Source organism: Pinus tabuliformis, chromosome X (genome assembly GCF_031772625.1).
Source record: "Pinus tabuliformis cultivar Carrire ecotype Pingquan chromosome X, CPIR1, whole genome shotgun sequence".
Classification (NCBI taxonomy): Eukaryota; Viridiplantae; Streptophyta; class Pinopsida; order Pinales; family Pinaceae; genus Pinus; species Pinus tabuliformis.
Window position 1 is genome coordinate 1,718,100,983 of NC_142308.1, and position 288,358 is coordinate 1,718,389,340.

Below are 288,358 nucleotides of genomic sequence, written 5' to 3' on the forward strand. Positions count from 1 at the left end.
AGACAGGGGCAATTACACTTTACTCATCAGCCTCCGCACAATCTTCCACAGTGATTACAGTACATAGCCTTTTTTGACAGCGGTTTCACAGTACTTTTTATGTTGCTGTACATATACTGTTCTATATTTCTTTTTATGCGGTTTTTAGTTTTTCTTACATATGACTCCAGCAAACTATATAACTTTATTGCTGTATATTTTTTGACAAAAACAGACTTTTAAACTTTTTCTATTGTTAGGGGTTGTTTTCCTACATCGTAGGAGACCCCAGAACCTACGGATATCATGTATATGTTCATATTTTATCACCTCCTTTGGGGAGGAGATCTGTAAGTGCAGTTAGAAAATTGCTGTAATAGCTCACAATGAGAGCAAAATAGTGCCTTTAGAGCCCTCTTGTTGGCTCAAGAACACAACAGAACTTTAGAGCCCTCTTGTTGGCTCAAGAACACAACAGAATGTAAACTTTTTATGGCTGTAATAAAAAGTTTTGCTTTTTTCTCCGGAAAAAAAATAAGATTAAAAAATCATAAAAATTAATTAAATACGTTTTATTTTAAATTATTATTTTTAGTAATTATAAAAGGAATTAGTATATGAGTTATACATATGTATGTAAAAAATTCATAATTATGAATATTCATCCTCATTTTAGACTTTTTTACAACCATCCCATGGTTTAGGATACACTCTACATGATTATCACAATAATCTATGTAGGTCTAACTCAATAGGGTTTACATAAACACTTTGACAATTTAACTTTCCTATTGATAAGTTACATCCTAGACCAAAAACTTCTTGGGTGTCAAATACAACCAATCATGCACCCCTAGTTTAGTACATCATTTCATCTCAAGTACAACAAGCATTCAAAATGTTTTACAACAATATGAAGGTTAACAACGCTCCTTTATAATAGTGATATGTTGAAAGTGTAAGCCCATTTACGTCTTATCACTATGCATCACATTTGTGTTACCTCTTCATGAGTATTCCTTCTCTCTAGAATTACACACATGCTTTCATCCACATTCAAAAAATTCTATTGTGCCTCTTGTTTCCATCATGAGAGGAATATACTAGGCATCTTGATTTAATCTTCTTGAAGCTTTTATTTTTCACCAAATAATTAAGTAGTCAATTGTAACAACCATGCAATCACATATTGAGTTGACTAGACTCAATATGTTTCCTTTAAAAATTTCAAAAAGATTCAAGAACTCGCTTTCCACTTTACCAAGCATGTACAAACTTGATATCTTCAACTGCAACTTTGGTATCTTTGTTTAGTCTTCATCCGGGATATCCATAGTTTGCCTGTCATTTATTATAGTAGCCAATTCTAACAAAATAACTATCCCTATATTGAGTTACCTATGCTCAATAAGGATAAATGTATTCATCCAATATTCAAAAAAATAACAATAAATTATCACATTACTAAAACATCATTTTTCACCATATTTGAATCAATCTAACAAATGAAATTTTTTTGCCTCTTTATCATTTATCTCAATAATCATTTTCTACAAATCCTAATTGTAATCACTAACTTCAACATTGTGATATATATTCTTCCATGCCATAGCAAAGTATGGTCTAGATTTACAATATGGCCTATTGCAAGGAAAATCTTCACATATCCTCTTGCATCAATCCCATCTAGTTGATTTCATTCTCTTATGGAAAATCCATGATGATGTAGGTCGAGTTGTCCTCCATGTTCAACACTAGTTGGGTATGACATGAGTAACCACACATGTTTTCTCCAATAAGGGAAAACAACAACATGAACTGCAATAGTTATCCCCATTACTTTGTACAATAAACGCTTTAAAAGTAGTTTCAAATTATAGAAGTGATTCATCGGATATTGAGAACTCTATATGAAATATCACTTGCATTATTTACACATCACCCTCACTATGTAGAAATATAATCAAGGCCATTAAAAACAAAAAAAAAGGTATTCACACTAGCTTGAAAATATTTCGAACATTAGCCTCACTTTCTTCAAACCACATTTTCTTTTGGCTTGGAGAAACTTTATAGATTCCCAATTGGGCTTCTTCATGTGTGTCTTTTTTCACCCATTAGCTTGAAAACATTTAATTGCAAACACTTTTTCTCTTTTTCCATCACGATTAATATGTTTCTCAACAAACACTTAGGGTACAAAAGAATGTCAACTTGAGAGATTGTGTGTCCATGGTTCCAACCACTAGAAAATTAATTCCATGCCTTGATAAAAAACATGATTTTTGCCTATATAATTCTTGGCGCAAACACTGCAAGCTTATGGATCATTTTCTTTGCAATCTCGTATAACCTCTACAATGATCTCATAGCTCATCCTCTGCTATTTGGGTTGCATAAATTTTGATATTCGCTTTTTCTCCGAGAAGCCCTTTGTATACATGAATTATTGAAGTTTAATGAATAACCCAAATTTCCTTCTTGAATGTAAATCCAAGAACTATGAGTTTCTTTCCTAATACTATGTTGAACATTGAAGGAACTACATGGTTTACAAACCTTAACTTGTGTCAATAGTCATTGATTTTAATGAATCCTTACTATTAGCGTTATGAACCTTGCTCCATAAAAATGATAAGAAACTAATAATTACAATTATCTTCGAGGGGGAACCCTCACTTTACTTCCCCCTCACTTTACAATGAATACATTGAACAAGACAATATTTTATGCTTCTAAGACTAGGCCTCCTTAGAATATATATATAGGAGACAAAGGGTACAATTATAATAAAATCAGAATGTGAGAGGTTGTAACCTACATAACAATATAACAATAGAAATGTAATCATTCAATATATAGGGTTTAATAAGGAGTTTTAGTGTTAACATAAGGGTTATATATGGCTTAACATGACCTTCCCCTTCAAGGAAGTGATGTCTTCAACAATATAACAATAGAAATGTAATCACTCAATATCTAGGGTTTAATAAGGAGTTTTAGTGTTAGCATAAGGTTTATATATGGCTTAACATGACTTTCCCCTTCATGGAAGTGATGTCTTCAACAGTATAACAATAGAAATGTAATCACTCAATATCTAGGTTTTAATAAGGAATTTTAGTGTTAACATATGGTTTATATATGGCTTAACATGTCCCTCCCCTTCAAGAAGTGATGTTGTCAACACTTACTATCTGTGAGTGTTTTTGCATGAACAAATCATCTTACCATGTTGTTTCTTGCATTGATATGTTCTTCCACTTAATGAGGTACTCAATAATTGTTTCATTTCTCAACTATTTAGTCCTTGTTTCCAATATATTTTTATGGTATTAATATTATTTTCTCTTATTCATTAATCTCTAGTAAAATATTTTGGATTAAAATTTCTCACTAATTACCTTATTTAAACAAAAACAAATGAAAAAATAGATATACACTGAAGGATAGAAAAACTAACTATATTTTATTTTACCTATAAAATGAAATATGTATTATATTTTATTTTTTTATATAACGGTCTTTCAACCATTCCAAACATCAACCCTTTAAACATGTGTAGAATTCACAAATTATAAGAGTTTCTGTGAAAGGACAATTGGTACCGATATATTCACACATTTAATTTCCAAAAACAATTTCGTTTGTAAAATAAATTTTAATGTATTAAAATGCTGTTATATTAAACGTTCATTCTTTGCACATTGTAAGTAAATAGATTTGCATACCAAATCATCATATTATGACATTTGATTGTGAGTATTAACCAAATTATGTTGCCCACTATATTTATTTATGGTGCTAAGACTTCAACTCTATGTAATGAAATATAACTTCTTTTTTAGCGACATAAAACCTAACATAATAAAACCAAAGCAATATCCCATGTCCTATAAACTTTATTCTGCTGCATATTCAATATCTGATCCCGCGGAAGTGGAATATCCGTTAAAATTGTAGCGGGAGATGCCGTTGTTGGTGATTGGGATGTCTCCACTCACAGTCTTTACCACCGCTCCTCCGCGCTTCAACGACGCAGACTGTCGTCCTTCGCTGAAACTCATACTATACCTCTGTATCCCTGCCGAAGCACGACCAAAGCTCAACACGACGATGGCAAGCTGAGTCAGCACAGCAGTTACGTACACTTCATCAAGGGTGGTTGTGGCATCCTTAGAGTGAGTGTGCGTAATAGAGAAAGTAGAGGGAATCCTCAGACACGCTGGGTTGGCTGCCCGTTTTGTACCATCGGATGTAGTGCTCGCCCAGGTCCAGGAACGCACGGTGTGGGGGAAGCTCGCCACGTCACTTGCAGCCACGCTGAGAGGAGGTGCCACATAGGAGCTCTCCACCCAGTCATTCCACGTGACGATCTCGACAAGGGGAGGGCTGAGGCTTATGATCTGCTGCCATCGGGTGAGCCAGAGACGTGGGCCCTTGTAGTTGCCGGCCCTTCACTTGGCACACACAATCGACGTTGTTGAATGATATTGACGGAGCTCATCATGCAGGCCATAGACATTTTAGGAGTAGTCTACGGCGCAAAGGAATTGCTCAATTGGTTAGACTGTCAAAAGTGATCAGAATCCGGGCAAAAAAAATTCAAAAAATTTTGTAGAGGGAGCGTTTGAATCATGTTTTTGATGGTAAAAATAGATCCAGCACCATCAAAAACTTGTAGGGCACCTAAAATTATGAATTTTGACAGTTTTTACTTGGATTTACAAAAATCCTTGCCAGATTTTTTCAAAATATGGCCGGAATTTTCAAAATATGGCTAGAATTTTCATAACTTCAAAAAAAACATAATTGTTAGATTAAGACCATAGACAAGTATGAGGATGAAGAGTGAGAATGGGTGTGGTAAGGAATGTGGATTTAAAGGCGGAAGGTAACAAGGGCCACCAATGCAATAGGTTGTGAAGCAAGAAGCAATAGGGGTGGAATATAACTAGTGATATGTTCCCCATTCTTGCATTGTATTCAGACTGCGGCCAAGGTTGTTACAGTTCTCTGCGTTGTGCAAGATCACCCCATTGCCATCGATCCGTCTAAGGTCAAGGTGTCAATAGAATATGGTTTGTGTGAGGTAATGAATTATGTTGCGATAAGAACCCTGCCTTCTTCACCAGACATTAGCTGGACACTAGACCATTTTGAACTGGAAACTATTTTACCCTCTGGAACGGTGGACCATTTTTTAGAGCCTGTATGGACCTGCCCCATTGGCCAGAGAAAACTTAAAAAGCGCACGAGAGGTGGACCATTTTTTAGAGCCTGTATGGACCTGCCCCATTGGCCAGAGAAAACTTAAAAAGCACACGAGAGATACTCGAAAGTGATTCAAACACTTATCCTCTTCACATTTGTATTGACCAGAAAATATAGACAAAGAAAAGCAGTGCTCCCCATCATGATGTCATGTAAAATAGAATTATTTTTCCATTGTTTAAAATTTTTGGAAAGTATTAAGTCATTAATGTAATTCTCGTTAAAAATTAGATGTTGACAATTAGTCTAGCTAACTATTGTCACGAGATTGAGTCTCTTTGTTGGAATTGGCCATTCCAACAATAAACAAATTTATTTGCAAGAATGTTTGACTACTAGATATAATGAAGAAATGACACTGAAAATGGCAGCATCAAAGATTGGAGGATGATAGACAATCGAGTTTGTGTGAATTAGTGTGAATTTGTGGAATAGGCTCATGGTGTATTATGTGTCACATACATTTATTAATAAGGAAGTCTATGATGTTTTCTAGTGGTTTTTATAATGTATGTACCTGGTAACTTCAAGAATTAGAGTGTAATGTAAGCCTCCTAAGGCATATGTACCCCCATAAAGTTCGTGGTAATGTTAAAACCACTTTGTATTTGCAGTGGTTGTTTGTGGTAATCCAGAAACCACGTGTGAGAGTGAAGTGGCCAGGGATTTTTGTAGGCATGGTTTAGGGTTAGCCGACAAAACCCTTAGCATGGTTGAGGGTAAGTCGAGAAAACCCTGGGCCTGGTTAAGTTGGGTCTGTGGTGAGCCTTGGTGGTTGAATTAAGTGCCTTGGTGGTAGAGTTGAGCCGTGGTGCTTGTGTTGATTCATGGTGGCTGAGTTGAGCCTTAGTGGCTAAAAACCGTTGTTGGCGTGGTTGAGGGTAATCCAATAAAACTAAGAGCATGGTTATGGGTAATCTGATAAAACCCACGATGATGATGAGGATGATGATGGAGGGGGATTTACAGGTATAGGTACATGTATGCAATTATAATGGTTGATAGAACCATGTATGTGAAGGGTATCCTAGTAGAATGGTGGTTGGCACCCATGCAGTCTGGTGGATGGTTGTTCTTTTATATGGATGTCGACATATTTTCTTGTTTTGTTTGACCGCAACTAGACTTTGCATATTGATATTGAGACAAGTAGTCATTAAGGGGGAGTGTTGGAAAATGTAATTCATACTTGTCTCAGTTGTGATGTTCTATGTAAAGTAGTTTGTTCTTGTTCCTTAGGGTTGTTATATCTAGATGTTCATCACTAGGTTGAATGCGAGAGAAAAATCACCCAAGTTTGAAGAATTGAGGGGGATTTTAATGCAAGAGGAGGAAAGGTGATTAACTCGCCAACCCCAGAGTTCAGACCATGCTCTAAATTTAAGTAACGAAAGCTTCAAATCCCACTAGTTTTCTGTAGGCTACAAGCCACAAGAGGCTCCAACCTCAACATGCTACAACATGTTCTTTTTCAAGTTGCAACATAGAAAAAAATATAAATTTCTCAAGTCACAAGCGTTGGTTACCTCATATCCAATTTTGTTGTCAAGTTTTCTGTTGAACTGCTCCTTCTCTTTACTCTTCTTCTCTTCTGCGATTGCTTATTCTTTCTCTGACGCAGACCACTTCCATTCCAAAAAAATTATTTTTATTTCGTTTCATTCCACATTGTATCTTTTATAAGCAAGTGCTCTTGGTTGTTTGCATTCTTTGGAGAAATATGAAATGAAGCATGGTCTTTTGGACTTCCAAAACTACTCACAAGCTTGTCCTTTCATTTTCAGTTCCGAAAATTGTTTGTAATAAAAAAATAACACTGAATCAACAGCTCATTCAGTAATAATTACAAGAGACAAATCAGATTTGGATTATTTACATTTTTTGTTAAAACAAATATATGTATTCCAACTTTTGTCTCAATGTTTAGCTTTCACATTTATTAGCATATTTTTTTCACTTCACATCACTTTCAATGTTTTACATTCAACATTCAACATTTATGTACATTTTCAATTCAACATAAATTATCATCTGTGATCTTAGTGACATCACTAACATTTATCAACATTAATCAATCAGCTTAACTTGACATCAATGCTAATATTGCCAACAATCTCCCCCTTGAGCATTAATGGTAACTACACCCATTCATCCTCCTTTTTTGTCTTCGAATATATTTCTCATTGCTTCCCATAACCTCTGTTTACCTCCCCCTTTGACATCAATGGCAAGGGGCTATATATGCCTTGTAGAGGTCCTTAGTACAGTTGTCATCATTGCTTTAATGTTTTAAACCTGCATTGTATTTTCTGCATCATTGGTTGAATGCTACTCTAGATGGTTTATTAGAGCTTCTACAGATTGAATGAATGTTGCTTCAGAAACATTGGTCCAAATAAGCTTTAGAAATTTTTAATATTGTAAGATATTGTTGTGATAACGCTCTGAAAAATATTTCAAGAGTATTGTTGAGAGAACACTTTGTAAGATATTGCAATTGCATATAGATAAAAAGGGTTCTAAATTATACTCACCAAATAATAAGTGCATGGCACACTATTATGAGAGGATATGAACACATAGATCATTAAGTACATGAAACATTGAATATGTGAGGCAACATGATCAACATGTAACTCTATAACCATGTATGTAATCGGCAATAAATCTACAAAAATGAACATTGAACCATTGCAGCAACCTTGAATATCCATTTCATTTGCATCATGTATTTTGAAGCTTCGATAGGGGTTTATCATCTGAAGCATATACATATTTTTAATTTATTGAACCCAAAGAAAATTTTCCTTCAACGATTACAAGAGTATTAACATTTTTCTCTAATTTAGAAGTAAGCAATATACACCACAGTTCTCTAATTTGGAAGCAATAATCCTTAAAAAAACATCTATTAAAGAAAAATATACATTCCTTCATTGATTCTAAGAAGTGCCCTAATATTGATAGCCATTGAAATTGTAATTGTTGCTCAGTTGAATCTATAGTTCTGCATGAACAACATATCAATCATTATGCCATGTGATTAGCCATATGCTTCCTCCATCATCTTAATGCAATGGATGATTATATTGTCACTCAATGCGCATGTATATCATATTAATCCATCTCAATGCAAGGACTCGTTAGTTTACCAAATTGCATAACCTCCATTAACATACCATAATCAATCCAGCTCACCACTCAATGAGACTCCTTTTCAACAATCTGGTATATTGCACAATTATAACACATCACCATAAATGCTCCATTCATATTTAAAATCCCATGCTCAGTAGTGCACTCTCTATCGAAAATAATAACTTGATATACAACAATCAAATTTTAATTTATTTTCCCATATACCAATTCAATTCATCGTACACCATATTGATTCCTGGGCTTTTCCTTTCCTGGCTGTGGTGTTTTCCCTGAGTGGGTTAAAAGGGTGGTTTGGGATTGTCTTTTTCTCCTTGAAGTTTTGAGCTTCCAATGGCAAGAGGACATCTTTGACAAAGTTATATTAATTTACACCTCATGAAGAAACAACAACATCGAGTGGGTTTTCTTTTGATTACTCTTTGAGCTAAAGTGTTGTTTGAATAGTCATGCTCACGAAAACGAGATGTTAGATGTCTTGTTCAAAATCAGAAAGTAGAACCCAAAACATTGAATCCAGATGAGCTTTGTGCTTAAGAGCATCTCTTTTAGAATGTTTTTTCATATCAACACTACCCATCCACATATGTTTGTGATATAAAGCAGACTCTATAATGAAATGTATTGTAGTCATTATCGAAAACTTTGAATCTGGGGACACAGTTTTTTGATTCACTTTATCTTTCGTACATAGTTTTTTGGAAAAATCAATATCAACACTTATCCATATAGTGATATGTATCTTCTCTTTCTTACACTTTGAAGATTGAATTAGCCATTGGTAGTACGAGAGAGTCCATTGAAGTAGCGACCACGCGGGAAGCCCTGATAATTCGGAGAACCGTTGTCGATATTAATGTGTGAGTTTTCTTGATACCATCAACGATAATACCATTAGATGAGTTAGTATTCAACGAATTAAAAATCCAATAACACCACATATCTGGAGCTATAATTCTTGAGTTATTCAATATACCCTACCGGAGATGACACACCACAATGATGTGAAGGATTCTACACCCATGCAGTGGCTACAGTTGGCCTTTGCACCTATTATTTACGTCAACAACACTAACTCCCCTTTCGCAGAAACTAGATACCATAACTAATGCATGCCTAGTAGATGGGTACCAAATGAAACAACACTTGGAATTGTGTCTTGTATACCGCGAAGATACCAATAGTGTAATCAAACTGTGTCTTGTATTTTCATCATCGTAGTGATTTGAATACTTGCTTGTCCACTAGAACCCATTTTTTTTGTAATAGTTGTTAGAATAATTGGTTTCTAAATTCCCAAGTACCTGTTGTCCCAACCGGGCGATGGTTAGTAGCACTCAACCTATCTCCATTGAAAGGCACAAGCCCAATTCAGCATCGTTTTCAGTCAGCTATCCATGAGAATTTACCACACGAGAAGTCACGCAACAATGTTAATTATCATTGGCAGTCAACCATCCACGAGAATTTACCAACTATCCACGGGAATTTACCAACTATTCACGATGATTTACGTTACACCATTTAATATTCAATGTGCATGATTCCACATTAATTCCAATACGTTATATTCCAATGCATACAAACACCTAAAGCTTGTCACCCACTAATACTGACAATGACATTCTTCACAATGATACTCTGAACCATCCACATAATGAGGCTGCTCCACAAAGAATGATAACACTACTAAAAAATAATGACACGGCTTTGAAAAACGGATGTTGCTCCACAATTAACCAGCCCACTATATGTATAATGCATGACCTGGCCATTGTCACGTATGACACCGCTCTGCAATGTAATAGTGTTACACATGGTCTGCAATACATCAGAGAAACACATGGTATGATACCAACGCTGCTCTACATGGTCATGAGATGGAGGTAACGTCTACACTCTATCCTTTTTCCAACTTCCACTCTAGTTTCCTCCTATACCTATGTCTGCGCCCTTCGTGGAATCAATTGGTGAACAAATTTGTTTCTTTATCCATGCTGCTAAATTCCAATATGTTGTCATTTGTTTCAATCCACATATCAATAGGGAACTAGTTGCAGGCACACCAAGTCTTCACAGATCGAACCACATCCCTCGCCAAGTAGATCCTTGATCGAATACAGGATCCTTAGAAGCCACATCACCCATGATGCCTCCTTTCTGGCAGTAGCCAATAATCATGCGGCCAAGTCCACCTGATATTGGTTTGTAGATCACATTGTGCTTTTGCCCATGCAGTCTTAGCGCCACTTGGGTCATATAGTGCTCATCTTAGCCATCCATTAACCTTGTGCCACTAGATGATCTTCTAGTGTTCAAAGAGTAGCATTTCTCGACAATGATCGATAATATATCTCATTGATCTTGTTGGCCGTGTGAGATTTATTTCTCTCAGTGTCTTTGTTTGGCAGCATTCTCTGAAATTTTTCTCAAGATATTCAATGCGAGATTTCTCGAAAAAAAAATCAATAGCATGCAGCAATAACCTTGACAAGTCGCAGTCCATATGGTCAAATACCAAACACATTGCTTTTGAACCCAATTACTATGCGATTTTTCATATCTATATATATATATAATGTTATGTTTGAATTTGAATGTTGTAGTTTAGAATAATAGAGGTTTCTTTTATTGAGGATACATATACTTTAGCTCTTCTTGCATTCAAATTTTTGTGTTCAGAATAACAGAGTTGAAGGATTTACAAAAATCCTAGTGATGCAGTGAAACTGGTACAAAATTTGATTAGTTTCTGGAATAGAAATCTTCACATGGAGATTGTCAATGATTAGGTTTTGATGTAGATCACATCATGCTTCATGATGAATGCATTAATAAACCAAACATATATATATAGTCTACTCCTCTACTTGATGGAAATATCTTGGATGTCTCTCAGAGTTTAATACACCATATGTTTAATACACCATATGTTTAATCGGGATCATCATAATGTACAATGGTGTATTCATATAATGAAGAGTTTTGAGAAAAATTGATGGTGCAATTATACAATAATTTATGCTTAACTTTCAATATGATCTCAATAGATATGCAATTGTCTTAGCATTACTAGTATTCTGTTTACTTGTAGAAAATTATTTACATGTTTATGCATCAGATATATACATGTAAAAAAATTTCATTGAAGAATGGACTTTTGAATGGTGAACCTGATTGATGTTGATAACTTCTAGAGTACGTGACTTGATTTCCCATTTTGATGTGTTTGAAAATAGTAACAAGAAATGATAAATATCGAACTTCTAAATTTAGTACTGCTATAAATAGCATTTTGGGATACCTTCCTATTTTAGTTAGTCTATGAACTAAAATAGAGAAGTAAAAATTCGAATTTGATCTTAGCAGCTATTTGTAAAATAATTAATTAATTCACCATGAGTTAATTAGTTGTAGAAAATCAAACATGAAGTCTATATGGGGACATGCAACAGTTTCTCCATTACTTGAGGAATCTATCCATCAGTTAAAGAGATAAGGATGAGTTGTAATATTTCGTTGTAATTAATTGGCTCAATTAACTGAGTCAAGTCCAGTTAGATTAATTCAAATAGTTTGTTGAATTAACTGTGAGTTTAGTTAGTTAATGCATGCATGTATGTAGTTGTTGCACTTCAGATAATTGAATATTCTCTCATAAATAACTCATGCATGTCATTTCAGACACAGACCCAGTTGAGATCAGGAGGGGCAGTGTACTATCAGTTGCTATAATATTCCATTGTGAATATCTCTTGCATGCATAATGAATTCTTTCCTTGAGGATTGTGCAGTTACTTCTTCTGTTTTTGTGAGTGTGATGAGGCTAATTCACACATGTGGCATCACTGGACCCCAATAAAAACTACCCAAGGAAATAGGAGGCTTGGAGGGCTTGAGGAGGACATATACTGTGTCTATTCAGTCTGTGAGTTGTATTGTTTGATTGCAAAGAGAGAAGGATGGCTTGAGAGCTGATTCTTTTTGTAACTTGAACATATTTCCACTTGTATGATAATACAGAGATTGGGGTTTTAGGCTGAGGCTTTCCCTGGGTTATTTCTTCTGTGTTAAGTGTGATTGATTTCTCATTCTCAGTTATATGTGTTCTCATTGATCTTGTTCAATTCGATTAAGCTTCCGCAAAGTTTGTTGTAGAAGTAGATCTTGTATTTTGCTTTAGTATATTGCATAATCTGTTGACCTACAGTGGGAGTTTCTACATGGTATCATAGCAAAGGTGATCAAAGTGAAGAACAGTATACAAGAAGGGAGAAGTTCGAAGTTTGAGGTTCCTAAATATAGAAATCGAGTTCTAATCACATCCCAATTTCACCAATGGTGTTCAGCGGTTTAAGACTCGAGTATGACCTTGATGGCAGGTCGAATTATATAGCCTGGAAGGATCACATGGAAGCAGTATTAGAGGATAACGGTCTAAAGGACTTCATTGATCAAGAAGTCCCCAAGCTAACTGATGCTACTCAATTGGCAGAATGGAAGAAATGTGTGGCTAGAGCAAGGAGAATACTTCTAGAGGGAGTTTGAGACCACATAGTCTCGAATCTCCATGGGAAGGAGACACCGTTTTCGATGTGGAAAACATTGAAAGATCTATATCAGAATAGCAGCGATTAGAGGAAGCTGGTGCTGAAAGATAAGCTTCGGAAAATCAAGTGTGAAAAGGGCGACACGATCTCTACATATCTAAACAAGCTCACCACCTGCATGTATGAGCTTGGAAGTGTAGGGATCACGACCACTGATGATGACATGGTGAGTCTTGCACTCCTCGATCTTCCTAAGAGCTGGCATAACTACCAATACTCAGTTAATGGAAGAGAAAAACTACCAGATTGGGAACGAATTTGGTCGGATTTGATGCAGGAGGAAATAAGAAGAAGCACCAAAGATGGATCCTCATCGAAGCAAGATGATGATGAAAATCTAGCCTTAGCGAGTAAGGCGAGGAAAGGGAAAGGGAAGGCGTTCGATTCCAAATCCGATTCTTCCCATGGTGTGAAGAAGTTTGACAAATCGAAAGTGTGATGCTTTCATTGTCATGAAGTGGGCCATTATGCTACAAATTGTCCACAGAAGAAATCCAAGAAGGGTTCCTCGAAGGGATCTGATGGTGAGGCACTGGCCTCACAGTTTGCACTGGATTTCTCGCTTATCACATGCATGGTTTCATCCATGGTGGGATATGTGTGGTACCTGGATAGTGGAGCTTCATTCCACATGTCAGGTGACAAGAATCTTTTCAGTACCTTGGAGGAGAAGGATCTCCAGATGCAAATCGAGATGGGCGATGATGGAAAGTACCATGTTTCAGGTGAAGGTACGGTTATGTTTCAGAGGGAGCATGGACCTCCCCTCACCCTGACTGATGTAAAGTATGTACTAGGTCCAAAGAAGAATCTTGTGTCTCTTGCTATGCTAGAAGATAAAGGCTATGATGTAGTCTTTAGTAAAGGAAAGGTATTCCTGAGGCATATCAGTACTGGACAGACAAAGCGAATTGGGATTCAAGTAATGAATCTCTACAAGCTAGAAGTAGATGACTGTGTTGCATTGAGTTCCAAAGCTGAGATGGTGTAGAGCCAAGATGTTGGCGAGCTATGGCATAGAAGACTAGGCCACTTGCACCATGGAGCCCTCAAGATCATGCAGCAGATTTCTACTGAATTACCCAAGGGAAAACTTGAGCAGACGAATACATGCAAAGGTTGTACCTTGGGTAACTATGCAAAATCTTCCTTTCTGGATCGAGATAGTAGAGCTGGAGCAATCCTGGAGCAAGTTCACTTAGATGTTTTTGGACCTTTCTCTACAGCCTCCACCACTAAACAAAGGTACTATGTTATTTTTATTGATGATTTTTCTCATAGATGCTGGTTCTACTTTATGCAAAATAAGGATCAGACCTTCTTGAGGTTTTGTGAGTTTAAAGCCTTTGCAGAGAAAGAATCTGGAAAGAAAATAAAAGCCTTGCATAGCGAAAATGGTGGAGAGTATGTCTCCCAACAGTTTAAAGACTTCTGCGTTGGAGAAGGAATTAAGCGGGAATTGACGGTACCCCATAACCCACAGCAGAATGGGGTGGCTGAAAGGAAGAACAAATCGATTTTGGGAGAAACTCGAGAGATGTTGCATGACCAGATCCTACCACTGCATTTGTGGGTTGAGGCATGCAATACAACAGTATATTGGTAATGAAGACACCTATGGAGACCATTTCCGAGAAGCGACCAAATGTGAGTCACTTCTGAATCTTTGGATCATCAGTTTATTGTCATGTGACCAAAGATGCCAAGAAGAAGCTAGACCCAATAGCTGAGTTGGGAATGCTTGTGGGGTACACGGATACACCCCACAACTATCAGGTGTACCTTCCTACCAGTCATAGGACAGTGGTACACAGGGATCTGAGGTCTGATGAGCAAAAATCCATGCGACTATCACTTGAGAGGGAGCTCAAGTTGCATGCAGAGGAGAAAATTTCAATTCCTAAGGAGGAGGAGCCTCAGATTGATGCAGAGTAGCCGCATGCAGAGGATCTGAGAGTGGAGACATCCACTCATGCTAAGACTTCCAGAGATGGGTAGAAGCACTCAAGGGAGGCTAACAGGTTGATGCTGGATGCGCAGGAGAATGTGGGATAGCCATATTCTCAGTGTAGATAGAGGAGGCCACCTGAGCGGTACACTAGGTACATGGCCCTAGTTAGGGAGTGTGTAGATACCGAACCTTCTTCATTCGAGGAGGCAGTGCAGCAACCAACCTGGGTTTATGCAATGGTAGAGGAGTATGACTCTATCATTCGGAACAATGTGTGGGATGTTGTCCGAAGACCTCAAGGCAAGTCAGTACTGAGTTCCAGATGTCTTTACAAGGTAAAGCAGGCAGCTAATGGCAGTGTTGAGAAAAATAAGGCAAGGTTTGTTGCTCGAGGTTTCTCACAGGTCGAGGGGATCGACTACGATGAGACCTTTGCTCTTGTAGCAAGGTACTCATCTATTAGGTCGATGTTGGCACTATCATCTCAGATGGGTTGGAAGATCCATCATATGGACGTGAAGACAACATTCCTCAATGGGAAGATTGAGGAGGGGTGTACATTGAGCAGCCAGAGGGTTTCGAGACCTTTGATTGTGAGTCCCATATGTGCTAACTCAAGAGGGCTTTATATGGGCTGAAGAAAGCACCCCGTGCTTGGTAAACCAGGATTGATAGCTATTTCACCAGGTTGGGCTTCACCAAGAGTGAAGCAGATGCTAACCTTTACCACATCATGGTAGAAGGTAAACCATTGATCATTTTTCTTTATGTTTATGATCTAATTTTTTACAGGTGATGATCAGCTGATACAATCTTGCAAGGAGGACCTTACAAGAGAGTTCAAAATGAAATACATGGGTCTTATGCACTACTTTCTAGGCATGGATGTGTGGCAGAAATATGGTGAAGTATTTGTGTCTCAGGGCAAGTATGCCAATGAGATACTCAGGTGCTTTCACATGGAGAAGTGCAAGCCCATGCAGACTCCTCTAGCTGGGAACTGGAGGAAGGAGGATGCTACTTCAGGTGAGGTAGTAGTTGTTATTGTTTATCAGTAGCTGGTGGGTTCACTTATGTATCTGGTGAACACACGACCCGACTTATGCTTTGCGGTGAACTAGCTAAGTCAAGCTATGGTTCAACCTACCAAGCTGTTTTGGAAGGTAGTGAAGCATGTGCTGAGATACCTTAGAGGCACATCTCAGTTCGAATTGTGGTACAGACAGACAGAGGAAGTGAAGCTTCAAGGCTTCATAGATGCGGATTGGGTAGGGATTCCATCAAACCCAAAGAGCACTTCTGGAGGAATCTTCAACCTTGGTTTAGTTGTAGTTTCCTGGTACAGTAGAAAACATAGGTCAGTTTCACTTTGCTCAACAGAGGCTATATACATGGCTGCTAGTCAGGCTGCATGTGAGGCAATTTGGATGTGGAAGATTCTAGTGGGATTGTTTGGTCAGAGGATGGATCCAACTGTGATCTACTGCGATAATCATAGTTGTATCAAACTCTCTGAGAATCCAATTTTTCATGACAGATCCAAGCACATTGATATCCGGTATCACCACCTTCGAGACTGTGTGGTCAAGAGGATCATGTTGTTGCTGTATGTTTTGACCGAGGAACAGGATGCAGATATTTTGACGAAGGCATTGTCAAAATGCAAGTTCGAGTTCCACAGAGACAGGATTGGAGTTACTAATAATCTCTTTCTTGTTGAGAGGGAGTGATGAAAATAGCAACAAGAAATGCTAAATATAGAAGTTCTAAATTTAGTACTGCTAAAAATCGCATTTTGAGATACCTTCCTATTTTAGTTAGTCCCTGAACTAAAATAGAGAAGTAAAAATTCGAATTTGATCTTAGTAGTTGTTTGTAAAATAGTTAATTAATTCACCATGAGTTAATTAGTTGTAGAAAATCAAACATGAAGTCTATGTGGGGACATGCAACAGTTTCTCCATTAATTAAGGAATTTATCCATCAGTTAAAGAGATAGGGATGAGTTGTAATATTGAGTTGTAATAAGTTGGCTCAGTTAACTGAGTCAAGTCCAGTTAGATTAATTCAAACAATTTGTTGAATTAATTGTGAGTTTAGTTAGTTAATGCATGTACGCATGTAACTGTTGCACTTCAGATAACTAAATATTCTCTAATAAATAACTCATGCATGTCAATTCAGATAGATACCCAGTTGAGATCATATGGAGGGGCAATGTAATATCAGTTGCTAGAATATTCCATTGTGAATATCTCTTGCATGTAGAAGGAATTATTTCCTTGAGGATTGCGCAGTTACTTTTTCAGTTTTTGTGAGTGTGATGAGGCCAATTCACAGATGTGGCATCACTGCACCACAAGAAAAAATGTGCAAGGAAATAGGAGGCTTGGAGGGCTTGAGGAGGACATATACTGCATATATTTAGTCTATGAGTTGTATTGTTTGATTGCAGAGAGAACTAGATAGCTTGAGAGCTGATTCTTTTTGTAACTTGAACATATTTCCACTTGTATGATAATACAAAGATTGGGGTTTTAGGCTGAGGCTTTCCCCGGGTTATTTCTTCTGTGTTATGTGTGATTGATTTCTTATTCTCAGTTATATGTGTTCTCATTGATCTTTCTCAATTAGATTAAGCTTCCGCAAAGTTTGTTGTAGAATTAGATCTTGTATTTTGCTTTAGTATATTGCATAATTTGTTGATCTACAGTGGGAATTTCTACATGATGATGCTTTTGTTCTTTCTTCTTCTTTAACTACTTTAAATTCTTGTCATAATCATAAGGTTTTTGTTCCTCTTCATTACTCCTTCTTGATCCTATAATCTCCCCCTTAGATCGTGCGCAATTTCATATAATTTGCAGTCTTGTAGGTTCTTCTTTTGAAGACACATTAGTGAAGAGAGTTTGTAGATACTATCCCTAGCTTGTTTCTCAGATATTCAAAAGATTCTTTAGCAAGGGGTTTTGTAAATATGTCTGCTATTTGTTCCGTTGTGGGTATGCACTCCATCTTCATTGTTTGTTCAGCCACTTGTTCTCTAAGAAAGTGGTACTTTATAGGGATATGCTTAGTCTTTGAATGGAGCACAAGAGTTTTTGAAATGCTTATTGCACTCGTATTGTCACACTTCATAGATATAGATTCATTAAAATCAAAAGATTCTTTAGCAAGGGGTTTTGTAAATATGTCTGTTATTTGTTCCCTTGTGGGTATGCACTCCATCTGCATTGTTTGTTCAGCCACTTGTTCTCTAAGAAAGTGGCACTTTATAGGGATATGCTTAGTCTTTGAATGGAGCACAAGAGTTTTTGAAATGCTTATTGCACTCGTATTGTCACACTTCATAGATATAGATTCATTAAAATTTACCTTCATGTCTTGTAGTGTTTGTTTCATCCACATTACTTGAGTGCAATAGGCTGCAACTACTATGTACTCAACTTCTGTAGTAGATAGAGACATTGACGTTTTTTTTTCTTAGCCATGCCACCAATGATTCTCCTAGGTAGAATGCACCACCGCTTGTACATTTTTTTTTCCATCCACAGAGCTCGCCCTATCTACATTTGTGTATGTTATCAAAGTAAAATCTTTACCTTTCGGATACCATAGACCATAGCTTGTAGTCCCCTTCAAGTACCTGAATATTCTTTTTGTTGCTAACAAATGGCTTTGTTTGGGTGTTGATTGATACCTTGCTGCTAATCTATCTGCCAACACTATATCGGGTCGAGAAGCTGTCAGGTATAACAGACTTCCTATAATATATCTATATTTATTTTGATCCACATCAGGTGATTCATCATCTGCACATAGCTTACATCCTGTAGTCATGGGGGTTGAGACAGGTTTATAATCTTCCATTTGAAATCTTTTCAGCATATCTCTTAGATATTTCTCTTGAGAAATGAATATGCCTCCAGGGTTTTGTAGGATCTGGAGCCCTAGGTAGAAGGTAAGTTCTCCAATCATAGACATTTCGAAATCGGTCTTCATCTCTTCAGCAAGCCATTCTACTAAATAATGCGTATTTCTTCCAAACATAATAGAATCCACATACACAACTATAATCATTAACTCATCTTTATCAGCTTTAATGTATAGATTACTATCAGTGCCTCCTCTCTTCATATTTGTTTTAACGTTTGTGAATCCATTCTTTCTCATCTTAAATTTTCCAAAATCAATTCTTCTTACATAAGCTCTACAATTTAAGACTTTATGTCCAATTTTTTTTACAAAAATAACAATATCCATAAAACAAATATCTATACCTGGTAGTGGATGTTGTTTGCAAATCTAACCAACTTGACATTTTATGACCTTGTCTTCTGAGGAAGTTAGGTTTCTGATAGGGTGTGTGTTGACTATCCATTTCTTTTTCTTTCTTTACTACACTGACAATGTTTCTTTGCAGTTGTTCACTTGATGTTGAAGTGTTGCTCAAATTTTTATTCTTAGATTGATGTGAGTTGTCATCCTCTCTCCTAGCATCTTTTACAAAGGTGATTGTCATTTTATCCTCTGCCTTAGATTTACTAGATTCTCCTTCACAACCTACCCCTGTCTTTATGAGCGGAGACCTCTGAGCATTCATTATCACATCCACTTTTTCAGATCCTTTTGTCTGCTGAATATTTATGTTTAGTTCAGACTGAGATTTCTCTAGTTTTTCTTTAGACATACCACCTCTTCCTCTAGTCTTTAACACTCCTGGTTTTTCTCTTTTATCTGTTGTAGTAAAATGTCTTCCACCTTCTTTTCTTCTTCAAGTTCAACTTTCAACTTAATAATGTCTTATGACTTTGATTATTCCTTTACATATTTTAATAGGATCTCTGTCTGCTTTCTATTCTTTAGTTTAAGCCTTTATTTTTCATCTAGGGCACTGATTAACTCCCCCTCAAGGTCTACCTCACCTTCCACTTCTTCTTCATATTCCTGGAAATCCTTTTCAAGTTCTTCCAAGGCCATTAGTATAAATTCACTTGTTCCATCTTCACTAAAGGATTCATTAGAATTTTCAGATCCACTTTTATCTTCTTGAGCATAGAAATTTGTCTTTTTGAAATGTCTTTCTTTCTACGTTTTGTTAGACTTGTTCTTCTCTTTCCCTTTAAACTGATTTTCCTCTTTCTTAAAAGGGAATTTTGATGCATATTGTCCCACTCTTCCATAATTAAAACACTTAAATGGAAGTTTTCCTTTATACTTTCCCGTGACTTTCTTCAAATTTCTGACGAATTTTGCTTCTTCTTCATCAAAACTTGAGCATGACCTCTCCTTTTCTTCTATGGGTTTGTCTACCTTGAAAACTGCCTCTCTACTAGTTGCCTTCCTTTTTGGAATTCTCATCTCATATGCTGTCAAAGAGCCACATAGTTGATCTTTATTCAAGGTATCAATGTTTGTTGTTTCTTCTATCGCTGAAACCTTGGGACTAAATTTAGAAGGTAACGACCGCAAAATTTTCTAAACTATTATAGTTTCATCAATTGTTTCACCTAGACCTAGCATGATATTTACAACTTCATCAACTCTTAAAAATAATTTATATATATCTTCATCTTCATTCATTTTTAATGTCTCAAACTGAGTTCTATACACTTGTAATTTGGCCATCTTCACCTTTTATCTCCTTCAAGAATATTTTCTAATTTGTCCCAAATCTCTTTAGCTTTCTCATAATGCATTACTTTGATAAATTCAGACTCACATAGACCACTCAGAAGTGCATTCATAGCTTTTGCATTAGCTATAAAGTTTAGTTTGGCATCTTTGTCACTAGTTGTTTCCTTTCGTTCTTCATACCCCATCAACACATCAAACCAACCTTCTATTCCTAGAGACATTAAATATGTCTTCATTCTTACTTTCGAGAAGGCATAGTTTGTACCAGTAAATAGAGGGGCCTTATTTGTTGAGCATCCTTATTGACTAGCCATGTTACTTACTTAGGACCTCCTTCTAGTTGTTAGATTGCTATTGAAGGAACTTGGCTTCGATACCAATTGATATTTAGGACACGAAATTACTGGGGGGGGGGGGGGGAAGGGTTGAATCAGTAATTTAATTATTTATTTCTACTCAACTTAATCTTCTTGTTATGTAGTTAAAAATTTATGTTTATGCTCAATAGTTATTATATGCCTTTTGCATATTTGAAGGAGAAAGGTTTACAGATGTGTTTATCAAGAATTCAAATAATTCACACAGCATGAAAGAATTAAACACATGAAGACACCAGATATAAGTGGAAACATCGAAGGGAGAAAACCACGAACTTTAGGCTGGAAGTGATGAGAAGGAAAGTTGCTATTCCTTTTTACATCAAATTTTTGTCGACTCCAAACTACAAGAGGCTCCTACCTCAACGAAAGCTTCAACTCCCACTAGTTTTCTGTAGGCTACAACCCACATGAGGCTCCTACCTCAACATGCTACAACATGTTCTTTTTCAAGTTTCAACATAGAAAAGAACATAAATTTCACAAGTCACAAGCCTTGGTTACCTCATATGCAATTCTGTTGTCAAGTTTTCTGTTGAACTGCTCCTTCTCTTCACTCTTCTTCTCCTCTGCTATTGTTCATTCATTCTTTGATGCAGACCACTTCCATTCCAAATTTATTTATTTTTTTCTTTTTTCCACATTGTATCTTTTATAAACAAGCCCTCTTGGTTGTTTGTATTCTTGGAGGAATATGAAATGAAGCATGGTCTTTTGGACTTCCAAAACTACTCACAAGCTTGTCCTTTCACTTTTAGTTTAGAAAAGTATTTGAAATAAAAAAAATAGGGTTGAATTAACAAGTCATTCAGTAACAATTACAAGAGACAAATCAGATTTGGATTATGTACATTTTATGTTCAAACAAATATATGTATTCCAGCTTTTTTTCTCAATGTTTAACTTTCGCATTGATTAGCATAGCCTTTGCACTTCACGTCACTTTCAGCCTTTTACATTCAACATTCAGCATTTATGTACATTTTCCATTCAACATAAATTATCATCGATGATCTTCGTGACATCAATAAAATTTACCAACATTAATCAATCAACTTAACTTGACATCAATGCCAATATTGCCAACAACAAAGTCCTGGCATACAGATTGTAGTGCTACAATGGGCCAAAGAACTCGATCTTGGAGATCTCTAATCCATCGCAAGCCTACAACCTATGTGATGTGACATAACAAAATCCTAGAATTGAAAATAATTGTGTTCTAACATCTCCAATTTAACTATCAAAACTTTAAGAAAAAACCAACATAAATTATAACAAGCTGCAAGTGACAAGTCCACCCACCCTGGACTCTAAATTAGATTTTATGGTAAATAATAAATAACATAATGGCTTAAAAAATAATAAATAACATATTACTTTATCTTATTTATGGAATATTACTTTATCTTGTCTATTAAATATTATATTATTTTATCTAATTTATTGAATATTACTTTATCTTACTTTACTTTACTTTACTTTATTCGATATTACTTTATCTTACTTTACTTCACTAAATATTAAATTATCTTACTTTATTTATGAAATATTACTTTATGGTCAGCTATAGACTTTTCATCTTATTTATGGAATATTGCTTTATCTTGTCTATTGATTATTAGATTATTTTATCTTATTAGTGGAATATTACTTTATCTTATCTTACTTTATCGTCACCTAATGGACCACTTTATTCTCACCTAAAAGACTTCATTAAAAAAAATTAGGGGCCAATGATTAACTTAATGTGTTTACATTTAATATCACCTCAGCGAAATTAAATATTAAATGTCATCAAAAGTATCATTAACATTCCCATATCGAAAGAAGGAAAAGAAGAAATTGGTATCACCTTCCATACATTAAATATTAATATCATTAACACTATATCCCATATAGAGACGGATGAACGACTTTCAACGCTATATGAGTGTGCATTGATCTAGCATTCTTTGAAAAAATAAGAAATATAGATATTTGATCAGCTCGCTTTACAATATTCTTTCTCATCCATGGTAGGGTAGCATCTTATCACGAGGGTACTGTACATATTGTATACATATGTGGAAAATGACATATTGTGAAAAATTCTACGGTAGTAATATTTTTTGGAAGAAATATATATATATATATATATATATATATATATATATATATATATATATATAATTTAATTTTATATTAAGTTAAATAATTAAAGTAATTATATAAATTAAATTACTAGTAATCCATTTATAAAGGAAATCAAAATAATTATTGTATGATATATTTATTGTCAATTTTTTTTTTAAAAATTAACTAATTATAATTTTATTTAAAATTATTATTATTAGTAATTATAAAATACATTAATACTAATTATTACATTTGAAAAGTATGTAACAAATTTTTAATTATTAATATTCGTTTTTACTTTAGATTACTTTTCAATCTCATGGCTTAGGATACACTCTACATGATTATCACACTAATCTACGTAGGCATGAGTCAACGAGGTTTACTAAAAAAGTTTAGAGAATTTAATTTGCCTATTGCTAAGTTATATCTTGGACCAAAAACTTGTAGGGTGCCAGATAGAACCAATCATGCACCCCTAGTTAAGTCATCTTAGGTAAATCAAGCATTCAAAATGTTTTGCACCAATACAAAGGTTGAAAAGACTCCTTTGTAGTAGTCATATTCTCAAAGTATGAGCCCATTTACATCTCATCACTATGCATCACATTTTCTTTACCTCTTCATGAGTCCGCCTTCTATAGAATTACTTCATCGACATTCACAAAATTCTATTATGCTTCTTGTTTCCTTGGTGAGAGGAATATACTAGGCATTTTGATTTAATCTTCTTGAAGCTTCTATTTTTCACCAAACAATTGTTGAAGTAGTGAATTCTAACAACCATCCACTAACATATTGAGTTGACTAGGCTTAATATGTTTCCTTTACAAATATAAACAAGATTCAGAACTCACTTAATTTCTCTCTACCAAGCATGTACAAACTTGATATCTTTAATTGCAACTTTGGTTACTTTGTTTAGTCTTCATCCTAGATATCCATGGTTTGCTTGTCATTTGTTAGAGTAGCTAATTCTAACAAAATAACTATGTCTATATTGAGTTATCTATGCTCAAATAAGGATAAATATATTAATCCATTATTCCAAACAATAAAAAATAAAAATCTCACATTACCAAAGCATCAATTTTCACCATATTTGACTCAATCCAACAAATGAAATGTGGTTGACCTCTTTATCATGATCTCAACAATCATTTTCTGCAAATCCTCATTGTAATAACTAACTTCAATATTGTGATATATATTGTTTCATGTCGTAGCAAAACATGATCTAGATTTTCAATATGGTTTGTTGCAAGGAAAACCTCAAACTATCCTCTTGCATCAAACCCATCTAGTTGATTTCATTCTCCTACCCAAAATCCATGGTGGTGTAGGCTAGTTTCACGTCCATGTTCAACACTAGTTGGGTGTCACATGAGTAAACACACATCTTCTCTCCAGTAAGGGAAAACTAAAACATGGATACAATAGCTCTCGCCATCTACTTTGTACACTAAATACTTTAAAAATAGTTGCAAATTCTAGAAGTAATTCTTAATATATTGAGAACTCTATTTGCAACTCCACTTGCATTATTGATACATCACCTTCACTATGTAGAAATATAATGAAGGTCAATAAGAAACAAAAATAAGGCATCAACACTAGATTGAAAATATTTCGAATATTAACCTCACTTTTTTCAAACCACATTTGTTTTTATCTTGGAGAAACTTTACATTTGTTTTTATCTTGGAGAAACTTTATAGATTCCAAATTGGGCTTCTTCATGTGCGTCATCTTTCACCCATCAACTTGAAAACATATAATTGCAAATTCCGACCTATTAGGAATTTGGTGATGAAGCCCAATCAAGATCGTTTGAGAAAGATTTGGGTGAGAATGTGGATGGGCATTGCTAAATCAACGACAGTGACCGGAGCATAAACACATGAATGGTGTGCAAAGTGTTCGAGTTCCCACAATGGCATTCAAGGAGGGTTTAAAAAAATCATATCACTAGAATTTGATTGGTGTGTTATGATGGGAGGAAGAGGATTTGTGGCTTGTTATCTTGTTCAAAAAATTATGGAATCTGGGCGACGGATCATAAGGATTTTCGATTTAGTTAGTACAAATAGTTTGGATGAGAACGACAAGCAGAGTTTGATTCTTGTAGAGGCTTTCAAGTTTTGACGGGTTGTATGTTACGGCACTGATGTTAGAAACAAGGCAGCACTGGCTGAAGGTTAGGTTGAAAAATGTGTTGGTTGAATGTTGGGATGTTTTTCTGGTGAGCTTAAGTTGATTGATTCTTTGAATATTCGAGAATCTGACGGATATGGGCGTAGTCAAAAAATTGACTGTGCCTATATCCGTCGAATTCTCAAATATTCGGGGAATCTGCAATCGACTTAAGGATGGCCATGTTCTTCAAGTTCATCAAGACACTGAAATGGCCATGGCTACTAGGGGATGCCTTCTCTGCACAAATGAGCCTCTGAAACACGCTAAAGATACAACAACAAGCATCCATGTGATAGGTGTCAAATTTTAATTAGATAAAAGATGACGAAAATGAAAACCTTCTATTGACTTGAGTGAAGAGTCTCTCCTCATCCAAGCTTACAAAAAAAAGGACTTATTATATTAACAAAATATACGACTTTGTGAGAAAAGACAATTGATACTGGTATATTCACACATTTAATTTCCAAAAACAAATGCCTTTGTAAAATAAATTTTAATGATGATGATGATAGTGGTTAACGTCCACTAAGACCAAATTGGTCTATTGGACCTATAATGTTCTTAGTTTTTAATTGTTTGGCTCCTCATCTTTCTTAGCGAGATTGATGTTGTAGCTTTCTTTTTTTCTCTACGATCTTCCAACTTCCTTAATCTTGCATCTCCTTCATCTCTTCTGGTTCTTGGGACATTGGTGTCTTAGCTTCGTGATCTATTGTGTTCGTCCTCTTGAAGATAGACGGAGAAGAAGTTTGGCCTAGGAGATTTGCTTTGCTATTAAATGAAGATTTATTTTGTGCGGTATTTGAATCCTCATAACTGTTGATGCTTGAGGGGTTGTCAAATTCACTTTTTTGTTGCTGGCGGGCTTTCTCCCTGCTTGTCTTGAGAGTTGTTTCTTTCTTGCCCGATTTCTTTGTGATTCAGAGTTCCCTCTAGAGTATTATTCTTTGATGACAGTGTAGTGTTCTTTTTGTGCTCCTTCCCACCATGTAGATTTGTGGTGGTTTTTTCTAGCAGAATTTTTCTGGGAGGCTTTTGGGCAATTTTTGGCTACATGGCCCATCTCAAAGCAAGATCAACATCTGAAGATGACACTTTCATAATCGAGTTTCTGGTTCCACATATAGTCTTTACTTGTTAGGTTTATTTCAGCTGGGAATCCGGTGTTGAAGTCCATTTCCACACAGATGCGTGCATAGGTGGTTCTGGTATATTCCTCTGTTTCTATGCACCTGCAGTGAAATTTCCCAATAATATATTAAAATGAGAACATTGTAAATAAATTCGCATACCAAATCATTATAATATTTGATTGTGACTATTAACGAGATTATTTTGCCCACTATATTTATTTATGGTGATAAGACTTCAGTTATATTTACATACCCATTAATTATAATATTTGATTGTGAGTATTAAGCAGATTAGTTTACCTATTATATTTATTTATGGCGTTAAGGCTTCATCTATATGTAATGAAACATCACTTTCATTTTATAAGTCATACTCATGGAAAATTTTAAGGGCTAATATTGGTATGTGTGATAATTTTCCATGATTTTTCGAAAAAGAAGATTAGCCACTTTCCATTATAATTTGGCCCAATTTTATGATATAAAATTATTTTACCTTAAAAATAGTCAACATTATATAAAGAGAGTATATATAAAATTATTATAAATTTGAATAATTTTACAAACACATCAATAAACATTTTATAATTTGTATGTTAAATACTAATAAAATTCACTAATATTTTTAAATTTTAAAATAATTTTTCATCCTCAAACTTCAGGTAAAACTCACACCAAATGACCAAACCGAATATAAACATAAATTTTGGATAATTGTTTTTTCTGGAAAGCATATTTATTGATTGAAAATGAACAGCCGTTTCTGCCGGTCTCACTTTCTATTTCGCAGATTCCCACGCAAAAAATTCGTTTTTTGTTCACTAAACTCTCTTTGCAAATTTGAAACAGACAACCATTACGATTTGAGATGGACAACCATGACGTCCTTGAATTTTCCTGGCTTAAGGACAATTATTATTCATGACTTTCTACGCTATATGTGTGAGCATTGATCTAGCATTCTTTGTAAATATAGATATTTGATCCTATAGCTTTGGAATCTCCTTCTCATCCATGGTGTGGTAGCATTTTAGGTGGGGACCGTACATATTTATATATAATTGGAAAATGTAATATTGTGAAATATTATAGTAATAGTTTTGTAACATGGTCGAAAAATATTATAGTAAGATTTAAATTTTGAATTTTATTTTTTTAATTGAAAATCTAAATAATTAAGACAATTATATAAATTAAATTCAATTATATTAGAGATAAAAAGTATTTATCTTATATTACATTTTATATTGGTTAAAATTTTAAAAAATCATAAAAATTAATTAATAATAATTTTATTTTAAATTATTATTATTAGTAATTATAAAAAGTATCAATATATGAGTTATGCATATATACATTTAAAAAACATGTAACAAATTTTTTATTATGAAGATTTATTCTTATTTTAGACTTTCTTATAATCATCCTATGGATTAGGATACACTCTACATAATTATCACGGTAATCTATGTAGGCCTAACTCAATAGGGTTTACATAAACAGAGAATTTAAATTGCCTATTGCTAAGTCACAACTTCGACCAAAAACTTCTTGGGTATCAAATACAACCAAACATGTACCCCCTAGTTTAGAACATCATTTCATCTCAAGTACAAGAACTATTCAAAATGTTTTACAACAATACTAAGGTTAACAACACTCCTTTATAACAATCATATGCTCAAAGTATAAGCCCATTTACATCTCATCACTATGCATCACATTTTCTTTACCTCTTCATGAGTCGTCCTTCTCTTGAATTACAAACATGGTATCATCCACATTCACAAAATTCTATTGTGCTTCGTGTTTCCTTCATGAGAGGAATATACTAGGCATCTTGATTTAATCTTCTTGAAGCTTCTATTTTCCACCAAATAATTAAGCAGTCAATTCTAACAACTGTGAGCTCACATATTGAGTTGACTAGGCTCAATATGTTTTTTTTACAAATATAAAAAAGATTCAAGAACTCACTTTTCACTTTACTCACCATGTACAAACTTGATATCTTCAAGTGCAACTTTGGTATCTTTGTTTAGTATTCATCTTGGATATCCATAGTTTTCCTATCGTTTGTTAGAGTAGCCAATTCTAACAAAATAACTATACCTATATTGAGTTACCTATGCTAAAAAAGGATAAATATATTCATCCAATATTCCAAAACATAAAAATAAAAATAAATTATCACATTACCAAAACATCAAATTTCACCATATTTGACTCAATCTAACAAATGAAATTTGTTTTCCTCTTTATCATTGTTTTCCTCTTTATCATCGATCTCAAAAATAATTTTCTACAAATCCTCATTGTAATCACTAACTTCAACATTGTGATATATATTCTTCCATGTTGTAGAAAAGTAGGATCTAGATTTTCAATACAGTTTGTTGCAAGGAAAACCTTCACATATCCTCTTGCATCAAAGCCATCTAGTTGATTTCATTCTCCTACCCAAAATCCATGGTGATGTAGGTTGGGTTCTCCTCCATGTACAACACTAATTGGGTATCACATGAGTAACCACACATATTTTCTTCAATAAGGGAAAACAACAACATCAAATGCAATAGATATCCCCATTAATTTGTACAATAAAGACTTTAAAAGTAGTTGCAAATTATAGAAGTAATTCTTCATATATTGAGATCTATATATGAAATGACACCTACATTATTGACGCATCACCCTCACTATGTAGAAATATAATCAAGGCCAATAAAAAACAAAAACAAGGCATTAACACTAGCTTGAAAATATTTCAACAATTAGCCTCACTTTCTTCAAACCACATTTTCTGTTGGCTTGAAGAAACTTTATAGATTCTAAATTGGGCTTCTTCATATGTGTCCTCTTTCACCCATCACCTTGAAAACATTTAATTGCAGACACTTTTTCTCTTTCGCCATCATGATCAATATGCTACTTAGCAACCACATAGGTTACAAAAGAATGTTAGCTTGAGATATTTCACGTCCATAGTTCCAACCATTAGAAAATCAGTTCCATGCCTTGATAGAAAACATGATTTTTGCCTCTATAATTTCTTAGTACAAAGATTGCAATCTCATGGATCATTTTCTTTGCAATCCCTTATAACCTCTACAATGATCTCATAGCTCATCCTCTACTACTTGGGTGGCATAAATTTTGATATTCGTTTTTTCTTAGAGAAGCCCTTTCTATACATCAATGATTGAAGTTTAATGAGTATCATGAATTTCCTTCTTGAATGTAAATCCAAGAACTGCGATTTTCTTTCCTAATAATATGTTGAACATTGAAGGAACTACATGGTTTACAAACCTTGGCTTCGGTTAATAGTCATTGATTTTAATGAATCCTTTCTATTAGTGTTATGAACCTTGCTCCATAAATAATAAGAAACTAATAATTACAATCCTATTCGAGGGGGAAACCTCACTTTACAATGAATATATTATTATTATTATTATCCATTTTTAAGGTCACGACCAAGCCAGACACCAAATTGCTGTGTGAGACCCCCTTGTTCGGGGGAGAAGGGAGACACCTTCGTGTAGCAATTTGGCTATTATGTCTACAAAGACATACATACTCTACCCCCCTCTGGTTTTGAGCCTGTGACCTCTTAGGAGGAAACACATGCTCTTAACCATTAGGCCCACTCAAGTTGTATCGTACAAGACAATATTTGATGCTTCTAAGACTTGGCCTCGCTAGAATATATATATATATATATATATATATATATATATATATATATATATATATGAGAGAAAGGGTACACTTATAATAAAATTGGAACCTGGCAAGTTCTAACCTATATAACAATATAACAATAGAAATATAATCACTCAATATATAGGGCTTAATAAGGAGTTTTAGTGTTAACATAAGGCTTATATATGACTTAACATGCCCCTCCCCTTCAAAGAAGTGATTTCTTCAACACTTGACTAGCTGTGAGTGTTTTTGCATGAACAAATCATCTTCCCATGTTGCTTCTTATATTGATAGGTTCTTCCATTTGATGAGGTACTCAACACGTTCGATTTCTCAACTATTTAGTCCTTGTTTCAATTTTTTTTTAGGGTATTAGTATTATTTTCCCTTCTTTATTGATTTATAATAGAATATTTTAAACTAATATTTTTTCACTAATTACCTTATTTAAAAAACATTAAATACTAGATATACACTTGAAGATAAATAAAACTAAATGTATCTTATTTTACCTATAAATAAAATGTGTTCTTTTGAAAGAAAAAAATACTCATTTCAAAAATATAATATTATCTTTATTTTATAATTCAAATATATTTTTATACTAACTTGAACGTTACCCCTCACATATGATTTAACTTGAAACATATTTATTATAAATAAAATAAAATTCATAACCTTTACAATATTTTTTTAATAATATGTATTTATGTAAATCAGTTTCCGGATTCATGTCGCATTTGGTAGTTGTAGTAATTGACGTTTCAAACCAATAATGATGGTTCATCATCAAGATGAGAAAGATCTATGAAAGACTGGTCTACCACTTAGTTCAATAAATAGATGTCCAAGATAAAGAGCTGACAGTAACCTTAGAGAGCTGTAAAGTTGAATAATAATTTAATTACTAAATTAAAATTTTCTAATTAAATTAAAATCAATTTAATTTACTTATTAAATTAAAAAATTTAATTTAAAGTTCTATTATTAAATTAAAATTCTTTAAAATTTTATTATAAATATAATTACTAAATTAAAATTCATTAAAAATAATTTAATTATTAATTTTTTTTAATAATTAAATTTATATTTTTTAATAATTAAATTATAAATTTAATTATTAGGTTAAATTTTTTTAGAGGGGATTTTAAAGTTTAACATTATATAAATTTAATTATTAAATTGAAATTTTTTATTAAACTAAAGTTTGATTATTGAATTAAAATTCATTAAAATTAATTTAAAATTTTTATTTTTATTTTTATTATTAAATTTAAATTCATTAATATTATAGTTACTTTTAATTATAATTAATTTTTATTATTGAAGTAAAATTCATTAAAATTAATTATAAATATAATTATTAAATTAAAGTTTTATTATTAAATTAAAATTAATTATAAATTTCATTATCAAATTATTAAAAAAAAAGAGGAGTTTGAAGGGGATTTTAAAGCTTTAACATTATATAAAATTAATCATTAAATTAATTTTTTTATTAAATTAAATTTTGATTGTTAAATTTCATTAAAATTAATTATAAATATAATTATTAAAACAAAATTCATTAAAATTAATTATAAATTTAATTATTGAATTAAAAACTTTTATGGTGGTTGGAGAGAGTTTTATGGAGGGGTTAGAGTGGATGATAAAGTGGGAATCTAATTTTCAATTATGGTCCATCCGTCGTCTCTATGTCCTCAACACCTTCGCCACTAGGGTTCTGAGAATCTCTGACAAGGAACACTTAGAAAAAGAAAAATAACATCGTATAAAAGTTTTCCTAAAAAATGGGTACAACAAATGTCAAGCCATTAAATCCATAAAAAAAAACACTAGACATAGGTAAAATAAAAAAATTTGATAATATTGTAGGTAAAGTTAACCTCCCTTACATTCTAGGGGCCACTAATAAAATCTCCCGCATCCTAAAAAAAAAAAGATTTTAACCACTTTCAAACCTTTAAACACCATCCAAAGTTGCCTTAATCCGATAAAAGATCCAATTGATCCTAAGTGTCATAAGGGCGTCTATTTAATTCCTTGTTCATGTGGTAAACCCTATGTAGGTGAAACTGACAAATCCTTTAACATCAGAATGCAAGAACACTCTACTAATATTAAACATAATCGATCCAAAACATCAACTTTAGCAGAACATTATGATAAAACCAAACTTCAAATTTGTATTGAAAACACTCACATCTTAGCTAGAAGTGATCACTACTTCCTGAGGAAATTCAGAGAAGCCATAGAAATCAACAAGTGCCCTAATAACCTCAATAGAGACGACGTACAGACCATAAGTGAGGATTAGATTCCCACTTTATCATCCACTCTAACCCCTCGGTAAAACTCTCTCCAACTAATAATAATAATAATAATTAAATTTATAATTAATTTTAATAAATTTTAATTTAATAATTATATTTATAATTAATTTTAATGAAATTTAACCATCAAACTTTAATTTAATAAAAAATTTAAATTAATGATTAATTCTATATAATTTTAAAACTTTAAAATCCCCCCAATTTGATAATGAAATTCATAATTAATTTTAATGAATTTTAATTTAATAATAAAACTTTAATTTAATAACTATATTTACAATTAATTTTAATGAATTTTAATTCAGAAATAAAAATTAATTATAATTTTAATTAACTATAATTTTAATGAATTTTAATTTAATAAACGGGAGGTACGACCAGGCCTCTGTGGCATGGCCTAAACGGAGATCTGCATGAACGGGGTTGCAGGCCGGTTTCGGTCCTGTAGCCTCCCCCGACCCCGTATTCTTTACTCGGTCCTCGTGCCTGGGGTTACTTTTTTCTTTTCTCTCCGCTCGGTTTTGTTCATCCCACCATTCTCCCTCAGTTTCGTTTTTTACCCTCTCTTTTTTCACCCCGTTCAGGGTTTCACCCATTACCGAATGGTGCTAGGGTTCTGCAGCTGCGCCAGACAGCTAACGGCTGTATTCAGTCGCTATCCTCCCGCCTGCGCGACCAGGCCGGGCTATTGTTGCTCCACATCTCTAGCTTTTGTACAACCCTAACGGTATTTCCTTACTGTCGGTGCCGGTCCCTGGCGGTTACCTGGGTTCGAGGTAGTTTCAAGCAGCTGGCAACATGGATCTTGACGAGGTGGATTACTCGGACTCCCCGCTGGCAGAAGGCTCCATCTGGCGATCCATGATTTTAACTTCTGGAGGTGTGTACAGTGAAATTTTGTTCGCCAGTTTTGAGGACCTTACACAGCCGACTGATTCGGCTCTTCCCACCTCTCTGCTCCCTGGCGATCCCTCCTCCTGGGCCACTTTTTCTGCTCCCTCCCCGACCTCCCTTGGATTTCTAGCGGATTGCTTTCAATCCTCCCCTATCGACGCTGGTCCTTCTCTTCAGCCAGGGCTTCCCCCCCTCCCCCATCAACCTGCTGACCCTCCGGAGATCCCCGCTCCCGCTGACCCTATCCCCCCCCTGCTCCCCCTGCCTCCTCTGGAAGCTACAACGCTATCCCCCCTCTCCCGGAGGCCATTCCCCCCACCCTTACGAACCCTATCCCCCCCGGTAGGATCTAGGGCACCTGAAAACCCTAGCCGCATGTCCTCCCGTCCTTTGAAGAAGCAACGATGCTTTAAATCCAGATCTGAGGACATCATCCTGAGACTTGAAGAAGACATCCAGTGGGGAGACGCTATGGATTTAGCGGACAGAGTACTTGTAGGTCGCATACGGGGCAGGCACTTCTCAGCGGAAAAACTGAAGACCTGGGCCACGGAGATTTGGGGCCAATATCTGGCGGAAATCCCCTCTGTCCAGACATTCGTGCGAGGCTGGTTCGCACTGAGGTTCGCAAGGGCGGACCACACGAGCTGGGTATTGTCATCTTTCTGGCATTTTGAAAAAGCTCTGGTACTCCTCAAAAGATGGACGCCCCTTTTCGACCCGGAGACTGAACAGATTGGGGTCGGGCCAGTCTGGGTCAGACTCCCGGGCCTGCCTTTACAGTATTGGTCTGAGGACATCTTCAGGAGAATAGGGAACTCTTTGGGCACCTTCATGGAATCTGACAAATCTTATCTCTCGACGGGGATGATGGCGTACGCCAGAGTTCTTGTTCATCTAGATACCAGAGGAGGCTTGCCGGAACACATCACTATACAGTGGAAATCTTTCTCAAGGAAGCAGAAGCTTGACTACGAAGGAATCCCTTATCGATGCAGAAGATGCCATCAAGTGGGACACCTCTACAAAGATTGCCCCCTCCTCCAAAAAGCCCAGCAGGCTTCCATAATGCAGGACCAGCCCACAACTGAAGGTCTTCCAGACCCTCCGGCAGCGGCAGCACCTAGAACGGAGCACAACAAAACCTCAGACACGGTGGAAGCGCCACCTGCACCTCGGCAAAAGAAGCAAGGAAAGAACCCAATCCGGCCTCCATCTCCTCCTCTGACGCGCTCAAAGGCTGCAAAAGGAGTCGTCTTCTCATCGGGTACGTCTCTTCCTTTTTCAGACTCTGCTTCGCTTCTTTCTTCTTTGAGTTTATCACTCCCCTCCCTTTTGCCCCCCCCGATCCGGATTCCCCCCCCCCCACATCCCCGTCGGCTCTCGACCTGGTTAAGGTCTCCCGTCCGCCTCTTCCCCCTTCACGCTCACATTATATGACTTGCCCCATCCCACAACCTTCGGATTTATCTGCCTCCTGCTCCCTCCCCTCTGTCCCTCCCCACTCCTTTCATTCGCCCTCCCCCTCGGTAAATTCCACACCGAGGTACTCCACCCGCTCGATCACCAAGCAGAAAGAGCTGGACGCCATTGGGTTGCCTGCGGGGCCTCTCATCCTCTCGCCCAAGCAGTGTAGAGGCATACCTTCCTACATCCACAAGGCTATAGAACAAGATGGGGACGATGTCATCCATGGCAAACAACACACCATTGAAAGGGTACTTAGAGCAAAGGACACCCTCCCCCATCCCCCTCCATGAAGATTTTATCCTTCAACTGTAGAGGGCTGGCTAGCCCAGAGAAAAAACTGGCCCTGAAGCGACTCTTATTCTCTGAATCGGTTGACATCATCTTTTTACAAGAAACTCTATGCAAAGCAGATTCGGCCATCTCCATCCTCGGCTCTTGGATGCCAGGATGGTCTTTCCATGCCATAGATGTCTCAGGACGCTCTGGGGTCATTGCTATTGGCTTCAAGAACTGTTCCATCAATCTGAAGAATATCTGGGGTGGAGGGGGCTTCTTGGGGGCGGAAATATACTCCAAGGACCTGGAGGAGGATCTAAGAATCATAAATGTCTATGGACCTTGCCACAACAAGGATCTCTTCTGGCGAAAGCTTCTCAGCTCCCCTCTCCTCCTAGCCGAGAATACAATTCTAGGAGGAGACTTGAATTTCTCTATGGGCTACTCAGAATCCTGGGGACATATGGCGCAGATCGACCCGCTTTCTGATTTCTTCGAGCAGCTGCTTGAGGATCATCTCTGGATCGATATCCCCTTGGCTAAGATTCAACACACATGGAAGAACAACCGATCTGGGGACCAAAGCCTAGCCAGGAGGCTGGACCGCTTTATTATCAAGGAGGCTTTCCACAATAATCACCCCAGATCCAGGCAATGGGTTGGCAGTGGAGGGATATCGGATCACAGACCTATTTTTCTCGAAGTTGGAGAAAGGCAACAGAAACAAAAGGCCCCTTTCAAGTTCAATTCCACATTGCTCCGGGACCCCTCCTATATCAAACTAATATCCGACTTCTGGAAATTACATCCGATTCCCGAGGAGGATGATCCAACTACTTGCTTTGTAAGAAACCTATCTGAAATCAAGGTGTTATCCAGAGAATGGGCTCACAAGAAAAGGGAACATGATGACCTAATGATCTCCCAAGCAGAGCAAGCAATTGCAGACCTTGAATCTCAATCGGAGGGAACCTACATCTCCCCGGAACAGAAAGCCAAGTATGAAGCCCTTATCAATCAGAGATCTCAAGTTCTCAGAGATTGAGAGGCAAGTTGGAGATTAAGAAGCAGAGCCATCTGGCTCAAGGAAGGGGATGAGAATAAAAAGTTTTTCCACCGGTTTGCAAATGGATGGAAATCGATCAACACTATCTGGGAGCTGCAAAATGAACAAGGCCAACAGGTCCACACCTCCAGAGAACTTGCCTCCCTCGCCTCCTCACACTTCAGGAACATATACTCAGCCCCGAGGGAAGCAAGTTTGCTAGAGATCATGAGAGTGGCCGAGCTCTTCCCCAGGTTCGTGGATGACGAGGATGCAGCTGATCTCACTAAAGAAATTACAATGGGAGAGATGGAAGCCACCATTCGGGGTTTCCAAAGAGACAAAAGCCCGGGACCTGATGGCTGGTCCATAGAATTCTATCTAGCCTTCTTTGATCTTCTGGGCCAGGACCTCCTTAAAGTGATCAATCATTGTAGCCTCTCAGGAAAAATCCCCTCGGCCATCAAAGCCACCTTCATTGCTCTCATCCCCAAAACCGACAAGCCAGCTTCTTTCAATGATTTTAGGCCCATCTCGCTCTGCAACTGCCTATATAAGATCATGGCCAAAATCCTTGCGAACAGGCTCAAACCCATCCTTTCAGCCCACATCTCCCCTGAACAATTTGCTTTCCTCCATCGCCGCCAGATCCATGAAGCTATTGGTACTGCACAAGAACTCCTCCACTCGATGCAGAGCAAGAACTTGAAAGGAATGATCCTAAAGGTAGATCTCTCAAAAGCTTTCGATAGGGCAAACCTGCTCTACATCCGAATGCTTCTCACCCACCTGGGTTTTCCCTATATGTTCATCAAGAGGATAATGAGCTGCATATCTGATGTGCCGTATAGTGTCCTACTTAATGGTTCCCCCACTCCTTTCTTCTCTGCCGAAAGAGGTCTTCGGCAGGGGTGCCCCCTATCCCCTTTACTTTTCCTCCTTATCATGGAAGGGCTTAGCAGATTGATAGCGTCAGAACACAGGAGGGGCAGGATTAATGGCATAAAAATCACGGATAATTGCTCTCTCACTCACCTCCTGTTTGTAGATGATGTGCTCATCTTCTTAAACGGCAGCTTGGCTGACACCTCAGCCTTACAACTTGTATTTGACCTATTTCAGAAGGCTACAGGCATGATTATAAATGTTCACAAATCCACCCTCACAGCAACTGGCTGCTCGCAACATGAGGTCTTCTACATAAAAAACCGGTTCCCTTTCCAATTACACCCGATGGAGGATGGGCTGAAATATCTTGGCTTTCGAGTGAAACACGGGGGATACAAAATTGCTGACTGGATATGGCTTATTGCAAAGGTGGAGAAGAGATTAAATGTGTGGTATAACAGATATCTCACCAGGGCTGGGAGACTCACCCTTATAAAAGCTGTGCTGGAAGCAACCCCTGTATACTGGATGTCGTTGGCTTGGATACCAAGAGGAATCCTAACAAGACTCCAAAAGATATGTTGCAGATTCCTATGGAAGGGGAACAAACAGGGGAACCTCTTTGCCTGGGTAAAATGGGATACCATAGCGAGGCCCAAGAAATGGGGAGGATGGGGCATAAAAAGACTGGATTTTTTCGCAAAAGCTCTAACATCAAAGCTAGGATGGCAACTCATCACCTCCCATAGCCTCTGGACAACAGTAGTAGTGGAAAAATATATTGCCCCGGAAAGCATCTTCGAGTGGATCCGCAGGGAACACAGGGGAAGCGGAAGACACTCAAACATATGGAAAGCTGTTCTCAATTCCCTCCCCCTCATTCGGGAAGGTCTAACTTGGAGAATACATCAGGGGAACGCAGTTCGCATAGGAGTAGACCCCTGGATTGGGTGTGGCAATGCCCATCGTCTTCCAACACAACTAACGGCTCATCTTTTGGACCAAGGTGTCTCTCATATAGCCCATATAGCAGACCTAGAAAACTCCACTTTTCTCCAGCAGGCCTGGAAGACAGCAGTAGATCTCCACATTCCAGAACAGTGGCGGCATGAATGGGAGAATTACACAGAAGCCCTCACTCAATCACACATCAGGAAAACGGAAGAAGAAGATGAGATAGTTTGGGCACACGCAAAAAATGGTTCATACACTCCTAAGGAAGGTTACCTAATTCTCATGCGAAAATTTCAGCCAGAAAATGCTCAGCAGTGGTGGAAAGCTATATGGAAACTCAAAGCAGCTCCCAGAACGCGAATGCTTATGTGGACCATCCTTTTCAACAAAATTCCCACAGGCTCAAACTTGAAAAAACGATCCTTCCATGGGCCTTTCTGGTGCCACTTATGTAGGTGTAATGAGGAAGACATTGAACATCTTTTTCTGTCCTGCCCAGTTATCATTGAACAATGGTCCCTCATTTCCTCTCAATCTCCCTCCCTCAAACAATGGCAAGGACAGTCAATTATAGAAGCCTGGCTGAATTGGCTAGAGAATCACTCGGGCAAAGATAGGAACATCCCCCTCCTCATGTGCTGGGCTATCTGGACGGCGAGGAATCGAGCAATTTTTGACCAAAAAATCCCATCCTGGCCATCCATCAGATCACACATCCTTGCTGATTTCGCACTCCTCCCTGATGACCCCCCACAGCCCCCTCCTCGATCCATTCTCCTGGAACACATCGACAAATCTTACCCCTGGGCCTATTTTGATGGCTCAGCACAAGCAGATGGCTGTGGGGGAGGAGCCCTCCTCTTCCTAAGGGAAGATCACTGCTTCAAATTACAAATATACCTGGGAAGGGGCACAAATAATTACGCCGAGCTTTCCACAGCCAAACACCTTATCCACTTTGCACTTGAAAAACGCTGCACAAAACTTCAACTGTTTGGAGACTCAAAACTTGTCTGCAACTGGCTCAACAGAAAATCTATCTGCTCTGTTTTTTCTTTGAGACATATTCTGGATGAGACACACAGGCTTATAGCAGTTTTTGAAAAATTTGATTGTCATCATATTTACAGGGAGCACAACACAAGGGCGGACCTCCTATCAAAACAGGCAGCGCAAAGGCAAGAAGAAGACTGGTTAATACAGGAGGAAGTGGATGGAACTTTCCATCAACACTATCACAGGCCTTTTGTAGACCTGCACGCTCAAAGGGAGATATAGCTATGATGACGGTCCCATCCTATCCACACACTTTTTTGTTTTTTGACCCACAGGGTTTTTACAAAGCAACGGAGATGCAGCTGCTGTAAACAACTGATAGTTTCATTATCGACACTTTTTCATGATACTTCAGGTCTCGGGTTTTTAGTTAATCTCTAGGTTTATACTCATAAGTCTCCCTGCGTGGAGCACACATATATTTTACATGCTTTCTCTGTTTTTATGATACAACATCCATCTGAGAACCGTAACTCCCTGCGTGGAGGCAAAAACTGGTTTTTGTGCTACTTGTACATGGTTGTAGTCAAACTGTGTTTTTTTGCTACTATCTGGGAGGCGGCCAGCCTCATTATGCATATGCTTAGACATCTACAGAATGTAATTTCTTATGATCTAATAGAAATTACGACTTTTTCTACGGGAAAAAAAAAAAAAAAAATTAAATTAATTTTAATTCAATATTCCAAACTTTAATTTAATAAAAAGTTTCAATTCAATAATTAAATTTATATAATGTTAAATTTTAAAATCCCCCTCTAAAAAAATTAAATCTAATAATTAAATTTATAATTAAATTATTTTAAAAATTTATAGTTTAATAATTTAATTATTTTTAATGAATTTTAATTTAATAATTATATTTATAATAAAATTTTAAAGAATTTTTATTTAATAATTAAATTTTAAATTAATTTTTTTTTAATTTAATAAGTAAATTTATAATTAATTTTAATAAATTTTAATTTAATGAGTAAATTTTAATTTGGTAATTAAATTATTAGTTAACTTTACAACTCTCTAAGGATATTGTTGGCTCTTCATCTCAGACATCTATTTATTAAACTAAGTGGTAGACCAGTGTTTCATAGATCTTTCTCATCCCGATGATGAACCACTGTTGCTAGTTCGAAACGTCAATTACTACAACTATCAAATGCGACATAAATCCATAAACTAATTTACACAAAAATGATATTCGCAAAAAACTTAAAATCCAAAATATATATTTATTAAACATCAACCCTTTAAACATGTGTAGAATTAACCAATTATAAGACTTTGTGTGCAAGGGCCCTTCCTACCTATATATTCACACATTTAATTTCCAAAAACAATTTACTTTGAAAACAAATTTTAATGTATTAAAATGACTTTATATTATTATATGTTCATAACGCTTATTCTTTGAACATCGTAAATTGAATTGCATACCAAATCATTATATTATGACATTTGATTGTGAGCATTAACCAGATTATTTTGCCCACTATATTTATTAGTGATAAAGCTTCAACTCTATGTAAAACCAGACTTTTTTAATTTGATTAGCGACATCAAACCTAAAACCTAATATAATGATTTGGTGTAAACCAATGCAATATCCAATGCCCTATAAACTTTATTCTATTGCATATTCAATATTTGTGTAAATAAACATTCAAATTGCAGCGGGATGTCGTTGTTGTTGATTGGGATGTCTCACTCAAAGTCTTTACCACCGCAACTCCTCGCTTCAACGACGCAAACTCATACTAAATGTCTGTATACCTGTTGAATGTCTCGAAGCATTGAGAGAGTTCAACACCATGATGGCATGCTGAGTCAGCAAAAAAATTACGTCTTCAGAATTTGCCACCTTGTAATTGTCAAGGTGGTTGTGACGTCTTTAGAGTGTGTTTAACCATTATAGATCTATTTTAAATATGGATTTATCATGAGTCGAGAGGGATTTAATTTTTTCAGGTGTAAATAAATTTTTTTATGAGCCAACATTATTTAAATGTTTTGTATAGTTTTTTATTTTATTTTTTATTTGACTCACATGAGCAAAATTTCAACTTTGATAACGGAAGGACAACATCACACATCATACTGGGTTGTAGAATGAGCATCTAGGCTCAATAAAACAAGGGAATCCTCATACACACTGGGCTACCTGCCCATTTTATACCATCAAAAAGAAAGAATGAATGAAAATCATTTTAATGTCCACGAAGCTAAAGATAGTATATGGGACAAATTGCTTCTTCATCTGCTTGATGTATTTGACCTTTTTTCTGTGAAGCCTCACAATAAATGCTCTCAACTTCTCGACAAACCCTTCGCTAAATAGAATATCTCAAGAGCTAGCTGCCAATGTATCTGCATAACTTTCCCTATTGTCTTTGAAGGCATCACATTCTAAAATGAAATGTTTTTATGTTTCCACTTTTTCGGAAGAACAAAAAATGCATACTCTTTCCTCCCACACTTCTTTTGGCCTTTTCCAGCACCTTGTTTCACAATAGAGTTGATGAAAATTAGTGTGTAATAATAATTTTGGCTCTCCAACAGATATTGGCCACTATGCATGCTTTTGTTTAATGACTATGAGTGGAATTGAACACTTCAATATAGTATTTTTTCTTTCTTCGTAGCTCCTTATCCCAAGGACGCTTGTGAAACTTATCCATAACAAAATCTTTTATCTCTTTGTTGTTTATGGGACACGTGCTTAAGCAAATACTTCATTTACTAAACCATTTGTTATTTTGTTGCATCAAAGTATTTTTTCTGATGCAGAATATGTCATTAAAAACAACCTTAGGCCATCTACCCTCTTCCATTTGCTTAATTTTTTTTAAATACCTTATGACTTGCACCATAGTAATTGTTTCAATAGGAGCAACCCCTATTTCACATAACAAGATAACATAAGGAATTGCACTTTTAATCTCGAATTTATTTGTAATCAAAAGCTTAATTTTCTCATTTTTTTTCCACTACATGTCGGATATATTGCTGGCCCATAGTTCACAACCATAGAGAATCACCGGAATCACTATAAGCCCAAAAAGAGTTTGAGTGGTTTTTTCAGTTCCATAACTCTGCCTCCCTACACCTATTTTGAAAAGCATAAAATGATTTCGAAGCCCCAAAGTTCTTTTCTTTCTACAACCATCCTAGCTTAGATTTTTGTTGAAGTCAATTCTGAGGTATTTGTAATCTGCAACTTCTTCGAGCATGTTGCCTTCAAAGTAGAGCTTATGTTGGTTATGTTTTTTCTTTTAGAGAAAACCACTACTTTCGTTTTGCTGATGTTGAGCCCCAATTTTGTTCATTTTTTATAACGTTTCTAAGGCCCTGCTTCCCCCCTTTAGAACTCTTTTTGACCCTTAATAACTCTCTTTTATCCATATTATATGTGTTTTGATCAAAAGGGTGATGTGATTTTTAAGCTATGCAAACATTTTAAAAAGCATCATTTCACTTTATTCTGGAGTATTTTTGAAGTTAAATATTACCTAATCGAATTATCTACAATTCTAAGGGTGTTGACCGAATCTTATGCAGAACAACTATCTTCTGAAGTGGTTCCGTGATTTCCTACAGACATCTCGCAATTCTTGTAGGATCGTTGATTCCCTGTAGACATCCCGTGATTCTTGTAGGATTCCTTTTTAACGGATGCATTATTCTTTCCTTTAAAACCCTTTTCTTTTTCTTTACCCTTAAATGGATTTTTACTACCCTCTTTTGGAGTATCTTTTCCTCTTGCCTCAAGATGAGTGGCTTGCACACACATCTTATCTAGATTATTGGGATTAAACATAAGGATAGTATGCCTAAGGTAACTATGTAATCTCCCTATGTACTTCAACAACATGTCTTGTGATTGCAAATCTACATCTAACATTAGAGACCTTTTTCTAAATTCTTGGGTGTAATATTGCACATTTTGACCTTTAAGTTGTCTAAAGGTCTCGCAATTCATGATGCCTTTCTACATATATGTTAGAGGGTAGAATTATCTTTTAATTGCAGCAATGAAATCAGACCAAAAAATTGAGATCTTACCATGTTTTTTATCCCTTTTTGTGTCTTTGATTCCCACCATACTAGTGTTGCACCCTCCAGCCTCAAGGAAGCTAATTGAATCTTTATGTCATCCTCTTGAAGGTTTTTAATCCTGTAATATACCTCCAAATAGTGAACCCAATTGTCAAGCTTCTCTACATTCACTTTACCATTATACATGAGCTGTTCAAATTTAACATCAAGTTTTAACAAAGGTGATTTACTAGTTCCTTTTGAGGTATGTTGATGAATATGAGTAAAGGTTGTATTAGTGGAAGAGGTTGAATATGCCTATGAAGATGAAGATGAAGAAGTTGGTGGAGAGGTTGGAGGTTTACCTCCATTTCCATCACCTCTTCCTCCTAAAGAACCTTCTCCTTTGGGAGCTTTGGAGCTTTCACCTTACAGTCTGGTATTCCTCTTTTCATAGAGGACTTTCACCATATATGTCATATCAAAGAAAGCCTTCCTAAAGGCCTTCTCATCCTCTATCATGTTTGTAGGCTCTCTTTCATGAGACATGCTCACTGAAGTCTCAAATGCAACTTGAGGAAGAACTGGTGATGGAGATTGTGGCAATCTTTCACTCCGTCTCCTTGACCCAACTCCAAGGCTTTCAACTAGCTTCCCTTCTCCTCTCTTGAGCTTCAACCTTGAAAGCATGATATTCACTTGCAAATAGTTGAATCCTTCTTGCACAAAGAAAACAAAGAGCTCTAATACCAAACTTGATCTGATTGGGAAAGTTAGTTTTGTTGTGCTAAATTCCTTTTTAGAATATGTTAAATGTGCTTAAGGATTCATGAGATTATTTGCAAGTTTTAAAACATTAGTTTTGAGTGTTTTCATGTAAATGTTATGTGCAAATTAACATAAACAAATGAATGACAACAACATATAACAGATATAAACATCACCATCAACAATATCACAATAGCACATGATTAAAGAGTTCACCCCTCCTGGGCTATGTCTCATTGGTTCAACTTCCAATGGCTTGGCCCTCTCTATTATACTAAAAAATGTGAATAAATTAGTTTACAATGCTTAGAAAGCTCTGAAACATGTTCCAAGGACTCCAAAATTTCCAAAAATACCTATGTAGCCTCTTTTTGCTCCTGATTTGATTAAAAATTGAAGAAGTTATGGCCTTTCCAAGTTGTCTGCTAATCACATCGCAAATTCCCCAAAATTCGGCACCATCCTACAAATTTTCCCCAAAATGCACTAATAGAGCGATAATTTCGCCATTTTTGGGTGAAATTGTCGGATGCTTTAAATATCCTCCAACGCCTTAATTCCAAAAAAATTGGGCCATATGGAAGCCACGTGCCCAGGGCTAAGGCCAATGGGCCGCCCTCGCTCCTCTCCTCTAGTGGTAGCATCAGTGGTAGCATATCCAACGGCCAACCCCTATGGGCTGGCCCCTCCCCCGAAATGGTGTGCATGTTATAATAAATAGAACTTGCAAACTCAATATGTTAAGTTCTATTGCAATGGAATGTTGGTGTACGGATATGTTTATTCGTTGATGGTCGCAGGTTCGACTCCTGCTAATGTGGAGATGTGGTTTTTTAATGTTTTCTCATACTTAAAATTCATAAGTTACTTTGTATTCATACATTACTTTGCCACATTACATTCATCACTTAAAACATATCATATACATCCATAAGACATCACTATATTGAAACAATATGCAATTGTAATAAATTGCTATGCTACAATAGATAATAAGCAAATAAACACATGAAGACATAGATTTTACCATGGTTCATCCCAATGTGGGACTATGTCCACAAGAATTGTTGCTTATAATATAGAATTTGTACAACAAACAATTCTTGGCATGTGCAGTCAATTGCAGGCAGTCCTCGCACTTAACTGTGGACCTAGGCCTCTGTGCACTCAACTGCAGAGCCTTGCCTTCTTGCCCAAACCACACTCACGGAGATGCAACCATTCAATACATGATGTGATTCTTCAGGATTACCTCCTCATTTATTATTCATCCCTATATATACTATTACATCGAGCGATATATCATCGCAATACCATTGTCCATATAATATGGACTCCCCTAATACAAGCTACTATGGTCAAAAAACCATTCATCATTTACAACATTACATTCTTTTAACAAAAGGGAGGGGCTTTGACTCGCCTCAAAGACCATATAGCGTGCGGTATATCTACTACGTGGTCCACTTTAGCGCTTTGTGCAGTCCACTTCGAGCTCCACTGCATCCTTTACTTCACACTTCTCTCCCCAAAATGCAAAGTCTTCACCAAAATCTAGGCCAAGTTGGGTTGCGCCCAACATGTAATAGGATAGGAGATCTATGAGAAGTTTCCAATGAACCTACCATAGTAACTTGCTAACCCCATTAATGATCTAACCTCATCCACATTTATAGCATTTGCTTATTCCATGATAGCTCTGATCTTTTCTGAACCCACTGCTATGCTTTCTTTGGAAACAAAATGTCCCAAGTAACATACCTTTGTCTGAAAGAAGATGCACTTACTAAGCTTGGCATACAATTTATGCTCTCTTGGAAATTCCAATATTGTTGCTAAGTGTTTAACATTCTCTTCCTCATTCTTAAAATATATCAATATATCATCAATAAATAAAATCACAAACATCATGTCTAGATAAAGACGCAACACACTATTCGTTAAACATGTAAAACTAGTTGGAGAATTAGTCAAATAAAAAAGAACCACAACAAACTCATAAAGCCCATATCTGGTCTGGAAAGAAGTCTTGTACATGTCCTTTTCTTTGATGTGTACTTGATGATATCTTGATCTCAAATCAATCTTCCAGAATATTGTTGCTCCCTTCAACTGGTCAGAAAAATCATCAATCCTCGGCAACAAATAGTTGTTCTTGATCGTCACCTTATTCAGTTGCCTGTAATCAATACACAACCTAACAACAACATCCTTCTTCACAAACAACACTGGTGCACCCCAAGGTGATACACTTAGCCTAATGTATCCCTTGTCAAGAATTTCCTTCAACTGGAACTTCAGTTTCACTAGATTTGGAGTGCTCATCATGTAAGGTGCCTTTAATGCTGGTGCTACTCCTGGTACAAACTCAATAGAAAAGTCCACTTCCCTGTGAGGCGGCAACCCTAAAATCTCTGCTTGGAATACATCTTGAAACTTTTGTAAAACTAGATACCTCTTCAAGACTTCTTCATCTTCAACTTCATTACCTTTATAACTGGAAATATGCATTGCCAACAATACACAACCCTTCATGGAACTATGCATTGCTTGCATAACTATAAACATCCTCACTGATATAGGGTTATTCTTACCCTGTAAAATTATCTTCTCTCCATCATCATCCAAACACTTGATATCTTCTGATAACAGTACACCTTATTCATGTGAAAGCACAACCAATCCATACCTAGAAGCATATGTTATGATCCCAATAGAAGCACACTCAAATGTGTTGATGTAGGCATATCATTCAACTCAAATGCAAAATATCTTACCCAATGATGAACTTTTTTCTTAGTACCTATAGCCAATTGCACCAACCAAGTCTCTACATGCACTTCTTTTCTCAAAACACACTTATCCACCAGGTCAAGGTTAACATAACTATAGTTAGATCCAAGGTCAATAAAAATAGAAATAACTTGATCACAGAGCTTACCTTCCATCTCAATTAAATATTCTTGTTGATACTCCTTCTTGTTATCAAATGTTGGATAGATCTAAGGAATTCTTTATCCAACATCCCCAACTATCTCTGCCTCCTTAGCACTGTAGATCTGAGGCTGACCACCCTGATACAATGGACAATCCTTCTTGTGATGATCCTTGCAACATATCCAACACTTCAACTGTCCACTACATTTGTTCTACTACTCTATAGGATCCGACCCATGTCCCTTCTCAACTGCATTAAACTTCTTGTAAGGAGCAACATTTTCCTTTTCACCTTCATCCTAAGGTCTTCCGCACTTAGATGACCACTTTCCTTTTGTCTTATCATCCCCTTTCCAGCCATTCTTGGACTCAGTCTTACGCTTCGATTACTCATAACAGTGCTTCAACTTTGCAATGACTTCTTCCAATGACTGAGGCTCATCATACTCAATATGATCCTTAAATTCTAATGGAAATTCATTGATAAATATCTGATTTTTTTTTTCTCATCCTTAAGATAAGGCACATATCTCAACAACTTTCGGACATAGTCATGTACTCTTCATCTATCATGGATCCCCTCTTTAGCTCATAAAACTCCTTTGCCTTTCCATCATAGTACCTCTCTAACAAGTATTTCTTGCTAAAGAATCTCTTGAATTCATGCCAACTCAACTCCTCTGTCATGATGTCTCTTGCACGCTTCACATCTTCCCACCAGATGTCTACTTTCCCTTTGAAGCTGAAAATAGCTATTTTTCCCTTCATTTTCTCTATGCAATCATGTAGCTTAAATAACTTCTTCATCCCAAGCAACCATGACTATGTATATTTTGGTTTCTTCATCTCTCCGTCGAATATAAGTGGCTTGGATTTCTTGAACTCATCTAGAAAATATCCCCTCCCACTCCTCCTATAAGGATGATCATGATGATGACCATGATACTTGTCTGAACTAGAACTAGAATAGAACCCATAACCACTGCCTCTCCTATCAGGTGTATCAAATAACTTTCCATCTATGATAGCGTCATCCTTATCCGACCTGTGCCCACCATGAGACCTGCTACCATATTCCCCATTAGTCATGTCCTCTTGTCCATAACTGATTTGTGGTTGTCCCTGTTGCTACAAGTATGACACACTCTGAAGGATAATTGAATTGACATTTGCTTGTTTCTCCTATGCCCTAGAAAGTATTTCATATGACTGAATGATCATGTCATTATCTACTTATGATTTCTTCCTTTAGACTTCTCAAGGTGTATGCTACGTCAGGAGAGTACTTATCTCTTAGCTTCTCATTGATCGATAAGGAGAGTCTCGTGAACTATAATCCATTATTTTGCTATTCATCTTTGATCTTATTCTTCCTGCAAGCATACCATGTTAGATAAAACAAATGTAAACATAATCAAAAAATAGCTTAGTGAAGTTCGGGGAGGTTATCTTGTTTAGCACAATACGTGCATATACATAATCACATCAATATATTGACATCATGTCTGATCAAACAAACTGCAGACAATGACCTCATGCACGACAACCATAACCATGACAATGCATGCATAAAAACCACATAGATGTTGACATGCATGTATGACAAACACATTCTGCCCATTTAGTTCAAATATTGAACCATGCTTTGATACCAATCTAGTATTAGATATCATCCAAAGATAATGAAACCCGCTTTGATACCAAATTGTAACCACCCCTCCCACATTTACACACTTTAACTGGTCTATTGGGGTAAACATGATAAGAGTTCTATTATGACATGACTCAACCTCCTAAGTATGGTTAAGGAAGTGGAATTGTCAAACTGTAACTTTACTGACCTTCCTCAGGATCTACAGGACACCCAGGAGCTAGACAACCTCTCCTAGTGCCTAAACCCTGAGCTGAAAGTTCTTTTAGTGACTTGGGCTTCAAAATGCATGCATGACAAGGTCTCCATGTGGTTTTGGGCCTCCAACCACATGCATAAGTCTACCAGGTAGGGTTGTGACCTTAAATCTTAAGTTCAGAGGATTCGGTCCTAGATTCTGAGCCTAAATTCTAGGTCAGCCAACAAACCACTGCCCAAAACTCAATGAGATCTTCTAGAATGATAATTAACATAAAAAAAAAAAAACCATCTTACAAGACTTGATGAAAGACTTGACCTATCCAGGCCTAACCATGATAGTTATTTCATCAAACATATCATGAACATGTAATCTACAGGTTATGAATGCATATCTAAACATAGGGGTTTGAAACTTATCTAAGAATCATCAAGAAGGTCTAATACCCTATCATAATAGCAACAATAACATTTGTTATCTCATGCATTCAATAACCATTCATCAACTAATCAAAACATATCAAGAGCCATAGCTAGAACCTGTTATGGAACCATTCTAATAACCAACACATTACCAGAATAATAACCATCATAGAACGACCATGAAAGCCACATAATAACAAGCACAAGAACTCGTGAAATACCATAGAAAAAGAGCTCTTATTAACATATGCAACAGCCAACCAAGTTAGGGACTTCCACATACCACCCAGCCATAGATTGAGCTTAACTAAATCTTTCTTTCATTCAATCACCCCTCTACCATATTCCAAGCATGAATGTTGGACTCAAAAACAACCAAGGCTTTTTGGAGATTAAACCACCTCCACCCTCATGCTCTTGCAATCTCGCTAAAACTGGTCAAGAGATCACACAATCAAACCAATGCATAAATAACTAGGGCTTCCCAGAGATTAAATCACCTCCACCCTCATGCTTTACCCTTATCTTGCCAAAACAGGTCAAGGGATTACTAGGCCCAAAACAAGCTTGTAGGCCTCATAATTTCTTCACAAATACCTTAAGGAATTTGCATGTCTCCACCCTCAAGATTTACTACAATCCCTCCAAAACCGATCAAGGGATTCCTAGGCCCTATGAGAATTTTCCTAAGACCACGTCACCCAGTTTCAAAACCATCCAACAATCCAAAACTCAACCAAATAAAAGAGCGCCATCACACCATGACTATCCAAAAATGAAAAGGCAAGGTTAAAACCATTGTCACACTTGGAAAAACCCATGCCGATGACAACAAGAGAACCAAATACATACATGAATGTACCATGCATTCACTAACCAACTAGGAAATCACATATGCAACTTGTTATCTGCAAGTCTTCTTGCTAAAAATGTTTGATTCAAATTTTTCTTACTTGTCCCTTGCTTTCCTTACTTGTCATCTTCCTTCCTTTGATTTCCTTTCTCCAATGCTAAAGTGCTCTAAGAATGCTATATGTGTGCAAGAGTATGAGAGAAGAGAGAGAGAGAGAGCTCCAAAATTGAACTAACAAAAGGTTGTGAACTAACCTTTCATCTCTCTTTTCTCCTATTTTCATTTATTTTCATAAATAAATGTCAATTAATGTCTCTTTCCTTTTCCAATGCCTTTGCCAATTTACTTAGTCATAATAAACTGAAAGAAACACCCATTATGATGTTTTGCCCAACATTCAGTTTGGAATATGTGTCTCATGACCTCAGTCTTATTTTTTCTTTATTACATGAACTTTTAACCTTGGGTTGTTAAATATTTCTATTTTTTATTATGAATAATATTTTTAAATATCATATCTTAATTTTTATATTAAAAGTTAAATGAATTATTTTTATTAGAAAGTAATTAAATTTTAATATGGTTAATACACACATTAATTATAATTTTCCCTAATACATGGATATTTAATAATTTATCTATATCCTGTGCTAAAACATGTATCATTTTGACACTGAAAAATAATAATATAAGGTTGGTTTTTTTTTTTGTTTTGTTAAGTTGATATCAACAACAAATTAACCATAGTAAGAGTGGGATTATTGATGTTTTATAATACCTTTAAATAAAACTAGCCAAATATAACTAGGCTACCCCACCTAGGCTTAGCCTACTTACCAAAAAAGAGTCAAATATAATATAAATTTTCTATTAATAAAAGTCCCAAGGATTAGCTCCAGTGGTGTAGAGAGAAACATGAAATTTTTTTAGATTGTTGATCACAGGTTGGACTCTTTTCTATTTCTTTAAAGCGATGTCTCATAGTCAAAACAAAGTAACAATTTACTAAATTTACCATCAATAAAATATGAGAAAGTACTCTCAAGAAAAAATAAAATAATACATTTATTAATAATAAGATTAAAAAATTAAATTAAATTACCACACAATTTTTTAAAATTATCAAACCTTTAAAAAATTATTGAAAAAAACCAACACAAACTATAACTCAAAACATATTTCTCCTTTTATTTAAAAACATCTAAAAATATCAAAAGAGCAGGTTGCTTTTCATTGAAAAATAATTTATAAGACAAAACACATTGCTTCTTTTGCAAAGAGAATTTTAGATCTTGAAGTGGCATGATGCTTCTTTTGCAACAAGAATGTTAAATTTTAAAGAATTAACTCATAAAATTTTTGCACAAGGAGAATCTTAAATTTTGAAAAATTAATTGTTTACACAAAACAAATATAACGATTTTGCAAAATAAATCTAAAGTTTTGAAGAAAGCAATAAAAAATTGCATTTACAAGAGGATCTCAAATATTAAGGTGGTCAACATTGCTTGTTTTGCGACAAGCACATGTTGATAGTGCTAAAGACAGTGACAACCAATGGAAATGTTGGAAAATAAAGGAAGAAGACACAAGGGATGTTTCTGTAGTGTGTGTGATTCCAGAAACTCAATGATCCCCACTGTGGCGCTTCCCCGTTCCAGAAACTCGATGAAACATTGCCATTAAGTAATGGTTGTCTTGGTCATTGCCAAGATGAGAGCTGCCAAGCTGGAGAGCACTTGCATCCGCTATGAGGAAATGTGACCCAATCGGTCGTATGATCCAGAATGTAATCATCCAAAACAATTTCATAGATATTTAGCCTGTATGCCGTGGACCTACATGGGATAATGGGCGGTCAAATGAATCATACTTGGCTAAAAGGCTCGATAGATATATCATTCACGGGAAATTGATCAACAGATTTGGCCCACCTCTCATGAAAATTATCCCTGAGCATATATCAGATCACTGGCCAATTTATATTCAATGGAATAATGTTGGTTGCAAATTTGGTTACCCTTTCGAATTCAACCGGAGGTGGCTCTCCGATGTACAGTTTAATCAGTTTATAAAGGAGTCGTGGCAGCATTACTCAGGTCCACTTCAACATCATTCACAGGGTTTTATCAGCCGTATGGCACTCCTCCGAAGCAATGTTAAAAAATGGCAGCGGGCGAAAGCGGAAGAAAATAGGAAGGAGCTAAAAGATATAGACAAAGAATTGCAAATAATATCCACACGCTTTAAAAGTGATTCCTTATCTTCAAGTATTCGGAAACAAATATGGGATCTTGGGAAAAAGAAGCAAAAAATTTTCGCTGAGGAGGAATCCACTTGGCGGCTCAAGAGTCGTGCCATATGGCTCAAAGATGGAGACAAAAATACCAATTTTTTTCACAGATTTGCTAACAGAAGAAGGCAGGTTAACACGATTTGGGAAATAAAGGATGAAGCTGGTAAATCCTTATTTTCCTAGGAGGAGATAACTAGTGTAGTTGTTAAATACTTCAAGAAGGCATACAACAGAGATATTGGTAGTCGCATTGAAGATATCCTTTGGGGCATTGATCTATACCCCTCTATGTTTGACAAAAACCAAAATGATGCCCTCTTCTCAGAAGTCACTGAGGATGAAATTTTGGCAACGATGAAATCATTCCAGAAGGATAAATGCCCAAGACCGGACGGCTGGTCCACAAACTTTTTTATCCACCTTTTTGAATTATTTAAGGATGATATTCTGCATTTAGTTGAGGAATCAAGAGTTAATGGCTATATCAATCACCGTATAACCTCCACATACATTGCTCTGATTCCTAAAAAGTCACTATCTTCATCATTTTCTGATTATCGACCAATTTCCTTATGCAACGTTCTATATAAGACAATCTCTAAAATCATTGCTAATCATATTAGAAATGTGTTATCAATGCATCTATCCCCAGAACAACACGACTTCCTCAAGGACAGAAATATTATGGACGCGGTGGCCCTCACACAAGAATCAATTCATTCTATTCATTCTCGGAGATTGGATGCTGCTTTGTTAAAGATAGACTTAAAAAAGGCGTATGACAGTGTGGATTGGGGATTCATTCGATGTCTTCTAGCCAGGATTGGTCTTAATTACAGGTGCTCCAGGTGGATCATGGCATGCGTGGAGGAGGTAAATTATGCAGTTTTGATCAACGGATATCCCTCTCCATTTTTTAAAGCTGCCAGGGGGCTCAGGCAAGGATGCTCCTTGTCCCCACTCTTATTCATATTAGTGATGGACTCTCTCAGCCTCCATATCAAGAAGGCGATCCAGCAAAATACATGTCGTCCACTTCCTATTTGTAGAGGTATATATACATCCCACTGTTTTTTTGTCGATGACATTCTTATAACTGCAATTTTGTGCAGAACAACATGGATTTGTCTATATGAAATTTTGAGAAGATTCCAAAGCGCTACAGGCATGATTGTTAATGAAGGGAAGTCTTCCTTTCATGTTGAAGACACAAATGGGAATCTGATCCAATTCCTTACTCAGCTCTTTAACATTCAAGCTATTCCACTCCGGAATGGGCTCAAGTATTTGGGATTTAAATTGAAAACAACAGGTTATCGGGTGGCGGATTGGTCTTGGATTATAGATAGATTTTACAAGAAGATTGCAGCATGGGAGTATTTGTGCTTATCCAAAGGTGGTCGAATGATCCTGACACAAGCTGTTCTTGTTCAAACGATGGTCTATTGGGCGCACCTGTTCTTTATTCCATCTGCTATTATTAAAAATTTGAACAGGATGATTGCCAATTTTATTTGGGGAAACGATAAAGATCATTATAAATTTCATCTAGCAAAACTATATGCACTAGCTTACCTGAAACAGATGGGAGGATGGGGCATATTAGATCTGGCTCATTTCAGAAAAGCTCTCTTATGCAAATCGATGTGGAAGGCTATTATGGGTGACTCTCTGTGGAGCTCGGTTATCCGCGCAAAATATATGTATAACAGGGACATGATTTATTGGATCAGGGAAAATCATATTGGGTCCCCTTTTGGATCGGCTATCTGGAGAGGATTCAAGAAGTTAGAACCCTATTTCAGACAGAATCTCATTTGGAAATTTTAGACAGGCACCCAGATTTTGATTGGAAGGGACGAATTTGTTGGTGGGGCTGGGAAAATACAAGTACCACCTCGGCTGTTGAGAGCGCTCCATAGCAGGGGGATTTTCTTTTGGGAAAGTGCCATCCGAAAATGGGAAGGGGCCATTCCCATATGGAAAAATTCAAATGAATTGCAGCTCTGCGAAGATATGAAGGCTCAATGGGAAACAATCTTATCCTCGTTGCATGGCCATGGGATTTATCGAAATTCAGAAAAAGACCTTCTCATTTGGAAGGGTATGGATGGCTCCTCGACTGTCAAGGTTAAACACATTTATATACAGCTTCTAAGTTCTGAGGTCGATATATCCGGGGAAATTTTTCCTCCCTCATTTTGGAAAACAGGATGCCCCACCAAGATCATCATCTTTGCTTGGTTGGTTTTTTATAATAGGAACCTCATGTGGGAGAACTTACAAAAACTCAATTGGCACGGGCCTGCCAGATGCCCGCTTTGCAGAGAATGCTCTGAATATAATTTACATCTATTCCTCAACTGCAAACAAGTGCTACCAATCTGGCATAATATTGCCGCTCTCTATGGTTTCACCCTCTGTTCCTTCCCATCCATTTCTGAAGCATTTAAAAAATGGAGCACCATGAAGAAAGAATGGAGAGCCATACCCTTAATGGTCATTTGGGGCATTTGGAAATGGAGAAATGGCAGTATCTTCAGCTCAAAAGTGGAAACTAGCTCTTCTGTAACTGCATCTATTATATCCCTATACAGTGCCCTCGATACATCCGGGAAGAACAACATCAGTTATGGAAGGATCCATGTGACAACAATCAACAGGAATGGGAATGGAAGAAGAACCACGACTATGACTTCCACGGCAAATACATGTGCATATTTTGATGGAGCTGAACAACATGGAATATGTGCATGTGGCGTATATATCAGAACAGCAAACACACAAGCCATAGAAATCTATTGGAATGCTGATCCGGGGTCAAACAATAGAGCTAAAGCGGTGGCTTTAGTGGGTCTTCTTTCCATTGAAATTTTTCTTGATATTCCGAATCTACAAATCTATGGAGATTCCAAGGTAATAACTGATCATGTTTTGTCAAAGCATTACATAAAAAACATTCATCTTGCTGGATGGTTGGACAGGATTGCAGCGTTATGGAACAACAGGAGGGACTATTCTATTTCTCATATTGATAGAAACAAAAACAAAAATGCTGATGCATTATCTAAAATGGGTATAACTTCGCCCCAAGGTATATGGAGAATGCAGATCAAGGTGGACAACAACATCTACCAGATCCAGGATTTTTGTTTTTAGGGCATATTGCAGTAAAGAATGGTAGAATTTAGGTATATTTGTACTTTTCTAATCCAACATGGTAGATCTCGCAGTGAAGGTAACTCTTTTTTTGCAGTCACTTATTGCAGATTTGTATATCTCCTTGATCTCTTTATCTACTCATATCCACCCAGTCTCGACATTGTATCTTGGTCATCCTTCTTTTTTTGTCAACTTCAAGATGTGGCGCGTTCCACTCTACAGTATATGCAATAAGCAATATTCTCAGACATTATGTACATAAGGATCATATCACGAATATAATATAAATATATAGTGTTTTTCGTGCTGAAAAACCAATGGAGATGTTGACCAATATTTGTGATCGTACACGCCTACTTTCTAGAATTTCTTGAGAACGGGAATTTAAGTAAAAGGTTAATAGTGTGATATGTGTAGAATTTTAGTTGGTATTGGCCCAAGTTAAAGTTTTTATTAATTTTATAAATAAAAGTTTATAGTATGAGATATAATTCGTAAGCAGATATAGGTGGGGTTTAGTTTTCTTGAAGTTTTTAGGTAATTTTTATGAGAGCTACTTAGTTAAAAAAAGAGTTGGTTTTAGTGTGATAAACTTCTAAAAACTTCTAAAGGGGTGAAAGATTATGGAAAAATGAATGTATTCTTGACTTTGCAAGAGACTTTTTGAAAGACAAGTTGCTATGGCCACAGACTAGTTGACCTTGCAAGAGACTTATTGAAAGACAAGTTGCTATGGATTCAACACCTCAAACCCTAGGGAATTCTTATTTTGTAGGGGTTACTCATAAATCTTATGATTTCAATCAATTCGTATCAAATTTAAAGAAATTAGGTAACAAAAAAGAAAAAACTTCTAAAGCGGTGAAAGATTATGGGAAAAATGAATGTACTCTTGACCTTGCAAGAGACTTGTTGAAAGACAAGGTGCTACGGCAAGGACAAATATGGCAAGCATGGAGGGTGGGTAAGTTTAACAGGGAGAGAGCCAAGCCCATAAAAGTCATTATGCTTAGCTTGCGTGATAAATATATTATTCTAAGCAAGAAACATCTGTTGAGGGGTTCTTGTTTTTTCCTAGAAGACGATTTAACTGTAAAACAACAGGAGGAAAGAAGGGAGGAAATTTTAAAGGTTAGGGAAGAAAGAGATGAAGGAAAGAGAGCATGGATTTATAAAGGCAAAGTTCTGATAGCACAATTTGGACCTCCTTCCAGAACAGAGCAGCAAGATGGTAATAAAGAAGAGGCAACAAAATCTTCAATAGGAAATCAGAAAGCAAGGTCGGTATGGGAAAAAAGGGACAAAGACTCAAATGTGAGTCTTGCATGTCAAAATAAATAACAATCAAGTCATACCTAGGTTTCCTTAAGATTATTTTGTTGGAACTGCAAAGGTCACCCATGGAGATGAGGACCTGGGTTAGGGCCTATTGCGGAAAATAGAGACATAATTTGCCTCATAGAAACACATGAGCATGAAGGGTGCAAGACACCTTTGTTTGAAGGATACTGGAAGATGGCAGTGTGGAAAAAGGCAGCACGGAATGGAAAAGGGCACAAAGGTATCATGGTTTTAGTAAGGGAGAAAGAAGGTCGTATTATTTAGTTAGAAAAATTAGACTCAAATAAGCAATTCAATTGGTTTAAAATATCAGAAAATGGAAACCACATCAGAATTGCAGCATGTTATTTTGCACCACAGGTTTCAAAAATCTACAAAGGTAGAGGGCTTGACCATAAAGATCCATTTGTAGCTTTAAAAGCGGATATTACAACATATTCGCAGCTAGGTGAAGTCCTTATAGTGGGTGATTTCAATGCTAGGACTACAAGTAAGCAAGCTAGCATTCTTTGTTGTAAAGATGACTGTGACCCTATTTCGCCTACAGAAGAAAGTAATCATCAGTGGGAAAGAATTTCAGAGGACAAGGGTTGCAATCTCTTTGGTGAACAATTACTTACTCTATGTGGGGCCTTTGATTTAGTCATTTGTGATGGCTTGACTAGATGGGCAAAGTCTGGTAATTTCACTTGCAATACTTACAATGGAGCAAGTGTAGTAGAGTATGTAATTTGCTCACATGGTTTGTGTGAGAAAATGGAAGAAGTTTCGGTTGGAGATCATCTGTGGGATTTGAAATCAGATCACAAGCCAATTTATTTATGTTTCCCGTGGATTGGAGAAAAAACAATTAGAGTAAAAAATTCAGCATGTCCAACAAAATCTCCCAGAGGGAAGAATTCTTTTGACACCAGAAAATTGTAATACCTTCAACATGACGCTAGAGAGGCTCTTTGAGAATGAGAAAATTACAAGTCACAACCTTCATAGTCATGAATTAACACATTTAATTCAATGCTCAATAGGGTGGTACTTGGATTCCCCAAGCCATGAGAGTACACAGACTCCCCCTTACCGAGTCTCGACCTCAACTAGTCTTAATGGGATGAGTCCAATTTGGTACTCAGTTCCCGACCGATATCCTCACAGGGATTGCTTGAACCTATCAAGCCTTCTCAGTTCTGTCTGCTCGATGTTGCCTTAGCTCTACAAGTTAGCTCGACTTCTTTGTTCTCTGCTTCTTGCTTCACTCTCTATTTTGTCTCCCCTCTGCTCTTTGTCTATTTGTGGCTTAAAGCCAATCTGTCCCGTGACTATTTGCTTCCTCTTCTGACTCTTCGGATCACCTGCCTCTATCCGCTGGAATTCCCTGCTTCTGTGTCATTGCCACTGTGTAATGTTTCATAGAGAGGTGGCCACTTGTCCCCTCACGAACTGAGCACCAGCTCTTCCTCGAACAGTCGTTATTTCAATTATTCTGTGAAATGATTCATCCGCCAGCTCAGTGGTCATGTCGGACCCCAAATTTCATATGCCTCAGCCTATTCTTCTGTCGAATCCAGTCCTCCATCGAGTGGATTCTCCGCCATTGATCTAGGTCCTCTAGATCCTACAGTCATCACTTTTATCGCACGGGTGAGCTGCTCAACCGTTACCTTGCGATGAGAGTAGTTTTCTCTCTCATCTACCAGACACACGTCATTCAGTGTATGGCATCGCGTGGTCCCCTGCCAAACCCACTTACCACTTAAAGTGCTTGCGATATCTCGCCAGTTTTGGGCACAAGACCGGCCTTCTGACGGTTTGGGTATTTCCGCACGGTTTTCCCTGTTTTTCACATGACCAAGTGCCGGGGCTTTTCCTTCTCTGAGGTTTTTATCCTGCGATACGCGATTCACTAATCGCGTATCAAAAATGGCCTCTGTTTTCTGATCTGGACTCCCCAATTGCTAATTTGTGCCACTACGCAGTCTCCATGGGCCAACGGTCAACGCACTTTGACCGAGAGTCCTTGTTGTTCCATGCTGGCTACAACTGCCACTGTCTAGAGGTCCTTCCTGATAGCTCATTTTTCACAAGATTTTGAAGTCTGACATAATTTGAAACAATCATAGAACTCTGATAATTTTCAAGGATCCAATTCGGATCATGGCCTTCCCACTGAAAAAGTTTTTGGACCACCAAAAGTTGGTTTTTCAAGCATCGACTGAGTGAGGATACAACTTTCTCACCTATCCAATCTCCATCCATTTTACACTGCTTGGATTTAAACCCCGTAGCCCAATTCTGAGGTACTCAACATCTCCCCTGCGCGTCGTTCTCACCTTCTTGTCTAGAACTGTGTCTTCCTATAATTCATTAAGATATTCAGGTAGCAATTCATCAATAGAAGGAAACTAACTCTGTTCTTCAAGATCTTCAATTAACAAAGGTTCAAATAGTCTCAATCTGTCTTCATTGACGACTGAGTAGATGTGCATATAAGCTGGAAAATCAAGGCAAAAAGCATTCTCACCAATTTTCTCAAGGATCCTGAAAGGTCCATACCTTATTGGTTTCAGCTTTTTACCTTCACCTTGCATCCTGTCCTTGCTGATATACAACCAGACTTGATCACCAACTTGGAAACTATGCTCCATCTGATGCTTGTCATGCCTTGCCTTGTATTTGGCCTAGCTCTTTTCCAGCTATTCCTGTACCACCTGAAGGATCTCTTGGATTTGTTCAATGAACCTAGTTGCCTTGTCCACATCGCTGTGTCCCTTAACTGTTGTGTCTTTACCAAAGACAAAATCCAAGGGATACCTTGGTGTGAAACCAAAACAGGTCTCAAAATGAGATCTCTATGTGGAAGAATGTTTGGCTCGGTTGTAAGCATGTTGCACATAACAAAAATGTTCATCCAAAATCTTAGGGTGCTTGCTGCAATATCCCCTGAGTAACTGGATCACTGTCCTATTTACTACTTTTGTCTGGCCATCGGTTTTTGGATGGAAAGCTATGCTTTTCTTCAGTTTGGTGTCCATCAGTTCCCACAGACTTGACCAAAACTTTCCCACAAGTCGAGTGTCTCGATCAGATATAATGGAAGTGGGTAATCCAAAATGAACCCATACATGTTGAAAGAACAGTTTTGCAGTTTGTTCAGCTGTAATCTATTTATTACAAAGTATCAAAATACAAATTTTGTTGAACCTATCCACAACAACATACAAATAATCATAACCTTTCCTAGATTTGGGCGGTCCTCCAACAAAGTCCATGGAAACACTTTTCCAAGGATGAGAAGGAACTGGTAATGGAGTGTACAAGCCTAGTTTTCTATTGTTGGGCTTTCTTTTAGCACACATATACACCCCCTTACATATCTAGAAATTGTATCATTCATTTTTGGCCAACAACAAAATCTCTGCAGCTGTGCAACTGTTTTACTTACCCCAAAGTGACCTAATATTAGAGAAGTGTGTGCTTTTCGAATTATCTTTACTCTTTCAGTTTGTGGAATGCATAGCTTCCCACAATGATATAAGAGTCGGTCCTTAATATGATAATCCAATTCTTCTACTTGTTTTCCTTGACTTAAAGTTGCATATACATCTTTAAAGTCTATATCTTGAGCATATTGTTCAATGTAGCTCTCATGTAACAAAGAAATATGCCTAAGTATACTAGATGTATTTATAATGGGTCTAGATAACATATCTACAACTTTATTGTTTATGCCCTTTTTATATCTAATGACTAAATGAAACTATTGTAGAAAACCCATCCATCTAGAGTGTCTTGATTGCTTCAACTTAGTTTGGGAGTGTAGATATTGAAGTGGTTGATCATCAGTATATATAATTGTTTCTTTGCCCATTAAGTAATTTTTCCACTTTTCACACTCTGTACTAATGCATACAATTCTTTATCATATGTGGGATAGTTAACTACTGTAGAATTAAATGTCTCAGAATGATAACATATGGGTTTATCGTGCTGTATCAACATTGCTCCCATGGCATAGTCACTGGCATTCGTTTGGATCTCAAACGGTCTTTGAAGATCTGGCAGTGCTAGTACTGGTGTTGTACTAATCTTTTCTTTCAAGGTGTCGAAGGCTTTCTGCTATTTGCCTCCCCACTGAAACACCTTGTCCAATCCTGTTAAAGCATATAATAGAGCTACAATTAAGGAAAAGTTAGAAATGACCTTTCTCCAATATTGTGTTGCTCCTAAGAAGCCCCTAACTTTTGTAGTAGATTTGGGTTTAGGCCAGTTTACAATGACTGCCACCTTAGAGGTATCTATCTTCAATTCAACACCCCCTACTATATGTCCCAAATAATTCAAAGATGTTTTGCCAAATTCACATTTTGAGAGTTTAACATAAAGTTTTTCTCTTTTCAAAACATCTGGTGTCTACTTAACATGCTTTAAATGTTCTTCCCATGTTTTGCTAAATATCAAAATGTCATCTAGATATACAATAACAAAATCATCAAGAAAAGGTCTGAGTACATCATTCATTATTCTCATGAAAGTAGCAGGAGCATTAGTTAAGCCAAAAGGCATAACCAGCCACTGATACAATCCCTTCTTTGTCTTGAAAGAAGTCTTCCATGCATCTTGTTCTGCAACTCTGACCTGATGATATCCACTATGCAAGTCTAACTTGGAAAAATAAACAGCTTCTTTCAATTGATCTAATAGATCATCTATGCGAGGAAGGCGATAACGATTTTTTATTGTTATCTTATTCAGTGCTCAGTAATCAATGCACATTCTCCACGAGCCATATTTCTTTCTCACCAAAACAATTGGAGATCCACATGGTGATGTGGTAGGTCTGATGAACCCCTTCTCGAGCAACTCCTGCACCTGTTTCTTGATTTTTGCATTCTCTAAAGCGGACAACCTGTACATTCCAATGTTAGGTAATGGAGCATCTTGCTGCAAATTAATATCATGCACTATTTCCTTTTTGTGTGGCAGACCTTTAGGTTCTTGAAACAACATATCATACTCTAAAACAACTTTTTCCAAATCAGCTTGTTGTTTAGCATCACAACCCTCAAATACATTGGTTTTATCAGGTTTCTTTTCCTTTACAACCATCAGTAAAAATTGTTTGCATGAATTTATAATTCGTTTCATCTGCCCTGAGTTTATGTGAGTGTAATTATTCTTAAGCTTATGAGATCTTACAAAGTATTTGATTCCATCTTTAACGAGTAGATACTTGTTCTCATCTCTATAGAAGATAGCTTTTCTGTCATACAAGTAAGGACTTCCTAAAACAATTCCACATATATCCAAAGGAATTATGTCTAACTCAACCTCATCTACAAATTCTGACCCAAAAGAAAACTTGAGTTTGCACTGTCTAGTCACTTGTAGTTGTGATTTATCACTTAGCCATCCTAATGGGTATGGTTTCTTGTGAGGTGTAGTCAGTAATCCCAACTTTTTTACAATTGCTTCAGAAATTAAATTTACTTGTGAGCCAATATCAAACAAAGTATCAATATTTTGATGTTTGGAAATAACTCGAATATGGAAAAGCTCATGTCTTTTTCCCTCATTTTCTTCATCAATAATAGATTGTGTAGAATTACTAGTAGATGCTTCAGAATTCTTACCTTTTATACCTGTGGCTGCAATGGATTTTTCATCTCCTGAGTCCGACCCCAAATCTTTCTGAATAGTTGCAGCAGTCTTCTTCTTCTTGCCCTCGAACTTCTTAGGTCTTAGCTCCGGATGCAGAATTGAACAGTGGTCATCATCATGCCCATCCTTCTTACAGTGAGTGCATGAAGACTTGTTTTTCTGTGCAGTGTTGGCCTTCCTTGATTTCCATTTCTGTTTTCTTTTCTCCTTATTCTTGCTTGCAGTGGGTTGGGATGACCCCCCAACTTCTGGGTTTCCATTCTTTCCTCTAGCTTCTAGATGTGTAGCTTGAACAGATACCTCATCTATACTAGTGGGATTAAACATGAGGATAGTGTGCCTCATGTAGTTGTGTAGACCACCGATGTAATTCAACAGACTCTCAAGTGAGTCTAATGAGATTCCTAGAATCAAAGCTCTCTTCCTAAATTCTTGGGTGTAATCTTGTACACTTTTCCCTTTCAATTGTCAAAGAGTTTGCCAGCTCATCATGGCTTGCTGCATGTAGGCCAATGGATAGAACTATTTTTTGATTATAGAAACAAATTCACTCCAGACAAAAAGAGTCTTACCATGTCTCTTCATGTCAGCTTGGGTCCTACCTTCCCACCAAACCAAGGCAGTTCCTCCAAGGCGTGGCTGGCCAGCTGAATCTTGCTCTTGTCTGAATCAATACTTTGCACTCTGTAGTAAACATCAATTTTTCTAATCCAATTGTCCAGCTTTTCTGCATTCAACTCTCCATCATATATTGGTAAATCAAATTTAACATCTAGTTTAATCAAAGATGTCTTATTTTTATGTTCAGGGCTATTAGGAGGTGTGAGAAAGTTTTCTTCTTTCCCTTTGCCTTTTGAGTGGTCATGGAGGAGAGACTCTTATTCTCCTTTATATTGTTTGGAGCCTGATGAATCTTCATCTTTATGTTTTCTAAAGTCCTTATACATTTCCTCTACCATGGACCTTATGGCCAGGAAACTATCTATAAATTGAGGTTTTGGCCCCACAAAACCTTCCTCCGACATTGTCTTCTGAGGATAGACTCTTCCAATTTCAAGATTAATTTCGACCAAATCTCCTTCTCTTAAGTTGAGCTTTGATCTAGTTAGCATTCAACAACTAAATCCAGCACAAGCTTGTATAACCTTAACAACCTATAGCTCTGATACCACTTGATCTGAAAATCACTTATTAATGATCTCAGTTAATTAATGTAGGTATTACAGACTCATGCGCTGGGATATGTCTATGTTATTTTAAGCAACAGATCGATAAGATTGCGAAATACATAGGCATTAGAAAGCAGTAAGAGAAACACAGCAAGCAAATGCAAAAACACAACAATTTAATAAGGAGTTCACCCAATCTTCCTGGGCTACATCTTCGAGTCCAGCTTTCAATGGTGGCCTTTTCTATTGTGTATTTAAGCAGAGTTTTTACAATGAGGAGCTCAATTTGAGTCTCTCGTAACAGACGATGCTCAGTAGGGTGGTACTTGGATTCCTCAAGCCACTAGAGTACACGGACTCCCCCGTACCGAGTCTCGACCTCAACTAGTCTTAATGGGATGAGTCCAATTTGGTACTCAGTTCCCGACCAATATCCTCACAGGGATTGCTTGAACCTCTCATGCCTTCTCGGTTTTGTCTGCTTGATGTTGCCTTAGCTCTGCAGGTTAGCTTGACTTCTCTATTCTCTGCTTCTTACTTCACTCTCTATTCTGTCTCCCCTCTACTCTTTGTCTGTTCATGGCTTAAAGCCAATCTGTCCCATGATTGTTCGCTTCCTCTTCCGAGTCCTCGGATCACCTGCCTCTGTCCGCTGGAATTCCTTGCTTCTGTGTCATCGCCACTGTGTAACGTTTCACAGAGAGGTGGCCACCTGTCCCCTCATGAACTGAGCGCCACCTCTTCCTCGAACGGTCGTTATTTCGATTATTTTGTGAAATGATTCATCTGCTAGCTCAGTGGTCATGTCAGACCCCAAATTTCATATGCCTCAGCCTATTCTTCCGCTGAATCTGGTCCTCCATCAGGCGGATTCTCCACCATTGATCTAGGGCCTCCAGATCCTACAGTCATCGGTTTTATCGCACTGGTGAGTTGTTCAACCATTACCCTGCAATGAGAGTGGTTTTCTCTCTCATCTGCCGGACATGCGTCATTCAGTGTATGGCATCGCGCGGTCCCCTGCCAAACCCGCTTACCGCCTAAAGTGCTTACGATGTCCCACCCGTTTTGGGCACGGGACCTGCCTTCTGATGGTTTGGGTATTTCCACACGGTTTTCCCTGTTTTTCACATGACCAAGTGTCGGGGCTTTTCCTTCTCTGGGGTTTCTATCTTGCGAAACGCGATTAGCATGAAGCACTAATCGCGTATCAGAAATGGCCTCTATTTTCTGATCTGGACTCCCCAATTGCTAATTTGTGCCACTGCGTGGTCTCCATGGGCCAACGGTAAGCGCGCTTTGATCGAGGATCCTCGTTGTTCCATGCTGGCTACAACTACCACTGTCTAGAGGTCCTTCCTCATAGCTCGTTGTTCACAAGATTTTGGAGTCTGACATAATTTGTAACAGTCCTAGAACTCTGATAATTTTCAAGGATCCAATTCGGATCACCTGGTAAACATCATCAAAAATTTGCTTGAGGACAATAAGAAAACATGGAAAAAGAAGTAGTCAATGCCCTATAGGCAGATAGAATAACCACTAAGAAATCAATTGGCACTTCTCCCTATCAACTAGTTTATGCGATGGAAGTTGTCCTTCCATCTTCCTTGGGAACACCAGTGATGAAGTTGCTTCAAGAAATGCAGGTTGAACCAAATAGTATCCAGAGAAGAATCAACCAAACAATTCATTTTCAACAAACCAGGGAAGAAGTCTATCAAGTCTCAAGTTGTGCAGGAAAGAGTTAAAAATATTTTTGATAAAAGAACCATTAAGGCTGAATATTTCTACCTCAGTGACAAGGTGCTCAAGTGGGATTCAAGGAGGGAAGACAAAGGTAAACATGGGAAATTTTATTTCCTGTGGAAAGGCCCATATGTCATTTATGCTTTTAGAGATAATAATGCTTTCTTTCTTAAAGAACTTGATGGTACAGAAGCAGAAGGTGGGCCAGTGAATGGTCGAACACTAAAACATTATTTTGAGCCTAATTACTGATTTTCATTTCCCATTTTTACATATTCTATTTTCAAAAGTCTATATTGGATTGGAAGGTGATTTTTGAAGTTGAAGCCCGAAGAGAAGGACCTAAGCTTTAAAATCTTCACTGTCATAAGTATTAATAATGCAGAGGCATAGAGGAAAATTTTGCAAGGTAACATCGACAATAATTCAAAGGCTACTGATCTACAAAGTTCTTGACATTTCACTAGAAAATGCCATCCCCAAGTGGAGCCATTGTTAGGTTCCTATACCAATAGGGGTCATAATTTTAAATGACTAAGGTTAAGCCTTGTAATATTGTACATACCTTTGCTTTCTGCAAAATGTTTTCCATATTAAAAATGATTAAAAAATGTAAATACGGTATGTCCTAAAAAATAAAATAATCAAAGGACAAAAAGAATAAAAAAGGTCAAAAAATGAAAATATATGAACCCCAAAAGACAAAAAGAGACCATGAAAGTGTGCAAGTCAAAATGCTACTACTATTTACTTTTATGCATAATAATGATTGTGTGCAGCTTGTTACTCATGCCACAGTCCGTGATAGTCAAAAAGTTTAAACTTGGCTATTTCATGCTTTGGATTTTATGTTTATAGGTAGTGAATAAAATCTGACCAAACAATGAAATCTTGGCAGGTCATTAGGTAGGTAGAGTGAATAAAAGGAGCTCATTAGTTTAATCTGAGCCCTTAGATGATATAAGGCTAGAATTACATAGTTTATTTTGTAAAGAAAAGAAAATATTGATAAGGGTTTTCTAGCCTAAATGCACCCAAATAAAGTGAAGAAAAAATGGTAGAATGAGTAAGAGGGTAAGTAGTAGAAAGGTTGCAGAAATATCATGTGATTATGCAAAATCACTTATGTTATTATCCTAGATGCAATTTTCAAAAATGCATAAGTATAGGACAAAGCAAAAACAATGGTTCACAATATGGTTTATTTAACACCCCTTCATTTATTTCACTCCTCTATTTCACTAATTTCCCTTTCATAACAAAAATATTAATACCTATAGTTCTTAAAGTCAAAGACGCTCAGAGCATTTCTCTGACTTCTGGTGGGATTGGACCCTTGGCTTGATGACTTAAGAAGGAAAGGTGTTAAATTCCCTTGCAATTCACTCATCCCCCTCACAAAACCCCTTTTCCTAAGGTTAAATTCTTTTTTCTTAGGAAAACCCCATGATAAACATGTTTCATGCAGAAACCCACCAAATGCATTTATCCTAAGTACTAAGTGTATTTAAAGTGCATAATATCTTGTATACCTAAGTATCAACCCCTTCCGCTCATTTCACCTCATATTAACTTTTTGATTAAATCTATAAAAATCGCGAAAAACCCATTGGCCCATATATATTTAACTCCTTTATGTAAAATAATCCCACCCTTTAGTTTATTTATAAACTATGTGACTTCCCCATATCCCACAAAAAATATTAAAACCCTGCCCTCAGTCCTTCGTCCTATACTAAAGCACCCCTGATGAGATTAAGCTTTAATCTAATCCTAACCACAGATGATTAGGACCATGGGCCCCCGAAAGCTTTTTGTGTAAATTGCCGTGCAACTCCATCGCCCGACCACCGTTGATCATCCCTCCCCCACATCCAACGGCTCACGTCCATATTGGTCTGGCCCGATGCCTATCCTTTACCCGCCCAATAAGGCAGTTTTCCTCCTGAACTCCAATGCTACGTGTCAAATAATGAATGGAATCGGGCGACCCCTCCCGAATACCACCCGTACCATAAAAGAAGTGCGATGGCCCTCTTAAACCGCTTCCCCCATTTAACCCAAAAACCAAAATTGTTCATCAATCAATGAACCTGCCAAAATTAACATTTTTCTATATAGCCCAATTACCCCTCTTTTCTCTCTTTTCACGCATTCGCTATTGAGAACTCAAAAAGCTGTTGCGACCCCTGCAAACAGTGAATTTGCTCATAGACCTCCGCCATTGCTCCATAGACACCGCAGACAGCACAACTTGTTCATCAGTTTGTACCAAAACTGTATGAACCTCTACAGCTGTCATCAACCACCTTTAACCATCAATTTCACCTAATTCCAGGTATTTAACCATGGAATACCAACTCCATTGTCAAATTCCAAGTAAATTCACCCTCCTAGCACTGTTAATTAAGTAAAAAATATCAAATTTACTTTGTTTTTAACACTCTGAGCCATAACCATCTGCAAAACCTTTGTTTCCCTAAAAACTCTGAATTACCCCCCACACTCAAATCCACAAGAACTGAGTATGGCTGCCCCAATTGCAATGGATGTAAGGCCCATTACAACACCTCACTTGGACCTGGACCACCTTCCTTTAGCTGATAACGATTTCCAAAATAAAGATACCTCTTCCCAAGAGTACCTACTCAAAGTACATTACCAAAGTAGGGTAAAAATACCTCAACCATGTCGATGAAATTGGTCTCTGGGAGTCAATCTTGCCCGAATACCAGTTCCCCCAAGTCCACATTTTCCCAGAGATTGTCCACTACTGTCAAGCCAATTACATCCCCAGTCAGAGAGCAGTCATGTCCCCAAACCAAACCATACTTTTCACTATCACAACAGAGTCCATTAATGAAATGCTGCAACTCTAACCAAGGCCAACCCTAACTCCCCTCTCAATTTGAGACTTGTTGGACCAATATCCCAAGCTTAGTTCTACAAAATTGGCCCAATTGTTCCAAACCTTCATCAGAGAAGGAAAAAACATCCCTAAGGATCCTCCTCCATATGTAGCTACTATTTTTTCCCCATGGGGTCCAGAACATTGTAACTATAATATCCTATATTTTGGGTTACACCATAAGTGAGTTCATTGATGAAATTATCCTTGCCTTCATGTCCATCTACACTCCAGGACAACCTCCTACTATCATTTATGACTATGCCACATTCATAGCTAATAGAATGCATGAGTAGATCACAAGAATGGGAAATGAGAGGGTGTTCAAGTAATCTTTTATATTATACCATTTATTTTTGTATTATCAATCATAGAAGTTTCCCTTCACTCTCCAAAAGCTTGACACCAAGGAATCGCCCAGATCAGTAATCTTTTGGACCCCACTTTTCCATGAGTTTAGGTCAACTTATACTTACTCAGACTTCATAGATTCTTTTGTGCATCCCATCATGACTATGCTCACTAGGAATCCTCCACCTAGGATAAGCCCTGAAATAAAGAGAGTCCTCTAGCTTTCCAAGTAGACCAAAGTGGGTGACTGGTACCTTTATCAAAACCATACATAAATTAGAATATATGGTTGCATGCTTGCACCATACAAGTTGCCAAGATACCTCCATATGAGGTTGCTTGCCTTAGAGTATTGCAAACAAATCATCAACACAGATGAAGTCAACTTCGTCAATTCCAAGAAGAAGGCCTATTTTAAAGTCAAAGATCAGTTAGGTCCCTTCATATGCAATTCGAGAGAAGCAGGGAATGAGGCAGATCTAATCCTGCAAAGAATGAAGTTCTAAAGGAGTTTTTTATGGATATATGACCCTTTGGAATTCATTACCAGGAAAAGGCACAAGGTCAAGCTAGGACCCTTCATCCACCACCCCATACAAGAAATTGAGGCATATGCCAATCAAACAGAATGGGTGGAAGGTACCCTAGTAGACCAAGATAGTACCAGAGTAGATGTAGAAAATGCTTTGATTGATTTAGAAAAGCAACTTGATGACAACTCTTTTCTACAGGTACCAAAAGAGCAAGAGACAACCATGAGTACCCCTCCAATTATGCAGACTCCTCTAAATGAGGAGAAAAACCTAAAGAGAAGTAGGGAGGAGGCCACCACATCAGCAAGAGGAACCTCACATACTCAGCCAGAAACAAGCCAAGCAAAAAGGCAGAAAATGAATCCTGTCTTTGAACAGGAATACACAGAGGAATCAGCTGAGGTCACAAACACAGAAGGAAACAGAAGCAGGCCTATCACTCCATCTGAAGGCATGCAAGAGCCTTCCACATCACAGACTCAGATGTTGGAAAGGTAGCTTAGTATGGAAGTGTCTTCATTCAGCAGGCCTACTGACAGAGACTAGGACATCAAGGAAAGATACAAGGAAATTAAGATGAGAAACGAGAGGCTTAAAGCCCAAACATATGCACAATTCCTCAAATTAACTCGAACAAATCAAACAAGACTAATGTCAGCCTTTGACATTAAGGAGGGGAAACTGTAGTTGTCTTTCATCAAACCTACAGCACAACAACCCAAGACTGCATCTGATTTCAAAAAGGTTGATTTTGATGTGTTGGCCAGGGATATTCATCCCATAGACCAAATTGAACTGCATAAACAGGCTAGAGAGATGATATACTCCACCCTGACAGGTAAAGCCACAGCTTCCCGTCAGCTACAGAACTCTTTGAACAACATTTCTGCACAATTTCAGTTACAGAAGGCCTCCTCACAGGCCAAGGATACCAGGATCAAGTCCTTAGAGGACTTAGTGATTGAATTGGGACATGATCCCAAAGATATCAAAGCAGCAGGGCAACTCACTAAAAATAAGAATGATGATATATCTACATTGAATAAGCAGCTAAAAATACCCCAGTTGCATCATCCTCAAACGTTGGAAGTCCTAGAAACCCAGCAGAAGCATGAAGAACTCATGGACTTGGTTTTGAAACTCAATGACCAATTGAAAGAAACAGAAAAGGAGTTAGATGCTTTAATCCAATTAAAACAAGCAGATGTGGCCACGTCTTGAACAAATGTTATCCCTACAGTCTCCATGGCAATTCCATCCACACTAGTAGCTTCATTGGCACCTACAGCTCCACCTGTCACAACATTGCCAGTCACAGCAAAATCTACAACAGCAGCAGGTGCATCAGGAGAGAAAGCAGCAAAATTGGTAAAATCCATGGAAGAGATGTCTATCTAGGCTACAAAAATGAACATATCGAGAGAAAAGGTGGTAAGCTTGGAAACTAGCTAGAGACTTTCCCAACTTAAGAAAAAATAAGAAGCACAAAAAGCCCAAAGGATGAGTGAAAGAATCAAAGTCTTAGAGAAAGACTTAACACTGGAGAATCCCCTTGGGAAAACCAAGGAAATGTTGTGGGCCAATATCATTGACTCCATCAAGGATATTTGGCTCTCAATTCAGGCTATTTTTTAGCAGACGGAGTTAGTAAAGATACCTACAGAGGCTATCCAAAAGGTCAAAGAAGAGTTAGGAGACATGCCTGAGGATGCCAATAGACTCATCCAGTTCCTCATAAACAAAAATAGGTATGAGATCCAAGAAATAAATATAGAAGATAGAATAGAGAACATTTTGGAAATAAGGAAGGTCCTTTCCAAAAGGAACCTTATGCTTAACTTAGAAGAAAAGTGCCACAACATGCAGATAGCCATTGATAGGTTCATGGCTAAATTCCAAATTTTGAGGGAGAAAGGTCTGCCCAGTCCACTAGTTATCAATGAAAAACTCATGACACAGTTGGACTATGATAACAGACTCGGGAAATTAGCTAAGGAACAAGCAAGCACTTCATCCATAAAAGCCCTGCCAATAGGAAAGGTTTTGTACAACACACTGGAGAACTTGTTTTTTCTTGAGCATGAGGTAAAACATTTATTCCTCACTAAGCCCAACTTTGCCAAGTATACTGAAGCTGATGACATCTATAGAAGGATGATGAATGTAAAGTTACTTGAGGCAGAATGGTGGGAAAAAATGACTAATTTACTGTGAGAAATTTACAAGTTGAAAAGTTAGTGTACAATAAAAACAGAACAGCCAGGTAAACAGGTAAAAACACATCAAGGTCAAAGAGAATCAGTTGAAAGATAAAAATTAAAGAAAATTCCAGCGTAAAAATACCACAACTACAAGCAAGCATAAAGGGCTACACTTCAACAACAAAGGGCAGCACAACCATAATAACAGGGATAGCATGAAATAGTTCAATAGTTGTCTCTATCTTCTTGCAAGAAGATATTGGTATTTCCTAAAATAAGTCTCAAGTTTGTTTTGAGATATTTTATAATAGTTTTTGCATAAATACTTCACAATTCAAAGTATGTGGTGGATTCTTAGATATTTCTATAGACTTTATTGATCAAAGGCTGTAAGCTATTGTATCACTATTTGGACCAACAAGCCGGATTAATGAATAAAGCCTATAAATTTCACTGGATTCATGTGTAGTGAAAAGTACAGACAAGTATTTTCCCTTGTGATTGTTGTCTTTCTTTTAAAGTTTTTTTTTCATAATCTTTAATGTATCTGACATTTGAATGCTATAATATGGAATGATATTTCAGAATTTGCTTCATTGCACTTTGTTTTAACTATTATGCATTTTAATGTTTTCTGCTAATTATTTGAGTTAAGGAATTCTTCATTTCTCCTTAGTTTAGGTAGTTTTCCTCTTATCTATAGTAAAGGATTCTTAAGTGCCCTTTGCTCTTGATTATCCTTTCTTCCTCATTTTGATCCTGGTTTGAGGATTCTTAAGTGCCTTCTCACCTTGGTTAAGATCATTTCATCCATTCGACCTAAGGAACTGTACTTCACTCTACTAGCTTGCCCTTTGAATACTCCCTTTAATGAGTTAATCCTAGTACTACTGCCCTTCTTTGACTCTATAGCCCAATGGTCCAGAGACTTCATTCTATCCATCTGTTTTAAGGATTCCACCATCCAGCCTCCAATACAAATCAAAACCCCTTGAACTTCATGAACTAGCCTAAAATCCAAGCAAACAAAGCTAAATCATATAGAGAGAGCCCTCTCTGAGTCATAGGTTGGCTAGAGCCTATACTTAAAATATTGGTTTGTGGTTACCTCGGTCTTTTCCTTCCTCTGATAACTTCTAGGGAAAATTCTGAGTGATAACACCACTCATGGTTTTGCAACTTATACTTGACCTCTGATGCCTGGGAAAATGACAAAATTTGGTTCTTATATAAGATTTTCAACGAATATTTCAAATGGCTTCCAATGGGTTGTTGGAGGGTACCTAGATTAGCCTGGGGCGAGCCCAGGTTCCAACCCCGTGGCCTCCCCAAAATATTCGACAGTTACAAACTTTTTGGTGCGTTATTTAGCTTTACCGTTGGTGGTTTGTTGGTTTCAATGGTCTTTGTTATATGGTTATGGCATTTAAAATTCGTTGGCATCTGACATTTGGAGCGATGGAAATGTCGTCGCATCGTTTTATATAAATGGTGGTTAAATATAGAGTGGGGTTGCCCGTGGAGCGAGTCGGTTGGACCGGCCGAGAGGGTTCAATCCCCGCTGGCCCCATTGTTAATATGGTGTCGTTTGAATATGGTTGTTGGCCAATGTATAACATATACAGTGGTTGTTTTTTTTTATTGGGCCGTTACATAGTGACGAGACTACTTGGTGGTGGACCGGCCCATTGGGTCGAGCGGGTTCAATCGTCACCGAACTCATTTTAATTGAATGTCATTATGTAACGGCCTATATATATGGTGGAAGGGGTTGGTAGGGTGGTGTCCCACCACCCCAGTTTTATATATTTTTTTATTTTTGTTAAAACGACTATTAAAAATTTTTCGTCAATTTTTAAGGTTCACTAGAAAAATTAGCGAGGCGACAAATTCACCCGTTCCGATCGTCAGATTCTATGCATTGGCCCTTTTCCAAATTGTTGCCTTGTTAGTGACTACCAATTGGCCTAGTTTGACTAGAACTTTCACCATGAATATCTTGAGCATACGAACTTGAATTTATGGCATTCATGTCATTGGAATGAGGATGACGAGCACTACGATCTAGTCCTACTTTCACTTCAACCTGATGTCTTTTATTTTTGAGCTTCTTCAAGGCCACTTGTATTTTTGGCCATTTCTAGAGCCACCTGGATCATTTAATCAAAAAAATTTCCAAACTCTTCTTCATTACCATCCCTGTCTCGCTTAGTTCTTTGAGTATGACTTCTTTCTAGCATGTTGTCATTTCTTTGTCGAGGTTCTTCATCCCTGGCTCCATTGTTAGGGTTGGGCATAGAAGTTTTATGATTCTAGCTATCAAAAAGACTCTTTAGGATTCGTTCTTGGTCCCACATTAGACTTTCATTATCAATTCTCAACTGATCCATTTCAAACTTTAGTTGTTGAATGGTTTCTAGCATCGTCGTTGTTGGGTTTTGCCGCTCTTCACCCAACTTCACCCACATTTTAGGATTTTCCTTTGTAATTGTTATGGGATCAGATCACATTGTTGGCCTTAATGAGGGTAAACTTCCATATCCCCTCCTCATCTTCTCTCTCTCTCTCTCTCTCTCTCTCTCTCTCTCTCTCTCTCTCTCTCTATCTATCTCTCTCTCTCCGTGCATCAACACACTTATTATCACTACAGTTGCGTAATCATACCACAGTGTTGAAACCAGGCTCTAATACCAACTGTACCATGCTTCGACGTAACTAAAAAAATCAAAGTAAAATGTAAATATACCTTGCAAAGTTAAAAGAAAAATTAGATATATAAATTTAAATACACCCATACCTACTTAGCTATTTCAATGTATATAATAAAGTCTTTGGGTGGATGTTCCTTGGTTAAGGTTACCATTTCTTTATAGTCTGAATTTCCAAAACACCAACATAATGTTGTATTTTATCATACCACTACACTTGCACTGCCATCCAATTCTCGATTAACAACTTCCAGGTTTATTAATGTAGTTATTTGTTGTCCCACAACGTCGATATGAGCATACAAGGGGCAGGCATGAAGTTTAATTTGCTTCTACAATAGAATTCTCTCAAACCCGGGATTATATGACATAAGATTAGTCATTGATCGACTAGGTCTTCAATCCAATGGCTCATCATTTGATAGATTTCTTAAGGGGTAATTGCGTGGTTTTCCCCTTTGCAACCCGACTCATTTGCACTGGCACAACTAGCAGGAGGCTTCTGCAACTTTTTGGCCTACAAATCATTCCTCTTCTAGGTAATACTTGGGTCATTGTGGTATTTCGTTGCAATTCAGTCTTACAAGCTTTGCTAGGTTTGACTCAGCGCTGAGGATAGCTGGTTTTCTTTTCTTTTTTTGTTTATAGGGTTACCCAAAATCGAAGGTCAAGCTTTCCCGGATTACCAGGAGGATTTCTCCCTCTCAATTTCTAGGTAAGATTGTTCATTTCCTCATGGCCTTTCAATTTTACTGCTATAATGGTCATTGAGAATCTAACTCCTGTTTTTCTAGGTTACCCATGTTTTGATTCTCCTTAGCAGACATGAATCACACTAGGTAAACCCGGTTTGTGAATTGACAAGGATTTATCTATAGCATAAACTTTACTTGTGGTTTGGTTGAACTGTGAGGATACTTACTCGCTATAGTTTTTGCAGGTAAGCCGCTACTTCTTTCGTTGCGAAGGGAATACTGCTATTCCATTATTATTTTATTATGGCCTTACTGCAATGTAATTTCTATAGGTGCACATTGGTTCCTTTTTTCCTGTCTAAATAGTTCTTATCTGAGAAGGTTGTAACTCCTTATCCTTCATCCGAAGGGTTCCTTAATGGTTTCTATTTTAAATACTTCTTCCCAAATTAGATATTATTATAATTTTTTGAGCATAGCTAGAAGTTTCTAGGCTAGCTCAAGTGAGGTTCTCTGCTATAAATCATTATGACTCATGAACCGCCTATTTCAGGGTCGATATTTCATGTAATACTAGTATTATTAATAGTGGTCGCTCGGCCCTAGTGCTTTTGTGATATTTTGTTTAAGATATGATATACATTAAATTCTGATATTGATATATGTTTCATTTAGTATGAGTAATTTCTTATGTGATGAATAATATATGAGGGTTTGTTCACTAGATGGTTTCATTTCATTGTCAGTTTTCTTTTAGCATTTATACGCTTTTTATTATCTTTCACTTTACTCATAGTTAAACTTGAAGTTTGAATGCATGTCCAGAAAGAATTCCTTGTTCGACACTAGTTATTGCAGAAGGTTTTAATGGTTATTTTATAATATGTCGATTTTTTAATTATTATTACATAAGGATATTATTGTGTATATTTTTTATTCTAGTCCTCTTTGTGATTGCTTTTTGTTCTAAGTCTATTGTCTTCATTGGGTCTATTGTCTTCTTTGGGTCTGGTCAGGAGGCGCCTAGGTGGTTGGTACCATCCGGGTCCCCCAGGGTGCTAACCCGACCATGACCCATTTTTTGTTAGTTATCCATGACCAACACTCATATATTATCAAACCCTTATCATTGTTATGCTAGACCTGGTATGGTTACTAAACAATTCAATAGCGATATCTTCAATTTCCATAGTAGAGATTAAAGTTTTAGGTTATTTATTTTCAAAAATATTAACCAGAATCTTTTAAAAGAAAAGAGTTTATGTAATGACTTTCCCACTTTTCCTTGGCTGATAATAGAACAAGAATTAAACTTACAATTTTGAATTAAGCAATGAGAACAAGTCCTTCCAATGTCAACCAATACTCAGTTCAGATATTTCTTTAGTTTTTATAAAAGAGAAAATACACTTTCTCATTTTATCAAAAGAAACATTCATCAATATAGTTGTACAATGCCAAAACTAATTAATACTTATTTGTAGTACTAGGTTATATGGTAATCCACTGGAAATACATAAGCCACCAAACCTTGAGAACATAAATTATGTATGCTTCTCTCCCCCGTGCTTCTTTAGTACTAGAACAATTATTTTTATCAGTCAACCTTAAGGGAAGTTCAAGGAAAAAAGGCCCCTCTAAGGTCCAACCTAGAACTTATCCAGTCACAGCAAAACTGATGGTTCCATTGGCCCTCTGTCTAGATCTAGAACACCTCATGAGCAGCATTCTGCCTCACCCCACAATGAATTGTGTAAGTGCTCAGTTCTCTTCTTTCCTATCTCCAAATGACTCCATGTTCCCTTGATTTCCTTGCTTTGTCCTTTCTCAGATAACCTTTTATCTCTTAGGAAAAGAAAGTAATTTACTTCTTAACTGTCTGGTAAAAATAATTTTTACTCTGGTTCTTTCCAGTGAATTTCAAGATTTACCCTTTTCCCAAGATTAACCAAAAATTAACATTAACCATCAAAATTTTGGTTAGGCTTCATTTCCCTATAGCCAATATATTCTTAAGCCTTTAAACAACAAGGCAACTACAAATAACTTAACAAATATCTAAAATGTCTGAGGGTGTTACATCTTCCCCCCTGGAGAGTAACACCATCCTTGGTGTTACTTGGTCCCTTAAATAGGCCAGGATAAGATTCCTGCATAAAACTTTCATCTTCTCAAGTGGCCTCTTCTGGGATAAAGTGCCTCCACTGCACTTTAACCTGGGTGATTGCTTGCCTTCATAACATTATTTCCCTTTGGTCAAGAAAGTGTAGAGGATCTATTAGGAATTATCCATCTAGTTTGACCAATCACATGACCACACTTGTAATTAGTTTATCCCACCCATCAAGCAATATCATATAAAAATAATATTTATTTTATTTTATTTTTTTACCTGTATGTCCTTCCACTGAATAACATGTCTAAGATCATATACATGTTTCTTCAACAATGAAACATTGAGTACATTATGAACTCTTATATGGCTGGGTAACGTCAATCGATATTCAACTAGTCCAATTCTTTCTAATATTTGAAAAGGGACACAAAACCCAGGGGCAAGCTTTGTGCATCCACTTCATCTTAAGGTGCTCCTCTTTGGTTTGACTCACATATATGTGATCCCCAACTTTAAATTCCTAACAAGGTATCTTTTTGTTAGCATAAGTTTTGTCGGAATTTCTTCACAGTTTGCTACATTTCTGTGAACATGTTGTCCTAACATTGTTCTATCCTCTGGGATATTCCAATTAGAAGGTGTCCTACACATTCTCCCATATAACACCTCAAACGGGCTCATTTTTAAGGATTCATGATAACTATTGTTATATGAAAATTCAACCAAATGTAAATACTCTTCCCACTTGGTGGGTTGTTGCATGACATATATTCTGAGCATGTCCTCCAGTACTTTATTCACTGAGCATGTGGATGGTATCCAGAAAAAAATTGTACCTCAGTCCCCAATCCAGTAAAGAGAGCCTTGCAGAATGCATAAGTAAAATTTACATCTTTGTTTGAGATTACTACCTTGGGTATGCCATGCAAGTGGAATAATGCCTTCATGAAAATATCAACAATATGGAAAGCCCTGTAGGTATATTGTACAAGAATAAAATGAATTGTTTTATTAAGTTTTTCTACTACTACCATGATTGAATCATTGTGTCTCTTAGATCTAGGTGGTCTCATTATAAATTCAAGTGTAATGACTTCCCATTTCCATTCGGGAATGGGTAGTGGATGGAGAAAACCAACGGAATGTTAGTGTTTAGCTTTAACTTGCTAGCACTCTAAAATTTTTGCTAAGTATTCTGCAATATCCCTCCTGATTCTGGGCCAAAAGTGATATTTTTTAATTGCTAAAAACAATTTTTGATAGTCAGGGTGGGAAGCATAAGGACTTCTATGAAATTCGTCTAGAATTAGTTGTCTAACTAAAATCTAGTTGGAGACATATATTCCCCCTTTGAAAGTTAATATATGATTCCCATTAATTTTATATTGATATTTCTTTCCAGAGTTGTTAGTTTGATGGGATTGTTGTCATAAGAACTTATATATTAGGTTCTTTTGGGCAGCCTCTTTAATATGTTCCAAAAAATTAAATTCTATTTGGTTGTAGTGAAGTTCATACACACAATGCACCCTCCTACTTAATGCATCTGCTACATGGTTTTCCTTTCCCTTTAGATGCTTAATATCAAGTTTGAACTTGTTGATCCCAAAAAAAAAATTGTGATGCATTAAAGAATTACATATTAAGCTTGCATTTAACCATGAAATTACAAGTGCATAAAAGAAGACGAAGAGAAGAATAGCAAGTCCAGCATATAAGACACAGGATTGATATCAGAGTTCATCCAGGAGGGACTACGTCTTCGGGCCCTGCTCGAATTAGTGGGGAGGCCCTGTTTTCATTAGATGGAAAAATAATGAAAGTACATCAAAAGTCAAAATGATGACCTTATACCTCCAAAATTGAAGAGGCCCAAAAATTGCATATCCTTGATGGAGAAACAGACAACATCGTTGAGCTTGTGGTGTTGAGAAATGCTGAAACCATATATAATTTGTTAAATAGGGAATCCATACAGGTGAGGATGGTTTTAGATAGAGGAGGAATGACCTGTTGTAGAGTTTTGTGAACCCAACGTTTCGGACTACCAAGTGAGTCCATCATCAGGGGACGCGACAATAGATAATCTTCAATCTTGAAAACTGACAAAGTGAAAATCTGGCCCCCTGGAGAAATTTCTTAGATCATGGTTTCGGCCCCCTCTCTACACTGCTCATGGTTCCACCTGCATAGAAATGTGTGCCCGCTCCTGGCCTCCTTCGTTCTGTTCAAATCTGCCTTCGTTCTCTCTATGCATCTGCGGAATGTGAGTTTAAGTATTGTTTAGTGGGCGGCGCCACCAAGGTCAAGCCTTGTGGCTCAATGGTGGCGGAGATCCCTAGCCCGACAGAGATCAGGGTTCAAATCCCCTGCCTTGCAAAATTAGCATATTGTTTTTGAATTAAGGTGCAACTGTTATCAAAAGGGGTGTGGTTAGTTTTGTTTTGGTAACCGGTGTTTGGTTGCATTATTTTTTTGGGGTGGAGGTTGGAACATGGGGCCGTTTGGTGGGGTCTACCCCACGTGGGCTGGGCGGGTTCGATCCCCGTCGGCCTCACATCAGTTGTGTTGACTATTTTTGGTGGGGTTGTGGGCCGGTTCTACCGAAGGTGGCCCACCCAGCCCAAATATAAACATGCATTTTTATCACGATTGGGTGGTTGGAGGGTCAGCAGGGGTCATGGCCCATAGACCCAAATTTATTTATAATATTTATTGTGGGTCCCAGTCGGGGTGGCAGGGGTCATGTCCCACTACCCATTTTTTTTTTTTTTAATATTATACAATAATTAGGCCTTTTTTTTGAAAATTCGAAAAATTGATCCAAGGGGTAAATTTAAGCAGGCCACAAATTCACCTGGAATCTGGCCTAGGTTGGGCAAAATTCGGTGGACGGATTTTGTCCAAATTGTTGCCTCCTTAAGTTTGCATAGTCACCGAAGTCAACCCTGAACTTTGACTGCTCCTAACTTTTGCATAAGGGCTCTGTTTGACGAACCATTTCCACCACCACGATCATGACGATGAGATCTTCAACATGAACCTAGTTTGAGCATAATCCACACACTTTTATTTTTTACCCTTCTTGATTTCTCTTTGACTTCTGTATGTGTCTAGAGCCACCTGGATCACTCACTAAGGAACAAATTCCATCTTGCTTGATGGGAATTCAAGTTAGGTTGTTTGAAATAACTTGTTAAACTATTATGATCTGTCATAAGTAAAAAAAATAATCCCAATAGATAATGTCTCCATACTTTCAATGCATGTACTACAATAGTTAATTCCATGTCATAAGAAGAATATCTGCTGAAAACCAAACTCTAACAGGATGTGATGAAGCCACAAGGCTTCCTTACTAGCTTCAATGGCGCCACGATACTCTGCTTCTACTGAAGAAAGAGAAATGACACTTTGTTTCTTGCAAGCCCATGTAATAGGTCCAGAACAAAGAGTGAAGACATAACCTGCAGTAGACTTCCGATCATCAGGGTCACCAACCCAATCAAAATCAGTGAAGCCAACCAATAGAGGAGATGCTTATGCACTGTAATTAATCCCAAATTGAATTGTACCTCGAACATAACTAAGTATTATTTTAGCTACTTTAGAATGACTTTCATGTGGTTTGTGCATAAACTGAGCAATAAGGCCAACAACAAAGGAAAGGTCTGGACGGTTATGGGTCAGATACAAAATTGTTCCAACAAGCTAATGGTATAAGGTAGAATCAACTTCAAGAGAAGTACAAGTGACTAAAAGTTTGACTCCGGATTGGTAGGGAGAAGGTGTTGGTTTACAGTCTTCCATGTGAAAGTGGTGTAGAATATCACAGGCATACTTGGACTAGGAAAGGGAAATACCTTCTGTGGATTGCAAGACTTGAGGACCAAGAAAATAATGCAAGTGTCCTAAGTCTGTCATTTCAAACTATTTTTTAAGGCAAGACTTCACATGGTTTATAAGGTTGGGATCACTACCAGTAAGGGAAAGATCATCAACATAAAGAAAAAGAATGATTAGGGACTTACCCACTTTCTTGGTGTGGACAGTATTGTCAGAATGACACCTAGAAAAGCCAGTATCTAAAAGAAAACTATCCATTTTGGCATACCAAGCCCGATAAGCTTGTTTGATACCATAAAGGGATTTCTTAAGCCGACATCAAAGGCTAGAGTTTTTTTGTATAAAGTAAGGAGGTTGTTCCATATCGATTTTTTCATGCAAGTCCCTATGCAATAAGGCAAATTTAACATCCATTTGATGGACTTCCCGTTTGAAAGAGGCAGCAAGGGAAAGAACAAGGTAGATAAAGTTCATTTTGGAAACAGAGGAGAAGGTTTCAGTATATTCAATGCATTCAACTTGTGAAAAACCCTTAGCAACAAGACGAGCTTTATGTTTATCAACTTTTCCATCTGATCCAAACTTGGTTTTGTAAACCCATTTGCATCTAACAAGTTTTTGTCCCTTTGGAATAGGAGCAAGGTCCCATGTATCATTTTCTAACAATGAATGATATTCTTCATTCATAGTTGTGTCCCAATCTACATGGTCTAAAGCTTCTGCAAAGATGTCGGGATCATAATTGATTGAAACTTGAGCCAGTAAAGAAGAGGCTCTATTGAAATAAGAATGTGTATGACGTTGATCTGTAGGATCACCTACAAGAGCACCTGTTGCATCCCAAGTAGCGCAGACCCATTTTGGAAGCTGAGGAGCTGAAGGAAGATCTTGATTAAGTGTGGGAGGGTTGTCATCCTCGCTATTATCATCTGAAGAAGGAATATTTTTAGAAGTAGAAGAGATAGAGAGAGGTGCCACATCTGCTGAACTAGGTTCGTAGGCTAATATATTTTCAACAAACTTTACATCTCTTCCAATGATTACATTTTTGGATTTAGGTTGAATAATTCTATATCCTTTGACATCTTCAGAATATCCAACAAAAATACATTTTTCATTCTTAGTTTCTAAGGCTTTATGTTTCTCATCTGGAATATGGGCCCATGCTTCACTTCCAAAAACATGAAAGTGACTTACAACTAGTTTAATTGAGCTTCATGCTTCTTTTGGAGTGATATTATTTAAAACCTTAGTAGGAGTGTGATTTACTATGTAATTTGTACAGTTAATTGCTTCTGCCCAAAAATTAAGACTAAGTCCTTTAGATTGAAGCATACAATTATCCATTTCCTTTACGGTGTGATTCTTCGTTTCAGCTACACCATTTTATTGTGGAGTATATGGAACAGTATGTTCCAATTGAATTCCATGCTTAGTGCAAAAGTTAATGAATTTTTTGTTAACATATTCTCTGCCATTTTCAGATCTTAGATTAAGAATTTGATGTCCATATTGCTTCTCAACAAAGGCCTTAAAGGCCAAGAACATGTTAAAGACTTCACTCTTGAGTTTTAAGAAGTATACCCAAGCACGTCTGGAGAAATCATCAATGAAAGTTAAGAAATACTTGTAACCAGAGAATGAAACCATTGGAAGTGGACTACATAAATAACTATGCACAAATTGTAAGGGGGATGAGGTGTGCCAAGAGGCACGTTTTCAAAACTATCCTGATGAAGTTTTCCGAGTACACATCTAGAACAAACAGCATCTCTGCAAGATACCATAGGAAGACCTATCACCATATTTTATTTACATAAATTTTAAAGGGAGCGATAGTTTAAGTGACCAAATCGCTTATGCCAAAGTTTTCTCACTTCATCTTTATGAGCAACAAATATCGAGGGAAGACTTGATGACCCAAAGTTGTTAAACTTATACAACCTTATAGAGTCATCAATAATTCCAGTAGCTAAAATCTGTCTAGGATCTCTGAGGTCCTTAATGACAACACCATGAGGTGAAAATTCAACACTTTTACCTTCACTTGAATGATTTATCTGATATACAGATAGAAGATTGCAGGATAAGGTAGGAACACATAATACATTATTAAATTGACAATTTTCTAGATGAATAGTTCCATTCCCTACAAAATTAAGCGATCTATCATCACCAACATATATATTTTTGGTGTTAAATCATTTAAAGAAGAAAACATGGCTTTGTTTTTGGCCATGTGACAAGAAACTCCAGAATCAATGAGCCACTCATGAGAATAAGTAGAAGAAGATACATTTAGTGCATAACCAGACCGAGATGTTTGACAACCACATGCAGAAAGTGTTATTCCTAAATATGAAGTTGAAGTTGAAAAGTGCTCCAAATGGATGTTATGATTCTTCATTGTTGCTTCCAAGACTTTCATATTTTTAAAGCATTTGGATTCTAAGTAGCCATCACGATTACAAAATTTGCAATGTCTATCAGTGTTCTTCCCTTTGTTTTTATTTGCCTTATCATTTTGTTGAGTTGATTTTTCATTTTGAGACTGAAATTGCTTATGACCATTTTTTGGTTTAGGACCATTATTTTTGGGATTTTGCTTCTTATGGTTCTTTGAACTTGGTTGTTGATGGGTTGTTAGGGCTTTCTTAGAATATTTTCTAGTAATAAGAAGACCAATATGTAAGAATTATTTTTGTTCTCTTATTAAAGAATCACAAAATGCATCAAAAGAGGGGGACTTGTAGTCTTATCCTTTAGAAATAAAGGCTTCTCTAGTAGAATGGAAAGTGGAAGCAAACACAGAGTAGGTTGGTCCTAACTTAGTAAGAATGGAATAGATAGGGCTAGCATATTTCTTCTTAACCTTAACACCTTCCAAGAGAAGTCTAAGGGTCTTGAACTTAGACAAAAAATCTTCAATGAAAAAAAAATTATTGGGGTCCAAAGTAAGCAACTCATTTTCGAGTTAATGGGCTCTAATTTCATTTTTAATTCCATAAACAATACTGATTTTTTTCATTGCTTCATCGGGGGTTTCAATTTCCGTGATATGGAATTTAAGGTCTGAATAAATAGACATCCATATCAACCCACGTGCTTGATCTTGCTTATTTTCCCATTTGGTTAGCTTATCTACATCTTGAGGTTTAGACTCTTGACTTGAGGCTATTCTATAAAGACCTTTACTTCTAAGTAAATCCACCATGTAAGATAGTCATTGGAAGTAGTTGGTGTTGTCAAGAATAACTGGGCATGGACTTTCCATTTTAAAAGAAACTAAGGTCGTGTTTGTTGAAGCTAAGTGTTCCAATGAAAAGGTCTTGAAAAATTAGGTCGATTCAAAAAAACAGCTTCTGGATGAAAAAGTTATGGTTTTTTGAAGAAAATTTCTTGAAGATGTCAAGGAACCACATGACCATTTGGAAATTGATGATAATGTTATATTTAAAAAAAATATCTCTCTCTCCAAACTTAATCTACTTAGTTCACTTTTTTAAAAAATGTTACTTTATGTGACCCACTTTTATAAATAAGTGAAAGTCACTTTTACAATGATACTTTATGAACTATCCACTAAATTGTAACATAAATAAAAAATAAAGTGACTTTAGAATTATAAGTAACTCACTTTTTATAATGGGTGAGAACATTTTTACATAAAGTAACTTTAAAACATAAGTTACATGTGCTTTCTGAGAAAGTAACTCAAAAAAAATGTAACTTAAATACAAGATAAAGTGACTTTAGAATTATAAGTGGCTCACTTTTTATAATGGATGAGAACATTCTTACATAAAGTAACTTTAAAACATAAGATACATGTGCTTTTTGAAAAAATAACTCAACAAAAAGAAAGACTTAAACCCACGACCTCTATTCTCATAAAATAACTTTAGATCAAGTGAGCTAGTTAAAAGATTTGGTAATTGTTGGAAAGAAGAAAACAAATTTTATTTTTTTTGCTGAACGAAGCTTTGGGGTGCGTGCTTGCTTGAAAAACCCCTCTTTGCTACAAATTTTAAAAAAACCATGCAAACCAAAAAAGCAAGCAAAAGTATGCAAGCCTTACATCTTAGAGTTAGATTAGGAGTTAGTTACACATAAACTAAATATTCTCTTCTATGCTTCTGATTTTCCGAGATCACACTAAGGCACAGCGGAGAACAGTGTATGCATGAGAAAAATCATTTTTTTATGTTTTTGGTTTATCCAGATCGCACAGATTCATGGGGTAAATAGAATACGCAGAAATGAAAGGTATAGATCTGGTAATAAAAAAATTATAGATGACTATAAACCGAAATAAACATAGAGATAAATAACTATAACTACAAATAAAGACTGTATACCTCCATATCTTAAAAAGGATGTAGATAGGGTTACCGGAAACCTTTTCGCATGAAATGAAAGAGGTTCCTCACTTGAACAGATGCTCCTAACACAATACAACAATCTTCTTGGCCCAAAAGTGGTCAAAAACAATAGATCTAGGAAACAACAGCCGAATGTAGTTGTACCAACTTCAGATTTGTATCACCAACATATGCGACCCTCGAATGGCTCTGATACTCTGTAGGAATTTACAGAGTAAGTTCCTTATATTGAACATTAAAGGACACCACTCATAAATAGATCACAGATAAGTACACCAGTATTCTTGACGTGGTTAAAACCCTCAAAAAGGGAAACAGTCCAAGGCTTGAGCCAACGTGGCCACTTCAGGTAATTTAGTAATGTAAAAGAAAGAAAATTTACATAAGCTTCTCTCATGAACAATCACAAGACAAATGACCCTCCATGCTCTTTAAATACATATCATGGACCAATCTAGTGTTAAGCCACGGATCAAGTATTGGTACTACTAATGAGCCTCACCATTGGGTAGCTATATGAACCTTAATACACCTCCTAGCTTATTCAAAATCAACTCTTCTCATAATTTCTTACATATTTTGATTGTATTTTGCTTAATGGGATGAGTCAAAGTAAGATATTATTCCTAGTGGACTAATGTGTATTGATTGTAGGTTTTTGAGAGAAAATCATGGAAATTTTGGCTAATTAAGGGCTGAAACGCTAATGATACAAGGAGGAGAGACTGTAGGAGGTAGATACTTCTCATTTACTCCTCACTCATTTGAATATTCCTCCATCAATCACACTAGCTCGGAGTTACAAGTAGCCAAGTCAAGGAGATCAAAAGGCAGTCGAGCAAGTGACAGGTAAAGAGCTAATTTATCTCCATTTTGGGAGCAGAGCCTCCCTAGATTTAAGAAAGTCGTTGGAGACTTCAGTTGTATAATTAAGGAGGCCTAGAGCCTCATTAGGATTCAAATTTTTGTTGTAAAAACACTAGTCATTTTTTAGTTCAAGACTTGTGGAAGACATTGTTATGTAATTTTCTGTTTTGATAATGAGAATGAGCATTTCCTCGATCTAGCATTGAGTTAACTCAGAGGACTGAAGCTCTTGGGTTAGGGCCCAACCCTAGTAGCAGAGGTTCCTCTTCTTATATTTGTATTCTTAGTTTCTTTCATAGATTAATGTTTGAATTGTCTTTAGCGTTATTTCATTGCAAGTAGTTGTGGATTTGATTAGTTTGCTTCCATTTGTGCTTTACTTCAGCAGTAGCTTAGAAGAGATAAAGGAACATCAAAAAGCTATCAGTAGGTGGATTTGGCATCACTCCTTCCTTCAAGGGTCATGGTTTGACGAAATAAACCCTATGCAGCCACAAAAAGACAAAATTCTAATTTCGCATGGAATTTAGGGTTTTATGTTACTTAGGCCAACATTTGATTAGTTTGCAAGAATAGGATTTAGTTATCGTTTCTTCTATCTTCAGACTTACATCAGATCTCATCAAGGGTTCATATCATTCTGCAACTTTTCCCATGCATGAAATAGGCAGCGAGCTCATGAAATTATGTTTTCCTTAGTTCATTGAAATCCTTCTTGTTTACATGATTTATGGATAAATGTCAATGTTTGATGCAATGCAGGAGTTCCAATAGTACATAGAGATGTCATGATCAAAAACCTCATCCCAACGTCATCCATCCTGATCATTCCTTTATTTCACTAAAACCCTCACCAATTTCATCATTTCACAAGAATACTTCTCCAAGCTTTTTGAGCAAATCCAACCATCTCCTAACTCTAGTTTTGAGTTCTGAAGTGGTCCTAGGCACTCTCTTGCCTAATTCCATCCACCAACCACCTTCCCTAAGCCTTCCATCACCTTCAACATCCCTAATTTTTCTCTCGGTTGTATCTTGTAGGAATATAGGGGATCCTGTAGGAATTAAGGACATCCTGTAGAACGCATTAGAACATCCTGTAGGTTGACCTGTAGTGGCCTGTTTTGAGGCTGAATGGTGGAAAAATCCCCTAGGAAGCTAGAAAATGACCCCTACTTTTCTCCCAAGCATTATAACCATTCACCATCATCCTTAAGACACCTACAACATCACCAAAAGAGATTAGCTTCCACACCTTCACACATAAAAAGAAAAAAAGAAAAATAGAGTTATTTTATTCATTTGCATGCATAGCAGTAGAATGTTTGATGTTTCAACTCGCATGCCTAGGACAGTAGGATTGCATACATGTTAACTTAGCATTATTTTGAAGCAAAGCCTCTTAGCAGTTAGTCAGAAAAATGGTGTGTTTAAGCATTTGATTTCATTCTTTTTCCTTACTGTAGTAGACAAGATTTATTTTAGTGTAGATTTTTATTTTCCTCATTGGTAATCAAGCTTCTTCTTAGTCAATAGAATTCTGGATTGAAAAACCTTAGTGGTCTATCTCCAACTTAGCAGTGACAAAGAGCGGACCCATCACATTTACTTATGTATACATCACTGTCACCTACAAGTTTGTACAAACCCCGAGTTGATAAAGTAAAGTTGGTAGCCCCAGGAATTGCAACATTCTTGCTAAAATACTGGTGCTCAACACTTTTTGGCACCGTTTCTGAGGATGTGTTTTAGTAATATGTGATTTCTACTTTCTTTCTTCCATTTCTTATCTCTCACATTTTGCTATTAGCTTCATTTCTACAAAAGTAATTTAGTTTGTTTTGTTTTCCTTTCTGCAGTCTTTGCTTTCTTTTCCATTCTACAGGTGAGATTCATTCAAGAAATTAGTTTTCATTCAGTCAGTTAGTTTCTATTCAGTTTGTAATTTCAATTCTGCAATTATTCTCAAAGCTTGAAAAACACAAAAAAAACAAAAACACTTGTTTCATGCCTCGTAGGAATAGGGATAACTTAGGTAAATTTTTTCCAAATACCCCCATTGCTTCAAACAACCAACCTTCCCTCTTCTTCGGTGGATTTGAATTGGAGGAACCCTTAGGTGAACAACCAGAGATATTTGAAGAACCTACAGGGGGAGAAGAAGAAGAAGAACCCATTCCAACTGACCCAATGGCTGAAAATTGAAATGATAGGTGAAATAGAGAAAGAGTTGAGGGTGCCTTTCCCATCAGAGAAACTAATGGGGATACCAAGATGAAGAATATAAGCCCCTCTACTCTTCCTCATTTCCATGGCCTGGCCTCAGAAGATCCAGACACTTTCTTGTTTGGGTTTGATGTCATATGAAGAACCCATGATTACACCAATGATGAGAAGAAGTTGAAACTATTCCCATCCACTCTTAAGGATGCAGCTTTGTGCTGGTTCATGGGTTTACCTGGGGATAGCTTCACAACCTGGGCTCAAATGTAGCAAGACTTCAACAACAAATATTGAGACTATTGTAGGTCCAAAGACACTAAAGAAGAAATTTTCAGGATGACCTTAGGGCATGATGAATTCCTAGAGGATTATGAAGAAAGATTCCAACTTAGCTACAAAAGGGCCAGGTGCACACTTGATACTAAGTCACTGAAGCTAGTCCTACTTAGAGGGGTAAGGGAAGGTCTTCTGGATACCCTAAACTTGCTAGAAAGAGGGGACATCTACCAACTACCCTATGAAGATATCAAGATTTTCTTTAGGAACCATTCTTGTGCAGCTAGGGAAAAGGGTAGGGGTAGTCAACCTATGGTAATTCCATCCTCTTCCACTACATCCATCAAGGGTGAAATTGGAAATATGTTGGAAGATTTCAACAGTGAGATGTTGCAAACCTTTGCTCTACAGTTGGACACTATGCACATCAAGAGAAAGCAGGAGGAGGCAAAGAGATCCTTAGCCATTTTCTGCCCTAGATGCACAAGGAGGCACCCTAGGAATGAATGTCCATTGAATTTGATTAAAGTCTACTCAGTCTATGAATAAAACCACTCCACAGAAAAGTGCCCTTCTCTACCTGGACTAAAAGCTGTGTATCAGGGAATTGAAGGGGTGGCTGAACAACTCTGCTACATAAATCAAATGAGACCTCATTGGCCTCATTCCTACTAGCAGGGCATGCAAGGGTTGTCCCATGCCTATTACAACCCTAACTAGACCACATCCATTCCCTCTTGGGGGCCCCTTGCTCATGCTTCCTGGTCTACACCTCCTCCTTGGTCCTTTTCACCTCAGTACAATTCCCAACCGATCAGCCAGTCATTTCATCCATATTCTCCAACACAGCCTTAGTGGGATCCACTGCCCCAAGGTTGGAGGCCCTCATACAACAATGCTCCAGCTTTATTTCCTTCACCACCTACTCAACCACAACTTTTACACCCTCCTCCACCTAAACAACCCCAGATGTCTTCCCAGCCAAATCTGAACCCGAACAACAGATAGGCACAACAAGTATACAGTGGAGAGACATCCTATCCTGCTTATGTTGTGGATATTCAGGAAATCAACCTGAGATTTGAGAGAGTACTCCTGGACAACCAACCTCTACCTCCACCTAGGGAGAGTGAGGAGGAGAGAGAGGAAAGCATGACTAAAGTAAATCCACCACCCTTTCCTAAGAGATTAACCCATCCAGTCCAGCCTACCCCAGAAGAGAATGAACTTCTAGGAGAATTGAAAAATGTGTGTCAAAATTCCACTTCTCCTAGCCATAAAGGATGTACCTATTTACAACAATTTGATTAAGAAGAAGTGCTTTAAACATCTAGGGAGGCAAAAAAGAGACGCCTCTACCATTAATGTCATTAGACAACTATCCAACTTAACGCTAGGGCACATAATTTGCTCGAAGTATTTGGACCTTGGAAGCCCTGTAGAAGATGTGCACATCAATGGCACCATTTTCCCACGCACTTTAATTGACCTTCGGGTTGTCATTAATGTAATGACTAAGGACACCATACTCAAGGTCAATCTCAAAGTTCATTGAGAAAGACCACAACAGCCTTGCAACTTGCAGACTGTTCCACAGTGACCCTTAAGGGGATTGTGGAGGATGTGATGGTCTCCATTGACTCTTGGGAGTACCCTGCAGACTTCCTAGTTCTCCAGCCTAAGGCCAAGCTTACTAGTTACTCTCTCATCCTTGGGAGGCCTTGGTTAGTCACTTGTGGAGCTATAAAAAGGGTCTTTTTCACCTCTAATTACCTCACATTAATATGTCAATCTGAGAACGTTTTTTTATTTCAAGGAGTGTCTCAGTCGGAGGCTATCATTTGCCAGAGTAATGCTAGTAGCACAGTGTTTGAAAATTCAAGAGTAAACGGATGCTTGTCTACAGCTTAACTACTTCAAAAGATTAAATCACACATTCAGAAGACTAAGAAACTTATCAGTCAAGGGTTCGGTAGCAATAACCCATCCCTTTGGAAACTGATGGAAAAGGAAATCAAAGAACAGATCGTGGATCTGGGAGCCAGACAATAGATGTCAATGCTCACTACAGCCTAAGATCGTTCTTCACACCAATACCAAGAAATGGAACGCCAGATAAGAAATGGAACAGCAATTAAGAAATCAAACAGCAAATCTGAAATGGAACATCAAATCCGAAATGGAACAACAATTAAGAAATAGAACAACAACTAAGTCTCACAAGCAGTAACATCTTAGTCTATCAGATCAAATGCAGTAATCTACAAGAATCAAACAACGATCCTTCACTCTTAAGGGTGGATTGAATAACACACACCAATGGAATAGCACTGATTACTGATAAATTATGGAACAGTGCTTGAAAACCATATACGCACTCAGCACACTTAAATAGTAATATGATCCAGGTATCGATCTCAGTTAGAAAGAATACGACTGCATTTCAAAATAGAACAGCATTGTTCATAAATCCAGCAGTTGTAATGAACATGAATTCCGTAATGTCAAATGAACAAGTGCACAACATAGAGGCTCTGTAATTAAACAGTAATAGTATTATGTAAAGACTAGTAGTATTATATCAACTCCTAAAAGAACAGTAATATGATGCAGAGTCAACACAATAGTTATGTTTGTAGAAACCTTAATAAATTAAACATAAACAATGTAAACTTTGAAACGGGAACTATAAACTCAAAACGGGAACTCTGGCCCAAAAACCCCAAAAAAGCCACAAAAATAGTGCTCAAAACGAAAAGCGTGTATACTGGAACGATGGTTTTTTTTTTTAGGTGTTAATTTTGCGGCTGTTTTAAAAATGGCAGTGACTACGAAATTTTCTACGAAATTTTCCTACAAAATATAGCTTCAGAACGAAAGTGTTGATACTGGAATAATGATTTATTTTTTTAGGTGTCAATTTTGCGGCTGTTTTAAAAATGGCAGTGACTACGAAATTTTCTACGAAATTTTCCTGCAAAATATAGCTTCAGAACGAAAGTGTTGATACTGGAATCGACCCGCCGCCGGTCCGGCGGGGCGGCTAGGGGGTGCCGCTGCGTGGAATTGGTAATGTGGATCGTCATTTGATGCGTGGAATTGGTAAAACCCAAGCTGCCCGTCAATGGAGAATGTCTGCGTCTTTTCACTTTGCCGAGTCTCTCTGTCGCGTACTGTCTCTCTGTCCGTTGTATCGCACATACAAGCTGACGTCCACCCTCGAAACCTGTAGTCGGGGATGCGAAGGCAACCTAACGTCACCTTAAAATTTTCATCAAAACTATAATGCTAACTATATATAATTGGAGTACAGACAAAATAATAGAGCTCGACCAAATATAGATATCGTTGCTCAAACATTCACATAATAAATAACAAATTTAATATATACAATTAATTTTTCAAAAACATGCTACTTGGACCATTGCTGACCTAAGAGGCATCCTTCAAAGTATCATATAATAAAATACAATATATTACAATAGTCTTTAAGAGTCCATGAAGTGTAATATGGTCTTGAAATACACTATACATGTGAGGACTTCCAACCAAAGGGCATATGCATCACTAAAGAACTTATCCAATCCTAATATTTGTATTGTTCCAAAGCATAAGGGTTCAATGAATATGCACGGTTGTTTTTTAACTAAGCGCAATCATATCTATGAGAATCCTCCTATTTTAATTCTCTCATGCATCCCCCTAGCAACTTCCCCTGAATCCTTCTTCTTATTCCAAGAATGGAGGTGAGACACCTCTTTAATCTTCCTAGTGAGAATTTGCCTCCAAAATTTCTTAGGAGCTAGCTTAGAGAGGTGTAAGAGATTCCCTTGTCTTTGACGAATGTATTGCCTCTTTTTCCTTTTAGTTAGGGCTTTATATATTTGTATCTTGTCCATTTTAAGAGATTCATCAACAGCTTCCTTAATTTCTCTCCTCGCACTTTTACACTCTTTGTCATACCATGGATTGGTTTTGCTATTTCTTTTATTATTTGATATAGGAAAAATAATTTGCAAAATTTGATAACTAATTCTCTAAATCCCTTTCCAAGACTAACACTTGAAAAATCAATTAGGTAACAAACATGCTATTAGATAGAACTATTTGTTTCTTTATTTCACCAAACCAAATTGAAAAAATAATTTTATAAATTAAAAATCAATAATACAATCAGATCTCAGATCGAATCAATCAGATCTCTCATAGATGCATAACATTGGAGTAGCCATTGTCAATCATATAGACACATCTCGTTAATGTGTTTAACAAATCTCATAATCATATTTACATGTATTTCTAGATCCACATTTAATATAATAACGCCAAACTTTTACTTAAACTTAATGTGTTTAACAAATCTCATAATCATATTTACATGTATTTCTAGATCCACATTTAATATAACAAGAAGCTAATAAACTTCCTCATAATAATAGGCTTTCGAAGATAACCTTAAGAATCGCTTCCAATAACCTTTGTGTTGCAAAGTTCATCATTGCCAATAATCTAATAACCTAGGTTGCCAATGAGCTAATTACCTTCTTTCGAATATGTTGCCAATGAGCTAAGGACCTTCCTCATAATAATAGGCTCTGGAATATTATAAACTTCGTGTTGGAAGACTCAAATTTCATCATTGCCAATAATCTTAATAACCTAGGTTGCCAATGAGCTAATAACCTTCCCATAATAATCTGCTCTCGAATGTTATAAATAGGCTTTGGAATATTATAAACTTCGTGTTGGAAGACTCAAATTTCATAGGCTTTGGAATATTATAAACTTCGTTTGGAAGACTCGAATTTCATCATTGTCAATAATCTTAATAACCTAGGTTGCGGGAGCTAATAACCTTCCCATAATAATAGGCTCTCGAATGTTATAAAGAAGATCGAAGGTAATTTCCCTACTTCCACATTTTTAAATTTTTTCTATTCTAAGAATTAATAAACCTTCTCCATAACATTATGAGGTCGCGGAATGCGATAAAGAAAATCTAATGTATTATTCCATGCTGTGGTTAATCATTGATGTAATTTGAAATTTCTTGAGGTTATGGCTAATTATGGAGTTATTTGAATTTCAAATTTGGTGAAATTTTTGTTAATATGTAAAGTTAATTAATCAATAACGCCAAACTTTTACTTAAAGCATTTCTAATTTCTTTTACATTATAATTTTATTTGTATTAGTAATTTTTTATTTTGTGAAAAATGGTGTCGTTTCTTATTAAAAAAATTATGCCAAAGAGATAATACACAACCTTGAAAATTTTGATTCAATAATATAAACGGATAATACACAACCTTGAATAGTAATCATGAAAGTTGTTTACGGGTCGGGTCGATTCCCGGAATCGACCCGCCGCCGGTCGGGCGGGGCGGAGTGGCGCGAGGGTGGCGCTGCGCCACCTCAGCGCCACTCCGCCCCGCCCGACCGGCGGCGGGTCGATTCCGGGAATCGACCCATACCCGCCACACCTATTGCAGAATATGAACAAAACACCTATATCCCTTATCGTTGTAAACTACATCTGAAAGAAAATACCGGATACAGGATGACTTTCACCGGGCGGTGGCGCAGGCCGCAATGGGATGAAGGAAGCATTGAAAAACTGAAAGACTTCGTAATGCAAAATGCAGTTCATACTTAAGTAGCATGCTCCAATGACTCCAGATTCGCATCCCGCACTGGATATGGTCGACCGATGGGTACCGGATATAATCGATCGACCCTTATCTAAGCAGGATCGACAGTTCGTTTGGGTCAAATCCCAACAGTGGGCTACGCTGTAGATTTCTGGCAGATCCAGATAACCAGTTTCGAATTTGTCTGTACCCGGTCCGAGGGAAGATCCTGCGCCCAGAGTGCAACGGATTATAATATGAAGTTGGAAGCATAGAAGATCTCCGTTAAAAAGGCGAGATCTAAATGATTTTACAACCCCGAGGATTGATTTTAAAAAAGAAAAACTCATCAGATTTCAAACAGGATCCTTCTAAGCTTTAAGTTCAAGATCTTTTCCTTTGACGTGGGTTTTAAAGAGCTATAGGTTTGCACACCATATATATAGGGGGTCAAAACAATTCAGAATTATGAAAAGGGAAATATGAATTGGAGATGGTTTCATATAATAAAATGGGAAAATCTGCTAAAAGATATTGTTGCAACTTACTTGAATCAATTTGATAACGTTACACGCGCCAAACACTCGATATAAGATTGAGAACTTGTGGAGATCATTTGAGGCAAAATTGTAAAGGATCGTGCAATTATCCAAACATTCTTTTTTCTCCATGTTGCAATGATCGTGGAAAGCATCCGATGGAGGTGGGACGCCTGGCTTCTCTTCAGCATTGCTCATCGTCTGCATAATTCCAACGAAGATTTCCACAAACTATAATCAGAGATACGCCAAAAAAAACACACAACATTCCTCCAGTCATGTAAAACAACGGGCATTAATTTTAATTTGTTAACCACAAAGAGAAGCGTACAGATTCGGAAGTGAAGGAGCAACAAAAGAAATTGGAAAGTGTATGTAATTACATGATCAAATGTACGCTGCCGGTAGATAGATCGTCTACTGATGATCACAAAATTGGTAACTCCACAGCTAGATCTGCGAGAAATCTCTGGTTTTGGAGTTCTCGGCGGATAACGTAATTGTAGTTATAGGCGAATAGAAAGGATGGTGTCATTTAAGGTGCGTCACCAAGTGATGGCGGGAGCATCATCAATTTGTGATTGAGTTGCGTCATCAAGTAATCGTCAGAGCATCAGCCGTGTCGCTGTTGTAGGGACAACTCAAACTTCAGGGACATGCCTTCTTGCCCGTCCGTGCGGAGTAGGAAAGGTCGAAGAAGAGTCACGGTTTGTTGCCCGAGAGATAAGGCGGAAAAAGGGTAGCCGTAACTATTTCATCAAACTCAACTTTCACAATGCCGATCGTTACGGCTTTCAAATCATTTCAGAGCTCTATAATATTTATAAATGATAATTTATAGTTATTGTAGTTTGGATTTCATTTTAAATGAAAATGGATATGTAAAGTGGATCTATACACGACAGTGGCGTGAAAGGTACGTGACGTGGAAAGTTGTTTACGGGTCGGGTCGATTCCCGAAATCGACCCGCCGCCGGTCCGGCGGGGCGGAGCGGCGCGAGGGTGGCGTTGCGCCACCTCAGCGCCGCTCCGCCCCGCCCGACCGGCGGCGGGTCGATTCCGGGAATCGACCCGTACCCGCCACACCTATTGGAGAATATGAACAAAACACCTATATCCCTTATCGTTGTAAACTACATCTGAAAGAAAATACCGGATACAGGATGACATGAAGGAAGCATTGAAAAACTGAAAGACTTCGTAATGCAAAATGCAGTTCATACTTAAGTAGCATGCTCCAATGACTCCAGATTCGCATCCCGCACTGGATATGGTCGACCGACGGGTACCGGATATAATCGATCGACCCTTATCTAAGCAGGATCGGCAGTTCGTTTGGGTCAAATCCCAACAGTGGGCTATGCTGTAGATTTCTGGCAGACCCGGATAACCAGTTTCGAATTTGTCTGTAACCCAAAGTGTGTGACGCTGCACAGTTTTGTCGATAAGTTTTGACAGTACCTCCTCGGTAGTATTTCCGAATTGCTCTGGCATAGCGCTTACGATAGGGCTACAGGTTTTAACAAACTTGCTACTCTCATTATAATCGTTCTGAAAATTATGATTGTCGTAACGTAAGATGCAACCGTCTATAAAAATGAATCCAGAAGTGCTTTGGCATTTCTGAAGAATGCCTTTTTTAGCTGCAAATGCCCGCAATTTGCAATCGGAGGAATTGAAATCTGGTCTGCACTGGAAAAACCCGTAAACAGTACTATACTTGTTTTGTCCCTTAACATGAGTACTGAATCCACTGGTCGAAGTGTTCGCCATCAAAGATTCCAAAACCTTTTAACTATTCAAGGTTGTGTATTATCCGTTTATATTATTGAATCAAAATTTTCAAGGTTGTGTATTATCTCTTTGGCATAATTTTTTTAATAAGAAACGACACCATTTTTCACAAAATAAAAAATTACTAATACAAATAAAATTATAATGTAAAAGAAATTAGAAATGCTTTAAGTAAAAGTTTGGCGTTATTGATTAATTAACTTTACATATTAACAAAAATTTCACCAAATTTGAAATTCAAATAACTCCATAATTAGCCATAACCTCAAGAAATTTCAAATTACATCAATGATTAACCACCACATGGAATAATACATTAGATTTTCTTTATCGCATTCCGCGACCTCATAATGTTATGGAGAAGGTTTATTAATTCTTAGAATAGAAAAAATTTAAAAATGTGGAAGTAGGGAAATTACCTTCGATCTTCTTTATAACATTCGAGAGCCTATTATTATGGGAAGGTTATTAGCTCCCGCAACCTAGGTTATTAAGATTATTGACAATGATGAAATTCGAGTCTTCCAAACGAAGTTTATAATATTCCAAAGCCTATGAAATTTGAGTCTTCCAACACGAAGTTTATAATATTCCAAAGCCTATTTATAACATTCGAGAGCAAATTATTATGGGAAGGTTATTAGCTCATTGGCAACCTAGGTTATTAAGATTATTGGCAATGATGAAATTTGAGTCTTCCAACACGAAGTTTATAATATTCCAGAGCCTATTATTATGAGGAAGGTCCTTAGCTCATTGGCAACATATTCGAAAGAAGGTAATTAGCTCATTGGCAACCTAGGTTATTAGATTATTGGCAATGATGAACTTTGCAACACAAAGGTTATTGGAAGCGATTCTTAAGGTTATCTTCAAAAGCCTATTATTATGAGGAAGTTTATTAGCTTCTTGTTATATTAAATGTGTATCTAGAAATACATGTAAATATGATTATGAGATTTGTTAAACACATTAAGTTTAAGTAAAAGTTTGGCGTTATTATATTAAATGTGGATCTAGAAATACATGTAAATATGATTATGAGATTTGTTAAACACATTAACGAGATGTGTCTATATGATTGACAATGGCTACTCCAATGTTATGCATCTATGAGAGATCTGATCTGAGATCTGATTGTATTATTGATTTTTAATTTATAAAATTATTTTTTCAATTTGGTTTGGTGAAATAAAGAAACAAATAGTTCTATCTAATAGCATGTTTGTTACCTAATTGATTTTTCAAGTGTTAGTCTTGGAAAGGGATTTAGAGAATTAGTTATCAAATTTTGCAAATTATTTTTCCTATATCAAATAATAAAAGAAATAGCAAAACCAATCCATGGTATGACTAAGAGTGTAAAATTGCGAGGAGAGCAATTAAGGAAGCTGTTGATGAATCTCTTAAAATGGACAAGATAAAAATATATAAAGCCCTAACTAAAAGGAAAAAGAGGCAATACATTCGTCAAAGACAAGGGAATCTCTTACACCTCTCTAAGCTAGCTCCTAAGAAATTTTGGAGGCAAATTCTCACTAGGAAGACTAAAGAGGTGTCTCACCTCCATTCTTGGAATAAGAAGAAGGATTCAGGGGAAGTTGCTAGGGGGATGCATGAGAGAATTCAAATAGGAGGAAACAAACTAGAAAAAAAGGAATGAAAAGAGAAGTTTAAGAGAAGAGAATGGGATAAAATGAAGTGCGACGAGTATATAGACTAGATCAACTCTTAAAAAAGGTGGATCCATTTTCAACATTGTCCCTCCTAACGTGCGTCTAGAAATAAAACAATTGCATGTGAAGGTGGGAGAATAAAGTATTCATTGTTTGATTCGAAATTACTTGAAGATTTGGGTAGATGTGTTCTAGATCCGCGTAGCGCCACCCCCGGGCCGCCCCGCCCCGCCCGACCGGTGGCGGGTCTATTCCCGGAATAGACCCGCCGCCGGTCGGGCGGGGCGAGGTGGCCTGGGGGTGCCGCTGCCGCGGAGGGGGCGGGGGATGGGGAGGGGGAGGGGTGGCCGGTGGCGGTGAGGGGGGGTGGAGGGGTGGGCAGGGGGGCCGGGAGGGGGCGGTGGTCGGGGATGGGTGGGCGGGGTAGGCGGGGAGGGGTGGGCGGGGGGGCCGGGGAGGGGGCGGTGGCGGGGATGGGTGGGTGGGGAGGGGGCGGTGGCGGTGGGCGGGGAGGGGGCGGTGTGGGTGGAGGGGTGGGTGGGGGGACCGGGGAGGGGGCGGTGGCGGGGGAGGGGTGGGCGGTGGCGGTGGAGGGGGGGCGGGGAGGGTGTGGGCAGGGTGGGTGGGGGGGCAGTGGCGGTGGCGGTGGAGGGGATGGGTGGGCGGGGAGGGGGCGGTGGCAGTGGAGGGTGTGGGCGGGGGCGGTGGCGGTGGAGGGGTGGGCGGGGGAGAGCACAACTGTGATTTTCGCATTGATTTTTAAGTTAATTATTATTTTTTGAAAAAAAAAGTTGTTATTATTATTTTTTTGACATGAAATTCATAAAAAAAACTATTATTTGACCATTTTTAGTTAATATTTTTGTATAAAAATTGTGATTTTGACATGTTAATTCTAGCAAAAAATTATCAAAACATTTAGTTTTTTTGTTATATTTATGTTAAAAATGGTTATTTTTATGTCCATTGTTAAAAAATGTTGTTTTTTAGAAACAATTATTTCATGTGGATTGAAAAATTAATTAAGGATGTATAAATATGTAGATTATCTAAAATTCAAACTATCGACTTTCTAATTTAAAAACGCAAAACAATAAAAACCCCACTAAAAAAAAAAAAAAATTAAGATAGAGAACAGGAAAATATGAATAAAATTACCACCTCAAAAACTATCAAATTTAGAAAATAATTTTTTACATTTCACACACTAGAAAATTTAAAGTCAAAAAATAGGTCTTTTAAAAAAAGGGTATGATGCAGAATACTCACTTTTTAAAATCAGGATGAAAATCACTACCATTCACTACCATTCTAAAACTTAATGCACATGAAAAAATTAAAGTTCCAAAAACCATGTTCTAAAAAAAACATGTGTATTCTGCATCACCACTTTTGAAAATCAGGTCATTTTTTTGCCACCTCTACAAAACGGGTAACAGTATCAGTTCCCGTTTCAAAGTTTACATTGTTCATAACAGAGCATGTAATGTAAAATTATAAAACACATCAGATTACCAAATAACATCGATAAGCAAACCACGCATACACCAAACGTAATGGTACAAGAGCAAGTGTCGTTCAGGGCTGGGCCCTTAGCCTCCAGGGGTACACCGCTTGAAGTTATTCCAGACTCAGAGATGAAATAGTAACCAAGTTTGTATTAATGCATAGAGCATAATTATAATAAATCAGTTCTTAACGAGACTCGATGATCAAAGTTTTGATCTTAAAAGAAATTACATAAAAGCATAACAATATCTAACTCCCTCTCGAGCTAACGGTGCTGCCCCTTTTATAAGGGTGACAGCGGAGATATCTAAGTGCAGAAATAGATAAAACAACGATCCCTCAGGATCAAGGATCCTGAGGGATTCGCCGAACCGTTAGTCCTCAATCATTTCTTTTCTTTCCTATGCCAAGCTGATATCTCCACTTCCTTTCCCGGGCTAATTCGCTTTGATTTGCTTTGGCTTGTTTGCATACCGTCTCCCGTCAAAGGGACAACGGTTAACCCGTCTTTGTCCTTTCCTTTGGAACGACAAATTCTCGTTTTTCCTCCTTCCTGCATAAGGAAATGACAATTGTCAGCGTTTTCGTCTTGCATATTAATCTCACATGTTTTATTACAATTCTTTATCGTTTTCCGAGTTCATGATGCAAAAAGGTTTGTAAGTTCTAATGAAAATACGCTGAAATAATCATCAAAAACATACCTTCTTTAGTACTCCACACACCCCCCTGCTTACCCTGTTTCATGCCCTCATGAAAACATTGTAGTTGACATGTAAGGCAGTGAGAGAATAGGCTAGAGATGGAATCTCATGTGGAGGCCTACAACTATGATGCGCAACTAGGTATTCAAAAAAAAAGGCCTGTCTGACCCTCAGGCATCTCATACAGGGCTTGGTATCCAGGTGCAGGGTGCCAAATAATTGGACTCCGGAACCTATATCCTAACCAGGATGGCCCTGCCCTCAAAACGATTTCGCCATAGAGGTGCAAGCGGTTGGCAGCTAATTTAAAATTCTCATACTTAAATGGTTCCCTGAGCTGGATATTCGGATTAGAGATTTGATGCTGGAATTTAGCTGCATCAATGGCAGGGTCTTTGAAATCAAGTGCCTCTTGTATAGTTAATGGAGATCTAATGTTATCAGTAAGGTATGATACATGGTGCTTATAGTTTTGATTATTGTGACACTTGACTGCGCTGGAAGATATAGAACTAAGTTCTTGATATTTGGTCCTCTGGTTATGGTCATATTTCCTTGCCGGCAGCCAATATAAGCATCGGCAGTGGCAAGCCAAGGTCTACCTAAAATCAATGGATGTCCATCAAGTCGGGTTTTGGGATTTATTATCAGAAAATCGGTTGGGTATTCGCAGGAATCAACAAAGACCATGACATCATGTAGTGTGCCCTCCGGCCTAACCACATATTGGTCAGCCAATTCTAGCAAGGTAGAGCTGGGTTCTACAGATGTAATGCCTAGCTTTTGGCAAGTAGTGGTTGTTAAGATATTGATTGCAGCTCTTAGATCAACTAAGGCATTGGGAAGGGTCTGACCATAAATTTGCACAGTGACTATTGGATTTCATGGGTCTTCGTATTTAATGGGTGTTTCTTTTCCTGATAATAAGTCAAATAGAGTACCAACTACTTGGACTCTTGGATTATTTGTTACATTCCTCCTTGGTTTCTTTACACACAATTCTTTGATAGTTTTTGCATATATCGGGATGTCTTGAATGGCTTGGAGGAATGGAATTTTTATGTACAAATTTTGTAATTCTCCTAGAATGTCAAAATCAGGATATTGTATAGGTCGAGGTATGACTAATCATTCTGGGAACGGGGGAGAGGGTGTGGTTGCTTGATTATGAGTTTGTTGTTTGCTCACATCCCCTTCTTGTGACAGATGTTCTCTGGGTAATTGATTTTCAACCTGAACTGTCTTATCTCCCTCGGTTTCAATAATACACCCAGATCTTAACCGAAGATCATTACACTCCCTCAGATCGGCTCTTATCTCTGGTGTTTCTATGATTTGGATAGATTGGACCGGTCTGTTATTTGGATTGGGGTTGGGTTGGGCTGGGAGTTGCGGTCTCAGATTAAACTGGGGATTTTGTTGTAAGGCTGGCAGTGTAGGTTGAGGGAGCGGAATGGTTCCTACTGGCTGATGCATCGGTCTCTGCCAGTTTGTCTGCCAGGCTGAAATTTGCGAAGTAAGGGAGTCCATTGTGGGGGATATGCATTACTTTGCCAATATGGTGGGGTATAAGGAAGATTCGGCCAACCAGATTGGCTTGCCTGATTCAGCCACGAGTTTGAGGAAGGAAGCAACTGTGGTGACCAGTTTGGAAATGGGGGTTGGAATTAACTTTGCCACATATTATACTGTTGAGCATTATACTGCGGAGGCTGAAAAGAAGAAGTTGGGTCTGAAAACATACCAGATTGTCTCGGCTGCCACTGATGGCGCTAGTTGAGCAAATACATCGATTCTGGCTCTTCTTCTACTTCTTTATATACTGCTTTCAATCCAAGAAGTGAGGGACAGCTCTCTGTAAGGTGATCTTTTGTACAGATGGCGCATGTTTGCACTGCATCCAGTGGACACTCCTTATGGCTATGATTTTTCCAGCATCGGGGACAGAAGATTTCCAAATTATGTTCTGCCTCCATTTGCTTTTGTTTGGCCTGCATAATATCAAGTTGTGTAGTTAGTGTCTCTAGTATATCAATTTTAAAATTTTCCAATAAATTTCCAATTTCTACACGCGTTACTCCTTCTGGCGAAATTTTATTATCTCTTACAAACCGATCATGTTTTGCCAGTTTTACTCTTGTGCCACCTCTCGAGCTCCTGATACATAAGTCAATAATCTCAGCAAAACTTTCTTGATAAATATCTCCTTTTCCCATAATGTTTAATGTTTCAATCCATTGTTCCTTCATGCCCCTTATTAATGATGTTTTTAACACATTATCAGGTAAAGGTAGTGATGCATAAGGAGATCTTTGAAGATTATACTGAAAACGTTCCACATACTCCTCTAATGTTTTGTTTGGTCTAGCTACCATCTGGAAGATTTCGTCCTTCAGTTCTCTAGACCTGCAATAGTCCTGATATTTTTTTAGAAAAGATTCTTTCATTTGATCCCAGTTATTTATAACCCCACCACCTAATCCCATAAACCATCTTAAAGCAGCCCCTTTTAGTGTAGAGGGAAATAGTTTCAGTTTCTGGGGGTCGGTGGTGTAATCCTATCCCCTGCACAGTACATCAAATTCAAATAAAAATGCATCCAGGTCTTCTGATGTAAGACCGTGGAATGTAGGGATATGTTGAAGAGGGATTGCTTTCATAGGCGCATTTGCTGCAGAATCCACTATGGGGTATTGTAATGTAGAGGTTTGAGTGTTTGGCTGGTTTTGAGCCATTGGGTCGAATATATGCCAATAACCTTCTGGGATATCTAGGAGGGTATTCCTAGGTTGAGAGGGAATGGATTTAACAGGAATAGTTTTAATAGCACTTCCTCTATCTGGGATAATGAGAGTGCCTAATGTCTGAGGAGATTGAGTTTCTTCAAAGATGATTTTTGCAGCACTTCCCTTGTCTGGGCTGTTCAATGGCTGAGTTGTCTCGAGAGGAGATCTCGATTCCTCGGTTTCCCCTGTCTCTCCTCCTCCTTCACAAAGATTACTGAAATTCCCTTCCTGCAATAGTTCTGGAGTAGAATTTTCAATTTCTTGAAAGTCCTGCTCTTCAATTTGGCTATGCACCTCAACAAAGGCTACAGATGGTGATCCTGTGGCCTGAAGGGAACTAGTAGGTTGTCTAGAAATAACTTTTCTGGGTCCTACTGAGGGCTGAGTTTCTACTTTCTTAAAGATTTCGTCTATAAAGGTTGATCGGCCAAAGGTCACCGCCCCCTTAGCTTTTTTTGGCTTGGGTAGAGGTTTGGAATTCTTTTCTAGCTTTTTCTACTTAGTCATGCACTCAAATTAACTACTAAATTCTACTCAAACAAAACAGCAGCAAATCTGTAGGAAAGCGGGCAGAGGAGCAGGGCTTTTACATGCTCCACACGTAGGTTCTTACCTTCCATTTTCGAAAACCCAATTCTTCCCTAGCAGGTTCATACATTACTCTGAAAAAAAGAACAAATGGCTACACTCTTTCCCTGGCAACGGTGCCAAAATGTGGAGCTATAAAAAGGGTCTCTTTCACCTCTAATTACCTCACATTAATATGTCAATCCGGGAACATTTTTTTATTTCAAAGAGTGTCTCAGTCTGAGGCTATCATTTGCCAGAGTAATGCTAGTAGCACAGTGTTTGAAAATTCAAGAGTAAATGGATGCTTGTCTACAGCTTAACTACTTCAAAAGATTAAATCACACATTCAGAAGACTAAGCAACTTATCAGTCAAGGGTTCAGTAGAAATAACCCATCCCTTTGGAAATTGATGGAAAAGGAAATCAGAGAACAGATCGTGGATCTGGGAGCCAGACAGTAGATGTCAATGCTCACTACAGCCTGAGATCGTTCTTCACGCCAATACCAAGAAATGGAACGACAGATAAGAAATGGAACAGCAATTAAGAAATCGAACAGCAAATCTGAAATGGAACAGCAAATCCGAAATGGAACAGCAGTTAAGAAATAGAACAACAACTAAGTCTCACAAGCAGTAACATCTTAGTCTATCAGATCAAATGCAGTAATCTACAGGAATCAAACGGCAATCCTTCACTCTTAAGGGTGGATTGAATAACACACACCAATGGAACGGCACTGATTACTGATAAATTATGGAACAACACTTTAAAACCATATATTCACACAACACACTTAAATAGTAATCTGATCCAAGTATCAATCTCAGTTAGAAAGAATACGACTGCATTTCAAAATAGAACAGCATTGTTCATAAATCCAACAATCGTAAAGAACATGAATTCTGTAATGTCAAATGAACAAGTGCACAACATAAAGGCTCTGTAATTAAACAGTAACAGTATTCTGTAAAGACTAGTAGTATTATATAAACTCCTAAAAGAACAGTAATATGATGCAGAGTCAACACAATAGTTCTGTCTGTAGAAACCTTAATAAATTAAACATAACAGAGCATGTGATGTAAACTTATAAAACACATCAGATTACCAAATAACGTCGATAAGCAAACAACGCATACACCAAACGTAATGGTACAAGAGAAAGTGTCCTCCAGGGCCGGGCCCTTAGCCTCCAGGGGTACATCGCTTGAAGTTATTCCAGACTCAGAGATGAAATAGTAACCAAGTTTGTATTAATGCATAGAGCAGAATTACAATAAATCAGTTCTTAACTAGACTTGATGATCAAAGTTTTGATCTTAAAAGAAATTACATAAAAGCATAACAATATCTAACTCCCTCCCGAGCTAACAGTGCTGCCCCTTTTATAAGGGTGATGACGAAGATATCTAAGTGCAGAAATAGATAAAACAGCGATCCCTCAGGATCAAGGATCCTGAGGGATTCGCTGAACCGTTAGTCCTCAATCATTTCTTTTCTTTCCTATGCCGAGATGATATCTCCACTTCCTCTCTCGGGCTGATTCACTTTGATTTTCTTTGCCTTGTTTGCATATGGTATCCTTTCAAAGGGACAGCGGTTAAACCGTCTTTGTCCTTTCCTTTGGAACGACAACTTCTCGTTTTTTCTCCTTCCTGCATAAGGAAATGACAATTGTCAGCATTTTCATCTTGCATATTAATCTCACATGTTTTATTACAATTATTTATCGTTTTCTGAGTTCATGATGCAAAAAGGTTTGTAAGTTCTAATGAAAATACGCTGAAATAATCATCAAAAAGATGCCTTCTTTAGTACTCCACACCACTGTCGATGCCTACATTAGCTGTAGGGATGGAAATATGACTATAAAAAATGGGCATATGTCCAAGCAGTTAGTCTTGTACCCTCCTACTCAGTCATCTCTAGAACATGACTTACCTTTATGGCTAGAAGAGGAGGAAGAAGATGAAGTCTACTCATCCCAACTCTATACCTTAGAAACAGCCATGGAAGGAGGGCAACTGGATGAGGATGATTTGATTGAACAAATACTCGAAAGTCCAACTCCCAACACATTGTCTTTAAAAGAAGTAAAGGAAACCCAGAACAACCATTGGATTTTTCTATGCTTAGCTGATTCGAACCCTACCCGTGTCAAAACCATAGAATTTGGTCCTGAGAGAACTTTGAAAATCAACCCATCTCTTTATGTGCACCAAGAAGAAAAGTTGTGCAACATGCTAAAGGAACATCTAGATGCCTTCGCTTGGATTTAAAAGGAAATGAAGGGAGTGCACCACTTGGTGTGTACTCGCCACATTTATATCAAAGAAGGTTACAAACCAGTCTGACAACCCTAAAGGAGAATGAATCCAGCTCTCAAGGATATAATCAAAGAAGAACTACAAAATTTGTTAGATGTAGAATTCATTTACCCTATCTCGGATAGTGAGTGGGTCTCTCCTTTGGTGTTGGTTCCAAATAAAAATTGGAAGTGGATGATTTGTATTGATTACAGAGAGTTAAACAAAGCAACAAAGAAGGACGATTTCCCTCCACCTTTCATTGACCAAGTGCTAGATGGCCTGGCAAGGGAAATTTTTTCTCTTTCCTAGATGGGTTCAGCGAGTATAATCAAATCTAGATCAGCTTGGAAGACCAGGATAAAACCACCTTCACTTTTCCTTGGGGTACTTTCACCTATAGGGTCCTTCCTTTTGGCCTATGCAATGCCCCTATCACTTTCCAGAGAACAGTTATGAGTATCTTCGCCAAGCTAGTCCATGATGCAATAGAAATTTATATGGATGATTTTACACCCTATGGGTGTGATATTCAGGAGGCTCTGTCCAACTTAAGTAAGGTTTTGAACAAATGTATTGAAATTAACTTGTCCCTTAGTCCCTAAAAAATGTGAGTTCTTGATGACTGCAGGGTCTGTTCTAGGTCATTCAATATCCCAACAAGGACTACAGGTGGACCCAAACAAAATAGCCATCATCCAAACGGTTCCACCTCCGCAAAAACAGAGAGATGTCAAAAGTTTTCTAGGTTTATATGGATACTATCAGAGGTTTATAAAAGATTTCAACAAGTTATTTTCTCCCTTATTTTGGTTATTGGCCAAAGACTCTGAATTTGTATGGTCAAAAAGTTGTCAAGAGACCTTGGACACCCTAAAGGACAAGTTGACCACTGCACCTTTTCTTCAAGGCCCAAATTGGGCCCTTCCTTTTCATATACATGCTAATGCCTCACACAAATCCATAGGAGCAGCTCTAGGCCAGATAGATGACAAGTTACCTTATGCCATTTACTTCATCAGTAAGAATATGTCAAAGGCCGAACTGAACTACACAGTGATCGAAAAGGATCTCCTCGTTGTTGTACATTCATTGAGCAAATTTAGGCATTACATTATAGGTTACAAAACATTTGTATATACTAACCATGCCGCAATTAAATATTTGATGAATAAACTTGATGTGAATGCCCGATTATTAGATGGTTACTTTTATTACAACAGTTTGATCTAATGATTATTCATAAGCCTAGTAAGGAGAATGATGTTGCATATTTTTTGTCCAAATTAACTTTGCCTGCAGGGGAGGAAGGAATGGTTGATGATCAGTTACCAAATGAACACTTATTCGCCATTTCAATTCTCTCTCCATGGTTTGCTGACATAGCAAACTACTTGGTGTCTACACAGTTCCCACCAAATTTGTCCTCCAAAGAGAAAAGCAAGATTGTGAGGAAGATTGCCCCATTCACTTGGATTGGGGGCAACCTTTTCAAACTAGGCCCGGATCAAATTCTGAGAAGATGTGTCAGGGAGGAGGAAGTCTTTGACATCCTTCTGACCTGTCATGATGGGCCTTTTGGAGGTCACTTTGCAGCCAAGAGGACAACATTCAAGGTGTTACAAGCTGGTTATTATTGGCCCACTCTTCATCAGGATGTGAGAAGGTATACTAGTCAGTGTGATTGGTGCCAAAGGATAAGAAAGCCTACTCCAAGGGATGAAATGCCTATGCAACCTCAAGTGACTTTCGAGCCATTTGACAAGTGGGGCATGGATTTCATTAGACATATTGAACGTCCATCCAGGAAAAAACAGTACATCATTGTGTGCACTGACTATTTGACCAAGTGGGATGAAACCAAGGCAATCAAGGCAGCAACAGAGGAGAAAGTGGCTGATTTCTTAAGGGGAAATGTGTTTTATAAGTTTGGGTACCCTAGAGAACTAGTCACTGATCAAGGCAGCTAGTTTACATCTCACATGATTAAAGACTTGTTAAGCCAGCACAAGATCAAGCATAGAACCTCCACTCCCTATCACCCACAAGCTAATGGGAAAGTGGAGGTGACCAACAGAGCGTTGGAGGGAATTCTAACCAAATTGGTTAGCAGCAGCAGAAAATATTGGGCAGATAGATTAGTTGAGGCCACTTGGGCCTACAATACCACCTCGAAGACCACCACTGGATTCACTCCCTATGAGTTGGTCTATGGGAAGAAGGCCCTATTTTTCGTTGAATTTGAGTACAATACATTGAGGATGACAACCCAGCTAGATCTAGATCTCACCAAAGCACAAAAAGAGAGATTTCTCCAGTTGAATGGGTTAGATGAGTTTATAATGCAAGCCCTCCTACACACAGAGGTTACTGAAGTTCAGAGGAAGATCTAGCATGACCAGAAAATCAAGGACAAACAATTTCAAGAAGGTGATTGGGCTTTGTGATATGATTCCAGATACAAAGATTTTAAAGTCAAGGTAAGGACTATATGGTTAGGGCCTTATGTCGTAGAGAAATGTCATGATAATGGTTCAGTTCATATTAGAACCATTGATGCAGAGGCTATTCCTTTACTTTTTAATGAGCACAAATTGAAGGTTTATAAGAAGTCATTGTCAAAGCAAGAATTCATTTATGGCATCCGTAAGACAGTGATGGTGGTGGAGTAAGTCTCAGATTCTAACTCATCAAGTCACTGGAAAAAGAAAAAGGAGACTCAGGTGAAAACCTCCATGAGGCACCTGAGTCCCACTGTTGGGTTGAAAACCTCTTTAGGCAGCCCAATGGTGTAAAAAAAAAGAAGAGAAATAAAAAAATCTTTGGGTGAAAACCTCTTTTGAGGCGCCCAGGGCAAGCACCTAGGATGAAAACCTCATGGAGGCAAACTAGTTTCTTTCAAAAAGAAAGAAAGAAAGAAAATAAAATAAAATAAAATAAAAATTATATATATATATATATATATATATATATATATATATATATATATATATAATAAAAAAGAGAAAAGGAAACTCTGAAAATATTGTTTGCAGGAGGAGGATCATAGCAATAAGAGAGGATCAAAAGGGACCTGTCCAGTTCATGTTTTCATTTCTCCATTCATTATCCTTCATCATTCCATCATTCCCTCCATTTTTCTACTCATTTAACTCAGTTTGTAAGGGTTCTGTTTTTTCTATAGGATTCCCTGAAAACCTACATAATAATCTTATAGGAATTACAATTTACAGTGGCTTGGGAATCCCAAAGGAAGTAACCCTAGAGCAAGGGGATGACTTTCTCATGTCAAAAAAAAATATCTACTTAACCATCTCATCACCATGCCTCTCTCCACCATGATCACCCTTGCATTCATCCAATAAAGTCAATTTCAAAAACAAAAAAATTGTAGTTTTCAGAAGAAGAAAAAACACAGAGAAAAGAGGATGAAGACAGATAACAAGGGGACAATACTTGAAAGCTCTACCTCTCATTCACCAATCCCTAGATCCATTCTCTACTGATGCCAACCATCCTCATGCTCCAGAAGTGAAAAATGATTAAATTTTTTTGAGAGAGAGGTAGCTACAGGACATCTTGTAGGAAATCATGTAGCAACCTGTCCCACAAAACAAAAAATCACAGGTTGCAATCATCTCCAACATGGAGATCCAGAGGTCAAAGAAGCTCCTCCAGAGCTTAGCAGCAGCATCAGGATCATCAGCATAACCATCCGATTACCTGCACATCAAATAAAAACATTAGAGGATAATAAAAAAAAGAGAAACACATGCAGCAAATACACATGAAGGACTTCACTCTTCAACAAACAACGACATCATTACCACAAGTATGTATCTTGCTTCCACTCTCTCGTTAGCATAATATGATCAAACATGTAAAGTTGTGAAAGAGTTGGTTTTATAAGCAAAAGGTGGCCAAGTTATGCTCAGTCAACAAGGAGAAGATAGTTAGTCCTTACACACGTGGCATCAGTCAAGTCAACGAAAAGGAGAGATGAGGTCAAAAGTGGTTAAGCTATGGATGCCCGAAGTGGGAGTTGATTATGAGGTAAGGAGAATGATGATGTGGTAGTGGGACCAATGGTCCAAAAATGGATACTCATACTTCAGTTGCCAGCAAAACATCCCACTCAAATCACGCATATGATGAAATAAAACGTTGATTCTCATACGTAGAGGCATTCACATTCTCAAGGCTACACACTAGAAAAGTCGCTCTAGGTCCTGAAGCAATCTACAGGAAAGGCAGAATTCATTTTTTCCAACGCGGGAGCACATACAGAAAATCCTACAAGAGATCCTACATGATACATAACAACACCAACAGGATCGGCAGTGAGCATTTTTAAAAGGGAAAAACAGAGGTTGGCTTCATCAAAAAGTGATAAGGAGGTAGGAGCTGAACTTTCCCACACTTTTCCAAGTGAAAATAATATAGAAAAGCCTTCTATTGTGTTGAAAAAGATTGCAGTCTAGGGGAATTGTATACACATAATTTTCATTTAAAATTCCTCATCCATTAAATTTGGTATCAGACATATACAACCCTCCATCCATCAGAGAAAAATTATAGGGGGATTTAATAAGAGGGAACCCATCAACATAGTGAGGATTCATCAGCACCCTTCTATACTAGAGATATTCACAAGGCACAATTGGATGGGTTTATTTGAAAAATTGAGGGGATATGATGATGAAGTAGCCAGAGATTTTGCTCTCTCCCTCATTCCACTGACTAGGACCCATGCCACTGTTGTGGTGAAAGGCATCTCTATAGAACTCACCCCTAAAATCATAGGCAGAATCACCACCCTTCCTTTAGGGATGCCTTGGAGAAAGGAGGATAAGGGTAATAGCCAAATTGCAAAGAAGAAATTCTTTTTAGAAGGAGAGGAGGAAATGGAAGACAAAAATGGAGTTAGAAGAGCAAGCCTACCATATCCTTGGAATGAAATTAGCTACCACCTTATTAAGTATATATCATGTGAAGGTAGGTACAGTGTGGTATATGGATACCATTTTAGGCTTCTCCAAGAGTTGAGGTTTGGAGCAGACACACCTCCTCAAAACAGACTCAACATACCCTACTTCCTTCTTCAAGCAGTGATAGATATGAGCATTAAGGTGCAGGAAGGAAACCATCAACAACTAGACATCATGGGTTAATTAGACTTATCATAGAAGATGTCCTCCAAAACCTAAGAATCCCTATCACATGGGAAAGTTTTAGAGACATGCAGATAGAGGAAGATATAAAAGCCCTATAATATGAAAAGAGCCCCACTGCCAGTGAAAGGGATGAAGAAGATACAGAGAAGGATGAAGAAGAAAATGAAAAGGAGGAAGAAGAAATAGAGAGGGATGAAGAGGAAATAGAGGAGGAAGAAGAGGAAGAAAAGGAGAAGGAAAGTGGTGAAGAGACAGAAGAGGATGCAAAGGAGGAAACTGATGAACAAAGTGAGGAACTAGAGGGAGAAGAATAGGAGAAAGACAAGGATGAGAAGGAGAATGGAAAAGGGGAGATAGAATACAAGTAAGAACAAAGGTCTACAATGCAAGGCAAAGAAGGGGAGGAATCAACCAACGTATCTCTAGAACCCACTAAGAAAGAGGCAGCAACTTCCCTCACTGCCCTTACTACCACTATCAAGCAAAAAGGGAAGAGACAAAGACAAACTCCATTGTACTTTAGGACAAGAAAAAGTACAAGACTAAGGCAAGGAAAATCTCAAACTCCCACCAAGGTTCATATTGTCATTGAAGACTCACCAAAACAACAAGAAACGATAGCTCCTCTCATGAAAAATCAAGGAGAAGGATCATCAGGACAAGTCTCTCCCAAATCTCCTTTCACTTATGTTAGGACACATGTCACTAGATCTGCCTCATCCAAAGGAAAAGGCCTCCTACAAGATACATAAAAGGACCTACAGGAAGCAGAGGAAATCCTACAAGAAACTCTGCTAAACCTACAGGAAACTCAAAAATTGGACAAGGGATCATGGGGCAAGAAACAAAGAAGGAGGATTCAGAGCTAAGGGAACCTAGTCCTCAACCTTACCTTGACTCCTACTACAGGTTCATTGAAGGGGTAGGGTCATTCCACATAAATTTTCCATCCCATTATTCTTTGAGCTTGAGAAAGAAAGGGAAAGAACCCATAGATGGATGAAAATTTCCAAATCTAAAGGAGTGGAGGATATAGGTCACATGGAGGAGAAAGTAAAGGAGATGGGTAGAGAATTGAGTAACCTGAGGGACAGAGAGGCAATGATGAAAGCTCAGTTGGAGGAATAAAATGCATGGTTAAGGGGACAACTACAAGATATAGAGAATCAATTGGCATCCATGGGCAGTCTATCCTTGGATGCAATGGATGCTAGCAAAGTCCTATGCATTAAGGAATAATGATTGCAGATCCAAATCAAGCCTCTAGCATAGAGAGGCATTATGTCCTTCCAGGATTATAGACAATTCATTGATATCTGTGATCAAAGCACATTGGAGGATAGGGCTAAGATGTCTAATTTCTGCCTACATAACTTAGCCTTGACAAATATGAATGTATGGGACCCTAATTCAAAACTAGGGGACTTACAGTTGATGGCTTTGGCATCATGGATGAACCATGAGGAAGAAAGGGCTGCAGAAATGAAGAAAATAATGGAAAAGGAAGAAACAGAACCCCTCGTGATAAGAGCTGAGCAATAAAATCCAATGGTTGTCATCAACACCCATAACTTGATTGCAAATGACCCTTAACTTGCACCTAGGTACCTTGCTACCAAAGAGCAAGAAATCACACACTTTGAGGATATGTCCAGGCTGCTAGGGGATGAAAACATGTAAGCTTGCCAAAGGAGATGGAACACTTTTCCCTACAGCTTGAAAATCAGAGAGTACCATTCTCCTCATAGAATGAGAGAAGCACTGAACAGGACACCCATGTACAAGAAATCTCTCCAAAGACTCAAAGTCAATTGGATTGGCTTGAGACTCAATCCACCACCGCTCTTAGGAATGTTGGAAGGAAGGAAGGAAGAGGAAGAAAGAAAGACGTGGGAGGAGATAGAAAGGAAGGAAGGATTCTATGCATAGGAAGAGGAAACTATAGCAAAAGCATGGGATGTCAGGGAGGCCACTAGAGCAATGAAAGACATGGATATAGATTGAGTTTCTCAGAGGATGAGAAACACTTTCAGTAAGGGGGTTATGATGAGCCTCATTATTGGGTAACTATATGGACCTTAATACACCTCATAGCTTATTCAAAATCAGTTCTTCTCATAATTTCTTACATATTTTGATCGCATTTTTCTTAATGAGATGAGTCAAAGTGAGATATTATGCCTAGTGGACTAATGTGCATTGATTGCAGGTTTTTGAGAGAAAATCATGGAAATTTTGGCTAATTAAGGGTTGAAACTCGAATGAGACAAGGAGGAGAGATTGTAGGAGGTAGATCCTCCTCATTTAATCCTCACTCATTCGAATATTCCTCCATCAATCACACTAACTCGGAGTTACAAGCAACCAAGTCATGGAGATCAAAAGGCAGCCAAGCAAGTGACAGTTAAAGAGCTAGTTTATCTCCATTTTGGGAGCCGAGCCTCCCTATATTTAAGGAAGTTGTTGGAGACTTCAGTTTTATAAATAAGGAGGCTTAGAGCCTCATTGGGATTCGAATTTTTGTTGTAAAAACACTAGTCATTTTTTAGTTCAAGACTTGTGGAAGACATTGTTATGTAATTTTCTGTTTTAATAATGAGAATGAACATTTCCTTGATCCAACACTGAGTTAACTCAGAGGGATGAAGCTCTTGAGTTAGGGCCCAACCCTAGTAACAGAGGCTTCTCTTCTTTTATTTGTATGCTTAGTTGCTTTCATAGATTAATGTTTGAATTGTCATTAGCATTATTTCATTGCAAGTATTTGTGGATTTGATTAGTTTGCTTCCATTTGTGCTTTACTTCAACATTAGCTTAGAAGAGATAAAGGAACATCAAAAAGCTTCTAGTAGGTGGATTTGGCCTCACTCCTTCCTATGCAACCCCAAAAAGGCAGAATTTTGATTTCTCATGGAATTTAGGGTTTTCTGCTACTTAGGCCAACATTTGATTAGTTTGCAAGAATAGGATTTAGTTATCATTTCTTATATCTTCAATCTTACATCAGATCTAATTAATGGTTCATATTATTCTGCAACTTTTCCCATGCATGAAATAGGTAGTGAGCTCATGAAATTATGTTTTCCTTAGTTAATTGAAATCTTTCTTGTTTACATGATTTATGGATAAATGTCAATGTTTGATGAAGTGCAAGAGTTCCAGCAGTACATAGAGATGTCATGATCAGCAACCTCATCCCAACTTCATCCATTCATGATTATTCCTTGCTTTCACTAAAACCTTCACCAATTTCATCATTTCACAAGAATACTTCTCCAAGCTTGTTGAGCAAATCCAGCCATCTCCCAACTTTAGTTTTGAGTTCTAAAGTGGTCCTAGGCACTCCCTTGCCTCATTCCATCCACCAACCACCTTCCCTAAGCCTTCCATCACCTTCAACATCCATCCTTTTGCTCTCAATTATATCCTGGAGGAATTCAGGATATCTTGTAGAACGCATTAGGACATCCTGTAGGTTGAGCTGTAGTGGCCTGTTTTGAGGATGAATGGTGGAAAAAGCCCCTAGGAAGCTATAAAAGGACCCTTACTTGTATCCCCAGCCTTCTAACCATTCACCATCATCCTTAAGCCACCTGCCACATCACCAAAAGAGATTATCTTCCACACCTTCATACATAAAAAGGACAAAAAGAAAAACAGAGTTATTTTATTCATTTACATGCATAGCAGTAGAATGTTTGATGTTTCAATTCGCATTCCTAAGACAATAGGATTGCATACATGTTAACTTAGAATTCTTTTGAAGCAAAGCCTCTTAGCATTTAGTCAGAGAAATGGTGTGTTTAAGAATTTGATTTCAGTCTTTTCCCTTACTGCAGAAGATTTCTTTTAGTGTAGATTTCTCTTTTCCTCATTGGTAATCAAGCTTCTTCTAAATCAACAGAAGTCTGGTTTGAAAAACCTTAGTGGTATTTCGCCAACTTAGCAATGAAAAAGAGAAAACTTGTCACATTTACTTGTGTATACAACATTGTCACCTCCAAGTTTGTACAAACCCTGGGTTGATAAAGTAAAGTTGGTAGCCCCAGGAATTGCAACATTCTTGTTGCAATACTGGTGCTCATAAACTACCAAGGAGAAAATGAATTGTCGGATCACTTCATGTCTAGATCATATCGTGATTGTCAGATTGCAAGTTACAACGAGTACATACTAAAGAAACACACTTTACCTAACTATACACTAGACCAAGTTATACTTAATTATTTCCTCTGTGTCAGAATATCCTAACATCCACTACCTCAGGGCTTACATAACTTAAACCTCCTCTAGATCTACTAAACTAGACACAATTTGGTTAAGTAACTTACCTTCAAGTTGTAACATGGTAGGCTAGTAATCCACTTGATGATCCTCTAAGGCAGCATTAATTCTTGGTAAGATCGTCACCACTTCATCGATTGTAGAAACTTCTCATATGTTGGTAGTCGGTTCTAGTCAGGTACAATGGGGACAAATTTTGTAGTAATGGGGTTCCTCGTAACCCCAACACTGCAAAGGGGGTTTCTATGTTTGACCGAGTTTTGGCTTGCTTGATGCCTGGATTTGTCTAAGTTTATTTTGGGTTTTGGTTCTCTGCTGATTTTTTCTAGAGTGTCTACTCTATTTTCATTTATATGAAATCTTAAAATTAGTGGACTTTGCACTCCGGGTACTCTAAAAAAATTTCCGCCCCTTTTTACTTGGCTAGGTCTTACTACCTTCACCCTTCTATTTCGTTTGTTGGTAGCAAATCTGAGCTTTCCTCATTGCCTCATCTATTGTCTTGGGATTATCGAATTCTAATATCTCCTTCATGAATGCAAGTAGGATACTAATAAATCGTTGAACCTTTTCCTTCTCCTCACGTATATACGAGACATATCATAGAAAATATGTAAACTTGGTCACAAATTCATCCATAGTGAATTGTCCCAACATTAAGTCATCAAAATCCTTGGCTTTTTCACCATAAAACTGTTCTATCATTTATTTATTTTTAAAATTCTCATGAAACTCATCCAAAGTCACCTTTTGTTCCTCGATTCCCCACATAGTTTTCACTTCCTCCCACCATAAGGTGGCCTTTCCTTTAAGTTGGTAAATAACCAGCCTGGATTTACATTTATTGTCATATTCATAAATTTGAAAGTATTTATTCATGTTAATAATCCATGCCTTTGTGACTTCCTCAACTTCCCCATCAAGTATTGGGGTTTTTATTTTTTTTAATTCCCCTTGAAATTTAGTTTTATGCTTCTTCATTCTCCTTTGATCATAAATTTTTCCATACTCTTCTTCATTATCATCCTTGTCTCCCTCAGTTCTTTGGGTATGACTTATTTCCAACATGTTTTCATTTCTAAGTTGAGTTTCTTCATCACTGACTCCATTGTCAGCATTGGGCATAGAAGTTCTATGAGTCTACATCTCAGAAAGACTCTTTAGGATTCGTTCCGGACCTCGAATTAGTATTCCATTATCAGTTCTCAATATATCCATTTCAGCCTTCAACTATTGAACAATTAATAGCAACAATATAGTTGGGTTCTTTCGCTCTTTACCCATCTGCATGCACATTTCAGGATTTCCTTTGTAATTGGTATGGGACAAGATCCCACAGTTGCCCTTAGGGAGGGTAAATTTCCAGCTCCCCTCCTCATCTGGTTTCTACCATCTCTCTCTCTCTCTGTGCACATCAACACACTTATTATCACTATAGTTTCCCAATCAGGCCACAAAGTTTAAATCGAGTTTTGATACAACCTGTAACATGCTTCCATGTAACTAAAAAAAAATCAAAATAAAATGTAAATATAACTTGCAAAGTTAAAAGAAAGCTTATATATATAAATTTAGATACACCCAAGCCTACTTAGCTATTTCAAAGTATATTATAAAGTCTTGGGGTGGATGTTCCTTTGTTAAGGTTACCCTTGATTTATAATCTCAGTTTCCAAAACACCAACATAACGTTGTATTTTATCATACCACTACACTTTTACTGCCACCCGATTCCCTATTAACAACTTGCGGGTTTTCTAATGTAGTCATTTGCAGTCCCACCACGTCGACCTGAGCGTACAAGGGGAAGACACGAAGTTCAATTACATTTATAATGTAATTCTATCGAACCTGAGAGTGTCTAGCACATGATCAACCGTTGATCGGATAGGTATTCAATCCAATGACTCAACATTTGCTAGAATGGTTAAGGGATAACTGCCTGGTTTTTCTCTTCACAACCCGACTCATTTGCACTGTTGCGGCTAATAGGAGGCTTCTGCTACTTTTTGGTCTACGATCATTCCTCTTCAAGGTAATACTTGGGTCATTGCAGTATTTGGTTGCAATTCGACCTTATAAGCTTCGCTAGATTCGAATCAATGTCAAGGATAATTGGTGTTTCTTTTCTTTTGTTGTTTACAAGGTTACCCAAAATCGAAGGTCGAGCTTTCCCGACTTACCAAGAGGATTTTTCCCACCCAATTTCCAGGCAAGATTGTTCATTTCCTCATGACCTTTCGATTTTACTGCTATAATGGTCATTGAGAATCTAAACCCTAGTTTTTTGTGTTACCTAGGTTCCAATTCTTCTTAGAATACATGAACCACACCACGTAAGACCTGGTTCGTGAGTTGGAAAGGGTTTATCTTTAGCATAATTTTTACTTGTGGTTTGGTCGAACTGTGAGGATACTTACCCACTATAGTTTTTGCAGGTAAGCTACTACTTCTTTCGTTGAGAAGGGAATATTGTTATTCCATGATTATTTGATTATGGCCCTACCACAACCTAATTTCTACAGGTGCACATTGGTTCATTTGTTCCTATCTAAATAATTCTTACCTGAGAAGGATGTAACTCCTTATGCTTCATCTTAAGCGTTCGATAAATGATTCTATTTTAAATACTTCTTCTTGAATTAGAGATTATTATAATTTTTGGAGCATAGCCATAAGTTTCTGAGCTAGCTCGAGTGAGGGTCTTTACTATAAATCATTGTGACTCGTGAAATTCCTATTACAATGTCAGTATTTGATGTAATAATGGTATTATTAACAATGGTTGCTCAACGCTGGTGCTTTTGTGAATTTTTTTTAAGATATGATATACTCTAAATTTCGATATTGGTATATGTTTATTTGAGTACAAGTAATTGCTTATGTGATGAATAATATATGAGGGTTTGTTCGCTAGCTGGTTGCATTTTTTTGTGATTTTTCTTTTAGCGTTTTTAGGCTTCTTATTTTCTCACTGTTTACTCATAGCTCAACTTCAATTTTGAATGCATGTTCAAAACGTATTCCCCGTTCGACACTAGTTATTACAGAAGATTTTAATGGTCATTTTATAATTTTCTGATTTTCAAATTGTTATTACACAAGGATATTACTCTGTACAGTTTTTATTCTAGTCCTCTCCATGATTGATTTCCATTCTGAATCCGTTGTCTTCATTGGGTCTATTGTCTTCTCTGGATCTGGTCGGGACTGTGTCTAGGCGGATGGTACCATCCAGCCCGGCAAGGGTGTTGACTCGATCATAACCCATTTTTAGTTAGTTAGCCATGACCAACACCAGTCTACTATCAAACCCTTATCATTGTTATGCCAGGCCCGGTATGGTTACTAAACAATTCTATAGCGATATCTTCAGTTTTCGTATTAGAGATTAAAGTTCCAAGACATTTTGTTTCAAAAATCTTACATACCATAATCTTTTAAAAGAAAAGGGTTTATGTAATGACTTTCCCACTTTTTCCTAGCTAATAACAGAACAAGAATTAAACTTACAACTTTGAATTAACCAACGAGAACAAGTCCTTCCAATGTCAACCAATATTATGTTCAGATATTTCTTTAGTTTTTATAAAAGAGCAGATACACTTTCTCATTTTATCAGAACCAAAATTCATTAATACACCTATACAATGCCACAAGTAATTAATACTTATCTGTGGTACTAGGGTATTTGGTAATCCACTAGAAAGACCGCAACCACCCAACCTTGAGAACATCAATTACGTCTGCTTCTCTCCCCCGTGCTTCTTTAGTACCAGAACAGTTCTTTTTATCAGTGACCCTTCAAGGCAGTTCAAGGCAATAAGACCCCTCCAAGGTCCAACGCAGAACTTATCCAATCATAGCAAAACTGAGGGTTCCACTGGCTCTTTTTCTAACTCTAAAACACCTTAGGGGCAGTGTCTTGCCCCACCCAACAACGTCCTATGTAAGTGCTCAATTCTCTTATCTTTTTTATCTCCATCTTCACTTGTTTTCCTTGCTTTGTCATTTCTAAGATAACCTTTTATCTCTCAGGAAAAGAAAGTGTAGGTTTTAACCCCGTACATAAATTACCTGCATATGAATTCTAAAGCACATAAAATAAAAAATGCGAGAGCATAACACATAAAACACATATACACAGATATATTCCCCTGGATCCCAAAACCGGGACTACCAGCTTGATTTTTCATTATGTTCCTTTCAATGTTACAATACATATTTATACATGCCGAAGCATCCAATACCATGGACCGAAAACCATCGCGTCCAAAACCATGTGCGAAAAACATGCACAAAACCATATGTAGGTCCACCCAACCTAATATAGGGTCCAAAACCATAATTTTTCGGGGCGCTACCCCGAACCCCATAGAGTGGGGTTACTTGTACCCCTCAAATCCCCTATAACTCCCCTCGCTACGCAATCGGCACAACGAAGGGGGGGATCCACCCCCCCTAACCCCCCAGTTAACTATGTGGGCTAGTCGTGGAAAGAATATAACACAACCCAACATTCTCCCACCTGTTGTTTTCTTTCCACAGGGGGCCACAAGAGAGCTTAGTCATTTATCCAACCCTGCAATGCCCATTGTTTCTCTACACCAAGAGAACTTCTCAGAGCTCACAGATTTTGTCAATGCATCTGAAGTATTCTTCAATGTGTCCACCTTTACCAGAAACACCTTTTTGTCTTCGATCATATCCCTCACAAAGTGATATTGAACATCAATGTGCTTTGTCTTTGAATGATATGCAGGGTTCTTTGCCAAGAAAATTGCACTTTGGCTGTCACAGTCTATCCTTATAGCTCCCTATACTAACCCCATACTTGAACACAATCTCTACAACCAAACTGCTTCCTTGCTTGCATGAGTGGATGCCATGTATTCCGCCTCTGTAGTTGATAGTGCCACTACAGATTGTTTCTTACTCATCTAAATGATTGCACCTCCAAATAGGTTAAACACATACCCACTTGTAGATCTTCTCTGATCCAGATCTCTAGCCCAGTTTGCATTAAGAAATCCATGAATATCCCACACTATGTCCAATCCTGGTCTTCCTTGGTAGCACAAACCATAATCACTATTGCCATGCAAATACCTGAAAACTCACTTCACTGTTGTCCAGTGCTCCTTCCCTGGTTTTGACTGCTCAGTACTCCCACTGCATGTGCAATGTTTGGTCTAGTACAGACCATCACATACATCAAACTACCAACTACACTTGCATATGGAACACGAGACATGTCCTCTTCCTCTTCTTGTGTCTTGGGACACTGTTCAGCAGATAACTTTACACCTACAGGAATAGGAACCTTCACCGATTTATTATCCTACATATTAAACCTCTGCAATATTGTCTTGACATACTTCCTCTGGCTTAACCAGAGCTTCCTCTTTGTCCGATCTCTTTTAATTTCCATGCCCAAAATATAGTTTACAGCACCAAGATCTTTCATGTCGAATTTGGAGGACAAATGGGTCTTCAAATCCTAGATAATTTTTTTGTGAAGCCAAGTCCCCGTATAAATGTATCAAATTTCTGTTGGTGACTATTTTAACTTATACAAAGACTTCTTTAACTTGCATACCAGTTCTTTCTTACCCTTCACCGCAAAGCCTTTAGGTTGATTCATGTAGATCTACTCTTCCATATCCCTATGAATAAATGTTGTCTTCACATTCATCTGTTCTACCTAAAAATCAAAAGCAGCAGCAATAGATAAAAATAATCTAATAGAAGTTACCTTGGAAACAAAAGAAAAAATATCACCAAAATCAATTCCTAGCACCTGGGAATAACCTTTTTCTACCAACCGAGCTTTGTATTTCTCCACCTTTCCTTCTCCATTTGTCTTCTTCTTGAATACCCATTTGTTGCCAATGGGTTTCCTTCCATCCGGCAACTCCACCAGATCCCAAGCCTCATTTTTGTGCAAAGATGCCATTTCATCAACCATGGCCTCTTTCCAGAGTTTTCCATCTTCTGAATCTACTGCTTCCTTCACAGTTCTAGGATCATCATCAGTAATAGATAAAGACAAATTTGAACAAAAGCAGATGGACTATACCTTTCTGGCTGCCTTCTTTCTCGAAATGATCTTCTCACACCCGAAGTTTTTGGTTCTTCATCTTTTCATTCCTCCTCTGATGTAGAGTCTGATTCTTCCTCCTTTAGCTCAAACTCTATCTTCTCAGGTTCCTTTGGTTTGACTACATTTTTAATAACATCTTTCACCTCTCTGAACACCACATCTCGACTATACACAACCTTCCTTGTTATTGGGTTTCAAAGATTATAACCCTTTAAACCATCCTTATACCTAATAAAGATGCACTTTTCATATTTACTATCCAACTTAGTTCTTTTCTCCTTTGGAACATGTACATGTGCATCACATCCAAATACCCTCAGATGTCAAAGAGAGGGTTTCTTACCAATCCATACCTCTTGTGGAGTCTTATCCTCCAATGCTGATGAAGGTGATCTATTGACTAGGTAACATGCAGTCTCCACCACCTCTGCCCAGAATTCCTGTCCTAACCCGACACCACTGAGCATGCTTCTTGCCCTTTCCATCAACGTCTTGTTCATTCTTTCTGCAACTCCATTTTGTTGAGGTGTATATGGAGTAGTCTTCTGCCGTGTTATACTAGACTTTTTACAGAATTCTTTAAATTCCTTACTACAAAACTCTCCACCGTTATCTGTCCTCAACACCTTTATCTTCTTCTCTGTCTAGTTTTCCACCAGAGCTTTAAATTCTTTAAACCTGTCAAAGACTTCAGATTTCTTCTTAGGGAAATATATCCATGTATTCCTTGAGAAGTCATCTATAAATGATACATAGTACACAGACTTACCCAGTGATGGAACCTTCACAGGCACAAACACATCACTGTGCACAAGATCTAACATTTGTTTCGCCCTCTTACCACCAGAGGGGAAACTCACCAGATTCTGCTTCCCATATACACAATTTTCACAGAAATCAAAATCCAGAGAGCTATTACTCGTACCTTCTACCATACCTTCACCATGAAGTATTCGAAGGCCCTTCTCTCCATTATGTCCAAGCCTTTAATGCCACAACATGGTCTTCTCTCTAGAGACCACTAGATTTTCTGCTCCACTTTCAGGAACCACAACACTGTTGCACCCATCAACAACCGTGCTACTTTGCAGCTTGTATAGAGTTCCAATCCGAACTCCCCGCATCAATACCAGTGCTCCCCGAACCATCTTGTAGGTATCCTTCTCGAACACTGTTTTTACACCTGCATCATCCAACTTGCTTACAGAAATCAGATTTCTGGCCAATGCAGGAATATGCAGAACACCCAAAAGTGTTCTAACCCTTCTACCTTGCAACTTCAACTTTACTTTTCCACGACCAATGTTTCTAGCCTTCCTATCATCCCCTAAGAAGACATCACCACCATCGTATTTCCCATACTTGCAGAACCACTCTCTATGAGGAGTGAAGTGAAAGGATGCACCTGAGTCAATCAACCATGCCTCATGATCTACATGTGTACTTGAAGAAGCCATGTACACATCCCCACCTTCATATGAGGTGGTTTTCGCCTCTGCAAAAGGAGCATCATCAGATCCCTTTCCTTTATCAGGAGCTTTAGGTTTACACTCCCTTATGTAGTGCCCTTCCTTTCCACATTTCCAGCACACCACCTTTACAAGTTTTCCTGGAGATTTAGGTCTCCCACTCGATGACTTATTTTTTTTCTATTCTAGGATCGTCCTCATACAGACAAGGGATCACCATTCTGGCTCTCCATATTTTTCCGTCTCATCTCCTTCTTCAACAATGATGAGACTATCTCATCAAACTGCAATGCAGTTGCATTGCTACCTATTGCAATAACCAGACTATCCCACGAATCTGGCAGAGAACACAAAAAACTGATGCACTTATCTTCATCTGAAATTTAATATCAACAGATGCTAACTGACTTACCATAGTATTAAATGCGTTCAAATGCTCTGTCCCTGAGTCTCCATCTTTCATCCTCAACTTATACAACTTTTTCTGCAAGAACAGTTTATTCACCAGAGACTTAGATTGGTACAAAGTCCCTAATTTGTCCCACAAGGTCTTTGTCGTAGCTTTCCTTGATACATTCAACAATATTGAATCTGAGACACACAATTGTATTGTGCTCTTTGCCTTCCGATCCAACTTCTTCCATTCTTCATTGGACACTCCCGTTGGTTTAGTACCCGGATCTATTGTGATCCACTAATCTTTATCAACCAACAAATCCTCCATCTTGAGTTTCCACAACTCAAAACTCTGACCATTAAATTTCTCGATCTCTATCTTTTCACTACTTGTCATCTTCTTTCACTACCAAAATCGATCTCGCAGATCTCCCATTGAACAGGGTCTACCACAGGCCCGAGCGAAACCCCTCAACAACAAAGGCGTCCCCTTGAAGCCAAAATGGCTCTGATACCAAATGTAGGTTTTAACCTCATACATAAATTACCTGCATACGAATTTTAAAACAAATAAAATAAACAATGTGAGAGCATAACACATAAAACACATATACACAAAGATTTTTCCCTAGATCCCAAAACTGGGACTACTAGCTTGATTTTTCATTATGTTCCTTTCAATATTACAATACATATTTATACATGCCAAAGCATCCAATACAATTGACCGAAAACCATCGCGTCAAAAACCATGTGCGAAAAATATGGACAAAACCATAGGTAGGTCCGCCCAACCTAACATAGGGTCCAAAACCAAAATTTTTCTAGAGTGGGGTTACTTGTACCCCTCAAACCCCTTGTAACTCCCCTCGTTATACAATGGGCACAACGAAGGGGACCCCCCCATTACTAGGTGGGCTAGTCGTAGAAAGAATATAACACAACCCAACAGAAAGTAACAAATTGCTTCATTGTCTAGTAAAAAGAGTTTTAAATTGTCTAGTAAAAATTGCTTAATTACCTAAGAGTTTTCACTTTTCTTGTGAATTTCAAAATTTACCCTTTTCCCAAGATTACCCAAAAATTAACATTAACCATTTTAATTCCCGTTAAGCTTTGTTGGTCTACAATATGTTCTTAAGTCTTTAAACAACAAAGTAAATACAAATAACTTAACAAATCTCTTCCATAAGAAGTTATATATATTAAATGATATTATTTTATCAAACAAGATATTTATTCTTTATTGTAGATATCATTTTATTTCTAAGTATTTTATAAATAATTTCTACTTTTGTTATTACAATTATTTTCTAAATAACCTAATTATTCTTTGATGTATAAATCTTTTAATTGTTAATTATTTATTATTTATTATGGTGTGTTTGTATTATTCAATGTTTAAGAAATTATCTTAAACTATATTATCTTTTTAAAAGATATATTCATATTTTTTTATCAAAATCAGAAAATATAATAATATTTAATTCAATTGAAACCCACCTTTAAAATATAATGATAAAATATAATAATATATAATTCAATTGAAACAGCACAGTATCAATTGAGACCCACCTTTGAAAATCGTAGTAAACTTTTCTTAAAAACTTAAAAAGGCTCCAGGGTATGATAATTCAATTAAGGTCCACACTTTAAACAAGCCGGTGAGACCATTATCCTTTTATTTTAGAATTAATGTTTTTCCATTATTAAAGCATACTGCGGCGTCCTGATTAGATGGAAACATTACTTTCAAATAATTAAAGTAAAGAAGCACCTTTGAAATTGAATAAAGTAAAGAAGCAGCGTTGAAATTGGAATAAAGTTTTAAGGCGTTTTCTTTTGCGCGTCAATTCGCAACTTGGTTATTTAAAAAAAAATCTGCTGAACTTTATCAAAAATCGTACAGTTATGTTCATGTGTTTCCGGGCGAAATTAACGGCCGGGTAGATACCATAAAGTTTTCGTAGTAGTTTGTAAAGGCCTTGGAAAGTTATGGGAGTTGTTAGGAAAATTATGGAAATTCTGGTTATATTTAGAGAAAATTTGATAAGGAGTTTTGCAAATTTAAGTCATAGTTGTTAAACTTCAAAATCTTAGGTGTCTTGGACGTTGTTGATGGTGCTGAATTGATTTCCACCATAAAAAAAAATTCAAACAGTGCCTCTAGAAGAGTTTTTGAAAATTTTTTTGCTTAAATTCCAGCCACTTTTGGCAATCCGAACAATTCCTCCACCACCATCAAAAACACTATTCAAACACTGCCTCTACAGAATTTTTTGAAAATTTTCTACCAAAATTCCAACCACTTTTCACTATCCAAACAATTCCTCCACCTCCATAAAAACTCCAAAATTTTGTATCACTGATCATCAAAAACACTATTCAAACACTGCCTCTACAGAATTTTTTGAAATTTTTCTACCAAAATTCCAACCACTTTTCACTATCCAAACAATTCCTCCACCTCCATAAAAACTCCAAAATTTTGTATCACTGATGAGAAAACATACGCGTTCTAGTCTTACTACTTAGAATAAACATTCACTATAGGTTGGGTTAGGTTGGGTTAGAGTAGTACAATAATTCAATTAAGTCGTGGCCCACCTTCAAAAAGCTGAGGCGCGTACAATTGTGTACCCAATCTGGTGATACCCTTTATTTTAGAATTAATGATTTTCCTTATTAGTAGATGGAAACAACCGTCCTTTTAAATAATTAATAAAGAGATGGAAGGAGGTTTGCTAAATTTTTAATTAAAGGTTTAGATTGGCTTTCAAAAGAATATGCTTAGCATATGCTTTTTTTTAATGCTTATTAATGGTTATAGTGTATTAGAGAGTTTGTTAGGTTGCATTCACTTTTAATAAATTTGAAAAATTAGATTCGTGTCAAGCGGTTCCCAACCTACCAATTTCCTAGGGATTTTAGATATTCCAATTCTAATAAGTTTGTCCATGTTGAGATTATTCCAATTCTAATAAGTTCATCATTATTATTTAAAATATTAATTTACATATACGCAAATTTTATTTACCAAAATGGTCCATTACTTTTAATAAATTTAAAAAATTAGATTTGTGTCACTTGGCTTCTCACCCACTGATTTCCTAGGAATTTGAGATTATTCCAAGTCTAATAAGTTCCTCCATGTTGATATTATTCCAATTATAATAAGTTCATTATTATTTATAACATTCATTTATATATAAGAAAATTTTATTTGGCAAAATGGTCCATTACTTTTAATAAATTTAAAAAAATTAAAAATTAAAAAATTAGATTAGTCTCAAGTGGTTCCCCATCTACTAATTTCCTAGAGATTTGAGATTATTCAAATTCTAATAAGTTCCTCCATGTTGAGATTATTCTAATTTTAATAAGTTCCTCATTATTATCTATAATATTCATTTATATATAAGCAAATTTTATTCCTCATTATTATCTATAACATTCATTTATATATAAGAAAATTTTATTTAGCAAAATGGTTCATCACTTTTAATAAATTAAAAAAATTAGATTCGTGCCACGTGAGCCCGACTCACCAATTTTCTAGGGATTTGAGATTATTCCAATTCTAATAAGTTCCTCCATGTTGATATTATTCCAATTCTAGTAAGTTCCTCAATATTATTTATAACATTCGTTTATATATAAACAAATTTTATTTAGCAAAATGGTCCATTAATTTTAATAAATTTAAAAAATATATATAAGCAAATTTTATTTAGCAAAATGGTCCATTACTTTTAATAAATTTAAAAAATTAGATTCGTGCTCCCCACCCACCAATTTTTTAGGGATTTGAGATTATTCCAATTCTAATAACTTCTTCAAGTTGATATTATTCCAATTTTGATAAGTTCCTCATTATTATGTATAACATTGATTTATATATAAACAAATTTTATTTAGAAAAATGGTCCGGCAAAGAAACAAAAAAAACAAACAAAACTATTTTCTACCATGTGGCTCCCCACCCACCAATTTCCTAGGGATTTGAGATTATTCCAATTCTAATAATTTCCTCTATGATAAGTTCATCATTATTATTTATAACATTCATTTATATATAACAAGGTATTTTCCTACTTCTTCACTATGGTGCAAATAAATTCCATCCATTCTAGCGTTAAGATGTCCCTCAATGTGTTCGAAGATCATATTGTCTACTCCAATCGTCTTCTCACGCTAGAAGAATGTGGGCTAAAGTTGTTAATGCTACATCTTCTTCGATTAATAACAAAGTTTTCCATACTATATATAACAAGGTATTTTCCTATAATCGTGGCAACAACTTACTTCCATATTTGCTTTACTAGTATTTGAACACACATATATTTGTACGTTGCCACAGGTGTCTGCTAATGGCAAGTTTAAAGTGGAAAACCTCTATGAAAAGTTTGAGCATTTGATATTAGATCACAAGGCTGACCTTGACTTACAAAGTTTTACCAGCTTATGCCATGAATCTCCATGAGATCAATTATATGTCTGCTATAAATTTAGTAACTGAGTGTGGTTTAGATGTTAATGGTTTGAAGGAGTGTTCTATGGATGATTGCTTTATTTTTCAAATACAAATGTATAAAAGTAGCTCAGCTATGAATTTGGTTTGTCCTAGGTTTTCAGTGTAGGATTAGTGTAGAATTAGGTAAAGTAGCATGAATGAATTTGTGCTCTAAAATGCAATCATTCAATAATAATTTTTCAAATTGCAAGTTGATCTTATTATTTTTTCTCTTTAAAGATCAATATTGATCTATTTTAATCAATAATCTAAGAAGTGTTTAGAATGATATAATTTCTTATTGTGTAAAAATTTTTTAAATGCAAAATTTGAAAAATAATGTTTGCATCTAAAATTGAAAAAAAAATATAGGCCAAATATAAAATAATAACATTACTTGAAATACTTAAAAATGTTTTAACCATGAAATTTATTTCTTTTCATTATACATATTAGTTAACATAGAAATATTTTACTTAGTATGGCATTGAAATATTTTACTTATGAGGTACATTGTTTATATTAATAAGTTCCATGATAAGTTCTTCTTTGATTAATAAATTATGAAATTTAGAAATTATGGTTGATTTTTTGAAATGTATTTTTATTTTTAAAATTTGAAATATATTATATTGTAAATTGATTATAAGTAAAATAGATAAACTAAAAATTTAAAATTGGGTTTTATTTATTTATTTTAATTTAATTATCAATTTTTGAAATATATTATACATTAAAAAATGTAAATTTATAGATTTAAAATTCCATTTTCACGTGATATATTTTTTTAAAATTAAATATATTCAAATGAGATTATAGTAAATGAATTTACAAATGCTTATTTTGTTTCATTTATTTTATATGGAGTTATTTTTGAAAAAATCATTATCTATTATTTATTTGTTTTAAAGATTTTGCACCATATTTTTTTTTCATTAAATAGGCCTATAAAATAATAATTTATAGAGTTTATTAATATAAGGCTTCATATTCCTAGGGTATAATATTATTCATAGGGTTTATAATATTAATATTTAAGTTTAATATAAATCTATTGAGTTGATAATCATGGTCAACCATGGTCCAACGTGGATAAAGATTTTCTCAATATGAAAATCAACCAGTGTCACATTAAAATCAATTCTAGTGTTTAAAGTTGAATTTCCTATCAACCACATTTAAATTGTTGTTTGTTTTTATTAAATATTTATTTCATAATTATTTCATTATTATTTATTAAATGATTATTAATATAATTGTTGTTATTATCTTTATTTATTTATTTATGATTATTATTATTGTAATAGTAATAATTATTAAATATAATAGTAATAATATAATATTAATATGGTTCTTATATTTATATTAATATTATTGATAATAGCATTAATAACATTAATTTTTGATATTATTGATAATTGATATATGTGCTTGATATGGGCCTATTGGCGTTTATCAACCACACTTATTAATGTGATTGTGCTAGTATTACAAATTATTTGGAATAGAAATAAAATATTTTTATTATATTAAATCTTTCAAATATTTTAGTAATTAAAAAAATTTACTAATTTAAAAAATTATGAAAAATTAAAAACCAAAGCTTAAAAATAAAAAATAAATATAATAAATATATCTTTCTTCTCCTTTTAAAGTTTCCTTATTCTTTAATGAATTCATATGATTTCTTTAGATTACTTTATTATTTATCAAAACATGATTATCCATTACTCATGAATTATTTTAAGTTATCCCTTCTCTTTTAATTACTAGTATTGTATTTCCAATTCCCTCTAATACTTGGGTTCCAAAAGGAAGAGGGAGGTAACGTAATCTCATCCAAATTGGTATTTTGGAGACCACCATTGTATTGGCATCAAATATCGAAAACAATGGATTTATAAAAAGACTTGCTCTACCCCAAAACCATGGCCCCTCATTTAAAGCGAAGTTTAGGTCCTTTTATGTACCAAATTGTAAAATAAAGAATTCCTTGGAATAAGTGAATATCACAGTTGGGAGTTTAGGTGGAAAATGCCCATTGATGTAGATCATTCGATTTGGGCTAGAACCCATTGAATCTACAAATGAAATAACAACTCGAGATGTTGGAAATAATAAGAGGGGGGTGAATCAACATTTCTTTTCAATTGTTATTTTTACCTATTATATCACTTATAATTAGAACACAAAATGAACAACAAGAATAAATACTTTTATTAATCTCAATATAAGTACAGTATTTATGTTGGGCTTTAACCCTAGATGAAGACACTAATCTTCAATCTCCTAGGCTCTAACCTGTATTTTTCCAAGCACCGACTAGGACTTCCCAAGGTTCCAACCTTGTCACTTTGAGGCACCAACCTCTAGGGCTCGAACCATATCTCTGGTACAGGCACCAACCTGGTCTCTTAAGGAATCCTATCCTCTAGGGCTCCAACTGTATCTTCCAAGGCACCAACCTTGTCTCTTTAAGGCTCCAACCCTATCTTTCAAGGCACCAACCTTGTCTCTTTGAGGCTCCAACCCCTTGGGCTCCAACCCTTAGCTTTACTTCGTCAAGATATGTTTGGTTATACTTCACGGCTCCCAATGTCTTCTTCAACGAGCCCTATCAATCTTCAGTTATGCTTTCACTTAGTCTCCATGTCACATCATCAATGACAAAATTGTGCTTCACATGAAGGTGTCACCACTGCTCTTCATGTTACCCAAACAAAATTCTCCAAGGTTACCTCATGATGGCTCAATGCATCATGGTATTCAATGATCTCCACAAATATTTAATATGTTGCTTCACAAATTTCTCCAACCCTACCCTATTTTGTTCTCAATGGAAGACTTCAACAAGCTCTATTTTTCCAATCCCAGTAATCCACACTTCGACCATGAAAACTATGACAACTTCGACCATGGCAGCTTCCACCACGACAACTATGGAAACTTCGACCACGACAACTACGACAACTTCGACCACGAAAACTACGGCAGCTTCGACCATGAAAATTACGACAACTTCAACCACAAAAACTACGACACCTTCGACCATGGAAACTACGACAGCTTCGACCACAACAACTACACCAACTTCGACCACGGAAACTACGACATATTTGACCACAGAAATTGCAACAACTTCGACCATGAAAACTACAACAACTTCGACCACGACAAGTACGGTAGCTTCGACCAAGATTTTATGTCCAAACAGAATTATCCTTTTTTTTCCCTCCTAAATAATAGTCTCCTTGTTCTCCTTGGCCTTCTGTCTTCTTATGTACTTCGTATCTATGAATTATTTCTCGAATTACTGATCAAAATGAAGTGTTTAGACGTCTATTTATAGACATTTGGTTTATAACTAAAGGGACATGTCTATTTGAAGTGAGGTTGACTTGTATGACTGAGTGTAGGTCAGCTCACTACCAGGAATAATTTCCTTAACTTAAAAATTCAATATTACACAAACTATTGGGAGTTTTGGGGAATAAAGGCTCATTAGAAAGAGGAAAATTTTCTCTTTAAGATGGTCTAGGATCCATTTTGAAAGGATGCCTCTAAGATGTCCAAAATATTTTCTCTTTGTGATTGTCCTTAAATTTTATGCATAAAAAGTTTGGGACAACGTGGCTTCTTCATTGTTATCAATGTCATCATAGGATCATAGAGTCGTTATGTAGGAGCACAACATCCATTTAGCATGACACATCAACAATGTCATCATATACTAGTGCAGTCATAGTGCAACATCATTAGGAAAGTTCCAAGGTAGTCTTCCAACCATCAAATGAGATCTTCCACTTCATCATCTAGTCTTCCAACCATGTTATCAATACCTCATCAAGTGCCATCATCAAGTATGGTCATTCATCAAGTGTAGTCCTCCATATGTCATCGAGTGTTAAGTTCAAGATCGTCAAATAAGGCACGTGATTGGCATTTGGCACTTGGCACTTCTTAGGGCTTCTTCATTAGTGGCTTGACATATTAATTGATGGCATCCTTGTTAGACAAGAGTCATGACATCATCATCTGGAACCAGGCATCTCAAGAATATTTTCCATTTCATCCAATGGCATATTGACATCAATGACAACCTTGATTAACAATCTCCCTCTTTATCATTGATGGCAATATTCTTGCCCTTCCAACATTCTATCCCCCTTTGACATCAATGGAAAACAGGGTGCCCAAGAACTCCCCTTGTCAAGCTGCTTCTCTTCTTCATGAATAGTAAATCTTCATGGGTATGTTACTCCCCCTGCCATGGTGCTTTTCTTTCTGATAATGTGGTCCATGATAGATGTACTTACATTCATTCATGTGATGAACCAACTCCCCCTGTCTGCACGACCTCCTTTAGCTCATGAAAGATTAGTGATCAAGTGGATGAGATCTTTAATAATAGTTCATGGATGAATAAGGGATAATTTTCTTCAATGGAATTACTTCCGAGGGACGATCTATCAAAGGATGATTGACCATGTTTCTCATCAAGGATTTCATAGGGTCCATTCAGAGATATCTTCTGCATGAATTCGTAATCATCATAAGCTCCCCCTAATTGTATTCATGGTATTCCTTTTGGCAGAGTCTCCCCATCAAATACTTGGAATATCAAGGTTGACTTCATCAAGTCAACAACTTGTGTTGTTGGAGTGTTCAAGGGACTTTCAGATCCAATTTGCTTCCTTCTCCATACTTGTATAACTTTCTTCTCTGGCATGGTTCTTCCTTGTGTAGGGGTGTTATAATCTTGACAGCTGTGTGAAGTTGAAGGGTTTTCCCAGTACAATAAGAGGGTTGAAAAAGTTAAAGCATCTCAATTTGGATTATTTTTCTCACATTGAGGTCAATTCAGATGATATCGGTCAACTCATTTCATTGAACCGATTAGTCGTTGGGAATAGGAATACCGTCGTGAGGGCAGGTGATGTCATAAATCTCACTAAGATGCGGGTGTTGAAGGCGTCTGTAACAGCAGATGGTGGAGATGTTGTTACAATTGATAATTGGACAGAGATGAAACACTTGACATTACGCTTCGAGTCGGATGGTGTTAACATAGAAAAAATAGAAAGTGTGGAAATGCTCGAGTTGATTTACTATGGTGGGGTAACTTTACCCAATTGTGAGCTCCAAAATTTGAAGGTAATACGGTTGTTGGGTTGTAGAGAACTAAGGGAGCTTCCTCTTCGGAGTTTCCCAATGTTGATGGTGTTGGAGCTTTATTACTTGGAAAAGTTAGAGAGCCTCTCGGGACCATCAAACGTGTGGAATGAAGGATCCATGTCCAAACTCCAAGAGTTGACAATAAGGGATTGCCCATTGTTGAAGAAATTGCCATTGGGAATCAGGCTACCCAATTTAAAGGTATTAGTGATATGGAGGTGTGATATCATAAAAGAGTTGGACATTGGAAATGGTGATTTCCCAATGTTAGAGGGATTGTATCTAAGCGGCTTAAACGAGTTAGAAAGCATCACAAGATCAAGTGGTGTGTGGAATGAAGAAGCTACGTCAAAGCTGGAAAGGGTAGTGATAACGTTTTGCCCATTGTTAAGGAGATTACATTGGGAAGATCGGGATGAAAGTGTTGTATTATCTGAGCTTTTTAGTGAGTAAATAATGTAAATATATAGTGATGATTAATTGTTGATTTACTTTGTTTATTTTGTCAACTCTGTAAGAGGCTTTAGTCTATATATTATAATAACATTATTCAGGTCTCATATATGTATCAGCATCTGTTTTTAATGTAGAGTATATATTTTTTTGTAAAGTGGTTAAGGTTAGTTTTCATTATGTATATGGTAAAGTGAACCCATACAACATCTTATATAATATGTTTGGTTATTAATAGAAACGTATGGAAAAAAATAAAATATTGATTTATTTTATTTATGATTGAAAAAATATTCAAGTAAAACAAAATAGATTAGGAAGATTTAGTGAATAATATTAATATATAATAATGATTAATTGTTGATTTACTTTATGTGTCATAAAAAAAAATTAATATTTTTTAAATTCAAATGTTCTTTATGTAATTTTTTTTAATAAATTTTAATAATGGGAATGTTATTTGTAAACAATCACATATTTATATTTGTTGATTTACTTTATATGTTATGAAAAAAAATAAATTTTTTTAAATTTAAATGTTTTAATGTAATTTTTTTTAAATAAATTTTAATAATGGGAATGTTATTTTTAAACAATCACATATTTAAATCTAATGGCTGTTGTTTTTTTATTATTATTTTTTAAATTATAATTAATAATTTGTGGTTTAAATATATTTTAAAATTTTATTTTATTTAAAGTATTTCAATTATTTGCATAATAATTTTCTCATTAATTTATAATTTGCGTTATAAAAAGAACTATATTAAGAAAAAAACATTATTTTATTATTTTGAGAGAATTCAAAATATACATTGGATGTGTTTATTTGGATGATCAATGTATATTTGGATGAGTTTTAATCAAGGCAATTTTTTCTTGAACAAGATTACAATTCAACAAAAAGTATTGTTTATAGATTTTGATACATAAATACATAAATTTTATTTAAGTTACTATCATTGCAAATCATTTCAAAAGAAATATAACTTCATTAAAGACTTTTTAGTAAAAATAAACTTTCTTGTTAACAAACGCAACTTCATCCAACATTGACATCGAAATTCTCTCCTCTAAATTTCTTACACTATAGACTCCCATCATTGATATTGGACATTTTTCAATTAACATGTTTTAATTCGAGCGTTTATTATCTCCATTGTATTATTTTAAAAAATTTATCTTACTTACCATCATTAAGCTAGTAGTCTAATACTTTAAACAATTATTCTAAAGTAATGTGCAACAATTATCATTTCTAACATGTCAAGGGATATCCCCTCTCATCTAAGGTCCAACCTAAGAACTAAAGCGGGGAAGTTTTGTAATCTTCGATTGGATGCCTTGGCAATGACCCTTGATGGGGTTAATCTAGGGAACACACCATCGTTTTGGTGTCGTTGTTGTAATCGCAGTGAAAATGCTTATTTTCCCTAGGAACACCACAACACACACATGGTAATTTCCAAGAAAATATTTTATTTATTTTTTAGTTTTTCCTAGAGACTCTTTAGTTTATTTGTATTGTTTGTGTTACTTCAATGATTATTTGGGTAGCTACATAATTTTATCCTCTTTGCATATCTAACATACCTGTTTTCCCAATGTTATACCTAACATAGACATGTGGGATAAAGATATTCCTCAATTTCAAGAAGATAATGATGACGGACCTACTCAACATTTTATTGACTTACATGGTTGAATTCATAAAAATAATATTTATTGTGAAGTCATCCTTTTGAAATTATTCATGTTGTCTCTAGAGGTAGATGTTCGGCAACGGCATAGGAGCCTTCCTCTTGTCAACATCTTTTTCCTTAAGAGATTTTCATTTTATATTTCATACATATTATAAAAGGATGTATCATATCTTATTACTCCTTGAAAATAATTGCAATTTGAATGGACATTGTGATAATGCTTATCTCAGGTTTCAAGAAAGTAAAAATTATGTTAGTGATGAAGAACTTGAAATTGGAAGTTTGCAAGATGCATATAAACTTGATGATTTTAAGGAAATATATACTCAACCTTTTATGAAACAAATTGAAGATATGATTGTTCTCTTAAATGCTATGAATAAAAATTTTAAGGATATTGATAAACACATTGTCATCAACAATAAAGCTTCCCAAAATATTCTAGTAAATGGAACTACAAATGACCTATCTCAAAATTCTACGTCAAATTATATACAATTAGTTACTTTACCATTTATGGATCAACACCCTAATAACACCATACAATTTATGCATGCATACAAAAACACAATTTAAATTGATTTGAAAAAGGATGAATATAAACTTATATGATCAATCAGCGCATGAAGTTGTTGGAAGGGATGGTTTAACTTCACACTCTTGAAAATGTTCTTAAGAGTGTCTTTTGGAAAGGTATGCATGTCTAATCTTTTGCATATCAATGTTCAACCCTTATTAGATAAAGTTGAAAATCTGAATCATTCCTTAAATAGTTTGAGATACAAGAAAATTTGTACTAATGTGCATGGTTCTATATGTGATAATGATATTTTCAACACCTTTACACATTCTTATCATTATGATATATCCATAAATCTACCATGCAACAATTTTATCTATGATAATCATAATCAAATTAAACAATTCTTGGGATATCAAAGGAATACATTTAGGTGAACAATATTTGCCATATATTCAAATAAAATGCTTCCTTGAAGATATATATGCAAGATCTAACATACAAGTTTTTATTAGGAGTATGGTTTCAAGAACTCTTACTTTCATTGATGTAAATTTCCAATTCTTTTATATCTCAATTAGTCATTGTAAACAGAAATTGGAACTAATAAGAGTTGTGATGATAAGGTAATTGAGGTTTTTTTTTCCTGTTCGAGATCATTATATCACATATTTATCTCCATGTTTCTATATGAAATAATGTCAAAAGGATCTAAGTTTTCATATGATTGATAATTTATGTAGAGCAATTTAAGACGTTAAATTGACTAGACAGGTGGCAGGGGTCATGGCCCACCACCTCATATTATACTTTTTATTTTTTTTAATTAAAATAAACCTTTTTTATTTTATTTTGTCTAACATAAGGGTTATTAGACAAATTAAAGAGGCAACAATTTTTCCCGCTTTCGGGAGCTAGGTTTCATGCCTCGGGTCGGTCAAATTGTAGGACACTTAAACTTGGCTCACAGCCCAACTTTGACCAAAACTTTGACAGGCTCGTTCTCCCTCATACGAGCTCGGATTGATAAATCTTTCACACCGCTGCGATCAACACAACAAGATATATGCTCTGGTCTTGGTTTGAAAGAATTCTAATCACTTTGATTTTCGAGCTTCCATAAGCCCTCTTTGTCCTGTGTGTGTCTCTGGAGCCACCTGGATAAAAAAATACCATGGATTTTCCTATGGTATTGGAAAGATAATGTGGCTATAAAAGGGAAATGAATTGGATCATGTGTGTGCATTTAATGAGTTATTTTGTGATTTGTTCTGGAATGGGTGTGTACCAGAGCAAAAGGAGGAGGCCCATATCTAATTACTTAAATGAGAGATATGATGTAGAGGTATTCTGTAAATGAGTATGGATGGTTGTGCGCATAGAATGGATGATGAGACACAATATGCAGACCATTGAATGTTTTTGTTGGTATAACTTCTAATAACATGTTTTGGTAGAGATTTTCATTTCTTGATATCCACATTTTGTTGGTTATTGTATTCTTAATCAATTAAACCTTATGAATGATGAAGTTTCCTTTTTATGTGCACTGCATCGCAATTTATGCACATGGATCCATACATAGATCTAGCTAAATGAGCACAGTGTTTCTTGAATACTTGTTGGAGGTATTCCTTTGAATACGAGAACATTAGATCTTTCACAGTATTATATGATTATTCAATAGTTTGATTGTAGAAGTTTTCCTTAAATATTGTTAGTCTTGCATTGGAGAAATATTTAACAAAGGATTTGAAGTGGTTACTTATTAATGTACTTGACTGCAATGTTGCAATCGTTTAGTACATATATCATTGCTTGAATAAGAATGAAGATTGGTGAAGAAAAGATTAGCATCTAAGCAAAGACATATGTGGCAGGGTTTTGTATGACATAGGTTGTATGCAGGAGTTGAATGGATGCTCAGAGTAAAAATTAGTATGCAAGATAGATGACAAAGGCTTATGAATCTAATGTGAATAATGTTGTTTCTTGTATTTATTGTTCTCTGAGATTGTTCTTATGGTTGTCTATTCCTAAGGTTGATAGTTATGAATATTGTGCTTACAAATCCTTTTGACGATGTTACCTTGAGTTTATTACATTCAAAGATCTAATTCCTGAGACTTGAAATATGATGAACTAAGCGATATGTTGCTAGGGTTACTCATGATGTGACTCCATGTTACAAAGTATGACAAAAATATTCTTTTGCTTAGTTGATGAGTGAGAAATTGCCAATACTTGACAGTTTGATACAACTAGAGTTTGATGTTATTGAGATGTATTGAGTTACGGTTGCATTGACTTAATGGTTGAGTGATAAGGGATTTTTTTTACATTAAGATATTGTATTTCCTACAAAGATGGTTTGGCATTATTGAGATTTGTTTTGTTACTAATTGTCAAGGATGTCTTGATAAGTATGTTTTGGCTTAAGCAGAGTATGTGACTTGGAATTTGTTGTGGCCACCAACAACCCCCCTCTTTGTTTGGTATTAGCGATAACACCAAGCAAATGGGGACCCTTAATAAAAATCCAAAAAAAACATTTTATCAAAGTTTTTGTATTTTTGACTCCCTAAAAGCTGTATCGCATCACAAGAAGAGAGTGAAACGTTTTCCTATGCGCATAATAAGCTGCGAAGTAGCGACGCGAAATTCATCGCATCGCATATATTATGAAGCACTCTTAAATGAAAAAAATTAAGGAATCTCCGACGGTCGATATGCAATGTCGCATATCGCAACATCGCATAAGCAACACACAATGATTGAATACTAAGTGCGATCTGCGATGTGCGATCTGCAATTTGCGATGAATGCGATCGTCAATTTCTGCGATCACAGATCTTGATGACTCGATCCTTGATACTGCGATGCAAGTCGCAGAGATCACCCATCGCAAAATTTCCCCAACACAGTATTCAAGGAAAGCTGTCTGTAGACCAAAAATTGGGCGCGCGCCTTAACGGAATTTAATGATTGTACGCCAAAGTATCCAGGAAGGATTGTGTTGTGTTTTTTGAAGTGTCAGTTCATTATGGGTGTCATGATTATGCATTCATTAGAGCTTAAAGCTTTCATGTCAATCTTTTCATCATTTACTCTTTTCCTTTGCGTAAACTATAAGACAGCAAATAACATAAAGCAATGTGCAGGAAACATCTAAGGAAAAGGGGAAAGCGTCGATGCTCGGAGAACAGAGAAGAGATGGCTTCACAAACGGATGCCGAATGCAACAGGACCACAGACTCCAGAGTATCACTTAACAGATACTGATGTCAATAGGCCATCCAAAACTCAGAATCAAAGGCGCACAAAAGCAGCATGTTTGCAAAAAATCCTGAAGCTTATGCCTGGTAAAGAAAAAAGAAAAAGACGCAAAAGAGGGAAAATGCACCAGAAAAACCCGGAACAAAGAACAGAGGCAGTTTTCAATACAAAAAATTGTTCTGAGAGCAAAGTCCCTAACTTATTCAGTCATTCGCAAGGCCGGAAACCAAAATAGCAAAAGCAGAATCAGTTTGAGAGAAATTTCAGTTATTACCAAGTATACACACAGTGGATACACCAAGCCAGAAGGAAGATTTTCGAAAATATCTTCTAATTTGCTACAAAGTGGTGCCAACGCTTGTTATTTCTATTTTTGTAGCTCAAACGAAAGGAGAAGATGACCAGCCGACTCTTCCCAGGCGAATGTTGCATGCTTACAACACTAAGGAGCAAATACAGAAATGGTTAGGAATTAGATTAAATTTTTAGAAATAATTTTTCTTTAGTAGAAGGGCGGTCATTTAAAACCGTGTCCTAAATTTATGTAATTAAGATTAATTAGTTAGCAGTATTTAAACCCTTCTCGGGCATTTGGAGAAGGGTCCAGAAATTTGTCAAAAAACTTGTCCTCAGAACATGCACTTTTGCACCCTCAGAGGGGGTTTTTGATGAATGGTTGGATCGAAATTTATCAATATTTGCATTTGATATCTGCTACTGATGTTGCACTTCTGTACTCCTAGTAGATGTTAGAACAAGTAGAGATAAATCGTTGTTGCTTGAAGCTTATGAGTGGAACCAGTCATAAATGGTACTTTTATCTCTTGACCATTTCTGCTCATATTCTTAAAGTGATATACTGTTTTCAGTTGTTTATATGTTAATGCATGAATGTGTGGGTTACCATTTGGCACTTCTGTACGGTGGAGTCATTTATTTGTGTTTGATATATGAATAACTTATTATGCGATATGCTGTTCACAACTGTTTTGTTTAACTTTTTATGCAGAGTGGTTTATCTTAATTGATTTCTATTCTTATGATAGCTGAATGATCTTTATTACCAGTTATTGTTCGAAATCTCTTTATATCGCATAATAGAAGAAATACACCCCGGGTTAGCGTAGATTAGATGTGTTTTTTCCTATTATATTACAGTAGCATAGAGTTAGTTTAGAAGTTTGAATTAAATTAGCTTTAAGTATTCCTAGATCAGCATCATCCAACTCTACACACACACACACACCCCTTAGATTGGGAAACTGGTCCCATTATCCCCAGTCGGACCCGCTATACCAAACGGATAAGGAGCTACCAACCAAGGTCCAGACCGGGTGGGTATCCCCCTTATTGTCGACCCGATTTTTGGGGCTTCAACATATTTGGCGCTAGAAGGAGGGCCCGAACTATGAATGACACTTAAATCAAAATCTAAATACCATTCTGAGAGTAAATCGCCCTCATCAACTCCCCCGACTTCCCCAATACGTTTAAATCCAGAGTCAGAAGTCGCTCGAGTATCAACCGCTACTACATACCCTAATATTTCAGACCAATTTACCATTGAACCCCCTGAAGTTCAAACTCTGATTCGAAAACTCCAGGGATTTTCTATTTTTACACAGAGGTCTGATAAATCTCAAAGCAGCGTGACTTCGTAGTACAATCCTGCTCATCCCCTCACCAGATTAAAAAGTGAAAAATTTGGCATCCAGCCAACTGAATTCCCTCTCCCCACCAGGAAAAGAGCAAGGAAAACACCACCACAGTCTGATAGTGAGACTCTTTCATCTACGTCGTCCATTTCAACTCCCTCACTGCGAAGTCAGCCACCCACATATTCATTCCAAACCACTCATCTATCTTCCGCAATCCCTCCTCTTCAATCATCAAAGATCATAGTATCTTCATCTTCCCAGCCTCAGGGATCATCCTCTACACTTTCATTTGCTAGCAGCTCAGTGATGGCCCAGTCTCCATGGAACAATCCTGGGGCAGTTTTAATGCCGCCACCCTTGAGCCAAATACCGGCCCATCCTGAGAAATGGCTACCCAAATTCAATCCAGAAGCAGGCATGCTAGCTGAAGAGCATTTTAATAATTTCATGCTTTCTGTCAATCTCAATGGAGTTACCAACAAGGATGCTGTTGTCCAGCTTTTTCCCTATACAATGCAAGGAACAACCGGGTCATGGTACTTTTCATTACCTTCCGGGTCTATCACAAGTTGGGACATTTTTCAAAGTCAATTCCTTACCAAGTTTGGCGATGACAGATCAATGGCGATGTTAATCAATGACCTATCCAATCTTAAAGCCGAGGCTAGAGAACCCATCAAAGATTTCAATTTACGGTTCAATAAAATCCTCAACAAAATTCCCGCTGCTTCCCAACCCAGCGAAGAAGTAAGATGTGAATGGTATATTACGGCCTTACCATCAAATTTGGCACTCTTCGTGGATAGGGCAAATAAGACAACCTTAGTTGAAAACTTGACAGAGGCGATAGCAGTAGAGAAACGCGTAGTAGCCCTGGAAAAAAGATCTGCGATAGAGGAACACAAATCTAAGAAAGTCTCCTTCAAAGAAGACCCCAAGAAGAAACAAACAAAAGACCCTTTCGATTTGGAAGGATTACAAAAAGTGTTAAAAACCATGTCCAATGAGATGATTGACATAAAAAAACAAGTAGCAGAAACTTCGTCCAAAAAGCCCTACAGAGCTTTTAAAAGAAGTCCTTCAATGGATGTGAAACCACCCAACGCTATCTCAAACGTTGAATCCGAAGAAGAGGAAGAAGAAGAGAATACCACTGAAGGGCAGACCGATGACGAAGAAGTTGTGGAACTACAAGGAATGTGGGATTTCATCCTCCCGCAAGAAGAAGATCAAGAAGCATTTCCGGTTAGCACACGAAGCAAAAATCAACTTGATCCTCCCCAAACTACCCCCAAGCAGAAGGGCGCAAGCCCTGCAGCAAAAGATAAAGTCGCAACAAAGAAAACTACCGCTAAAGCGACTCAATCTAGCCCAGTCCAATCAGACCAAACACCTCCATCAAGAACACTGATTGTGTCGGATGAAATGGAGTACAATATTATTGATGACATGAAAAAGACTAGGGCTAATATCACTCTTTATGAATTGAGCAAATTGAAACATCAACAGAAGATAATGATGAAAGAATTACATGTCGTGCCTACTACATCTTTGCCTACAGCTGTAGCTTCCCACAACATGGGAAGACCTCCAACCAACACGATCAATAAGGTTGATCCAAATGACATCGCTTTGATTGGAGGAAGATCAAGGTCTCACACTCCCCCTTTTCTTCTCACTTATGAAATTTTCAATAAAAATGTGCACAATTGTTTGGTAGATTCTAGTGCTTCAACGAATATTTTACCCAGATCAATATGTGCCAAGTTGAATGTTCAACCACAAAAATCCGTAGTGCGCATAGTTCAGCTTGATCGATCTCAGGTCGAAGTGATTGGTGAACTTAATCAAGTGACCATAAGATTGTTGTCTATCCTGAAGGTATGTCAGGTTATTGACATTCTAGTAGCTGATATCCCAGAATTCTATGGTTTGATTCTTAGCAAGGATTGGTCCGAGAAACTCCATGGATACTTCTCAACCGACTGGTCGCACATGTGGTTACCCTACAATGGTAAACCGAATCAAATAAAGGTTGAACGAGAATTACACTAGAAGTACATAGTAACAGAATTGGAGGGAGAAAATGAAGCAATAGCATACAACAACAGTATCATAGGCAATTACTCGGTAGATTCTTTCCTCGGCAATTTCAATGCTCATACCTCACCTTACTTAGAAAATTCAGTTTTGTCCCAAGTCGAAAATTTTTCCCAAACTAATGATTCAAAGTGTGTTAATTTTTTAGATAAACCTGTAAATACATCTTTGTTTTGGAAATTATATTTTGATGGATCTAAATCTAACGAAGGAGCAGGAGCAGGATGCGTCCTGATTAGCCCAGAAGGAAATAAGACCATGCTTACGTGCAGACTTGAATTCGATTGCACAAACAATACAACGAAATATGAGGCCTTGGTGCAAGGCCTATACAAAGAAATCGGGTTGAACGTTAAGTACCTTCAAGTCTTTGGAGACTCTGAGATTGTCGTCAAACAGGTACGTAACACCATACATTGCCTATCAGGTCATTTGAAACACTATCAATCTTTAGTACAAGATCTGACTGCACATTTCATAGCATTCAATATTTCGTCAATCCCAAGACTCCAAAATGCGAGCGCAGACCTGTTAGCTGACGTAGCCTCTAGACTTATTCCCTCTGAAAATTTTAGTCCAGATAGATTCTCAATAGAATTAATCTTTAGACCGTCCATCCCTGACAACATTACAAACTGGAGAGTATTCAATGACGATCCTGACATTGTAAATTTCCTCACTTCTGAAGGATCCTACTCCAATCAAAGAATTGACGAAGACCATCGTGATCGACAAATACAACGAAATAGCACTGATAATGCTATACCTAAATCGGTGGTTAAGTTAGAAGACTTATATGATTTGAAAAGTCGGTTTAAAAGGTCTGCCAATTCTAAGCTCTACAGTTCAACTCTGAACTACGAATTAGTGAACCTAGGAACCGATGATAAACCACAAAACGTTAATCTAGGCCACAGCCTAGCCCCTGAAGAAAAATTAGCGTATATCCGTCTTTTGAGACAATACAAAAATGTTTTTGCCTGGAATTACGATGAGCTGAAGACATACGACACTTCTATCATTCAACATACTATCCCTATGATTGACAATGAAAAACCTGTCCAACAGAAACTCAGAAAAATTCACCCCAATTTAGAAAATCAGATAAAAACTGAGCTAAATAAGTTATTAAGAGCCAGAATAATTTTCCCCGTCAGACATTCCAAATGGGTCTCCAATATGGTACCCGTTAGAAAGAAAAACGGAGATATTAGAATCTGTATCGATTTTCGGAATCTCAACAAAGCCTGTCAAAAAGACAATTTTCCCCTCCCACCTATGGAGCAGATATTACAGGCAGTAGCAGGCTCAGAATTAATGTCTTTTTTGGATGGATTTTCAGGATACAATCAAGTGCTGGTACATCCCGATGATGAGTTAAAAACCACATTTCGAACTAAATGGGGAACATACGCATATCGGAAGATGCCATTTGGTTTGATCAATGTCGGCGCTACATTTCAGAGAGCCATGGGGATCGCATTCAAGGGTTTAGTCAATAAATCTGTAGTGATTTACCTGGATGATATAACAGTGTACTCCAAGAAGCGAGGCGACCATCTCAAAGACTTGAAACAAATATTTCAACGATGCTTAAGGTATGGGATTTCACTTAACCCAAAGAAATCTTTTTTCGCATTAAGTGAAGGAAAACTTCTAGGATTCATAGTGTCAAAATCCGGTATTCACATTGAGCCTGACAGAATCAAAGAAATTTCTGAAATATCCATACCTCATAACAAAAAAGCCATGCAATCTTTCCTTGGTCAAATCAATTTTGTGAAGAGATTTGTCCCAGATTTTTCACGGATTGTTTCTCCTTTGCAAAATATAATTAAAAAGAATTCAATTTTTAAATGGGGTCAAGATGAGCATGAAGCATTCAACCTGATCAAACAAGCTATCATTAATGCTCCATCTTTGGCAACCCCGAATTTTTCAGAATCCTTTATCTTATACACATTCGCCTCAGAGAAATCATATGCCGCGATTCCAACTCAAGCAAATCAAGAGAAAGCGGAAGCCCCAATCACATTTTTTAGCTCGAATTTACAAGGTGCTGAACTTAACTATTCAGATGTGGAGAAACAGGCATATGCTGTTTTCAAAGCGATCAAATATTTCAGACCTTTTTTACTTAAAGCCCATACTAAGGTCATAGTACCGTTTCCAACGGTAAGAAATCTTCTAATACAGAAGGGTGTGGGTGAAAAAAGAGCAAATTGGATCACCGCTTTACAAGAATATGATCTTGAGATCAAACCAGGAAGCATTGTAAGAGGTCAAGGCTTCTACAAAATGCTGGCTGGAGCATCGCGAATTTATGATAATTCATCTGAAGAGGTACAGATGTATGAGGTAAGCCTAAACAATGCAGAATCATTATATGCTGACACCATTTATTATCTTAAGAACGGGTATGCTCCATCATACCTGGATCACACTAAGAAAAGAGCTCTGAGATTGAAAGCTAAACAATACCAGCTCATAAATGATGTTCTGTTTAAAAGGAATTATGATTCTGTGCTCCTTAGGTGTCTTGAGAAAACTGAAGCCGAAAAGGTTTTGCAGGAACTCCACGATGGACCAGCAGGCGGACACTATGCTCGAGATGCTACTGCACATAAAATCTTACGTGCAGGATATTATTGGCCCACGCTATTCAAAGACTCACACAGTTACGTGAGGAAATGCCAAGTCTGCCAGACTGTTGCAGAGAGACAAAAGAAACCGTCCATGCCACTACAGCCGGTAAACATCGAACAACCATTCAGTCAATGGGGCTTGGACATAATAGGTGAGATCGTTCCTCACTCTTCTAAGCAGCATAGGTACATCCTCACAGCAACAGATTATTTTACTAAATGGGTAGAAGCAGTTCCTCTCAAGACAGCTAATTCTGAAAACATTATTGAATTCATAGATCAGTTTATAATCACTAGGTTTGGATTGCCAACGGCTTTAATGTTTGATAATGCCTCGTACTTTTATGGAAATACAATGACTGAGTTTGCACTTAAAAGAGGGTTCAAGCTGAAATATTCGGCCAAATACTATCCGCAAGGTAATGGATTGGCTGAATCGACAAATAAAAACCCAATCAAGATTATTAAAAAAACAGTTGACCAGAACCAAAAGAATTGGCACAAAGCATTAGTAAATGCTTTATGGGTAGATAGAATAATGAAGAAAGCTTCAGTTGGCACTTCTCCCTTTAATTTAATTTATGGGAAAGAATTTGTTCTTCCAACTCACTTAGTCATCCCCTCTTTGTCTTTAGTACAACACATCGATGAGGTATCTACTTCCTCCATACAACTAAGACAAATGGAAATAATTAAATTAGAAGAACGACAAGAACAAGCTAAGAAAACCCATGCTCATCACCAAGCGTTGATAAAATCCTCTTTTGACTCAAGCATAATGACGAGAAAGAATTTTCAGATGGGAGATTTAGTTTTGAAATGGGACAAGGCTCATGAAGAAAAAGGCAAACATACAAAATTTCAAAAAATGTGGCTTGGTCCTTTTCAGATTGTAGAAGTCATAGGCCCATCAACATTTGTGTTGCAGGATTTAGCAGGTCGAAGGGATTCTTTGCATGTTAATGGACAGATCCTTAAAATATATTTTCCATAGAAGATTACTCTTCTATTTTGTAGGATAGTTTAGTTTTTATTTGTTTTTCTCTTTCTTATAAATAAAACCAGTTGTAGATGGTTACTAAAGGGGTTCATGAAAAAGACACTAATTCTCTATCAGATTTTGAGCTTTTTCGCTTGTATAAGTAGCAAATTTTTTCGAAAAATCTGATCTTTATTATTGACAGGTAGAGTTAACTTTAGCCTAGATATGATACTAGTTTCAACTTCAAAAAATTTGATGAAAGAAACCTTTGGTAAAACATTGTTTTATATCAGCACAATGAAAGGTATCAATAATAAAATAACTATTCTCTGTAAAACTGCTATTTTCAAACTCTATTATTGTCGTCCAGAGCTTTCTTAAGGAAAAACAATGAATTCCTCCCTGCTAAAGGAAATCGAAGCATTTAGAGGAACAATCCTAGAAAACACTGTATCTCAAAGAATAAGAGGTCTCATCACGAGCCGGCTTATCATGATCACAGATATTATAACTTGTTGACTTTGCCAATACTGTCCACCAAAACAGGGCAATGACTTAAGATTGTTGCAATCAAAAGACAAGGGGTCTCATCACGAGCGAGCTTGTTCAGCAAAAGTGTAAATCAAGTGAATGACTGTGTCATAATTTGGCCACCAAACCAAGACATTGTTCTTTAGAGAATAAAAAAGGAAAAAGTGTCAAAAGGGGTTTTCTCTGAAAAGTTGTAAATAACCTTAAGCAGGATAAAGGATCATTGCTGGGTAACAGGTAACCCTGTCGAGGCTATGGACGCTTGCGGGCAGTAGAGGCTCTACCTACGACAAATGAGCATATTTTAAAAGCCAACACGCAGAGAAGACCTTATTTTATCTTTAAAAGACCAAGTAATGTCTGGTGTGAATACAAGGACTAAGCCTGAGGAAACAAACAATTGGAATATGAAAAGGTTGAGACAAAATATCATTGATAGGATAAGGCGTAATGTACTCTATCTGTCCATAACAAAATTTAGACGTATGAAAATTTTTCTGCTTTGGAAGTGAAAATTCAATAGAAAAGCAGAGATAACTGGTTCTTCACAGTGAATCGCCATTGTTGTGGCCACCAACAACCCCCCTCTTTGTTTGGTATTAGCAATAACACCAAGCAAATGGGGACCCTTAATAAAAATCCAAAAAAAACATTTTATCAAAGTTTTTGTATTTTTGACTCCCTAAAAGCTGTATCGCATCGCGAGAAGAGAGTGAAACGTTTTCCTATGCGCATAATAAGCTGCGAAGAAGCGACGCGAAATTCATCGCATCGCATATATTATGAAGCACTCTTAAATGAAAAAACTTAAGGAATCTCTGACGGCCGATATGCGACGTCGCATATCGCAACATCGCATAAGCAACACACAATGATTGAATACTAAGTGCGATCTGCGATTTGCGATCTGCGATGAATGCGATCGTCAATTTCTGCGATGACACATCTTGATGACTTGATCGTTGATACTGCAATGCAAGTCACAAAGATCACCCATCACAAAATTTCCCCAACACAGTATTCAAGGAAAGCTGTCTGTAGACCAAAAATTGGGCGCGCGCCTTAAAGGAATTTAATGATTGTACGCCAAAGTATCCAGGAAGGATTGCGTTGTGTTTTTCGAAGAGTCAGTTCATTATGGGTGTCATGATTATGCATTCATTAGAGCTTAAAGCTTTCATGTCAATCTTTTCATCATTTACTCTTTTCCTTTGCGTAAACTGTAAGACAACAAATAACATAAAGCAATGTGTAGGAAACATCTAAGGAAAAGGGGAAAGCGTCGATGCTCGGAGAACAGAGAAGAGATGCCTTCACAAACAGATGCCGAATGCAACAGGACCACAGACTCCAGAGTATCACTTAACAGATACTGATGTCAATAGGCCATCCAAAACTCAGAATCAAAGGCGCACAAAAGCAACATGTTTGCAAAAGATCCCGAAGCTTATGCCCGGTAAAGAAAAAAGAAAAAGACGCAAAAGAGGGAAAACGCACCAGAAAAGCCTAGAACAAAGAACGGAGGCATTTTTCAATACAGAAAATTGTTCAGAGAGCAAAGTCCCTGACTTATTCAGTCATTCGCAAGGCTGGAAACCAAAATAGCAAAAGCAGAATCAGTTTGAGAGAAATTTCAGTTATTACCAAGTATACACACAGTGGATACACCAAGCCAGAAGGAAGATTTTCGAAAATATCTTCTAATTTGCCAGAAAGTGGTGTCAGCACTTGTTATTTCTATTTTAGTAGCTCAAACGAAAAGAGAAGACGACCAGCCGACTCTTCCCAGGCGAATGTTGCATGCTTACAGCACTAAGGAGCAAACACAGAAACGGTTAGGAATTAGATTCAATTTTTAGAAATAATTTTGATTTAGTAGAAGGGCGGTCATTTAAAACCGTGTCCTAAATTTATGTAATTAAGATTAATTAGTTAGCAGTATTTAAACCCTTCTCAGGCATTTGGAGAAGGGTCCAGAAATTTGTCAAAAAACTTGTCCTCAGAACATGCACTTTTGCACCCTCGGAGGGGGTTTTTGATGAATGGTTGGGTCGAGATTTATCAATATTTGCATTTGATATCTGCTACTGATGTTGCACTTCTGTACTCTTAGTAGATGTTAGAACAAGTAGAGATAAATCGTTGTTGCTTGAAGCTTATGAGTGGAACCAGTCATAAATGGTACTTTTATCTCTTGACCATTTCTGCTCATATTCTTAAAGTGATATACTGTTTTCAGTTGTTTATATGTTAATGCATGAATGTGTGGGTTACCATTTGGCACTTCTGTACGGTGGAGTCATTTATTTGTGTTTGATATATGAATAACTTATTATGCGATATGATGTTCACAACTGTTTTGCTTAACTTTTTATGTAGAGTGGTTTATCTTAATTGATTTCTATTCTTATGATAGCTGAATGATCTTTATTACCAGTTATTGTTCGAAATCTCTTTAGATCGCATAATAGAAGAAATACACCCTGGGTTAGCGTAGATTAGATGTGTTGTTTTCTATTAGATTACAGTAGCATAGAGTTAGTTTAGAAGTTTGAATTAAATTAGCTTTAAGTATTCCTAGATCAGCATCATCCAACTCTACACACACACACACCCCTTAGATTGGGAAACGGGTCCCATTATCCCCAGTTGGACCCGCTATACCAAATGGATAAGGAGCTGCCAACCAAGGTTCGGACTGGGTGGGTATCCCCCTTGTTGTCGACCCGATTTTCGGGGCTTCAACAAAATTTAGCATTTTGATGATATATTTGGACAAGAGAGTTTGGTTTTGATGACTCAATAATATGGTTTATTTGTTGATCAATGATTTATTGCAGGGATCTTGGATTTGATGTTTCATTTAGTTGATTTGTTGCAAAGAGGTTATTGGTATCTTATTATTTAGATAATCATATTGTTGTTTGTGGGTCTAGTTTGAAAATTGGATGAAAAATGGTGTGTGGGTTTTGAGTGGTGTTTGAGTAAGGTGGATCTAGTGTGAGATATTTTGAAACATGGTCCACATAGGTACTGAGGGTTGGAACTTTAAGTGAGGGAGCAATAACTTCCTTCCAGTGGTGGGCAGTAGTTTTGATGAGTGAGTAGTAGCTTCCTTCCAGTAGTAGCTGGAGAAACAAGAGGAGGTGGTAACCTCTAGTAGGTAGGAGTTGTTGAAAGTTGTAACTAGTTTGGGTCTTCATAATTGTATTTATACTATGAATTAATGTAATTATTATTGTGCTTGTCAAAATAAAGAAAAAGAAAAATAATTTTATTAAAGAAAATTGATTTATTTAGAGAATTGGTTTCTTTCCCATGGTCATTGGTCCTAGGTCCAACACCCATTTAGTGCTCTAGGCTTTTGTATAAGAGTCAAAGTCAAGGTCAAGATGTAATTCCCTTGTAGGGCTCCTGTATCAAATCAAATAAATGTATTTTATGTAATAAAAGAGTTTAGGAACCACCAAAATGATCAAGTCAACCAACCCTTGAAGTCGACCTAGAAGAGACATATGCACCCACTTAAAAGGCTATAAAAAGGGAGGGATTTGACCTCCTTTGGATACCTTGAGAAATAAATCAATCTTGAGTACGTCTGAGGCAGATGAAGAGTGTGAAGAAGAGTAGATAACAATAAAGAAGAATGATTTCTCTATTCATAATAATTGGACAAAGTTTCTCTAGGAAGGAGAAGTAGATATTATTTTTTCTAGGTGGATGGCTTGATCAATTGGTGACGTATTCATGCATCTTGGTCTTGGAAGTCTCCTTGAATTGATTCTATAAAAAGAGAAGTTCTCTGGGTTTTCCCTTGTTGAGTGGTTTTTCCCTGGCTTGGAGCCTATTTCTGGTGTCTTCTTGTTTGCATTATGATCTTCTTATTGGCATTTGTCTTGATAATGAACTGAACAATATAATCATGTGAAGCACTAATCCAATATCACAAGAAAGTTTCAATATTTAAGAGAAATCAAATTTATAATTACCCTAACTACTTTTACCTAGATTTCTCAACATGGTATTAGAGCTAGGGCTTTGAAGAAAGGGCTGAAGGGTAGATCTATTGGGCTCCAATTCATCACAAGAAGATAATCTACCTAGATCGAACCTCCTAAGGTAAAATATTATGGTTGATCATGTCATCTCATTGTGACATTGTTATTTTTTCATCACAATTGACATTCAATTTTGGCTTGTCACATTGTGTTGTTGATTTTGGTTCATCATATTAAAATGTTGATTTTTTTTGTTTGTCACCTAGTGACATTGATTTTGTTTAGCATATTGCAACATTAAGTTTTTGTTTGTCATATTGGGATGTTGATTTTTGTCCATCATAATGCAACGTGAACTTTTCGCTCATCACATATAAAACAATTTTTTTTCTTATCACATTCAACATCAAATTTTGTCCATCACATTGCGACATTATTATTTGTTTGTCACAATATGTTATCAATTTTCTAATTATCACATAGTGATGGTGATTTCGGTTCATCAAATTGCAACATTGATTTTTTTTTTTGTCACTTCACAATATTGTTTTTTTTGTTTGGCATATTATGACATTGATTTTTCGTTTTTCATATTGCAATGTTGATTTTTATTCGGCACAATGTGATTCAAAGTTTTTATTCATCACATGAAATGACAATTTTTGTTCATCACATTGATGCCAATTTTTTTCATTAGATTTGAGACATCGATTTTTGTTTGATATATTGCAGCATTGATATTTATTTGTCACATTTTGATGTTAATTTTAAACATGGTTGTTTATGGTCAACCATAGTTGACAATTTTTAACTATAGATGAATATGATTGACCATGTTCACTATAGTTAACCATGTTAACCATGGATGACCATGGTTGAATATGGTTGCACTACTAAAAATAATTATAAAAGTAAAGTATTATTAATATCGTTATTATTATTAAAATTTTGTAAACCTTGACTATGAATGACTAAGGTTGATCATTGTTAACTATGGTCAACCATGATTGACTATAGTTGAATATGGTTGACCATGTCTGGCTATGGTTGGATATCTAAACATTGACTATATAGGTGAATTATAAAGGTTGACTATGCTTGCTTATGTCATCACATTGTGACATCGTTATTTGTTCATAATTGGAAGACATTATTTTTTTATTTGACACTTGCAATATTGATTTTGGTTCATCATATCGCGATGGCGACTTTATGTTTGTCACATTATGACTTTGATTTTTTGTTTATCATATTATAATGCTGAGTTTTTATTTTTTTTCATTTTGTGATATTGAAATATGTTCATCACAATGCAATGAAAAAAAATATCACTATATTCAATGTCAATTCTTGTTCATCATATTGTGATGTCAATTTTTCTTGATTAGATTACCACATTGAATTTCTTTTTATACATTGCAACAATAATATTTATTTGTCACATTGCAATGTTTATTTTTGAACATGGGTGTCTATGGTCAACTATTGTTGACTAAATGTGAACATCATTGACCAGGGTTATCAATGTTTAACTATAGTAAACTTTGTTCAATTTTGTTGACAATGTTAACCATTAATGATGATGGTGACCATCGCTAACCATAATTGACCTGGTTTGAATATGATTGAATATGATTAAAAGTTATAATAAAAATTAAATATTGGAAAACTTAAATAGTAAATACTATTAAATTTATTACCTAAATTTAAAATTAATATTGTATTGTGTATATTAATATATTATTAGTGTGCTATTATATGTAGATAAATGTATCATTAATGTGTTAATGTATTGATATATATTTATTAATATATTATTACAACATTATTAAAGTTTAAAGAATATGATAATATTATTATATTGTTTTTTTAAGAAATGAGTAAGAAAATGTTATTACTAAAGATGGGTCTGGCCCAAAACCGTTATAGTTCTAATGATTGTTGGGAATTTTCTGTTTAATTCCAAAACAAAAACTACTGAACAGAGAAAAATGCTCTGTTTTAACCCAGAGAATAATACTCTGTTTTTGCACAGGGAAGCAAAAAAAAATTGTTTGCTGGAGAACAAAGTTTTTTTTTCACACACATAAAAACTATGTATTCATTAATAAAACTGTGGTTACAAGATTCTTCCTCTGCCAGAGGGATTACAACCAGACACTACTTCAGATGCAGTTCCAAAACAAAAAAAAAATTACTCTGTCTTTCCAAAAAAAATTCAACACTGCTGTGTAATTTTTTTCATTCTCTGTTCCAGCTTAAAAAAAATTTACACTGCTGTGTAAAAAAAACCCCTTTTTACTTCTTGCTCTCACGCTGCTGCGTATTCTATTTTCATTGCATTACATTCAACCAACAAAATTACATTCGCGCTCTGTTCTTCATTTTTTTCTTCGTACAACTGTGCGTTTTCATTACACACACACAATGAACAACAGAACAAAAAAAACTTTTCATACATTGACTTTTGTTTTACCTATACCCTAAAACAAACACCCGTGAGAATTAAAAAAAAATATAATTAAATTCTACCTACATTTACTGACCACGGTAAATTTAATAAATGTTTCAGCATGGAAATACATTCCTTTTATAATTAACCCTGTCATATGGCTGCTACGGAGGTCCTCATGATAATAAAACAAAATATGTGCCTGCTACCACAAACCGTAGATTTAATTCGACGGCTGATGCTATTTCCCCGTAGGTCCCTTTCATCCGAAGTTTATGCGCTGGGGGATGGGTGGTTTTGTAAAGGACGGCTCATACACGTGGCAGCTGATGATTGTGATCGCTGCCCCCTTGAGAAAAACCCATTGTCCGGCGAATGGCGGAGCGGGGAAACCATGGCAGTTTTGGCATCCCTGTTTAAAAGGCGGGTTCCAGAACAAAAAAAGTTGTTTACAATCGCTGCACGACAATTGGAATTAATATTTCAACACTCCTCTTTAATTTCAATTGCTGGGTTATCAGTCATACCCAAACATGTTCTCAAAAATTCAAAACTTTTCAGCCCCAATGGTTCGGTTAGAACGTCTGCAACCTGCTCCTGAGTTCTACAGTGTTGTAAAACAATTTCTCCACTGTTTACCAATTCCCTGATGTAATGAAACTTTGTGTCAATGTGTTTCGTTCTCTTATGAAACACAACATTCTTGGATAATGCAATAGCTGAACTATTGTCACAAAAAATCATAGTTTCTTTTACTTGCTCTTGACATAAGCTCCTTAACATCCTTCTCATTCAAACTGCTTGACATGCTGCTGCTGTAGCTGCCACATATTCTGCCTCTGCTGTAGACAATGCTACAATAGGCTATTTTTTAGAAGCCCATGAAATGGCTCCTGAAACCATGTGAAAAACATAACCGGATGTGCTTTTCTGATCATCTACACTTCCAGCCCAATCACTATCAGTGTATCCAACTAAATCTAAACATTTTGAAGTAGTATATAAAATGCCATACCTTTTTGTACCTTTAACATGCCTCAGAATCATTTTTGTTGCCTGCCAATGTGCTTCTTTTTGCCTCTCCATGAATCTGGAAATTAAACTAACAAAAAACATTATATCCGGCCTAGTTGCAGTCAAATACATGAGGCTACCAACTATGCTCTTGTACAAACTAGGATCAAAATCCTTGTTGTTGTCCTCTTTGCTGAGTTTTAATCCCATCACCGTGGGAGTGATTGCTACCTTGCTCTCTTGCATATTAAATCTTTCCAACACTTCATTAACATATTTCCCTTGTGAGATAAAAATCACATTTCCACTTTGTTCTACTTCTATTCCTAAGAAGTATCTCAGCAAACCCATGTCAGTCATTTCAAATTCTTCTTTCATGACTGCTTTGAAATTTTTAATAAGATAATCATCATTACCTGTGAAAATAACATCATCAACATATAACACCACAATTAGTATTTTACCATTATTTTCTTTGATGTAGAGAGTGGGTTCTCTCTCACACTTTTCAAATCCATTTTCTAGTAGATAGGAATCTATCCTACTGTACCATGCTCTTGGTGCTTGCTTCAGCCCATAAAGAGCTTTCTTCAATCTGCACACTTTGTGTTCTTGCCCTTTCTTTTAATAGCCTAGAGGGTGTTCAATGTAGAACTCTTCCTTTAACACTCCATTTAGGAATGCTGAATTCACGTCCATTTGGTAAACTTTACACTTGTTTTGTGCTGCTATGGACAACACTGCTCTCACGGTTTCCATTCTAGCAACTAGTGCAAAAGTTTCCTCATAGTCTCTCCCATACTGCTGCTTGTATCCTTTGACAACCAGTCTTGCCTTGTCTCTTTCTATTTTTCCTTCAGCATTACTCTTGGTCTTGTAGACCCATTTAACTCCAATGACCTCTTTTCCTTTTGGTAGTTCAACTAAATCCCATGTCTTGTTTCTCTCTATGGAATTGATCTCTTCATCCATAGCTTCTATCCATTTCTTATCCTTAATTGCTTCTTCGAAATGAACAGGGTCATCAACATGACAATATAAAGCAAACAAAGAGTTCATACCTTCATTCGCTGCCTCTTGTTCATAAATATCACTTAAATTTCTGAACTTCTTACCTCTTTCATTTGGTGTGAAAGTGTTAGAAAATTATATATTACGGAGCAATGGAACACATAAAATATTGCAGAAATATAAACACAGAAAACGCACAAAACGAGAGAGACACAGATATACATGGTACACCTAGTTTGGGCTACGTCCACCCCGAACAGCCAGTCCTTCCTTTCTATTATCCAGCAAAATGAAGAGATACAACCTACAGCAAAACCGCTGTAGTATCCTCTGTTTTCTCTCACAGTCTCACCTCTATGTTTCTCGCTCACCGAATACACATATATATCACAGCCTCAAATACAATGCCCTCATATAAAGAGAGGGGTTGCCTTCTAGGGCAAAAAACCCTAAACTAAACATAAGTTCTACCGTCAGATCATCCGCCTAATGAACGGCCCAGATTGACTAGAAATTACTATACCTTTACAAGGCAATTTTACAGCTGTTTTTAGCTTCGGGGGCGCTGCCCCCGAAACCCCCCGCCAGGGGGGGGCTCCATAAAGTCGTTGTCGCCCCCCCTGGACCCCCCACGGCAGCGATCATTTTACGGGCGGCGTTGCCGCCCCATTTTGAACTGGGGTCCAAAATGCTGGTACTCTAGAAGATAATTAGGCTCCACACCCAACAATCTCCCACTTGGAGACTGATTGTAGCAACTCCACCGCTGCTCCATTTGCTGGACAATGACTCCTCTTTGGACCTGGCTGTTTCTCATCTTCATCGTCATCCTTGAAGACCAACTGAAACTGAGCATATTCTCAGTTTCTCCCTGGTTACAACTTTTGTTAGCATATCTGCAGGGTTCTGGCTAGTGTGTATCTTTTCCAGCTTCAACTCTCCATCTTCCAACACTGATCGTATGAAATGGTACTTGAGCTGTATGTGTTTTGTCCTGGAATGAAATGCTGAGTTCTTTGCAAGATGAATGGCACTTTGACTATCACTGTATAACGTGCCCATATCATGCTCCTTACCCAATTCACCCATAAATCTTTGTAACCAAATCATTTCTTTACTGGCCTCTATAGCAGCAACATACTCTGCTTCTGTTGTTGAGAGTGCAACAACACTTTGGATTTTTGAAACCCAACTGACAGCTGTTCCTCTGACAGTAAATACATATCCTGTAGTGCTCCTCCTATTATCTCTGTCACCTACCATATCTGCATCAACATATCCTTGTAGGGATATGTTTGAACCACCAAAGCATAATGCCTGATTTGTGGTACCTCTCAAATATCTGAGAATCCATTTCACTGCCATCCAATGTTCCTTTCCTGGATTGTTCATGTACCTGCTTACAACTCCCACTGCATGTGCAATATCAGGCCTTGTGCAGACCATTGCATACATTAAACTTCCAATTGCTGATGCATATGGAACTTTAGACATATAATCCATGTCTTCTTGGGTCTTTGGGCACATTTCTTTGCTAAGTTTGAAATGGCTAGCAAAAGGTGTACTAACTGGTTTTGCATTTTGCATGTTAAATCTTTTCAACACCTTTTGTATGTACTCATTCTGAGACAATGTTAATTTTCTATTTTTCCTGTCTCTAGTTATTCTCATACCAAGGATTTGTTTTGCAGCACCCAAATCCTTCATTGCAAATGAATTTGCCAATTTTCTTTTGAGCACATTTATTTCCTGCATGTTAGATCCTGCAACAAGCATGTCATCTACATACAATAACAATATAATATAGCTGCCATCATTTTGCTTTTTCAGATAAACACAATGATCAGAGTGACATCTAGTATAACCTTGTTCAGACATAGACTTGTCAAATTTTAGATACCACTGCCTTGGAGCCTGTTTTAAACCATACAAGCTCTTCTTCAACCTGCACACAAGTTTCTCCTTCCCTTTCACCTCATATCCTTGTGGCTGCTGCATATATATCTCTTCCTCCAAATCCCCATGGAGAAAGGCTGTCTTTACATCTAACTGCTCAAGATGCAAATCTTCAGCTGCTACAAGACTTAAAATAGTTCTGATTGAAGTCATTTTAACAACAGGAGAAAATATTTCTTCAAAATCAATACCTTTCTTCTGTGCAAACCCCTTCACCACAAGTCTAGCTTTGTACCTTTGCTTTCCTCCATCTTCTTCCTTCAGCCTGTAAACCCATTTATTCTTCAATGTAGTTTTTCCTGCAGGAAACCTGACTAAATCCCAAGTCTGGTTATGCATTAAGGAGTCCATCTCTTCTTCCATGGCTACCTCCCACTTCTTCTTGTTTTCAACCTGCATTGCTTCTTCATAACATTCAGGTTCACCGGAATCAGTCAACAATAAATAATATAATGAAGGAGAGTATCGTTCAGGAGGTCTACCTATCCTGGTAGATCTTCTAACACCACTTTCAGGTGTTTGGGGTGCCTGTTGCTGTTGTGGTGGTTGCTGTTGTTGTGGTTGTTGATTATTGTTATTTTCAGGCACCTTTACTTTTTCAGTGATTTCATCAAGGACTGCGTATTCCTTGTTTTCCTTTTCCTGTTTCTTTTCCTGCAACTGATTCTTATACAAGACCTTTTCATTGAATATTACATCTCTGCTCCTAATGATTTTGTGATTTTCGTAATCATATAAGCAATAACCAAAATCATTAACACCATATCCAATAAAGGTACATTTCTTTGACTTTGCCTCAAGCTTTGTTCTATTTTCTTTATCAATATGGACAAAGGCCTCACAACCAAAAGGCTTTAAAATAGAGTAGTTTACCTTTTTACCTGTCCATGCTTCCTCTGGAACACCACCATCCAAGGAACTTGAAGGCCCTCTGTTTATTAGATAAACAGCAGTATCTACAGCATCTGCCCAAAACTGTAAAGGCAATCCTGCATGCAATCTCATGCACCTTGCACGCTCCATGATTGTTCTGTTCATCCTTTCTGACACACCATTTTCTTGTGGTGTTCTTGGAACTGTCTTCTCTCTGCGAATTCCATGCTCTGAACAGTACCTATCAAACTCTTTGCTGCAATATTCACCTCCATTGTCTGATCTAAGACACTTCAATTTCTTTCCTATCTCAATCTCAACCAAAGCTTTCCATTTCTTGAAAGTATCAAATACATCAGATTTATTCTTAATACAATAAATCCAAGTTTTTCTAGTTGCATCATCAATAAAAGTAACATAATAACGAGAGCCACCAAGAGATGATACCTGAGCAGGTCCCCATACGTCTGTATGCACAAGCTCTAATTTTTCGTTCTTCTTTTCTTTCCCAACTCTGAGAAATCTGACTCTCTTCTGTTTTCCATAAATGCAGTTCTCACAGAAGTCCAAATCAACATTCTTCAAACCTGGCAACAAATTCCTTGAGTGAAGAATCTTCATCCCTTTTTCACTCATGTGTCCGAGCCTATGATGCCATAATGCTGCATCTGCTCCTTTGGAAGTCAAAGCATTAACAGAGTTAGAAATACCATTGCATAAATACAATGTACCAACCTTTTCACCTTTTGCTATTACCAGGGCTCCTTTTGTGACCTTCCAAGCTTTATCTGTGAAAGTTGTCACACAACCTTCACTGCCTAACTGCCCTGTTGAAATCAGATTTTTCTTTAGATCTGGAACATACCTTACCTCCTTTAGTAGCCATTGGTTTCCATTTTGCTGTTTTACAAGAACCTTACCCATTCCAACAATTTTACAGGGTTTGTCATCACCCAGACGAACTTGTCCAAAATCTCCTTGAACATAGTCATAAAAGTATTTCTTTTCAGGTGTGGCATGGAATGAGGCCCTTGAATCTACCACCCAGGAATCAGTGATATTTTCGAAAGAAAGAATCAAAGCATATTGTAACACCTCACCTGTCACATTTGCTTCATGATTGTTTTCTTGCTGTGCATCTCCTTCTTTTCCCTTCCGAGATCTACAGTCTTTCTTTAGGTGTCCTTTCTTTCCACATTTCCAGCACACTATCCCCGATCTGGACTTGGATCTGCCTTTCCTTGATTTACTGTGATATCCTGAGCTCTTTCCTCTTTCCATTTTTCTTCCTCTAGACTCTGCACTCAAAGCATTTCCCGATGTCTCACCGGAGCTTTTCCGTCGCATTGCCTCGCTAAGGATAGCACCGACAACATCATCAAACTTTAAAGTACTAGATCCAGAAACGGAGTTACTAATGGCCATTACCAAACCATTCCAACTTTCTGGTAATGAGCACAAGAATAACAGAGCTCTAACTTCATCATCAAAGTTTACCCCTACAGAACTTAACTGGCTTGTAACTGTATTAAAATCATTTAAATGGTTTGCAACAGATCCACCTTCCAACATATTCATATTAAATAACCGTTTCATAAGAAATACCTTGTTTGAGGCCGAGGGTTTTTCGTATAGTTTCGACAACGTCTGCATCAAACCCTCTGTCGTGGTTTCCTTCGAAATGTTGAAGGCAACTGACGCAGCAAGACACAACCGTATTGTTCCGAGTGCCTTTCTATCGAGAAGGTTCCATTCTTCGTCTTTCATACCCGTCGGCATCTTTGTTTTTCCGCCCAATGGTAGGTATAGATCTTTCTGATACAGATAATCTTCCATCTGCATCTTCCACAGCGAGAAGTTTTGGCCGCTAAATTTCTCGACCCTAAACTTACCATCTTCCGCCATTGCTCCCACTCGAACCAGGAACCCTTCTTTCCTGCGAGTTTATCAGCCAAATAGACCTTCGGCTCTGATACCAGTTGTTAGAAAATTATATATTACGGAGCAATGGAACACATAAAATATTTCAGAAGTATAAACACATAAAACGCACAAAACAAGAGAGACACAGATATACGTGGTTCACCCAGTTTGGGCTACGTCCACCCCGAACAGCCAGTCCTTCCTTTCTATTATCCAGCAAAATGAAGAGATACAACCTACAGCAAAACTGCTGTAGTATCCTCTGTTTTCTCTCACAGTCTCACCTCTATGTTTCTCGCTCACCGAATACACATATATATCACAGCCTCAAATACAATGCCCTCATATAAAGAGAGGGGTTACCTTCTAGGGAAAAAAACGCTAAACTAAACATAAGTTCTACCGTCAGATCATCCGCCTAATGAACGGCCCAGATTGACTAGAAATTACTATACTTTTACAAGGCAATTTTACAGCTGTTTTTAGCTTCGGGGGCGCTGCCCCCGAAACCCCCCACCAGGGGGGGCTCCATAAAGTCGCTGTCGCCCCCCCTGGACCCCCCACGGCAGCGATCATTTTACGGGCGGCGTTGCCGCCCCATTTTGAACTGGGGTCCAAAATGCCGGTACTCTAGAAGATAATCAGGCTCCACACCCAACAGAAAGTGCTTGAAGAAGCACTTGAATTTCCTCCTTGTGGTGTGCTTGGAGAAGCACTTTCATTTCTCCTCAAGGGTGTCCCTTACTGTCCTTGTGTTGGTGCTGTTGTTTGGGGATGTATTTCAGCCATATCCTCATCATTTTCATCATGTGACAAAGAGCTTTTAACATTCACTATTTTCTCTATGCTTCCATCCCAAGCTTCCTCCTTAATAAACTGAACATCTCTACTCACAATGAGCTTCTTGGTGGATGGGTTATACAACTTGTAAGCTTTGTATTCCTCACTGTATCCAATGAAGATACATTTCTCCCCTTTGCTGTCCAACTTCTTCCTTAGCTGATTTGGATTGTGTGCATAAGCCACACATCCAAAAACTTTCATGTGGGTAACTCCTTTCTTTCTCCCACTCCATGCTTCTTCCGGCACTCTTTTCATGACTGCTTTTGTAGGGTATCTATTCAAAATGTACGTTGCACAATGTACAGCTTCAGCCTAATAATCATTTGGCAAATGCTTTGCCTTTAACATACTCCTCGCCATATCCATGATTGTCCTGTTCTTCCTTTCAACAACTCCATTTTGCTGCGGGGTGTACCTAGCTGTAAACTGCTTATGAATTCCATTTTCTCTACAAAAACATAGAAATTCCTTGGAGATATACTCACCTCCTCTATTAGTTCTTAGAACTTTGATATGCAGCCCGCTTTGGTTTTCCACAAGTGCCTTGAAATTGCAAAATCTTTCAAACACTTCACTTTTGTTCTTCAAGAAATAAACCCAAGTTTTTCTTGTAAAATCATCAATGAATGTTAATATGTAGTGGCTGCCTGCAAGTGATGGAGTTTGCATCGGTCCACATAAATCTGAGTGGACAATTTCTAAGGGTGCTTTTGCCCTTATGCTTTTCCCTGATGGAAAACTTTCTCTGTGTTGTTTCCCCAAGATACAACCTTCACAAAGGCTGTCTGGTTTCTCTATCAATGGTAATCCTCTTACCATTCATTTTCTACTCAACAAGTTAAGACCTCCAAAGTTGAGATGTCCAAATCTCAAGTGCCACAACCAATTTTCATCTTTCGGTTCGCTTTGGAAAGCCTCTTGAGTCACTGCTGCAATTACTTCTTTATTTTTCAAATCTGCCTTCATTCTGAGAGGGAACATCCTGTTCCTTGTCATCTTCACTTCAACAATACATCGTTTGCTGGGTGCTCTATCTATGATGGTGCATACATCATTCACAAAGAAAACATTGTAACCCTTTTGAACAAGTTGTCCAATACTTAAGAGGTTACATTTCATTCCAGGAACATAATAAACATCTGATATGGTTTTCTTTTCACCTTTCTTTGTTAAAACTTTTACTTCTCATTTTCCCATAACAGAAACTTTATTATCAATCCCTAGTGTGACTTGTGATTTCACATTCCGATCTAACATAGAAAACAGGGCTATGTTTCCTGTCATATGGTTGCTGCAACCGGAGTTTAGAAACCATGCATCTTCACTCTTTTCTTCAACAATATTACAGGCTAAAAACAAATTGTTTTGGTTGATATTTTCTCTAGTGAAATTTGCACTAGTTCTATTACTCATATCATGCTGCTTCTTCCTACATTCATTTGCATAATGCCCATATTTTTTTACAGTAGTAACATTGGACATTGGATTTTTCATACCTTTGTCCTTGAGCATGATGTTGTCCACTTTGTTGGCTGCTGCCTTGGCCTTGGTTCTGATTTGGATTGTTGCCTCTTCCTTGAGCATTAGCTGGACTGTTTCTTCCACCTCTGTTTTGGCTTCTGCCTCTTCCTCTCTTGTTTCCTCGGCCTTGACCTCTTCCTCTTCCAAAGGACATCTAGGTCTTGAAGGCATACTCTAGAGATGAGTTTTCATTTCTACTCAATCTCTGCTCATGTGTTATCAGTGATGCATGTAGTTCATCAAATGAGAAGTTTGTGAGATCCTTTGTCTTTTCTATGGTGGTGACAATCACATCAAACCTTGAGGGTAAGATCCTCAATAGTTTCTCCACAATCCTCCTTTCAAGAATCTCCCCATGAGACCTTATCTGTGTAACCAGACCAATCACATCTATGAAAAATGAGTCAATATTATCTGACTCCTTCATGCATAGATTCTAAAAATTTCTCTTCAACAACTGTAGTTTTGCTGTCTTCACTTTCTCTATGCTTTGATAGGCTACCTTGAGAGTTTTCCATGCTTCTTTGGATGTCTTGGTTGCTGCTATCCTTGGAAACACACTCTTATGCACTGCTTGATACAAAAATAAGAGGGCTTTAGAATCCTTCTTCTTATAGCTCTTCAACAGATCTTTCTCTGCCTGTGTCAAGTTATTAAACTCTTCTTCATCTGCTAGCTCTTCAAATCCATCCTCAACAAATTCCCATAAGTCTTGTGAGGCAAGCAAAGCTCTCATGGTTATTGCCCAATAGTCATAGTTTTTCCCATTAAACTGTGGGAGCTGAGTATTAAAGATACCCATGCTAGTGCTGGCTCCAGCCATTCTTGCACTCTTCAAAATACTTGACTGTGTGTTTAAAATCAATGACTATCTTCAACAAAAAAAAAATCTTGAGAAATACCTTGGATTTTTGACTGAGTCTTCACTCTGCTGGAAAAGCTGTTGCAGCAAGAAATCCTTCCTTCAGCTTCTTTGACACATTCAAAGAGCTTGGACAAGCTCCGATACCACTGTTGGGAATTTTCTGTTTAATTCCAAAACAAAAACTACTGAATAGAGAAAAATGCTCTGTTTTAACCCAGAGAATAATACTTTGTTTTTGCACAGGGAAGCAAAAAAAAATTGTTTGATGGAGAACAAAGGTTTTTTTTTTTCACACACATAAAAACTATGTATTCATTAATAAAACTATGGTTACAAGATTCTTCCTTTGCCAGAGGGATTACAACCAAACACTGCTTCAGATGCAGTTCCAAAACAAAAACAAAAAAATTACTCTGTCTTTCCAAAAAAATTCAACACTGTTGTGTAATTTTTTTCATTCTCTGTTCCAGCTTAAAAAAAATTTACACTGCTGTGTAAAAAAAAACCCCTTTTTACTTCTTGCTTTCACGCTGTTGCGTATTCTATTTTCATTGCATTACATTCAACCAACAAAATTACATTCACGCTTTGTTCTTCCCTTTTTTCTTCGCACAACTGTGCGTTTTCATTACACACACACACAATGAACAACAAAACAAAAAAAACTTTTCATACATTAACTTTTGTTTTACCTATACCCTAAAACAAACACTAGTGAGAATTAAAAAAAATAATAAAATTAAATTCTACCTACATTTACTGACCACGGTAAATTCAATAAATGTTTCAGCATGGCAATACATTCCTTTTATAATTAACCCTGTCATACGGCTGCTAAGGAGGTCCTCACGATAATAAAACAAAACATGTGCCTGCTACCACAAACTGTAGATTTAATCCGACGGCTGACGCTATTTCCCGGGAAGTCCCTTTCATCCGAAGTTTATGCGCCGAGGGATGGGTGGTTTTGTAAAGGACGGCTCATACACGTGGCAGCCGATGATTGTGATTGCTGCCCCCTCGAGAAAAACCATTGTCCGATGAATGGCGGAGTGGGGAAACCATGGCAGTTTTGGCATCACTATTTAAAAGGCGAGTTCTGGAACAAAAAACATTGTTTGCAATCGCTGCACGGCAGTTTGAATTAATATTTCAACAATGATAACAAGAAATACCAAAATTCTTTAAAAATTTGGTTCAGAATACACAAGATCAACCCAAATCGTTACAAGAGAGCTCCGCGACACAAGAAAATTGTTCTCATTCCAACTAAAAACTATCCAAAAGACCCTTAAAATCCAGATATATCTACAACCCATTCTCAATTTAGAATCATTTTAGCTTCGAATGGCTTCTCATCTTCCTTGGAGAATTGCTTTTCATATTTTTTCCCACTAGGGTCTAGCCTAAGTTTTCTGCAGAGTCTCGCATTCCACCATTCATTAAGTGACCTGTATTAACAATTTTATCCCTTTGACCCAAAAAGGATCTTCAACTTCTACCTGATCAGTGGAAGAGCCAGCCTTTTTGGATTTGATTTATGGAGAAACACACCCTGAGGCTTTGAAATTTGAGGCAATGCTTTTTCCCATGTTCAAAATTGGTTGATCATCCTTGAAATTCGTTTTCCCCGGAAATTTCTCCAAAGAGACATTTGATATACTATATTTTGTTATGGTGGCGAAAACCACCACACTGTTGCTTATTTTTACTTGATTAAACGTTGAAACTCCTTGGTAATTTGGGGGGTTGAAATTGGACTTCGAAATATTATTTTTGCTTCGCAATTTATCCTCATTACAACTATCTGGAGGAGGATCCTCCTTAGAAATTGAATAATGATTAAATTTCATGCCCTCCCACCTGCTTGGTTTTTGGCTGGTTTTCTTTGTTTCATTCTTCCCAGCTTTGGACTTCGAAATATTATTTTTGGTTTGCAATTTATAGTCATTACAACTATTTGGAGGAGGATCCTCTTTAGAAATTGAATAATGATCAAATTTCATGCCCTCCCACCAGCTTGGTTTTTGGCTGGTTTTCTTTGTTTCGGTCTTCTCAGCTTTGGGATAGTTTTTAAGGGAATGTCCAGTCTCATAACAACCTCTACGACAGAAAGATATGTCTTTCATAATCTTGATTTTGTACCCATAAATATCTAAGACTTGTTAACTTAATTTCAACAAGAAATTTTTTATTGAAATCCATTTCCACACAAATGCAAACCTATGTGAGCTTCATATAATATCTGGTGTTTTCACTTTGACAATAGAATATGCCTAAAACATTACCAATTGCAATCAAAGAAGCTTGGTTCCACATATACAAAGGAAGGTTGGAGAGCTTTACCCAAATTGGAGCAGTCGAGATTGAATTCGTAAGAGGATCGAAGGAGAGGAATCAGTACAGGGAAGAGAGCCCAACACTTCCCCAAAACAATAGGCCAGAATCATAAACAAGCACTCGGTCTTCAACTTGTCAAATACTGCAATTAAGAAACCTCTGGTCAGAGGGTAAATATTCAATTTATCAAAGATTAGAGGCTTCCACTGTTTAAAAATCCAAGAATAAAGATCTACGGGCCTTGGCCACAAACCATTGAACTTGCTAATCAGTCCAGCTTCTGAGAAACATTTTGCCTCGTTTAGAGCCTAGCCACTAAAAGTACATGAATCGAAGGAGCTTCTAGAATAGGCATCCCGGAGGAATGAGAACCGGTGACAGAGTTCACAGTATCGCATTGGGAGGAAGGAAAAAACCTCGAAGAGAGACTGCCAAGAGCATATTTCACCATGTCACAGAAGGACAGAGGGGCTGTTGTCTGACGAGAGCCTTCCAGGCTGTTGAAAATGTAATTTCAACGTGCACGTACTACTCCAAAACCACCACAGTGAAACCACAAACCGCCCAGAGCATATCGCACTGCTTTTGTGTAAAAGTTGTTTCCGTATATTGGCCTCCGATGCGTTTTGGTGCTGGCACGTGGCTCTCGCCTGACGTAAGCAGCTCTGACATATCGGGAGCTATCGTTCACTCAAGTGAGGGCTTCCGATATCTTTCTCCACCGTAGGATCAGCTCCCGTGTTCTCCGCCATCGATCGCCTGAAGGTGCACGGCCCTGCATCAAATTAAATGTTGCGTGGAGTAATTTAAAAACTTGGGTTGACCGCACATTTTGTTATTAAGGCAATAAATAAAAATGTCATAGTGGTAGGTAGAATTCTTAAGTTTTTTTTGTTTCTTACGGCACGTAAAAACTTATTGTCTCGTTGTTTTAATACACATGTTTTGTTTTGGGTTCATATATCAAATAACCGTGAAACAAAAATATAGTTTTGCTGCAGCGGGAAAAAGGTTGACTTCCATGAAAGCTATGGTGATGCACAGCAGTGCATAATGTATAAATGAAAACCGTGGGAGCGCATATGAAAAATATGTATGTTCTTTTTACTGGTGGTGAAGCAAAGTGAAATACTGCAAATGGTGGAGCGGATGTTATTATTGTTTTGTTGATTTTTTTTAAGATGAAAATGCACAGCAATGTGGGGAGTATGTAATTTTTATTACATCAGTAAAGTTGTTTTTCACAGCAGTGAATATAAGAAGGATTTTACAGTGGTAAATCTTTGTATCAGGTTTTAATGAATAGAATGTTTTTTTATGGTGGTGAAATACTCTGTCTCTCAGTGAAATTTTTTTTAATCTTGCCTGAGCACAAAAGATCCTGGAAAGGTAAAAACAGAGCATTGCCTCTGTGTGTTTGAATGTTTGGTTTTTGGTATTTTTCCCCATAGAAAAATTTCCAACAGTGGTATCAGAGCGGGCTTAGGCTCTTTGAAGGTGACAAAGAAGCTGAAGGGAGGAGTTTGTTGCAGCAGTAGATCTTCTCCAGCAAAGAAAAGTCTCAGTCAAGAAAATACTCAGGTATTTCACTAAGTTTTTTTTGTGTTGCTGAAGAAGCAGTCAGTTGTTTTAAATACACAGTCTAGGAATGGCCAGCACAAGCACTGGTATGGGTATGTTTAATGCCCAGCTCCCACAGTTTAATGGGAAGAACTATGACTACTGGTCAATAACTATGACAGCCCTGCTTGCCTCCCAAGACTTATGGGAAATAGTTGAAGATGGTTTTGAAGAACCAAAAGATGAAACTGAGTTCAATGCATTAACTCAGGGAGAGAAGGATCAGCTGAAGAGTAATAGGAAGAAAGATTCAAAAGCCCGTGTGTTGTTGTATCTAGCAGTAGACCAGAGTATGTTTCCAAGGTTAGTAGCAGCTAAGATAGCCAATGAAGCATGGCAAACCCTCAAGACAGCCTATCAAGGCATGGAGAGAGTGAAGACAACAAAACTACAATTGCTGAGAAAGGATTTTGAGAACTTGAACATGAAGGAGTCAGATAACATTGACTCATTCTTCACTCATGTGATTAGTGTAATCACACAAATGAGAACTCATGGAGAAACCATTGAAGACAGAAGGATTGTGGAGAAAATATTGAGGGTCTTACCCTCAAGGTTTGATGCCATAGTCACCACCATTGAAGAGACAAAGGATCTCTCAAACTATTCAGTTGATGAGCTACATGCATCACTGATAACACATGAGCAGAGGTTGAGTAGGAATGAAAACTCATCTCTTGAGCAAGCCTTCAAGACCCAGATGTCCTTTGGAAGAGGAAGAGGTCAAGGAAGAGGAAACCGAAGAGGAAGAGGCAGAAGCCAGAACAGAGGAGGAAGGAACAGCTCATCAAATGCACAAGGAAGAGGCAGCAATCCAAATCAGAACCAAGGCCAAGGCAGCAGCCAACAAGGAGGACAACATCATGCTCAAGGACAAAGGTATGATAAATCTAATGTTCAATGCTATTATTGCAAAAAGTATGGACATTATGCAAGTGATTGTAGAAAGAAACAACATGATATGAACAACAGACAAAATGCAAATGTTACAAGAGAAAACAACAGTCAAGAAAATGTCCTGTTAGCTTGTAACATGGCTGAAACACATAGTGAGGACATATGGTTTTTAGACTCAGGTTGCAGCAACCATATGACTGGAAACATAGCCTTCTTTTCTGCCCTAGATAAAAATGTGAAATCAGAAGTCACACTAGGAACTGATAGTAAAGTGTCTGTTATGGGAAAAGGAGAAGTAAAAATATTTTCAAAGCAAGGAGAAAGGAAAACCATAGTAGATGTATATTATGTCCCCGGAATGAGATGTAATCTCTTGAGTATTGGACAGCTTGTCCATAAGGGGTACAATGTTTTCTTTAAAAATGATGTATGCACCATCATGGATATACCACCTAGCAAAAGATGCATTGCTGAAGTGAAGATGACAAGGAACAGGATGTTCCCTCTCCGGATTAGGGCAGACATGAAGAACAAAAGGGAAATGGCAGCAGTCACCCAAGAGGCCTTCCAAAGTGTGCCAAAGGATGAGAACTGGTTATGGCACTTGAGATTCGGGCATCTAAATTTTGGAGGCCTAAACTTATTGAGCATAAAAGGAATGGTAAAGGGATTACCATTGATAGAGAAACCGGACAGCCTATGTGAAGGCTGCATTTTGGGAAAACAACACAGAGAAAGTTTTCCATTAGGGAAGAGCATAAGGGCAAAGACACCCTTAGAGATTATCCACTAAGATTTGTGTGGACCAATGCAAGCTCCATCATTAGCTGGCAGCCTATATTTCTTGACATTCATTGATGATTTTACAAGAAAGACTTGGATATATTTCCTCAAGAACAAAAGTGAAGTCTTTGAGAAATTCCAAAATTTCAAAGCATTTGTGGAGAACCAAAGCGGGCTGCACATAAAAGTATTGAGAACTGATAGAGGAGGTGAGTATATCTCAAATGAATTCCTAAAGTTTTGTAGAGAAAATGGAATACATAAACAGTTCACAACTCGGTACACTCCGCAGCAAAATGGAGTTGCTGAAAGGAAAAACAGAACCATCATGGAGATGGCAAGGAGCATGTTGAAGGCAAAGCATTTGCCAAATGAGTATTGGGCTGAAGCTGTACATTGTGCAGTGTATATTTTGAACAGGTGTCCTACAAAAGCAGTGTTGAACAAAGTGCCGGAAGAGGCATGGAGTGGGAGAAAGCAAGTAGTCACCCACATGAGAGTTTTTGGATGTGTGGCTTATGCACACATTCCATATCAGCTAAGGAGGAAGTTGGACAACAAAGGGGAGAAATGCATCTTCATTGGATACAGTGATGAATCCAAAGCCTACAGGCTGTACATTCCATCTACCAAGAAGTTCTTTGTCAGCAGGGATGTTCAATTCATTGAAGAGGAAGCTTGGGATGGAAGCATAGAGAAAACAGTGAATGTTAAAAACTGTTTCTCTCATGATGAAGATGAAGAGGAGGTGGCTGAAATACATCCCCAAACAGCAACGCCCACACAAGGACAGCAAGGGACACCATTGAGGATAAATGAAAGTGCTTCTCCAAGCACACCACAAGGAGGAAATTCAAGTGCATCTTCAAGCACTTGCACACCAAGTGAAAGAGGTAAGAAATTTAGAAATATAAGTGACATTTATGATGAAGGAATGAATTCTTTGTTTACCTTGTATTGTCATGTTGATGATCCTATTCATTTCGAGGATGCAATTAAAGATAGGAAATGGATAGAAGCTATGGATGAGGAGATGAATGCCATAGAGAGAAACAAAACATGGGATTTGGTTGAGTTACCAAAAGGCAAAGAAGTCATTGGTGTGAAATGGGTCTACAAGACCAAGAGCAATGCTGAAGGCAAGATTGAAAGGCATAAAGCAAGGCTGGTTGTCAAAGGCTACAAGCAGCAGTATGGAAGAGATTATGAGGAGACTTTCGCCCCGGTTGCAAGAATGGAAACCGTGAGAGCAGTGCTGTCCATAGCAGCACAAAACAAATGGAAAGTCTACCAAATGGATGTGAAATCAGCATTCCTAAATGGAGTGTTAATGGAAGAGGTCTATGTGGAATAGCCTCTCGGATATGAGAAGAAAGGTGAAGAGCACAAAGTGTGCAAATTGAAGAAAGCTCTTTATGGGCTGAAGCAAGCGCCAAGAGCATGGTACAGCAGGATAGATTCATATCTATTGGATAATGAATTTGACAAATGTGAAGGAGAACCCACAGTCTACATCAAGGAAAAGGATGGTAAAATTTTAATTGTTGTCTTGTATGTAGATGATGTTATTTTCACTGGAAACGATATTTATCTTATTGAGAATTTTAAATCAGTCATGAAGGATGAATTTGAAATGACTGACATGGGTTTGTTGAGATACTTCTTAGGCATAGAAGTAGATCAAAATGAAAAAGGAATTTTTATATCTCAAGTAAGATATGTAAATCAAGTTTTGGGCAGATTTAAGATGGAAGAATGCAAGGCAGCAATCACTCCCACAGTGATGGGATTAAAGCTCAGCAGAGAGGACAGCAGCAAGGATTTTGATCCTATCCTGTACAAAAGCATTGTGGGCAGCCTTATGTATTTAACAGCAACTAGGCCTGATTTAATGTATGCAGTTAGCTTGATTTCCAGATTTATGGAGAGGCCAAAGGAGGCACATTGGCAGGCAGCAAAGAGAATTTTGAGGTATGTCAAAGGTACCAAAATGTTTGGAATTTTATATCACGCCTCGGAACATTCAGATTTGGTTGGATACACTGATAGAGATTGGGCTGGAAGTGTAGATGATCGGAAGAGCACTTCCGGTTATGTTTTTCACATGGGTTCAGGAGCCATTTCATGGGCTTCTAAGAAGCAGTCCATTGTAGCATTGTCTACAGCAGAGGCTGAATATGTGGCAGCTACAGCAGCAGCATGTCAAGCAGTTTGGATGAGAAGAATGTTGAGAAGCTTAGGCCAAGAGCAGGCAAAAGCGACGGTGATCTTTTGTGACAATAGCTCAGCTATTGCATTGTCCAAGAATTCAGTGTTTCATAAAAGATCGAAACACATTGATACAAGGTTTCACTACATCAGAGAATTGGTGAACAATGGAGAAATTTTCTTAGAACATTGCAGGACTCAAGAACAGGTTGCAGACATCTTGACAAAGCCACTGGATCAGAAGAGCTTTGAATTTTTGAGGAAGTGTCTCGGTATGACCGAATGTCCAGCAGTTGAAATTAAAGGGGAGTGTTGAAAATGTAATTTCAACGCGCACGTACTACTCCAAAACCACCACAGTGAAACCACAAACCGCCCAGAGCATATCACACTGCTTTTGTGTAAAAGTTGTTTCCGTATATTGGCCTCCAATGCGTTTTGGTGCTGGCACGTGGCTCTCGCCTGACGTAAGCAGCTCTGACATATCAGGAGCTATCGTTCACTCAAGTGAGGGCTTCCGATATCTTTCTCCACCGTAGGATCAGCTCCCGTGTTCTCTGCCATCGATCGCCTGAAGGTGCACGGCCCTGCATCAAATTAAATGTTGCGTGGAGTAATTTAAAAACTTGGGTTGACCGCACATTTTGTTATTAAGGCAATAAATAAAAATGTCATAGTGGTAGGTAGAATTCTTAATTTTTTTTTTGTTTCTTACGGCACGTAAAAACTTATTGTCTCGTTGTTTTAATACACATGTTTTGTTTTGGGTTCATATATCAAATAACCGTGAAACAAAAATATAGTTTTGCTGCAGCGGGAAAAAGGTTGACTTCCATGAAAGCTATGGTGATGCACAGCAGTGCATAATGTATAAATGAAAACCGTGGGAGCGCATATGAAAAATATGTATGTTCTTTTTACTACTGGTGAAGCAAAGTGAAATACTGCAAATGGTGGAGTGGATGTTATTATTGTTTTGTTGATTTTTTTTAAGATGAAAATGCACAGCAGTGCGGGGAGTATGTAATTTTTATTACATCAGTAAAGTTGTTTTTCACAGTAGTGAATATAAGAAGGATTTTACAGTGGTAAATCTTTGTATCAGGTTTTAATGAATAGAATGTTTTTTTATGGTGGTGAAATACTCTGTCTCTCAGTGAAATTTTTTTTAATCTTGCCTGAGCACAAAAGATCCTGGAAAGGTAAAAACAGAGCATTGCCTCTGTGTGTTTGAATATTTGGTTTTTGGTATTTTTCCCCATAGAAAAATTTCCAACATAGGCTTGAGGAAGGAGCGACGGTTTTATCCCCTGGATGTGAAATAGAGGGCATAACTATATCAGTTGACAAAGTCGCAAAGGAAACACCCTTGGCAACGCAAGAATCTAAGGGTAAGGATGAGAAGGAGGTGGCCACAGAGTAGAAAGGAAGACTTTTCCCCAAAACATAGAGCAAAGACAAAGTTCTAGTCGGTGAGGAGGGAAAGACAACATGTTGGAGCAAAGCCATGGACGAGGTCGCAGAAGAGCTCAAGGTTCTAGGAGCCATGAGGTTCACATAAAGTTTCATCTGCAACACGCTGAGAGATAAAGGAGAGGCGGTCGGCTAAGGCTGAACCCTAACTGCCACAGTAGAGAAAACAGCAACACCATGTTTAGTTCCCATCAACTACTAGATTATATTATTAATAAAGTTATTAAACGTTATTAATAAAGCTTAATATTACTATTTTTAATAAAAACCACGTTATTTGGAATGATTATCGGTAAATTTTATGAGAAATCTGGCCTAAACAACGAATGCATAAGTTTCAATAGAATGATTTTATATATCAAGGTCAGCGAAAGAGATTTTTTTTTTTGGATTTATACACTCTTATGAGTGGAAATAGATGAATCATGGCCACTATACAGGGAGAAGAAAACGTGAATGTTTTGAACATGGGCACAGAGATGCTTTTTATCAATTATTTTATCAAATTGGCCAGTTTTTTAAATTCAAAATATAGTTGGAATAAGTAAGAAAGTGGATGATTTTTTTTAATTTGAATTCAATTCGTGATTTTTTTTTGTTTTTAATTCAAAATGGCTGTATCAATGAATGAATGGATGGTTTTTCATTTTTATCTGCTGATATGATCAACTATAGCTCCACGATAAAATCCCTCGCGGCTTTATGAAATGTTTTTACAGAAAACCTATTTTTTCTAAAACTAAAATTGAAAGTGTGAAAAGCCCATTCCAATAGGCGTGCGTATGGGCGTAATGTTTTACCATGGACCTAGCAGTGACATTAGAACATGTAAAATGTTTTTATATAATATAAAACCCATTTGATTTCTATTTTCTGAAAAAAAACTAAAACCCATTTGATTTCTATTTTCTGAAAAAAAACATGTGATGCAGGCTGCCTGCATAACCCGGATCCTTTCAGACTCATGCATTTACCCTCAATGAAATTTGCAATTCGATCACATCTAATGCCTGCAGAGTCTATATCATAATTCACCCAGAATTTTATCAGATAATTGTATCCATGAGAATTCATTACGCGCTCAACAATTCTCACATCTTGCTCATTGGTTCTTTCATTAAACACATGAACTGGTTTAATTCCAATCAAAAAATCATGCACTAATTCTGTGTCTGCATATAATTATGTCAAACAGGATTCAATAGCAATATGTATTGACATGACGTGAACAAACAGTAAAGAAAACCTCAATCCATTTCGATGAATCAACGTTGACTTCTGCTCTGCGTAGGGTGCAAAATTGCTCTCTCAGCGTTCTTAATGTATTTTACCTTTACCAATTCCAATGCATTCAGTTCATTCAACTGCTCTCTGGCATTTTACAAATTGATTCCTTCAAAATGATGACGGTCAAACCGTCATACCCAGAATCTCTAGTGAGCTATGCATATAAAAATGTCATTCCAAATTCATTCCAAGTGATTCCATTCACTGGGCAATTTCAACAGAGATACATGCGGAAGCTTCAGAACAGAAATTCAAATCCAAACACACCAATTCAATTAATCCAGAACTTATGAGATATTCTGACTACAATTTAAATCTGATCTCAGCGGAAAAAACGCTGTCCCTTCTCCAGCAATAGCTCTGTTGTGATAATTGAATTTGCATCCTTCGAATTAAAACATACCTCTGTTATCTTGTCTGCGTGAGACCTTGGATTTTTCACATTCCAGAGCCAAGTTTTTTTTGCTTACTCAATGTCACCATCAATCAGTCAATCTCTAGTAAGGAACAAAACTCAATACTACTTTTTGTTGCAATCTACTTCGGGTTATTAGCAATCCAATCCATGTTGGAATATTAATTCCAACTGCTGTACAGGGACAGCGACGGCAGCACAGTCAGTTGCCGACTCAGCCAGCATGCAGCAGGAAAAACAACTCAGGAAAACCACTGAACGTTATTGGACCGCCTTTGGTCTGCAGGTGGTTTCCGTACACTCTCCCCGGACGGAATCAGTTTTGGACACGCATCCTCTGTACCTTCTGCAAAACCACTGCTCCGTCTAGACATAACGCTCAGCATGAAAGGGACTTCTGAAATCGTCGTCAATCGTCGGATTCAGCTCAATGATCTCTGCCGTCCATCAATCCAACCTGCATACGAGCCTGCAAAATGACATTAAGTGGAGTAAACGCTTTTGTTTGACCAGCATTTCAGAAAATATTTAATGAAGGTTAATGCTAGTCGTAGAAAGTTGGTAGAAGTATTTAAGTTTTTACGGCGTGCATTATTATCATATCTTTTTGTTAACATATAAAACATATACGATATGGGTTTGCATACAGTGCAATGTCATAGATTTCGTAATGCAAAAAAGGGGAAACATATATGTATTTGATATAAAAAATTTATATATGCGTTGACCATTTTTGTGTGAAGCAAGGAGAGTATGCATCGCACAGCAGTGCGTAGAGTGATAAGGGGCAGCGTATGTTCATATTTCGTGTGAAGAACAATTGAGGCATGCACAACAGTGCAAGGGTGAATGAAAAATAACGAATGAAATGAAAAGGGCTCGTAGCTGTAATGTTTAATGTTTCATTTGCACATGGGGTGAATGAAGAACAGAACGAAGACGAAGACCAGTGAAACGCAGCAGCGTGAGGATGATGAGTTTTTTTTATGCAAGTAATGCAGTGTAATGAGTAAGGCGAATATTGCACAGCAGTGCATAGAAGAAGAAGCAGGGGAGATTTCCTTAAGAGGTTAACTTTGTATGTATGGATCACACAGCAGTGCGAAGATGAAGAAAAGATTAGAACAGAGCATGCACATAATGTTTTATTTTGGCAAGCATATGTAAAAATTGTTTTACAGCAATATATGTAAAAGATTTTCACACCAGTAAATGTAAATGAGGTTTTTACACACATCAGTGCAAAATTTCAGAAAGAGAGAGAGTAATTTTGTTGAAATATTTTGGTGAATCTTTTGAGTGAAAGAGGATGAAGTTTGTATTAGGAATTTTATTTTAATGAATACAGATATTTTTATGGGTGTGTAATACTCTGTTCTATGAAATTTTTAAAACTTCCCTGTGTTAAAGATCCTTGAGAAAAACAGAACATTATCTCTGTGTGCAATTTATTTGTTTGTTTTTGGGATTTTACCAAAAAAATCCCCAACAATCCATAGTCTTCCTCCAGATAGCCTTGACACTCCAGTTGTATTTACGGATGCGGTTTTATGGGTAAGCACAAGCATAACATCTACTTTTCTGGATATGAAAACTGCCGCGACCACACCGTATACATAGATTAACATTTCACGAATGCCCAACTGGCTCACGAGAGCTCGTAACAATCTTACGGCAAGCGGTTCACATGATGTCAATCAAGGCATTAAATTGCAAGGAGACGGCTCAATCTGATGCATTTATCACACTATGCAATAGCAAAATCCATCCGAGATCGATTTGACTGAATGACAGAACAGAGTTTTTCCTACAGGATTCCACACGATTTCCTGGACTTCCAGATTATGATCTTCGACTTTGCCAATTCGATTCTTGGCAACTATCAATTGGTATTTTCATTACAAAACATGATATTAATTCAAATCGATTGTGTCCTCAAAAATAAATCAACTGTATTCAATTTAATTATTTCAGCAGCAGAGTTACACCTATATTCAGATCGATTTCCCATTACATTGCAAAATTTGACTCATTTAATCTCATACAATTCAGAAACAACAGTCTCGTAATCACACAATGGGAATTAACACAAAATCAATTCTTCATTAATTAAGCAAACCACTTACAAACTTCCTCTCGCCGATCTTCATTTGATGGCCCTTCAACTTCTAAAAACTGACTTCATGCACTCCTACCACCTCTATCCTCACTCTCGGATTATACCAGGAAAACACAATTGACACAAATACATGATTTCATGAATCAATTCTGATTCTGAACAAGAAATCTCTCAATCTCTCCTAAAAATCCTCTTCAATCTCACTCTTTTATAAACTAACACTAAATAAAGCTTTTAAAATCCCTCATACTCTATTCTAGCCAAATAAATCTAGCTATTTGGCCTGATCTCGATACAAGAAGATCACTCAACCACCTATACCTTTTCCCTAATAAATAAACACTCTCACATATTTAAACAAATAATTTAATTAAATTATTTTCTTTTAGCACGTTGCTAGTCACAACATGTGACCATACTATCACAATGCTAACTAGCCTGAATGCTCCTGCATCAACATGCGTATTGTGAGAATTAAATTTTATATTAAATTACACTTTGCATCATCGTAAAAACAATTGCTAATTATATTTGAATTAAAACACGGAAGTTTTGAAACTTAAATTACACGTTGCACCATCATAAAAACAATTTCTAATTCTGGGGATTATTTCCTAAGCGATGCTTCAAACATAGCATACATTAGATCATTATTTGGTGCAGGTTCTTATTCGCCTCACCTTGCAACCATTGCAAGGGCAACCAACTTTATTTGTAAACAGAGAGAAATCTTCATTATATGATCCTGCAGAAGAGGAATAAACGTTAAAATTGAAGCGGGAGATGTCGCTGTTGCTGATTTGGAAGCCTCCACTCACTGACTTCACCACCGATCCTCCGTAGCTTACGATGGCAGACTGTTGCCCTTCGCTGAAATCCATACTGTATGTGTTAATCCTCGCTGGAGCATTGAACATCTGGGAAGCGCTCCCAGAATTCAACACTACCGTGGCAGCGTCTCTCAGTACTGTAGTTACGTATACTTTATCGCTCAGTTCACCGGAGTGCAACACTTTGCAACTGTCGGTGGTGGCAACGGCGTTCTTGGATTGGGTGTAATAGAACAGGTAGAGAGCGTCCTCTGTCACGGCGGGCTCGCTGCCCGTCTTGTACCATCGGATGTAATGCTCGCCCAGATCCAGGTACGCCTGGTGTGTGAAGCTCGCCACGCTCTTGGCGTTATCGCCTTGGCTCAGCGGAGGTGCCACGTAGGAGCTCTCCAACCAGTCATTCCACGTGACGATCTCGACTAGAGGTGGGTTGAGGCTTATGATCTGCTGCCATCGGGTGAGCCAGAGGCCCGGGCCTTGATAATTGCCCTTCATTGGCAATTGCAATTGTTTTCGTCGGAATTCATGCACGCCGACGAGCAACAGCTATCGCTCTGAATGTTCTTGAAGAACCAAGGGCTCGGGGTAGCCATGTACACCTTACCCTTCTCGTTACAGGCCTGCAGATAATTGCTGTCCTTGTCACCCGACGGCGTCTGGAGAGCCGAGTCGTAGTAAGGCCAGGCGGAGGTGTCCCACGCCATGAGACCGTCGATGATGTCGTTAGATTGGGTGAGTTTGTCATTTACGTCCCCCAGATCTCCGCTGGTGGGGAAAAGGGGCACGAAGAAATAGTTGACCTTACCGCCAGCTTTGTTAAAGACACTTTGCCAGTCGTATTGGTAGCCCAACCAATGATGGAATTTTCTGATAAATCCCATAACAAACAGACAAAAATCGCACTCTGTTTTTACACAGAAAAACAGAAAAATTCGCTTGCTGGAAACGGTGTTTCAGCAACACAGTTTTTTTTCAGTTGCTGAAACAGGTGTTTCAGCAACGCTGATCGTCGTGTTTCAGCAACGTAAACTTTTGACGTCAAGTAATTTTTGAGTTACGAGGTGTTTCAGCAACGGTGACGGTGTAACAGCAACAGGAAGAAATTAACTTGTATTTATCAAAATAAACTAACTGTTACAGATTTGTCTTCCTCATACAGAGGGAATTTCAAAACTTCTATTGCTGAACATCTACTTCAGAAATTCACTAAGGAACGATTCTGTTCCACACAGATGAACATAAAAAACAAATTACATTCAAATTTCTGCACTGCTGTGCATTTCACTGTTCTGAAATTATTCTTCTTCCTCTTCACACTGCTGCGTGCTTTCCTCTGCTCTGTGTGGTTCTTCAGCTGCTGCTGCCTCTTCTACTAACTTCTAACTTTAAACAGAACTGCTGTGCGGTATTTATATGCTGAAAGATATCTGATTAAAACAATAAAATATTACAAAATATCTTTTAATGTTTATCTCAGAATTTATTGCAGCAAGGCGGTGATGCCTTTATCAAAAATAAGTTGGCTGTCTGCAGGGGAAATCAACTCAAACTTTAATGCATATTAATGTCCAGAAATATCAAAGGCGACTTGGCTGCACTGAACAACTTTAACATTTACTGCAAATCAGATTCATGTACAACTGTTCATTGTTGCAGTTGGAATTAAATTCCAACACTCCCCCTTAATTTCAACTGCTGCATACCCAGACATTTTCTGAAATGATCAAAACCTTTCTTTGCTAATGGTTTTGTCAAGATGTCTGCAAGCTGATCCTCTGTTCTGCAGTGCTGCAAAACAATCTCACCATTGTTAACCAATTCACGTATGAAGTGATATTTGGTGTCTATGTGCTTTGTTCTTTTATGAAAAACAGAGTTTTTAGACAATGCTATTGCTGAGCTATTGTCACAGTAAATGGTTGTGCCATTTTCTTGTTCATGACACAAGTCTTTAAGAACTCTTCTCAGCCATACTGCTTGGCATGCTGCTGCTGTTGCTGCCACATACTCTGCCTCTGCTGTTGACAAAGCCACAGCTGGTTGCTTCTTGGAAGCCCATGAGATGGCTCCCGATCCCATATGAAACACATATCCCGATGTGCTTTTCCTATCATCAACACTTCCAGCCCAATCACTATCAGTGTAACCTGTCAACATGAAACTTTCAGAAGAGGAGTATAAAATACCAAACCCCTTCGTTCCATTCACATACCTTAGAATTCTCTTGGCTGCCTGCCAATGAGTCTCTTTCGGTCTTTCCATAAATCTGGAGATTAAACTTACAGCGTGCATATTGTCCGGCCTAGTTGTAGTCAAGTACATAAGGCTGCCAACTATGCTCTTGTACAGTTTTGGATCAAAATATTTGCTGCTGTCTTCTTTGGTTAATTTCAGCCCCACTACTGTTGGAGTTACAGCAGCCTTGATGTTCTGCATGTTAAATCTCTTCAAAACAGCTTCTACATATTTATCTTGAGAAATGAAAACACCATTTTCACTTTGGTCTACTTCAATTCCCAGAAAATATCTTAAGAAGCCTAAGTCAGTCATTTCAAATTCACTCTTCATGACTGCTTTAAAATCAGCAATGAGAGAAGCATCATTGCTAGTAAAAATCAGATCATCTACATATAAAACAACAATAATAATCTTACCGTCATTCTGCTTTATGTAGAGTGTGGGTTCACCATCACACTTAGCAAACCCATTCTCAATCAGATAAGCATCAATTCTGTTGTACCATGCTCTTGGAGCTTGCTTCAGCCCATAAAGAGCCTTCTTTAGTTTACAAACTTTATGCTCTTGTCCTTCAACTTCATAGCCCGGAGGTTGATCAACATAAACCTCTTCTTTTAACACTCCATTCAGGAATGCAGATTTAACATCCATCTGATAAATCTTCCATTTGTGTTGTGCTGCAATAGACAACATTGTTCTCACTGTTTCCATCCTTGCTACTGGTGCAAAGGTTTCATCATAGTCTCTGCCTTGTTGCTGCTTGTAGCCTTTCACAACAAGCCTTGCTTTGTGCCTGTCAATCTTACCTTCAGCATTACTTTTGGTCTTATAGACCCACTTAACTCCAATGGCATCTTTGCCTTTAGGGAGATCCACTAACTCCCATGTTTTACTCTTCTCAATTGCACCAATTTCTTCATTCATTGCTTCAATCCATTTATTTTCATTTACAGCATCTTCAAAATGGATTGGGTCATCAATATGACAATACAAAGCAAATAATGAATTCAGACCGGTATTGTTACTTACCTCTCCTTGTTCATAAATCTCACTCAGATTTCTGAATCTTGGTCTTCTTGGTGTGCTTGGAGTTCCATCCGAACTTGAGGGTGTATTTGATCCCTGTGGTGTTTCAGCAGTAGCTGTTTGTGGTGTAACAGCAACTGTTCTTCCTTGACTTCTCAAGGCTATTCAGATTCCAGCTTGTGGTGTGGTTTGTTGTACTTGCTGTGGTGTAGGAGGAGCCACCAAGGAAGGATTATTTGCTGCTGTCCCTTCCTCTTCTTCTTCATGAGACACTATTGTCTTCACATTCACTGTTTTTTCCAAGCTTCCATCCCAAGCTTCATCTTCAATGAACTGCACATCTCTGCTTACTATTAACTTCTTGGTGGATGGATTATAGAGTTTGTATGCTTTTGACTCATCACAATAGCCAATAAAGACACACTTCTCCCCCTTACTATCAAGCTTTTTTCTTAGCTGATCTGGTACATGTGCATATGCCACACAACCGAATACTCTCATGTGAGTGACAGTTTGCTTTTGACCACTCCATGCCTCTTCTGGTATTCTGTTCATGATAGCTTTAGTTGGGCATCTATTCAAGATGTAAACTGTGCAAGTAACAGCTTCTGCCCAATACTCATACGGCAAGTGTTTTGCCTTCAGCATACTTCTGACCATGTCAAGAATGGTCCTATTCTTTCTTTCAGCAACATCGTTTTGCTGAGGTGTATACCTTGCTGTGAACTGCTTTTGTATGCCATTCTCTCTGCAAAAACGCAGAAATTCTTGGGAGATGTACTCTCCTCCTCTATCTGTTCTGAGCACTTTGATATAATGCCCACTCTGCTTTTCAACAAGAGTTTTGAAGTGGCAGAATTTCTCAAACACTTCACTCTTCTGTTTCAGCATATACACCCATGTCTTTCTGGTGTAATCATCAATAAAAGTTAAAACATATCTATTTCCAGCAAATGATGGTATTTGCATCGGTCCACACACATCAGAGTGAACAATTTCCAAGGGTGCTTTTGCCCTTATACTCTTTCCTGCTGGAAAGCTTTCCCTGTGTTGCTTGCCCAAAATGCAGCCTTCACAAAGGCTGTCCGGTTTCTCAATCAACGGCAATCCCTTCACCATGCCCTTTCTGTGTAACAAATTCAGGCCTCCGAAATTGAGATGTCCAAATCTCAAATGCCACAACCAATTCACATCTTTCACCTGTTCTTGAAAGACTTCTTATGTTACAGCCGCAATAGTTCTGCCTTCTTTCAAATCTGCCCTGAGCTTGAGAGGAAACATTCTATTGCTGGTCATCTGCACCTGTGCAATGATCTTCTTACTTGGAGGTATGTCTCTGATAGTACACAAATCATCTTTGAAGAACACGTTGTAACCTTTGTTTATGAGCTGTCCAATGCTCAAAAGATTACATTTCAGACCAGGTACATAGTATACAGCTTGCACAGTCATCTGTTCTCCATTTTTTGCTCAGATATTGACACTGCCCTTACCCTTGACAGTTATCTTATCATCAGTCCCTGTTGTTACCTCAGATTTCACATTTTCATCCAGATTGGCAAACATTGCAATATTTCCAGTCATGTGATTACTACAACCTGAGTCTAAGAACCAAAAATCATCTTGTTTGTCTTGTGCTACGTTACATGCTAACAGCACATTCTTTGGGTTCTTATCTTCTTCATTTGCAAAATTAACATTCTGCCTATTGTTCATGTCATTTTGTTTTTTCTTGCATTCATTGGCATAGTGCCCAAATTTTTTACAATAATGACATTGGACTTGGGATTTGTCATACCTTTGTCCATGAGCTTGCTGTTTGCTTGAACCTTCAGCTTGGTTCTAATTGCAGCTCCTTCCGCTTGTGCTAGCTGGATAATTTCTGCCTCTGTTTTGGCTTCTTCCATGACCTCTGTAATTTGCTCTGCTTCCACCTCTTCTTTGGCCAAAAGACATCTGAGTCTTGAATGCTTGCTCAAAAGAGGAATCTGTTCCTCTACTCAGTCTGTGTTCATGAGACAACAGAGAAGCACTCAACTCATCTACCGTGAACTGTGAGAGATCTTTTGTTTCTTCTATTGCCACCACAATAGATTCAAACCTTGAGGGTAAACATCTCAAGATTTTCTCTACAACCCTTCTATCTTCAAGAATCTCACCATGAGATCTTATCTGGGTTATCAAGCCAATAACCTGGGTGAAGAATGAATCTATTGTATCAGATTCCTTCATGCTGAGATTTTCAAAGTCTCTCCTCAACATCTGCAACTTTGCAGTCTTCACCTTCTCCATGCCTTGATAGGCAGTTTGGAGAATATCCCATGCCTCCTTAGATTTTGTTGCTGCTGCAATCCACGGAAAAACACTTTCATGTACTGATTGGAAGAGGAAAAAGAGGGCTTTGGCATCCTTCTTTCTGTCACTCTTCAACTGGTCTCTTTCTGCTGCTGTCAAAGCAGCCAACGCTGTTGCATCTGCAGGTTCAGCATAACCTGTTTCAACCAGCTCCCATAGTCCTTGAGAAGCAAACAATGCTTTCATTGTTATGGACCAATAACTGTGATTTTTCCCATTAAACTGAGGTAGTTGGGGATTTGTCAAACTTGTTCCAACATCTGCCATCTTAACCTGTACTAGTAAAGAAAAGATACTGACTGTATTTTGAAAAACAAGCAAAAACTTTCTCTGCTAGAAAAATCTGCTTAACAAACTTCTTACAGCTCCTACAGTGAAAAACAATCTTTGTTTTTGACTCACTGAGTGCCTAGACTAGCTCTGATACCATGATGGAATTTTCTGATAAATCCCATAACAAACAGACAAAAATCGCACTCTGTTTTTACACAGAAAAACAGAAAAATTCGCTTGCTGGAAACGGTGTTTCAGCAACACAGTTTTTTTCAGTTGCTGAAACAGGTGTTTCAGCAACGCTGATCGTCGTGTTTCAGCAACGTAAACTTTTGACGTCAAGTAATTTTTGAGTTACGAGGTGTTTCAGCAACGGTGACGGTGTAACAGCAACAAGAAGAAATTAACTTGTATTTATCAAAATAAACTAACTGTTACAGATTTGTCTTCCTCATACAGAGGGAATTTCAAAACTTCTATTGCTGAACATCTACTTCAGAAATTCACTAAGGAACGATTCTGTTCCACAGAGATGAACATAAAAAACAAATTACATTCAAATTTCTGCACTGTTGTGCATTTCACTGTTCTGAAATTATTCTTCTTCCTCTTCACGCTGCTGCGTGCTTTCCTCTGCTCTGTGTGGTTCTTCAGCTGCTGCTGCCTCTTCTACTAACTTCTAACTTTAAACAGAACTGCTGTGCGGTATTTATATGCTGAAAGATATCTGATTAAAACAATAAAATATTACAAAATATCTTTTAATGTTTATCTCAGAATTTATTGCAGCAAGGCGGTGATGCCTTTATCAAAAATAAGTCGGCTGTCTGCAGGGGAAATCAACTCAAACTTTAATGCATATTAATGTCCAGAAATATCAAAGGCGACTTGGCTGCACTGAACAACTTTAACATTTACTGCAAATCAGATTCATGTACAGCTGTTCATTGTTGCAGTTGGAATTAAATTCCAACAACCAAGAGCTGAAGAATTGCTTCCCTTGGTATGTCAGCTGGTTGGGATGGTCTTTGTATCTGGTCATCATTGCCACATTGTCGTCGGCGCTGAGGCTCCCAGAGGAGTCACTGTGCATGTCGGCGGAGAAGAGAGCTTGAAATCGGAGCCCACTGCCTGAGCGACCTGGTACATGTTGTCGGCAAGCTCTGGGCGCCAGACATTCGTATTGAGGGCGAAGGCGTCGATACCTTTGCTGTAGGTGAGCTGGATCTCTTTCTGCAGCGTCTCCACGCTGTCTGGCGCGTAGAGCATGTAATGGGCGAACACGAGGCACGGATCCGCTGCTGTGGCACAGGAGAAGAGAGGGAGCAACAGCAACAGGTGCTGAATCATATTGATGGACCTCATCATGAAGGCCACAAACAAGTATGAGGATGAAGAATGATAATGTATGTGGTAAGGGATGCGGATTTAAACTTAATGGCGGAAGGCGGCGTGGGTAACCGACGCACTAGGTTGTGAAGCAGCAATATCAGATCTTCTGCTGAGCTGCGGTTCAATCACGACAGTGACTTAGACGGGTGGTGGTGGGGTAGAATATTCTTATAGATCTCAATGGATAGAGGCGGAGGCTATCAAATGCTTTAAAAATGTAGTGTCATTGTAATGACAATACATTACAAAGTCTTTTTATGTAATTGTTCCGATGGAGACACATAAATTTCGTATATTTTTGTCCCCAAAATATATATTTATAGATTAAAGACAAATTACTATAATCATGTTACAAATATTAAGGTGGGTGTTATAATGGAAAGTTTTATAAATATAATGAAAAAATATAAATATACATATTTATATTAATTATATATGAAAAGATTATGGGTCAATTTTAATTTAGGGAAAAAATTACACATCTTACTATAAAATGGGCTATTTTGCTAAATAAAAATTGTTTATACATTAATTTTCTCGTCTAATTAGAATATTAAGTTATTTAAAATGGAATCTCTAAGAATCTCATTTAACATGAGAAAAAAAACAATTACACATCTTGTTGTAAAATAGACTATTTTGCTAAATAAAAAATACTTATATATTAAGCATATTCCCTTAAAAATCAATCTGCCTCATCAATTAAAAAAATAAAATTAAAAAAATCAACATATTCTCATATGCTTTAAGTCGAAAAAAAACAAAAAAACAAAAACAAAAAAAAAACTTTTAACAACAACAATTTCTTCATATCTCACATTATATAGAATTGAACTATATGCACACAACCAAAACCAAACATTAATACCATCCATAATCTCCAATTAATTTGTGCAATCAAACCATCAAACCATCATGATGTGTCGTGCATTGATATAATTATCTACCGTTATCGTTATAGGGTGCAATGTCCTGTCCTCAGACATATGTGCTTCGTTGAATGGTTTCCATGCGCCTTCGCAACGACTCTTTCTAATCTAATCATCTCATTTGTTGGAATGAGCTTAAATTCCCCCAGCATTTCATCAAAATAGTGCAGGAAAAACCATGTTTGCTAAGGTGAAATGACACAAGAACACGAAATTCTTCCATCGTTTTGCAAGTAAAAGACATGAAACAAATTCTATATGGCATATCAGGAATGAAGAAGGCCAGATACTACACTCGCAAGAGGAGATCTCCAAAGAAGTTGTTAACTTCTTCCAGAAAGCATACAGTTGGGACAAGCACATTGAAATAAATGATATTATGTGGGGCATCACCTTTCCCATGCATGTTTGATGGTGAAAAAAATGACGGCTTATTCGCTGCTGTTATGGAGGAAGAATTACTGTCTGTTATGAAATCTTTTAAAAAATATAAATGCCTGGGACCTCATGGATGGACCATCGACATTTTCATCCATTTCTTTGAGATGATGAAAAATGAAATTTTGGGGATGGTTGAGGAGTCCAAAATGAGGGGAAAAATAAGTCATGTCATCACCTCTACTTACATTGCCTTGATTCCAAAAAAAAGGGATACTCTTACTTTTTCAAATTTCAGAATTATATCCCTATGCAATACTATTTATAAAATCATCTCTAAAACTATTGCAGAAAGGATCTGTGGCACTCTCTCTAATTTTCTTACTAGAGAACAAAATGGTTTCTTAAATGGCAGAAATATTTTGGAAGCCGTGGCTATAACACAGGAATGTCTACATTCGATGCACAAAAAAAAATTGGGGCAGCCATTCTCAAAATTGACTTCAAAAAAGCCTACAATTGCCTTGACTGGGGCTTTCTGGGGTCTCTCCTCATTAAAATTGGGCTAAATGATCAATGCACAAATTGGATTATGGCATGCGTAGAGAAGGTTAATTATGCCATTCTCATGAATGGTATTCCCACTTGTTATAGACATTTTTGTGCCTTACAGCTCTAAGCATGAAATGTCCATAAACCAAGGGATCTTAAGTCCCTAAAAGTGTTGTTCCGACCTCTAAAGGTACAAGGTCAACAAATTACAGCTTCTCCCAGAAGTTCTCCATCAGAAACTGCTCAGAATCAGTCAAATCAGGATCATTTCAGCTGCTCCACTGGCTAGCTGCGTTGCATAGCACCCAAATACACTAGCTAGGTGCATTGCAACGCACCTAAATGCACTACCAGGGTGCGTTGAGTGGGAAATGACAAATGGCAGTGCCATTCCGCGAGGTGGAAAGACAATGGAAGCTTCCAGAATCTTCTCCAATGACACTTGCCTCACTGAGTTCGACCAAGGATGAGTAAGAGGCTCTTAGTCTCCAAGTGGAAGCAAGAACTGACAGAGAGAAGCCACTAGTCAAATCATAAGCTGACTCATCCTCTTTGCATACATCTATATATGGATCCCTCATACCAGAGATCCAGAGGCTAGAATTTTGTACATTGCAAAGAATTGCTGTTGGTTTTGAGATAGATATCAGAGTATTGGGTGATTTATGCTTTGTTGGAGGTGAAGAGGGGCTTCTTTGATGGGAGGTTGATGCTGGATCAGGAATCATCGGTTGTAACTCCTCCTGGATCTTCTTGTTATATCAATAAAACTATTTGAGTTTCTCCTACATGCTTGTGTATCATTGATGTTTGTTACATTTGTATGTTTAGCTTAAATCTGATCCTAAGCTTTTTATGAATATAAACCCATGTCTCTATATAGTTTCCTTCTTCTGTGATCTTGCAGGTATTTGGTGAAGCCGGTAGCTGGAAGCTGTCAAAGAGGAGAGAGATTGGATCAAAGGACTAGCGCAAGACACAGGTTGGTTCATCCTATTCCTCTTTGTTTATAGTTCATAAAGAAGAATACAAAAGTATTTTTCTCTGTTTGTTTCTAAGGTCACTGTCACACCTTAGTGGGATAGGGTCGTTCTGAATAGACACTTTTCTCGTTAACAAAATGGCGACTCTGTTAGGGACGATTGTCTAGTTAGTTTGTTTGTGTTTCTCTTGTTGTTTGTTTCATAAACTTAGAAGTAGCAATCGAACTGCATTTGCCATTAACAAATCCAAAGTAGACATCTGCTATTTCAATCCATTCACTGGATCTGTTTATGATTTGAACAGTTGATTCACAAATGATCTGATTGCCTTTTGTGATAGCTCTTAGACCTCCTTTAAATATACCCTCTGATTGTGCATTACTGATTGCTTTTACCCGGCCAAAAACCATAGATTAAACTGCAAACCGTGGCCCAAAACCCGGATAGAATTCTCGTTTCTGCCCCAGCGCAGGCTCTGTGAAGAGGTTCTGCATTTCAACGCACTTCCCGAGAGGGCTACCTGCATTGCAATGCAGTTTCTCTGTGTAACAGGTGCGCTGATCAGCCTAGCCTTGTGCAGCTGAGGTTCTTTGCTTCATTTTTTCAGTTTTGTCTCTGATTTTTGCAGCCCGTGATCAGTGTATGTGTCTGTTTAAAAACCCCTTTTCTTTGCCGTAATTCTGCCTCCTTTGTACAAAAAGACTGTAGATGTTTTTGTGTGTTTGTGGCATCATTTACAGTTTTCCATTGCAAGAGTAGAATAGTCATACTGTCGTCCTTTGATTTAGATCTGTCGCAAGTGTCGATTTTGATCATAGGAGAAAGTTTATTTGCTGTTGACAGTCGATTATGCTTTTACTTTTTCCTTTGGTTTGAATTTGTAACTTTCTAGTGTCGAAACGAGTATTTATTTCAAAATCATAAAGTGTCATAATCATCTCTACCTTTTGATTTCGAAAAGAAGCTTGTTTGTGTTGGTCACTTGAAAGCAAATTCAGATTTGTACATCAACTTTCTTTTTAGGCATCAATATTAAGAAAGTGAAAAACAAATACATGCACATGTGCATTTGCATATTGACAGTCTGTTTGGCTTGATTTAGGAAAAGTGCATTTACAGTGTGCTCTTTGCTCTTTGTGAAAAGATTGTGTCTTTCTTTTCCCCTTGTAGCTAGGATTTTCATTGCTGAAAAGAGATAAAAGTTTGCTTATCATATTTAGATTGCATTTTAGGAATTACATCTACATCTCGTGGTGAACCCAAAAGGCAAACTTCATAAGAAAGATCAACTTAAAATAAATTCAATGAACTTAACAATGCTTTGGAACTTAACGCACAACATTTAGAGGTCTAGGCTAGAGACGTATTCCGGCGTCGTAAAGCCTGGTAACTGTTGTCCTCACTGATGGTTGGGTGATTCCTCCACTTTGAGACGATAAGTGCCAGTACGGACTTGTGCTCCCACGTACCGTCGAGTATATATTAGGAGACCCCTATAGGCTTAAAACCTTTTATCCATAGGAAGCCGCGTCGGCCACCCTACTAATCGCAATGCACCGAACACAGCATTCGGGAAGATTGACTGTCATACCGTAAAAAGTATTCTGCAGTTTTGCGATTGGTTTGGTACTCCCTCTACCTAGATCTCCATAGCAGTCCCTTTCGTTCCTTTTCAGACTCCTCAACGGAAAAGGTCCATCTGAGCACTTGTCACTTCAGGCTCATTAAAAATCGAAGGAGACTAGAGTCATCTTTTGTTTTTTCTTGACTCTTAAAAACTGAAAAAACAAGTTGTGTCAAAGCGTCTAAAAATTTATTTTAAACGGAATATTCATTACACTTTTCCTACGTTGATCTTAGGTTGAGAAAATGGAGTCCACCAACCAAGGAATTCCCCTTGGTGGAAATCCTAGTCCCTTCTCCTCTTGGGGAGATGTTGGTGCACCCCATATGGCCACCTTGTCGCTTCCAGGACTGACAATTGGCTTGCCGGTATGGATTTTCTCAACCAATGTCGTTCAGAACACCACTATTCCTGAACAATCGAATCAACAATTAGACGAGTCCAGAGTTGCCCACCAGCCTTCTACTTCCTCTAATTCTTCCTCTCCTCCTTCCTCTTTGCTTGATGGGGATGGCAAAGCCAAAAGTCAAGTTCCTAAGGAGAAGAAGGAAAATAAGAAGAAAGAGAAGAAGAAGAAGAAGGAGCCAAAGGCAAATGGGGGAAAACGAGTGTCGTCTAACGAAAATCCACACACTGCACTGACCAGGCCTAAATCGCCATGTGTCATTTGCAAAGGAGACCACTTTCACAGAGATTTTCCTTGCATCCCTCGGATACTAAGGGACTAGTCTCCTTGTTTTCACAATCCGGTGTCATCAACCTCTGATGATCATGTTGAAAGCACACCGTCAACTAGCGAAAGTGAAGCCCCAGGACAAAAAGGGAAAGCTAGATTTCCTTGTAAACTGTGTGAAGGCAATCATGCCGTCCACCGTTGTCCCTTCTTAGACGAAGCTAAAAGAGTTTTGGATGATCTTCTGGTTTCACCGTTATGACTTCCTCCTGGATATAAAAAACTCTTGCCGAGTCCATCGCTAGTTGAGAATCCAGCTGGCCTGCTCAAGTGGTCGGCTGAAGCGCCTATCATTGAAGATAAACCATCTGGATCCATACCAGATGAAAGTCAAAAGGTCGAGGCGGCCGTTGACCCGGTCTTTCCTTCATAGGTTTTATCTTCGGATGATACAGTCACTGAAGAGAACAAGGATGACACCGTCCAAATTCTCTTCATCAACACAGACTCCGACGAACATGGGGGCAATTTACCCGTTCCTTTACCGCAGGAAGGAAGTTTGTCAGAGCCATACCCGACTATCTACTCGGTCCCACCTCCAAGCAACCTAGTTGTTTCCTTCGACTGGAATCAACTAGGCAGACCCCGTTTACCAGCAAGCATACCATTCCGAATTATCGTTCAAATATATAGAATGGTCATAGCTGGTACCATCATAGATGAGGCGGCTTCTGTGAGTATCCTTTCCTCTACTACTTGGAAAGCGCTTGGTTCGCCATCGCTTTTGCCTGAGATGAGAAATCTGACAGGCTTTGATAAAGGAACCAGTCGACCTTTAGGGATCCTTCCCGATGTGCCCATAACATTGAGAAGGAAGACAGTTCGCATGAACGTAATGGTAGTTCAAGGACCCTTGGATTATAACCTACTCCTTGGACGAGACTATATTTATTGCATGGGAGCGATTGTCTCCTCACTCTTTAGAGTAATGTGTTTTCCGCACGAAGGAAGAGTGGTCAAGCTCGTGGACCAGCTTTCATTTCCCGGATCACGCATAGCAAATAGTCATATACCATCTCTAAATGGTCTTTTCACACAAGAAATGTCTCAATCTCCAGTCCGTCCTCCCGATGAGCGCGAGTAATTCGGAGGGATATGACTGAAACCTAGGAGGCATGCATTGCTTCGGCAGGAAACTTCGGGTATAGGGTAGGTTTCCGCGGGAGAATATGACTAGTCTGTACCCCGTCCATGATTGGAAGAGGGGTTATTCTAGAATAAGATTCTCTTGTCAAAGTTATGTGAGTTGGCAAGCATCGTCGCTCACTTTTGTTTATTTCGAGCAACATCGTCGAAGAAGTGTTTTGTTTACGCCGTAAATAGAACAATCTTTGGGTAACCTGTAAGAGGTAGGCCTCTCTCGGTAAAAACAAATGTTTTGACGGAAAGAAGTAGAGGTAACCTTGAAACTCTGTTTTATACCTGAGGGCATGCAAACCTTTTGGAGTGTAAGCAAAGAGCGATTATTTATCTGTTTTTTGGATTAGTCGTTTTCTAACTTGCATAAAAAAAAGGAAGTGGGGCAACACTCAAAAGATTGCCGGTTTTTTATATGAGACATTCTTATCATATGACTGGATTAATCGAGCAGTTTTAGTGCATAGTTCAAGCTAGTTAAAAAATAAACATAAGACATGAGCAAATGTTTCCACCCGCATTTAAGCTCGTTAAAAAATGAACTATTCCCTGGTAAATAACCACCGTGAATGTAGTACTTCAGCCATTAAAGCCTTGGTCGTGTTTGCACCGTCACCTCCACTTTTCATTTGGCCGATCATTCACCTCCATTTGATTGTTTACCCATTTTGAGGAACAGCTTCGAAGAGTGATTTCACTAACCATCCTTGTGACACTGCCGTGATTGGAAAATTCCAAACCTTACCTGGAATCAGCTGCTACACATTTTATCACTCATTCCTCAAAAGACGAGTCTTCTTTAAGATCTTTTCAACTGACTCGTAAAATATGAAAATATTGCCGAGTTTTGGCCTTCCAGCTCGTTAAAGCGACGGGAAGTGCTATCCCTCCTCTAGATTTTAATCTTTTTGGACCTGAGGGATTATTGCACAAAAAGATCGAGCGCTTGTTTTGTTCGGCTCGTTAAAACTATCGAAAATTCATCCCTTCTGTATTGTTTTATACTTTTTCGGACTTAAGGGATTAGATGACGAAAAAGGAATTTTGGAGTTACCTTTACGTACCTTTTCAGACTCTCTAAAAATAAAAAGGACCGAGTTATCTTTATCGTTAAACTCGTTAAAAAGATTAATAGCGACAAACTTGTCTTTAGACGAGAACGAGTTTCACTATCGCTAGGCTCGTTAAAACATAGCGATGGGTTTGCCCGAAGGGAAAATTATAGAACAAGCATATGTTATCCTCCTCAAGCTTGACAAAAATAAAGAGGTACTAGTCAGAAATGACTGGGGAAAAATTGGGAAGAAAACTCAAAGAATCTGTATTGGTAGCAAGTCGCTCTTGAACATGACACTTCCACTCCGTGTCCGAGTCGGGTCGGGTTGTTTCATTCACCGGGCACATCACCATGGTCACGCCATACCATCCACATTTGGGGTAAATGCTACCAATCCATCACATAAGTGTCGCCGACATGTTCAAGAGAAGTCATCCAGAGAAGTCACCCGTGTCCCATCCACTACCATACATTATACTTCATTCTTTCATGACCGCCATCCTGAACCGTATATCATCAGATTGTTTTCACCTCCATCAAAATCATTTGCTCTGTTCCGTGTCATTGATGTGGGATTCATTAAGGCCCTGCTTTGACGGATCGCTTCTTGTCAACATCAGCTCATTATCCAAGAAGTTGATCTAGGAACACCCCATTCAGTACTTTGAAACTTGCATGCCTCAATGGCAAGTTTCTCACTTCCGGCGACAGGTATACATCAATGACCTTTGACCAAAAGATTTTGCGTGGTGTTCGACGCGAAGTCCTTTATTCACACCACGTGAATTGTACTGTAGTACCTTGAGGGTCATCATCATTATCAGTGATTCTTCTCGTGCTTGTTAATAGTTTACATCATTGACTGGTAATCAAGCGATGTCTTTCCATGTTCGACTTCAAAACATTTCTCACATGGATCGACTTGTACTTCGAGTAAAGATCGGACGAGATTGAAGACCCCGGATTTAGTTTCATCCATCCGGGTTGCGATATATATTCAGGAAAATAAAGACATTGAAATGTACAACATTGCAACACAGATAATCATCCTACCAAAAGGATGATGGCTCTATCAGAATCATCAGTCTACCATCAGACGATTGTCTGTCTTATGTACATGAAAATGAATTTATAAAGCTGAGCATGGGAATGCCCGCCTCTGCTAGATCATGAAAACAGTATGAAGATAATGTATTGTATTTTATCTTATTACAGGTCTCCTCCCAGCATTGAAAGAACTTCGGATCCTCCTAATAAAGCATTTCACCCGATAAACGGCCTCATACTTTAGGGGGCAATTGTTATAGACATTTTTGTGCCTTACAGCTCTAAGAATGAAATGTCCATAAACCAAGGGATCCTAAGTCCCTAAAAGTGTTGTTCCGACCCCTAAAGGGACAAGGTCAACAAATTACAGCTTCTCCCAGAAGTTCTCCACCAGAAACTACTCAGAATCAGTCAAATCAGGATCATTTCAGCTGCTCCACTAGCTAGCTGCGTTGCATAGCACCCAAATACACTAGCTAGGTGCGTTGCAATGCACCTAAATGCACTACCAGGGTGCGTTGAGTGGGAAATGACAAATGGCAGTGCCATTCCGCGAGGTGGAAAGACAATGGAAGCTTCCAGAATCTTCTCCAATGACACTTGCCTCACTGAGTTCGACCAAGGATGAGTAAGAGGCTCTTAGTCTCCAAGTGGAAGCAAGAACTGACAGAGAGAAGCCACTAGTCAAATCATAAGCTGACTCATCCTCTTTGCATACATCTATATATGGATCCCTCATACCAGAGATCGAGAGGCTGGAATTTTGTACATTGCAAAGAATTGTTGTTGGTTTTGAGATAGATATCAGAGTATTGGGTGACTTATGCTTTGTTGGAGGTGAAGAGGAGCTTCTTTGCTGGGAGGTTGATGCTGGATCAGGAATCATCGGTTGTAACTCCTCCTGGATCTTCTTGTTATATAAATAAAACTATTTGAGTTTCTCCTACATGCTTGTGTATCATTGATGTTTGTTACATTTGTATGTTTAGCTTAAATATGATCCTAAGCTTTTTATGAATATAAACCCATGTCTTTGTATAGTTTCCTTCTTCTGTGTTCTTGCAGGTATTTGGTGAAGCCGGGCAAGTAAGGGAGTAGGTAGCTGGAAGCTGTCAAAGAGGAGAGAGATTGGATCAAAGGACTAGCGCAAGACACAGGTTGGTTCATCCTATTCCTCTTTGTTTATAGTTCATAAAGAAGAATACAAAAGTAGTTTTATCTGTTTGTTTCTAAGGTCACTGTCACACCTTAGTGGGATAGGGTCGTTCTAAATAGACACTTTTCCCATTAACACCACTACATTTTTCACTGCTGCCAGAGGCCTCCGGCAGGGCTGCTCCCTTTCGCACCTTCTATTTATTCTAGTAATGGACACTCTCAGCCTACATATAAAAAGAGTTGTTTCTATGGGTAATTGTCATCCACTTTCCATAAACAGGGGTAACAACTTCTCGCATAACTTTTTCGTGGATGACATATTACTTTTTGCTATGCTCTGTAGACAGTCTTGGAAAATTTTGCATGAAATTTTAAGATCCTTTCAAAGGGCGACTGGTTGGTGTATCAATGAAGGCAAATCATGTTTTCACTATGGGGAAGTCAATATGGAAGATATGGAATATATTTCTCAACTCTTCAAGATACAAGCAATATCAATCAAAGAGGGAATGAAATATTTGAGCTATCATTTGAAGCCTTCAGGCTATTCCATAACTGACTGATCTTGGATCCTCAATAGATTTACAAAAGGATATCAGGTTGGGAATTCAAATGCCTATCTTTGGCTGGTAGGATGATTCTCACACAATCAGTTCTTGCACAACTCATTGTCTATTGGGCACACCTTTTTTACATTCTGTCAAGCATCATTAAAAAATTAAATAGTTTAATGGCAATATTCATATGGGGGGGATGTAAGGAAAAAAGAAAATTCCATCTTACCAAACAAATATTACCTTCCCTAAAAAGATGGGGGCTTGGGGCATTATGAACCTTCGCAGTTTTGGATTGGCCCTATTATGTAAATCACTATGGAAAGCGGTACTAGGAGATAGCTTATGGAGTTGTGCTATTAGGATAAAATATCTGGGGAACAGAGATTTTACATATTGGTTCAGGAACAGATCATTGGGACCCGCTCGTGGATCGGCTATATGGAGGAGTTTCCAAAAGATACAGCTATTCTTTTTCAATAATCTAGTCTGGAAATTTCAATCTGGCAATAACATTCTCATCGGCCTTGATTCTATCATGGGTGTAGAGGAAGGTTACCCTATCCCACAACAACTTTTACTGTTCCTTCAGCAAAAAGGTATATTTTTCTGGGCTCAGGTCATTCAAGAATGGCAGGGTGCAATTCCTAGATGGAAATCTGCAATTGATCTAGGCCTTCATGATCAAATGGCTGTCCAATGGGATAAGGTAATCTAGAATATGAAGAGTGGTAGGATAATTAGGAAAAAGGAAAAATACAACATTGCCTGGCAGTGTATGGGAGGTAGAATAAATGTTTTGGTCAAAGATATATATCTCTCCTTAATTGAAGAACATCATGATAATGTCGGGACAATATTTCCAATTGCATTTTGGAAATCTGGATGCCCATTAAAAATAATTCTATTCTCGTGGCTTGTATTCCATAACAAAAACCTCACATGGACCAATCTACAAAAAAGGAATTAGCACGGCCCAACTATCTGCTCAATCTGTATATCTGAGACAGAGGACAATATGCATATATTTCTTAACTGCGCCCACACACAGGACCTTTGGAAGAAGCTGGCTTCACACTTCGGTTTCATAGACATATCCCATTCATCCATTATGGAAGCTTTTGAATGGTGGGGCTCCCAGAAAGTAATTTGGAGACCTATTCCCCTTATAGTGTGTTGGTTTGTATGGAAATGGCGGAATAAAGTGATTTTTCAAAACAACAAAGAGGATTTCAAGCACACATATGATAAGATAATCCCATATTATCTCTCTATCATCCCTTAAATTCCCCAACCAATGAAACAACAATCTAATGTATATGCCCCTTCTCAGTTAAATTATTCGAGGGCTCACTTTGATGGAGCTGCAAAAGACGGTTTGTGTGCATGCGGAATTTACATCAACATAGTCAAAGACCAACACTTTTCAATTTACTGGAATGGTGGCCCAGGGACAAGCAACAAAGCGGAGGCCATGGCATTATATGGTCTCCTTATTTTTTTCTCTTTTTTGAATACTGGCCCAATATAGATCTTCAGCGACTCAAAAATCATCATCAAGCATGTGACTGGAAAACATTCAATAAAAAACGCCAATCTTTCTGGATGGATGCATAGGATATCATCAATTTGGAAGAATTTTATTTTCTCCATTTCATTTGTAAAACACTCACAGAATATGATTGTTGGCGCGCTATCTAAGAGGGGCTTGCAGACTCAATGCGGAAGATGGTATCTGAGCATCATTGTGGGATCTATCACGCATCAAATTCAACCATTCTCCATGCCGGGTATATAGGAATACTTATCTATCCTGGTATGTATCATGAACCCGTCTTTTAATCATCGTCTTATGCACAGGTATCATGTATTAGGTTCCTTATTCTCTGTATAAGGGTCTAATCCCTCTATCAGTCAAGTTATTTAGATCTATCAGTAAATGCAATCATGTTTCTGTAGATGCATATGGTTCCTTGTTGTAATATGGCTGGAAATATTGTCAATATTCTCTCTTCACCATTCTGTACATGATGAATTATCATAATATAAAAATATGCAGCTTTTTTCTTTTGAAAAAACCTATTTAGACTACGCTGATTAGACATCTCAAATATACAATTAAAAATAAATAAAAATATAAAAATATAAACATTAAGAAAGAATATGAAATTTTTATTTATAATAAAATTTTATCATTAATTTTTTTTATAAATATAATCATTTTTTATTTAGATTTATCAAAATATATAATTAACACAGCGACATTAATAGCTATAAGCTTCATTTATATCTATTATTGATAAATATGTAACAATAAAAATAATAATAGAAAAAAAAAACTATTACAACAAAATTATTATTATTATTATTAATTATTATTTTTGTATAATAATAATTATTTAATATTAAATATTATTTATTATTATTTCATTTTAAATTATGTGATATAAATATGAACCCTTAGATTAATAAAACCTAGAGATTGATATTATAAATCTAAGGGAATAGTAAACCTAAGGGGTTAATATTAAAACCCCAAGGGCTTATAAACCCAAGGGAATAATATTAACCTTAGGGATAATAAACCCAAGAGATTAATACTAAAAAACATAGGGTTTATATTCCCTTGAGGTTTTAGTATTAATCCTTTGGGTTTATTATTCCCTTGGGTTTATAAAATCAATCCGTTGGGTACATTAATCTAAGGATTCATATTCCTAGGGTATAATATTATTCATATGTTTATAATATTAATCATTAAGTTCAATATAAATCATGGTCATCCAAGGGTTTGTATACCTTGGATTTATAATATTAGTCCCTTGGGTTTATAATACCTTGAGGTTTTAGTATTAACCCTTAGGTTTATAATATCAATACTTTGGATTTATTGATGTAAGTGTTCATATTCCTAAGGTTTAATACTAAAACTCCAAGGGATTATAAATCGAGGACAATGATATTAACCCAAGTGATTAATACTAAAAATCCAAAGAATTATAAACCCAAGGGAATAATATTACGAGTTGTCTTTAGTGCGACTATTTGGAAGCTTTTCTAGTGATTTTTCTGGTCTAATTTCTCTAAAATCCGACAGGAATTCATTGAAATCACAAGCTTGATAGGTAACCCCTACACAATAGAAGTTCCCCAAGGGTTTTCCAGGGTGATGAATCCATATATACAGTCAAAAAACTAGTTTAAATAACAAAATTCAAGATTTCACCTCAAATTTTCCACCGGATTCCGGCACTGGAAACTCCAAAAAGTCGCAATAAAGACAACTCCATAATATTAAGCCCTAGGGATTAATATTACAAACTCAAGGTATATAAACCCTAAGATAAATATTATAAACAGTAAAATAAACGCGATTGAGGATGGTTGATTTTCATTTTGAGGCAATCCTTGGACCATGCGACGTTGGACCATGGTTGGAACATGGTCAACCATCCTTATTCTAGGGTTTATAATATTTATCTTAGGGTTTATATACCTTGGGTTTATAATATTAATTCCTTGGGTTTAATATTATTCCTTTGGGTTTATAATCCCTTAGATTTAATACTAAAAACCTAAGGAATTATAAACCCTAGAGAATAATATTAAAACTTAGGGATTAATATTAATTACAAACCCTATGAATAGTATTATATCGTGGGAATATGAACCCTTAGATTAATAAACCCTAGAAACTTATATTATAAACTCAAGAGAATAATAAACCCAAGGGAATAATATTAATCCAAGGGACAATAAACCCAAGAGATTAATACTAAAAAACCTAAGGTTTATGTAACCCCTAAAACAAACATGGTTGATTTTCATATTGCGACAATCTATGTCACAATGTGACGTTGGACCATGGTTGACCATAAGGGAATAATATTAAACCCAAGGGAATAATATTAAACCCAAGGGATTAATATTATAAACCCAAGGTATATAAACCCTAAGATAAATACTATAAACCCTAAAATAAACAATGTTGGCCATAGTTGACCATGGTTGATTTTCATAGAGACAATCCATGTCACAATGCAACGTTCGACCATGGTTGATGGTGATGGATTTTCATATCGAGAAAATCTTTGTCAGAATGCGACGTTGGACTATGGTTGGCCAAGGTTGATTTTCATATTGAGACAATCTTTGTCACAATGCGACGTTGCACCATGGTTGAGCATGATTGACCATTGTTGACTAAGGGATTAATATTATAAACCCAAGGGATATTAACCCTAAGATAAACATGGTTGAGCTTGGTTGTTTTTCATATTGAGACAATCAATGTTGTAATGCAATGTTGGACCATGCTTGAGCATCATTGATTTTCATATCGAGACAATCTTTGTCACAATGTGACATTGGACCATGGTTGACCATGATTGATTTTCATACTGAGACAATATTTGTCATTATGTGAGCATGATTGACCATGATAAACCATGGTTGACCTTGAATTACCATGATTGACCATGATTGATTTTCATATTGAGACAATCTTTGTCATAATGCGACATTGGACCATGCTCGACCATGGTTGAACCCTTAGATTAATAAATCCAAGTGTTTGATATTATAAAACCAAGAGAATAATAAACCCAAGGGATTATGAACCCAAGGGATTAATATTATAAACCCAAGGTATATAAACTCTAAGATAAATATTATAAACCCTAAAATAAACAATGTTGACCATAGTTGACCATGGTTGATTTTCATAGAGACAATCCCTGTCATAATGTGATGTTGGACCATGGTTAACAGTGGTTGATTTTCATATCGAGACAATCTTTGCCAGAATGTGGCATTGGAACATGATTGACCAAGGTTGATTTTCATATTAAGACAATCTTTGTCATAATGCGACATTGCACGATGGTTGACCAAGGGATTAATATTATAAACCTAGGGTATATTAACCCTAAAATAAACATGGTTGATCGTGGTTATTTTTCATATTGAGACACTCAATGTCACAATGCAATGTTGAACCATGTTTGACCATGCTTGAGCATCATTGATTTTCATATTGAGACAATATTTGTCAGAATGTAACGTTGGACCATGGTTGATTTTCATATTGAGACAATGTTTGTCATAATTTGAGCATGATTGACCACAATTGATTTTCAAATTGATCATGATTAACCATGGTTGACCTTGAATGACTATGATTGGCCATGATTGATTTTCATATTGAGACAATCTTTGTCACAATGTGACATTGGACCATGATCGACCATGGTTGAACCCTTAGATTAATAAATCCGAGTGTTTGATATTATAAACCCAAGAGAATAGTAAACCCATAGGATTAATACTAAAACCCCAAGGGATTATGAACCCAAGGGAATAATATTAAAACCAAGGGTTTAATATTATAAACCCAAGGTATATAAACCCCAAATATTATAAACCCTAAACTAAACATGGTTGACCATGGTTAATTTTCATATTAAAACAATCAATGTCACAATGTGACATTGGACCATGCTTAAGCATGATTGATTTTCATATTGATACAATCTTTGTCACAATGCGACATTGCACCATGGTTGACCATGAATGGTTTTCATATTGATACAATGCTTGTAACAATGCAACATTGGACCATGGTTGACCATGATTGATTTTACTAAACACAGTTGAACATGATTAATATTATAAACCCAAGGGATTATAAACCCAAGGAAATAATAATAAACCCAAGGGAATAATATTAAACCCTTATGGATCCTTACATTAATAAATCCAAGGTATTAATATTATAAACCCAAGTAAATAATAAACTCAAGGGATTAATACTAAAACCCCAAGGGATTATGAACACAATGGAATAATATTAAACCCAAGGGATTGCCATGATCAACCATGGTAATCCATGGTTCACCACGTCCAACGTCTCATTGTGACAAGGATTGCCTCAAAATGAAAATCAATCTTTCTCAACCATGGTCAACCATCTTTATTTTAAGGTTTATAATATTTATCTTATGGTTTGTATACCTTAGGTTTATAATATTAATCCCTACGGTTTAATATTATTCCTTTGGGTTTATAATTCCTTGGGTTTTTAGTATTAATCCCTTGGGTTAATATTAATTCCTTGCGTTTATAATCCCCTGAGGTTTTAGTATTAAACCTAGGAAAATGAACCCTTACATTAATAAATCCAAGAGATTGATATTATAAACCTAAGGGTTAATACTAAAACCCCAAGGTCTTATAAATCCCAGGGACTAATATTGTTCAACCCAAGGGACTAATATTATAAATCCAAGGTATATAAACCGTTGGATGACCATGATTTATAGTGAACCTAAAGGATTAATATTATAAACCTAGGAATAATATTATACCCTAAGAATATGAATCATTAGATTAATATACCCAAGGGATTGATCTTATAAGCCCAAGGGATTAAAATACTAAAAATCCAAGGGAATATAAACCCTAGGGTTTTTAGGATTAATCCCCTGGGTTTATTATCCCTCGTGTTAATATTGTTCCCTTGGGTTTATAATCCCTTGGGGTTTTAATATTAACCCCTTAAGTTTATTATTCCCTAGAGTTTATAATACCAATCCCTAAGTTTTATTAATATAAGGGTTCATATTTGTATTACATAATTTGAAATTAAATAATAATAAAAAACGTTTAATATTAAATAATAATTTTTATATAGAAATAATTATTATTAATTTTAATGATAATAATAATATTTTTATTGCAATAATTTTTTTGTATCAATATTTTTTTGGTTACATTTTTATCAATGGTAAATACAAATAAAACTTTTAACTATATCAATCACATTAATATTTTTAATGTGATTGTGCTAATTATACCAAAGCTCAATGAAATAAATATTAATAATTTTTATTTTTATTTTAAATATTATAATTTACTTGTAAAATATATTTTTTAATAGTTTTTATTTTTTATTTTTATTTTAAAATATTTTCCAATAAATATAAATATGTGACTAAATAATAGTAGTAGTGGTTATAAACATTATAAATATGTGACTAAATAATAATAGTAGTGGTTATAAACATTATAATCTCTTGCTCTATTTCATATATAGAGAAAATATGTTTATGTTTTCTTCCTAGGCTTAATAACTCCCTGATGTAAGGCAACATTCAAATAATTAAAATGCAGATGCTATATTGAATATAAACCAGTGATAACTTGTAGAGGTTTGGTCTCGTGGCAGTAGACGGTCTATTAAGTCGTCTGTGCCGCTGTGCAGGTCACGAGTTCGAGTCTCGTCTTACCCAAGGGCCGTTCTTGCGGGCTGGGTAGTTCCTCCTAAAGGTTATAGTGGCAGCGGATGGGATTCAACCCCATGCAATGCGAGTACGATACCACCGTCGTTGCTAATTCCGCTGATCAACAAAAAAGAATATAAACCAATGATGAAAAAGTCATGCCAAAAGAGTGTTGGATATTTGCGATGAGACCATGTGTGAGAATGCCATACATGTGATAACACGTGATGGAGACTATATGTTGGAATATATACAAAAGTGCAATAATTTTTTATTTTTTTTTTTATCATTAAAGGCAAAGGTGTATATCAAAAGTTTCAAACGTTGACTAACAAGATCATGTACACGAACGGGCATAAAACTCTTATCAACGTATGTATCAATGAGAGACAAGGATTGGAAATATGTGAAGAATGGTTATCACGTGCTTCACAAGGGATAAGACAAATACATGAGGAATAATTAAAATGTGTTTTATATTTTTATTTCTAATTATAGAATGAGGAATATGTTTGTTTTATTTTTTTTTATTACAGAAATCCCTTCCAACATAATAGTAACAACTGTGGTTCCAAAAACACTCCAGGGCTAGATGATGTAGGACAAATAAATTTGAGGTCCGTGCTTCCCAACTCAGCTACAAAGTTATCACTGGACAGAAGGCCCACAAATCAGTTTTTTCTGCTTTACTACTAATGGTGTGAGTCGGTGGTTAAAGTGCTAGTTGTTGTTTCAATTAACGCATATGAATATGTAGATAGTTGTAATGTATCTGTTCTATGCTTCAGAGATTTATTGGCCATATTTTTTAGTCACGATTATGTTTATGTTTAATGTGATTAATTGTATTTGGTTGCACCCACATTGAAGGTCAATAGAAATTTGAATAATTTCTTTGTTTTGGTGCACCTACATTGAAAGTGAAGAGAAATTTGAATTGTTGTCGGTACTTTATTGGTGACTGATGAATAGTATTTTGTTGTCACACTTGGAATGAACTTCACCAAGACAAGACTAATCGTATGTAATTCATTATCAAAGATAAGTAATTTATACAATAAAAAACAGAGAAAACAGTTGTGTCTAGATAACTCTTCTGTATGAAAAAAAAAATAAAAAATCATAACCTATCCTAGACTGTAAAAACAAATCTCGAAGGATTAGTTTAACATTTCCCCCCTTCATCTGAAGGGATATCTGACATGTAAAGTAAAGATCTGAACTTTTCAAAATTTTCACGTCCTAATGCTTTGGTAAAAATATCTGCAATTTGTTTTGAAGTAGGACAATGTGTCAGATGAATTGTTTTGGCCTCTACATGATGTCGAATAAAATGATACTTGGTATTGATATGTTTGGCTCGATCATGAAACTTTGGATTCTTGGCCACTTTAATTGCAGAAGAGATGTCGACAAATAGAGGAGTTGCAGATTTTTGTTTCTCCTGCAAATCTTCGAGTACTTTCTGAAGCCAAATCATTTCCTTAGTGGCTTGAGCTACTGCAACATATTCGGCTTTGGTGGTAGAATAAAAAAGGAACAGATTGCTTGCGTAATCTCCAGGATGGTTTCTAATTCAAAATTCATCAAATAGCCAGAAGTAGAGACTCCATTCTCTTTATCTCCATCAAAATCTGAATCTGAGTAACCAACAAGATGGAAGTCTAAAACTTTGGTATATTTGATGCCGTAAGTTTGGGTTCCTTTTAAATATTTCAATACTTTTTTTTTTGCTACCCAATGCCCCTCACAAGGATGATGCATAAATAGGGAAAGTATTCCTACAACAAATGTTATATCAGGATGAGTAATAGATAAATAAATCAAACTTCCAACAAGTTGTCTATACTTTGTTGGATCTTCAAATGATTTTCCTTCTTCTGAAGTAAGTTTCAAATTCTGCTCCATTGGTGTAGCAACAGGATTACAATCCATCATACTATATCTATTCAATAACTTACCAACATATTTCTTCTGAGAGATGAAAATATGTTGTGGTTTTTTATCAACTTCAATTCCAAGATAATAATGAAGTAAGCCTAAAATTGTCATATCAAAAACCTTTTTCAATTCCTTCTTAATAGATGATATATATTCATCATTGTTTCATGTGATCATCAAATCATCAACATCTACAACTAGATATACAACTGATCTTCCAACTTTCTTAACGAAAAGAGTTGCATCATCTAGGTCAAAATGTTTATAATTTAACTTTAGAAGATGTTCAGTTAGTTTCTCATACCATGCTCGTGGCGCTTGTTTCAAGCCATACAAAGACTTCATTAGTTTGCAAACCTTTTGTTCTTTCTCTTTAATGGAAAAACCTTCTGGCTGAAACATGTAAACATCTTCTTTCAAATATCCATTTAAAAAAACAGTTTTGACACCCATATGATAAATTTTCCATTCTTTCTGAGTTGCAATAGAAAACAAAGATCTAATAGTGCCCCATTTACCTATAGGAGCAAATCTCTTTGTATATTCAATACCCTCTTTCTGTGCATATCCCTCCGCTACAAGTCTTGCCTTGTGTTTGTCTAGTGAACCATAATCTTTATACTTAGTTTTATAAATCCAATTTGCAACCAATAGGTTTGATGCCAACAGGAGGATCTACCAGCCTCCATGTGCCATTTTTTATGAGAGCATAATATTCCTTTTGCATTACATATTTCCACTAATCATAACTAGTAGCTTCTTCAAAACAAGTAGGTTCACAATCCACAGAAAAGTTAAATTCACAATGAGAATAGTTACCTGAGGAACTTCCAGTCTTAAACTCATAATATTTCTTTGGAAATGTTCAAATATGAGATGATCTTCACACAGGTTGTGTAGGAAGTTGCTCATCTTCTTCATTTGCCTCAGTTATTTCCATCTCTGTTCCTGTCATATCTGTAGAAATGCTTGCATCAACCAATTTTTCATCAACAACAAAATTATCATCATTAAGAGAAAGAAACTCCATAAACTGATCTAATATAGGTATCCCCCCTTCAGGATGTGGAAGTATATTATCTGATTCATAATAAAACTTTTGAGGCACAAACTTTTCTATCTCATTAAGTTGTCTATTAACAGTGAGGGAATATTTATCAGTTTCAAGAAAAAATATATCTCTTGACAAAATAAACTTCTTGTTCTCTTCATCATACAATCGGAATGCCTCAGAAGTCATAGAATATCATAAAAAAATACATTTTCTACTTCATTCACTCAACTTATTCCTTTGTTGTTTAGGAATCAAAGCATAACATTGTAGGTTTTAACCCCATACAGAAATTACTTGCATACGAATTCTAAAACACATAAAATAAAAATGGCGAGAGCATAACACATAAAACATATACAGAGAGATTTTCCCCTGGATCCAAAAAGTGGGACTACCAGCTTGATTTTTCATTATGTTCCTTTCGATGTTATAATACATATTTATACATGCTGAAGCATCCAATACCATGGACCGAAAACCATCGCATCCAATACCATGGACCGAAAACCGTCGTGTCCAAAAACATGTGCGAAAATCATGCACAAAACCATAGGTGGTCTGCCCAACCTAACATAGGGTCCAAAACTAAAATTTCTCCATAAAGTGGGGTTACGGGTACGCCTCAAAACCCTTGTGACCCCCCCCCCCCCACTACACAATTGGTGCAACAAAGGGGGGCTCCACCCCCCCTCTAACCCCCTGGTTAGCTACGTGGGCTATTCGTAGAAAGAATATAACACAACCCAACATTCTCCCACTTGTTGTTTTCTTTCCACATGGGGCCACAAGAGAGCTTAGTCATTTTTCCAACCCTGAAATGCCTATTGTTTCTCTACACCAAGAGAACTGCTCAGAGCTCACAGATTTTGTCAATGCATCTACAATATTCTTCAAAGTGTCCACCTTTACCAGTAATACCTTTTTGTCTTCTATCATATCCATCACAAAGTGATATTGAACATCAATGTGCTTTGTCTTTGAATGATATGTGGGGTTCTTTGTCAAGAAAATTGCACTTTGGCTGTAACAGTCTATCCTTATAGCTCCCTGTACTAACCTCATACTTGAACACAATCTCTGCAACCAAACTGCTTCCTTGCTTGCATGACTGGCTGCCATGTATTTTGCCTCTATAGTTGATAGTGCCACTACAGATTATTTCTTACTCATCCAACTGACTGCACCTCCAAATAGGTTAAACAAATACCCGCTTGTAGATCTTCTCTAATCTAGATCTCCAGCCTAGTCTACATCAACAAAGCCACGAATATCCAACATTTTGTCCAATCTTGGTCTTCCTTGGTAGCGCAAACCATAATCACTAGTGCCATGCAAATACCTGAAAACCCGCTTCATTGTTGTCCAGTGCTCCTTCCCTGGTTTTGACATAAACCTGCTCAATACTCCCACTGCATGTGCAATGTCTGGTCTGGTACAGACCATTGCATACATCAAGCTACTGACTACACTTGCATATGGAACACGGGATATGTCCTCTCCTCTTCTTGTGTCTTGGGACACTGTTTAGCAGATAAAATCACACCTACAGGAATAGGAACCTTCACCGGTTTACTATCCTACATATTAAAACTCTGTAGTATTGTCTCGACATACTTCCTCTGGTTTAACCAGAGCTTCCTCTTTGCTCGATCTCTTTTAATTTCCATGCCCAAAATATAGTTTGCAGCACCAAGATCTTTCATGTCGAACTTGGAGGATAATTGGGTCTTCAAATCTTGGATAATTTCTTTGTCATTTTCAACCAGCAACATATCATCCACATACAAGACCAGATAAATAACACGGTTGCCAATTAATTTAAAATACACACAGTAATCTTCTTCGCTTTTGGTGAAGCCAAGTCCCCGTATAAATGTATCAAATTTCTGATACCACATCCTTGGTGACTGTTCTAACCCATACATAGACTTATTTAATTTGCATAAAAGTTCTTTCTTACCCTTCACCGCAAAGCCTTCAAGTTTCTTCATGTATATTTCCTCTTCCAAATCCCCGTGAAGAAATGTTGTCTTCACATCCATCTATTCTACCTCAAAATCAAAATCAGCAACAACAGATAAAGGTAATCTAATAGAAGTTACCTTGGCAACAGGAGAAAATATCACCAAAATCAATTCCCGGCACCTGGGAATAACCTTTTTCTACGGACTGAACTTTTTATTTCTCCACCTTTCCTTTTGCATTTGTCTTCTTCTTGAACACCCATTTGTTGCCAATGGGTTTCCTTCCAGCCAGCAACTCCACTAGATCCGAAGCCTCATTTTTGTGCAAAGATGCCATTTCATCTACCATGGCCTCTTTCCAGAGTTTTCCATCCTATGAATCTAGTGCTTCTTTCACAGTTCGAGGATCATCATCAGTAATAGACAAAGCAAAATTTGAACAGAAGGCAGATGGACTATACCTTTCTTGCTGCCTTCTTTCTCGAACTGATCTTCTCACACCCGGAGTTTGTGGCTCTTCATCTTCTGTATCCTCCTCTGCTGTAAAGTATGATTCTTCCTTCTTTAGCTCAAACTCTATCTTCTCAGGATCCTTTGGTTGGACTTCATGTTTAATAACATCTTTAACCTCTTTGAACACCACATCTCGGCTGTACACAACCTTCCTTGTTACTGGTTTCCAAAGCTTATAACATTTTTAAACCATCCTTATACCCAATAAAGATGCACTTTTCAGATTTACTATCCAACTTTGTTCTTTTCTCCTTTGGAACATGTACATATGCATCACATCCAAATACCCTCAAATGTGAAAGAGAGGGTTTCTTACCATTCCATACCTCTTGTGGAGTCTTATCCTCCAACACTGATGAAGGTGATTTTTTGACTAGGTAACATACTGTCTCAACCGCTTCTGCCCAGAATTCCTGTCCTAACCCGACACCACTGAGCATGCTTCTTTCCCTTTCCATCAACGTCTTGTTCATTCTTTCTACAACTCCATTTTGCTGAGGTGTATATGGAGTAGTCTTCTACCGTGCTATACCGCACTTCTTACAAAATTCTTCAAATTCCTTACTGCAAAACTCTCCACCGTTATCTGTCCTCAGCACCTTTATCTTCTTCTCTGTCTGGTTTTCCACCAAAGCCTTAAATTCTTTAAACCTCTCAAAGACTTCATATTTCTTCTTAAGGAAATATATGCATGTATTCCTTGAGAAGTCATCTATAAATGATACATAGTACATAGACTTACCCAGTGATGGAACCTTCATAGGTCCAAACACATCACTGTTCACAAGCTCTAATATATGTTTCGCCCTCTTACCACCAGAGGGGAAACTCTCCCGATTTTGCTTCCCATATACACAATTTTCACAGAAATCAAAATCCAGAGAGCTATTACTCATACCTTCTACCATACCTTTACCATGAAGTATTCGAAGGCCCTTCTCTCCAATATGTCCAAGCCTTTGATGCCACAACATGGTCTTCTCTCTAGAGACCACTAGATTTTCTGCTCCACTTTCAGGAACCACGGAATTGTTGCACCCATCAACAACATTGCTACCTTGCAGCTTGTACAGAGTTCCAATCTGAACTCCCCGCATCAATACCAGTGCTCCCCGAACCATCTTGCAGGTATCCTTCTCGAACATTGTTTTTACACCTGCATCATCCAACTTGCTTATAGAAATCAGATTTCTGGCTAATGCAAGAATATGCAGAACACCAGGAAGGGTTTTAACCCTTCCACCTTGCAACTTCAACTTTACTTTTCTGCGACCAATGATTCTAGCCTTCCTGTCATCCCCCAAGAAGACATCACCACCATCGTATTTCTCATACTCTCAGAACAACTCTCTATGGGGAGTGAAGTGAATGGATGCACCTGAGTCAATCAACCATGCTTCATGATCTACATGTGTACTTGAAGAGGCCAAGTACACATCCCCACCTTCATCTGAGGTGGTTTTTGCCTCTACAGAAGGAGCATCATCAGATCCCTTTCCTTTATCATGAGCTTTAGATTTAGAGTCCCTTTTGTAGTTCCCTTCCTTTCTGCATTTCCAGCACACCACCTTTACAGGTTTTCCTGGAGATTTAGATCTCCCTCTAGATTTAGATCTCCCACTCGATGACTTATTTTTGTTTTTGTTCCGGGACCGTCGTCGTACAGATAAGGCATCACCAATTTGGCTCTCCATATTTTTCCATCTCATCTCCTCCGTTAGTAAGGGTGAAACTATTTCATCAAACTGTAAGGCAGTTGCATTGCTACCTATTGCAATAACTAGACTATCCCACGAACTTGGTAGAGAACACAACAAACTAATGCACTTATCTTCATCTGAAATTTTAATATCAACACATGCTAACTGACTTACCATAGTATTAAATGCGTTCAGATGCTCTGTCACCGAGTCTCCATCTTTCATCCTCAAGTTATACAGCTTTTTCCACGGGGATAGTTTATTCACCAGAGACTTAGATTGTTACAAAGTCCCTAACTTGTCCCACAAAGCCTTTGCCATAGCTTCCCCTAATACATTAAAAAATACTGAATCTGGGACACACAATCGTATTATGCTCTTTGCCTTCCGATCCAACTTCTTCCATTCTTCATTGGATACTTCCGTTGGTTTAGTACCCGGATCTACCCCGATCCACTGATCCTTATCCACCAATAGATCCTCCATCTTGAGTTTCCACAACTCAAAACTTTGACCATTAAATTTCTCGATCTCTGTCTTTCCACTGCTCACCATCTTCTTTCACCACCAGAATCAATCTCGCAGATCTCCCACTAAACAAGGTCTACCATAGGCCCAAGCAAAACCCCTCAGCAACAAAGACGTCCCCTTGAAGTCAAAACTGCTCCGATACCAAATGTAGGTTTTAACCCCTTACAGAAATTACTTGCATACGAATTCTAAAACACAAAATAAAAAATGCGAGAGCATAACACATAAAACACATATACACAGAGATTTTCCCCTAGATCCCAAAACCGGGACTACCAGCTTGATTTTTCATTATGTTCCTTTCAATGTTATAATACATATTTATACATGTCGAAGCATCCAATACCATGGACCGAAAACCATCGCGGCTAAAAACATGTGGGAAAATCATGCACAAAACGATAGGTGGGTCCGCCCAACCTAACATAGGGTCCAAAACCAAAATTGTCCAGGGCGCTGCCCCAGACCCCATAAAGTGGGGTTATGGGTACGCCTCAAACCCCCTGTGATACCCCCCGCTACACAATTGGCGCAACGAGTGGGGGCTCCGCCCATCCTCTAACCCCCCGATTAACTACGTGGGCTAGTCGTAGAAAGAATATAACACAACCCAACAAACATTGAGAACCAAAAATTCGGAAATGTTTAACAGCATGAAGATGATTATACCACATTTCATATGGAGTTCTGTTGTTGATCACAGAGGATGGGCACCGATTTCTAATATATTCTGCACAGAGTGCTGCTTCTCCCCAAAACATCAATTTTACATTCTTAAAAACATCATTGACCTTACCATATTAAGCAATGTTCTGTTCATTCATTCTACAATACCGTTTTGTTGTGGATTATATAGTATTGTGGTCTATTTTTTGATGCCATTCTCTTGCAAATATTTTTCAAAGACATGTGAAATATATTCTCCTCCATTATGAGTTCTTATAGTACCAATATTTAGTTGAGCTTCATTTGTAATCAAGAGATGAAATTTTTTAAACACATCAAAAGCTTGTGATTTTTCCTTAAGCAGATAAACCCAACGCATCCTCGAATAATCATCAATAAAAGTCAGTATGTATTTATTTCCATTCGCAGCTGGTGTAGGCATATGTCCACATCAATCAGAGTGTATGAAACTTAATTTCCATGTAGCTCTAGAAGTAGAATTCTGAAAAGATTGTTTGTGATACTTGCCCAATATACAAGCATTACATGGGGTCAATTTTCTTGGAACTGTTGGAAGTCCTTTAATCCCATGTTGTTTCATAATTCTAAGACTTTCATAATTAATATGACCAAAGCGTGCATGCCACAATAAAGAAGATGACATAGTATCATTTCGTTGAACCAAATAATTAGTGTTTAATGTAACAGAATACACACCTTTCAATTTCAACAATTTATCTTGTTCTACACCAGTCATTATAGTTTTATTGTCGGTTTCTCTTCGAATTTCCACTTTACCATCAAATATGTGGATGGAATGTCCCTATTGTCTTATTTGTACAAGAGATAATAAATTTATTTGGAACTTAGGAATGCAAAGAACATCATTCAAAGTATAATCATAAAGTCTAGGAATTTTTAACTGAATAGATCCAATCCTTGATGGTTTGATTTGAGGTTTATCAGCGAAATACACTACTCCATTAATATTATCACTGAATTGTTCAAACAAATCTCTTCTAAAGGTCATATGACAAGTGGCATCTATGTCTAAAATCCAACTTTCATGCCATGAAGAAAAAGAGGTACTAAATATATCTTCCATATGAAAATTACAATGAACAACAACATAATGTGCATTCTCAGAAGACTATCCTTTTTCTGTAATTAGATGATCTTTCCTTTCAAGAAGTTGTTCTCTTATTTCATTAATTTTCTCTGAGGGAATTCTACAATTTGTTGATGTATGTCTAATTTTACCACATCTAAAGCATTTTATAGCTGTTTTATCAAGAAAATTTCTTTGTTTATCATTCTTTTGTCTATCTCCCTGAATATTTTTGCCCTCCCTGCCTCTATAATTCTTCCTACCTCGCCCTCTATTATCCTTAGTATTTTTGACATATTCTTCTTGAGTTTTTTGATCTTTTTGAGCAAGACATAGGGTTTCAATAATAGAATTATGTGATGTTTCTTTATTGCCAAATACCTTCTCTCTTTCTGCAATTTTCCCTACTAATTTATCAAAATCTAATTCTTTTAATTGCCCACTAGCTTGGAGAGATTCCAAGTAGTGTGAATAACTAGGGTAAAGAGATTTTATAAAGGCAGTAAGCTGCAGATCAACTTTAACTCCAGTAGATTCAATTTCATGATTGATGGCTTTAATTTCAGAAGCAAGTTTTAGAGGATCCTTATCTTTCATTTCCAAATTAAATAACTTCAACAATAACTGAATTATCTCTAATTCAGAATGTGAATCATAAAGCTCTTTTAGTTTTCTTATGGCATCATATGCTGTTTTATTCTGAGCAATGTATCTTCTTACCTCTTTTGAGGTTGAAGTCGAAATTAAGGCATAGGCATTTTTATCCTTACTTTTCCAGATTGTTAACTATTTCTCATCATCAGGCTGATCTGGTGAATTCCCTTCTTTTCCTTCACAGATTCCATCCCATAGATCATTAAAAATAAGTGTATTTTTAACCTTCCTGAACCATTCCTGGTAATTTTCCTCTCCGGATAAAACAATCCCAATTAAAGATACTAGGGAGTTCATGTTTTAAATAGATAAATCTATTGAACTACAAAAAAAACTGATTTTATAAATAAATCCTTCTTTTTTAAATTTGATTCAAAAAAAAAAACTTCCACTCCAACAGCAATACCATAATCACAACTCGAAAAAAAACTTTGTCTTAACTTACAGGCGCAACCACAACCAAGCACAATAATGTTCAATGATTTTGATTCAACCATAGTCAGTCACAAAAATTTCTTAAAAATTGTGTTTTTGACTTACTGATTCAAAAAAATCTCCAAAACCAAGGTTGGTAGCCACTAAAAAAAAATCCGAGTTCCAAACTCTCTCAGGTTGACAATTAGGTTTAACAACCTTTTCGCAATCACGTTCCTCCTCTTAGCAGGACACCACTGTAGATGAAATAGTAGATGATCCCTCCTTTGCACTGGCTTGTGGGCATCGCATAGATCTCCATTCACCGAGGGGAGCCTTCACAACAGAGTTCTCTTGCAGCAAAGCCACAACTCTGCATACTTTGCCAGGCTGCCACAATAGAGTTCTCTATCAATTCAAACTGCATGCTCCATCGCTTTTGAGAACCGAATCTCAATGCCTGCTCCATAGCGAGCACACCGTCTTTACCCGGTTTGCAGCAATGGAGTATCCATTGTTTGGCTTCGATACCACTGTCAAGCCTGGAATGAACTTCACCAAGAGAAGACCAATCGTATGTAATTCATTATCAAAGATAAGTAATGTAGATAATAAAAGATAGAGAAGACGATTATGTCTAGATAACTCCTCTGTACAGGGAAAAAGGAAAAAAAAAAAACTAATGCTAACTAATCCTAGACTGTACAAACAAATCTCGAAGGATTAGTTTAACATTTGTCACACCTGCATTGAAGGCTAATAGAAATTTATTTGAATTATTTATTTGTTTTGTTGCACCTGCATTGAAAGTGAATAGAAATTTGAATTATTCTCGGTTGCCAGTACTATACTGGTGATTGTTCATTACTAAGTAGACAATATCAATTTATTCAGAGCTTTCTATGTTAGTTATTCATCTTCTCATGTTTTGAGATTGTCTCAATTGTGATATTTCACAGGTTTAAAAAATAGACAAAATTTAAAAAAAATTCATACATAATCACTTATATTGTTAAAATTCGATATCGCGTTTATTAACATTACTAAAATTTCATACTTAAAAACTCAATGACCCTCAACCTAGTTATCCTCAAAATCCATCTGTGCTTAGGTGCGAAATACCGAAAAATTGAGATTTCTCTTTTTAATTCGATTCCAGAAACACAATTCCATATATAACAGGGTAGAAGTGCGTTGAAATTATAAATACATTAACGAAATAGTCGTGAAAATGAAGCTGAAAAAACAATGTTCCAATTTGATATCAGGTGTCACGCCCCTACAGTGGCAGTACTCTTCCAACCGCACTATAGCGAGGTGCGGCACTACCAACCGTTTTCTTTTCACCAATACTTACAATTGTAGACTATGCCTAACATTACATACTTAATTTATTTTTCGTTACCAAGTATTATCTCTATCCTTTATACAGATGAAAACCCATACATATTCATCATCAATAGCAATTAACACATATACAATTGCACAACAGTATAAAGGGAGGGGCAACTCCCTGCAATATGAGTGTTCCCAAATCAATATCTATAATCTTCTTTTATAAGTACAAGTTAAATCTTGGGAAACCCCAAATTTATACTTAGCCAAATTTCCAACTTCGACAAACTTGGTTGCCTAGCTTGTCGGCGCCTCCGCACGACTCACCAACCCTTCGTTCACCTCGTTGCACAATCGTGCCATTTTCCCAACTTGGGCGCTCCTCGTCATAACCAATTCACCACACATGGGTGCCTCCGCAAGAGTCACACCTCCATTCATAACTCCAACACTTCACCGTTTCCACCGTTTCATCGTGCACGGCACGCCATACTCGGGTCGCTCGTCTGCACGATTCTTCGTTTTAGTGTGCAAGGCGCACCCTAGCCCGGCCGCTCATCCGCACGTCCACCTATTCACCCAACTCGTCCACCTGAACTCGTTCACCCGAGTCGCCACACGACTTCACCTAGGTCGCCTGACGACCTCACCCGGTTCACCCAAATGACTTCACCCAGGTCGCCCGATGACCTCACCCGGCTCGCCTGAACGACTTCACCCTGGTCGCCCGACGACCTCGCCCAGTTCGCCCGAACGACCTCGCCCGAGTTTTCTGCTTAACAACCTCACCTGAGTTCCGCCTGAATGATCTCGCCCAAGTTCGCCCTCACCTGAGTTTTCTGCCTGACGACCTCACCTGAGTTCCGCCTGAATGATCTCGCCCAAGTTCGACCTCACCCGAGTTTTCTGCACAAGTTTTCTGCATCAGTTTTTCGCCCGACTTTCTCACCCGGCTTTTCTGAACGAGTTTTTCACTCGAGTTTCGTGCATCATGCGGGCTCATCCAGGCACCGCAGAACTCCTTGATCAAACTCGTGTTGGCTGAATGATGATGGCTCGTCTCCACAAACGCTCCACCAATATATATGGGTGGGTGGCAGGTCATGTCACCCGGCCGACCTATGCCCAACGCCCAATCCGACTCATTCAACATGTTGCCTTCGCCCGAGTGGAGGGTCGGCCCGCCCAACTCATGGGACCGCCCTCTCAACTCGCCCAACATCATATAAACTTGTCTCTTGGTTGTTCACTTCGCATTTCGCACGAGCACCTCGCCCGTACTTCGCACGGTGAAGGTGACCTAGACTGCAGGTCCTTACATCCTCCCCCACTTGAAGTCATTGTCGTCCTCGACAATATCTCATCCCGGCAACCATCTGTCACCAAGATATCCATACCAAGGCATTTACTCCATCGGTATGTCATATATCGGAAATCATTTCAATCCATGATCATCAACCACCCTGTCACAATCTCCACATGTTGCTCCCCATCGTGGAAGGCTAGTCCCTCCATCTCAAGCTACATGTCCACTGCAACATATCATGTCGACATCATCATGTATCGTCATCGTGTGAACTACTGCCATGATACTCCAACACAATGCTAACACATCTCTATGCATTGACGTCCCCCATGACTCGAACTAGTTGGGTAGCTAATCCAACTGTCACACCCAAACCATGAGAATGCTCATCCTCATGCCACCATCAGTCGTTTTTGAGAACATCCCATCACATCCTCAACTTGATCAAGAATCCATCTCCATATAAGTATAAGCCATGCTCAGGTCCATGAAGTAGTCCTCATCTCATCTGCAACATGTTGTCCATGATGTTTGGTGTCAATGTGCTGCATGAAATTAGCTACATCTATCCCAACATCATCATCCATCTGTAAAACATCCATCTCCTCAAATTGAAGAGATCATCTCATCAAACTCCGACTCTCGATATGCCACATCCAGGTCCATGAAGCAACCTCCATCATATCTGTGTGTGCCATCCCTCAAGTCTGCCATAGAAACAAGTATACACTTGTCTCAGCTATCCATGTGTTGCCCATGATCATAGATCAATCAGCTCCCATGTGTCAAAAGTGGTCAAGTCTCGACTCAACCCTTGCCCAAGTGTTGCCACCAAGGCATCATCATCGTTGTAACTCCATCATTCCAAAGTGTCTCATATCGATCCTCCACATCAAGTCACTCTTCCAAGCCACACCCATACATGTACTTGAAAGTATGCATCCCATTCTGCATCAAAGTCTCTGACCTCAGCTCCTCAATGCATCAGATCCTCCATGTCCACCATATATGAAGTCCCCAAAAGTCACAACCTCATGTCATGATGAGCTCCATGAGTCATCTCCAACCAACATCTCTAGGAAGCATACAAGTCTCGGCCCAAAGGTCTCTGCAAGATGCCTCAGCTCTCCATGTAGTAGGAATGCTCCATAGTCTGCTCACAACTCCATCCAAGTCCATGGCCTTGTTGTACAAGATTGCACAACCTCTCCATCGGCTCATAACCAAAACATCTCCATGTCACACCAGCAAATCCACCTGCAAAACATCCTTGCCTTGGCACTCCTCATCGGATGCCCATAAGTGACACCTCTACAAGTGCTCCTGCATAATGTCCCTGCATAAGACTGCCATGCTCCATGTCTCCAACCTAATGTCCATGACTAAGTTGCCCATGTAGTCCAACCAAGTAGACCCATCACAACAATCGATCATCCTCATCCAAGTTTGCAATCTTCGGTCTAGTGAACTCAGTCACCCAACCATATCATCATTACATGAGTCTCTCCATCATAGCTCCCCCACTAAAGGTTCCACCAAGACTATCTCTTGGTCTTGGCCATGAGAAATCCACCCAAGTATCATCGTACCTCAAGTGTGTGCCCTCCTCCAATCTATCCATGAGTCATGCTGGGCACTTAGCTAATTCTCCATGTGGCTAAAGCATGACCCAATCCCTCGCAATGATCATCATGTTCCTCCCTTGTCACGGGCCCTTGTACCTTCTATCATAAGGTCACAAACAACCCCAAAAAGTCCTGCAACAATAAAAAAATCCTTGCTTCTCCATACAAGGTCTCATCATAGACATCCATGGTAAGATGTTCCCTTGCATCGACAAACTGGCTTTGCTCTTCCCTGCATACGGTTCATCTCCCAAAAGCTCAAATGAAACACAAGTATCAATAATACTTACATCATCATCATGAGGCTCCTCCATGTGAGTATCCTCATCTACCCATGTCTGCAAACTGCACGATCCTGGTCCAACTTGATCATCCTCAAGTTCATCCTCTATCGTTGTCATATCTGCAACATCTTCAAACATCACGGCTTCCACTTCCTTGTCAGCACAACCTGCAACTTCATCCTACTCCATTGTCCAACCAAGTTGAAGAAGTTTGTCTTCAACATTCTTTTCCAAGACTTCAAGTTCCTTTCGAATCCGGGGGTTCTCTTCTTTCATCCGCTTCAACCTGTATAAGGTAAGCAAGAGCTTCCCTTCACATTCTTCCAAACCTGCCATGCCTTGTCATTCAGCTTGGAATAAGCGCTAACCTTCACCTCTGCTAAACCTGTTTCTCCATTCACCTGAATCACCCTGATATTCCACCTGTCACCTACAAAACTTGAACTTCCTACCAATTCTTCGGTCTTCATAGAATCAGCTCCTTGATTCAATCCACCAAGTTTCCTGCAAAACTTGGACCAGCTCTGATACCACCTTTCACGCCCCTACACTGGCGGTACTCTTCCAACTGCACTGTAGCGAGGTGCGGCACTACTAACCGTTTTATTTTCACCAATACTTACGATTGTAGACTACACCTAACATTCCATACAGTTTATTTTTCGTTACCAAGTATTATCTCTATCCTTTATACAGATGAAAACCCATACATATTCATCATCAACAACAATTAACACATATACAATTGCACAACAGTATAAAGGGAGGGGAAATTCCCTACAATATGAGTCTACCCGAATCAATATATATAATCTTATTTTATAAGTGTTAGCTTTGCTATGCAAAAGAATCAAAAATGGATTCAAACACTCTCAAAGGCTGCAATTACACTTATAATTATGCCAAAGGATCCATGGTTGCTGTTGAAATCCTCAAATTATGGCTAAAAGCTTTCCACCGATCGAAAAAATTGCAAGAGGAAAGCCCTTTGGAGGGCAGAAATACACTATCGGGAGGCGGAAATACCCCAAAAACCATGTAAAAATCAAAGTTACAGGCTTAAGGATCCGCTTTAATCTCAGCCGTTGGATCTGGCCGATCAACGGTCCAGATCGCGTCGGCATATCGCAGGTCGGGGGAGGAAGTGGCAACGACAAAGGAGATGTCGCCGATGATCGATCGCCGATATCCCATCGACGTATCATATCGACACTATTAAAAAAAAGAGGCAATGGAGATGGTGATCAGCGATTTTGTGAGGACCGTCGATCATGTATCCGGATCAACGGCCGAGATCACGTCGGCATTTCACTATCGGGGTTGCCAAAGGGACAGGGCCTTCACATATGATATGCTTCCGACCTGATAAGCCGGACCCAATGGCGTTATAAGTTGTTTCTGATAGATTATCAGGTCCGCAGTGATTGGGGCACAAGACATTGCCGATGAGCAATCGCCGATATCGCATCGGCGAGTTGCATTGGAGGACTTACAAAAGGGGCTTTATTATTGTGCGATGAGCGATCGCCAATATCGCGTCGGCATTTCGCTATCGGTGTTTCCAATGAAGCATGGCCTTTTTCATATATATGAGCGATCGCCAATAAGCCGGACCCGATGGCGTTATAAGTTGTTTCTAATAGATTATTGGGTCCACGGCAATATCGCTATCGGCGATTACAAAGGGGCGGGCTTTAACATGAGTTATGTTGCAATGCGATGGGATGGACCCGACGACCATACAATGCTCCATTTTATATTATTTCGGGTCCGTGCCCTTAGCGTTTTTAATGATTTTTGTGTATTTTCTTTGTACAAACAGAATACAAAGGGAAGCCTTGGGCAGGTGTCGATTGCGATGGGTTTTTGGATCCGAAAGGGTTCAAAAACAAAATATATATATGATTCAAATCTGCCAAAGCCATTTTTCATGGTTTTGCAGCAGTTTTGCGTGTATTTCTCAAATATTAGAAAACAAAGGATTGGCCTGTTTAAATATGTATTGCGACCCGAGAGGCGGACCCGATAGTAAATAAACCATGCCTGAACCTTTTCAGAGCCAAAATTGAAGCAATGATGGGCGGGAATGAACAGTTTGGGCAACGTTTCACTGTTTTAAAGCAGCACAGTCATAATGGAGCCGTTTTTAATGATCAGCAACAGAAATTAATCAGCAGTATGGCCGAGGAGGAAGCAGGACACCTCTGGGGAGTTTAGAGCATTCAATGGTTATGGTTCCATTGGTATTTCACGCCACCTGCTCAAAGGAGGACTGCAGAGCACCAAAAAGGTCAAATCCATTTACAACAGAACCAAAGTTGTATAAGCAGCCCCATTTCTGAATGTAAATGTGCTTGGTGGTCATTTATGGGCTCCTCCACGCATGTTTAGTAGAGATATTTTGTAATGTAGAACCATATTACCTAGAAGAGAGATGTAATCAAATTGATGAGTGTTAGATGAAGAGAACCCTGTTGTAAGGTTCAACTTCTGGAGACTGTAACTACTTTGTAACCTGCAGCGTCTGGTCTTCATTTCCAGCTAATACAAGCTTCTTTTGTTGTTTATTGCTCACTTTCCACTTCTCTTTCTTGTTCCAGGCTGTGCCTATTTGCATTTGTTCTATTGCTGTGAATGTTTAGCATCAGAGGGGCTATCATCCCACCTTTGTGTTAGGATTTAGCATGTATCATAGAACATGTGTGCAGGTTTCTGTTGTTTAATGCATAGAGAGCTGTCATCCTGTCTGTGCATTAGAAACTAGATTTACAGACCTCTTAACTGGTGGCAGCCGGCCATCACAGGGTCCTGTGCATCTGCTGGTGTGGTCAGTCTTCTCCATTATCACCTTATCCTCAAACTGTGAGTAATAGGTGGTTAAAAGCCTTGTAGTCTGGGGGTGTTCACCCATGTCTGGGGTCAATCATAGTAGAAGTGGTTATCTGGCTTGAATATGTAAAATTTGTTCCATTCATCCACCATTTATCCAACTATATTTGGTTGAATTTGTAATGTTCCCGAGCATCACCGATATGCAACCTAGGTGAGTTTCTTGGGGTGATAACAATAAGTACAAGTTAAATCTTGGGAAACCCCAAATTTACACTTAGCCAAATTTCCAACTTCGGCAAACTTGGTTGCCCAGCTCGTCGGTGCCTCCACACGGTCGCCACACGACTCACCAACCCTTCATTCACCTCATCGCACAATCGTGTCGTTTGCCCAACTTGGGTATGCCTTGTCGTAACCAAGTCACCACACGCGGGTGCCTCCCCACGAGTCACACCTCCGTTCACAACTCCAACACTTCATGGTTTCCAACATTTCGTTGTGCACGACGCGCCCTACCTAGGTCGCATGTCCGCAGGATTCTTCGTTTCAGCGTGCACGGTGCGCCCTTGCCCGGTCGCCCGTCCGTACATCCACCCGTTCACCCAACTCGTCCACCCGAACTCGTTCACTTGAGTCGGCACACGACTTCGCCCGGGTTGCCCGATGACCTCACTCAGTTCACCCGAACGAATTCACCTGGGTCACCTGACGACCTCACCCGGCTTGCTCGAACGACTTCACCCGGGTCGCCCAATGACCTCGCCCGGTTTGCCCGAACGACCTCACCCGAGTTTTTTGCCCGACGACCTCGCCCGTGTTTTCTGCCCGACGACCTCGCCCGAGTTCGCCTGAGTTCGCCCTCCCCCGACTTTCTCACCTAACTTTTCTGAACGAGTTTTTCACCCCAGTTCCGCTCCTCGTGCGAGCTCATCCACGCACTGCAAAACTCCTTGATCGAACTCGGGTTGGCTAAATGATGATGGCTTGTCTCCACAAATGCTCCACGAATATAAACGGGCAGGTGGCGGGTCATGTCACCTGGCCGACCTATGCCCAACACCCAAGTCGACTCGTTCAACATGTTGCCTTCGCCCGAGTGGAGGGTCGGCCCGCCCAACTTTTGGGACCGCCCTCTCAACTCGCCCAACATCATATAAACTCGTCTCTTGGTTGTTCACTTCGCATTTCGCACGAGCACCTCGCCCGTCCTTCGCATGGTGAAGGTGACCCAGACCGCAGGTCCTTACATCAGGTGTCATGAGTCCACTGAGAGTGTTGGGAATGACGGGTACGAAAGCGGGCAAGACTCCAAGGGAAAGACTATAGGAAACCTTAAGCTGTCAGGGATGTAGTATGAGCGTTGAATCCCAAGGAGGATGCGAAAAGGTAGAGGAGCTTAAACACAAATTAACACATAAAACACATAGGTTGTGACTCTTCTATTGATCACATGAAACTTAACTATTACAATGAACCTGGTGAAGGGTATTTAAACCTTTTCGACTAGTGATTCGCCTTAAATAACTTGCCATGTAACCACACACTAAATTCGTCTATCACTTAACTTGACTTAACTCAATACTTAGTTAACTGACACTCTAATTTTAGGCAACTCCTCATGCGGGAGTAATTAGTTTATTTTAACACTCCCCCTTAATTATGACCACTAAACTAAGACATAACTCATGACAACTCAATCATGTCTGTTGGTTTATGTCTCAGCTAGGCTTACAACACCCAAGTTTCTTCTATGAAATGCAAACACATATTTTGCTAATGGCTTAGTAAATATATCAGCCAATTGATCACTAGATTTACAGGGCTTCAAGTGAACTTCTCCATCACTGACAAGTTCTCTAATAAAGTGATATCTAGTATCAATATGTTTGCTCTTTTGATGAAACACGTGATTCTTGTATAGTGCAATCGATGAGGTGTTGTCACAACATATTGTTGTTGATCCTTGTTGTTTTTGCTTGATTCCATCAAATACTCTTCTTAACCACACTACTTGACATGACGTTGAAGTTGCTACTACATATTCTGCTTGTGCTTACGAAAGTGTCATAATAGGTTGCTTCTTAGATTCCCATGAAATCACACCTGAATCAGATGGAACACATAACTGGAAGTGCTCTTCCTATCATCCAAACTACCTAAAAAATCATTATCCATATATCCAATCAGATCCTTCTTTTCTGTACTTGCATACATTATTCCACAATATCTAGTTCCTTCTATGTATCTCATAATTATTTTTCCTGCATTCCAATGTGTGTCTTTTGGAGTCTCCATAAATCTAGAAATCAAACTTAATCCTTGCATAATATCTGGTCTTGTAGCTGTGAGATACATGAGGCTGCCAACCAATCTTTTGAATAGATTTGGATTGACATTTGATCCTTCATCATCCTTGCTTAACTTTGTACCTGTTGCATCTGGTGTAGGAACAACTTTGCAATTCTCCATCTTGAATCTTTTCAAAAAATCTCTAACATATTTATTTTGGTAAATAAAAATTCCTTTCTCAGATTTCTCAACTTCCATGCCAAGAAAATATTTCATAAGTTCGAGATCTGTCATCTCAAATTCTTTCATCACGGTTGTTTAAATTCATCCAATTTAAAATCACCTGTAAAAATCATGTCAGTAACATATAATCAAACAATCAAAATATCACCATGCTCATTTACGTTTTTGTACAAGGTAGGCTCAATATTGCTTATGCAAAATCCATTCTTAATCATGTAGCTGTCTATTTTACTATACCAAGATCTAGGTGCTTTGTTCAATCCATAGGGAACTTTCTTCAACCTGTAAACTTTATCTTCGTTACCTTCAACTTCATAACCTGAAGGTTGTTGCACATAAATTTCTTCTTCTAGAATTCCATTCAAGAAGGATTGATTTCACATCCATCAAATATACTTTCCACTTGTTTTGAGTTGTTGTGGATAGAAGTGCTCTTACAGTGTCCAATCTAGCTACCGGAGCAAACGTTTCTCCAAAGACTATTCTCAGTTGATGTGAGAACCCTTTTGCTACAAGTCTTTCTTTAAATCTATCAATTTCACCTTTCTCATTCAAGTTTGTCTTGTACACCCATTTTACACCATTGAGATTTTTTTCCTTTGACAAATCAACAGAATTCCATGTATCACTATTTTCAATAGCATTAATTTCTTCATCCGTGGCTTGCATCCAGTTATCATCTCTGAGTGCTTCTTCAACTAAAGAAGGTTGGAATGACAACAATTGAAAATTTGAACTAACATCCAAATCAACATAAATATCTTTCAAACTTCTTATCTTTCTCTTACCATTGTTTGATTCATCACCTGTTTAATTGTGGGGAGAATCGCGATCTGTAGATCTGCTTGAAGATCCATGCTGCTCAGAAAAGCTTGTAGTCCTTGTTGGTGTCTTCACCTGTAATTCTTGTTGCTCATTTTCTGTTACATCATATTCTTCCATCAGTGGCACTTGTGCATCAACTGATTTGTCTATAATAATATTCCATGACTCTTGTTCTTTGAACACAACATCTCTACTAATTATGGTCTTCTTGCTGACAGGGTTATACAATTTGGAAGCTTTTGATTGCTCACTATAACTAGTAAATATGAATTTTTCACTTTTATCATCTAATTTTCCTCTTCGTTCCTTAGGAACATGTGCATAAGATACACACGCAAACACTATGAGCTGAGATATGTTGAAAAACATACATGACCATGCTTGTTCTGGTGCTCTGTTCATCACACTCTTTGTAGAAGATATGTTGAACACATAAATAGAACACACAACTCCTTTTGTCCAATCCTCATTAGACAAGTTTCCCCCTTTCAACATGCTTCTGTCCATGTTCATAATTGTCCTATTCTTTCTCTCTACTACACCATGTTGTTGCGGTGTGTACCTAGTTGTAAACTGTCTTCTAATTCCATGTTGTTTCCAGTAATCATGGAAGTCCTTAGAGTCATATTCTTGACCACGATCTGACCTCAATACCTTGATCTGTCGATCACTTTGGTTCTCTACTAAGGATTTGAAATATTTGAACTTTGCAAAAGTTTCAAACTTCTTCTTCAAGAAGTAAACTCAAGTCTTTCTTCTATAGTCATTAATGGAAGTGAGGAAGTAACAACTTCCACCAATCTACTGTGTCCTCATAGGTCCACACAAGTCTATATGCACTATCTCAAGAGGTTGCTTTTCTCTGTATGGAACTCCCTTTGGAAAAATTTCACGATGTTTCTTTCCCAAGATGCAACACTCACAAGTACTAGGAAGTTCTTTGATGGGAGGTAATCCTTTGACCATCTATTTTTGCTGCAATAATCTTAAACCAGAAAAATTCAAGTGTTCAAATTGAAAGTGCCATAACCAATAATCATTAGAACATGCAACTGTAAAAGAACTGGTCTGATCACTATAATTCATGATTAAAGGAAAGTGTTTGTTCTTCGTCATATGCACCTTTGTTATTAGCTACTTTCTTGGGGGCTTGTGATATATAACACATTCTTGTCCTTGAAAGATAACTCTATATCCCTTATGTGTCAATTGACCAACACTTATCAAATTATGTTTGAGACTAGGAACATAATATACCTATGAGATTGTCTTTGGCTCCCCCTACTTGGTCAGAATGTTGACCACTCTTTTGCCATATACATCCACAGTTTTGTCAGTTCCCAACTTTACCTCTGTCTTCACAAATTGATCTAAATTTGCAACCAAATTCTTGTTTCCTGTCATGTCGTTACTGCAACAACTATCTAATAACCACACATTATCATAAGGTTCATGCATGGTATGGAAATCTAGGAACATGGAGTTAGTACTCTCTGTAGTGACATTAGTTCTCTATTTACCTTGATCAGCTATCCTCTTTCTGCAATCACGAACATCATGACCAAATTTATTGTAATAATAACATATCATCTTTGATTTGTCAACTCTTTGATTATTGTTGAAGTTTCTACAGTTGCTTCCACTTTCATGTTCATGATCTACTTGGCCATCTCTCTAACCATCATATCTTCTGCCTAGTCCTCTGCCTCTCAATATTCTTCTGCCTCGACCTATGTCTCTTGAAATAGAAACCTGACTTTTGAAAGTGGTTTCTAAAGCATAATCCTTATTTCTGTCTTTTTTTGCCTCATGTGATAAAAGTGATCCCATCAACTCATCAACTGTCAGTGATGTCAAATCCTTGGCTTCTTCTATGGCTTCTACCACAACATCAAATTTGGTAGACAAAGATATGAGGACCTTCTCAACCACTATTTGATCTTTAATTCCTTCACATAATTTTGAATTGATCTACGACAATCATGACTTGATTCATAAAGTATGTCTCATTCATCTGCAGACTTTCAAAATCTCTCCTAGTATTCTGCAACTTAACAATATTGAATTTGGTCATACCTTTATAGCTTGTCACCAAAGTATCCCATGCTTCCTTTGTTGAAGACATGATCATAACCTTCTAGAAAACTTCTCGGTCTACTCCTTGTTGGATAAGATGCAACGCATGTGCATTCTTATTTTTGTCTTTTTTCAATAGGTTCCTCTCTGCATTAGTGAAAGCTCATTCTTCTTCTTCCGTTTTAGGTTCTGAAAACCCAATCTGGACATAATCCACACACTAAATTCGTCTATCACTTGACTTAACTCAACACTCACTTTTAGCTTATCTTGAAACCCAAAACCTTTGGCACAATTCTTATTGGGAACTATTGTCTTTTCACCTATAAATATATTTTAAGTTAAATCAAATATGTGAAGGGTAATGTTCAAGTTAGTATTAAAAATATATTTGAATTATACAATAAACATAATATTATATTTTTGAAATGATTTTTCTTTTCAAACAAAACCACACATTTTATTTATATTTAAAATAAGATACATTTATTTTTCTCTATCCTCAAGTATATAACTAGTATTTTATGTTTTTTTTTGTTTAAATAAAGTAATTAGTGAAAAAACATCAGTCCAAAATATTTTACTACAGATCATGAAGAAGGGAAAATAATATTAATACCATAAAAAAATCTTTGAAACAAAGACTGAGTAGTTGACAAATCACGAAACCCGCAGGTGTTGGTAAACATTCCAAACCAGTAACTAGGATCCCCAGGGTGGAAATTACAGATTCCATAGAGGTGTGGTGATTCTTCCAACACCCCCCCTAAAACGCAACTCGAGGGAATCGAACCTGGGTCCAAGCTCTGATACCATGTGGAGGTTTGTTGTTACACCAAAATCCGCAGGTATTGATAAACGTTACAAACCAGTAACTAGGATCCCCAGGGTGGAAATTACGGATTCCATAGAGGTGTGGAGATTCTTCCAACAAGAGCAACGTTAGTGCTTAACGATTTGAAACTTCACAGAACCTGCGTACCGTGAAAGTGTGTTAAGTTGATCGCTTGTAATGTGGTGTTTGTTGACACTTTTATGCGTTATAATGCTCCGTGTATAACCTACAACCTACAAGGTGTGTTATAACATTAACGAAGACAAAAAAATATATGTTTCTCTTTTCTCTCATTGATTGTTGCTAATTCGCTTTTCGTGGCTCTTAATAATATTGTTCTGATACCACTTTTTTGGAAAGTTAGGGGAGCTTAAATAAAAAATACACGAGTTGCGACTCTTCTATTGATCATACAAAACTTGACTATTACAATGAACCTAGTGAAGGGTATTTAAACATTTTTGACTAATAACTAGCCAATTGTCCTTTCACGCAAAGTCTTATAATTTGTTAATTCTACAGAGGGTTGAGGTTGAGAATGGTTAAGAGACCCTTACATATTATTAAGGTTATGGATTTTATTTTATTTATAATAAATATATTTTAAGTTAAATCAAATATGTGAAGGGTAATGTTCAAGTTAGTATTAAAATATATTTGAATTATACAATAAACATAATATTATATTTTTGAAATGATTTTTTTTCAAACAAAAACACACATTTTATTTATAGTTAAAATAAGATACATTTAGTTTTCTCTGTCCTCAATTATATATCTAGTATTTTATGTTTTCTTTTGTTTAAATAAAGTAATTAGTGAAAAAATATCAGTCCAAAATATTTTACTACAGATCATGAAGAAGGGAAAATAATATTAATACCATAAAAAAATATTTGAAACAAAGACTGAGTAGTTGAGAAATCAAATGATTATTGAGCATCTTATCAAAAGGAAGAACCTATCAATGTAAGAAGCAACATAGGAAGATGATTTGTTGATGTAGAAACATTCACAGATAGTCAAGTGTTGAAGAAATCACTTCTTTGAAGGGAAGGGACATGTTAAGTCATATATACAAGCCTTATTTTAACACTAAAACTCCTTATTAAGCCCTAGATATTGAGTCATTACATTTATATTATTATATTGTTATGTAGGTTAGAACCTCTCAGGTTATGATTTTATTATAATTGTATCTTTTGTCTCCAATACATATTCTAGGGAGGCCTAGGCTTAGAAACATCAAATATTGTCTTGTACGATACAACTTGAGTGGGCCTAATGGTTAAGAGCATGTGTTTCCTCCTAAGAGGTCATAGGTTCAGAACTAGAGGGGGGTAGAGTATGTATGCCTTCGTAAACTTAGCAGTCAAATCATTGCATGGAGGTGGATCCCTTGTCCCACAAACAAGGGGGTCTCATACTACTAATTTGGTGTTTGGCTTAGCCATGACCTTGAAAATGGATAATAATAATAAAAACCTATTCATTGTAAAGTGAGGTTTCCCCCTCAAAGAGAATTGTAATTATTAGTTTCTTCTCATTTTTATGGAGAAAGGTTCATAACACTAATAGAAAGGATTCATTAAAACCAATGACTAATAAGAGAAGTCAAGGTTTGTAAACTATGTAGTTCCTTCAATGTTCAACATATTATTAGGAAATAAAATCGCAGTTCTTGGATTTACATTCAAGAAGAAAATTTAGGATACTCATTAAACTTCAATCATTGATGTACACAAAAGGCTTCTTGGAGAAAAAGCTAATATCAACATTTATGCCACCCAAGTAGCAGAGGATGAGCTATGAGATCATTGTAGAGGTTATATGGGATTGCAAAGAAAATGATCCATGAGTTGCAATATTTGTGCTAAGAAATTATAGAGGCAAAAATCATGTTTGCTATCAAGGCATGGAACTGATTTTCTAATGGTTGGAACCATGGACACGAAATTTCTCAAGTTAACATTCTTTTGTACCCTAAGTGTTTGTTGAGCAACATATTGATCATGATGGAGAAAGAGAAAACGTGCCTGCAATTGAATGTTTTCAAGGTGATGGGTGAAAGAGGACACACATGAAGAAGCCTAATTTAGAATCAATAAAGTTTCTTCAAGCCAAAAGAAAATGTGGTTTGAAGAAAGTGAGGCTAATTTTTGAAATATTTTCAAACTAGTGTTAATGCCTTGTTTTTGTTTTTTAATGGCCTTGATTATATTTCTACATAGTGAAGGTGATGTGTCGATAATGCAGATGGCATTTCATATAGAGTTCTCAATATATGAAGAATTACTTCTATAATTTGTAACTACTTTTAAAGTGTTTATTGTACAAAGTAAAGGGGATAGCTATTGCATTTCATGTTGTTTTTTTCCCTTATTGGAGAAAATATGTGTGGTTACTCATGTGATACCCAACCAGTGTTGTACATGGAGGAGAACCCAACCTACATCACCATGTATTTTGGGAAAGAGAATGGAATCAACTAGGTGGGTTTGATACAAGAGGATATGTGAAGGTTTTCCTTGCAACATACTGTATTGAAAATTTAGATCCTAATTTGCTACGACATGGAAGAATATATGTCATAATGTTGAAGTTAGTGATTACAATGAGGATTTGTAGAAAATGATTGTTGAGATCGATGATAAAGAGGAAAACAAATTTCATTTGTTAGATTGAGTCAAATATGGTGAAAATTGATGTTTTGGTAATGTGATAATTTATTTTTATTTTTTGGAATATTGGATGAATATATTTATCTTTTTTGAGCATAGGTAATTCAATATAGCTATAGTTCTTGAATCTTTTTATATAGTTGTAAAGGAAACATATTGAGCCTAGTCAACTCAATATGTGAGTTCATGGTTGTTAGAATTGTCTACTTAATTATTTGGTGAAAAATAGAAGCTTCAAGAAGATTAAATCAAGACACCTAGTATATTCCTCTCAGCAAGGAAACAAGAAGCACAATAGAATTTTGTGAGTGTGGATGAAAGCATGTGTGTGGTAAAGCAAATGTGATGCATAGTGATGAGATGTAAATGGGCTTATACTTTAAGGATATGATTGTTATAAAGGAGTGTTGTTAACCTTTGTATTGTTGTAAAACATTTTGAATGGTTGTTGTACTAAACTAGGGGGTGCATGATTGGTTGTATTTGAAACCCAAGAAGTTTTGGTTGAAGATGTAACTTAGCAATAGGTAAGTTAAATTGTCAAGGTGTTTTTATAAACCCTATTGAGGTAGGCCTACATAGATGACTGTGATAATCATGTAGAATGTATCCTCATCTATAAGATAATTATAAGAAGTCCAAAATAAAAATAAATTTTCATAAGTAAAAATTTGCTATATATTTTTTAAATACATATGTATAACATTCTTCTTATAATTTCTAATAATAATAATTTAAAATAAAATGATTGTTTAATTAATTTTTATGATTTTTTAAAATTTTAACAAATATGAAATAATATAAGAAAAATACTTTCATATTTCTAATAAATTGATTAGTCATAATTTAATTTATATGATTTTCTTCGTTGTTTAACTTTTCAATAGAATAAAGAAATAATGTTTCAAAATTTAAATGTTACTATAATATTTTTCAACCATCTTACAAAACTATTACTCCAAAAGAATTATAGATACACAACACGACATTGACATTAGAATAACACTTGACATTTAAAATGAAGCCATCTTTGACTCAAGCCAATTTGATGTCCACCACAGAATTGACCACATTTTTGCAGTCGTTTTTGACTCCCATCTCTTCAATAACATCGAGTGCAGAAAAGTCGTTTTACTTGACTCACAGCGTTCCCTTTTTCTCCCCTTTTTTTTCATATTTCCATGTGGTGTTGATGATATTAATATTTAATGTAAGGCAGGTGATTATATTAATATTTAAGGTAAGGAAGGTGATATCAATTTCCTTTATCCAACTTTTTGATAGGGGAATGTTGATGATATTAATATTTAATGTAAGAAGTTGATACCCATTTTTCTTTTCCTTTATCCAACTTTTTGATAGGGGAATGTTGATGATATTAATATTTAATGTAAGAAGGTGATACCAATTTTTCTTTTCCAACTTTTTGATATGGGAAGTTAAAAACATTAAGTAAATGATTGGCTTGTTTTTGTTTTCATTAGTATTTTTGGTGAGAATATATTGATATTTAATATAAAGAAGGTGATATCAATTTCTTTTACCAATTTCCTTTTTCAAACTTTTTGATATGGGAATGTAAAAGCATTAAGTAAATGATTTGCTTGTTTTTGTTTTCATTTGGTTTTTAAGGTGGGAATAAAATATATCATTGGCTTCTTATTTTTTTTCCATTTGTTTTTTAAGTTGAAAATAAAGTTATATTTAATAGCAAGTTAAAAATAGAGTTATATTTAATAGCAAGTTAAAAATAAAGTTAAAGTTATATTCAATAGATAAGATGAAAGGTGCTAGACCAATTATATTTACTTAAAAATTAATTTATAATCAAGGTTTGATTGGTGGACTTGTCACTTGTCCAGTTCCATCATGCCAGAGTTTATACAGGTTTTCCCATGAAGCATTGATGGACAAATTGTAGAAGTTAGTACACAATTATTCTCAACCCTGGCACTTTGTTATGTCACCGCTCACATATTGTAATCGTACAATGGACCAAAGGGATCTTTTGATATGTCACAACACACAGATTGGAGTCCTACAATGGGCCAAAGAGATCTTGGAAATTTTTGATTCACAACCAATTGCATCGGTCGCTCTTGCTACCTTCTACCTTTTAATCTGCATTCATTACCATACCCATTCTCATTCTTCATCCTCATACTTGTATGTGGCCTGCATGCATCATGAGGTCCATCAATATAGTTCAACACTTGCTGCCATTACTTGTTTTCTTCTGCTACGCCAGAGCCGCAGATTGAGAATGAAATCAACTAAATGGGTTTGATGCAAGAGGATAGCTGAAGGTTTTCCTTGCAACAAACCATATTGAAAATCTAGATCATGTTTTGCTACGACATGAAAGAATATATATCACAATATTGAAGTTAGTTATTACAATGAGGATTTGCAGAAAACGATTGTTGAGATCATGATAAAGAGGTCAACCAAATTTCATTTGTTGGATTGAGTCAAATATGGTGAAAATTGATGCATTGGCAATGTGAGATTTTTTTTTTAATTGTTTGGAATAATGGATGAATATATTTATCTTTATTTTATCATAGATAACTCAATATAGGCATAGTTATTTTGTTAGAATTAACTTCTTTAACAAATGACAAGCAAACCATGGATATCCAGGATGAAGACTAAACAAAGATACCAAAGTTGCAATTAAAGATATCAAGTTTGTACATGCTTGGTATAGAGAAATTAAGTGAGTTATGAATCTTGTTTATATTTGTAAAGGAAACATATTGAGCCTAGTCAACTCAATATGTTAGTGGATGGTTGTTAGAATTGACTACTTAAACAATTGTTTGGTGAAAAATAGAAGCTTCAAGAAGATTAAATCAAAATGCCCAGTATATTCCTCTCACCAAGGAAACAAGAAGCACATTAGAATTTTGTGAATGTAGACGAAAGCACGCGTGTAATTCTATAGAAGGTGGACTCATGAAGAGGTAAAGAAACGTGATGCATAGTGATGACATGTAAATGGGCTCATACTTTAGAATATGACTACTACAAAGGAGTCTTTTCAACCTTTGTATTGGTGAAAAACATTTTGAATGCTTGATTTACCTAAGATGAAATGATGTACTTAACTAGGAGTGCATGACTGGTTCTATCTGGCACCCTATAAGTTTTTTGTCCAAGATATAACTTAGCAATAGGCAAGTTAAATTCTCCAAACTTTTTTTTAAACCTCGCTAACTCATGCCTACATAGATTAGTGTGATAATCATGTACAGTGTATCCTAAGCCATGAGATTGAAAGATAATTTAAAATAAAGACGAATATTCATAATTAAAAATTTGTTACATACTTTTTAAATATAATAATTACTATTAATCCTTTTATAATTACGATTAATAATAATTTTAAATAAAATTATAATTAGTTAATTTTTATAATTTGTTTTTTAAATTTTAACATTAAATATATTATATGTTAATTATTTTGATTTCTAGTAATATAATTTATATAATTAAATTAATTATTTAAAGTAATATAAAACAAAAGTATCTTCCAAAAAAATATTACTGCCGTAGAATTTTTCACAATATGTCATTTTCCACATATATATAAATATGTACAGTACCCTCCTGATAAGATGCTACCCTACCATGGATGAGAACGAAAATTGTAAAGCGAGCTGATCAAAAATCTATGTTTCCAAAGAATACTATATCAATGCACACTCATATAGCGTTGAAAGTCATTCATCTCTATATGGGATACTGTTAATGATATTAATATTTAATATATGGAAGGTGATACCAATTTCTTCTTCTCCTTCTTTCGATATGGAAATGTTAATGATACTTTTGATGACATTTAATATTTAATTTCGCTGAGGTGATATTAAATGTAAACACATTAAGTTAATCATTGGCCCCTAATTTTTTTATCAGGTCTTTTAGGTGAGACTAAAGTGGTTCCTTAGTTGACGATAAAGTAATATTCCATACATAAAAGTAAGATAATTTAATATTCAATAAAGGAAAGTAAGGTAAGATAAATTAATATTCTACTAATAAGATAAAATAATCTAATAATCAATAGACAAGATAAAGCAATATTCCATAAATAAGATAGAAAATTTTATAGGTGACGATAAACTAATATTTCATAAATAAAGTAAGATATTCTAATGTTCAATAAAGTAAAGTAAAGTAAGATAAAGTGATATTCAATTAATTAGATAAAATAATAGAATATTCAATAGACAAGATAAAGTAATATCCCAAAAATAAGATGAAAAGTAGATCAATTACTTAGTGCATGTTATTTATTATTTTTTAAGCCATCATGTTATTTATATTTACCATAAAAACTAATTTAGAGTCACGGGTGGGTGAACTTGTCACTTGCGAAGTTTTATCATGTTATAATTTATGTTTGTTTTTTTCATGAAGTTTTGATAGTTAAATTGGAGAAGTTAGAACACAATTATTTTCAATTTGGGGAATTTGTTATGTTACACAGATTGTAGTCCTATAATGGACCAGAGATCTCTAAGATCGAGTTCTTTGACCCATTGTTGCACTACAATCTGTATGCGAGGATTTTCTTGCTAAGTTTCCATTTGTTGTTGGCAATATTGGCATTGATGTCAAGTTAGGCTAATTGATTAATGTTGATAAATGTTATTGATGTCACGAAGCTCACTCATGATAATTTATGTTGAATGTACAGAAATGTTGAATGTAAAAGGCTGAAAGTGATGTGAAGTGCAAAGGCTATGCTAATCAATGTGAAAGCTAAACATTGAGACAAAAGATGGAATACATATATTTGTTTGAACATAAAATGTAGATAATTCAAATCTGATTTGTCTCTTGTAATTATTACTGAATGACTTGTTAATTCAACTCTATTTTTTTGTTTCAAATAATTTTTTGAACTAAAATTGAAAGGACAAGCTTGGAAGTCCAAGAGACTATGTTTCATTTCATATTCCTCCAAGAATACAAACAACCAAGAGGGCTTGCTTATAGAAGATAACAGTTTTGGAAGTCCAAGATACTATGCTTCATTTCATATTCCTCCAAAAATACAAACAACCAAGAGGGCTTGCTTATAAAAGATACAATGTGCCAAAAAAAAAAAACTTTTTTTGGAATGGAAGTGGTCTGCATCAGAGAAAGAATGAGCAATAGCAAAGGAGAAGAAGAGTGAAGAGAAGGAGCAGTTTAGCAAAAAACTTGACAACAAAATTGGATATGAGGTAACCAACGGTTGTGACTTGTGAAATTTATGTTCTTTTCTATGTTGAAACTTGAAAAATAACATGTTGTAGCATGTTGAGGTAGGAGCCTCATGTGGGTTGTAGCCTGCAAAAAACTAGTGGGAGTTGAAGCTTCCGTTGAGGTAGGAGCCTAAAAAAATCTGATGTAAAAAGGATTAGCAACTTGCCTTCACATCACTTCCAACCTAAAGTTTGTGGTTTTCTCCCTTCAAGGTTTCCACTTATATCTGGTGTCTTCATGTGTTTAATTCTTACATGTTGTGTGAATCATTTGAATTCTTGATAAACACATCTGCAAGCCTTTCTGCTTCAAATATGCAAAAGGAATATAATAACTATTGAGCACAAACATATATCTTTAACTGCGTAACAAGAAGATTAAGTTGAGGAAAACTAAATAATTAAATTACTGATTCAATCCCCCTCTCAGTAATTTCGTATCCTAAATATCAATTGGTATCAAAGCCAAGTTCCTTCACTAGCAGTCTAACAACTAGAAGGAGGTCCTAAGTAAGTAACATGGCTAGTCAAGAAGGATGCTCAACAAATAAGGCCCCTATATTTACTGGTACAAAGTATGCCTTCTGGAAAGTAAGAATGAAGATATTTTTAATGTCTCTAGGAATAGAAGGTTGATCTGATGTGTTGATGGTGTATGAAGAACCAAAGGAACGACTAGTGACAAATATGCCAAACTGAACTTTATAGTTAATGCAAAAGCTATGAATGCACTTGTAAGTGGTCTGTTTGAGTCTAAATTTATCAAAGTAATGCATTGTGAGAAAGCTAAATAGATTTGGGACAAATTAGAAAATATTCTTGAAGGAGATAAAAAGGTGAAGGTCAAATTACAAGTGTATAGAACTCAGATTGAGACGTTAAAAATGAATGAAGATGAAGATATAGCTAAATTATTCTTAAGAGTTGACGAAGTTGTAAATATCATGCTAGGTCTAGGTGAAACAATTGATGAAACTATAATAGTTTAGAAAATTTTGAGGTCGTTACCTTCTAAATTCAGTCCTAAGGTTTCAGCTATAGAAGAACAACAAGCATTGATACCTTGAATAGAGATAAACTATGTGTCTCTTTGAAAACATATGACATGAAAATTCCAAAAGGGAAGGCAACCAGTAGAGAGACAGTTTTCAAGGTAGACAAGCCCATAGAAGAAAAGGAGCAGTCATGCTCAGGTTCTGATGAAGAAGAAGCAAAATTTGTCATAAACTTGAAGAAAGGCACAAGAAAGTATAAAGGAAAACTTCTATTTAAGTGTTTTAATTGTGGAAGAGTGGGACAATATGCATCAAAATTCCCTTTTAATAAAGAGGAAAATCAGTTTAAAGGGAACGACAAGAACACGTCTAACAAAATGCAGAAAGAAAGACATTTCAAAAAGAAAAATTTCTATGATCAAGAAGATAACAGTGGATCTGAAAGTTCTAATGAATCCTCTAGTGAAGATGGAACAAGTGAATTTATACAAATGGCCTTGGAAGAAATTGAAAAGGATTTCCAGGAATATGAAGAAGAAGTGGAAGGTGAGGTAGAACTTGAGGGGGAGTTAATCAATGCCCTAGATGAAAAAGAAAGGCTTGGACTAAAGAATAGAAAGTAGAAAGAGATAATATTAAAATATGTGAAGGAATAATCAAAGTCATAAGACATTATTAAGTTGAAAGTTGAACTTGAAGAAGAAAAGAAGGTAGAAGACATTTTACTGCAGCAGATAAAAGAGAAAAACCAAGAGTGCTAAAGACTGGAGGAAGAGGTGGTATGTCTAAAGAAAAAACTAGAGAAATCTCAGTCTGAACTAAACATAAATATTCAACAGACAAAAGGATCTAAAAAACTGGATGTGATAATGAATTCTCAGAGGTTTTCACTCATAAAGACAAGGTTAGGTTGTGAAGGAAAATCTAGTAAATCTAAGGTAGAGGATAAAAGGACAATCACCTTTGTAAAATATGCTAGGAGAAAGGATGAAAACTCACATCAATCTAAGAATAAAAATTTGAGAAACATTTCAACATCAAGTGAACAACTGCAAAGGAACATTGTCGGTGTAGTACAAAAATCAAAAGAAATGGACAGTGAATACACACCCTATCAGAAACCTCACTTCCTTAGAAGATAAGGTCATCAAATGTCAAGTTGGTTAGATTTGCAATCAACATCCACTACCAGGTACATATATTTTTTTTATGGATATTGTTATTGTTGTAAAAAAAATTGGACATAAAGCCTTAAATTGTAGAGCTTATGTGAGAAAAAATTATTTTGGAAAATTTAAGATGAGAAAGAATGCATTCACAAACGTTAAAACAAATATGAATCTAGAAAAAAATGCATTTGCTCCACTCCTTGATATCACTGAATGTTTCTATTGTCACAAATTTGGGCACAAGTCATATGAATGTAAGCTTAAGGACAATAGATTAACATCTCAGAATATGTATAAAACAATTGGATGCATGTAGTGGAGAAAGAAGGTAGAAGAAAACAAACCTGAAAAGTGGGACTTAGTTTTGTACGCTCAAGATCAAAATAATAAATGGTATGTGGACAGTGGCTGCTCTAGACATATGAAAGGAGATAAAAGCAAGTTTGTTTCCCCGAATGAAAATAAAATTGGAAATGTCACATTTGGTAATGATGAATTAGTTAGAATTAGAGGAAAGAGTACAGTCTGTCTGAACAATGGAAGAGGAAAGGCTCAAGATGTACTTTTTTTAGATGATCTAAAACATAACTTGTTGAGTGTAAGTCAGATGTGTGACAAAGGCTGTGATGTTCTGTTTAGAGCTCACGATTGTGAAATCATGTCAACATCTATGGATGAACCATGAGGAAGAAAGGGCTGCAGAAATGAAGAAAATAATGGAAAAGGAAGAAACAGAACCCCTTGTGATAAGAGATGAGCAATAAAATCCAATGGTTTTCATCAACACCCATAACTTGATTGCAAATGACCCTTAACTTGCACCTAGGTACCTTGCTACCAAAGAGCAAGAAATCACACACTTTGAGGATATGTCCAGGCTGCTAGGGGATGAAAACATGTAAGCTTGCCAAAGGAGATGGAATACTTTTCCCTACAGCTTGAAAATCAGAGAGTATCGTTCTCCTCATATAATGAGAGAAGCACTGAACAGGACACCCATGTATAAGAAATCTCTCCAAATACTCAAAGTCAATTGGATTGGCTTGAGACTCAGTCCACCACTTCTCTTAGGAATGTTGGAAGGAAGGAAGGAAGAGGAAGAAAGAAAGCAGTGGGAGGAGATAGAAAGGAAGGAAGGATTCTATGCACAGGAAGAGGAAACTATAGCAAAAGCATGGGATGTTAGGGAGGCCACTAGAGCAATGAAAGACATGGATATAGATTGAGTTTCTCAAAGGATGAGAAACACTTTCAGTAGGGGGGTGATGATGAGCCTCATTATTGGGTAACTATATGGACCTTAATACACCTCATAGCTTATTCAAAATCAATTCTTCTCATAATTTCTTACATATTTTGATCTTATTTTTCTTAATGAGATGAGTCAAAGTGAGATATTATGCCTAGTGGACTAATGTGCATTGATTGCAGGTTTTTGAGAGAAAATCATGGAAATTTTGGCTAATTAAGGGTTGAAACTCGAATGAGACAAGGAGGAGAGATTGTAGGAGGTAGATCCTCCTCATTTACTCCTCACTCATTCGAATATTCCTCCATCAATCACACTAACTCGGAGTTACAAGCAACCAAGTCATGGAGATCAAAAGGCAGCCAAGCAAGTGACAGTTAAAGAGCTAGTTTATCTCCAGTTTGGGAGCCGAGCCTCCCTATATTTAAGGAAGCCATTGGAGACTTCAGTTTTATAAATAAGGAGGCTTAGAGCCTCATTGGGATTCGAATTTTTGTTGTAAAAACACTAGTCATTTTTTAGTTCAAGACTTGTGGAAGACATTGTTATGTAATTTTCTGTTTTAATAAAAAGAATGAACATTTCCTTGATCCAACACTGAGTTAACTCAGAGGGCTGAAGCTCTTGGGTTAGGGCCCAACCCTAGTAGCAGAGGCTTCTCTTCTTTTATTTGTATGCTTAGTTGCTTTCATAGATTAATGTTTGAATTGTCATTAGCATTATTTCATTGCAAGTATTTGTGGATTTGATTAGTTTTCTTCCATTTGTGCTTTACTTCAACAGTAGCTTAGAAGAGATAAAGGTACATCAAAAAGCTTCTAGTAGGTGGATTTGGTCTCACTCTTTCCTTCAGAGATCATGGTTTGAGGAAAGAACCCCTATCCAACCCCAAAAAGGTAGAATTTTGATTTCTCATGGAATTTAGGGTTTTCTGCTACTTAGGCCAACATTTGATTAGTTTGCAAGAATAGGATTTAGTTATCATTTCTTATATCTTCAATCTTACATCAGATCTAATTAAGGGTTCATATTATTCTGCAACTTTTCCCATGCATGAAATAGGCAGTGAGCTCATGAAATTATGTTTTCCTTAGTTAATTGAAATCTTTCTTGTTTACATGATTTATGGATAAATGTCAATGTTTGATGAAGTGCAAGAGTTCCAGCAGTACATAGATATGTCATGATTAGCAACATCATCACAACTTCATCCATTCATGATCATTCCTTGCTTTCACTAAAACCTTCACCAATTTCATCATTTCACAAGAATACTTCTCCAAGCTTGTTGAGCAAATCCAGCCATCTCCCAACTCTAGTTTTGAGTTCTGAAGTGGTCCTAGGCACTCCCTTGCCTCATTCCATCCACCAAACACCTTCCCTAAGCCTTCCATCACCTTCAACATCCATCCTTTTGCTCTCAATTATATCCTGTAGGAATTCAGGATATCCTGTAGAACGCATTAGGACATCCTGTAGGTTGAGCTGTAGTGGCTTGTTTTGAGGATGAATGGTGGAAAAAGCCCCTAGGAAGCTATAAAAGGACCCCTACTTGTATCCCCAGCCTTCTAACCATTCACCATCATCCTTAAGCCATCTACCACATCACCAAAAGAGATTATCTTCCACACCTTCATACATAAAAAAGACAAAAAGTAAAACAGAGTTATTTTATTCATTTACATGCATAGTAGTAGAATGTTTGATGTTTCAATTCGCATTCCTAAGACAATAGGATTGCATACATGTTAACTTAGAATTCTTTTGAAGCAAAGCCTCTTAGCAGTTGGTCAGGAAAATGGTGTGTTTAAGCATTTGATTTCAGTCTTTTCCCTTACTGCAGAAGATTTCTTTTAGTGTAGATTTCTCTTTTCCTCATTGGTAATCAAGCTTCTTCTAAATCAACAGAAGTCTGGTTTGAAAAACCTTAGTGGTCTTTCGCCAACTTAGCAATGAAAAAGAGAAAACCTGTCACATTTACTTATGTATACAACATTGTCACCTCCAAGTTTCTACAAACCCTGGGTTGATAAAGTAAAGTTGGTAGCCCCAGGAGTTGCAACATTCTTGTTGCAATACTGGTGCTCATCAACTACCAAGGAGAAAATGAATTGTTCGATCACTTCATGTCTAGATCATATCGTGACTGTCAGATTGCAAGTTACACAGAGTACATACTAAAGAAACACACTTTACCTAACTAGACACTAGACCAAGTTATACTTAATTATTTCCTCTGTGTCAGAATATCCTAACATCCACTACCTCAGGGCTTACATAACTTAAACCTCCTCTGGATCTACTAAACTAGACACAATTTGGTTAAGTAACTTACCTTCAAGTTGTAACATGGTAGGCTAGTATTCCACTTGATGATCCTCTAAGGCAGCATTAATTCTTGGTAAGATCCTCACCACTTCATCGATTGTAGAAACTTCTCATATTTTGGTAGTCGGTTCTAGTCAGGACAATGGGGACAAATTTTGTAGTAATGGGGTTCCTCGCAGCCCCAACACTGCAAAGGGGGTTTCTATGTTTGACCGAGTTTTGGCTTGCTTGATGCCTGGATTTGTCTAAGTTTATTTTGGGTTTTGGTTCTTTGCTGATTTTTTCCAGAGTGTCTACTCTATTTTCATTTATATGAAATCTTAAAATTAGTGGACTTTGCACTCCAGGTACTCTAAAAAATTTTCCACCCCTTTTTACTTGGCTAGGTCTTACTACCTTCACCCTTCTATTTCGTTTGTTGGTAGCAAATCTGAGCTTTCCTCATTGCCTCATCTATTGTCTTGGGATTATCGAATTCTAATATCTCCTTCATGAATGCAAGTAGGATACTAATAAATCGTTGAACCTTTTCCTTCTCCTCACGTATATACGAGACATATCATAGAAAATATGTAAACTTGGTCACAAATTCATCCATAGTGAATTGTCCCAACATTAAGTCATCAAAATCCTTGGCTTTTTCACCATAAAACCGCTCTATCATTTATTTATTTTTAAAATTCTCATGAAACTCATCCAAAGTCACCTTTTGTTCCTCGATTCCCCGCACAGTTTTCACTTCCTCCCACCATAAGGTGGCCTTTCCTTTAAGTTGGTAAATAACCAGCCTGGATTTACATTTATTGTCATATTCATAAATTTGAAAGTATTTATTCATGTTAATAATCCATGCCTTTGTGACTTCCTCAACTTCCCCATCAAGTATTGGGGTTTTGATTTTTTTGAATTCCCCTTGCAGTTTAGTTTTATGCTTCTTCATTCTCCTTTGATCATAAATGTTTCCATACTCTTCTTCATTATCATCCTTGTCTCCCTCAGTTCTTTGGGTATGACTTATTTCCAACATGTTTTCATTTCTTAGTCGAGTTTCTTCATCACTGGCTCCATTGTCAGCATTTGGCATAGAAGTTCTATGAGTCTACATCTCAGAAAGACTCTTTAGGATTCGTTTCGGTCCTCGAATTAGTATTTCATTATCAGTTCTCAATATATCCATTTCAGCCTTCAGCTATTAAACAATTACTAGCAACAATATAGTTGGGTTCTTTCGCTCTTCACCCATCTGCACGCACATTTCAGGATTTCCTTTGTAATTGGTATGGGACAAGATCCCACAGTTGCCCTTAGGGAGGGTAAATTTCCAGCTCCCCTCCTCATCTTGTTTCTACCTTCTCTCTCTCTCTCTGTGCACATCAACACACTTATTATCACTATAGTTTCCCAATCATGCCACAATGTTGAAATCGAGCTTTGATACAACCTGTAACATGCTTCCATGTAACTAAAAAATAATCAAAATAAAATGTAAATATAACTTGCAAAGTTAAAAGAAAGCTTATATATATAAACTTAAATACACCCAAGCCTACTTAGCTATTTCAAAGTATATAATAAAGTCTTGGGGTGGATTTTCCTTTGCTAAGGTTACCCTTGATTTATAATCTCAGTTTCCATAACACCAACATAACGTTGTATTTTATCATACCACTACACTTTCACTGCCACCCGATTCCCTATTAACAACTTGCGGGTTTTCTAATGTAGTCATTTGCAGTCCCACCACGTCGACCTGAGCGTACAAGGGGAAGACACGAAGTTCAATTACATTTACAATGTAATTCTCTCGAACCTGAGATTGTCTAGCACATGATCAACCGTTGATCGGATAGGTATTCAATCCAACGACTCAACATTTGCTAGAATGGTTAAGGGCTAACTGCCTGGTTTTTCTCTTCACAACCCGACTCATTTGCACTGTTGCGGCTAATAGGAGGCTTCTGCAACTTTTTGGTCTGCGATCATTCCTCTTCAAGGTAATACTTGGGTCATTGCGGTATTTGGCTGCAATTCGACCTTATAAGCTTCGCTAGATTCGAATCAACGTCAAGGATAATTGGTGTTTCTTTTCTTTTGTTGTTTACAAGGTTACCCAAAATCGAAGGTCGAGCTTTCCCAACTTACCAAGAGGATTTTTCCCACCCAATTTCCAGGTAAGATTGTTCATTTCCTCATGACCTTTCGATTTTACTGCTATAATGGTCATTGAGAATCTAAACCCTAGTTTTTTGTGTTACCTAGGTTCCAATTCTTCTTAGAATACATGAACCACACCACGTAAGACCTGGTTCGTGAGTTGACAAGGGTTTATCTTTAGCATAATTTTTACTTGTGGTTTGGTCGAACTGTGAGGATACTTACCCACTATAGTTTTTGCAGGTAAGCTACTACTTCTTTCGTTGAGAAGGGAATATTGTTATTCCATGATTATTTGATTATGACCCTACCACAGCCTAATTTCTACAGGTGCACGTTGGTTCATTTGTTCCTATATAAATAATTCTTTCCTGAGAAGGATGTAACTCCTTATGCTTCATCTGAAGCGTTCCATAAATGATTCTATTTTAAATACTTCTTCTTGAATTAGAGATTATTATAATTTTTGGAGCATAACCATAAGTTTCTGAGCTAGCTCGAGTGAGGGTCTCTACTATAAATCATTGTGACTCGTGAAATTCCTATTGCAATGTCAGTATTTGATGTAATAATGGTATTATTAACAATGGTCGCCCAACGCTGGTGCTTTTGTGAATTTCTTTTTAAGATATGATATACTCTAAATTTTGATATTGGTATATGTTTATTTGAGTACGAGTAATTGCTTATATGATGAATAATATATGAGGGTTTGTTCGCTAGCTGGTTGCATTTTGTTGTGATTTTTCTTTTAGCGTTTTTACACTTTTTATTTTCTCACACTTTACTCATAGCTCAACTTCAATTTTGAATGCATGTTCAAAACGTAATCCCCGTTCGACACTAGTTATTACAGAAGGTTTTAATGGTCATTTTATAATTTTCTGATTTTTAAATTGTTATTACACAAGGATATTACTCTGTACAGTTTTTATTCTAGTCCTCTCCATGATTGATTTCCGTTCTGAATCCGTTGTCTTCTTTCGGTCTATTGTCTTCTCTGGATCTGGTCGGGACAGTTTCTAGGCGGATGGTACCATCCAGCCCGACAAGGGTGTTAAATTGATCATAACCCATTTTTAGTTAGTTAGCCATGACCAACACCAGTATACTATCAAACCCTTATCATTGTTATGCCAGGCCCGGTATGGTTACTAAACAATTCTATAGCGATATCTTCAGTTTTCGTATTAGAGATTAAAGTTCCAAGACATTTTGTTTCAAAAATCTTACATACCATAATCTTTTAAAAGAAAAGGGTTTATGTAATGACTTTCCCACTTTTTCCTAGCTAATAACAGAACAAGAATTAAACTTACAACTTTGAATTAACCAATGAGAACAAGTCCTTCCAACGTCAACCAATATTATGTTCAGATATTTCTTTAGTTTTTATAAAAGAGCAGATACACTTTCTCATTTTATCAGAACCAAAACTCATTAATACGCCTATACAATGCCACAAGTAATTAATACTTATATGTGGTACTAGGGTATTTGGTAATCCACTAGAAAGACCGCAACCACCCAACCTTGAGAACATCAATTACGTTTGCTTCTCTCCCCCGTGCTTCTTTAGTACCAGAACAGTTCTTTTTATCAGTGACCCTTCAAGGCAGTTCAAGTCAATAAGACCCCTCCAAGGTCCAACGCAGAACTTATCCAATCACAACAAAATTGAGGGTTCCACTGGCTCTTTTTCTAACTCTAAAACACCTTAGGGGCAGTGCCTTACCCCACCCAACAACGTCCTATGTAAGTGCTCAATTCTCTTATCTTTTTTATCTCCATCTTCACTTGTTTTCCTTGCTTTGTCATTTCTAAGATAACCTTTTATCTCTCAGGAAAAGAAAGTGTAGGTTTTAACCCCGTACAAAAATTACCTGCATATGAATTCTAAAGCACATATAATAAAAAATGCGAGAGCATAACACATAAAACACATATATACAGATATATTCCCTTGGATCCCAAAACCGGGACTACCAGCTTGATTTTTCATTATGTTCCTTTCAATGTTACAATACATATTTATACATGCCAAAGCATCCAATACCATGGACCGAAAACCATCGCGTCCAAAACCATGTGCGAAAAACATGCACAAAACCATATGTAGGTCTGCCCAACCTAATATAGGGTCCAAAACCATAATTTTTCGGGGCACTGCCCCGAACCCCATAGAGTGGGGTTACTTGTACCCCTCAAATCCCCTATAACTCCCCTCGCTACGCAATCAACACAACGAAGGGGGGGATCCACCCCCCCTCTAACCCCCCAGTTAACTACGTGGGCTAGTCGTGGAAAGAATATAACACAACCCAACATTCTCCCACCTGTTGTTTTCTTTCCACAGGGGGGCCACAAGAGAGCTTAGTCATTTATCCAACCCTGCAATGCCCATTGTTTCTCTACACCAAGAGAACTTCTCAGAGCTCACAGATTTTGTCAATGCATCTGAAGTATTCTTCAATGTGTCCACCTTTACCAGCAACACCTTTTTGTCTTCTATCATATCCCTCACAAAGTGATATTGAACATCAATGTACTTTGTCTTTGAATGATATGCAGGGTTCTTTGCCAAGAAAATTGCACTTTGGCTGTCACAGTCTATCCTTATAGCTCCCTATACTAACCCCATACTTGAACACAATCTCTACAACCAAATTGCTTCTTTGCTTGCATGAGTGGATGCCATGTATTCTGCCTCTGTAGTTGATAGTGCCACTACAGATTGTTTCTTACTCATCTAACTGATTGCACCTCCAAATAGGTTAACCACATACCCACTTGTAGATCTTCTCTGATCCAGATCTCTAGCCCAGTTTGCATCAACAAATCCATGAATATCCCACACTATGTCCAATCCTGGTCTTCCTTGGTAGCATAAACCATAATCACTATTGCCATGCAAATACCTGAAAACTCACTTCACTGTTGTCTAGTGCTCCTTCCCTGGTTTTGACTGCTCAGTACTCCCACTGCATGTGCAATGTTTGGTCTAGTACAGACCATCACATACATCAGACTACCAACTACACTTGCATATGGAACACGAGACATGTCCTCTTCCTCTTCTTGTGTCTTGGGACACTGTTCAACAGATAACTTTACACCTACAGGAATAGGAACCTTCACCGATTTATTATCCTACATATTAAACCTCTGCAATATTGTCTCAACATACTTCCTCTGGTTTAACCAGAGCTTCCTCTTTGTCCGATCTCTTTTAATTTCCATGCCCAAAATATAGTTTACAGCACCAATATATTTCATGTCGAATTTGGAGGACAAATAGGTCTTCAAATCCTGGATAGTTTCTTTTTGAAGCCAAGTCCCCGGATAAATGTATCAAATTTCTGATACCACATCCTTGGTGACTATTTTAACTCATACAAAGACTTCTTTAATTTGCATACCAGTTCTTTCTTACCCTTCACCGCAAAGCCTTTAGGTTGCTTCATGTAGATCTCCTCTTCCATATCCCTATGAATAAATGTTGTCTTCACATTCATCTGTTCTACCTAAAAATCAAAAGCAACAGCAATAGATAAAAATAATCTAATAGAAGTTACCTTGGCAACAGAAGAAAAAATATCACCAAAATCAATTCCTAGCACCTAGGAATAACCTTTTTCTACCAACCGAGCTTTGTATTTCTCCACCTTTCCTTCTGCATTTGTCTTCTTCTTGAATACCCATTTGTTGCCAATGGGTTTCCTTCCAGCCGGCAACTCCACCAGATCCCAAGCCTCATTTTTGTGCAAAGATGCCATTTCATCAAGCATGGCCTCTTTCCAGAGTTTTCCATCTTCTGAATCTACTGCTTCCTTCACAGTTCTAGGATCATCATCAGTAATAGATAAAGAAAAATTTGAACAAAAGCAAATGGATTATACCTTTCTGGCTGCCTTCTTTCTCGAAATGATCTTCTCACACCCGAAGTTTTTGGTTCTTCATCTTTCCATTCCTCCTCTGATGTAGAGTTTGATTCTTCCTCCTTTAGCTCAAACTCTATCTTCTCAGGTTCCTTTGGTTTGACTGCATGTTTAATAACATCTTTCACCTCTCTGAACACCACATCTCGACTATACACAACCTTCCTTGTTATTGGGTTCCAAAGATTACAACCCTTTAAACCATCCTTATACCTAATAAAGATGCAATTTTCATATTTACTATCCAACTTAGTTCTTTTCTCCTTTGGAACATGTACATGTGCATCGCATCCAAATACCCTCAGATGTCAAAGAGAGGGTTTCTTACCAATCCATACCTCTTGTGGAGTCTTATCCTCCAACACTGATGAAGGTGATCTATTGACTAGGTAACATGTTGTCTCCACCACCTCTACCCAGAATTCCTGTCCTAACTCGACACCACTGAGCATGCTTCTTGCCCTTTCCATCAACGTCTTCTTCATTCTTTCTGCAACTCCATTTTGTTGAGGTGTATATGGAGTAGTCTTCTGTCGTGTTATACTAGACTTTTTACAGAATTCTTTAAATTCCTTACTACAAAACTCTCCATCGTTATCTGTCCTCAACACCTTTATCTTCTTCTCTGTCTGGTTTTCCACCGGAGATTTAAATTCTTTAAACCTGTCAAAGACTTTAGATTTCTTCTTAGGGAAATATATCCATGTATTCCTTGAGAAGTCATCTATAAATGATACATAGTACACAGACTTACCCAGTGATGGAACCTTCACAGGTACAAACACATCACTGTGCACAAGCTCTAACATTTGTTTCGCCCTCTTACCACCAGAGGGGAAACTCACCAGATTCTGCTTCCCATATACACAATTTTCACAGAAATCAAAATCCAGATAGCTATTACTCGTACCTTCTACCATACCTTCACCATGAAGTATTTGAAGGCCCTTCTCTCCAATATGTCCAAGCCTTTGATGCCACAACATGGTCTTCGCTCTGGAGACCACTAGATTTTCTGCTCCACTTTCAGGAACCATAACACTGTTGCACCCATCAACAACCGTGCTACTTTGCAGCTTGTATAGAGTTCCAATCCGAACTCCCCGCATCAATACCAGTGCTCCCCGAACCATCTTGTAGGTATCCTTCTCGAACACTGTTTTTACACCTGCATCATCCAACTTGCTTACAGAAATCAGATTTCTGGCCAATGCAGGAATATGCAGAACACCCAGAAGTGTTCTAACCCTTCCACCTTGCAACTTCAACTTTACTTTTCCACGACCAACGTTTCTAGCCTTCCTATCATCCCCTAAGAAGACATCACCACCATCGTATTTCTCATACTTGAAGAACCACTCTCTATGAGGAGTGAAGTGAAAGGATGCACTTGAGTCAATCAACCATGCCTCATGATCTACATGTGTACTTGAAGAAGCCATGTACACATCCCCACCTTCATATGAGGTGGTTTTCGCCTCTGCAAAAGGAGCATTATCAGATCCCTTTCCTTTATCAGGAGCTTTAGATTTACAGTCCCTTATGTAGTGCCCTTCCTTTCCACATTTCCAGCACACCACCTTTACAAGTTTTCCTGGAGATTTAGATCTCCCACTCCATGACTTATTTTTTTTCTATTCTAGGATCATCCTCATACAGACAAGGGATCACCATTCTGGCTCTCCATATTTTTCCGTCTCATCTCCTTCGTCAACAAGGATGAGACTATTTCATCAAACTGCAATGCAGTTGCATTGCTACCTATTGCAATAACTAGACTATCCCACGAATCTGGCAGAGAACACAACAAATTGATGCACTTATCTTCATCTGAAATTTAATATGAACAGATGCTAACTGACTTACCATAGTATTAAATGCGTTCAAATGCTCTGTCATCGAGTCTCCATCTTTCATCCTCAGCTTATACAACTTTTTCCGCAAGAACAATTTATTCATCAGAGACTTAGATTGGTACAAAGTCCCTAATTTGTCCCACAAGGCCTTTGTCGTAGCTTCCCTTGATACATTCAACAATATTGAATCTGAGACACACAATTGTATTGTGCTCTTTGCCTTCTGATCCAACTTCTTCCATTCTTCATTGGACACTCCCATTGGTTTAGTACCCGGATCTACCGTGATCCACTGATCTTTATCCACCAACAGATCCTCCATCTTGAGTTTCCACAACTCAAAACTCTGACCATTAAATTTCTCGATCTCTATCTTTCCACCACTCGTCATCTTCTTTCACTACCAGAATCGATCTCGCAGATCTCCCACTGAACAGGGTCTACCACAGGCTCGAGCGAAACTCCTCAACAACAAAGGCGTCCCCTTGAAGCCAAAATGGCTCTGATCCCAAATGTAGGTTTTAACCTCGTACATAAATTACCTGCATACGAATTTTAAAATAAATAAAATAAACAATGTGAGAGCATAACACATAAAACACATATACACAGAGATTTTTCCTTAGATCCCAAAACTGGGACTACCAGCTTGATTTTTCATTATGTTCCTTTCAATATTACAATACATATTTATACATGCCAAAGCATCCAATACCATTGACCGAAAACCATCGCGTCCAAAACCATGTGCGAAAAATATGGACAAAACCATAGGTAGGTCCGCCCAACCTAACATAGGGTCCAAAACCAAAATTTTCCTAGAGTGGGGTTACCTGTACCCCTCAAACCCCTTGTAACTCCCCTCGTTATGCAATTGGCACAACGAAGGGGGGGCTCTAACCCCCCGGTTAACTAGGTGGGCTAGTCCTAGAAAGAATATAACACAACCCAAACAAATTGCTTAATTGTCTGGTAAAAAGAGTTTTAAATTTTCTAGTAAAAATTGCTTAATTACCTAAGAGTTTTCACATTTCTTGTGAATTCCAAAATTTACCCTTTTCCCCAAGATTATCCAAAAATTAACATTAACCATTTTGATTCCCGTTAAGCTTGGTTGGTCTACAATATGTTCTTAAACCTTTAAACAACAAAGTAAATACAAATAACTTAACACATCTCTGTCATAGGAGGTTATATATATTTTAAATGATATTATTTTAACAAACAAGATATTTATACTTTATTGTAGATATCATTTTATTTCTAAGTATTTTATAAATAATTTCTACTTTTGTTATTACAATTATTTTTAAATAACCTAATTATTCTTTGATCTATAAATCTTTTAATTGTTAATTATTTATTATGGTGTTTTTGTATTATTGAATGTTTAAGAAATTATCTTAAACTATATTATCTTTTTAAAAGATATATTCATATTTTTTTATCAAAATCAGAAAATATAATAATATTTAATTCAATTGAAACCCACCTTTGAAATATAATGATAAAATATAATAATATATAATTGAATTGAAACAGTACAGTATCAATTGAGACCCACCTTTGAAAATCGTAGTAAACTTTTCTTAAAAACTTAAAAAGGCTCCAGGGTAAGATAATTCAATTAAGGTCCACCCTTTAAACAAGCCGGTGACACCATTATCTTTTTATTTTAGAATTAATGTTTTTCCATTATTAAAGCATACTGCGGCGCCCTGATTAGATGGAAACATTACTTTCAAATAATTAAAGTAAAGAAATACCTTTGAAATTGAATAAAGTAAAGAAGCAGCGTTGAAATTGGAATAGGAATAAAGTTTTAAGGCGTTTTCTTTTGCGCGTCAATTCGCAACTTGGTTATTTAAAAAAAAATCTGCTGAACTTTATCAAAAATCGTACAGTTATTTTCATGTGTTTACGGGCGAAATTAACGGCCGGGTAGATACCATAAAGTTTTCGCACTAGTTTGTAAAGGCCAAAGAGTTGCTTTAGGAAAATTTCACATGAAAAAGCCAAAACCCTAGCACTCATTTTCATTATCCTCATAGATCATATAAATATATATTATTATTTATATTATAAATTTTATTTCCCCAACTATATATAAAAATAAAATTACTATTATTTTATTTGGTATATATATCTGAATAAAGAGGGAAGGAGGTTTGTTAATTTTTTAATTAAAGGTTTAGATTGGCTTTCAAAAGAATATGCTCAGCATATGCTTCTTCTTAATGCTTATTAATGGTTATAGTGTATTAGAGAGTTTGTTAGGTTGCATCGACTTTTAATAAATTTGAAAAATTAGATTCGTGTCAAGTGGTTCCCAACCTACCAATTTCCTAGGGATTTTAGATATTCCAATTCTAATAAGTTTGTCCATGTTGAAATTATTCCAATTCTAATAAGTTCATCATTATTATTTAAAATATTAATTTACATATAAACAAATTTTATTTACCAAAATGGTCCATTACTTTTAATAAATTTAAAAAATTAGATTTGTGTCACTTGGCTTCTCACCCACCAATTTCCTAGGAATTTGAGATTATTCCAATTCTAACAAGTTCCTCCATGTTGATATTATTCCAATTATAATAAGTTCATTATTATTTATAACATTCATTTATATATAACAAAATTTTATTTGGCAAAATGGTCCATTACTTTTAATAAATTTAAAAAAATTAAAAAATTAGATTCGTGTCAAGTGGTTCCCCATCTACTAATTTCCTAGAGATTTGAGATTATTCAAATTCTAATAAGTTCCTCCATGTTGAGATTATTCTAATTCTAATAAGTTCCTCATTATTATCTATAATATTCATTTATATATAAGCAAATTTTATTCCTCATTATTATCTATAACATTCATTTATATATAAGAAAATTTTATTTAGCAAAATGGTTCATCACTTTTAATAAATTAAAAAAAATTAGATTCGTGCCACGTGGACCCCACTCACCAATTTTCTAGGGATTTGAGATTATTCCAATTCTAATAAGTTCCTCCATGTTGATATTATTCCAATTCTAGTAAGTTCCTCAATATTATTTATAACATTCGTTTATTTATAAACAAATTTTATTTAGCAAAATGGTCCATTACTTTTAATAAATTTAAAAAATTAGATTCGTGCTCCCCACCCACCAATTTTTTAGGAATTTGAGATTATTCCAATTCTAATAACTTCTTCAAGTTGATATTACTCCGATTTTGATAAGTTCCTCATTATTATGTATAACATTTATTTATATATAAACAAATTTTATTTAGCAAAGTGATCCATTACTTGAAAAAAAAAAAAAAAAAAAACAAACAAACAAACAAAACAAACAAAACTATTTTCTACCATGTGGCTCCCCACCCACCAATTTCCTAGGGATTTGAGATTATTCCAATTCTAATAATTTCCTCTATGATAAGTTCATCATTATTATTTATAACATTCATTTATATATAACAAGGTATTTTCCTACTTCTTCACTATGGTGCAAATAAATTCCATCCATTCTAGCGTTAAGATGTCCCTCAATGTGTTGGAAGATCATATTGTCTACTCCAATCGTCTTCTCATGCTACAAGAATGTGGGCTAAAGTTGTTAATGCTACATCTTCTTCGATTAATAACAAAGTTTTCCATACTATATATAACAAGGTATTTTCCTATAATCGTGGCAACAACTTACTTCCATATTTGCTTTACTAGTATTTGAACACACATATATTTGTACGTTGCCACATGTGTCTGATAATGGCAAATTTAAAGTGGAAAACCTCTATGAAAAGTTTGAGCATTTGATATTAGATCACAAGGCTGACCTTGACTTACAAAGTTTTACCAGCTTATGCCACAAATCTCCATAAGATCAATTATGTATCTGCTATAAATTTAGTAACTGAGTGTGGTTTAGATGTTAATGGTTTGAAGGAGTGTTCTATGGATGATTGCTTTATGTTTCAAATATAAATGTATAAAAGTAGCTCAGCTATGAATTTGGCTTGTCTTAGGTTTTCAGTGTAGGATTAGTGTAGAATTAGGTAAAGTAGCATGAATGAATTTGTGCTCTAAAATGCAATCATTCAATAATAATTTTTCAAATTGCAAGTTGATCTTATTAGTTTTTCTCTTTAAAGATCAGTATTGATCTATTTTAATCAATAATCTAAGAAGTGTTTAGAATGATATAATTTCTTCTTGTGTAAAAAATTTTTAAATGCAAAATTTGAAAATTAATGTTTGCATCTAAAATTGAAAAAAAAATATAGGCCAAATATAAAATAATAACATTACTTGAAATGCTGATCGGGGTGGATGGGAGGAGAGCGGGAGCGATGAGAAACGACTATCGCGGGCAACACTAGGGTTTTGACAGAACCCTGCAGGCGGCAGGTCTGTCGAACCAGGCACCTGCGGCAGCTTCTGGCGAGGCAGGGTGCAGGCGGACGGAACCATACGGGCAGGAAAAATGATTCCCCCCCAGGGGGAGGGCCAGGTGCCTCCCCCGTCTCCGGATACGAGCGCACGGCAAAAGGCGGATTTGGAAAATCCAAACAGGGTTAGCAGCAGCACAAGGGACAACATACAACAAAAGGGTAAGGACATTGATACAGAGAACAGAAATAAAGCAAGCTCCTCAACTTGCAAACCTGTTGCTACCAATAGACCACGGGTGTTCTTCCCAAGTGAGCGAATCAATGCCCGAATACAGTACATGCGAGATCATGCACTGATCGGCAAGTTTATAGGGATTTGGCCAACAGAACGAGCTCTGAGAACTTGGATCAGCACCGTATGGCGTCCAAAAGGGGATATATCTCTGCATTTGGGGGCCAAGGGCTTCTTCACTGCCGTCTTTAACTGTCTAGAAGACCGAACCAGAATTCTGGAGGGAGGCCCATACTTTTTTAACTCTGCAGGCCTATTTCTCAAGGGCTGGGTGGAAAGATTCAACCCAGATAAGGAGGATCTGAGTTGTGCGCCAGTGTGGATAAGGCTTTACTCATTGCCATGGGAATATTGGGAGGAAAAATCTCTGCAGGAGATCGGAAACGCTATTGGTGAATTTGTAAGGGTAGCAGAGGAAACAAAACTCTGCAAGCACACTTCATATGCCCGGATTTGTGTATACATGGATCTCAAACAGCCATTGCCAGACACGGTAAGCTTCTTTCATGAAGATTCTGAATGGGTTCAAGTCATAGATTATGAACAAGTGCCATTTAGATGTAGGAAATGTCACGATATAGGACATCTCTATAGAGACTGCCCTCTAAATAAGATACCCTCCTTTCCGGATAAGTCTAATAATCACACCCCTGATGGATTCACAAAGGTAGTCAATAGAAGGAGAGGAAACAAAAAAGCCACCAACAACCCCAAAGCAAATCCTAGCAATAAGGCAACAACAAGCAACAGATTTGAAGCTCTAAACAAAACCGGTGAGAAGGGTTCGGACGAGGAACAGGAGAACGACGAAGAAGTCCAACAAAAGCAACCGGGGGAAACATCAATGCAGGGAGGACAGAAAATCACAAGTCAAGAGCACCTGATATCGCAGAACAACAATATGTCAAAGCAAACTGAAAAAATGGATATGGAGTACTCTCAGCCAAGCGAAAAAGCCTCAATCGAAACTAAGGACTTTTTTCAATCGCCCCAAGTCATGGACGAAGACCAGGAGCCCCTAGATATAGGGGAGCTCGACATATTAGGTCTGGAACATGCTTGTCGCACAAAGAACTTTGAAAAAATCCCGGAACAACAAGTTGACAACCTAGTAGAAGTGTTAAACAGAGCACAGAAGAAATACTCTCTAGGGGTCCAGATCGGCAGTCCATGGGATGGCAAATTTATCACCAAGGACAGCAAGAAGAGGGGAAGGAAAACAACCCTAGAAAGAACAATCAAGATAGGAGAAATACTGGTGGAGTCAGGGCGGTATGCCAAACTGACTAAGTACTTCACTGCAAACCCCCACCCTTCTCAATGAAGCTAATATCTTGGAATATTAGAGGGCTCAATGGCCCTAGGAAAGGAAGAATCTTAAAAAATATGCTGAAGCAAGAAAAACCCAGTATTCTCTTTTTGCAGGAGACGAAGTGTAGCTCCACAGTTTTGGAAAGAATAGCTGCGAAGGCTTGGCCAGGAGGGCTAGTCACAGCGGTGGATGCACAAGGTGCCTCGGGAGGCCTAGAAATACTTTGGGATGCCCGGATCATCCATCTCAACAATATTCAAGCTAACAAAAATTTCATACAAGCCACATTCCACCTCTCAGGTACGAATGCTCATGGACTGCTAACTAATGTTTATTTCCCTCGGGACACAGCTTAGAAAAGCCAACTTCTAAATACATTGTCAGAACTCAATAGAGACAAACCATTTCCATTATGGATATCTGGAGGAGATTACAATATGATAGCCAGCATGGACGAAAAGAGAGGAGGCAGAAGCAACTCAAACAATGATGACTGCCTTCTAAAGGAGTTCATCAACAACAACTGGTTAATGGACATCCCAACAAGCAACGGTATCTTCACCTGGACAAACAAGAGAGTAGGAGCGCAACAAATTGCATCGCGCCTTGATCGTTTCCTAATCTCAGACAATGCAACTCATATCGGAGGAGAATTCACAGCTTCCATTCTCCCTTTCTCCGGATCGGATCATTGGCCCATAGAGCTCCAATGGAACAGGCCAGGTGCCAATATCAGACGCCCTTTTCGTTTTGAAGAATTTTGGTTCTCCCATCCAGAATTTGAAAAGCTGGTCAGATCAAGCTGGACAAATTTCAATCCGACCGAGGGGACAAGAATGGCCAGGTTCCAACAAAAACTCAAATATCTAAAAAGGGCCATCAAACAATGGAACCACAAGATATTTGGTAACATCTTTGCCGATCAAGCCCTGCTCAACACTGAAATGAAGAAAATACAACAATCCATTATCAATGAGGGGCGAACAGAGGAACTCTCCAAACAGGAACAAGCCATAGAATCAAAAATTCTAGAAAGAGCCAAGCAGGAGGAAATACTATGGAGGCAGAAATCCCGAATTCGATGGCTGAAAAGCGGAGAAAAAAACACAAAATTCTTTCATAAAACCACTGTTCAGAGAAGAATGATAAACCAAATTACTCATATTAACAATGAGCAGGGAGAGAAGATTGAAACGCATGAGGGCATTGAAAAGGAATTTATAAACTACTTCAAAAAAGCCCACCAAGAGCCCGACTTCAACAGAATGCCAGCCATCAATCAGCTTCTCCAGAACATACCCAAGGTCATAATGGAGGAGCACAACAGTTTACTGATCAAACCCATCAATCCGCAGGAAGTTGAAGAGGCCGTGCAACAAATGAAAGAAGGAAAAGCGCCAGGAGTCAGGACCGGATGGCTTCACAGTAAACTTCTTTCACAGATTCTAGGACCTGATAAAAAATGAAGTTTGGCAAGTGGTGGAGGAATCCAGAGAGCTCAGGTGGATGTACCCGGGACTAAATGCTACTTTCATTGCACTAGTGCCTAAAGGAGAAGATTCCAACACCCCTGAAAAATACAGGCCCATAGCCCTTTGCAACATGATATATAAAATTATTTCAAAGGTCATTGCTACCAGGTTTAAACCGCTTCTTCCACTCATCATCTCGCCTGAGCAATCGGGATATGTCGAAGGGCTCCAAATAATAGATGGTATTATTCTCACGCACGAACTAATTCACTCCCTAAAGCTAACCAAAAAGCCAGGTATGATGCTTAAACTAGATCTTTCCAAAGCATTTGACAGCCTCAGTTGGGTCTACATAAAAAAAATTCTTATTGCTTTTAGCTTTGCTCACTCTTGGGTTAGATGGATCTACAGCTTAATATCCTCAGCTTTCTTCTCAGTGTTAATCAATGGCACCCCTTCAGCCACATTTCGACCTTCTAGAGGCATTAGGCAGGGGGATCCCTTATCTCCCTTTCTTTTTGTAATCATGGCTGAGGGTTTGGGTAGAAGCATCACAGCTGCTAAGCTCAATAGGCGGTTAAAAGGACTCTCATTTCACAATTCCCCGGTCCACACCCACCAGCAATTTGTAGATGATAATATGCTCTTTTCTCATCCTTCGGTTCAGGAGGCTCGTCTTGTAAAATCCATTCTATCCACCTTCTCTGACGCTTCTGGTGCCCTCATCAATCGAGTCAAATCACAATTTTTTTTCTTCAATACCCCTGCTTCCACTCAAAGAGCCATTGAGCGTATTCTGGGCTTCACTTCTGCCTCCCTACCTTCCAAATATTTAGGTGCCCCGCTTATGAGCTCTGCTCTCAAGCATTCCTCCTGGAAGCAGCTATTAGAAAAACTAGAAGCTCGTCTGTTCCTATGGACTAATCGAACTCTGAACATGGCCAGCAGAATAGTTCTCATAAAAGCTGTTCTTCACTCCATGCCTCTATATCTCTTCTCCATTCTAGCTGCCCCCAAATGGGTCCTTAAAGAAATCAAGAATCTACAACGAAAATTTCTGTGGGGAGGCTCAGGACAGAATCGAAAATGGGCTCTACTTAAATGGGAGAAAGTGTGTCTTCCCAAGTATGCAGGAGGCATAGGCCTTAGAGATCCTGAGCATAGTAACAAAGCGATGGGAGCTAAAATCTGGTGGCGGTGGCTGGCCCATCCTAGTACTCCATGGGCTTCCCTTTGGACGGCCAAGTATGCAAGTAACTATCCAATGGAGGAAAGATTGCGTATGACTGAGACAAGTTCGGGATCCGCAATCTGGAACGCAGCCATACAACACAGATCTCTCATTCAAGAACACTGCTTCTGGGAAATCAAAAATGGGAACATAGCACGATTCTGGGAAGATTCATGGCAGCAGATGCCAAAAATCAAAGACATTCTCCAGGAACTTCCAGCCGATGAGAGAGGGATACACCATCTGGCCAAAGTTAACCATTGCTGGACTTCCGCTGCTACTCAGGAACACCGGAAGTGGAAAGACATTCATCAGCTCCTACCGAATAGCTCAGGACAGACTCAACATCTACTAGAAACAGAGTTACAAAAGAGGCAAATAAGAGTCTCAGAAGAACCGGACATTTTAAGATGGGGCTATGGAGAAAAAGGAATTTTCACAACCAAGGAGGCTTACAATATAATCATACAAGGGCAGATAAACAAAGACAGCTTATGGGAAAAAGTATGGCATAAATCTAATTGGCCGAAAGTTTCCACATTTCTATGGCTTCTATGTCACAACAGAATCCTAACGTGGGATAATCTCAGAAAGAGGAGTTTCTCGGGACCATCCATATGTCACATGTGTCGACAGGAGGAAGAAACAACACTTCATCTTATGCAGAATTGCCCAGTGGGAAAGAAATTATGGGAGAAGATTGCTTTCCGCTGTCAAATTGAAAGAAGAGTGCAAAACGACCTCAAAGGAACCATCAACAAAGGAAGCCAAGCCCCCTTTCAAAGTCCTCTTCTTAATGTGTTGTGGCAACTCCTTCCCGGTTTACTGATGTGGAATCTATGGAAAGAGCGCAATCGAAGAATATTCAAAGATCAATCGATGCCGCTGGAAAAACTGTGGAATATTTTTCATCAAAACATAATGGAGACTCTTGCACTAAAAGATTGGCATCCCGAAGACCTTCCTACTCTGCCTCAAGAAAAAGTTGTTTGGGATAACTGGCAAATGAGGATAAACCATAATTCAACCAACAGCAGAAATCCCAACAAGCACAGACAGGAAGCAAGTTCTTGGAATTCACCTCCGGCTGGCATGATCCAACTCAACTTCGATGGGGCCTCTAAAGGAAACCCAGGACAAGCAGGTTATGGAGGAGTTTTCAGGGATCACAACAGCAACCCTCTAGGAATATTCATGGGTTCGATAGGCTGGGACACTAACAACTCAGCGGAACTGGAAGGTCTATGGCGAGGTCTCCAAATAGCACACAAGGAAAACTTCTTTCCCCTCATCATAGAAGGGGACTCGCAGATCTTAATCAGAATGGCCACAAAGCTTCAACATGGCTCTCAAATTCATAAGGTAAGCAGCAGCTGGAGAATGGCCCAGAGGCTTGAGCTGATCAATCATTGGCTCTCTCTGCACCAGGCAATCACATTCAAGCATACCAGAAGAGAAGGGAATAAGTTGGCTGATTTTCTAGCTAACCTTGGAGTGGAGGCAAAAGAAAACCACTTCGAAGGAGCTATAGACAGCCTACATTCCAGAGACCAAATGGATACACTGAGAGCAGTTGTCTCTCAGGACAAATCTCTAATTAAGAATTCGCACCCAGATGTGGGTGCTTTTACTTGCCATTAAGCATGGCACATGCCTCGACACCTGGGAGTAGGAAGGAAGGCCGGCACCTGTACGCGGAGGCCTGCAAAAGAGAATATCAGTTAATGCAAACGGCAATTGAATTCAGTTTGAAGCAGAGACGAAGGGACGACGCATTCAAGCCGAGCATGGTAGCTCTGGACTTGATGCAGACCAGGAGTATGGCTCAAGGCTTTCCCCCCGCGGTGATAATGGTTGCCACGCCTTATATTAGGACCGCCATGCTAATTAACGAACAAAACTTTCCCATTGCTGCTAGTGTTTTAAGCGGGGTTACTCAGGCTTCCAGCATCCGAAGAATTGATAAGCGTTTGGGGTCTCTGGCCTTAGGCACCATGCCAAGAAGCAGAGGCGTGCCCAGGCGGGGAGGGAGGTCTGGTATCCGAGTTGGCCCTGAACTGGAAGAACTGCATCCAATTTCGCCCATGGCCTCCGCTCCGCCCTCGTCCCCTAGCTCAGAGCAGGAATGCCTTGTTCCGCAAGGCACCTACCAGACTTTTCATCTCAGGTTTCCTAGCCGACTCGTCAGAACATAAGTGGTTGTCAATCTCACGGTTTACATTTATGAGGAAGAGCCCGGAGATCCCAATTCAACCTCCCCTGCCTCTGCAAGTGTTCAGGACAGTGACATTCTCTTGGGCGACATGAATGGACTGGTGTATAGAGCTCACCATTTTGAGGAGGCCCCGACCCAGGACGCCCTGGTTCAGCAAGCACCGGCTCAGGAGGTTTCGGGTCTTGCTGCTTCCGTGCAAGAGGTTCTGCCGCCACCTAATTCGACCATGGAAAGGGAAGTCTTCAACGCACATGCTCAGCCTGGATCGGGAGAGTTGTTTCAGGACGCGGAAGGGCTGGTCATATGGCTTGACTCGCCCAGTCCGGACAAGGGAAAGCAGCCAGCGTCGCCCAGCCAGCCAGCCTAAGCCTCTTCGGGTGCTCTGTCTAGTTTTTTGCAATTATGTCGATGACAATGTTGTTGTTTCCTTTTGTTCATTTCAGTCCAAGGTCTCAGTTTATCTACTGCTGTAAGTCTCAGGCTATTACAGTATGCTTTCTACGTATTAGAGTCAATGATGTAAACTGGTTCTGTCCTGCCAGTAGCAATGGTGTTTTTGTCAGTTCGAGTCCAGGTTATCTGAAGTCCAGGAAAAATCATTATGGACTGTGTTTTGTAACTCAGTTAAAGCAGATAGACAGTATAGTCCAGCTTCTACTGTTTGAGGACTGGCCTCGGCCTCCTCGGAAGGTCTAACCTTTGTACATATTTTTTCCTTTCTTTATAATAGAACTAGCCTTTACATAGAAAAAAAAAAAAACATTACTTCAAATGCTTACAAATGTTTTAACCATGAAAATTTATTTCTTTTCATTGTACATATTAGTTAACATAGAAATATTTTACTTAGTATGGCATTGAAATATTTTACTTATGAGGTACATTGTTTATATTAATAAGTTCCATGATAAGTTCCTCTTTGATTAATAAATTTAGAAATTTAGAAATTATGGTTGATGTTTTGAAATGTATTTTTATTTTTAAAATTTGAAATGTATTATATTAGATATCATTTTTGGGATTCAACTACGTTAACTAAGTCATTCAAACGTATGACCATTTCCATGAGAGGTAGTCGTAACTGACTAATTTCTCATGATTTTTGAATAGTTCACTTAGCACTCAGTGCATCGGGTGATGCTCACAGGGGTGAAGAAGTGGGATTGAAACTAGTGAAATGTGGAGAACGAATCACATAGCATCAATCATCACTTCCGGGGCTTGCACCCGGTAACCAGGACTTCCCAGGAGGTCACCCATCCCAGAACTCCTTTGGCTCAAGCGCGCTTAACTGTGGAGTTTTTCCCCACAATCAAGCCCACTTAGCTTGCTACCCCATTTATTATATTGTAAATTGATTATAAGTAAAATAGATAAACTAAAAATATAAAATTGGGTTTTATTTATTTATTTTAATTTAATTATCAATTTTTGAAATATATTATACATTAAAAAATGTGAATTTATAGATTTAAAATTCCATTTTCACGTGATATATTTTTTTAAAATTAAATATATTCAAATGAGATTATAGTAAATGAATTTACAAATGCTTATTTTGTTTCATTTATTTTATATGGAGTTATTTTTGAAAAAATCATTATCTATTATTCATTTGTTTTTAAGATTTTGAACCAATTTTTATTTTTATTTTTTTTCATTAAATAGGCCTATAAAATAATAATTTATAGAGTTTATTAATCTAAGGCTTCATATTCCTAGGGTATAATATTATTCATAGGGTTTATAATATTAATATTTAAGTTTAATATAAATCTATTGAGTTTATAATCATGGTCAACCATGGTCCAACGTGGGATAAAGATTTTCTCAATATGAAAATCAACCAGTGTCACATTAAAATCAATTCTAGTGTTTAAAGTTGAATTTCCTATCAACCACATTTAAATTATAGAGTTCAGGCTTCTGTGATCCATATCAATTAAGAGAGAGATTTTTCGGCGAAAATCACATGGAAAATCATTTTTCGACGCGTTTCGAACCAACAAGTGTGGTTCATCGTCAGGACAAGTTGAAGAAACAGATCCAGCCAAGCAAGTTAAATAGGCAGAACGGAGCCTCCTGACCAACGGCTAGTTTGACTCAAGGACCGGGGTCAAAAATATTTTATTAGCTTAGTTAGAAAGAATTAGGACCAAAATATAAATTGAAGGGAATTTAGTTTACATATGTTAATAAATATTAGAAATTAGTTAAATAATGGACCCTAAAAGCAATATATATATATATATATATATATATATATATATATATATATATATATATATATATATATATATATATATATATATAAACTAATATTATTTAAAATACTATTAAAATTAATAATAATAAACATATGCATAAAAGAACTAACAAATGAAAAAAAGGGGGGGAAAGGTTAGTTAGGAAAATAAGTTAAAAATATTCAAAATAAAACAAGTAAATAGATAAATGAAAAATAAATTAAAAATAATTAAAAACTAAGAAACGTCAAAATAATTTAAAAATATTAAAACAAATAAATAGATAATTGAAAATTAAAATAGAAATGAAAACGTAAATAAATAAATAAATTAGTTATTGTGAAAAACATAAATAATAATAATAATAATAATAATAATAATAATAAAGATAAATTAAAAATAAAATAATCAAAACAAAGGACCTAAAAATTAAAAGCCTATAAATATAATAAAATCAAACACCATAAAGATATAACGTGGGGGGGCTTCATGTTATTATACATGTCGGCCCAAGATTATATCCAAAGTATGGAACGTATATATACATGAGCATGAGAGCTCATTAAGACAAGCAATCTTCGCTCTTCTCTCTTGATACGCATAGGGGTAAAACGCAGGGGTAAAGTAGACTACGCATACCTCATGCATAGTGCTACTAAAGGCACAGTTTTGACTTAAGTGTGGGTTGAGTGAAGCAACCGTGTTCGGGGTGAGTTCTAAGGTGCAGTTCTTGGTGTAAGGCTTGGCAAGGATTCTTGGTGGCTCGGGTGAGCACCGTCCTTTGTGCAAGAAAGGCACAAGATGTTGTAAAGGCGGAATTGCTCCTCGGTTGTATTATTTGGCTAAGTGTTGGCTTGAAGTTTGTCAAGCACACTTGTATTGTAAAATTGAAGAAGTTGTTATAATATATTGTTGGGCAGACTTTACCGGGAGTTGCCCCTCCCTTTATACTTGTATTGTTCTCGGTTTAACCAATTGTCACGCCCCTACACCTGCGATGATCTTCCAACCGCTTGTAGTGAGGTGCGGCACCACCGAACGCTTTCTGTTTAACAATACTAACATTTATGGGCTACGCCTATTCCAACATAAACTTAGTTAACTTGTGTTCTTATAACCGAATAAAATGTTATCCTTTATACTTCAACAAAGAACATTCTCATTCATTAACCATCAACAATAAACCGAGAACAATACAAGTATAAAGGGAGGGGCAACTCCCGGTAAAGTCTTCCCAACAATATATTATAACAACTTCTTCAATTTTACAATACAAGTGTGCTTGACAAACTTCAAGCCAACACTTAGCCAAATAATACAACCGAGGAGCAATTCTGCCTTTACAACATCTTGTGCCTTTCTTGCACAAAGGACGGTGCTCACCCGAGCCACCAAGAATCCTTGCCAAGCCTTACACCAAGAACTGCACCTTAGAACTCACCCGGAACACGGTTGCTTCACTCAACCCGCACTTAAGTCAAAACTGTGCCTTTAGTAGCACTACGCATGAGGTATGCGTAGTCTACTTTACCCCTGCGTTTTACCCCTATGCGTATCAAGAGAGATGAGCGAAGATTGCTTGTCTTAATGAGCTCTCATGCTCATGTATATATACGCTCCATACTTTGGATATAATCTTGGGCCGACATGTATAATAACATGAAGCCCCCCCACGTTATATCTTTATGGTGTTTGACTTTATTATATTTTATTGGCATTTAAATTGTTGTTTGTTTTTATTAAATATTTATTTCATAATTATTTCATAATTATTTATTAAATGATTATTAATATAATTGTTGTTATTATCTTTATTTATTTATTTATGATTATTATTATTGTAATAGAAATATTTATTTAATATAATAGTAATAATATAATATTAATATGGTTCTTATATTTATATTAATATTATTGATAATAGCATTAATAACATTAATTTTTTATATTATTGATAATTGATATATGTGCTTGATATGGGCCTATTGGCGTTTATCAACCACACTTATTACTGTGATTGTGCTAGTATTACAAATTATTTGGAATAGAAATAAAATATTTTTATTATATTAAATCTTTCAAATATTTTAGTAATTTTTTTTTTTTGTAAGCTTGGGTGGGACCTTCTCATTTTCGAGTTTTTACATGTCCGTTATTCACCCCATTTCCAGGGAGGGTAGCACAAGAATCGAACCCAAGATCCAGGGAGGGTAGCACAAGAATCGAACCCAAGATCTCCGGTTCGGTGAGACTTCATTTCCACGGCCATTGCCACTTGAGCTACCCCATGCGGACCAAATATTTTAGTAATTAAAAAAATTTACTAATTTAAAAAATTATGAAAAATTATAAACCAAAGCTTAAAAATAAAAAATAAATATAATAAATATATCTTTCTTCTCCTTTTAAATTTTCCTTATTCTTTAATGAATTCATATGATTTCTTTAGATTACTTTATTATTTATCAAAACATGATTATCCATTACTCATGAATTATTTTAAGTTATCCCTTCTCTTTTAATTACTAGTATTGTATTTCCAATTCCCTCTAATACTTGGGTTCCAGAAAGAAGAGGGAGGTAACGTAATCTCATCCAAATTGGTATTTTGGAGACCACCATTGTATTGGCATCAAATATCGAAAACAATGGATTTATAAAAAGAATTGCTCTACCCCAAAACCATGCCCCCTCATTTAAAGCGAAGTTTAGGTCCTTTTATGTACCAAATTGTAAAATAAAGAATTCCTTGGAATAAGTGAATATCACAGTTGGAAGTTTAGGTGGAAAATTCCCATTGATGTAGATCATTCGATTTGGGCTAGAACCCATTGAATATACAAATGAAATAACAACTCGAGATGTTGGAAATACTAAGAGGGGGGTGAATCAAAATTTCTTTTCAATTGTTATTTTTACCTGTTAGATCACTTATAATTAGAACACAAAATGAGCAACAAGAATAAATACTTTTATTAATCTCAATATAAGTACAGTATTTATGTTGGGCTTTAACCTAATCTTCAATCTCCTAGGCTCTAACCTGTATTTTTCCAAGCACCGACTTGGACTTCCCAAGGTTCCAACCTTGTCACTTTGAGGCACCAACCTCTAAGGCTCGAACCATATCTCTGGTACAGGCACCAACCTGGTCTCTTAAGGAATCCTATCCTCTAGGGCTCCAACTGTATCTTCTAAGGCACCAACCTTGTCTCTTTGAGGCTCCAACCTCTAGGGCTCCAACCCTATCTTCCAAGGCACCAACCTTGTCTCTTTGAGGCTCCAACCCCTTGGGCTCCAACCCTTAGCTTTACTTCGTCAAGATATGTTTGGTTATACTTCACGGCTCCCAATGTCTTCTTCAACGAGCCCTATCAATCTTCAGTTATGCCTTCACTTAGTCTCCATGTCACATCATCAATGACAAACTTGTGCTTCACATGAAGGTGTCACCACTGCTCTTCATGTTACCCAAACAAAATTCTCCAAGGTTACCTCATGATGGCTCAATGCATCCTGGTATTCAATGATCTCCACAAATATTTAATATGTTGCTTCACAAATTTCTCCAACCCTACCCTATTTTGTTCTCAAGAGAAGACTTCAACAAGCTCTATTTTTCTAATCCCAATAATCCACACTTCGACCATGAAAACTATGACAACTTCGACCATGGCAGCTTCCACCACGACAACTATGGAAACTTCGACCACGACAACTACGACAACTTCGACCACGAAAACTACGGCAGCTTCGACCATGACAATTACGACAACTTCAACCACAACAACTACGACACCTTCGACCATGGCAACTACGACAACTTCGACCACAACAACTACACCAACTTCGACCACGGAAACTACGACATATTTGACCACAGAAATTGCAACAACTTCGACCATGAAAACTACAACAACTTCGACCACGACAACTACGGTAGCTTCGACCAAGATTTTATGTCCAAACAGAATTATCCTTTTTTTCCCTCCTAAATAATAGTCTCCTTGTTCTCCTTGGCCTTCTGTCTCCTTATGTACTTCGTATCTATGAATTATTTCTCGAATTACTGATCAAAATGAAGCGTTTAGACGTCTATTTATAGACATTTGGTTTATAACTAAAGGGACATGTCTATTTGAAGTGAGGTTGACTTGTATGACTGAGTGTAGGTCAGCTCACTACGAGGAATAATTTCCTTAACTTAAAAATTCAATATCACACAAACTATTGGTAGTTTTGGGGAATAAAGGCTCATTAGAAAGAGGAAAATTTTCTCTTTAAGATGGTCTAGGATCCATTTTGAAAGGATGCCTCTAAGATGTCCAAAATATTTTCTCTTTGTGATTGTCCTTAAATTTTATGCATAAAAAGTTTGGGACAACGTGGCTTCTTCATTGTTATCAATGTCATCATAGGATCATAGAGTCGTTACGTAGGAGCACAACATCCATGTAGCATGACACATCAACAATGTCATCATATACTAGTGCAGTCATAGTGCAACATCATTAGGAAAGTTCCAAGGTAGTCTTCCAACCATCAAATGAGATCTTCCACTTCATCATCTAGTATTCCAACCATGTTATCAATACCTCATCAAGTGCCATCATCAAGTATGGGCATTCATCAAGTGTAGTCCTCCATATGTCATCGAGGGTTAAGGTCAAGATCGTCAAATAAGGCACGTGATTGGCATTTGGCACTTGGCACTTCTTAGGGCTTCTTCATTAGTGGCTTGACATATTAATTGATGGCATCCTTGTCAAACAAGAGTCATGATATCATCATCTGGAAACAGGCATCTCAAGAATATTTTCCATTTCATCCAATGGCGTATTGACATCAATGACAACCTTGATTAACAATCTCCCTCTTTATCATTGATGGAAATATTCTTGCCCTTCCAACATTCTATCCCCCTTTGACATCAATGGAAAACAGGGTGCTCAAGAACTCCCCTTATCAAGTTGCTTCTCTTCTTCATGAATAGTAAATCTTCATGGGTATGTTACTCCCCCTGTCATGGTGCTTTTATTTCTGACAATGTGGTCCATGATAGATGTACTTACATTCATTCATGTGATGAACCAACTCCCCCTGTCTGCACGACCTCCTTTAGCTCATGAAAGATTAGTGATCAAGTGGACGAGATCTTTAATAATAGTTCATGGATGAATAAGGGATCATTTTCTTCAATGGAATTACTTCCGAGAGACGATCTATCAAAGGATGATTGACCATGTTTCTCATCAAGGATTTCATAGGGTCCATTCACAGATATCTTCTGCAAGAATTCATAATCATCATAAGCTCCCCCTAACTGTATGCATGGTATTCCTTTTGGCAGAGTCTCCCCATCAAATACTTGGAATATCAAGGTTGACTTCATCAAGTCAACAACATGTGTTGTTGGCTAGAGTGTTCAAGGGACTTTCAGATTCAATTTGCTTCCTTCTCCGTACTTGTATAACTTTCTTCTCTGGCATGGTTCTTCCTTGTGTAGGGGTGTTATAATCTTGACAGCTGTGTGAAGTTGAAGGGTTTTCCTAGTACAATAAGAGGGTTGAAAAAGTTAAAGCATCTCAATTTGGATTATTGTTCTCACATGGAGGTCAATTCAGATGATATCGGTCAACTCATTTCATTGAACCGATTAGTCGTTGGGAATAGGAATACCGCCGTGAGGGCAGGTGATGTCATAAATCTCACTAAGATGCGGGTGTTGAAGGCGTCTGTAACGGCAGATGGTGGAGATGTTGTTACAATTGATACTTGGACAGAAATGAAACACTTGACATACGCTTTGAGTCGGATGGTGTGAACATAGAAAAAATAGAAAGTGTGGAAATGCTCGAGTTGACTTACTATGGTGGGGTAACTTTACCCAATTGTGAGTTCCAAAATTTGAAGGTATTACGGTTGTTGGGTTGTAGAGAACTAAGGGAGCTTCCTCTTCGGAGTTTCCCAATGTTGACGGGGTTGGAGCTTTATTACTTGGAAAAGTTGGAGAGCCTCTCGGGACCATCAAACGTGTGGAATGAAGGATCCATGTCCAAACTCCAAGAGTTGACAATAAGGGATTGCCCATTGTTGAAGAAATTGCCATTGGGAATGAGGCTACCCAATTTAAAGGTATTAGTGATATGGAGGTGTGATATCATAAAAGAGCTGGACATTGGAAATGGTGATTTCCCAATGTTAGAGGGATTGTATCTAAGCGGCTTAAATGAGTTAGAAAGCATCACAGGATCAAGTAGTGTGTGGAATGAAGAAGCTACGTCAAAGCTGGAAAGGGTGGTGATAACGTTTTGCCCATTGTTAAGGAGATTACATTGGGAAGATCGGGATGAAAGTGTTGTATTATCTGAGCTTTTTGGTGAGTAAATAATGTAAATATATAGTAGGGATGAAAGTGTTGTATTATCTGAGCTTTTTAGTGAGTAAATAATGTAAATATATAGTGATGATTAATTGTTGATTTACTTTGTTTATTTTGTCAACTCTGTAAGAGGCTTTAGTCTATATATTCTAATAACATTATTCAAGTCTCATATATGTATCAGCATCTTTTTTTAATGTAGAGTAGATATTTTTTTGTAAAGTGGTTAAGGTTAGTTTTCATTATGTATATGGTAAAGTGAACCCATACAACATCTTATATAATATGTTTGGTTATTAATAGAAAAGTATGGAAAAAAATAAAATATTGATTTATTTTATTTATGATTTAAAAATTATTCAAGTAAAACAAAATAAATTAGGAAGATTTAGTGAATAATATTAATATATAATAATGATTAATTGTTGATTTACTTTATCTGTCATAAAAAAATTAATATTTTTTAAATTCAAATGTTCTTTATGTAATTTTTTTAATAAATTTTAATAATGGGAATGTTATTTCTAAACAATCAAATATTTATATTTGTTGATTTACTTTATATGTTATGAAAAAAAATAAAATTTTTTAAGTTTAAATGTTCTAATGTAATTTTTTTTAAATAAATTTTAATAATGGGAATGTTATTTTTAAACAATCACATATTTAAATCTAATGGCTGTTGTTTTTTTTTTAATTTTTTAATTTTTTTTTTTTTTTTTAAGTTATAATTAATAATTTGTGGTTTAAATATATTTTGAAATTTTATTTTCTTTAAAGTATTTCAATTATTTGCATAATAATTTTCTCATTAATTTATAATTTGCGTTATAAAAAGAACTATATTAAGAAAAAAACATTATTTTATTATTTTGAGAGAAATCAAAATATACATTGGATGTGTTTATTTGGATGATCAATGTATATTTGGATGAGTTTTAATCAAGGCAATTTTTTCTTGAACAAGATTACAATTCAACAAAAAGTATTGTTTATAGATTTTGATACATAAATACATAAATTTTATTTAAGTTACTATCATTGCAAATCATTTCAAAAGAAATATAACATCATTAAAGACCTTTTAGTAAAAATAAACTTTCTTGTTAACAAACGCAACTTCATCCAACATTGACATCGAAATTCTCTCCTCTAAATTTCTTACACTATAGACTCCCATCATTGATATTGGACATTTTTCAATTAACATGTTTTAATTCGAGTGTTTATTATCTCCATTGTATTATTTTAAAAAAATTATCTTACTTACCATCATTAACCTAGTAGTCTAATACTTTAAACAATTATTCTAAAGTAATGTGCGACAATTATCATTTCTAACATGTCAAGGGATATCCCCTCTTATCTAAGGGTCCAACCTAAGAACTAAAGTGGGGAAGTTTTGTAAACTTCGATTGGATGCCTTGGCAATGACCCTTGATGGGGTTAATCTAGGGAACACCATCTTTTTGGTGTCGTTGTTGTAATCGCAGTGAAAATGCTTATTTTCCCTAGGAACACCACAACACACACATGGTAATTTCCAAGAAAATATTTTATTTATTTTTTAGTTTTTCCTAGAGACTCTTTAGTTTATTTGTATTGTTTGTGTTACTTCAATGATTATTTGGGTAGCTACATAATTTTCTCCTCTCTGCATATCTAACATACATGTTTTCCCAATGTTATACCTAACATAGACATGTGGGATAAAGATATTCCTCAATTTCAAGAAGATAATGATGATGGACCTACTCAGCATTTTATTGACTTACATGGTTGAATTCATAAAAATAAGATTTATTGTGAAGTCATCCTTTTGAAATTATTCATGTTGTCTCTAGAGGTAGATGTTAGGCAATGGCATAGGAGCCTTCCTCTTGTCAACATCTTTTTCCTTAAGAGATTTTCATTTTATATTTCATACATATTATAAAAGGATGTATCATATCTTATTACTCCTTGAAAATAATTGCAATTTGAATGGACATTGTGATAATGCTTATCTCAGGTTTCAAGAAAGTAAACATTATGTTAGTGATGAAGAACTTGAAATTGGAAGTTTGCAAGATGCATATAAACTTGATGATTTTAAGGAAATATATACTCAACCTTTTATGAAACAAATTGAAGATATGATTGTTCTCTTAAATGTTATCAATAAAAATTTTAAGGATATTGATAAACACATTGTCATTAACAATAAAGCTTCCCAAAATATTCTAGTAAATGGAACTACAAATGACCTATCTCAAAATTCTACGTCAAATTATATACAATTAGTTACTTTACCATTTATGGATCAACACCCTAATAACACCATACAATTTATGCATGCATACAAAAACACAATTTAAATTGATGTTGAAAAAGGATGAATATAAACTTATATGATCAATCAGCGCATGAAGTTGTTGGAAGGGATGGTTTAACTTCAAGCTCTTGAAAATGTTCTTAAGAGTGTCTTTTGGAAAGGTATGCATGTCTAATATTTTGCATATCAATGTTCAACCCTTATTAGATAAAGTTGAAAATCTGAATCATTCCTTAAATAGTTTGAGATACAAGAAAATTTGTACTAATGTGCATGGTTCTATATGTGATAATGATATTTTCAACACCTTTACACATTCTTATCATTATGATATATCCATAAATCTACCATGCAACAATTTTATCTATGATAATCATAATCAAATTAAACAATTCTTGGGATATCAAAGGAATACATTTAGGTGAACAATATTTGCCATATATTCAAGTAAAATGCTTCCTTGAAGATATATATGCAAGATCTAACATACAAGTTTTTATTAGGAGTATGGTTTCAAAAACTCTTACTTTCATTGACGTAAATTTCCAATTCTTTTATATCTCAATTAGTCATTGTAAACAGAAATTGGAACTAATAAGAGTTGTGATGATAAGGTAATTGAGGGTTTTTTTTCCTCTTCGAGATCATTATATCACATATTTATCTCCATGTTTCTATATGAAATAATGTCAAAAGGATCTAAGTTGTCATATGATTGATAATTTATGTAGAGCAATTTAAGATGTTAAATTGACTAGACAGGTGGCAGGGGTCATGGCCCACCACCTCATATTATACTTTTTATTTTTTTTAATTAAAATAAACCTTTTTTATTTTATTTTGTCTAACATAAGGGTTATTAGACAAATTAAAGAGGCAACAATTTTTCCCGCTTTCGGGAGCTAGGTTTCATGCCTCGGGTCGGTCAAATTGTAGGACACTTAAACTTGGCTCACAACCCAACTTTGACCAAAACTTTCACTGGCTCGTTCTCCCTCATACGAGCTCGGATTGATAAACCGTTCACACCGCTGCGATCAACACAACAAGATATATGCTCTGGTCTTGGTTTGAAATAATTCTAATCACTTTGATTTTCGAGCTTCCATAAGCCCTCTTTGTCCTGTGTGCGTCTCTGGAGTCACCTGGATAAAAAAATACCATGGATTTTCCTATGGTATTGGAAAGATAATGTGGCTATAAAAGGGAAATGAATTGGATCATGTGTGTGCACTTAAAGAGTTATTTTGTGATTTGTTCTGGAATGGGTGTGTACCAGAGCACAAGGAGGAGGCCCATATCTAATTACTTAAATGAGAGATATGATGTAGAGGTATTCTGTAAATGAGTATGGATGGTTGTGCACATAGAATGGATGATGAGACACAATATGCAGACCATTGAATGTTTTTGTTGGTATAACTTCTAATAACATGTTTTTGTAGAGATTTTCATTTCTTGATATCCACATTCTGTTGGTTATTGTATTCTTAATCAATTAAACCTTATGAATGATGAAGTTTCCTTTTTATGTGCACTGCATCACAATTTATGCACATGGATCCATACATAGATCTAGCTAAATGAGCACAGTGTTTGTTGAATACTTGTTGGAGGTATTCCTTTGAATACGAGAACATTAGATCTTTCACAGTATTATATGATTATTCAATAGTTTGATTGTAGAAGTTTTCCTTATATTGTTAGTCTTGCATTGGAGAAATATTTAACAAAAGATTTGAAGTGGTTACTTATTAATGTACTTGACTGCAATGTTGCGACCCTTTAGTACATATATCATTGCTTGAATAAGAATGAAGATTGGTGAATAAAAGATTAGCATCTAAGCAAAGACATATGTGGCAGGGTTTTGTATGACATAGGTTGTATGCAGGAGTTGAATGGATGCTTAGAGTAAAAATTAGTATGCAAGATAGATGACAAAGGCTTATGAATCTAATGTGAATAATGTTGTTTCTTGTATTTATTGTTCTCTGAGATTGTTCTTATGGTTGTCTATTCCTAAGGTTGATAGTTATTAATATTGTGCTTACAAATCCTTTTGACGATGTTACCTTGAGTTTATTACATTCAAAGATCTAATTCCTGAGACTTGAAATATGATGAACTAAGCGATATGTTGCTAGGGTTACTCATGATGTGACTCCATGTTACAAAGTATGACAAAAATATTCTTTTGCTTAGTTGATGAGTGAGAAATTGCCAATACTTGACAGTTTGATACAACTAGAGTTTGATGTTATTGAGATGTATTGAGTTATGGTTGCATTGACTTAATGGTTGAGTGATAAGGGATTTTTTTTTTACATTAAGATATTGTATTTCCTACAAAGATGGTTTGGCATTATTGAGATTTGTTTTGTTACTAATTGTCAAGGATGTCTTGATAAGTATGTTTTGGCTTAAGCAGAGTATGTGACTTGGAATTTAGCATTTTGATGATATATTTGGACAAGAGAGTTTGGTTTTGATGACTCATTAATATGGTTTATTTGTTGATCAATGATTTATTGCAGGGATCTTAGATTTGATGTTTCATTTAGTTGATTTGTTGCAAAGAGGTTATTGGTATCTTATTATTTAGATGATCATATTGTTGTTTGTGGGTCTAGTTTGAAAATTGGATGAAAAATGGCGTGTGGGTTTTGAGTGGTGTTTGAGTAAGGTGGATCTAGTGTGAGATATTTTGAAACATGGTCCACATAGGTACTGAGGGTTGGAACTTTAAGTGAGGGAGCAATAACTTCCTTCCAGTGGTGGGCAGTAATTTTGATGAGTGAGTAGTAGCTTCCTTCCAGTAGTAGCTGGAGAAACAAGAGGAGGCGGTAGCCTCTAGTAGGTAGGAGTTGTTGAAAGTTGTAACTAGTTTGGGTCTTCATAATTGTATTTATACTATGAATTAATGTAATTATTATTGTACTTGTCAAAATAAAGAAAAAGAAAAAGAATTTTATTAAAGAAAATTGATTTATTTAGAGAATTGGTTTCTTTCCCATGGTCATTGGTCCTAGGTCCAACACCCATTTAGTGCTCTAGGCTTTTGTATAAGAGTCAAAGTCAAGGTCAAGATGTAATTCCCTTGTAGGGCTCCTGTATCAAATCAAATAAATTTATTTTATGTAATAAAAGAGTTTAGGAACCACCAAAATGATCAGGTCAAGCAACCCCTGAAGTCGACCTAGAAGAGACATATGCACCCACTTAAAAGGCTATAAAAAGGGAGGGATTTGACCTCCTTTGGATACACTTGAGAAATCAATCAATCTTGAGTACGTCTGAGGCAGATAAAGAGTGTGAAGAAGAGTAGATAACAATAAAGAAGAATGATTTCTCTATTCATGATAATTGGACAAATTTTCTCTAGGAAGGAGAAGTAGATATTATTTTTTCTAGGTGGATGGCTTGATCAATTGGTGACGTATTCATGCATCTTGGTCTTGGAAGTCTCCTTGAATTGATTCTATAAAAAGAGAAGTTCTCTGGGTTTTCCCTTGTTGAGGGGGTTTTCCCTGGCTTGGAGCCTATTTCTGGTGTCTTCTTGTTTGCATTATGATCTTCTTATTGGCATTTGTCTTGATAATGAACTGAACAATATAATCATGTGAAGCACTAATCCAATATCACAAGAAAGTTTCAATATTTAAGAGAAATCAAATTTATAATTACCCTAACTACTTTTCCCTAGATTTCTCAACATGGTATTAGAGCTAGGGCTTTGAAGAAAGGGCTGAAGGGTAGATCTATTGGGCTCCAATTCATCACAAGAAGATAATCTACCTAGATCGAACCTCCTAAGGTAAAATATTATGGTTGATCATGTCATCTCATTGTGACATTGTTATTTTTTCATCACAATTGACATTCAATTTTGGCTTGTCACATTGTGTTGTTGATTTTGGTTCATAATATTAAAATGTTTATTTTTTTTGTTTGTCACCTAGTGACATTGATTTTGTTTAGCATATTGCAACATTAAGTTTTTGTTTGTTATATTGGGATGTTGATTTTTGTCCATCATAATGCAACGTGATTTTTTCGCTCATCACATATAAAACAATTTTTTTGCTTATCGCATTCAACATCAAATTTTGTCCATCACATTGCGACATTATTATTTGTTTGTCACAATATGATATCAATTTTCTAATTATCACATAGTGATGGTGATTTCGGTTCATCAAATTGCAACATTGATTTTTTGTTTGTCACTTCACAATATTGTTTTTTTGTTTGGCATATTACGACATTGATTTTTCATTTTTCATATTGCAACGTTGATTTTTATTCGGCACAATGTGATTCAAAGTTTTTATTCATCACATGCAATGACAATTTTTTTCATCACATTGATGCCATTTTTTTTCATTAGATTTGAGACATCGATTTTTGTTTGATATATTGCAACATTGATATTTATTTGTCACATTTTGATGTTAATTTTAAACATGGTTGTTTATGGTCAACCATAGTTGACAATTTTTAACTATAGATGAATATGATTGACCATTTTCACTATAGTTAACCATGTTAACCATGGATGACCATGGTTGAATATGGTTGCACTACTAAAAATAATTATAAAAGTAAAGTATTATTAATATTGTTGTTATTATTGAAATTTTTTAAACCTTGACTATGAATGACTAAGGTTGATCATTGTTGACTATGGTCAAACATGATTGACTAGAGTTGAATATGGTTGACCATGTCTGGCTATGGTTGGATATCTAAACATTGACTATATAGGTGAATTATAAAGGTTGACTATGCTTGCTTATGTCATCACATTGTGACATCATTATTTGTTCATAATTGGAAGACATTATTTTTTTATTTGACACTTGCAATATTGATTTTGGTTCATCATATTGTGATGGCGACTTTACGTTTGTCACATTATGACTTTGATTTTTTGTTTATCATATTATAATGCTGATTTTTTTTTTTCATTTTGTGATATTGAATTTTGTTCATCACAATGCAATGAAAAAAAATATCACTATATTCAATGTCAATTCTTGTTCATCATATTGTGATGTCAATTTTTCTTGATTAAATTACCACATTGAATTTCTTTTTATACATTGCAACATTAATATTTATTTGTCACATTGCAATGTTTATTTTTGAACATCGGTGTCTATGGTCAACTATTGTTGACTAAATGTGAACATCATTGACTAGGGTTATCAATGTTTAACTATAGTAAACTTTGTTCAATTTTGTTGACAATGTTAACCATTAATCATGATGGTGACCATCGCTAACCATAATTGACCTGGTTTGAATCTAATTGAATATGATTAAAAGTTATAATAAAAATTAGATATTGGAAAACTTAAATAGTAAATACTATTAAATTTATTACCTAAATTTAAAATTAATATTGTATTGTGTATATTAATATATTATTAGTGTGCTATTATATATAGATAAATGCATCATTAATGTGTTAATGTATTGATATATATTTATTAATCTATTATTACAACATTATTAAAGTTTAAAGAATATGATAATATTATTATATTGTTTTTTTAAGAAATGAGTAAGAAAATATTATTACTAAAGATGGGTCTGGCCCAAAACCGTTATAATTCTAATGATTGTTGGGAATTTTCTGTTTAATTCCAAAACAAAAACTACTGAACAGAGAAAAATGCTCTGTTTTAACCCAGATAATAATACTCTGTTTTTGCACAGGGAAGCAAAAAAAAATTGTTTGTTGGAGAACAAAGTTTTTTTTTCACACACATAAAAACTATGTATTCATTAATAAAACTGTGGTTACAAGATTCTTCCTCTGCTAGAGGGATTACAACCAGACACTACTTCAGATGCAGTTCCAAAAAAAAAAAAATACTCTATCTTTCCAAAAAAAATTCAACACTGCTGTGTAATTTTTTTCATTCTCTGTTCCAACTTAAAAAAAATTTACAGTGCTGTGTAAAAAAAAACCCTTTTTACTTCTTACTCTCACGTTGCGGCGTATTCTATTTTCATTGCATTACATTCAACCAACAAAATTACATTCACGCTCTGTTCTTCCTTTTTTTCTTCGCACAACTGTGCGTTTTCATTACACACACACACAATGAACAACAAAACAAAAAAAACTTTTCATACATTGACTTTTGTTTTACCTATACCCTAAAACAAACACCCGTGAGAATTAAAAAAATAATAAAATTAAATTCTACCTACATTTACTGACCACGGTAAATTTAATAAATGTTTCAGCATGTCAATACATTCCTTTTATAATTAACCCTATCATATGGCTGCTACGGAGGTCCTCGTGATAATAAAACAAAACATGTGCCTGCTACCACAAACTGTAGATTTAATTCGACGGCTGATGCTATTTCCCTGGAGGTCCCTTTCATCCGAAGTTTATGCGCCGCGGGATGGGTGGTTTTGTAAAGGATGGCTCATACACGTGGCAGCCGATGATTGTGATCGCTGCCCCCTCGAGAAAAACCACTGTCCGGTGAATGGCGGAGCGGGGAAACCATGGTAGTTTTGGCATCGCTGTTTAAAAGGCAAGTTCCGGAACAAAAAACACTGTTTACAATCGCTACACGACAATTGGAATTAATATTTCAACACTCCTCTTTAATTTCAACTGCTGGGTTATCAGTCCAACCCAGACATGTTCTCAAAAATTCAAAACTTTTCTGCCCCAATGGTTCGTTTAGAATGTTTGCAACCTGCTCCTGAGTTCTACAGTGTTGTAAAACAATTTCTCCACTGTTTACCAATTCCCTGATGTAATGAAACTTTGTGTCAATGTGTTTCGTTCTCTTATGAAATACAATATTCTTGGATAATGCAATAGCTGAACTAATGTCACAAAAAATCATAGTTTCTTTTACTTGCTCTTGGCATAAGCTCCGTAACATCCTTCTCATTCAAACTGCTTGACATGTTGCTGCTGTAGCTGCCACATATTCTGCCTCTGCTGTAGACAACGCTACAATAGGCTATTTTTTAGAAGCCCATGAAATGGCTCCTGAAACCATGTGAAAAACATAACCGGATTTGCTTTTCCGATCATCTACACTTCCAGCCCAATCACTATCAGTGTATCCAACTAAATCTGAACATTCTGAAGTAGTATATAAAATGCCATACCTTTTTGTACCTTTAACATACCTCAGAATCCTTTTTACTGCCCGCCAATGTGCTTCTTTTGGCCTCTCCATGAATCTGAAAATTAAACTAACAACAAACATTATATCCGGCCTAGTTGCAGTCAAATACATGAGGCTGCCAACTATGCTCTTGTACAAACTAGGATCAAAATCCTTGCTGTTGTCCTCTTTGCTGAGTTTTAATCCCATTACTGTGGGAGTGATTGCTGCCTTGCTCTCTTGCATATTAAATCTTTCCAACACTTCATTAACATATTTCCCTTGTGAGATAAAAATCATATTTCCACTTTGTTCTACTTCTATTCCTAAGAAGTATCTCAGCAAACCCATGTCAGTCATTTCAAATTCTTCTTTCATGACTGCTTTGAAATTTTTAATAAGATAATCATCATTACCTGTGAAAATAACATCATCAACATATAACACAACAATTAGTATTTTACCATTATTTTCTTTGATGTAGAGAGTGGGTTCTCCCTCACACTTTTCAAATCCATTTTCCAGTAGATAGGAATCTATCCTACTGTACCACGCTCTTGGTGCTTGCTTCAACCCATAAAGAGCTTTCTTCAATCTGCACACTTTGTGTTCTTGCCCTTTCTTTTCATAGCCTAGAGGTTGTTCAATGCAGACCTTTTCCTTTAACACTCCATTTAGGAATGCTGACTTCATGTCCATTTGGTAAACTTTCCACTTGTTTTGTGCTGCTATGGATAGCACTGCTCTCACGGTTTCCATTCTAGCAACCAGTGCAAAAGTTTCCTCATAGTCTCTCCCATACTGCTGCTTGTATCCTTTGACAACCAGTCTTGCCTTGTCTCTTTCTATTTTGCCTTCAGCATTACTCTTGGCTTTGTAGACCCATTTAATTCCAATGACCTCTTTTCCTTTTGGTAGTTCAACTAAATCCCATGTCTTGTTTCTCTCTATGGCATTGATCTCCTCATCCATAGCTTCTATCCATTTCTTATCCTTAATTGCTTCTTCGAAATGAACAGGGTCATCAACATGACACTATAAAGCAAACAAAGAGTTCATACCTTCATTTGCTACCTCTTGTTCATAAATATCACTTAAATTTCTGAACTTCTTACCTCTTTCATTTGGTGTGCAAGTGCTTGAAGAAGCACTTGAATTTCCTCCTTGTGGTGTGCTTGGAGAAGCACTTTCATTTCTCCTCAAGGGTGTCCCTTACTGTGCTTGTGTTGGTGCTGTTGTTTGGGGATGTATTTCAGCCATCTCCTCATCATTTTCATCATGTGACAAAGAGCTTTTAACATTCACTGTTTTCTCTATGCTTCCATCCCAAGCTTCCTCCTTAATAAACTGAACATCTCTACTCACAATGAGCTTCTTGGTGGATGGGTTATACAACCTGTAAGCTTTGGATTCCTCATTGTATCCAATGAAGATACATTTCTCCCCTTTGCTGTCCAACTTCTTCCTTAGCTGATCTGGATTGTGTGCATGAGCCACACATCCAAAAACTTTCATGTGGGTGACTCCTTGCTTTCTCCCACTCCACGCTTCTTCTGGCACTCTGTTCATGACTGCTTTTGTAGGGCATCTATTCAAAATGTACGTTGCACAATGTACAGCTTCAACCCAATAATCATTTGGCAAATGCTTTGCCTTTAACATTCTCCTCGCCATATCCATGATTGTCCTGTTCTTCCTTTCAACAACTCCATTTTGCTGCGGGGTGTACCTAGCTGTAAACTGCTCATGAATTCCATTTTCTCTACAAAAACGTAGAAATTCCTTGGAGATATACTCACCTCCTCTATTAGTTCTTAGAACTTTGATATGCAGCCCGCTTTGGTTTTCCACAAGTTCCTTGAAATTGCAAAATCTTTCAAACACTTCACTTTTGTTCTTTAAGAAATAAACCCAAGTTTTTCTTGTAAAATCATCAATGAATGTTAATATGTAGTGGTTTCCTGCAAGTGATGGAGTTTACATTGGTCCACATAAATCTGAGTGGACAATTACTAAGGGTGCTTTTGCCCTTATGCTTTTCCCTGATGGAAAACTTTCTCTGTGTTGTTTCCCCAAGATACAACTTTCACAAAGGCTGTCTGGTTTCTCTATCAATGGTAATCCTCTTACCATTCCTTTTCTACTCAACAAGTTAAGACCTCCAAAGTTGAGATGTCCAAATCTCAAGTGCCACAACCAATTTTCATCTTTCGGTTCGCTTTGGAAAGCCTCTTGAGTCACTGCTGCAATTACTTCTTTATTTTTCAAATCTGCCTTCATTCTGAGAGGGAACATCCTGTTCCTTGTCATCTTCACTTCAACAATACATCGTTTGTTGGGTGCTCTATCCATGATGGTGCATACATCATTCACAAAGAAAACATTGTAACCCTTTTGAACAAGCTGTCCAATACTTAAGAGGTTACATTTCATTCCAGGAACATAATAAACATATGATATGGTTTTCTTTTCACCTTTCTTTGTTAAAGCTTTTACTTCTCATTTTCCCATAACAGAAACTTTATTATCAGTCCCTAGTGTGACTTGTGATTCACATTCTGATCTAACATAGAAAACAGGGCTATGTTTCCTGTCATATGGTTGCTACAACCGGAGTCTAGAAACCATACATCTTCACTCTTTTCTTCAGCAATATTACAGGCTAAAAACAAATTGTTTTGGCTGATATTTTCTCTAGTGAAATTTGCACTAGTTCTATTACTCATATCATGCTGCTTCTTCCTACATTCATTTGCATAATGCCCATATTTTTTTATAGTAGTAACATTGGACATTGGATTTTTCATACCTTTGTCCTTGAGCATGATGTTGTCCACTTTGTTGGCTGCTGCCTTGGCCTTGGTTCTGATTTGGATTGCTACCTCTTCCTTGAGCATTTGCTGGACTGTTTCTTCCACCTCTGTTTTGGCTTCTGCCTCTTCCTCTCTTGTTTCCTCTGCCTTGACCTCTTCCTCTTCCAAAGGACATCTAGGTCTTGAAGGCATGCTCTAGAGATGAGTTTTCATTTCTACTCAATCTCTGCTCATGTGTTATCAGTGATGCATGTAGTTCATCAACTGAGAAGTTTGTGAGATCCTTTGTCTTTTCTATGGTGGTGACAATCACATCAAACCTTGAGGGTAAGATCCTCAATAGTTTCTCCACAATCCTCCTTTCAAGAATCTCCCCATGAGACCTTATCTGTGTAACCAGACCAATCACATCTGTGAAAAATGAGTCAATATTATCTGACTCCTTCATGCATAGATTCTCAAAATTTCTCCTCAACAACTGTAGTTTTGCTTTCTTCACTTTCTCTATGCTTTGATAGGCTATCTTGAGAGTTTTCCATGCTTCTTTAGATGTCTTGGCTGCTGCTATCCTTGGAAACACACTCTTATGCACTGCTTGATATAAAAATAAGAGGGCTTTAGAATCCTTCTTCTTATAGCTCTTCAATAGATCTTTCTCTGCCTGTGTCAAGTTATTAAACTCTTCTTCATCTGCTAGCTCTTCAAATCCATCCTCAACAAATTCCCATAAGTCTTGTGGGGCAGGAAAAGCTCTCATGGTTATTGCTCAATAGTCATAGTTTTTCCCATTAAACCGTGGGAGCTGAGTATTAAAGATACCCATGCTAGTGCTGGCTCCAGCCATTCTTGCACTCTTCAAAATACTTGACTGTGTGTTTAAAATCGCTGACTGTCTTCAACAAAAAAAAATCTTGAGAAATACCTTGGATTTTTGACTGAGTCTTCACTGCGCTGGAGAAGCTGCTGCAGCAAGAAATCCTTCCTTCAGTTTCTTTGACACCTTCAAAGAGCTTGGACAAGCTCCGATACCACTGTTGGGAATTTTCTGTTTAATTCCAAAACAAAATCTACTGAACAGAGAAAAATGCTCTGTTTTAACCCAGAGAATAATACTCTGTTTTTGCACAGGGAAGCAAAAAAAAATTGTTTGATGGAGAACAGAGGTTTTTTTTTTCACACACATAAAAACTATGTATTCATTAATAAAACTATGGTTACAAGATTCTTCCTCTGCCAGAGGGATTACAACCAAACACTGCTTCAGATGCAGTTCTAAAACAAAAACAAAAAAATTACTCTGTCTTTCCAAAAAAAATTCAACACTGCTGTGTAATTTTTTTCATTCTCTGTTCCAGGTTAAAAAAAATTACACTGCTGTGTAAAAAAAAACCCCTTTTTACTTCTTCCTTTCACATTGTTGCGTATTCTATTTTCATTGCATTACATTCAACCAACAAAATTACATTCACGCTTTGTTCTTCCCTTTTTTTCTTCTCATAGCGGTGTGTTTTCATTACACACACAATGAACAACAAAACAAAAAAAACTTTTCATACATTGACTTTTGTTTTACCTATACCCTAAAACAAACACGAGTGAGAATTAAAAAAAATTAATAAAATTAAATTCTACCTACATTTATTGACCACAGTAAATTCAATAAATGTTTCAGCATGGCAATACATTCCGTTTATAATTAACCCTGTCATACGGCTGCTACGGAGTCCTCACGATAATAAAACAAAACATGTGCCTGCTACCACAAACTTTAGATTTAATCTGACGGCTGACGCTATTTCCGGGAGGTCCCTTTCATCCGAAGTTTATGCGCCAGGGGATGGGTGGTTTTGTAAAGGACGGCTCATACACATGGCAGCCGATGATTGTGATTGCTGCCCCCTCGAGAAAAACCATTGTCCGGTGAATGGCGAAGCGGGGAAACCATGGCAGTTTTGGCATCGCTATTTAAAAGGCGGGTTCCGAAACAAAAAACGCTGTTTGCAATCACTGCACGACAGTTGGAATTAATATTTCAACCATGATAACAAGAAATACCAAAATTCTTTAAAAATTTGGTTCAGAATACACAAGATCAACCCAAATTGTTACAAGAGAGCTCCTCGACACAAGAAAATTATTCTCATTCCAACTAAAAATTATCCAAAAGACTCTTAAAATCCAGATATATCTACAACCCATTCTCAATTTAGAATCATTTTAGCTTCGAATGGCTTCTCGTCTTCCTTGGAGAATTGCTTTTCATATTTTTTCCCACTAGGGTCTAGCCTAAGTTTTCTGCAGAGTCTGGCATCCCACCATTCATTAAGTGACCTGTATTAACAATTTTATCCCTTTGACCCAAAAAGGATCTTCCACTTCTATGCAAGGGCGAGCCTTTTTGGATTTGATTTATGGAGAAACACACCCCAAGGCTTTGAAATTTGAGGCAATGTTCTTTCCCATGTTCAAAATTGGTTGATCATCCTTGAAATTCGTTTTCCACGGAAATTTCTCCAAAGAGACATTTGATATACTATATTTTGTTATGGTGGCGAAAACCACCACTTATTTTTACTTGATTAAATGTTGAAACTCCTTGGTAATTTGGGGGGTCGAAATTGGACTTCGAAATATTAATTTTGCTTAGCAATTTATCCTCATTACAACTATTTGGAGGAGGATCCTCCTTAGAAATTGAATAATGATTAAATTTCATGCCCTCCCACCTGCTTGGTTTTTGGCTGGTTTTCTTTGTTTCATTCTTCCCAGCTTTGGACTTCGAAATATTATTTTTGCTTTTAATTTATAGTCATTACAACTATCTGGAGGAGGATCCTCTTTAGAAATTGAATAATGATCAAATTTCATGCCCTCCCACCAGCTTGGTTTTTGGCTGGTTTTCTTTGTTTCGGTCTTCCCAGCTTTGGGATAGTTTTTAAGGGAATGTCCAATCTCATAACAATCTCTACGACAGAAAGATATGTCTTCATAATCTTGATTTTGTATCCATAAATATCTAAGACCTGTTAACTTAATTTCAACGAAAAATCTTTTATTGAAATCCATTTTCCACACAAATACAAACTTATGTGAACTTCATATTATGTGAACTTCATATAATATCTGGTGTTTTCACTTTGACAATAGAATATGCGTAAAACATTACCAATTGCAATCAAAGAAGCTTGGTTATACATATACAAACAAAGGAAGGTTGGAGAGCTTTACCCAAATTAGAGCAGTCGAAATTGAATTCGTAAGAGGATCGAAGGAGAGGAATCAGTACAGGGAAGAGAGCCCAACACTTCCCTAAAACAATAGGCCAGAATCATAAACAAGCACTCGGTCTTCAACTTGTCAAATATTGCAATTAAAAAACCTCTGGTCAGAGGGTAAATATTCAATTTATGAAAGATTAGAGGCTTCCACTGTTTAAAAATCCATGAATAAAGACCTACGGGCCTTGGCCACAAACCATTGAACTTGCTAATCAGTCCAGCTTCTGAGAAACATTTTGCCTCGTTTAGAGCCTAGCCACTAAAAGTATATGAATCGAAGGAGCTTCTAGAATAGGCATCCCGAAGGAATGGGAACCGGTGACAGAGTTCACAGTATCGCATTGGGAGGAAGGAAAAAACCTCGAAGAGAGACTGCCAAGAGCATATTTCACCATGTCACAGAAGGACAGAGGGGGTGTTGTCTGACGAGAGCCTTCCAGGCTTTTATCCCCTGGATGTGAAACAGAGGGCATAACTATATCAGTTGACAAGGTCGCAAAGGAAACACCCTTGGCAACGCAAGAATCTAAGGATAAGGATGAGAAGGAGGTGGCCACAGAGTAGAAAGGAAGACTTTTCCCCGAAACATAGAGCAAAGACAAAGTTCTAGTCGGTGAGGAGGGAAAGACAACATGTTGGAGCAAAGCCATGGACGAGGTCGCAGAAGAGCTCAAGGTTCTAGGAGCCATGAGGTTCACAGAAAGTTTCATCTGCAACACGCTGAGAGAGAAAGGAGAGGCGGTCGGCTAAGGCTGAACCCTAACTGCCACAGTAGAGAAAAAAGCAACACCATGTTTAGTTCCCATCCACTACTAGATTATATTATTAATAAAGCTATTAAACGTTATTAATAAAGCTTAATATTACTATTTTTAATAAAAACCACGTTATTTGGAATGATTATCCGTAAATTTTATGAGAAATCTGGCCTACAATGGATGCATAAGTTTCAATAGAATGATTTTATATATCAAGGTCAGCGAAAGAGAATTTTTTTTGGATTTATACACTCTTATGAGTGGAAATAGATGAATCATGACCACTATACAGGGAGAAGAAAACGTGAATGTTTTGAACATGGGCACAGAGATGCTTTTTATCAATTATTTTATCAGATTGGCCAGTTTTTTAAATTCAAAATATAGTTGGAATGACTAAGAAAGTGGATGATTTTTTTTAATTTGAATTCAATTCGTGAATTTTTTTTTTTTTTTTGTTTTTAATTCAAAATGGCTGTATCAATGAATGAATGGATGGTTTTTCATTTTTATCTGCTGATATGATCAACTATAGCTCCACGATAAAATCCCTCGTGGCTTTATGAAATGTTTTTACAGAAAACCTATTTTTTCTAAAACTAAAATTGAAAGTGTGAAAAGCCCTTCCAATAGGCGTGCGTATGGGCTTAATGTTTTACCATGGACCTAGCAGTGACATTAGAACATGTAAAATGTTTTTATATAATATAAAACCCATTTGATTTCTATTTTCTGAAAAAAAACTAAAACCCATTTGATTTCTATTTTCTGAAAAAACACATGTGATGCAGGCTGCCTGCATAACCCGGATCCTTTCAGACTCATGCATTTACCCTCAATGAAATCTGCAATTCGATCACATCTAATGCCTGCAGAGTCTATATCATAATTCACCCAGAATTTTATCAGATAATTGTATCCATGAGAATTCATTACGCGCTCAACAATTCTCACATCTTGCTCATTGGTTCTGTCATTAAACACATGAACTGGTTTAATTACAATAAAAAAATCAGGCACTAATTCTGTGACTGCATATAATTATGTCAAACAGGATTCAATAGCAATATGTATTAACATGACGTGAACAAACAGTAAAGAAAACCTCAATCCATTTCGATGAATCAACGTTGACTTCTGCTCTGCGTTTGGTGCAAAATTGCTCTCTCAGCGTTCTTAATGTATTTACCTTTACCAATTCCAATGCATTCAGTTCATTCAACTGCTCTCTGGCATTTTACAAATTGATTCCTTCAAAATGATGACGGTCAAACCGTCATACCCAGAATCTCTATTGAGCTATGCATATAAAAATGTCATTCCAAATTCATTCCAAGTGATTCCATTCACTGGGCAATTTCAACAGAGATACATGCGGAAGCTTCAGAACAGAAATTCAAATCCAAACACACCAATTCAATTAATCCAGAACTTATGAGATATTCTGACTACAATTTAAATCTGATCTCAGCGGAAAAAACGCTGTCCCTTCTCCAGCAATAGCTCTGTTGTGATAATTGAATTTGCATCCTTCGAATTAAAACATACGTGTGTTATCTTGCCTGCGTGAGACCTTGGATTTTTCACATTCCAGATCCAAGTTTTTTTTGCTTACTCAATGTCACCATCAATCAGTCAATCTCTAGTAAGGAACAGAACTCAATACTACTTTTTGTTGCAATCTACTTCAGGTTATTAGCAATCCAATCCATGTTGGTGTTAAATTTGTAATTTCAACCGCAGCGGTAACAGCTGCCAGAAACCGGTCAACAATCCAGCCGGAAAGCTCTCGGGTTGATTTCAGGCAAAGGTACTTTTCCGATGATCGAGCCCGAGAAATTTTGGAGCTGACACGTGGTTCAGCCCTGACGTAACGCAACGTCATTTTCTCGGAGGATAAAGTTCAACACTTGTTGGTCTTCCGATATTGCCCTCCACCGTCGGATGTGCTCCACCTTCTTCAACCGTTGATTGCCCGAAGCTGCTCCAAACCTGCATACGACAAACATTAAATTCATAGCGTGGAGTAAATCAAAGTTTTGTTGACCATACGTTTAATTAATGAAATGTCATAGTGGTAGGTAGTATATTGAAGTTTTCATATATTGCACGTAAATCTTTTTTATGGAGGTATGGGTGCATATGCTCATTAATTAAGTTTTGTATGGGATATGGGCACGTTTTAATATTTTTTTATATTTACATACGGCATGTATTGAATGTAAAAAAAACGTATGTAATAAGTCTTTTATGTTTTGAGTGTTGACTTTTTTTTGTAAGTGTTGCACACGGGAGGAAAAGAAATCATTCTTCACAGCAGTGTAAAAAAAAGAATGATGGAGCAGTAAAAGAAAAACACACAGCAGTGTGTAAAATGAGAAGAACCAGGTGATGTAATTTTTGGAATAGCAAAAACCATGTGTGGTTTTGCACAAGCAGTGCAGAAAGGAACTGGTGGAGCGATTTTTGTAAGCCTGTGTAATTTTTATTTACAGCAGTAAACTTATGTAAACTTTTATCACAGCAGTAAGTTGTTTTTCACAGCAGTGAATATAAAAGGGATTTTACAATGGTAAATCTTTGCATCAGGTTTTAATGAATAGAATGTTTTTATGGTGGTGAAATACTCTGTCTCTCTGTGAATTTTTTTAAGTTGTTTGTGCTCACAAAAGATCCTGGAAGGGTAGAAACAGAGCATTGCCTCTGTGTGTTTGTTTATTTGGTTTTTGGTATTTTCCCCATCAAAAATACCCAACAGTGGTATCAGAGCAGGCTTAGGCTCTTTAAAGAAGTTAAAGAAGCTGAAGGGAGAAGGTTGTTGCTGCAGCAAAACTTCTCAGACAGACAGAAGACTCAGACAACAAAGGATTCAGGTATTCTTCATAGCTATCTTATCTGTTATTGAAGAGACAGTCAGTGTTTTAAATACACAGTCAAGGAATGGCCAGCATAAGCACTGGTATGGGTTTGTTTAACACCCAGCTCCCACAGTTTAATGGGAAAAACTATGACTATTGGGCAATAACCATGACAGCCCTGTTTGCCTCTCAAGACTTATGGGAAATAGTTGAGGAAGGTTTTGAAGAACCAGCAGATGAAACTGAGTTCAATGCACTAACTCAGGGAGAGAGAGATCAGCTGAAGAGCAATAGGAAGAAGGATTCGAAAGCCCGTATGTTGTTGTATCTAGCAGTAGACCAGAGTGTGTTTCCAAGGTTAGCAGCAGCTAAGACAGCAAATGAAGCATGGCAAACCCTCAAGACAGCCTATCAAGGCATGGAGAGAGTGAAGACAGCAAAGCTACAATTGCTGAGAAAGGATTTTGAGAATCTGAGCATGAAGGAGTCAGATAACATTGACTCATTCTTCACTCATGTGATTGGTGTAATCACACAAATGAGAACTCATGGAGAAACCATTGAAGATAGAAGGATTGTGGAGAAAATATTGAGGGTCTTACCCTCAAAGTTTGATGCAATAGTCACCACCATTGAAGAGACAAAGGATCTCTCAAACTATTCAGTTGATGAGTTACATGCATCACTGATAACACATGAGCAGAGGTTGAGTAGGAATGAAAACTCATCTCTTGAGCAAGCCTTCAAGACCCAGATGTCCTTTGGAAGAGGAAGAGGTCAAGGCAGAGGAAACCGAAGAGGAAGAGGCAGAAGCCAGAACAGAGGTGGAAGGAACAGCCCATCAAATGCACAAGGAAGAGGCAGCAATACAAATCAGAACCAAGGCCAAGGCAGTAGCCAACAAGGAGGACAGTATCATGCTCAAGGACAAAGGTATGATAAATCTAATGTTCAATGCTATTATTGCAAAAAGTATGGACATTATGCAAGTGATTGTAGAAAGAAACAGCATGATATGAACAGTAGACAAAATGCAAATGTTACAAGAGAAAACAGCAGTCAAAATAATGTCCTGTTAGCTTGTAACATGGCTGAAACACATAATGAAGACATATGGTTTTTAGACTCAGGTTGCAGCAATCATATGACAGGGAATATAGCCCTCTTTTCAGCCTTAAATCAGAATTTGAAATCAGAGGTCACACTAGGAACTGATTGTAAAGTGTCTGTTATGGGAAAAGGGGAAGTAAAAATATTTACAAAACAAGGAGAAAGGAAAATCATAGCAGATGTCTACTATGTCCCCGGAATGAGATGTAACCTATTGAGTGTTGGACAGCTTATCCAAAAGGGTTACAATGTTTACTTTGTAAATGATGTGTGCACCATCATGGACATACCACCCAGCAAAAGATGCATTGCTGAAGTAAAAATGACAAGGAACAGGATGTTCCCTCTCAGGATAAGGGCAGATTTGAAAAACAAAAATGAAATTGCAGCAGTCACCCAAGAGGCCTTTCAAAGCGTGCCAAAGGATGAGAACTAGTTATGGCACTTGAGATTCGGGCATCTAAATTTTGGAGGTCTAAACTTATTGAGCAGAAAAGGAATGGTAAAGGGATTACCATTGATAGAGAAACCGGACAGCCTATGTGAAGGCTGCATTTTGGGAAAACAACATAGAGAAAGTTTTCCATCAGGGAAGAGCATAAGGGCAAAGACACCCTTAGAGATTATCCACTCAGATTTGTGTGGATCAATGCAAGCTCCATCATTAGCTGGCAG

The 288,358-nt window shown here is 37.0% G+C and overlaps 1 pseudogene; it reads right to left on the reverse strand.

Moving 5' to 3' along the window:
• Positions 1-3,881: 3,881 nt before the first annotated feature.
• Positions 3,882-184,603, reverse strand: LOC149146630 (glucan endo-1,3-alpha-glucosidase agn1-like; annotated as a pseudogene).
• Between the last annotated feature and the right edge of the window lie 103,755 nt (positions 184,604-288,358).